Source organism: Pangasianodon hypophthalmus, chromosome 16, assembly GCF_027358585.1.
Source record: "Pangasianodon hypophthalmus isolate fPanHyp1 chromosome 16, fPanHyp1.pri, whole genome shotgun sequence".
Classification (NCBI taxonomy): Eukaryota; Metazoa; Chordata; class Actinopteri; order Siluriformes; family Pangasiidae; genus Pangasianodon; species Pangasianodon hypophthalmus.
The window spans coordinates 19,218,890-19,466,441 of NC_069725.1; the positions used below are offsets into that span (position 1 = coordinate 19,218,890).

Consider the following 247,552-nt stretch of genomic DNA (forward strand, 5'->3'; position numbering starts at 1 on the left):
AAATAAAACGCACATGCACGTGTGCAAAAATGTGAGAAACATAAAAAAACATAATTTTTCACATGTGATTGTTTAGATATAAAATTGTATGAGATTTCTGTAAGAGTTCCTGTGTAATAAGGAGGCGAAACATAACATGTGTTGAAAAAAACACACTGAACATTCACATGTAAAAATATATGCACATGTGAAAAATGTGAGAAACATTAAAAAAAACAAAACAAAACATAATTTTTCGCATGTGATTGTTTAGATCAGAAATTGTATGAGATTTCTGTAAGGGTTCCTGTGTAATATGGGGGAGAAATGTGAGAAACATAACATGTGAAGTGTTGGGGAAGAAAAAAAAAAAAAAAAAAAACACTGAACATTCACATGTAAAAATATATGCACATGTGAAAAATGTGAGAAATATAAAAAAAAAATAGTTTTTCACATGTGATTGTTTAGATATGAAATTCTATGACATTTCTGTAAGGGTTCCTGTGTAATAACAGCTGAGTAGAAAGAGTGCAGAATGGCAGACACTATAAACATAATGTAAAAAAATATATTTTTTTTTTTTTTGGGGCCATGTGCGTGTATCCTGCGTGCAGGCTGTTAGATGAATAAACAGTTTTGCGCGGTAGTGGCGCGCGCGCTCGGGTTGGTGTGATCGCGGCGCGCGGCTCCAATCTCTTCCCACACTCGGCGCTGCGTGACGTCACCAGGCTGCCTCGGCTGAGCTCGCCGCTCCGTACGGCACACACGGTCGGGAAAATAAAATGCTGCTCTCCGCACCGCCAAGGACAGGAACCAGCCCGTATAACGGCTACACTCACCGGACCGGCAAAAAGGTAACCGCTGTAGGGAGCCGCGAGGCGCTTCGGCTCGCGCGTGAACGCTCGTTTTGCGTGGCTTATCGGCGCGGCTTGTGTTGAATTTGCGCGGTCGCGAGCTGCAGTGTCCTTGAAAGTGGAGCGTATGGGAAGGAGGGAGGGGAGGGTGGGGTGGGGGGGTTACGGGACGGCGGGTAGGGGGTAGAACGGGAGTGTATCCCGTACCGGATAGCGTAAACCGCTAGTGTAGCGGGACAGGGATGAAGTCCCGGAGTGCGGTGACGGTTTCGCTTCGCTTCGGCTGTGTTCTCGCGTCGAGCTGGCGGGGAAGTTGAGCTCGCGGACTGTGAACGGCTCACGCGGCCGGTTTAAAGGGAAACGGCAAAGCGCGTGACATCAAAGCGTGCAATTAATTACGATGGCTTATTGATTTGCGTTTCCAAAGAAATGACATGGGCTCTGTGTGTGTGTGTGTGTGTGCGTGTGTGTGTGTGTGTGTGTGTATTTGTGGGGGGGCAAACAGTAAATGAGTTTAACCAAGTTTGAGTAATTCGCCCCACCCCTAAATACTCTTAGCATGATGCACAAAAAATAGCTTGTATTTATTAAAGGTTGGGGATTAAAAAAGTCCTCTGTGTTCCTCTTACAGGACAAAAAATAAATGTGTCTGAACACTCTAACAGCCTAAACTGATTTAGCCTTAGGTACTTCTAATAATATAATAATATAACAGTAATAACCTTAACTTAGTTAGTTATAGATAGATACAGTATGTAATACCTTCTTATAAAAAACACAGCACTAAACTCTGCTTTTCCTTGCTGCTTCTTTGGTACCCTCAAGGGTGCACCTTTTGGACCGTTAATAGGTATCTTAGACCTGGAAATGTGTAAAATGATTTAAGGTAATGGGCTGTTTTCAAGGTAAAACATACATAGGAAAGGTACTAAAGTATGTACACTTGATGGTATCAACAAAGAAATGTACAGTTTGGTACCCTTTTTAGTGTACATAAGTAAACTTGCTGAATTTTTGGATAATCAGGAATAAATTTGAAACCGTCCCATTTTCAGTATGTGATCATCAAAGCGATTTGTTGTCTAGTACATTTCCAGATGTTAAGGATGAACCCAGAGCAACTGTTTTGGCACTCCGGTATGAAGGAGGCTGCTGCATGATCAGCGCAGTGCTGAACGCCCTGGCAAGGTCATCATCTTCCCAGCTAAAGACAGCCAAACAACACAGGCTTAGTCCCAGAATCCAGACCTGTGGATTACTCAGTTGGCTGAAGTGTATGAGTACAGGCTCAGGGGTTTGGCAGTTTACATTTGACGCCTTGTGTGTGCATGCCTAGAAATGACGAAAAGTCGTATTTTCAGAGAGCGCTGGAGCAAAATTGCAGTCTGGGTCTAAACACTTCTGTTTCAACTTTGGTTAGTGTGTATGAATGCAACCTTTAAAAGTAGGCTTCAGTAGTAAATAGAGACTGCTGCCAATCATGTTATGATGATGATGATGATGACGATGATGATACAAAAAGTATGTGGAAGTATTTACCGAGCTGGAGGAAGGAAGTCGTGTGAATAATTACACTGCATCCTTGTTGCTACCTGATATTGCAGATGCTGGATTACATTAGAGTGCATCAGCTGTAGCTTTAAGAACATTATTCTAACTGTCATCATAACCACACCACGGCATCTGTGCAACTATAACTGTGAGATATGGTGCTATAAAGTCTGTGCATGGTGACAACGTCTGCCCTGGAATAGTTTATATAGGGAGCAAAAAACTCCTTTTAAACATGAAGTTTCTTCTTTAGAATACTTAACTCTAATCAGTAATCTAAATGAAATAACTTGAATCTAATGAGGGACGCACTGTGTCACTTTCTGGCAGTGATTTTCTGTTATTTTGCTAAAAAGCTGTGCATATTCAAAAATATTCATTCGCTTGACTGAATAATAAAGCTGACTCATCATCTCATGCATTAATAATGTCTCCTCCAGATTCTTAATGAAGACAGCCAGACGACACTCAGCTAAACTGAACATTAAATAACTCAAAAATGCCACTTTTTTTTGTCAGAGAGAGAGAGAAGGGATGCGTTTTGTTGTTCCAGGCACAGAAAACTTAAGGAGGGGACAAAGAGCACACTCCCCATGCAGAGCTGGTAGAAAGCACCAGTGGAAGTGTGTATAGAGTTGAGTTTTGAAATGAGTCTCAGAGAGAATTTTGGCTCCTTCCTGCACGCTTGGCAGGGATGCAGATCGCTCAGATTAATGACTTGGAATTCCTGGAATTCCCAACTCAGGCAATGCACTCACATCTGGAGGTGTCGGCGGCCGCAAAGTCAAAGCTTTTCTTTCCGCAGATATCGGGAAACGTGACAGCTTCATATGTGAATAAGTCACAGGGAGGGGAAGGCTGTCGAAATGGAAGCACAGCGTAACCCCTCATCTGTAGGTTTAACAAGGAAATGTGGGAGGAGGGAGGCGGACGCAGAGGGGCTGAGTGATTTTTCTTCTCTCTTGGTCGCTGTTGCTTTCAATTAAATCAACATCTCTGTGTTTTATTCACCAGAGTGATGTGATTTCGAAATTAGTATCAGTTTTGAAATGAAATATGGTCTATTTCTGAGGAACTTGAAGCCAGCCCACAGTACTTCAGAGTTTTATGCTTTTTTTTTTTTTTTTTTTTTTCCTTTTTTTGCTCCAAACACACCTGATCCCCCTCAAGAGCTAATTATGAATCACTCAATAAGTTGGATCAGGTGTGTTTGGAGCAGGCAGAACTCAAAACTGTGGTTTCTTCTGGATTCTAATGCTATTTGCTAACTTGGTTCATGTCCACTTCTCAGTGTGGTTTTGGTCTGTAGTAAAACAGCATTAGAGAAGTTACAGACATGTGGTACATAAATGTTAAAAGCCTTTGTTTCCTACTAACTAACTAACTAAAATGAGTACATCTGTAATACTATTGAGTCTCCTCCCCTAACAACTTTTACACAAGCAGCACAATTGCCAGAAGCTGCATCCAAGTTGAAGTTATTAAAAGAATGTTCTGGTGTATGTGTGATAGCGTATGTGTGATTACAACACCTGAAAAAATTCCATACATTTAAGGCAGTTGTTAGAGCAGTCAGTAACCATTTATGCAAAAACATATTCATTCTTCAGTCAAAGGTATTTTTAAATGAATATCTTAGTGCATGTTGTTGTTGTTCTTCTTCTTCTTTCTGCTGCTCCCATTAGGGGTCACCACAGAGGATCATTGGTCCACATATTTGATTTGCCACAGTTTTTTTTTTAAGAACACCAGATGCCCTTCCTGATGCAAACCTCACCAATTTTATCCAGGCTTGGGACCAGCACTGGGAGTGCACTTGTGGGGTTGGTTCCCTGGCCAGGAATCAAACCCGGGCCGAGGCACTGAGCGCACCAAAGCCTAACCACGAGTCCTCCAGGGAGCCAACCAGCTTGGTGTACAATGATGACAAATTTAAGAAAAGCTACTGGATCTGTTATTTTGTGTTGGTATTTTGTTGCACAGTTTGGGTCCACTTGTCCTCTTAGAGGGAAGCATCACTACAAATCAATACAAAATTATTCTGACTGATCATGTTTATCCTTTGACAATGGGAGTGGCCTCTTCCAGGATGACCCCGTCCCCATCCACAGGACACAAGGGCTCACTGAATGGTGTGATGAGGAAGACAATTGAAAAAAAAAAGTAAATCTTTTACTATAGCCTTCATAATCACCAGTTCTCAACTAACTGAACACCTAGGGGAAATTTTGGAGTGATTTGTTAGATAGCACTGTCCACCACCTTCATTAAAATTAAGGGAATATCTTCAGGAAGAATGGTGTTCATCCCTCCTGTACAGTTCCAGTGACTTTTAGAATGGCAGCTCGTCCTGGCTGAACACTTTACTAAGACTCTTTACGTTGTTCAACTGCCATTAAGTTTCCTGTATAAATGATATTCAAGTGAACAGATTTAACATACAGGGAAACCTATTGGAATTATTTTAGTAATTGGCCATATGGTACAGATAAAGATTACACTGAAAAAAAAAATCCTGAATTCACTACTCAGTCCCAGTGTATCACATTTCCTTCCATTAAATGGTAATGGATACACTGATCACGATTTTATATTCAAATTGCCCTAGCGTACACATCCTGATAAATGCATTCGGTTTTATTAAAGACGCAGTGCATGATTTGCATGATTTTTGCCTGTAACTTTTTGCATAGTCGATAAAACATTCTTCTACTCCAGCCAAAGGATGTACCTGATGTTCGTGGTGCTTCTGCTCCCACAGAAGATATATCTGTCTGTTCTCTCGACTAGACTCAGATTATCTGACCACACATCTCTGGGAATGATGATAGAGCCCTCATGTGTGTATGGTGCAGTGAAGGAGAGCCTCCCTGATTGAATTAGGCAGAGACCGAGATGTACCGGCATGTGCTTTGCTCATATTGATTTGTCTGTGACCGGGTGTTTGCTCTGCAGCTTGTCACACTGAGCAAAGCCTTGCTCAATAGAAGCAAAAAGGATCAGATCAGCAGGAATGCAGAGCCGAGACAGGCTCATGGAATGTGAGAACACAGGTGTAAATCTCAGGGTTAGCGTGGCTCTAGACTGTGAAGAATGTCTCTGACATATGTTCGGCATTTTAACTATAGTTAGCTGGGGACAAACAAGAAGTGCCAGTGACAATGAATGGAATGCCTTTGCTAAAGATACTCTTGTTAATTGAATCAATTTCTGAATCATTTTAAATGGACAAGAAATCATGTAAGAAGAACACGACTGAGTGTATACACTATTAAAGAATCTGCATATTAGCTGTTTAGCTGTTGGCTTTAGGCGGGAGTCGAGTTGCATCTCACCTTGAGCAGGCCGAATGGGCTTGGCAGAGGCGGTGCTTTTCAGTCATCGGCTTTTCTCACGGCGAAGCAAAGCAAGCAGAGTGGAGCAGTCTTAACGAGACAGTGACTTCTCACTGCCCCCCAGCACATGAGAGAGATTAGCGCTGGACGCTAACAAGCTCAGCCGCCAATTAGACGAGCCTCAATGGCCAAGCCTGACCTGAAGAGGAGCAGAATGGGGCAACGAGTACTGGATCATACAGTGTGTATGTCAAAAGCGTTCCCTGAGTGGAAACAAGGCCTCTTGAAATGGGAATAAGGTTTTTGAAAGGCTTTCAAAATCTTTTAAACATGATCCCTGCCAATTCCAAAGAGGAGGCTGAGAAATGTTAGATAGAGGTAATGTGAGTGCAAATAAATGTTTTTCTTGGGTGGGAGATCGCAGCTGTGGATATTTCAGCATACTTTCAGAGATCACAGAAGTGGAGGTACATGTCTGGTCCAGGGGAAGTAGGTGTCTGGTACAACTGACAGAGTCATTTTAATTAGATGTGGTTCCACCTAAGACGTAGCACACCCCAGAGGATGTGGGTGTGCTTAGAGTAAAGCTGAGGACATGACAACATGTGAAGAACATGCGAATTTGAGACTGATTACACAAAGAAAAAGATATCATTTCATAACCGTGGGGTTCAAAGTTAATTTTATGCTCTAGTGTTAGCAAAACAACCATTTCCTATTATAGGAGGCAGTGAAATATCTTTAGGCTGGAAGATACTTCATAAGGATGATTCCTCCACCTGCACAAAGACCAGAACTAGCCTTACCTTGGGTTTTTAGAAGATTAGAGAGAGTGTATCAAGCCTTTTTGCAACCCACTAATTACAGATGTGTCCAGGGCCTGGCTTAACCTTCATGACAGGTATTCCCTGGAAGCTGCCCTTCCCAAATTTCAAACATCCACAGCCACACTAGTGATCTCGGAGCCTGCATTAAACTGGTCCATTGTTCCCTGTCCGTGGTCTGATTTCACAGGCCCTTCTAATGAAATCTTCCATCCTTGCCTGCCCCTGTGACTGATGAGGAGTTAATTGGAAAAGTAAGCAGAGCCTTGCGAAGAGGGGGGAAGTGGGGGCAAGGCCGTTTCCAGCCCTACACATGAGATCAATCTGTAGTGCTTTGATTATGAAGAGTCTGAGTGATTCCTGCACCTGCACAAGGACTAAAACCAAAACACTTATCTTGGGGTCTTTAGAAGGTTAGGAGGAGTGTGTTTGGCACATGAAAAGCAGTATATTATTGTTCTAAAAATGTTGCAAAATCAAACACTTGGGATTTATTCATTCATTTTCAGTAAGTGCTTTATCCTGGGTCAGGGTCATGATAGTTCTGGAGCCTATCCAAGGAACACTTGGTACGAGGTGGGAATATATGCATATTCATGCATTTATTCACACCTAGGAGTAATTTAGCGTAGCCAATCTGCTGGTATGTTTTTAAGAACCTCAAGGAAACCCACATTAACACAGGGATAACATGCACAGAAAGGCCACACAGACAATAACCAGAGGTCAGGATCAAACAGGGGACATTAAAACATACTTTTACAATCTTTCATATCATCTGGCACCAAACATTTCACCATTTCAAGTTTTCTCAAATGTAAAAAAAAATTACTCCTAACCCCTTTCAGACACTTTCAAGTTAATATCAGAATTCTTCTGGTTTCGTGTGAGTAGTTCAGTCTTATTGTATCTCATGGGTGGAACCAAGTCTCAGCTTATTTTCTCTATTTTTTTAGCAGGCGTATGTGTCCTCCACCCAACAGATGGCACCTCCCAGTCCCAACCCCACAACCAGCAGTAATGGGAGCAGCGGTGGAGGGGACCAGCTGAGCAAAACCAACCTCTATATCCGCGGCCTCCACCCAGGGACCACAGACCAAGACCTGGTTAAACTCTGTCAGCCGTGAGTGTCACCTGTAACATGCACTTTTTAACACATCCAGTGAAGGGTAGGCCTACATAATAGAGGAGTATCTGAATAGGAATGCATTATTTGAAATGAACAGATAATGTGTTCTAAACAGATATAAAAAGACAGTGCACTCTTTTTACTACCACTCGTGGGACAAGAAAGAATACCTGGGTTTAAATCTGAATTCGAATACAGATATGAATATTTGGAGCACTAAACAAATACAGATAGTGGCAAAGAAAAAGATTTTGAAAGAGAAATAATCATAAAATGAAAAGCTGTTTGAGTTGATCAATCCAATTCCATTGTTGCTGCTACAAAATGAAAAAGAATTTGGCATTGTGAGTCTTAAGATTGATAGGATTTCAGCTCCGACTGCATGGAGGGAGACATTTATAGAGACTGAGAATGAGACTCCAAATGTCCTGAATTTACCTTACACGAGCAAGTGAAAAAAAATACACCATAGACATCTAGAGCCAAAGCATTAATGAAACACTCCTGATCCCTTGCAGGTATGCAGCATCTTGATTTTAGTGATTAATAGGTTTTACATTTGTGTGTATATGCTTTGTAGATTATTTGTGTCTTTTTTTATTTACTTTCATTATGGTGAACTCGGTAAACCCATGTCCCTTATCTTTAGCTTCGATGACCCCACTGTGGAATGAAACCCTGCAGCAGGCTGTAACTTGTGGTAAAGTCAACAGGGGTTTGGGTTTCAAACAAAGCTCTTTCTAGTTGGCAGCACTAAGCCTTTCCAACAAGTAGGCATGATTGCGCCTCCCCTGAACCGCCCTCCTTCCCTTCCTCCCATCCTAAGCCTCACTTCCTTTTACGGCTAGAAAATGAAGGAGGGGTCTCGCTCTCCAAGCCAAGAAGCTCTGAAGAATTTCACTTTATCTGAGCCATACATTGTTTCTATACTACATCCTTCTTCTCTGGAAATCTGACTACAAATGGCTCAGTACCTCATGGATAATTGAACATGCTTTACTAAACACGCTCGGTATGGAAAAATGCTCATCAAAATCTGTCACAGAGGATTTTTATCTTATTTATCTATTTTTATCTGGGAAAGAGTTTTTTCCTTTAATTTTGTGCTTAAGTCAGGCATTTTTTTTATGGAGATGTGCCATAGGAAACTGTAGGGTCAAAAGTTGAAATGGTAATTTTTGGTAGAGATGAAGAGATGAAGGAAGGCAGAAAGGAAAAGCAGAGAGAGAGAGAGAAAGAGAGAGTAAGAGAGAGAGAGGCCCTCTTACTTGACTGTAACAGTCTGGATGAAACATCGTTGATGTGGCCGCCCAGCCCTACAGGAAACTGCAAGCCCAAGGGGAAAGAGAAAGACAAACAAGGGCAACAACTGGGAGGGAGAGAGAAGGGAAACAGAGAGCAGGAGAGAGGAGGGGACGAGAATGAGAGAGTGTGGCAGGAAAAGAAAGAGCGAGGTGAGGGAAGGTGACTGGAGGCTGAGGGAGAGTGAGAGTGAGAGTGGGAGAGTGAGAGATGTATGTGTCAGGTGTTCCTGAGGCTAATGGTGGCAGCTGGTAAAGGGGACGTTTGCAAGGGTAATTACTTTCAGAAAAAGCTGAGCAGTGCTCACCATCATATTCATATTCCATATATGAAAGTGGTGTTTACACAAAGATCTCAAAGCGTGATCCATCAGAACCTGAAAAAAACCATCTAGACTTCATCCTGAAGTTTTAGACTGTGTGATTTAAGTGATCTTATAATGTTATTACTTGTTACACTGTTAGACAGAACCCAATACAGTCTTGGCCAGATTCTATAAAAGCCTGTGTGTTCTCCATGTCAGATTATATGATGAAGACCCTTTAACGATAGACCTGCGATTAAATTTTTCTGTTCTGCTTACATCATCAATCAACACAATATGGGCTCAGTATAATGCCTGGCATTATAGACCTCTGATTAAATGTCACTGCGATGTTCTTTCTGCTGCTACAATTCACAATTCACAATGCTCTACTTTTAAATCGCACATTTCGTTTACGTTTCGTCATCACCACTACCGTATTTGTAACTGTCCCGTGAGTTTTGCATAATCCTGTGCTGTCCTCTATATGGTGGCTTTTCGACGAGCATTATAGTAGCCGTCACACTTTGGGATTTTAATCTAAAATTTTCGGACACTGCCAGAACTTTGTTGTTTTCTGTCTTTAGTCGCAATGAAACTAAATCAGCTGCTAGGTTGCGAGGATGTAATATCTCAATTTTTACGGCAGGCGATTTTTGTCTGTGACAGCGATATCGGGTTACAAACCATACAGTATAAAGCATACACCTTTCGATTTTAAAGTGAATCATCTTTACTATGTCTTCAAAAGGACATACTAAAGAAACCTAAGCTAGACATCTTGTTAAAGTCTTTTTTTAGGTCTTTTACACATTTCTATGCTCACAGGCAAATTTCCATTTGGAATTAAAGTGATTAACTAATAACTAATTCCTAATTAAGACACCTTTGCATACTGTCCCCCCCCCAACACACACACACACTCCTCCAGTATCTACAATGGCTTTCAATAAAGACACCCAAGCTGTAGTTCTCCAAGCCAAATGCTCTACAAAGTCATAAACTCATTAGTTAGTCCATCAGGCATGTAATTGCTCCAGAGTGCTTATCCCATGTTGTGGTTACCTGAAATCAGATAATATCATTCTCAAATAAACTAATGTTATACTAGCTAGCAAGGCAGGCAAAAAAGGATAGCTAATGAAATTTCACCCAAATGTAGGACAAGCTAGTTAGTTAGTTAAAGAGCCACTGTTCCAAATTTCCAAAGTTGTTCCAAAGTCTCTTGAGTGAGATTTCTTGGTTTTGAAACCTCCTCCTAATGACACATCTTTGTACAGAGAAGAAAATTTAGATGGGCTACAAGAAGAGGGCGGTTAGTGTTTCCTTCTAGTGTGTTCAGCTGCCCTGTGACGTAGCCTGACCAGCAATTTGTAAAGGTGTGGTGGCTGGCTTTGTGCGTCTCAGAGGAAGCATGTCCCGGCCTTCACCCTCCCTGGTGGACGCTGTGGCGTGTTGCTGAGAAATTGCTAGTGTGGAGTAGATGACGAGTCACCAAATTGGGAGAAAATGGGCTAAAAAATATACTAAATCAAACGTATGAAATATATGAACCAACTGGAGTGTGCTGTGTTTAAAAATACATATCAACTATTAGCAAGAGAACATATAATTGGTTTCAGTGCCTGTTTTCACTCCTTTTCCTATTTGTCTATGCCTATATGGTCTAAGGTGTTATGCTCTGTAATGTTCCTGATCACATCAGCAGTCAGCTATCTATGCTACTCTAATATTGAGAATAATAAACCATATGAGTTGTATAACAGTAATGTTATTCTGTTATATGGCAAAAAAGATCACACAGCGTTTTTTTCCAATCTTCAACTGTCCAGTTTGGGCGAGTCTGTGCCCACTGTAGACTCAGATTCCAGTTCTTGGCTGACATTAGTAGAACAAATGTGATCTTCTTCTGTTGTATGCCACGCGCCTGAACGTTCGGCATGTTGTGCTTCCTGAGATGCTTTTCAGCTTGCCTTGGTTGTAAAGAGTGGTTATTTGAGTTACTGCAGCCTTCCTGTCAGAACCAGTCTGGCCATTTTCCTCTGACCTCTCTCATTAACAAGGTGCTTCTGCCTGCAGAACTGCCACTCAGTGGATGTTTTTTGCACCCTTCTCTGTAAACTCTAGAGACTGTTGAGTGTGAAACTCCCAGGAGATCAGCAGTTTCTGAAATCTAAATCACTGAGGTCACAATTTTTCCCCATTCCAGTGTAAACCATTATGTGAAGCTCTTGATCTGTATCTGCATGATTTTATGGATTGCTTTGCTGCCTCATGATTGGCTGATTGGATAAAGGGTGTACAGGTGTTCCTAATAAAATGGTAATGAGTGTACTTTAGCACTTAAACTTTAAGAAACCATAAACATATTTCCTGCAAAGATTATGTCGGGTGAGAAGCAAGTTTAACAAATGTAGTGGTAAAAACAGAAGGAAAAACAAATGTGATTTTTCTCTCCCAGTGAATGTCAGGCTTTGATCAAGTTGTTGGATACTTACGTATGTGCCATTACGATATGGTGATAATCAGTTTAGATTGTAATCAGATACTGGATGTCAAAATGTCTGTGGTGCTCCTTCTGTGCAGGCAGAATGAAATCTATAACGCAATTTTCTTTTCACTTTTGAGGTAACAATATTGAAAATGCCATAACCTTTTTTCTTATGAAGAACATATCCTAAACTGTCAGATGTATGAATGCCAGTTTTATTTTATATTATCGTATTAGATGCTAGGTGTGTGTTATAGTGTGTGATGTTACTTAGTGTGGTGGGGCATTAGGACCCAGTCTGCTGTTAGCAAAGTGGTGCAGGGCAGACAAGGAGAACTCTCAGGTTACACTGCAAGCACATGCCAGGGGAAAGGAGGCCTCTCTCTCACTTACCCATTTCTTTCCCTTTCTCTCTCTCTCTCTCTCTCTCCCATCCTCCCTTTTTCCTCTCTTTCTCGGCCTCCCAGGAGATCTCCTCTCCTGCATCCAATCAACACACACATATGCAGCTTGGGCCATATATCTTTTATATCTCTGCACCCCCAAGATATGCAAAGCAGGTCTGTGTGCACAATAGCATCCATTATTGAGAGCATGGTTTCTCCACATTACGGTGACCCTCATAAATGCTTCATGCAAACAATGCAAATGATGGCAGGAAGCAGTGGAAGTAAAAAAAAAAAACAAATAGTGGTCTTACCACTCTTTCTTTATGGCCATGCAGTATCAATGTCAGGGTCACAGATGACAGCAGGGTGCTATTGACATTTCTTCTCACCAAAGTGTTTAACTTAGAAGGTTTTTTGAGTATATTTCGTAAGGTTATTTTTTAAATCAGCTATATTATGACAATATACATGTATACTCACTGTGGTTCCTATGTGGTGCCAAAAATTCTCTGTTCAAAATGAACATATCTGTGTCACAAGACATGCATATACATATTAGCTGTGTGTAGCCTATAGCCAAAATTAACATTCAGTACAACTGAGACAGAGGCTACCTCATACTGGTGTATTGGTAGCTCTATAGGTAGCTCTATACTATTTATTATGCTAGTATGCAAATAAAGACATAACCTCAAAATACTGATTGAATGCCTGAGTAAATGGATAATTCCTGTAGCAGTACTTCAAATAAATTCCCCAGAGCAAAGCTACATAACCGGTCAGGAACGTTCATTTTCAGTGATCCCCCAACTGCTCTCCCATCTCCTCATACTCACAACGCAACTCTTTTCTCTCTGAACCGCATTGTGAACACAACTGATTTAGATAGAGATTACATTAAATATTTAAACATATTCCTTGTGCAAGTTTGGAACAAAAACAGGTTACGAAACACTGTTTTTAAAGAAGTTGTCTGCTTTATTCAGTTAGTATGCTCTTTGCTAATTTACTGGATGCGGGTAAGTTGGCTAATGTTAACAAACTTTAGTATAAACTTACCACGTATTTTGCTTCTCTTCAGCCAGGAAATACAACCCTGATCATAGGTCAGTAGTAGGACATTTACTACTTTATCCAGTGCTGTCTCAGTACTGTGATGAGGCCTAAATCCTGATAGCAGAAAATAGTGTATGTGATGCTTATGCTAATACAAGCTTAGCTTCTGAGTTACAACCTTGGATCTACGATCTTGAAGATAAAGTGGTTTGATATTGGTGTGCAGTTTAACAGCTGACAAGGTCAAGGCCAAGTCTTTTAATCAGTGGTTTGATAAGTGCTAGGTAAAAAGATTTATGTACATAGCCAATGCCAAGAGATGAGTTGTCTCTATATGATTAGGTATCAATTTGTTTAATGTTAAAGTAATTCTTTAAATTTTCTGTCTAATGTTTTCAATTTTGACATGGGCAATAAAAATTCATAAAGTCTTTGCTACTGCATACTGTTGGTATTTGTGCTTAGGTAGGTTTCTTGTTCCTAGTTACCTTGCAGTTGTACTGAATAAGAATCTAGGATTATTTCTGTTTGTTATGGAGCTGTCTAGAGTTAACAAGGCTTTCCTTCCATGAAATTTGGAAGACTACCACTTTAGTTTGATACCATTTCCATTCTAAATTATGAGTGGTCTGTTTTAAAGTGTGTATAAAGTTGGTATATCAGATAATTATAGCTTCCTTCTAATTATTTTTGTTTTAAATAGGGCAGCATTTTCTAGCATGACATGCAACTTTGACTCAAGCCATCAGTCATTTCCTCGAGTTATGTGGGGTCAGAGGGCAAACCAATCAAAGTTGTTAAATCTGGAAGATAATTATTTGTAGCACTTTCAAAATGCTTGAGCATTACAGAGCCATGCATTTTTTTATTTTCCTATGCTACATAATCCTTGTGCACTGACCACAAAGGTGTAGTACCTCATGCATCAGCCTAACTCAGCAGTTTGCATATGAAAATCTGCATTAAACTGTTAATATGCTATGACAGTTTCAGTGATTTTAAGCTGTTTATGTCCTTATATCATCAAATATTAATTTACATTTGAACACATTTATCCAAAGCAACTGGATATACTTTAAGCAGTTGAGAGATAAGATCCTTGCTCAAGGTCCCAACTGTGGTTCTCTGAAGCCCTGGGATTTTACCTCACAGACTTAGAAAATTAACTACAGAGCTACCAGTGCCCTAGAGGCTAACAAACCACCAATCACAAGCAGGCAACTACAGCCCCTCATTAACCTTTGTTTGTTGTCCTAAAGGAGACAACAGTTTCAAAGTGACCTCGTGATCAAAGTGCTCCACCACTTAGCTCTGCCCCGACATTAACACTCCGGGTAAAAGACTTGGCCTGTAATTTTAACGTTTCAGCCAGATTATTCATGAACGAACTTTGTGACAGATGAAAGGTATGATGGTAAACATCTACTTCAAGCAATGATAAAGAGGTAGGAGAAGGGAAATGTGGAAAGATGTGTTTAAAAAAAAGCAACAGTTGTCATTGTTTTTTTTGTGATTTTGTACCCAAAAGGTATGGCAAGATCGTGTCCACCAAGGCCATCCTAGACAAGACAACCAACAAGTGCAAAGGTAGGATATGTTCTCGTTTTGACGTTTGCACGCGAGTTGCCCTCAAAGCCTTGCTTCATCTGTGGCAAGTGTGTGCGTCATGATGTAACATCACTGAGATCACTGTTGAGTAATTCCACATCTGTTGACCTGAATCATTACTGAGTGTGTACGTGTGTGAGCACAGTTCTTTGTCCATGTGGTACAGCCTGCCAGCTTGAGCCAATAGCGGAAAGCAGGAAACACTAGTAGCTTGACTTGAACCAGAAGCTGCTGAATAACATCTAATAGAAATTATTCATTACATGTTCAGTAGTCGAATGTATATTATGCAGATGTATGCACAAAGTTTCAAGTACTTGTTAAAGATAATGCAAAAATGTATAGATTTTAAATAGGTAGACCAGGTTATATCTAACCCAACCCTGTTTGTTTATGTGACTGTGTTTGTAATATTTGTGTATGTGTGTGTGTGCGTGTGTGTGTGTAGGCTACGGTTTTGTTGACTTTGACAGTCCTGCATCTGCGCAGAAAGCTGTTACAGCTCTGAAGGCCACTGGAGTTCAGGCTCAGATGGCAAAGGTAAGAGATCACAATTCTCTGAATCAGCCTGTGTTAAAGAAATACTCCAACTTTTTCATCCCGATTTCTATTAAATGCATCTGTAGAGTATGTGTCATTACCACAGAAGAGAATTTCGACACATTTCCATGTATTGAGAAAAGACAGAAATTTTTTTTGCCCAAAACTTATTTATAATAGACGTCTAAGGGCAGCTGTTGTTGCAATACTCATTCACTCACTCACTCACTCACTCACATCCCAGAAATACTTGGCGTGAGGTGGGAATACTCTCTGGATGGGACACCAGTCTACCTCAGGGATGTTGGTTCAATAAATGTTTAAAATACACTGCAAATTAAAAACTACACCTGTCACTGTCTAACACTGTGTGTGTATGTGTGTGTAAGGGTATTAGAAGGACACACACATGAGGGAAAGTCTTACCAAAAGTGTTCACAAATGATTTCCTCTGGAAAAGTAGTCCAGTCTCTGAGAGAACATTTTGAATTTCAAATAAATTTGTCTGAAGAATTAAAGGCATTCTACAAAAATACAGAATTTGAATAAACGTTTACTGACGGGCCCAACAACTGCCCTTTGACTTCCATTCTAAATGACTTTTCCATTCTTTTCTCAGTACAGGAAAAAGTGTCAGAAAAGATCTGTCTGTGATTCCGTAGATAGAGACTCCATTGAAAAATATGCTGGAGTGTTCCTTTAATGTAAAAGTAGGGCCTACGTCCTCCATTTGGGGATGAAACCACTCTTTATTTCGGTCAAACTTAACATTTGAAAATGACTTTGACTTAGTCTTTGACCAAGCTGTCTGGAACAGTAATAAATATGTGCGGTATTCTTTCCTGGTGTATTCTTTACCTAAAATAGTAGCAGGTTTTGATTCCCTTGGGAGAAATAGAGGAATAATAGGTAAACAGTGGTGTGTTCTGGGGCTGCTCATTAGCCTGTGGCCTGTGTGTGTGTGTGTGTGTGTGTGTATGTGTGAGGGTGCTAGGCCGTGAAAATAGTGTCGTCAACTCCATTAGGCCTGAGCATGTTCAGCACTGAACTTGCTGAGCATAAACAAGGAGTGCCAGAGGGTCTTGTTTCCACGTTAAGAGCCTGTTTCTCTCTATTACTCCTCTCTCATTTCCATCGTCTCTCACTGTCTCTCTCTCTACTTTCTGTCCTTCCGTCATGTTTCTCTCTCTTTATGTCTCACCCTATGACTGTTCATGTCTATTCTGAATATGCATATCTAAGATTAAAGTGTGTAGGTGCAGTTGATGTCGCACAAGTTTGGCAGCGTAGCCTTTCCTCTGTCTGTCGCACAAAAAAAATAAAGCAACACTCATTATTACCTTCCACTCCAGACTTAATTACAACCATTTTAGAGTCTCTTAGCACCCTGACCTATTTAGGAATGTAAGGCTTATGTGGCAACTGCCGCAGGCTTCCTAGCACCTCCCATTTTCTTGCATAAGAAAAAGCAAATCGTCTCAAGATGCGATGAGATCTCTGCAAGAAAAAAAAAAAAAAAATCACCTTCGCCGCAGGTCACTGCAGTTACGCATCCATTATTCATGACATGGAGATGAAGCGGTAATGCATTTACAGCTTTTTAATTTCATCTCTACAGCAGTGTAATTAATATGCAAAGTGGTGTCGGGGTGAACTGCAGGTCCACCATGTCCCAGCTGTCTTTACAATTCTTTGAGTTAGTTTTGGATAAGTGACACAAAGAGTAGCTGAGTTGTTGGCTAACAACTTGCATTTAAGCTGCATAATACAAGCGGAAGGTGTGCGGACATCCTTCTGGATAAGTGTTGGTGAAAATCAACCTCCTGTTACAGTGTACTGTGAAATAGCACTAATTGGCTGAGCATAAGCATGCATTGTGGATGTATTTACTCTCAGGTGAGGGTGCACATTATGCTATGGGCTGTCATGTTGCAGAGCCAATTAGGATGTGCATATGGTTATAAGTTGACAACCTGAACAACTCCAAGCCAGTTATTTTGACGCCTTTTATATAGAAAAAAGCTGAAGCCATTAGTCACTGTATAATTGTCTGGAGTTAATTCTGGCTGCTATGCCAATGGTACATATCCAGATACACACACACATCCCTTATAGCTTTTTCCCTTGAGAATATTGAAGTCTAAAGCTAGTAGTGGTGTTACACCATGCACTCCCTTCTCTTGAATCTCGAACTCATCTTTCTTGCTCTTATTATTGATCTTATGATCTTATGTTCTTACATAAACTTCCTTCACGCTCTTATATCACATTCAAATCCCTCTTCATGCTCTTACAACATATTCAACTCAAACTCTTATGTTAACTCAAATTCTTCTTCATGCTCTTTTATACAACCAAAACTCTCACTCTTTCATACAATTCAAACTCAGACTTCCTTCATCCATCATCTCATCCCGAACTCTTCTTTCATTCATCATTCAGTACAAGAACTCAAACACTTTCTTCATGTCATCGGCTTATGCAAAACGAAAACTCTTCATTCATCCGTCATCTCCTTACATACCACTCTAAAACTCTTCCTTCCTTCTTCATCCTCTTATATTCAACTCAAACCCTTCCTTTATCCACCACTCTCTTATACTCAAGTCAAATTCTTCTTTCATCCGTCATTCTCTTATATTCAATTTGCACTCTCCCTCATCTGTCATTCTCTGACACATACCTCAAAATCTTCCTTTATCCATCATCACTTATATTCAGCCGAAACCCTTCCTTCATCTCAACTCTTACATCATCTGTCATCCTCTTATATTCAACTCTTACATCATCTGTCATCCTCTTATATTCAACTCAAACCCTTCCTTTATCCACCACTCTCTTATACTCAAGTCAAACTCTTCCTTCATCCGTCATTCTCTTATATTCAATTCGCACTCTCCCTCATCTGTCATTCTCTGACATATAACTCAAAATCTTCCTTTATCCATCATCTCTTATATTCAGCCGAAACCCTTCCTTCATCTCAACTCTTACATCATGTCATCCTCTTATATTCAACTCTTACATCATGTCATCCTCTTATATTCAACTCAAACTCTTCCTTCATTTGTCATTTTTTATACTCAACTCTTACATCATCTGTCATCCTCTTATATTCAACTCAAACTCTTCCTTCATCTGTCATTCTCTTATACTCAATTCACACTCTCCCTCATCTGTCATTCTTGGACATATAACTCAAAATCTTCCTTTATCCATCATCTCTTATATTCAGCTGAAACCCTTCCTTCACCTCAACTCTTACATCATCTGTCATCCTCTTATATTCAACTCAAACTCTTCCTTCATCTGTCATTCTTTTAAACTCAACTCAACTCTTACATCATCTCTCGTCATTTTATATTCAACTCAAGCTCTTCTTTTTTGCTCTTACAGCATATTATGCTCAAACTATTCTATCATACTTTATATTCAACTCAAATTGTTCCTCCACACTCTCATATTCAACTCAAATGATTCTTTCATACTATTATATTTAACTCAGACTTTTCCTTTGTGTTTTCACGACATTCCCTGGCAACTCAAATGTCTGTGGTATTACAAAATTCTCGAATTGAACTGAAATCACAGACCTTAAATTCAATCTCTTACTGCAGCAACAGGAGCAGGATCCTACCAACCTGTATATCTCCAACTTGCCCCTGTCCATGGACGAGCAGGAGCTGGAGAGCATGCTGAAGCCCTTCAGTCAGGTCATCTCCACACGCATTCTCCGCGATGCCAATGGTGCCAGTAGAGGGGTTGGCTTTGCCAGGTAAATCTGGCTTGCCTTTCACAACACACAAAATACTTTGGAAAAAAAAAAAAAAAACTTCCAGTACTGCACTTCCATATATTCTCTGCCATACTATGTTGGTATATAATGTGTAAAATTCTTAACAGGATGGAATCGACAGAAAAATGTGAGGCCGTTATTCAGCATTTCAATGGCAAATACATCAAGACACCACCTGGAGTGGCAGGTATAGGACAGTTTCATTTTTCGCTACTTATTCACCGATAGAATAGATTTTATTTGCCTGTTTAATAGGTATTTTTTAGTTGTTTTTTTCTTATTATTTATGGTTTGTTGTCATTTTCCCAGTGCCTACGGAACCTCTGCTGTGCAAGTTTGCAGACGGGGGGCAGAGGAAACGTCAGAGTCAGGGCAAATATCTTCTAAATGGTCGGCCGTGGACGAGAGATGGGGAGACGGTGAGAAATACTAATAATTAAAAATAATATTGTCTACAGCATCTGTTAATATTGTCAACATCTATAAAGTTTGCTTGATGGTCAGGCGTGCATATACTTTTGGCTATATAGTGTATACATTTTTTAGTTGAATAGAATGACTTTTCTGTCTGTTTTTGATAACAAATGGTATATAAACCGTTCTTGATGTTGTACCCAGACATTTTGACCTCACTCATTCTCCTATGTCTGAATTACTTACACTCGCTTTTCCTCATTACAGGGTGGAATGATGCTGACCTATGACCCGACCCCTGCCCTACAGAATGGGTGAGTTTGTGCTTCAGCAGCCAAATATACTAACATTAACACTGCATCCTCTGGGAGATGATGGGGAATCATTTATCACCAGTAGAGATAGGGTTGTGAAAATGGCTTGTGTGCATTTGTGTGTGTCTCCCCCTGCAGGTTCTACTCCTCTCCCTACTGCATTGCTCCCAACAGAATGATCACACAAACCTCTGTCTCTCCATACATGCATTCCCCTGTTTCAACCTACCAGGTCAGGGCTGTTTTCATGCCTCACATTTAGTCTCTTTTTTTTTTTATTTAATTCTTGTTATCTCTTGCAGCCCAGTCTATGTGTGTGCCATTGCAAAATCCACAGAAAGTTAGCGATAATCAGTTCTTCCTTAAATGTGCTAATCCTCAAACACGTTCTGTCAAGGATTCTTTGGATAGTTGAGGATGTTTAGCTAGCTAAAAAGGTTTTCTTAGAACCGTCTTCAATAGGGAAGCACTCTGTAGGGTTCTACATTGAACCTTTCAGTGTTCCATCAGTAGATCCATGTTCTAAAGTCAACTTTTTTCCTTTTCCTACTATGCATGGCACATTATAAGAAACACACAATAAGCAACATTATTAGTTTAATTTTGATTTTATAAAATTAGTCTTTATTATTAATTATTATTTTACAATTTTCATTTAAACAGCAGGTATAATTTGTTTATAGAGTTCTTTATTTTCTTTATATATATATATATATATATATATATATATATATATATATATATATATATAAAACTATATCTATATATATCTTTCATTTGATAAGTCTGTGGACAATGGGTTTGCAGGTTCCCCTTCAAGGTGGTGTTTTTTTTCAAGTGATTTCAGTGCTTTGACGTTTATTTATTAATAGTTAGGGATTTAGGTCTACTTTTTAAAGAGTTAAATAATACTAAAAAAATTCCTATAGTGCATAAATCACTTGAATGTTGAATGAAAAAGCTTTTTAGGTTCAGAGTTAAATAAACTGATTAAAGCATATTGTTTTATTTCTGTATTTACACAGTTTTATATATATATATATATATATATATATATATATATATATATATATATATATACATATACACACACACACACACACACACACACACACACACACACATATATATATATATATATATATATATATATATATATATATATATATATATGCTGCTAAGATTGAGTGACAATATGTGCTGACTCTGACTCAGTGACTCAGCGTCCTTCCCTACAGGTACACAATCCATCTTGGATGCACCATCAGTCGTACCTCATGCAGCCCACGGTAGGTCTTCCAATAAAGCAGCACATCCATCAACTTAGTGCTCCTACTGTATGGTGCTCATCAACTTTGCTCTCATTTTCTCTGTGGAATTTCCACAGGGAACACTCCTAACACCGACCATGGACCACACTCTGTCCATCCAGCCTGCTGCCATGATGCCACTGACCCAGCAGCTCAGTCATCTTTCCCTGGGCAGCACCGGCACGGTGAGTCCCCAACACTCAACACACGTCACCAGCAGCAGGGTGCGTTATGAGTTATTATGTTTTATACCACAGAACTGTTGAATTCTCAATTCTGATTGGTCAGAAGGTGTTAACCTCTGACAGCATCTCTGACGGTATTCCCGAGTGCAAAGCAGAACACAGGTTTATATTAAGGCGATTGTTATGCTGTTATTTGATGTACGGTATAATTGTTGGTGAAGTTTTCTGTAAGGAGACATTTATTTAACATTTATGGAAGGAGTTATGGAAACAGATTTCATGTAAGAGTCTTCAGGACAGAAGACTTTGTGCTTTCTGGTTTTTTGGTAACATGACAAGTTGATTTTTTTTGTCTTATTAACTTCTAAGGGAGAGAAAACGAGATGCTGGTGAGGAAAGAGCTATTTATATAGCATAATATAACACAAGTGATAACAGGAACTAACTTACAGTCAATAACATTAACTGAAACCGTAATCATAAATGGATAAAAAGTATGACAAATTTAAAAAATGTTAGTGTTGGCAAATTTCTTTGGTATAAGAAGAATAAATACTTCAGGACATGCTGTCATTGGAAAATAATCATCTTCTGGGTGGTAACAGTTGGCCACATCACACCATCCAACTGTTGATTATTTTCCTATAACTGCATGCCCCATCATGTTTTATTCCTTACATAATTGTTATACCTCTTTTCTCTCTGTTTTCAGTATATACCTGCAAACACAGCTATGCAAGGTACATACATACCCCAGTACACCCAAGTGCCTCCTGCCAGTGTCTCAGTCGAGGTAAAGCAGCTACAGTAACCAAGATTACAAAGTGTTGAGTGTTCTCAGAATGTATGTGTTGCTCACTTGTTAAATCAAACTGTAGGAAAATGGTGTCCAGCAGCCACAGGTTACTATTGAGGCAGCCACGGAGCATCCAGCATATTCCTACCAACATGGCAAATGAAGACAAGGTGGGTGTTCTTGTTTATAGATGAGAGAGCAACTTGTCTTGACTGCTGCCAAGATCTAACCGTCCATCATGACCATAAAGATGTAAAATTGATAAGATTTCACCTGAGCCAACCAGTATAATTTTAGGGCAAGGGGAGAAATTTGCAGCTACAGCTTTCTTCCAGCAAAATATTCCATGCGTGGTGCATTCTGAGATGCTTTTCTGCTCACCACAGTTGTAAAGTGTGATTATTTGAGATACTGTAGCATTCCTGTCAGCTTCCAGTACCAGTCTGGCCATTCTCCTCTGAACTCTCATGAACAATGCGTTTCGGCTCGCAGAACTGCCGCTCACTGGATGTTTTTTGATTTCCTGTATAAATTCTAGAGACTGTTTTATGTGAAAATCCCAGGAGAACAGCAGTCTGAAGTACACAAACGAGCCTGTCTGGCACCAACAACCACGACACGCTCAAAATCATTGAGATCACAGTTTTCCCCATTCTGATGATTGATGTGAACACTGACTGAAGTTCTTGACTTGCATGTGCATGATGTTATGCACTGTACTACTGCCACATGATTGGCTGATTGCATGAATGAGCAGGTGTACAGGTGTTTATAAAAATGTGGCCAGAGAGTGTATGTATTTATGTACCAAAGCACTGCTGAAATCTTGAATCTGATTGCTCGGAAGGTGGTGATTAATTTTCGATAATTTAAATAATAGGTTCAAATTAACACACTCATTCTAATACGTCATAGTAACAGCCCAATCAAAGGGACTTGTATAGCGGATGCTCCACATAAACATAAGCTAATAATAACCAGATTTTAAAAAGTGTTATTTCACAAGAAAAATGTTTAATCGTTGGTGATGTATGGTGATGTAAAAAGTTTTCCGAATGCGAATTTTATGAATCCAGATCTAAAAGCCTGTAAGCTACAGTAAAATTTGCTTCCTTGTGCACTTCAAATGACAGTGTCTCTCTTTTGTCTCGCAGCTCGTCCGTGCAGGAATCAGCAGTCAATGTGTCTCCACTTTCTGCTGCTGTGGACATCAAAGGAGAGACACTGACATCTAAAGGAGCCTGTCCCCTAGTCAATTAAAGGAAACAGACATTAATTCTACTGGAGACTCTTTCAAGAGTGCAAAGACCAAGCAATGGAAAGTTTAACCTCTTTTGGCAGCATTAAAAACAACATGAAGGAAGCTATGCACTCAAAAGGAGGGCAATGAAAGCTAGCAAATGTTCACACATGTACAAACACACGTCTCTTTCTCTCTCTCTCTCTCTCTCACACACACACACACACACACACACACACACACACACACACACACAAGAAACCTTTTTTTTTTTTTTGGCACCTAAAATACGGCTTTATTCTGGTCATCCAGAGTGAAACAGAGACAACACTATCATTTTAGAACAGTAGTTTGTAGTTTATTTTTAAACTATTTTTCTTTTTTCCATTTACCCCAATTGTTTTGAATATGTGACTGCTTTAAAGGTCTGTTTTAGAGGTAGGTTTTTTTGTACATAGAAAAAGGCAATGTTTTTTTTTTAAAGGTTTTGCTGCATTTTTTATTGAATATCAAAGAAACGGTTTTAATTAAATGTGGAACAAGCTGCTTAAGAGTGACTCTAAAGCAGTTAAAAATATGGTGGAAAATATGTTCTGTTGTAAACGTCCACATCACCCAGCAGTATGACGTGACTCACAGTTGCTATTTTTAACGAAGGTCAGAGTTTATTAATAGTGGAATCAAGATCATAGACATGCTGTTCTGCCTCTGTCCCTAAAATGCTGCTTTGTCTCAGAACCGAGGTCGTACTCTTTTGAGATATTTTTTTTTCTTATTTAAAGTGAAACTGTCTTTTTCAGAAAATTGACAGAAAACTTTCCTAAAATAATTAAATGCCAGCATAGCATGGTCTTCTGCATACTTTTGTGATATTTCACATCCATTTCATTTAAAACAGTTACATGATTACACTCAGGCCTAGGACAAACCCTGTTCTTGACCATTAAATGTTGATTAAATGGGGCTATTCCACATATCAGTGGATCCCCAGGGCCACCACCTGGTCTGGGCCTGGGAGAACTTCTGCCCTGTGGTGTGGCTGACTGCACTCTATGGGTAGTGAGATGTCTACATTATAAACTGACAAAATTCTATAAGAACTATACACAGTAGAGGTGCATAGGGGTAATTTTTAAAATCCCATTCCTGCCTGCTCCAGAAGGAATTCTTATTCATTCCTACAGACATTCTTGACCAATCCCACCCATTCCCTCAGAAGGTTTAACCAAATACTACTGTCTCCATTTTTTTTTATTTAACTGCCTGTGATCTTTTCTAATGAACTTCATTGGCTGTATTTCATTCATTCATTCATTCATTCATCTTCAGTAACCAGATTATGCTGGTCAGGGTTGCGGTGGAGCCATTTGTGTGTCAGACTGTGACTATGGCCTGAGCTACCCTGTCGTTGCTCACTGGACAGCGATTGCTGATAACAATGTCACAAGACTACAAACTTCAGTCCCACAGTTGGCCCCAACCTTTTCAGGGCTCAGGGCCTTGTCAGTGGTAGAACCCATCATGATTGCTGCTCTGACCCTTCCCTTTTGGACATAGTTGCAGTCAAAAAGGTATACCCCATGGTTCAAAACAAAGGGTTTCTACTCAATGTACTTTCTTGTTCAGAATGATGGTGGTTTCTTCCCCATTTGAGATGAGATGGCTGAACTGGTCCCATAAATTTCGCATGCTAAAGTTATCAGTTGTTACTCATGCTGTTGCAACCACAGGAGTAATTCCCCTCAGGAACTCCAAAATATATGCATATTTCTATGTTCCCATCGCTCAGAACACAGATGCCTTTTGAGGTTTGCCTTCCAAGGATAGGGTTCCAGTATCCTACTCTTTCAGGTGTTCTCAAGATATATGCAGGGGACCTGTTGTCTGTGATGGCGAGAGGTAGCACAATACTGCCATATTTGGACAACTGGCTCCTATGGGGCCCCACTAAGGAAAAGGCCATGTTCTCATCTTAGCTAGAGGGGCATGAGCTCTAGGTCTCTGGAAAAGCAAGACCTTTCTCACAAAAGGCGTGGTGTGAGAACACATCAACCAGCTCGAACTGAGGGTGAGCCAGTCACGTGTTGATCCATATGGACAGATACATCAATCAATAGGGAGCCATGAGGTTAGACGGCACTCTCTGCCTTGCATAAATGCCCCTCAGGTGGGCCAACCCATGATTAGCTTCACTGAGAGCATCTCCGCAATGGTGTCGCAGAGGCACTGTCAAGGTGATATCCCAGATCTGGAAAAGTTTTGGCAAGATGCAGTTGAATCTCTTTGGTGATGGCAAAACTAATCACTGCCAACCGTGGTTGTCCCTGGTGGACAGCCTGCTTGGACAGGATGCGCTGGGCCATGACTGGCCTCACTGTCAACTGTAGACATTTCTGCCTTGAATGCGTTGACAACCAGTTAATTATAATCTTTTGGTTAAAGCTAGGTTTCTTCTCAAAGTCATATCAATGGATCTTGTTAACCAGTGGATTTACCATTTACCATGATGGTTCCATGATTGTTGCCCAGTAACCACCCTACAGTACTAGGACCAGATGGCTGCCATTCAATCATCTGTCATGGAGGAAAGCCACAGGGAGCTCATAACCTGGCCTACAGGGAGGCAGGATACCCAACAATTATTGCAACATGCCACTGTATGAGGAGTGTTTCCTCATAGACATGGCTTAGAGCCGTTCCAGGAGGTATGTGCTGTTACTGCTGCCTGGGCAACCCTGTACACCTTCTCTGGGTTCTGCAAGGTTAACATCATCACTCTGAACACCTTTCCAGTCAGTCCTAAGTCGCACTGGTTCCTCATGACATTGTGTCATGTTATCTAGGTGAATCTCACCATAGCTGGCATTTCAGAGTGGTCACATAGAATATGTTAGATAACCAGTACAGTTCCCTGTTTTTGAGAACAAGCGAAGATTCAGCAGGAACTTGGCAAGATGCTCCAGGGAAAGATGGTAATGTAGGATTTATTCTAAATACTGCAAAATATTTTGTTTCAAGCAAAGTCTTATGTATGCACACACTCACAAGGTATACAGGTGTTTCTCATGGGCCATGAGTTATCTAGGGTTCACAGAACCCTAGATTCTTACCTATGCAGGACATTTACCTACCATGTAACTACCATGCTATTTCCCAAAATATAAACAAATACTTTAAACCACAGTGACCCTGACAAGGATAATGCTCTTACTGAAGATGAATAAATGTGGAATGAGCATGCTGCTGTGTCCAATACACTCTCATTTTAATCAGTGCAGACTTTCTTTGTAACAAACTTCGTATCCGACCACATTCTCCCAACCACTGCTGCAAGATCCCATTCCTAATGCACACCTCAAATATACGTTATATCCCTGGAACAATTAGCATCTTGCAAAAAACCTGAAGTCACATAACATTATAAAGTAATCTCAGACACACTTGCCAACGTGGCATCCAGCACTGTATGATATCCTTTTAATCTATAAATATGAACAAAACACTGCAACTAAAAACTGTAGTGGCAGCCATGTTACAGCCTTATGAGGTATAAATGGCATTATAAATCAAATGATGGCACTAGAATCAAATGTGTAATGATTTTTAGCATGCATCTATTATTAGATTTTCAGTTATTAGCAGTAGAAAACTAAAAAAAAAAAAAAAAAAAAAAAAAAAAAAAAAAAAAACAAGCACAATTTGGACTACAAATCTGTCCTGGCTTATGACGACATTTTATAGGAAATTCTGAGATAACCTGAGGTAAGTGGAAAATCACTGCAGATTCAATGTCTCTAAGGCCCTCTAATGGCAGCTACTTTCCCCATAAGCATTTACATATTTGGTACTGTGTCTAATGTGGAGTTTCTTTGAGGAATTACACAATTTTTATATTTCTTCTGGCAAAATTCATGTACAATTAAAAACGTTAATCAATAAGCAAAAGAAAAATTAATTGTATGATAAGTCAAACCAGGACACAGCCTCAGGTTTTTTATTTCTGGAAAGACCAGATCTACATACAAAACAATAATAAAAGGTACAAAAAATGTATTAAATATGACTTCAGATAATCTGTGTAGATACGGTATGTACAATAATTGCAAATATAGTGGAGACAAAACTAGAAACGGCTGCAAGTATCTAAATATAATACACTTACATAAAGAGAGGCGAATATCCTCTGGGGTTGATATAAAACAGGAGGATGCTATACTGCTGGTTCTATTTACAGGTCGAGTCGCCCTACACTGACCTCTCTATAGATAAATCATCCTGATCTGATTTGCCATGCTGCCGCTCGTCCCATCCTGCAGCAAAAATAACCATCAGAAAGTGTTTCTTGGCTATCCATGAGGAGCCTCGGCTGAACGAACCCTCCTAAAAAAAGAAAACCAGACTGAAGTCATAACTGCTGTAAATAAGACCTTTGCAGAAACAGGAGCCAAATGCAATTAGGCTATTTTGTAATAAAAATCTTTCTGGCACATTTCCTCAGAAATGTTTTGTGAAATACAAATGTCTTGACATCAAAAATATAGTGTTATTTTGTCTGTTTGTTTTCTTAGTTTACAAAAATTGAGATTGTCAGATTTAGCTTGCTTACTGTTTGAAAGCAAACAGCTGTTGGTCCCAAACTGCAGTCAGACAAGTTTCTTTTTTTCAAGTTTGTTTTGATGCCCAAAAAAAAAAAAAAAAAAAAAAAAAAAAAAAAAAAAAAAAACACCACAACCTTGAGACATTAACAATTATGACTTCAGATAAGAAGTGAAAACTCTTAACTCAATGCTGCGTTAAAAAAAAATAAATAGAAAATAAAATAAAACAAAAATAAAAAACCCACAACAGTTGATGGAGCATACTTTTACAAGTTCCTCGTAGATGGCACAGGCAGGAAAAAAACTCGGATAGAAATCATGCTGCAGAGAAATTCTAAGCAAAAAGCAAAAGCATGCCAGGTAGTCGATGAATGTTGTAGGGGGGAACACGAGTGAATTATTAAGAGAAAAACACTTGGGCTTCGCAGGGTCCCTTTGTAGGCATCCCTAAAAATTCAAGCAGGCTGAAGAAGTGTGAATGCACCACTTCCATGTCTGTTTCTCACTCCACTGTCCAATCTGAGGTATCAAGCTCAATTAAAAAAAAAAAAAAAAAAAAAAAAACTCTGAGATAGAGCCTCATGTCATTGCTTTCCCAGGTAAGTCCTCGAAACACGATCTTATCGCAGAAGTTTTCGGTTCAAGATCTCCCACACCATCCGCCTCCTGAAATACGGCATGTGTTTCTGCAAGAAAGTAAAACATCAACATGTCGGAAAAGGTCTAACAAAGATAATTGATTTTTCCACGCACTTCAGAAGCCTCACTGAGCAGGCCTACCTGTGTAAATGTGATCGGTTTGTCTTTGGTGATGTATTCAGCATACTTGCATGTAAACATCCCACAGTCGCTGCCATTCATTTGCTGAGGAATCTCCTGAAGGGTTAAAAAAAAACAAAAAAAACAATTCCGTAACCTTTTTAATGTTGGTCTGAATAGTGTATCAGCAAATACACATCTAACAGTGTGTGGTTTATACTGCCAAAGAATATGTTTACATATGAAGTAAATTATTGATTTTGGCTTTGAGATCTGAAGGACAGCATTATAAAAGCAAACCGCAGGTATTAACTGCCAGTACTCCACTACAATGTGGAAGGGAAACATGAAAAGAATGACAAGCAAGTTGGGGCTTTAACTCTAATAGAAGAATCACAGAATCACATAGTTTAAATGCCTTTCTTATTCTCTTTCTCAAAAATGTAACCATCAGCAGATTAATTGTTTGGCTTTAATATGTATATAAAGTATTTTTGCATTATTTTTCATAATGATATGGGCTTCAAAATCCCATGCGAGACTGCTCAACTCACGTTGCGTTTTTTACTATGAAGGATCCAGTCTGAGGTATCAAATTCTTGCTTCTTTTTGTCTTCACTTTCTTGCTTCAAATAATTTCTGTGGGATTGAAGTATACCATTTATTTCCACATAAAAAGTCCAGACTGCAAATTTATAGCTTGCATAGATTAAACATATAAAAGCAAAGGTTTTGGGTGGAATGAGCCATTGGCTGCATCCCCAGTTCCTTTTCTCACTCTGGAAAAGCGCTTACAGCAAAATCCGACACGCCTCGTCATTGTTCCCGCCCATGGAATCAAAATACGTGATGGTCTTTTTGCGGAAATCCACTACCTGACAGGGATGAGAGGGAGGGAGAAGAAACATGGCTTAAAACCACAGAAAAAACTAAGCTTCACTTTGAAACCATTCATGTAAACAGTAATGCTACAAACAAAAGAATGAAGAAAAGAAAAAAGAAAAGAAAAAAAAAAAAAAAACAGTGAACAAATCAAGAGTTGCTATACCACAAACCAGTCCAGCAGCAGTGCAAATTTTAATAATTATACATAGTCAGTGTAATTTACTTCCACACCTTTAAACAACTCTTTGTCTTCATTTTGTCTGAATTCGAGACACGCACAGCCACTAAGGTTTAGCGCATCGTGGCTGACCGTGATGCCTGATTTATGACTGATGCCTCTGCACTGGTGCACTGTCAAAACCACATAATTCATACAACTTCATGTGTCTATATGGTGGGGTTAGGAAAAACTGACCGGACTAATCAGGGTTTAGGAATAACATCTAATCTGAAGGAGAAAAATAAAAACCATGCTACACAAGGGAACGTTATTGAATATAAATCAATAACTATAAATGAATAAATGATTATAAATGAATATGCCTGAACTGAAAAGCAGATTCTCGGTGAAGGCAGACACTTTTCATATGCCTTGCTGTGTGACTTACAGCGAGACACCAGTGCACTCCTAGGTGGACGGGCACCAAGATAATGTCCACAGAGAAGATGTCCACCTTCTTGGTCCAGCGCCGTACAGTTGAGTATCCTGAGCTGCGCAGCTTGGGAAAGAAAAAAGTGTTGAAGGTGTAGACAGAGGGCAGGTGGGGTGACTTGCTCCGCTCCACCAGCATGTTCATGTAGAAGTTTATCACCTGCAGATGAAGAGGTGGATCCGTGTTCTTGAATATGTTTCAATTCCTTTGCACTACTATGCCAATAAAATTGCACTACGATTGTACTATTATTGAGCTTCTCTCAGCTATTGGCTATAATATTACACCGGCAAAAAAAAAAAAAAAAAAAAAAAAAAAAAGGGAACGACTGCAAGAAATAGCCATTTTAAAAAAAATTACTTAAAGCATTGGTCACATTTTCACTGATACAAAATACAATACAAATGCAACATCAAATATGGCTGGAATAGTGTTATTCAATTCTTGCCAATGCAAGTGGCCTCAAGATTGTGATGAGGGTTTGATGAGTATGTTGCTGTCACACTGACCTCATCGTTGAGCCAGTTGAGGTGGCTGAGGGTCTGCAGGTCCTTCCTGGTGATGGTAAGGCGGAATCCCTCACTGAGCACGTCGTCCTGACTTCCACCTCTTAGTGCCCGGTTCACCTCATTTTGCATGGCCTGCATGCCACACACACACAATTTCAGAATGCCTTGTAATAGTGCACCATAACACTCATCACACCCATAATCTAGGACAGGGGTCATCAATCCCAGTCTGGCAAATTTGTCAATTTTGCTGCTTAAGGACACTTAATTTAACTCACTACTTAACCACGTGGTTTAATATGTGTGTGAAAGCAGTAGAATCACCAAACTGCACTGCAAGCCTTGCCCTCCAGGACTGGAGTTAGACATCTAATCTAGAACTGGCTGCATTGTTTTGATGTGGAAAGTCATAAAAAAAAGTAAGACCCTATACTCTGTGATATGGTGATTTGATTATTCTGATATAGTTGATAGATCTTTGGCTGTTTAACCAAGGAGTTCTGTAGAAGAGAGCATGCGGTTTCTTTTTACCTCTGTCAACTCAGGGAATTCCTGTTCCTCTGCTTCAGGCTCTGCTTCCTCGACAACAGGCGTCACAGGAACCTCCTTTTCTAGAGGGACTCGCACCCGCAGCTCCACACTTCTTAAATCAGCTCTACCCTCGCCGGAAAGGCGCTAATTCATTACCCGCACACACAAAACAAGGTAGAGAGAGTTAGAAAAGAAAGATGGAGCAAACACATTGAGAGAAGTACATGTAGGAGGGGTTGCTAGCTCACCTGATGCTGAAGCTGAGATGCCAGAGCCTCTTGCTTCTCTATTAGCCTCCGTCTCTCCCGAGCACGGGCGTCATAAAGGCTTGTCCTGCATGCACACAGGTAGGGCATAAATGTAAGCTAATGTTATGATAACTATATTACCAGTTAACATAGCTCAAGAAAGAAACATATTAGAAGAAACGTGATATGAAAAGTGCTCACAGTTCTTTGATCCACAGCTCGGCTTGGAAACATGGTACGCTGCAAAGACGGAGGAAGGAAACTCATTAACTTCCTAAAATTAATAAGACTTGCCAAGTCAGGGATTGTATACAGTAGTTTCACTGTTTTGGGGAAAGCTCATCTGGCTGCTACATGCACTAAAGAGGAAGACAGTACATGTGACAACTTGTGTGTATTTGATATACCCTTTCCCCAAGAAATAGAGTTACCAGATAATTAAGCCCATCTATACATATATGAAACATTGTCTACAAATGGAGAGTATGCTGAATAAATTTTCAAGAGAGAATTCCCATTAACAGCATAACCTAAGCACCATAACTGAGTAATAAGCACTATTTACCAAGAGGTTAGGTAATGTTGAGTAAGGAATTTGACTAGCTAATTGAGGCAGGATAAAGGTTCTGTGCAATTTGCCTAAATTTTCATATTTAGACCAAATGAGCAGGCCAGCATTACACAACAGGCTAAATAACCTCTTGGTGCATGGCTGGATCTATCGTAGTTTCTCATGAATTATTACTTTTCAGACTTGTAAAATCTATAAATGTTATCGATTTGTACTGGATTAAATTCACACATCATGTTGGTAAATACTTCATAATATTAAATCAAATACAGTACTTACCAAAAATTGTATGCTTGTATCAAAATCAATGCTTTATGTGTCTCAAAGACTTAAATGTCAAGAAATCAGCTTGATAATCTTTACCTGGAGCCCTCTGGTCTCTTGCCATGTTGCTCCTTTACAAAAATGACAGAATCCCCATCATGAGCTGTGAATGGAAAACCACAGAAGATAAATCAAGCGGCCAATTCTTACAATGTCTACATGCTAAATAGCATGTATACCAAGCTATACACAGAGCAAGCATGTACCAATATTAATTTCTTATAATGCCTAGCCAATTATCACGGTTTACTACATACAACATAACACTGTGTTGACAGGCACTGTATATAAAGCTCTGTGCACGTGATTGCATCATGGATGGCTGCTTCAGTGTGTTGCTCCTACACACCAAGACAAATTACTTAGCAAAATAAACAGATTCTGAATCACTCACCAGCTTTCCTTTTACAATGATTAGCTCCATCACAGAGCGAGCTGTCTATCACTAGTTAGTTAGCCATGTTAGTCATGTGACACATGATCTGGTTGTTATGTGAGAGTGTTATGTCATACCAACAGAATGCATCAGGTAGTGACGAAATTTTAGTAATCAGTGATAATACTGCAAAATCATAGCATATTACATAAATGTCACTGGCACATGCCTTATCTAGAGTAAATGTTTTACTTTTTTACTTTTATGAAAGCTAAAAATACCAGAGTGCACACCAGAAGACTGTGTGTCCTGAGAAGAAGTATCTTGAAGAGCCGCCGGGGAGGGCACTGACCGCTCGGCTAACACTGTTTTTCTTGCGACGTATTTGCCATCTGAATCAGGATCCCAGGACTGTGTTTCAGGCCCGTTGGAGAGTGCAGAAGGGCTGTGCATTGCGCTCGAGGTCTGGGGACTAGGAGACAGGCTGGATAAACCGAGAGAGGACTCTCCCGCTCCTGAGCCTTCTGGCGAGGCACACTGCAGCAGCCTGCGATTCGAAGTCAGGAAACTGGAACTGCAAAATGGAATTCCACTAAATATACACAGTGCTGCATAATTATGTAGTAACAACAGAGGGCAAATACTTATACACTCACAAATCCCGATGTGATCGGATCCCTGGGTTAGAAGTGCTGTCATGGAAGAATGATGACTGGCCGCCGGACACCATGGCTAGTAACCGCCTGTACACCTCCTTCTCCTCCTCACGTACTGACTGAAAATCAGTGAGAGAGAGAGAGAGAGAGAGAGAGAGAGAGAGAGAAAACACTTGCAAGATAAGAACATCAACAGCATACAATGATGCATACAAGCAGCCACTTAGTTTTAGCATGACTAGATCAGAAAGAGTCAGACCTCTTGTGCTGTGCAGTGAGTTCTGCCTCTCCAGTGACGGCCGGAGGAGCCGGGGGAAGGATTCTGCACTACTCGAATGGGAAAGGTTTTCTCATACATGCTGGTGTAAGACGTGCTCCCTGTGCTTGGCCCAGGTGTCGAAAATCGACTGAGGAAAAAAAGTTGTGCGCTGTTACATTTATGTATACAAAGACAAATCTATATTTGATATCTCAGAAACCATAATCTATTTAACCAATTATTAAATGAAAATTACTTGTTAAGTCTTAGTATGACTGAATATATACTGCATTAATGGCTGCTAAGAAAGCAAATCTAAAACACCGGTTTGAGCCACGTTGTATTTCTGACTTTAGAAATATCGTACTACTAGAACATTCCTTCTAGAGCAAGAATTATTAAAGCAAAATGTAGTATGACATCTGCTTGGCTGCAACAACTGCACACATGGTTTCCTTTCGTAAGATATGAAAAGATAACACTTCGCCATGTGTCACTTATTTTAAGTTATGATTTACCTGAGGTTTCATTTTGATTTAAAAAAAAAAATAATAATAATCCTATTTCTCCTTTTCTGTTCCTTTTTCTACTATATCAGAACACAGTCTCTTTGCAGTCTTTTAACTTGTATATCATAAAACAGAATATATGGCATATGGCAAAGTCATTATCAATACAATACACACCTTGGTGATCTTTGTGCTCTGATGTAAATAGGACGGCCGAGTCGTGGAGATGGGCAAGGTTTAGAAGTGCAGGTAGTAACTGGGTGGCCATTGGTTTTGTGCGTCTCATGGAGTGGAAGGCTTGTGTGTACATGTCGTCTGCTGACCTTCGATATAGTCACTGACTGCTCGGTTCTTAAAGAGTCTATAAGAAGAAATCTATTAAAAATATTGTAAAGAGAGATACACAGGCACGAAGGAAAGCTGGAGAAGACATTTGTCTTGTCACCTGATTTAATGATAGTCTTCCATTCAAAAGCTGTTACTGGAGCAACGAATGTGTCCTTGTGCGTTTCATGTGGTCTTTCAATTAACTGAGAGGGAAAAACAGGAAATATAACTTTAACAACTTATATAGAGAGTGTGGAGCAGAAGCTTTAGACTTAAGTCCAACTTATTTAAATTAAATTCTTGTCTCAAGTAGACCATAAACACTAGTAATTGATTTCTACACTTTTAATTATGCTTAACCTTCAGTTTGACCATCTTCCTTCTTTAGCCTGTAATTTTCTAAGTGTTTAAAGCAAAGAGCACAACAGTTGTCACTGCAGAATATAAAGTTAGCACACAAAAATGCAACATTGCATAATCTTCACATTCTCTGTACATTAGGTCTCAACGTGGTGTCTACGAACAGTGCAGCACCTTGCTTTCAGTCCAGACAGATCCCGATGAATTGGCTGCATCAGGTGATGGTATGTGAGTTTGAGGTGGGCCAGGGGAAGCAGGTAGCATGTTCCTCAAGGTTGGACTAACGCTGTTGCGCATCCACAAAGCAACAGTGGAGCCATGGGTCTTCATCCCTTCAGCAGCATTCTTCATTGTGTCCATAATATCTCCTAAGACACATAACCAATGGGACTATGCATCAAAGTGTGGTTAAACATCGTGAACTGCATGTCCAGGCTGAATGGCATAAAGGCTTACCCATTCTAAACTTCTTAACAGCTCTGTCCTCTTCATGATTAATGGCATCCCCATCTTCCAAACTGTCAAAAAAAAAAAAAAAACAGAAGGTTTGCGTACGTTACAGGTTGTGTAACACTGGGCAAAGATGGCCACAAGATTCTTTCAAGCAATTAGATTAAGATTTGACCGTGATGCACAAGACCACAGGTTCCCAGCCCTGGTCCTGGAGAACCCCTTGAGTTTTCCCTGCTCCAGCACACCCACTTCGACTCAGCAAGAGCTGTTAATTAGCTGATTATTTGAATCAGGAGTGTCGGGAGCAGGGAAAACGTGCCAGACGGTGTACTCCTGGACCAGAGTTGGAAAACGCTGCACTAGACACATGCTTGTGTTGAAGTGGATAGAGAAGCTGACTGGACTGGTCAGAACAAAAATTCTGTCACAGAGACGTACCACTGCGAGTCAACTGATATCACCTGGATGACTCCATACCTTCGTAGATCATTTTACAAGCTAGACCTACCATACATGTACAGTCATCAGTAACTGATCAGATTGCCTCACACCAGCCCTTCACTCTGTTCATCAGTGTAAAGGCATGATCATAGGACCAGCAGTGACCAGATATTACTTGGATATTACTTGGACATTCTCAGCACAGCCGTGACTCTGACAGGGTAGTATGTGGGGCTGGTACGGGACGGTGAGTACACTTTCTGAGACTAAAGCACATCTTCACCTTTCCTGTCCTAATAGACTTAATTAGGTTTTGCAGCCCAGAAAAAAAAGGTGTTTAAATCCGCCACACATTACCATGTCATTGCTGAAAATAATATTCCCCCACTCAAATGATACGGGATCCCCTGATGGTCCATTGTCAGTGATGATGTGAGAAGGAGGGATGATAAGCTGAACAGAGGTACAGACAGTAACTATTAACTTACAGTGTATTGCTGCACCTGTGTGTTGAACCACGTGTTTGGATGTCTGATTGCTTTTCCAAGTTATTTCCGCCCACTTTTCAAGCTTCGCGCCTTACTGCCCAGCCCAAAAGCAGTCAAACATGCTCTTAACCCTAACTTTTTTTCTCTCTACTGCTCTTCCCCTGATAAGATGTAAATCTAGACAGTAATTCTGACCCTCTCACCTCTGTAATGGTCTTTTCCTCTGTGAAGGAGCGTCTTGTTGAACTCGGACGGTGTCGGATGGATCTCCAGCAGCCGGCACTCCATTGCGCAGAGTTGCTATTCCACTTTCAATCCATTCGTAGAATTTATTGAACATGTTGAAGCTCGTTAGAGGAAACTCCTAAAGCCACACAAGTCAAATTACATTTAACGTCAACGAGCTCCTGCATTCGTGTAACTCCCGCCCGCCGTGCGCATGCTAGTAGCCAGAGTTACCACATGCTAACTAGCTTTGTTAGCTGACTAGCCTAATCCCCATTTCCAGTAAACGCACCTAGCTAGCTAGCTAACCTAAGCCAAGCTTAACCCCTCGACAACTACCTAGCTAACTAGCTACTTAGCTTGCGATGCTAATACTAGCGATAAGTGACGAACAGATATATTTCGTCTATCTCAACTACCCCAAAACAGTCTTCTGCGTGTGTCAGTATTTGTGGCTAATTTTTTTTAACTGAGTTGAAAGCCGGAAGAAATAGTCTGAATGAAAAAGCGCACATAAACTTATTTTGCACGATAACCTCTCCCGCTTCTTCCTCATTTAAAACCACAACATGGCCGAAAGCCGCGTCTCAACATCAAGCGTTTTCATTGGATTAGCTCCGGTGACGTACGGCGCGCGCGTGCAGTATTCTGCAACGTGATTCGCCCAATCAACAGCGAACCCGCTGTGTTACGTCATAGTCTCTCACTTAAAACATTTAATTAAAGGAGGTGATTATGGTAATCATGTCTTGTCTCCAGATAGCATCATGGCACCCCGTATAAATGTAGAATATAAAAAAAAAAAACCTCCACTGATTTGGATTTTTAAAAAGGAACATTGGCTTTTGTTTTGTACAATCTTTAATGTTAACGAAAAGTAAAAATGGCTGTTATCTTCTTTAAAAAATGAGAAAATATGATTTATTGTTAAGTACCTATTACCCAGACACCTATTTTCTTCTTTCCCCTTTTCTTAAAATACATTAATTATGTATTTATTTAATTTAACTTTGGCCCTTAATTTAAATTTTTGACCCTTATTGTGGAATTAAGGTGCTTAGTTACTTGTCTGCCTGTGGGAACACTGTTCTTGATTGTATATTATAATATAATATTTCTATCTCGTTAAAAAAAAAGCTTCAGCTCCTTTATGAAACAGTAACACTTAAACCAAATAATTTACATTTAACTCTATTGTCATTGTGCAGAGTACAAGTACAGAGCCAATGAAACACAGTTTTTTGCATATCCCAGCTTGCTAGGAAGCTGGGGTCAGAGCACAGGGTCAGCCATGATACAGCACCCCTGGAGCAGATGTGTTTAAGGGCCTTGCTCAAGTGCCCAACAGCAGTAGTTTGACCCCTCCTACCTTCCAGTCGGTAACCCAGAGCTTTAACTGTTCAGCCACTACTGCCACTAAAGCTCTTGCATCTGCCGAAACAGGGACTTGAATCCTGGACCCTCAGATTAAAAGTCTGATGCTCTACCAACTGAGCTATCTGGGCTCATGATAGTAAGATACTGATAGTAACTGAGCTCAGGATTGAACTAGCGATCCTGGAGCTGTGATAATTTAAGCTTTTTTCAATCAGTAATCAGTATCCTTGTCAGTGTTGTTTTGAATCCAGAGCCTATTTCAGGAACACTGATCATGAATAAACTATAGCACTATAATAAATTATAATAGTTTCTAACAAAACATTATTTAAATCAAACAGACCACTGCAACTGTTATGTAATAAAATTGTGTTCAAAGCATGAATTAAAGTAAGCTACCACTTTTCAGGTCCTTTAAGAAAAAACTGGGAAAAAATTAGGTGTCTTTCGTAGTCTACAAAAACAACAACAAAAAAGCTCTATTGTTTCATACAGGACAGGAAAAAAAAAACATGGTTAACTATACCCTTCAACGAAAACGAGCAAAATGAATATACATACATTTAGTGATAAATTTGAGCTTCTTCAGTAACTGGAGTCTATCCCGGGAATACTGGGTGTGAGGTGGGAAAACACCCTTGATGAAATGCCTATTCACACATAGGGGCAATTTAGAGTACCGAGTTTACCTATCAGCATGTTTTTGATAGGTGGAAACCGAGCTCAGGATTGAACCAGAGCCGCTGGAGCTGGGATAATTCAAGCTTTTTTCATTCATCTTCAGTAATCAGTATCCTGGTCAGGGTTGTGGTGAAGCCTACTTCGGGAACACTGAGCATGAATACACCCTGAATGGGACGCCAGTCCTCATATCTAGAGGCAATTTAGCATAGCCAGTTCACCTACCGGCATGGTTTTGGGAGGTGGGAGGAAACCTGAAAACCCAGAGGAAACCGGCACAGCCTCCTTTTTTGTGTTGCTTGAACCATTTTTCTGTAGTTTAGATATAGGTTTGGGGTCTTTATTTTGTCGAAAGCAAAGTCCTAGCATCCTGGTAGAGGTACCAGGATTTGGGCTAAAATATTCTCTTAGAAGAATTCTTCACAAGAATAAAACTATCAATGATCCACTACCATTTTACACTGACTATTGCATAGGTACTGCATTTTGCGGGCTGTTTCCAGGAAAATTTTGAGCTTAATGATATTTTTAACTGTTTTTTTAAAAACTGTATTTCTTTATATCCATTACCTTACCTGTGCAGCAACAAAATTCTGTCTCTTTTGTGTTGAAAGCGCTTTGGTTTTCTCCATAGTGATGATGACAAAAATGATTTTCCAGGTATGCAGCAGAATTTTCTTTTATTATAAAGGTTCTTTAGGGTGCCAAATATTTTGCAAAGTATGGTTTAAAATTTTTTGAAAAAATACAATGAGAATAATTTTGTTAGAGGAGAGATACTTAATTTCTCCAGTTGTTTGAGTGAAAAAAAAATTACCCACTGTGTGTAACATTTATTTAAAATAATAATTTATGAATAATCTTCCTGAAGGGTGCCAATAATTCTGGAAGTGACTGTAAAGTGTTTACCAGTTTTGCCATTATACTTCTATATATAAGGAATATTTATGTATTAACTATTAAAAATGTGATAAATAACAGAGATATCATAAACTCCAAATAGGAGAGACAATTCAATAAAACATGCCTGCTATTTATTCGTGTCTCAGAGATAGGCATCAGGCTTATATGCATGACGAACATTTGACACATAAGATTATATTATTTACATCACATTTCACAATTCTTCTGTTACTTTCTATCAAAAATATATATACCATCAAAACTACTTTTGTAATTATTTTTTTTTACACTTTTCTATAAAGTAAAAACCACCCTGCACAGTCAAGATCCCTCACTACAGTCTTATTTCAAAAAATAATAAAAAAAAAAAAAAAAACCATAAAAATTGAACAATGCTGAGAAAGAATATCATAAATAAATAAATAATTTCATGCTAATGAGAATGATGCCAGTACTGACAGTGAGGAAAATCTGTAGAAACCACTGCAGGTCAAACAGAAACATATTCACCAGTGAGAGAAAGTGAAAGACTGCGAATCATGTGCTGAATGGATTTTAGAAAAAGCAGAAAACATACATTAGCTTTGCATACAATCTCCACAAAATACATTTTATAGAAATTATCTATACACATGTTGACGTGCAACTAGACCAACCTTGGGCCCTTTATCAAGGAGGAAATACAGCTTCAGAACAGCCTAAAAGAATTTCATCTAGTTATGATGGTTCTATGCATCTAGGTGTTTTTTAATATAACATAATTGCTCATTTCCTTCACAAGAAAAGTATTCAGTTTCATAGTTTATATTAAAGCACATGAGAAATACTGGCACTGTACATGTATGCATGTAACACATTTTTCTTTTGTCATACACACTTGTATTTAAATTGCATCTATCCTTTCATAGATGTAGTTCTGTACATCCTACTTCAGAATTACAGGATAAAGATGTGGAGCAATCACTGGAGCAGGAGAGAAGCTTAGCTCAAGGACCAAACATTACAATAAAACACTGAGAGGACAGGATCATTCAAACTAGAAACAGGAATTAAACAGAGAAAGAAGGCTACAGGGAACATGGAGTTATCTCACGCTGCATTGTGTTGGGAAGGTATCTGCATCTTGTGAGGCTCAGAGTGTTTCTTATTACAAAATTTTCAAATATGACAGCATCAGATACGACTGATCGAGTATTTGGTATTTCTTTTTTAAACTTTTTATGCATTTTTTTTTAAAATATATCCAGGATTATTCTTAGCTAGGATAGTTTATCAATATATAAATACAATTTTCTCTGATATAGTGGAGCGAATCAATAACTATTCATTTTTCAGATTTTAGATCATTTCTGCCATACTACTATTTTGCTTAAGAGAGTAATTAAAAATGTTAATTTTTTAAAAATGGCTAACTTTGTGGTTTTGCAACAGTATATTCTTTAATATTTTATGACCTATTAATTTGCACTGTTGTGTCTTTTTATGCAATATGCAATTCAATAAATTTCATTATGCCCATTTTAATATCTTAGTATAATTTCCATATTTTTGTATAATTTTAAGGCCTTTAAAGTACTTTGCCTTTTAACATAGTTTATCTTATGTATCATTTTTACCCTGTAGCAGTTTGAGATTTGCCTCACATAAAAAATACAGCATAAATATGCATTATTATAATTATTATTATTATTAGTAGTAGTAGTAGTAGTAGTAGTACCATTCACCCATTATTAGCTTTGCTATGGCTACTTATTTACTTATATATATTTAAAGGCTGCTTATGCAGAAAGTTTTGGTTGAATGGCTTTGTGAATTTTTCAGTGAAAGGGATTTGTTCTACATCGAAATTTGTGGCTATGTGTTTTCTGCATAGACACAAACATGAAAGGGCCCAGGTTTCAGACTGATGGCACATGGACACTACAAAGCCTTCAGAAAACAAACCAGAATTGTTCTGGTATTGGAAGGTTGACTAAAACTACATAACAATTTTGCTAAGACCTTCTCCCATGTTTCCCTTCCTAAGACCTTTAACGTTAGTGTAGCTATTAGTTTTGAATTTGTGTTATATCATCATGCCTTCTAAATATTTCTGAATTTAATCCAGTAGCTGTTTCTTAGTGGGATTCTAAGTGAGCTTTGGATAAATAAGTTTTCTATTCTTGTCTGGGCTAATCACACAAACAAACTACAGATCTGGTTGGTAGAGATTAGCTTGAAAATACTGGAGTATTATGAATTTCTAATGCAATGCAAATAACAATACACACTGTGATTCTCACAAGATGGCAAATCACTCCAGAATACAACGGGGTGAGATGTAACTTCACATTGCATATAGCCCTGGAAATGCATTAATTAGGAGAGCAGGGTTAAGCTCGGCTCACTCCCTCTGATTTCCAAAAAGCTGGAGAAAAAAAGAGAAGATGTACACAATATCCAGGTAGATATTGAGTGTGGCAAAGATGTACTCCTCTGGGCTTATAGTGTAGCGCTTTTTTCCCATCAGAAGCTGTGTGTCGAATGCCAGAAACTTGAAAGAAAATGACAGCGCCATCAGCAATCAGAAATGTTGAATTTCATACACACACACACACACCTATATATATATATATATATATATATATATATATATATATATATATATATATATATATATATATATATATATATACATATACATAACATTCAGCTACAGGTAGAGCCTTACCATGCTGAACAGTATCGCTCCCAGCCCAGCAAACACAGTGTGCATCCAAGGAACCTACATGGTTAACAGTTTTAAAATTGCAGCTGAAATAGTACTGCAATCAGGTAATAAATGACTCCAGTATCATTCAGGGTGTTCTTTTCTCTGGAAAATGGATACTTACATGGCCAAAGGGAAGAATAAAAGCCAGGACCAGTCCACATATTAAGAATGAGGTGAACGTGACAAACAGCACACCCTGACATGAGGTCACATCAATCTATAAAAAGAAAAAGAAAAAAAGAAAATTTGACCAATCCTGCTGTTATTCTTATACAGTTATACAGTTACTATATAGTTATTATGTGTTCTTTTCTAGTGAATTAATTGGTTCTGTTTCCCAAAATAGACTGGATGTAACAAAAAGTCTACACACTCTTATTAAAATTGCAGGTTTTTGTGATGTAAAGAATTAAACCAAGATAAATCATGTCAGATCTTTTTCCGCCTTTAAGGTGATATAGCCAACTAACAAATTTCATGTGAAAAACATCCATCCATCCATTCATTTTCCATACCACTTATCCTACACAGGGTCACGGGGAGTCTGGACCCTCTCCCAGGGGACTTATGGCACAAGGTGGGGGTCAGCCTGGACAGGTTGCAGAGCACAATTTCACACACCTTCAAACAATTTAGACATGCCAGTCAGCCTACAACATCTTTGGACTGGGGGAGGAAACCAGTGTACCTGCAGGAAACCCCCAAAGCATGAGGAGAGCATGCAAGCTCCACCCACACAGGACAGAGGTTGGATTCAAACCCTCAACCCCAGAAGTGTGAGGCCAATGTACTAACCACTAAGCCACCATATAAAGTAGAAACTCATATAGAAACTTTTTTTTTTAATTACGATAATCTGGTTGCAGACATGTGCATACCATTTTATGATGAGGCATGTGACTGTGCTCAAAATTAACCAATCATATTCAAACTCATGATCAAAAGTAATAATCATACAGCTGTCATCACTGAAATGATTCTGATTAACCCCAAATAAAGATCAGCTGTTTCTGTAGCGTCTTCTTGGTTTCATCTGACTGCTGAAGCCATGGTCTGCAAAGAGCTTACAAAGCATGTACAGGATCTCATTGTTCAATTATGTCAGTCAGGAGAGGAGTACAAAAGAATCTCCTAAACATTAGATGTACCATGGAACACTATGAAAGCCATCATCAATAACTGAAGAAAATGGGGCACCACAGTGACATTACCAAGAACAGGACATCCCTCCAAAATAGATGAAAGGACAAGAAGGAAACTTATCAGGGAAGCTGCTAAGAGATCTACAACATTAAAGGAGCTCTAGGGATTTCTGGTAATACTGGTCCCTCCCTGCATGTGACAACAATCTCTTGCATCTTTCAGATGTTTGGGCTATGGGGTAGGGTGGCTAGACGGAAGCCCTTTCTCATGAAAAAACATCAAAGCCCAACTATATCACCCCAAACCATGTGGCAAAATGTGTTATAGCCTGATTAGACCAAGGTACACTTTTTGAGCATAGTTCTAAAAGATATGTTTGGTGCAAAAACAAGACATCTTATCCCCCAAAGAACACCATACCCACAGTGAAGCATGTTGGTGGCAGCATCATACTATGGGGCTGCTTCTCTTCAGCTAGGACTGGGGCTCTAATCAAGATAGAGGGAATCATGGATAGCTCCAAATACCAATCTATTTTGGAACAAAACCTGCAGGCCTGAAGAAGAAACATTTCACCTTCCAGCATGATAATGGCCCAAAGCACAAATCCAAGAGAAAAAAAAGGAATGACTTCGGAAGAGGAAGATCAATGTTTTGGAATGGTCCAGTCAGAGCCCAGATCTATATCCTATGACAAACCTGTGGAATGACTTGAAGAGGGCTTTGCACAGGAGATCCCTTCACAATATGAGAGACCTAGCGTATTTTTGCAAGGAGGAGTGGAATAAAATCAAAGATGTGCTACATTCATAGATACTTACCCATAAAGACTGAATGCTGTATTACAAGCAAAAGGTACTTTAACAAAGTATTAGTTAAGGGGTATGCACACCTGTGCAACTAGGTAATTGTTTTTTAAGTTATTAAGGTTATTAAGTTTTTTCTTTTTCTTTGTTTTACTAAAACATTTCTATTTGTTTTCCACTTAATTTTTTTGGGTGCTATATTAAAGGTGGAAAAAGTTCTGACACGATTTATCTTCTTCAGAAGTAACTAACCTAGATAAGATAAATAGCCAACTGATTTAATCCAAGAGTTGATCTCTTACCAAGCACCCCCCCCAAAACTGATCATATAAATATTATTAGACAGACAGATAGATTGAACTCTTTACAAAGTGTAAAAACGTGTTAAAAGCTATCAGTTCTGCCCAAACAGAGACTTGAACCCTGGACACTCAAATTAAAAATCAAACGTTCCACCAATTGAGCTATTCAGAATCATACAAGCCCAAAAATACAGTATTTTTTTATATCAGCTGTACGAAGCATCAAATGTTTAACGTCACTGTAGAAAACTACACTATATGGCCAAAAGTATGTGGACACCTGACCATCACACCCACATGTGCTTGTCGAACATCTCTTTCCAAAACCATGGGCATTAATAAAGAGTTGGTCCCTCTTTGCTGCTGTAACAACCTTCACTCTTCTGGGAAGGTTTTCCACTAGATTTTGGAGCGTGGCTGTGGGGATTTGTTCTCATTCAGTCTCAAGAGCATTAATGAGGTCAGGTACTGATGTTGGGTGAGAAGACCTGATGAATACTCAGTGTTAATCCCAAAAGTGTTCAGTGGGGTTGAAGTCAGGGATCTGTGCAGGCCACTTGAGTTCCTCCACACCAACCTTGGTAAACCATGTCTTCATGGACCTCATTTTCTGGACATGGGCATTGTTATGCTGGAATAGTTTTGGGCCCCTTAGTTGCAGTGAAGGGAAATCTTAATGCTACAGCATACAAAGACATTTTGGACCACTGTGTGCTTCCAACTTTGTGGCAACAGTTTGGAGAAGGTCAGCGTTTGGGTAAGATGTCAGGTGTCCACATACTTTTGACCATATACAGTAGTGTAGCTATTTGAGTGTCCACATACTTTTGGCCATATAGTGTAGTTTTTTTAGTTGTCTGGCCACTCTGAAGGCATCTACTTTTCCTTTCAAATCCCAGATGCATCACCTTTGACCTGATTTACATAAAATCTGAATTTTGAAATCTGAATTTTGAGATTTGTAATTAGGGTTCTGATTTTTTTTTTTTTTTTTTTTGAATCTCAAAACCTTAACTTGTAATTTATAAAAAATTACAAGACGAAACAACGTTTGCAAAAAATATGAATTTAATAAATACACCACAGAAAAAAAAAAATTATGTGTGTATAATATAAATATACAAAATTCATATTCAAATACTTTGGTCAGCTTCCAAGCCCCAGTACGCTGTATACTCAACGCTCTCCCATGTTAGTGAATGTGGTCTTTACTTGTCCGTCTACTCTGTCCCACATAAGAATAAAAACCACCTGTGACTTTTTCTTGGGTCCTGTGAGATCCCAATCCTGATACATACCTCACATTCCAGTTAAATAAACATAGCAGATTGTTCAGTGTCAAACGAAACGTCTCAGTTTTGTCAGCAAAATATATTTGAACAGACATACACATACTCAACGTAATTGTACTCACCTTTGTCTGAAAGCTAAAAACTGAGACGGTGAGACAGACCAGGACTGTAATACCCAAACAGATCATCACAGACTTGGTATTGTAGTAACTGTGGGGGAAAAAAAGAGATGGAAGACAAGGAAATAATGTGCATCAGTGTGAAATAATGTGCGTCAATGTGACTGTGAGACATTTATGACCAAGTATGAAGTCCTGTCATGATGTTAGTAGAGACTGATGGAAATATTTGCCCATTTGAAGTATGTTAATACCTGAATACCAGACAGATATGCATGCTATACTCAAACACAAACAGACTCACAAGCACACAAGGAGATACGACTATTTGGATACTGTACCTGGACAACATTCCTGTCATATATGAAAGAGACAGAGTCTGGAATGGGAGAAATTACAGTGAATGCTGACAATGTCTCCAGTACTTCACAGGAAATCCCCTGCCTTAGACTTCCATAGGCTAATCTGGCAATGTTTGTACAGCCTAATCTATTCTCACAGAAAAATATACTATATATACTGTAGAGATATGTTACTGTATTTTGATAGCGTGTTTTCTACATAATGATTATTTTCAATAGATTGGAGAAAGACTGTTTTGGGACTCACAAAGATGGCCAACAGAATCAGGTTCCATGGAAACTGCCTCCTATGGTTACAGATAGAAAGACAATCATGAGTAAAAATCCTAGTGGTCCAATTTATTAATTAATGCTCTATAATAAGACTCATTTGTATGCTAAATGTATCAAGTGTATGATTTGACATCTGTCAGTGTTAGTGCCACAATCTCACCTCGGTCCAGCACAGCAGGACAGTGTCAGGTAGGTTACAAAGAACACTGCGCTGTAGGTGAAAATAAAACATAGTCAATCAGCAGTAAACATTTAGCATCTTCCATTAACATTCAAATAATAAATTATTGACAATGACTAAAGCTCTGAAAGCTCCAACCATCTTAACACAGACAACAAATAGTTGTGGATGGCAACTCCAGATTAAAGTGCAACCACATGTTCAAACTTATTTTATGACTTACTATGCTGCCCAGTACCATCCAGGATTAGACTGAATATAGTCCTTTATGGGATCACTGAGAAAGAAAGAAAAGAACATACAGATTAAAACTACAGTGCCATGTATAAGTATTCACCCCCACCTTGAATTTTTCCAGTGTTACAACCTGGAACTGAAATGAACTTAAATTTAGATTTTTACCATTTGAGTTACACAAAATGTGTAATATTTGAAGATGCAAAATAATTTTTTTTTGTGACCCTCTGGGTCAATACCTCGTAGTCATGGTCAACCACTTTTGGCTGCAATTGCAAGTCTGCAAGTCTTCCCAGATATGCCTCTTGGAAAAAATTACTCAAGGTCTGTCAGATTGGATGGAGACAACAATTTTCATGTCTTCCCACATATTATCCCTTTAAGGTTCTTGGTGTTGGCAGTATGCTTAGGGTTGTTTTCCTGCCAGAAGGTGAACATCAGTCTCTTAAAACTGGAAAAGGTTTTATTCTTGGAATGCCCTGTAATTTCCTTCATCCATCCATCTACAGACCTCTGTCCTGTTTCCCAGTCCCTGCTGAATTTAAATAAAGCATCCCCACAACATGATGCTACTACCACCATGCTTCACAGTGGGGTGAACATGGTGTTCTCAGGGTGATGAGCACTGTGGGTTTGTGCCATGGCCAAAAAGTTTCATTGTTTCTCATCAGACCAGAGAACCTTTTTTCCACATGTCTGCTAAGTCTCCAAAATACCTTCTGGCATACTCATGTGCCTTTTTTCTCTTTCATTAAGCTGGCCTTTATGGAGCTGTGGATCTCTTCAGCTACTGAGTCTTGGACTCTTGGTTGCTTCTCTGCCTAATGCCCTCCTTACCCAGTCACTGACTTTTGGTGGATGACCTACTCTTCTTGGAGTCTTAGTTATGCCATGTTTTTACATTTTTAATAAAGATATATTCGCTTTTTGAATTACACCAATGAATCACCATGAAGAAAATTCAGTTTCTTCACTCACCAGAAAGTGAAGAGAGACACAATGGCCAGGGTGACAGAGAGCTGGAGTGCGAGGATGGCATAGACCTGCACATATACATCCTCATCAGGAAACTAGTACACTAAAATATTAAATTGGTAACAACATAAACACATATGAACGTTGAATGTTTTCCAGAGTTTAAAAAATATACCTTCCGTATAAATGTTCGGCGTACGTTCAGGTCATCCCAGCAGAACTCTGTGAACATTTCTCCCTCATCAGGATAGTTGCCACTGTAACTGGGGCTTCCACCTTAGACATCCCATATGGTGTTAATAAGACTTTTTGTTTAATAACAGCTTTATCCATAACTGTTTTAAAAAATGAAGAATACCTATTCAATTGCCTACTAATTTTGTGGGCTGAAATAACTTTCAGAACTAATAAAGTGTAATGGATTTCAATATTTTTACAGAAATTCCCTAAGTAAGGGGAAATAGTCAAGAGCATGTTAGAAACAGTTCTGATGCAGATAATATAGTTTGTTTGGTTGCAGCATTGCGAAGCATCTCAATGTTGATCATTTGGAGAAACCGGAGGATAGCAGTTTCAGGTGGACAAGTATTTTATTGTATAGTAATTTATTGCTCATTGTGAATCAGTGTGTGAATGTGTGTGCACTTGGAGCACTGGCATCCCAGCCACAGTGTATTCTTGCTTCATGCCTATGATTGGCTCCATGATCCACATTAATCTTGACTTTTCACATGACTAATTTATTTTCGCATGTTATTTTGTAGGGAATGTGTTTCTTATGTGATCACATATGTTACATAGTGAGTCCACATGTCCAATTCCAGGGCATAATATATTATAATGTACATGTTTTTCCACATGTGATTGCATATTCCTCGCATGATAAATCCATCCATCCATTTTCTGTACCACTTATCCTACACAGGGTTGTAGGGAGCCTGGAGCCTATCCCAGGGGACTCAGGGCACACCCTGGTCAGGGTGCCAACCCATGGCAGGGTATAATCACACATACACACTCCTACACCATTTTGCCAATCGGCCTACCGCACATGTCTTTGGACTGGAGGACAAAGCCCCCAAAGCACAGGGAGAAGACGCAAACTCGGCACACATAGGTGGAAGGCGGGAATCAAACCCCCAACCCTGGAGGTGCGAAGCAAACGTACTAGCCACTATGCACCCCCCATCATAAAGCACATGTGAAAAAAACAGTGATTACATGTGAACTGAAAAATTTTCCATAAGGGAGATGCAGTTACTGCAAATTAATGAATGAATATTGTTCCTGTTCCTGTTCTAAGCCACTTCACTAACAATTTTTCACTAGTTGGTCAATTGCATTAGACTGCACTGCCCTCTACAGTCATGTTAACAAACTTCACCTATTAAAATAATGAGACCTTATGATGTCGTCTTTTTCAGTGAAGTTTCAGAACACATCCCTAGTCTTGATTCATAAGAAAAAAAATAGAATTGTACATGTCAGTGTACATGTCACTGTATGAGGAGAAGGAATTAAAAATTAAGTAAAGTTACCTGCAGTGGCCTCCTCATAGCTTGGAGGTGGTGGAGGCAGTGATGAGCCTTCATTCGACTTGTTTGCCACTGAAAGCTGTAGATAAGCACATTCTAATAAATAAGGCATATTTATAAACCCAGGAAGAATAATGCTTACGAATTCAAATGCCTTTTTGCTCACTAGTATCTGCAGCAACAGTTTTGAAAATGTCAATTCAAAAAATTTGGTTAGTCTCGACACCATTTTAAACTTTAACGGTGCAGCTTTTAACAGACAGAACTTGCTGAGTTGATATCCAGCTACTGCTTTCCTTAAAAATAAACCGAGCAGGGCCGTTGGCAGTTAATGTCCACTTTTTTAATATTCATAAATAACTAAGCTCATCCCAGTCAGTTAATTAAAGTTAGCAGGGGTTATTTTTGCTTGCTTAGCTTGTTAGCATCATTGTGTATGACTGCTTTAGTTGTTGTTGTTGTTGTTGGTGATGGTGATGGTGGTGTTTCACTGCTGGTCATTTCACTTAAACATTTTACAGCTTGTCTCCAGCAATTAGTATTAGAGTTGCTGTATGAAATAGAACATTTCTAATGGGATTGTGTATGTCCAATTTGAAGGCAACACATTATGTCCTTTTCAAATAATTCCCATAATCCCATAAACCTTATAATGACCTAAAGGTTGTCTGGAATGAGATGCTGCTCAAAGAGAATAGTAAAGGTAGACATAGATACAGGTGTGTTTATACCTCAGTACTATTGAATTCTCAATTCTGATGTTGATAAAGTTTCTATAACAACTGCAACAGCTCCAAGGCAAATCAATTTTATATTAGTGGGCTTATTTCAATGCACTTTTTACTGTTTCTAATGTAACAACCTTCACAGGCTCAACATAACCAGATTAAAGAAACATGTGTAATTGTTGATATGGTGATGTTTTCTGTGAGGAGACGTTTATTTAGTGTTTTTGGAAGGAGACTCCAGCGTCAACGCTATTTAACAATCAGGGGTATGTTTTCCAACACAGTATATAACAGAAGTGACAAGAACTTGTTTTCCAGATGTTTCACAACATTAAATGTAACCATTCATCCATCCATCCATCCATTCATACATTCACTCATTCACTGCCTTTTATCATGCTGGCTTGTTGGGCACCAAAAAAAGGACTTCCAAATTTAACTGTAAACAGATTTTTTTTTTAATTACATTTAAGATTTTTTTAAAATATTGTTAGCATCAACAAATTGCTGTGGAATAAGAGGAATAAAACACTTCGGGTCATGCTGTTATTGGAAAATAATCAAATATGGGGCAGTAAGTTTAAGTGCTGGGCCTCATCGCAGCACTCCATCATTGATTATTTTACTATAAGAGCATGCCCCATCGGGGTTATTCCTCACATTTAATTAGAGATGATATTGTGAGCCATGTTAAAACTTTAGGAAATACTCAAGATGCCCATAAAGGAAAGTCACAGTGCAGATTGCGTAAGAGGGATGGACAGAGAAGACAAATGGGTGTAGTGGAGGAAGGCAATAAACAAAAAAAAACCAATCCTTGTGCCTTAAACATCTGTTAGTTTGTTATTCAGATAACAATATGAAATAATATATGTATTTTAAACTCAAATGCTCAAAATAAAGCAATATCCTAGGCTTGTGCTTAAGCTCTCATAGTATGTTATGTATGTTTGTAAATCAACATTATGGTCAGAGGCCTAATTATCTGATCTAATTAAAATGATCAGTGGTAATAAAGACTAATAAGGATTAAGAGATAAGAAACAGGCTATTATGATAGGAGATTATTATTACAATTATTATTATTATTATTATTTTACCTGCATTATTTTAAAAGATATGAAACATTTCATTGAGTGAAGTAAATAAAAATATTACAGATGAACATTTTAGTTGCATGCTTTGTATGAATGAATACGAATGAAATATTCATTTGCATTTTGCATATAAAAATTAAAATGTCATTAAACCCCAAAGCATTAGCTGTAAATTTCAAGCTGTTTAAAGTAGGTTTTAACATTTAGACTTGGGCTGAAATGAGGCAGTGGAACAGAATTGAGTACAAAGTCCAAAACATGACACTGCTCTTTTTCAGTCTCTGTGGACTTTATCAGCAAAGACAGAGATGAAAACAAGCCCAGATGGAGCAACTTATCACAGAGTCATCTAAACCACCAATTAAATAATTTAAATGAACATTCGCCCATAATGTCAGCTGTGTAAGGAGCTTACCTTGCCTTGAGTCATGATAAATGTCTGTTTTGATCAATCGTCCTATATAGTTCTTCTGTATTTCTTCACTCTTCCTTTTGTGTCTATTCCACTAATTTGTTGCAAATAAAGAGATGCTTGTTTTGGTCTGTTTAGATGAAACCTTATGCACTGTTGTAATAGTGTAATCCCGCAGAGCAGCTCTATTAATCTGACTGATCCCCCTCCCTTCCTCCAAAAGGCACATTCTAGCAACATCCAGCACTAAAGCACAATCTACAGAGGCCTGGACTAAACCAAATCTCTTACAAAAAAGGGGTGATTTCTTTTCCCCCTTTAACATGCACTCAGCTATGAATCACTGATGCAGCCTTGGTCTAGAGAGATCTGGAATTATCATGCAGTAGTGAGGTGAGAGAGAAAGTGAAGAGGTTTGGGTTGCAACCCCAGGAAGTAAGTTTATCTGACATACTTTTTTCGCATGCCTTGTGACAATACATTAGACTATTATAGAGTTGCAGAGGTGATGTTTGTTACTTTTAACAAGACATGGCTACAATTTAATATTTAAAGGATATACAATATAACAAATTTTTATGTTGTGGGCAAAAATTGTATAACTTAAGCCCACAACTTTATATTTCAATGTGGCCTCCAGTTAATTATTTGGTAGGAACGGGCAAAATGGTAATGGCATCCATGTCATAATGCCAATGACTCCAGTATGTCTTTATGTATCATTCCAAGACTGAAGTAAAGTGTAATATTATCAGTCATCTCTATGACAAGGTTGATGACGTGTTCTCAATGGTCTAATTTGTTTAATTTCTCTGTGTCTCACTCAATTTACACTATTCAATATTTGTGTATTTCATAGGCAACAAATAGATCTGAAGAAACTTAACTCATGGCCTCAATATACATGTATTAATTCATGGTCACACCTTTTTTCCCATTTTCTCCCCATCATGCAACTACCAACCGAGGAGGATGATGACTAACACATGCTTCCTCGGAGACACTAACTGCATCTTTTCAAACTGCTGCTCATGCTGCGTTACAGGGCAGCGCAGTACACTCTAAGGAAAGCGCTATCTACCCTCTTCCACATACACAAGCTCACAGATGCCTGTGATTGGCTAATGTTGCTGTGATTGACAGGGGAGAGACTGTAATGCCATCCCTCCCACCCAGACAGTATGGCCAATTTTGCTCCCTTAGCTCCCATTTTCCTGTTTTGATAAACTACTGAAGGCTAAGAGTAATCTTCTTAACTTTATTTAAGACTTTATTTAAATATTCTAGCAGGTCTAATAACCAAATACTGGAATTACAGATGAAATTTCACATCATTTCATGACATCTTTTTTGAAAATGTGATATCAAACCATCAGCTTTTCAAACCATTTCAAAATGATATGTCTCATTAAATGGTAAATGTAAAACACATAGTGTAGAATATATGGAAAATAAATACATTCTATATAGCGCAGACATTCACATGATAAAATGTTTTCCATTTTTAGAAGAAGTGAAGGACACAAACACTTCTCTAGGCCAAAAAATGATGAGATTTTTAATACTTGTGCAGGTTTTACATGGTAATGTTCTCATTCAGTCAGGTCCCCAATATAAGTTATCATAAAAGCTCAATGATTATAATTAATATACAACTAAAAGAGTAACCCCTTAAAATCCCAGAAACATATCTCATTCCTCATGTCTCACTCTCATAAATATATCTTTTATCTATAACTGCATCATGCTTAGTACCTGAATCCTTTAACAGGATTAATCAAGACAAGCCACTTTTATTAGGTCTGAGTTGAGTTGAAATAGACAAACAAATGTCTAAAAGGCAGACAATTCAATACTTTTAGTCACAAAGGCAGTCATAAAATGTCATAATATGTAACATAACATGTAACGTAAGTATTCAATTGATGTTCCAAAACTATAATCGCACAACGTGCAAGAGGAAAACCTGCATTATAATCAGAGGTAATTTTATGATGAGTTGCATTTGCAAACATATGTAACGCATGACACAAGTCTAAATAATACTCAGCCAATAACGATAACTAACTGAGCAGTTGAAACGATCGTAAGGGCAAACACTTACACAAAACACATATTACGTTACAACAAAATGACAATCAGGCGACAACCCAAACTCTACTGTTTGATAGGAATCTACTAACAATGAACAATCATCGACAAAACATAACACGTCGTAGATAATTATATAAGTATAGACACAATCAAAAAGTGAGAGTAGCGAGAAAAGCAAAAATAACTATTGTAGCTACCTATTTTGTAGATAGATATTAGGATAATTAACAAATAATATAGGACAGTGCTCTACATAAGTCAATGCACTCAGCTAAACCTGACTGCAAGCCACTAAAGGACACTAAGAATGGAATAAAACACAACAGAGCACGCTGTTATGGGAAAATAATCAATGATGTAGTTGATTATACAAGCTTGAAGTTGATTATTTCCCAATAACAATAACAATTCCTGAAGTGTTTTATTCATCTTATATCAGCAATTTGCCAATGCTAACAATTGTTCATTGATTAAAGAACATGCGATATTTTTTATTATTTTATAGTTCCATTTAATGTTTCTCTTACTTAAAATTAATAAGATGAAAAAACACAACTTGTCCTCTTTTGTTTTGGAAAACATAAAATTACAACTTTACCTCAGACTGTTACAGAAAACACTGACACTGGAGACTCCTTACACAAAACTTCACCATATCAGCGATTGCTCATGTTTTTCAATCCGTTTATGTGAAGTGTCCGTCGTACAAGTCTCTATGAATTAGCTGTTGCTATAGAAACGATAATGTATTAGAAAGAGCACATTAAACCTGTAATTAAACCTGTAATTTGCCTTGCAGCCTGAAAATGAACATCCATCAACACCTTCTGACCAATCAGAATCAAGAATTCGACATTGCTGTGGTATAAACAAATATAACCTAGCCAACTTTATTCAGTCTTCTACACTTTAAATCTCTTTCCTTCCAGTGCATTATGGGTAACACACACAGTATCTCAGCTACAGGCTGCACAACATGAACATAATAATTATCAACAAGTTTTACTTGAACTGTTACTGTGCATTCTAGTGTTATGGATTTATTTTTTTATTTTTTTATTTTTTTTTTTTAAATGGCTGATGCACCAATAAGAAAACTTGACATTATAGCATTTGGGACACATGCTTAAAGCACTGATTGTATGCAAACATATATAAAGTTGCACACTGAGGAGATTTCATGAATCCCACATCTGAGGCCACTTATTTTAAAAGGCAACAATAATCTTTAGATAATGCCGACGCTTTCCGATTACAGAGTCTGTTTTGGAACACCAGCTGCCAACCACCTCCATGAGACAATCACACAAATCCTTTGGTCACAAACGACCTTTAAAAAAGGACAAACAACACATGTAGTGAACCTACAAATAACCCTGGTCAAAAGGTTGGAGTCATAGCTTTGCAGGTCAGTTTGTTCCACTGCAATATTTCAAGTCGTTGTAAACTCTTCAGTCTAGTCGTTGTTTATGGTCACTCGGGCGAGGAGGGAGTCCTGGTGAAAATGGGTTCAAGTACCAAACCTTATAGGTCACACACCAGCCCAACACGCCAAACAAAGTGCCCAGAAACTTCTGGATCGTGTTGTGGAAGTACACCGAGGTGCAAGCAAACATCCACACCCAGATGATCGCGATAGCATTGAGTGCGAGGTACAGGGCATCAAGGATGATGGATCTGTTTTGGTAGTGTTGCACAAGGTTTAGCATGGGAACCATTTCTTCCACAATTATGAGTGTTGAATAAGATAATATGAAGGAGTGGCCGGATATGTCGAAACCATCCCAAAAGTGGCCGGCATTTTTGCACTCTGCCTTTATGCTGAAATCCTCCTGGACCATTTGCAAGGTGTCTGACTCGTAGCATGCTCCTGTGATATTTTCAATATAGAAGAAAGTCTCAGTGCAGGAGTACCAAATGGCTGTGGCTACCACAAGAGATGTGAGGCGTTTGGACACGAAGATGAGGTTTCTGTTGTAGGAGTTGGACAGTAATATAAACGGTAGCAACAGGACCAGGTTCCATCCCCAGGAGAATTTCACAAAATATCTGCAAGGAAAAAACAAGAATAAAACAAATGAATCACCGATACAGCACTTCTTCAATACTAATAAGCTGAAAATGACCTAGGATTGGCTAGATAGGTACTATAATTAACCAAGTACCTGTATAGCTACACTGTATTTGGTTGGTTATTTTCTGTGTCATTGGCTTTAATGTAACAATACAAGTTTTTGACTGACTGACTTTTTTCAGTCAGTGATGCCAACTTGACAACTTTGTCAAGTCATATTTATTTATCATTTGCGCAGTATGCCAGGGCATATGTACATTGAAATGCTTGTGTTGAGGGTAGAGTAAGCTGCTCACATAACAGAACATGATACACACACATACACAGGGAAAAGAATAGACAAGTAAATACAACAACAGTACAATATATGCTACAACATAATCAGAAATAAAAATACAGCACGTATTACTGCACTAACGATGTGTAAAGTGTCCAAGTGGCAGAGAGGGAGCAGCGGGTCAATAGATTTGGTGAATTTTTAGACCACTTTAGCAACATTATTTTAAAAAATGAGCCCAGCAACTAATCTAGCAGCATGTTGAGCAGACTTTAATGACTGTCCTGCACTCGATATGGCTGTTCAGCTCACAGCTGCTGGTTATACGAGTCGAGAGAGCAGGTGGCGCTTGTGCGAGCCATTGTTTCCAACAACCAATCACTGATCACCATTGTTCCCAATGACCAATCACTGATCGCCACTAATCGCTATTGTTCCCAATGACCAATCGCTGGTCGCCATTGTTCCCGACGACCAATCACTGATCACCACTGTTCCCAACAACCAATCACTGGTCGCTATTTTTCCCAATGACCAATCACTAATCACCATTGCGCCCAATGTCCAATCACTGATCGCCATTGATTGATTGTCCCGTCCACACACTTCTTTGTTCTTCATCTTCTTGGATATATTTGTAAGTACTAAAAGAAAGTTATTCCATCCAAAACTGTTTCCTTCATGTATGTTTCCCTAATACTCACTTCCACTGTCATTTTGTCTGCTTTTTAGTGTCTGCTATACAGACAGATAGAAATTCATTCATCGATTTCTTTTTAAGATATAATCTATTATTTTCTATTCTAATAAAATTTTATTCTGTTGCAGTTTCTTCTGAAGTGTTTTCAGAAAATCTTCATGTAAAATGTTCTGATATGCAAATGATCCCGATGATTTGATGAATATGCAAATTGACCTATTGCGTCATCTGGCAGCACTGGGCTAGATGACGTTAGCTAGCCAATTAGCATTAGACATGAGATTTGGGTAAATAAGGCTAGGATAACATTTTAAGAGCTAGCTAGGTGTAGTCAGTGACTGAACTAGCATCACTAGCTAACAATCGAATCAACCAGGTGACGGTTTATGTGAACTAAGTTAGATGATCGTACTTACACGTTCAGAAGGTTTCTACTGTGGCTGAAGTAAGAGTTCGGCACAAACTCCAGTTCTTTTAATAATGATCCTCCAAGTGAAACAGCAAAGAAAAACAACGGCAAATATTTGCGCGCAACTGTAACATTAAATACCAGAAAAGGAAGCGATTTATTCACGACGCCGCTTAACGCAGACATTGTGTCCCAACACAACTAAACAGAATTAACACCAGCTTCAAGATCAATGACAAGAAAGATCATGAATGAGTCACTTCCGGGTTCACCGCGAGGGGCGGAGCGACCACACAGTAACGCCCCTTTTTAAAGTGACCGACACAAAAATTTGGAGTTGGACAAGTATTTAACACAGTCATACAAAAAGTAATACAACAGTGTAGAGAAAAGAGAATAAATTTGAAAGTACAGTTATCATCAGCAGAAGGAAGAAATATTACGGATATTAGGAATGTTTTTTTTAAAGAAAACAAGTGTATGTAATTTGAGAATGAGGAAATCAGCTCATTACTTCACCACAGAGCAGTGGTTCTTAAACATCTTGTATCCAGGGATGCCTTAAACTGTAAAATAAATCCCATGGATCCATTCAGTATGGATTTATTTCATGAACATAATCAAAATTTTTTGCTTTCTATTCCTGAACTTTCCAATGATAGGACATATTAGGTCTGAGGTGACTTTAGTGCATTGACCCCTAAATATAAGAACTTTGGAAATGTTAAAAATAAATAAATAAATAAATCATGGACCCTCGACTATGCCTCCTGGAACTCACTATGAGAACCATTGCCATAAAAGATGCATAACTACTCAAACATTATATTTAAACTGCCAAGAATATGGCACACAAAGGACTGGATGTAAAGCATTCAAAAAAAGCAAAAGAATAGCAAGAATAAGAAGACAACTATTTATATCTTTTAATGCAAGTTATTTGTAACAAATGTTTCAGACCTTGCGGGCAGATAAACATTTAGTGAAAGCAGGTTTATTGGAATAATACAGATCTTACAACTCATCTGCTCACTGAGAACTATAGTGCATCCCATAATACAGCATTTTTTTTTTCATTAAAAAGATGAAAACCTGCAGTAAAGAAAGCAACAGCAATTACATACATGTAAGTAAAATGGTTATAGTGCAATATGAGTTTATCTCACTGTTACTTCTCAGAAATGGAGCCTTTTTCCTATAACAGCACATCCCGAAGTGTTTTTTTTTAAATCTTATCTTACCCCACAGCAATTTTTACATGCCTTTTACATGTTTAGAGTTATATTAAGGGTTGTATAACTTCTGTGAGACATGTTAGTTCCTGTTGTCACTTATACTATAACAACTATAAACAGTAATTTTCTCACCAACCTCTATTATTTTCTCTGTCTTAAAAAAAAAAAAAAAAGGATTGTCATTGTCATTGAAGACTTTCCCATGGCGGAAAACTTACTGACTGTTACAAAGCACCGACACTGGAGACTCCTTCCATAAATGTCAAATAAACTTCTGTTCATCATATCAGTGATTGTATTTTATTATTTTTGTTGTGTTATTAAACAAAACCACATTTTTCATACACTTATTATTAGCCTTAGATTTTGTGAAATGTCCACCATGCATGTCACTGTGAATTAGCTGTTACTATAGAAACGATGACATATTAGAATAAGCGCATTTATGCAGAATAAACCTGTAAACATTTTCGGATCAATCAGATTCGAATATTCAACAGCTCTGTGGTATAAAGTTACATAATGTTAACCACTTCTTGCAATGAGTGGTTTATAAACAGAAAAGCAAAATCTGTGTTATGGCATTCCCTTTACAAAGCAATTTTTTAATATGTATTTATTATTTTATTTATTGTTTTGTGAAAAAAATTCAGCAAAATATAAATAAATAAATAGAATGTCTTCCTCACTTCCTTAGTATCTTGAGTGTAGTTTGAGAGCAGCTTAGCTATTTTAAATCATAACTATCTTATAGCTTTACAACTGCAAAATAGCTTCCCCAAGACCATAATATCCAGTAGAGGGCAGTATAATCAACAACCCAAGAGCAAAAATGTGTCCAGGGTCCAGTAAAGGGTCCTCTGTAAGTAAAAAGAGTTATAAGGCATGCCTCTCTATGATTCTATGAAATATCAGTATTGTATTTTTACTGTTACTGTTGAAATCTGTTAGGCACTGAGATTTTTGGACCTTGTCTACCTCTGAAATAATTTTACACACTAACCCTGTATAAAATCCAGCTCGATGATATTTTCAGATTTCTGTCTCTGCTGCAAGTGCAAGCACGCTTCGCCCTCAGTGCACTCTGGCTTGGCGAGAATGTGGAGTCTGATTCCCTGAACACATCTCACATTTGGCTTCATTGTCTCTCCATTCCGCTTTCCAGCGTCATGCCAGATGGTGCTGTCTGAAGTACCGGTATTTTAACAAGAGATGGCCATGAATTTTACTGATGTCTGGCTGTGAGTATACTTTGGATGTGGTGTAGGTGCACAGGGTGCATTTGGATCTTCTTTTTACTCTTCTTTTTCAGTGTAACTTTGTGTTGCTTGGACACTTCAAGGAATGCACGGTTGCCAAATGACTTGAGTCTGTCTAAAGAAAAAGAATTAAACATGGTGGTACAGTAAAATGAGGACATCCAAAGCTTGTTTGCAAGGCATTGCTGCTACATTTGCAGCTTTTTACACCTGAAACATTGTGTGTAGGTTTGTCTAGATGGATAAAATTCCTGTATAAAGTTCCTGTATATATTGCAGTGCACATCTGCGTCAGCTGCCTCTCTTAATAAATGAGTTTAATGCACAGAATTGCGATTTTGAAGATTTTGGGACTGTACAGTTATTGTAGTGCAATGGGCCTTTTTTGTCTAAAAACAAGAACACATCTGTCTTTCTGGCTCTGAGAGAAAGCACTGCATATGTTTTTACTTGGACCTTGGGGGAACCGTGTAGTTTTTGTCCTGGTTGCTGTACCATGGTGCCTGAGGCACAATATTCCCTTGCTCTGTATTCGTAATGATGGAGTGACAATAAAAATAAGAAAGCACTCTTTCTGTACCCCTGTTTCTGTAAATGGCTGAAGGTGGTTATGACTTCAGTAACCCCATTTAGTGATTTTCAAAGAATATTTCTGAAGTAGGCCAAAGTCACATTTGCGTATAGTGAATTCCAGTATTATTGACACCCTTTAAGAGAATGGGCAAAAATAATAGTGGAAAATAAACACTACACACAATGAATACGAATATGAGTACATTATTCAGGTTGAACTGATAATTTGTTCTAAATGAACACGATTATGAAGCTAGGGTTGCCAGATTTCAGCAAAATTCTCAGCCCAACTACAAAGATTTGACTCTTGCTCAAAAATTTTGGGCAGTAGACAAGGGAGATGCATTTTTCTTCTTATTCACAGAGTTTGTGTGCAAAACAAGTTAACAGTGGTGCGCACGCATTTCTGCTTCATTTACAGAGCCCACTCAGACCAGTCACTGTCAAGATGGCATTTTAATATTTTTTTACTTCCAAAAAATAATTATTTAATGAATTACAATATATTTATGTTTACTGCATGTTTCTCATCACTTATTTCATGTTTCTCATTTCTTAAATGAACATTCGCATTCGCATTCACATGAACGCAGCAGCACTGTGTCCTAGTTTTGTACTAGAGTCCCTTGTCTAGTGAACTTGTGTAACAAACCCAAAAACTAAAGTAAGTATGATAAAATATTATTAGATACTGTTATTAGATAGCCATATGATAAACATCAGCTTCCTGATTTGGGAAAGACGTTGTTGTTAGCAAGCTTACTCAGTCACATTAGATAGAAGATAGCTTGTCAAAAAGTTCCACAATGCATCTGGTTTAGGAGTCGAATAAACTTACGTTCTGCAAATTGCTATTTGTTGTTAATTTGGCAATGAAACATGATTCCCTGTTTTTCCCCCAACTGTTTTCCAGTGTTTCCGGGACATAGACCACACCCACTTCCAAGGTAAATCTGAATACAAATACAGATATGAATATTTGGAGCATTAAACAAATACAGATATAGATTGTGCTATTGCGTTACACCCCTATTACCAACATACATTACCCTTCCTTTAACAAATAATTCATCATTTCATTCATTTATGTTTAGGAGCTGCTTTATCCTGGGCAGGGTCACAGTAGATGAGGAGAACATTAGAAACTCTGAGCAAACAGTAACCTCAGTTTAGGAATGAAACATGGACCCCGGAGCTTCCCACGACCCCTTTCCGCCCTACAAATAATACATGATACAAAACATTTAACATTTAAACATATACAGTATGTTGTAAAATGAAACTGATGACTGTTATCCTTAAATCATGTATGTATTGGATATAAAAATACATTAAAAATCAGCTGAAATATTATTAAGACCAATCGTGTTAATAAAAAAAATGGTTTCAAACATCTGGCGCAGTTAAACATTTCCCAGCACGAGCATTCTCTCTATAGAGGAGGCTTCATTATCTATATCTTCAAAATGCATTGTGGGGTGCCAATAATTATACAATTATATGGCACATTAACTTGCAATGGGGTGCTAGCACTCTGGCAATCTGGCAAAGCCTGTATTTATCAAATAAAATATTTTCTAACAATAGACTTTTAAGCTGAATTTATAGTTAACATACTCGAAATATATTTACTACATGTTTCAGAATGTCTTTAAGTCTTTAAGTCTCAGATTCCTCGTAGTCTGTACCTTTACCAAATTATTCTCTTACCAGTAAAGGTCTTCGAATTCTAATTTGTGACAGTTTTTCGAATGCTAATTTTCCCCTCCACATTTATTAAACGCCTCCCAAATTCAACAGGCAACATCAGTCTTAAAGTTGCTGAAAAGTCATGACCACTACAGAGTTACAGTGTGCTTTTGTACTCGAGCGTCTAGACAGAGTGATGTCATGTAGCGGAGGAAGTGAGATTGCTTCTGGCGTGAGGTTGTTCCTCCAGGCTCATCCTGCACTAAAGCCTGCTGAGATTTATGAGACTTCTTGTGACTGGAAACCCACCCTGCTTACAAAGCAGATTTTCAAATATCCATAAGAATAAACTGCAAGTGGGAAAATAAAATATTTGGTAACACCTACAATGAAGCCCACATTCATAAATCATTATAAATGTGCTTATAATTCTTTGCAAGTTGGTAATGATTCCTTGTAAGCATTAAACTCTGTATAAACTCTAATAATGTCTTGTAAATCTATAATATAGTGCTATAAATAATTCCTTGATAACTTATAAACATGTTGTAATGCTTGTCATTCTTCATTATAATACCATGTTATGTTCTGTACAACCTTTATAACTAATAATGAGCTATGCATAATTATAATGCAACATATATAAATAGATTATAAATAATTAAAATGTAATCACAGAGTGCTTCAGATAACGAGAATGACCACTTGTACCTCTGCTCATTCACGCAGTTATCTGATCAGCCAATCACGTACGTAGCAGCAGCTCAATGCATAACATCATGCAGACACAGGTCAAGAGCTTCAGTTAATGTTCACCTCAAACATCAGAATAGGGGAAAAAGTGATCTCCTTGACTCTCACCATGTCTTGAGTATTTCAGAAACTGCTAATCTCCTGGGATTTTCACTCACAACAGTCTCTAGAGTTTACAAAAAAACAAAAAACCACCAGTGAGCAGCAGTTCTGCGAGTGGAAATGCCTTGATTAGAGAGGTTGGAGGAGAATGAGCAGGCAGGTTCGAGCTGACAGTAACTTAAATAACCACTCTTTACAACCGTGGTGAGCAGAAAAGCATCTCAGAATGCACGACATGCCTCAAACCTTGAGGCAGGTGAGACTACAACAGCAGAAGACCACATCAGGTTCCACTCCTGTCAGTGAAGACAAGGAAATTGTGTGTACAGTGGGAACATGTTCACTATAACTGGACAGTTGCAAACTGGGAAAAAAAATCTCCTGGTCTTTTTTTTCCCAATTTTCAACTGTCCAGTTTTGCTTCGCTTGTGCCCACTGTGAAGACATCTATCAATTTTTTATAATTGTTAAGAAATCTTACAGGTGCTTTACAATTATTCATAGACCATTGTTAGTTATTGTTATATTTAATACAGCACATGATATTATAATGAATAGTGACACGTGTCACAACATGATTATAAGTCATTAAGGAATTATTCATAGCATATTATTAAAGCTTTATGAGGCTTTATTACAGTTTATATAGAGGTAAATTCTTACAAAGAATCACTATTAACTTGCAAAAAACTAGCACTTTTAATGTTATAATGATTTATGAATATGGGCTTTGTAGAAAGTCTAACCAAACCTTTTAAGGAATCACTGTACAGTTTGTGCTAGAACTACTATCTTGGATGTAAGGATCTATTTAGAGATGTATATTTGCCCCAACTTTTCTTCAGTTGAACCTGGAAGCGGTGTGTTCTTGCCTCTCCTGCGAGCAAGCAATCAAATCTTCCACTGACTCATCTGCAATTTTCTTCCAGGAAAGGTCGGCTAGTATGAGCCCATTGTCTGCGTTCCCCTCAAGCGATCCATCAGAGCGAGCAGCTACGCTACTCGGTAAATTTGTTTTTTGGGCCGCCAAAACAAAGTTTGGACTGCTGACATGAGAAACGGATCACTGCACACCAGAGGCATAGGGAGCAGCAGGGGCAGGACCTGGAGACTTGTGTGTGTGTGTGTGTGTGTGTGTGTGTGTGTGTGTCTATGCTTAGTGACACACTTCACACAGAGAGCAAGAAACACACTGTAGCTCCATCACCTTTTCCTTTTCTTTTGCAATGAAGGGGATAATCGCACAGCTGTGCACCTTTTGCAACTCATTCTGCCTTCGCTAGATTTTCCTAATACTTTCTTGAAGTGTGAGCTCTCTTTGTGCTGTTCAAGTGAGAACAGGAGTTCAGATGTAAAGACACTGAGTTTACTGTAGCCCCCTCTCAACCCCCTTTCTTCTTTTTTCCAAGGGGATAATTGCACAGCTGTGCAGCTTTTTTCAGCTCATTCAGTCTTTCTTACTTTGTCTTGTCCTCCCTTGTGCAGTCAGTTCTCTTTTTGTGAGAGATCCCTATCTATGTAATCAAGGTCTCGGTTTCTCACTGTAGGGTGGCTAACCCTTTTAAAAGGTAAAATGTCTTAAAGCGGATTATTTTGTAGCAGAACAACCAACAGTCCTAAGAGAAATATACAGAATGGTATCAAGAAGTGAGGCTGGGGCTGATTCCTTTCTAGCCCAGACTGTAGATTTATGCAGTCTATCAGTGATTATCAGTGTGTCAGGAGATTACACAGAGTGAAACAGATTTGATTTTCATTTTGGCTGATATTTTTCAGACACATCTGTAAAAAAAAAAACGGCAAAAAAAGGCAAAAAAAGGCAAAAGTGAAATACAGTCTCTGATGTAATAAAGGTGAATGAGGTGAATCATCCTTTTTCCCCTTAAAATGGCTTTTGGAAAAGCCACATATTATCCACATCATAGTACAAATTATACCAAATAACAGATGACAGAAGGGTAAATTTTTTATTATTTTTTTAAATGAAAGGGTTACAAGGTTTTCTGCTTACCATATTTTTATGCTATTCAGAGGAAGCACGGCATGAATATTACAAACTTAAAATATAAAAAAATAGTTTGCACCAGATCGTTCTTATTTTGTTCATCCCTATTGCTTTCATAATGCTTAAGCTATTGATGGATATTAGCTTTCATCCCTCAAATCTGTTATCAAGGCTAGAACTCAAGGCTAGAACTTGGCCTTGTCTTCAACCTTGGTTAGAGGTTTCCACTCGTGCTCCAGACATCCTCTTTTCTGGCCGCACGGATTGTTTAATATTTCCGCTCAACATTTTTTTTCCCTCACCGCTCATATGTGATGACAGAACTCTTAAGTATGTGGCAGAATTGACATGGATATGCCTGTTGCTAAATATAAAGGCTGCTCTACACAAGGGCGCTTTGTAGTCTGGAGTGCACGAGGTTGTTGTTTGATCAGGTTTGATCTTTGAGCAAACCTGATATACCTGGCTTTTCTGTAAATATATTTTACGACTGTGTTAACTTCCAAAATAATGGAAGTTCAATGAATCGAACAGATTTTTCTTTGTAACCGCACAAAAAGAAAGTGGTATAAACAGATGTGACCAGGCTGCGGTGAGCTTTGACCCAGGAGTTTTAGGTTGACCCTGGGAACTGCTAACTTCAGAAGGGTCTTTAAGAAAACAACTTGAATGGTGGACCTTAAATCACAAAGTGACAGGGTCCTTGTAGCTGCAAAGTTCTTCTTGTTAGGGCATTTTTCTTCTGAACTAGAACGAGCTAACTAAATTTATCAAGCTAAATATTCAATTTCAGATTTATTTGTAAGAGCTTTTAACAATAGATATGGTCACAAAGCTGCTGTATGGAAATCCAGATGTAAATGTAGATCCTTGATTATAAATCACTACAATAAAGTGTGTCAAAAGGTTGTTTAGTATGAGCATGTGAATAACAGTGCATTAATATCTGATATAATAACAAATAGGTACTGTTTATCCATGTGTACCATGTGTTTAAACTATTCACATAAAGAGATCTGTCCATGTATATGGCTCCATCCTGATATAACTGTTTATTATGAAGTTTTGGTCAGATCTTTCTATAGAAATAAAATGTAGTTCAGTGAACGTATTCAGTTCTTCACATCATTTCACTCTATCCAACACTGAGTACTAACAGACTACAGCTTGAACATCAGCCTCTGCATCCCTGGTTGAGAGTAACCTCATATTCATTATGAACAGTTTATATTGTGGTTAAATAATGCCTATAATGCTCCATGCCAGTTCTGGCAGCCTATGTGTGTATTGTTCATTGTGGACACGCTCAGACACTCTTGTTTCTCATGCAAAATGTAATATATTTGAAAGAACTTTGTTCCACAGATTTTCCAAAACAGTTTTTTTGTCTTGAAGGAAAAGGGTCTGTACTAGAACAGTCAGGTTTCTTTCCAATGTTTAGGAAGCCATTTTGTTTGATATTCAAACTATTTGTGAAGCTATATATACAGTATCTGTGTATTTTCTGTATATATGCAAGGCTAGTAAAGCGAACAAATGTGAGAAATCACTAAAAATTATTTTTCTTTGGAAACCTCTTTCCATCCAGCTTGTATTTCTACTAACTAGGAAAGAAAGGGTCATTGCATCATGTCAAGCTACTAGTGTTCATTAGAGAAGCTGGAATATACTTGGTAACTTTACTATAAAGTCAGCAAATAAGCAATATATTAATGCTTAACTAATGCTTTCATAATGATGAATTAACGTTTTCATTAATCCCTAGTGCATCAGGAAATAATCAAGCATATAAATTAATAGCCAACTGATTCATATACAGTATGAATAGCCACTAATATTGATAATAGTTTAGTATCATCTTGTTAACTCATTCTTATAATTAATATCATGTCTTATGCAGTATTATAAAGCAAAACAAGTTCCTGTTATCACTTACATTATAGCAGCTATATACCTTGCCTCTTTTTTTCTCTTTCTTTAAGTTAATCAGATAGAAAAATGCAGCTTGTCATATTACTGAGAAAATACAAATAGAAAAAGTTACAGCTTTATCACTGATTGTTGCAAAGTGCTGACACTGGAGACTCCTTCCAAAAATACTAAAAAACTTCATCATATCAAGGAATACACATTGTTTAAAAAAAATTGTGAAGCATCCACCATACAAGTCCGTACGTATAGTGTACGTTGTTACTGTAGAAATAATAACGTATTAGAATAAGCACATTAGTATAAACATGTGATTTGTCTTGCAGACGGCGTTACTGTCAGAGCTGCTATTATAGAAAATTAATCAACGTCTTCTGACCAATCAGAATTGAGAACTCAACAGTGCAGTGGTATAGCAGTCTTTAAGGTATCAGGTGGTGTATCTGTAACCATATCCATAATAACATTCCATGAGTTGGATCTAAACTCTTCAAAACCCTAGATCCCATAACAGGTGCATGGCCATCACAACCATTTGAATGATTTTTATTCAAAGGTTTAGAAAAGAAATAGTGGAATTCTTCATTATATTCTTTAATATTACAGAAAATATAATTGTGTTTAAATTCTGGGACAGTGGCACTTCAGAGGTTAAGTGTGCTAGTGGAATCAAATCACAGAAAGACACTTTTGTGCCCTTATGAAAAGATTGAAAAACCATTTTCATCTGCTGCGTCTTTTATTTAAATGGTACTCCACATCCTTGGTTTTTTTTTTATATATACAGTGCGGTCCAAAAGTCTGTGACAAAAATCTGGGATTTTTTTTTTCATTTAAAATTGGAAATAAACAGAAGATTTAATAATTTTGAAATATTTAAAACAAAGAAAGTAAATGTTCTATATCTTGAATATTTAATATTCAAGATTCTGCGCTATTTCAGGTCCCTATTTAAATGTAAGCAAATGTGTGATATTGATTTTGTACAAAAGGTCAGATTTTCCTCATGCCTAATCTCTTCTATTGAAGCACTCTGGTGGATTTGATATAAAATGGATCATAAGGTTTTGCACAAACTTGTGGAGTCCAGGCCAGCTCAACACTGTCATTAAAGAAAAAGGGGACAAATCTAATACTAAGAAACTCTGAAATTCATGCAAAAATTTCAAAGATTTCAAAGATCTTTCACTCAAGTTGTTGTCCATAAAATAATTTGTAAAGAAAAAAATAGAAAATGCAAAATAGAAGCATTTTTACTAGTGGACCCCACTGTATCATTATTTATACTTGTATAGTGTATTTTTAATGGAACAATATATAAACATATTATTATATCCTCACAACAGTACTGTGAGTTTCTGTATGAGGCAAGGTCTTAGGAATAAGCAAACCTAAACCCATGACTTCAGCAACAGTAGTGACTTTCCTCTTAAAATCCCTTCCTCTTGGCCTATTGCTAACTCTACAATGGACCACAGTGATGTCTGTTTGTCTGGGAGGAACTAAAACATGCGCCATTTCACTATAGTAACAGTGGGGTGAGCATTACACGGCCTCAGTAAATACTATAAAGGTTCACAGCGTATTTAGTAAATGCTGAAATAACGTATGCCGTGGAGGAATCCTCACGTGAATACGAGCGGGGATGTCAGCGGTGGAGAATGCACTTTACTACTACAGCAACCTGTGGACAAAAATTTGCTCATGCCTCTTCAGTGATGTCATACTTGTGGCATACATCCAGTCCGTTTGTGAAAAAAAATCTGTGAAAAAAAAAAAACTTTGTAGGTAATGGATCATTTAGCCATATGGGGAAAATGACTGTTACAAACATAGTAAAAGACATAAATATACTTAATACTTAATATATACATCTGTATCTGTATCTCCAACTGTTAATTCTCTTACAGTTCGCAGGACTGTGATGCTCTCAGTGACCCCGTGCGGTGGATCTGTGCCAGTCCGTGGCATGTACCTTGGCACTACAAGCAGTCTAGGTTGAGATGTGTTGCACATGGCATGACTCCTTCAAGCCTTCCTGGAATCCTGGACATCTGGTGCACTGGCTTTTGTCTGATAGATGTTTTTCCTCTCTTTCATCCCCACCATGCGCTTATTGTACTTCTTTCTCGTGTTAATGTAGCTGTCAGAACAAATCCACCCCAAATAATTAAAGCTTTAGATCAAGATCAAGTGTCTGTACAAAGGTATAGTGACATAAATATACACAGGACCAGTGACATTAGCTAGGAATTCATTTCTAGGAAATGATAATGCTAGTAATCAGAGGAAAATGATACAGTATTTTGTCTTATAAAACCCTGATCTATGCTTCTTTTTCTCCCCCTGCAGTAAACCTCCTTTACTTCCTCAGCTGTCATTTCAACATCCCTGAGCTCAGAGTGTAGCTAGCTGGTAGCTTTCAAACAGAAACAGGAAAAATGTATCATTCTGATTGGTTAATGCTGTTTCTCACCATAGCAGCTTATAGCCAATAAAACGTGATTAAACGAACTAAAGGTCACATTCGTGTGACGTCTGGCACACTCTCTCTATTCAAATAATAAGAACATGTCCATAATAATCAAATTATTCTCATAGTTATGGCTTAATATCTCCTACTTATGACTCAGTATCTCAATTATGTCAAAATAAAAAGATGATTATGACTTCATAATAATAAGATATGTTATAATTCTAACTTATTTTGTCATAATAAAGAGATACTGTCATAAAGACATGTTTATCTCATGTTTATTATCTTCAATGAGATATTAAGTCACAGTTATGTTAAATTTGAGAATCTTTCTCGTCATTATGATTATACTATATTGCTTTTTTAATTGGCAGAAATGTCAAATAGCAAACATGTCTTGGCTTTCTGCTACAGTTGGTGTAAATTGAATATTCTGTAAATTTCACTGACTTTTTCACCACTTTAACAGACTACTAGGCTCTGGGTGGAGATGAATTTGGCAACAAATATGGCAAATGGCATTTATTTTTCATGCAGCATGCATCTAAAATACATACATAACATTAATGCTAGATCATAACATATTTTCCCAAAATAAAATCAGAGCTATATGTGAGGTGCTCAGACAAATATGCACCATATGATATGGTGATAAAAAAAAATGAGAATGGAATGAAATTAGCCTATTTATAAATGCTGCTTTTCTTAGGATTCAGTATGTGTGAATATGGATATGCTGGTAAGTAACAAATGATTGCATTTCTTTTTCATAATAGGTAAACCTATTAAACTCCACCAGTTAAAAATGAATAGAAATGGTCTTGCAGAACAACCCCCACCCCCCCAGGTGAAGTTTTCCATTCCTATTGATTACTTCTGTTTAGAAGAAAAGTACCATTTGTGGGTTTTGGCTGAGGAAAGGCGGGAAGCCTGGCGCTCACGTCGAGAGTGTGTGCTGAAAAAGCAAAAACTCCCTTCAGTGTGTTTTGTGAACCCAGGGACCATCCCTGTGGGGGCTGAAGAAGCTCAGAGCTTCTCTTCGACGTCAGATGGCTTCAGTCACCGCACGTCTTGTTAAGTACTGTCAAACGGTGTTGTTTGCAAAGGCTGGCGTTTAAGTGCAGATCTCTGCTCACTTCCAGGCTCAGCTGCACCAAAGTGCTGGAATCCTGACTGAAGGTATGCAAAGTGAGGAGCTCTCACGCTTTCGCTAGGGGGATTGTAGGGCTTAATTACAAGGTAAACCAAAATCTGGAGCTCATATTCTGTATATTTTCAGATGGTGGCTACAACTGTTCACCTAGCTGCAGAAGTCATTTGTGCATTTATATTTTTTTAAATTTTTGCATTAGCAAAGCTTCTCCTTAATTAAAAAATATGGTAACTTTAGTTTAGCTCTATAATGACTTCTTTTTTTGTGTGTGTGAATGCACTTTTTTATACTTGCATGTATATTTGCTGTACTGTAATGAGTTTGCTGAGAGTATTGGTACTCAATTTTAATGATCACTAAAATGAATCTTATTTATATTACTTATATACTACAGTACTTATATACTAGATAAATTATATATCTCTATTACTAGTCATGCTGAATTCATTTTGAATAAACTTTATGGAACTCAGTATATTATTTATATTATTTATTCATTTACATCTGCATCTTTGTGTCATAAAATCCACAGAGTCAACCATAATGCATTGTTTATAAGAGTATTTCTCAATATCTAGTTTAATTAAAAAATAATTAATTAATTAAGTAATTAAGTAATTAACCCATTCCTCCACAGTAGCAAGACTTTATCCAAGGAGCTCCTTCCACTGCAGCACCATGCGTGTGTGCTGCAGTCACCTGGTCTTGGCTGCCATCTTGTGGGCGATGCCGTGCACCAGAGCAGCTGTGGCTCTGACCAACACCACAGAGCTCTCTCCCCTCACTGTGGCTCATTTTGGGATTGAACTGAGCTGGAGAAACAGGAGCAGCAGCGATGTGCCTCACAGCCGGAGGAAGCGCTACATTTCCTCCAAGGATATGATGGCTTTGCTGGAATACCACAACCGTGTGCGATCTCAGGTCTTCCCACCTGCAGCAAACATGGAGTATATGGTAGTGCCCCTCCTTGTCAGTTCTGAAATATTTGAAATATTGTTTAACAACTGACTACACTGGTGATGTTAATTTGTAAAAAGTCTTCTCGTTGTTCTCTGTTTGGAAAGGTGTGGGATGAGAGGCTTGCTAAATCAGCAGAGTCCTGGGCCTCACAGTGCATATGGGATCACGGGCCACCACATGTCATGAGGTACACAGGCCAGAACCTGTCCATCACCACTGGAAGGTATTAACACCTAGTTGGGTAAAATTATGATTAGACTCTTATAATCACAATATATGCCCTATTCCATCATTGTATAACATCTTACCATACTTTAAATTCCTTATACAGTCCTGTTGTGCATGGTGCTTGGGCCAGGGCAACACTTTTAAATAAAATGAGCATGTTTCACATGTCAATTGATCCTTTTCCCTCCCAATTAGTCCAGGACAACATCTCAAGCTGGTCCAGAACTCTGAGCCTATGACCAAAAGTTGTTATTCCTTTGATAGAATACATTATTTAAAACTGGGACAATTTGTTTTAGCTTTGTGAGAATACCTTGCATGACATATATCAAACTTATATCAAAACATAACAAACATATATCAAAAATTTATTGATGACAAGTATTATATTCATATATAATAGCTGTATAACACGTCCTAACAAATCAGTGTTTTTTTAATAACAAAAACCTGATAAAGCCTCTATGAATTGTGCTATCACATGGCTGTGTGAATAATAAATAATAAAATTTTCTGTGCCAATATTTGCACAGAATGATGTAATTTTGTTTTTTAAATATCATTTTTTTTATAATTTAAAATGTTTAATTTGCCACATGAAATTAATTTGTTTGCTAAAATAAAGAGACCTGTTGATAGTAGACTAGATAGTAGATAGTGGATAATTTCAAACCCTAATTTACATCACCTCAAATATTATTTTTGGTTCCTCAAGGCTCTTTGGATAGTTCTTAACTTCCCAAGGGATTCGAATTAGAGCCTTCTCTTATAGACACACCCTATTTTATAGGGTCTTACAAAGACCCTTCGAGGATTCCTTAAAGAAACAAGCTAAAGAATTGTTTTCCCAAAAGTGTACTTGCTGAAACAGATAGTAATGTGGTCATTTTTCTTCTCCTGTAGGTATAGATCAGTCATTGAGCTGGTGAAATCATGGCATGATGAGAAGTATTCATTCTCCTACCCCAACAGATGCACTGGCTCTGTTTGCACCCACTACACACAGGTATGTCTCACAAACTAACAACCCAGAAGCATTGAAGTAATAACACAAACCTTAGAAGCAGTGTTTTGTGATCATGTGGTAAGTGCACTGCATTTTTCTCCTCAGCCTGGTTTCCCACTATAAAGAGTGTAAATTACAAGACTCCTGCTACTGTATATTGTGCAGTCTACACTTGCAATTAAAACAGGAAATGAAGTACAATTAATAGTTTTATTCCAAAACATTTTAGTTTCAAAACTCTTATTTTGTGCTTTTATCACTAACTGGATGCTCTTTTGGCACTACAATCTACAAGCTATTGTATGTCTGATCACATTACAGGCAAACACATGTTGTTTATTCATGCATCTTCAGTAACTGTGTTTAAGTCATGGTCAGGGTTAGGGTGAATCCAGTGCACACACAACCACACACACACACACACACACACACACACACACACACACATTTCACACCTTGTGGCAAATTAGAACCAATCCACCTACTGGCATGTTTTTACGAAGTGGGAGGAAACCAGAGAACATGGAGGAAACCCACATGGGAAGAATATGCAACGTCTGATCTCTACATATGTTTCTTAACAAATTACAATCTGTGTGAAAAGAAATTAAAGCCCTGTACCCAACAGCTTTATCTATATCATCTGTTTCACACCATATATACATATCCAGATATTGGATCTTTCGATGTAGTTGTGATCATCTTTTTTTGGGAACTGGCCTAAACAAATATAAATAAAAGAAGGACAAGTGAAAGAGAAAGTGCTGCAAAAAAGTCAAGAGACGTGATCTGACTGCATTTGAAGTGCAACATTGACTGATACGGATAAATTCCCACATTTACAATTTATTGTGATTTAAATTATTTTGAATGTATTAATTTCTGTGCAGCTGGTTTGTGACAATATCCACTGTTAAAAGGGCTATACAGATAAAAATTGAAATTGAAATTGATAATGCTATTGGTTTCTAATAGGATTGATATTGTTGACTATGTACAGACATTTGTTATATTATTACAGTAATGTTATTTTAGACTTACAGTGGGAATGGTGGATTTCTATGCTTCACAGGAGGAAGGATGGGTATACGTTTTTACGGTGTGTCTGGGTGAAAATGTGGGTTAAATACTAAATAAAATAAAAGCTCCTGTGTGAGTAAAAGATGCTTCATGTATATATGAGTATGTAAGTCTGTAATTATTTGTTTAGTATTTGGGTAAAGTAGCCTGTTTATGTTGAAGTGGATACTGAACAGCTATTAAACTCCGTAGAAGAAATGGGACAGGATTTATAAGGCCGTGCTTGATGTAAGGAAAACACAGTCTCATCCCTGCATCTGCACTATGAGGGGGTCTCAGGTAGTAACTCATGCATATTTTTGGAGTAAAATGCATCTAAAAATCCCACTGCATTGATGGATTTTGAATGTCACATCCCTTTTTGTTCCTTCTACCCACTATTTTATGACTACAAAAATAGCAACAGTGTGCAAATACAAAAAAAAAAAAAAAAAGGTGTGTCCAACCAAAATAGCAACACACTGGCCTTATCAAGCAAATCATGCTCGTGTTTGCATGAGAAAATGACTTGTTACAATAAATTTCTTAGCCTTCTTCATTTTTTCCTAATGTTATGGAAACAAATGTATTTCAGTTTCATACAAGGATTTTGGAATTATAAATTTCAACTATGAAATAATACCATTGATGAAACAATTGCAGAAAGTCTTTCTATACATAACACTGCTGTTTAAGTACAAGCTGGATTGCTGTACGTTATTAAACCATGCATGCTGTTCATTTTGGATTGCAGATGGTGTGGGCCAGCACCAGTAGGATTGGGTGTGCCATCAACAGGTGTTCAAATATGTATGTCTTTGGTGCTACATGGAAACAGGCCACCTTACTGGTCTGCAACTACTCCATCAAGTAAGCCTAATTACAAATGATCCAAAAACAGTACCATTTACACAACCTTCATATCAAGTATTAAACTTCTAGTAACTGCGGTTATGCTTATTTTTCAGAGGTAACTGGGTGGGAGAAGCTCCATACAAGACAGGAAAGCCTTGTTCAGCTTGTCCTTCTATTTATCGTGGATCATGTAACAAGAATCAGTGCTCCACATCAAAACCCAGAAAAAAGCTCAAGAGGTTTTAGTCACACTGATTGAAGTGAATGATTTGTGACTGACAAAAGAACTTGGAAGCACATTTTTTGTGTCGCACCACTATTAAATCAGTTGATTTCTTTTGTAAAATATTGCATTTTTACACGTTTTATACTGCAGTTGAACTAACAAATCGTCACACACAGACCCGCTGATTTAACTGTTGTAGTCATCCCAAGAGTCAGTCCTGTGACTCTGTTGTTGTCTCTTGTCCTGTCCCTGGACTGTTTGCACTGTTTTGTATGTTTGCATTACTGTAAGAGTGGCATTGCCGTTAGGTTCACGTTGAGAGTTAAGCACTTTTATGGTTTGTGTACACCCAATAAATTTTCTAACCTTATGATGGCTTATTTGGAGTTGAATTGTGTTTCACTATATCCAAGTTACTATCTTGTCCAAATGTGTACCAGACTCATTGGAAGAACATGGTTGTGTTTGAGAACAGTGTTAAAAAAAATGTCGTCATATGATTAGTTCCTAAAAATATATAATTGATTTATTAAAAAAAGAAACATACAATGCAAAACAGATCCTACATCCGCATCTTCCTGTTATGTTCGGTTGCCAGAGCATGAACAAAACCTCAAACTTGCTATGAAAATTTCTTAAGATTAGCTTGGAAAAAAACGCAATAGTTGAAAATTTTGTCAAACAAATTACCTAGAAAATGTGTGGTGTAACTACGCCGATCATTCTGACATTACTTCTATTTTTATAACCCACTTTATCTCAAGTTGTGCTGTATATCTGTCTTAACTGACCTTGTGAAAAAGGGACAAACTGACTCCATATAGTGCTTTAAGATTTATTATTGCAAATGCGTTAGTGCACAAACCTGGATGATCAAGATGAAAGAAGTCAAATTGCAATCATCAGAAAAGATTACTCTTAACATATAAAGTGCATTCTAACTTGTTTACAATTGCTTTATCATTTAATTCTTGATTATTTTAATATTACTGTTTCTGTTATATTATATCAGCTAACGATGCTGGTTATTGTACACCTGAAACTATGGTTCAGTTAAAAATGTAAACCTGATCCTGGACCCGCTGTTAGGCAGAGGGTGAAAACAGGCTTTTATCACCCCCATAATGCTTTCCATTCATCCAGCAGGACCACTTGTGCTATAAAACAGGAGCAAAATGGCTTTTAAAACCATAAACTACTAGAGCAGGACCACTTCCTGCTCATACAGTGAATTAGCTACAGTATTGTTTTTATAGCAGTGTTATACTGAGCAGTGAGGATAAACACAGAACCTACAACTTTTCTACTCATTAGAAAGGTATATTTGTGCCATTCCAATTTGTTTTTTTATTATTTGTTTCCACATAATCAATGTAGAGTAGTAAACATATGTTGCCTAATGAAAAAAGATGATGAATATGTCACTTCATCATTCATCACTTTCACTGTGACAGTGTGTGAGAACGAGTGTGTGTGTGTGTGAAGTAGTAGTGAGTTTCATGAGGACACTCAAAAATGGAAACCCTGGTGCTGTTGTGTAATTCAATGCTTTCAGCTGAGTCCTTCATTTTATAGCCATGGGAAACTAAACACTGAATCCTTTTCTTTCTTTTCCTTATCTAATGCAATATCACTGAGAGGGAATATTGTAAAAGTGTGGTTTCCTAATATCAAAATGTTGGTTGAAAACTGAACCTGTGCATTCTTTGGAGAAAATTCAGAACCTAATAAAAATCCCTGCATGAAATGTAATGCAAAAGTACATAACGTTGCTTTTTAAAGAGATATAATCATTGAAATGGATTTTTAATTGAATTACAGTGGTGGAAATCACAACCCATTATTATAAAATTATTATATTCATTATTGATTATATTATTGTTATTATAGTTATTAGCCTGTTTGACTAGTCACTTGAATTGAACAGGTTTATTCCAAACCTCATTGTATCACAAACAAGTAGGTCTATAAATAATGTCAGCTTGGACCTAATGTGTTCCGTAAGTGGGAAGTAATGTTCCTGAAATGAATCTATCCTATAATTTTGTGGTTAAAGAGGTCCAAGTCTACAAAAAATTTGAGAACCCCTGCTATAAATCACCAAATCAAATACTAAATCACTAGACACAGTAACACTGTGTCTCCCTTTTATTTACTCATTCACCAAATTATTTTTTCTCTCGATCAATAGTCATGACAACCCTTGAAAAATTATGCACATATGGAGAAACAAAATGGGCTGAAATCAACACAAATTGTCTATTTGAGTTTCTATCATCCTGTTGCTATGGCTACAGCTGTCATATAGATTGCTCCTCTATATGAGCTTGGTTACTGTTTAACCTCCCCACCCACATTTGCCCAGATTAGGAGAATCAATAAGATAACAGGAGCACCGGCCTTACAGAGCGCCGACAGCACCTTCCTCTAAAAAAAAGCACTACGCTGCACCAAACTCTTCCCTCCACATCTCAAACTTTCGTACTTACTCAGAAAAAGACGGCAACAACAAAAAGGACAACTGTAGAACACTAGGAACGGCATGGTCAATGTTAACACTCAGGCCAGCACTAATATGGAGCTTCCGTATGGTGAGTAGGCACACTTTCTTTCACTCTCTTTCACTCTGTCCTCTGTTGTCCTTTCGCTAACAGCTTGGGGAGGAAGCCGGTGGATTTGTGAACCAGTCCAGATGTTTGCTGTCCTGCTGACTTCAGGTAGAGAAACATAGCCATGTGGGACTTGTTACAGTTGGTGTGAAAGCCGCCATTGGTGTCGCGAGAGCTTTTTGTGGAGTCTTGTTGTGTTTGGGAGGTGTGGCAGAGCCATGATCGCTGGTAAACAGGGCCTACATGTAGCTACAGGTGAATGATGCCGAGAGAACTTCCTCTTTTGCGTTAGGAACGGTAATATTTTAACAGAACGCTCGGTGGAAAATATTTGCACAAAGTAAATACGGCTGATCGTTGAGGAGTAAGTATAGTGTGAACTGACATCTTTTATACTTACACAAACATGATGGGCAAATTTTACTGGAAGAAAGATTGATATCACTGAGTACTGACACCTGAACCTAATGGAAGTGGGGCTTCATTTTGCCAGTTGTAACCTTGGTACATTTTATTTTGATCTAAAGTGGATTATTACAAAGTCTGACCTAGTAAACTATGAAACAAAGCAGTGTTGAGACTCTAATACTCCATGTTCCCTTAGAATATCCAAAATAATGAAACTGGTACCATGTGTTTGGGTGGTCTACAGTACAGTTGAGTGCAAAACTTTGCATACCCTTAGGACCCATTGGTCTTTCCATCCTCATTATCCCTGACATATTTGTTGTAACCATGCCAGATCGCTTCACCAATGCTTGCCCATTCTTCTTGTCGTATCTGTTTAAACTCTTCTTCATAACATATGCTATCATGAGTGGGTCATGACAAAACTTTGACGTCTTGCTTTTGTTTTTTGTTTTTTTTTCTACTTGCTCCAGGATACTTTCAACTTCTTGGAATTCTTTTTATTTGAATTAGATAAGATCAGTTTTAACATTGGGATACATTTTTTTCCATTAAAACAAACTGGTGGTGGGGGAACTCAAATGTATACGAGCAGCATCTTTGACTTCATATTACCCTTGGTCATATGCTTTCTACATCATAATGCATTACTACATCATATTCTGCATTTCAAGCAGTCAAAATGAAAAAGTATATATTCACCTTCCAGTTTATTAGGAACACCTATACACCTGCTCATTCATTCAATTAGTCATTTAGACAATCACGTAGCAGCAGCGCAATGCTGCTGTTTAAATCATACAAGTCAAGTGCTTCCGTTAATGTTCACAGTTCACATCACAGAAAATTGTTGATCTCCTATAATTTTCATATGCAACCTTTTTTCCTTTTTTTGTTTACACACAATGGTGCGAAAAACGAAAATCATCCAGTGAGCAGCAGTTCTGTGGGTGGAAACGTCTTATTGATGAGAAAGGTCAGAGGAGAATGGCCAGATAGGTTAAATCTGACACAAAGGCTACAGTACCTCAAATAACCACTCTTTACAAATGCTGTGAGCAGAAAAGCATCTCAGAACACATCAAACCTTAATGTGGAAGGGCTACAACCACAGAAGACCACATTGGGTTCCACTCCTGTCAGCCAAAACAGGAATCTGAGGCTACAGTGGGCGCAGGCTCACCGAAACTGGACAGTTGACAATTGGAAAAAGATGTGATGACATTTACATGTATAATACATGTATAGTGTATAATGAGTTTGTTTTCATGTATATCTGAGTATATGACATGTTTAGGTGGAAGGATACTGGGTTATAATAGAAAGTTTGGCCCAATGATTAAGCCTAATTGTGTTTGCACTTCTGAGTTTAAATTCCAGGAACCACATTCGGGCCCTCGAGTGAAGCCTTTAATCCCAACTATTTGGATACATGATTGGTTTCTGCTTCAGTTGTAAGCCCCTTTGGACAAAAGAGTCTGCCAAATAAATAATTGTAACATTTACATTTTGGCTGAATGCCCTTTAAGCCTCTTTCTGGCACTGAGAAACTCAGAATAATCGCATTGTACTGTACCGTGGTTTCACAATCAAAGAATGCTTCAGATTAGAGTTGGTGCCAGTTTCTGCTGTGAAACTTTCAGAATAACAGCAAAATAAAAACCCCATATGTATGATGGGTTACAACTGAACACATTACAACTCTTCGGTAGCAACTGTAGGAATAATCATCATATATTTCACATTCACATCACATATGTGATCCCATGTGAAAAACAAGTGATCAATCACCATGTTATGCTATAAAATTGCAAAATTAGCAACTGGGAGAATTTCTTTTCTTGCGTTGAATGAAATGGAGATTACATAGAACAGTGATCCGCTTTTGTGACACCTATTTCCAATAAACAACGCAAAAATAATAATTAAAAAAAAAGATTTTCATTTGACCCTTATATGATCACAGGTAAACATGAATTTAATAAACTACAATAAATAAAACCAATATGCCCTACAACTGACAAATTAACACATTAAAATAAATAGATCATGTAAAATAATCATGTGGAAAAATACATGTGAAAATAAATTAATGATGTAAAAAATCACATGTGAAAAATTAATCATATTAAAAAAATCACATGTGAAAATAAATGAATGTTGTAAAAAATTACATGTGAAAAGTAAAAGTTTTTATTTTACAAAATTTTTATAAAAGAATTAACGTGGTTGTGCTATATTTGGAATTTTTTATGCAAAAGGCTAAAAAAATAGGGCTAAATTTACCTCATAACCCCCAAAAACCAAAACAACGCAGTTGCCTCTTCAACAAGACGTTGGCTACAAGGACCAGCTTCGATTCATTGTCTAGCTGTTACAACCTGGGCAAATAACGCCCCTGCAAACTTAGCAGGATCCCTGGCTAAAAGCAAACACAACACAAGCAATCGAACAGGTCTGGAGCGAGGAGTTCTGTTTACCCTGAAAAAGTCGAATTACGCTGAGGAGGAGGTCCAGCACTTGGTCTTTTTAGTGATGAGGCCAAAAGACGAAGTAACCAAATCACAGGATTTCAAGCCTGAGTAATGCTGCTAAAAGTGGATCACCCACAATGCCTTGCTTCTAGGATTAGGAAACGCTTGTTCCAGATCAATAGGGTCATTTAAAAAAATAAATCTGTCAAACAATAACTTAAATAAATCAGGCAGTTCCTGTAACAAACCTTGCTGAGAGTAGATCTAACAGAATCGTATATCCGTGTGACATGCTTACATTTCTAATAAAAGTGTAGTCATGTTGTCAATCATTGTCAAGTTTTCAAAAGTTAAATTGTTGGTACAGTCTCAGAAGAGAGGTACTAAACTGTACCATTTCTTGTTGCTGGTGTGGTACCCTCACATGAACACCGTTTGTACCTTTAAAGAAGTGCACGTATAGTCTAAAAGCTAATTCTGGTCCATTGATGTACCTTAAATTATCTTTAAATGTACACTATGTCTACGTTTCCAGGTAGAATTTACAAATTAATGATACAAAAGGTGGTACAAAAGACACCAGTGACAATGAAAGGTACAGTTCAGTACTTTTTTCTGAGCGTGCAACTTGAAACAGAAGTACACATGCAAAAGTGAAAGTGTCACTTTAAAAATTCTCCTTCTCTAACTTTCAAGTGAACTTATCAAAAGTGTAAGACTAAACTAACTGTACTTACTCCTTTCTACCAGGGTTTTAGCTTTAGAGTATTTTAAAGCTCTGGCCTTTTTGTACTAGCATGAAGATGTACGTATTTTGGATGGAGACTACAAAACACTTCTGTACATCAGTCTGGATGAGTGATATGTGGTAGATTTAGCGATTTAGCGAGATAGCATATCATCAGTCACGCCAGTGAGGTCATCCTGAAGTGAAAAATAATCTGTCAGGAGACGATGAACCCTCATAGTCTTAAGAACAAGACGAGGCTAACGTACTAGCTGTGCTACAAAAATAAAATGTGGGGAAAACAACTGTCTGTCAGAAAAATTGTGTCCATAAATGGTACTGAAAAAAAAAAACATAGTCACATTCAGACACAGAAAACTATGTATTTACTATGTAAAACTGTGTATTTAAATTTACGTGTACATGTAATGTATATTGTATATAATGTCTATAAGGACATATCAATCTTAGCTAATCAGCTAGCTAGTTTATTGATAAAAGCTAGCTAATGTGAGAGGAAACTTTGCCTTGTTTCATGTGATACAACCGTATAACTGTCTGTCTGTGATTAAGTGATGACTAGTTAGCGGTCTCTTTTTTAATGAATCATTTATTGCTGCCTGCATGGTTGAAACATTAATTTACTTTGTCCTTTGTGATTAATTAACGGACATGATGTGTGTAAGAAGGCATCGTTAACACTAAACTTCCCAGAACCCATTGTCCTTTACTCCCGTAATGTACTGTATGTTCTTACCTGATTAGTTCCACTGTAGTTACTAAATATTACACTGTATGCTTTAAGACAAATAGCCTAATGATAAACTGAGGCATTAAAACCTGATCCCATGGAGCCATTTGATATGGAATAGACATGATTTATCACTTTAATCAATAATAATGGCACAGACTAAAAATGATACAGATTAAACAATTAAATAAGGAAATCTAACATGACTCTAAAATGAATGTTTTATTAAAAGCCAGGCACACTGGGAGAGTAAATCATAGATGGTAAGAATCAGAGAGTGTGTTGGTATTAACTGTAAAATATAAATACGTGGTGTACTACAACTGTATAATTAGAGTTAAAAAGATTTTGACCTTTTCCATTTAGATTACATCTAAATTGTTCTAGTACAATAATGAAATTTCAAACATTTCTTAATTCACTAGGTAAGGAGTAAAACACTTGTGGGGAGTGCTGTTACAGGAAAATAATCAATACCAGGGTGGTGTGATGTGCCCCTGATGAGAAGCGGTTACCACACTGTTGATTACTTCCCTATAATTATTCATCTTATATTCATCTTTTTAATTTATTAATGAAGTTGATGTCGTGGTTTTTATCCATTTATAGTTATGTTTATTGTTGTGGAACATCCACAAGACAAAATAGTTCCTGCTGTCATTCATGTTTTAACAGCTATAAATCATCCTCTCTTTCTCTCTTAATAAGTTAATGAGGCAAAAAAAAAAAGCTCAGCTGGTCACGTTAGAAAGAAACCATAAACAGTAAAGTCCTGAAGACTTTCCTGTGGCAGAAAACTTTCTGATTGTTACAGAAGCACTGACACTGGAGACTCCTTCCATAAATTTTAGTAAACGTCTGCTTATAGGAAACTTATCCATATGAACGATTATGTTTTTTCTTTGCTAAATAAAAAAAAAACTTTTAAAATCTGTTTATTTTCAATTTTTAAAATGAGGTCATTTAAAGAAAAATGCTTGGAGATAAACCTTTGACTGATGGTGTATACTGGTACCTGAACAGGAAGTGGAGGTGTGCAGAGGAGAATTACAAACTCCACACAATTGATAGTATTAGCTGTGAACCTAAGACTCCTATGAAATCTCAATGTGACAGGCATTAAGGGATTAGGATCGCAGGCGGTCAGCGTGCATGTGCTGCAGGGAGGCAGCGTCTCTCACACACATTCTGCCACACACATAACACACTGCCTGAATGGGCAATCTGCTCCATAGGGAAGGCTGAGGAGCCTGTAGTCGCTGGGCCTGCATCTGCTGATTTAGAGCCCAGGATGTATGGAGAACATGGCATTTCGATGAATCCAGGTACTGACCTGCTGGAACACACTCACATTTACACACTGCATACTGAGGGATGCCAGAGCTGCCTAAGTTTACAAGCTGTCGTTGTGCTGGATTTGTTTACAAGGCATTTTAATGTCACATAGTTTTATGGAAAGATGTCTGATGCTAAATTAGTGTGAGAAGGTGTTTAGGTGTGTGAAAACTGTATATGGAATGTGCTCCAAAATGATTATATATTTCGTATGTATGGGATTTTTAAAATAGAAACATGTAGGAGTGCCTTGGATAGCCTCCTACCTTCATGTATTACATTACTTGTATTCCCTACTTCCCTGTGTTCTCTACACCATAAAAATATTTTTGTCATCCATATAAATAGTGATATAGTTTACTCTCTGACAAAGGGGATCTTTGAGGTAGTTAGTTATGTTTTCTTAGCTCTACTTGGAAACGCTCTGTTTTAGGGTTCTGTATTGTAACAGTGTTATAATAACAGTGGGGGCGTGGCTTATGCACTCAATTTGCATATGGGTCCAAAGGATTTTACACTCATTTATTGCTGAGTGTTATAATTGAGGCATTGTTTTCAATACTTATGACTTTTGTGTTAGCTATAAGGCTTGTGGTTATTGTGTTATTAAGTATTTTGGAATATTGAGTTTTTGGAGTTAACTTTTGTGTTTGTGTTGTTGTGAATATTTTAGGGAGTATTGTTCTGTCCAGCAATCTTTCTAAAGAATGGCATAAGTGCAAGTTCCCACTGTTTAATAAGAGTTTTGTCACTGGAATATAAAACCTTTAAGGGTCCACCTAGAGGGACAAACCAAACAACACTTAAGGGTTCTAGATATAATTTTTTTTTTTTTTTTTAAGTATGCACTATTTTTACACATGCAAACACCTAACACCATTAATCCATGAACACTTTACAGTTTTCACCACTTTACCAAATACCGTTGCTGCTATAATTTTGCTTCTTACACTCTTCCTGTTCACCTTTGCTAATGTCAGTGTAGCACTCACTCACTTTTTCCTGTAAAGATACACACAAGAAGACCACATGGTGGAGCTGCTCGACTCAAGTCGATCCATAACAGTTCCTCTCCATTTTGTATCCATTTTCTATTTTCAATTCAATAAATTAACTATTTTAAATGTTTTTACATACAATATTTTACATCAAGGCACACTAAACATTATTTATTGCATTAGTTAACACTAACAAAGCCTAAACTAAAGCATTAACACACACTAAGCACTGCAAAAAATGGCATCTTAGCAAATAAAAATATCTTGAATATAGTAGATAATTTAGTATAATCTAGTATTTACTATTATAAGATTACAAGATTACAATACTTTCATAAGAAATATTAGCTATATTTGTCCATATTCAAGATATTTTCACTTGGTAAGATATCTTTTTTGTGGTGAATAGTCATCACAATTATCATATGTTTTTTTTAATTGACCCAATAAGCCAGAAAATGAACTTTTTCCCATCCAGGAGTAATAACACAAATAAAATCAGTGCCTTATGATGCCTTATGATGCCTTAATTGACCTGTTTGTGGTGGTTAATAGGCAGAATTCATAAATGTGTCTGACATGATGTTATTTAATTAATGCAATATCAATTAATACAGGTGTTTACTTACTTTCTTACATTGTAACATTACCTATGGTTCGTTAATACTGATGTATATAGTTTGTTGTATGCTGAGTCCTGTAGTAAATAATGTTAATTTAATGTTTTATGCAAACCCCATGCTAAAGCAACTCCTGGCACAAGCAAAAATTCTGAAAAAAGGTCAAGCTGCTTAATTTTTGTAAATTGCATTACATAACATGATTGGAGATTGAGTACGACACAGTAATTGTTGGAGTAAATATTTCAAAGCATGTTGTTTGGAGTACATTTTGTAAAAACTTCAGGAGCTGGATTAGATACCTAATGTACCAAAACTCACATCATGACATCAATAATAATTGCATACAGTTAAATGAATAAGCATTATCACACTTATGTATAAAATGATACTGTACTTTAATGAGTCAATCATTCAAATGAGTCAGCAAGAACAACAACAACAAAAAATACAAACAGCAAACTGCTAAACTTGTATGTTGACTGGAGAATTTTACACATAAAATGTTGGTTACACATAGGTTCTGATGAAAAGATTATTGTTTCATTGATGGCTTTAAAAAAAAGAGTGATAAGTGTCCACTTAGTATCCCTGAGCCAGCAAATTGGATTTAGTCAACTCAATTCTCAGCAAAACAATGGTTAATAATTGAAAGAACCTTATCAGAGGCCATGATTGATTTACAAAGAGCATTGCGTTAAATGTGTATTGATGCAATTGTTTACTTATTTGATGTTCAGGTAGCTTCTTGGGCTTTTATGGTTTTATGAGAAAAAAAAAATAGAGCAGATAGATTTTTCGTTTAGATTGTCATGCCACTAAAATGTTACAAGGTGTCAGGACAAATCTTATTTGCAGTATTGCAAATTGTGGTCAGCATTTTTCAAGAGAACTTGACATTTGACGATCTTTAGCAACGTTTCAATGAAAAACAAATCTCTGCTAAATTCCAGAGCCACTAAAGTGGGATGGACGATCCTGACATTTTCACCTTCCTTTCCCCCCCACCTGTAAATGTCTTTATTACCCTATGATGTTGAGGCTTAAACAGAAATACTTTACGGTGCAGTATTAGGCCCTAGAGGTTTATGATTACCCAGACTCCAAATAGTAAGATGTGTAAGGACTTTGGGAACTTCACAGATAACTGTTAATCGTTATGGAAGAGGCTGCTTCTGTCTTGGGAGAATCTTTGGGAATCAGTGTTGCAAGAAATATTTTCTCTGGTGCTCATATGTTAGAAAAATCACCAGTGATAATTAAACAGCAGGTATAAATTCTAATAGTAAAATGAGCTGAATGTTGAATAGTGATGATTTAAACCAATTTCAGTTGCATGATTATATGATGAAAATATAAGAAAGCATATAAGAAGGTTATACTTTGAATTGGTAGGTCACCTGAGGATACGTGATAGTATGTCTAGGCTCGGATTATATTCTGTCTGTACATGATATTATGTTTTCACACTCTATATTTGTATTTTTTAAAGAAATATCTGGGAGGAGCTAAGCAAAGGAGCCTTGATTTGCTTGTCAGAGGTGTCTAATGAAATAATAATGGACAGTGAGACTTTAGGCTACTAATTCAATTCAAAAAAGTATGAATTTGGATTTATTAATTAACAGTAGGAAATATTGTGTAGGCTACAGTTTTGCTTTGATTAATGCTTTCATAGTGAACAAAGACAGCTTCCTTAGTAGCCTAGTAAGGGTGTAATGCAATGACAATATCTTTATCTGTTTAGTACTCCAAATATTTGTATCTGTATCTATGTCCAGATTTAATCCCAAAGTGGGCGTGACCTAAACCAGAAGAGTTTTGCTTTGTTTTCAAATACAGATGTGCGCGAGGCTGTTAGTATTCTCATGCACATCTGTATTTAGTCTAGTAGTCTAATTTAAACCGCTGTAACCCTGTCCAGGAAGTTAAGGATGAATGAATTAACACTGTAAATGAATCGCTGCAAATGCATTGCTCATGTTCACATTAATGAATGTGGTCTTTCTTTGTCCCGTGAGCTTCATATCTGACCGCTCATGCACTCCCACCGCTTGAAATGTACAACACTAAATGAAATGTAAGACATGAAAATGAAAACCTTCCAATCACATGACCATAGGCCATGTAATCCTTTTACCTTTTAAAAAAAGCAAATAGTGCACCTCCTATATGTATCTGCATTTGTTTCTGATTTATTTAGAACAAATTATCAGTTCATTCCAAAGACACTATTTAAAGCTACTCAATAAAAGATGGTTTTGGGAAAAAAAAAAAAAAAAGGATCTGTGCATGAACGCAAATCAAACATTCGTGCGTCAACTTGTCCACAGAAAGGATTTTTTTGTACACAAAGAATCCTGATGTCACTAATTAGGCAGAGTAATCATCTAACAGATGGGATTACATGCACAAGTCTTATCAGTGACACCTATTCTGACCTGAATACTCGCTGAGTCTGCTCTCTTTTTTCTTCACTGTCATTGATTTCACTACTCAAGCCCTCTCAAATGTAGGACTGTTTTGAAAAGCAGTAATCTGGTTTTAATGGAGAGGAGGGGTATAGGCCATGCTTATCAGTCCTCATAGCATACACAGTGACATGAATGATCTCATCATGCTCTCTTTCATTCTCATAATACATGAGAAATGGATTCAACCTGAAATCAAATCAGTTTGCACATCCTATTGCATTTTGTCTATCGAAGTAAAGGCTTTCACTCTGACAGCCAGTAGTTCATCATGTGGGCTTGCACAAGCTGTGTGGTTTACAGATAGCAATCTGTTGACAAGGTCTTCCCCATGTCACTAGTCTTACGTACCTGTGCCATCTACCCCAGTGAGTCCACGCTGGCTTTTTTTTACTGGCCTCAGATGTGCTGGAGCAAGCATATTTCCTTCTCTCTTCTACTCTCTTGTCATTCTTATCAAGGTGGCCAAGCATCATAAACCCCTTCCAGGCATCCAAACGGAGAAACTGATATATTCCCAAAGTTATCCACAATTATTCCAAGAGCATGCTATTCCATGTAGGCTAAATCGCTGGTGATTCAGATCGTGGCATTACTGCCATGTCCCGTTCAGTAGAAATGAACAAGACTCATTCAAGAGAAGGTACAAATAGGCAGTGGTTACAAATGGAGTTTGGTCAGTGGTCGGAGATCCCTATTGTGAAGATAGACAGGACTTTGTTCACAAACTGGAGTTTGAAGTTTCAAAGGGGAAATAGGCAGCGGAGTTACATCAGTTCTGAGCAGTCCTTTGACTTTTAGCCCCGGGCGGCATGGGTGACTGATTATAGGACATGGACATGACATAGCAGCCTCATATCACACTCAGGGAGCTATAAGAGAAGGCGAGATCCTCTGGATGTCCTCCATAATGAGTTTCAAAGTACATCTCCGTGCTGTGACTGCGTGTGCATCAAATTTATTAAATCTATTTGTTTATCAAAATCGATTTTTTGGCCAGTCTTGAAGCTTTATATTTTAGATGGAAAAAGACGTCTAGTGGAGTCGGAATATCTCTCAGTGCTTTGAGCTGGGAGTGATGTGATCACTGAAGAATGAGGTGAAAGTTAAATCAATTACATTCACTCAAGGGTGTTTAGCTACTTTAAACCTCCCTGAGAATGAGGAACATTTAAGTGATTGATTCATGAAAGCGTGGATAATTCACTTCTTAATTGGTTGATGGACTATTAAAGAAGGCAACAGGTAGCCATAGTAGCCATAGTATCTTATCCAAAAAAAAGCAGTGGTTTCTTCAAGTGGCGCCTGGGGACTACCAAGGGTTCATGAAGCGAGAGGGTCGGTGGAATTTATTTTAAGAAAGGTTTACAAAAGTTTTGAGAATCCCTGCTGTAGTGTTTCAAATACATATGAAAGTTACATGTCTAGTTAGGTGTCTAGTTAAAAAGTAGCTTAATTGTTCTTTTAAAGCCCCAATCAGGAATCATGCCAGTAGCCATAAAAACTATTTTTTCTATTATTCCATGAAGCAGCATTCATCAGTTTCAGAAAAATAGCTATGATACCAAAAGTGTAACTTGTGAATATTATATTTATATTATATTAAGCTTCCTCTTAGGGTCCCCAGTTCGATCCTGAGCTCAGGTTACTGCCTGTGTGGAACTTCACAAGTTCTCCCTGAGTGGGTTACTAATTAGACAATTTTAACAAAACTTTAAAATGTAGATTTACTAGGATTACTTTCCCACCTCAAGTGAATAGGGAATGATAGTGATCTAGACTTGCCTAGTTAGAACACCCTGACTTTGCATGTGACGGAGAAAGCCATAACCTTGTGGATTAGATTTTATAGAGGCGTTCAGGGCCATCAGGAAGAGCTCACACAACGCAAGAAGATGTGAGTTATGATAAAGACTGTAATGGTAAGCTAGATAAGATTTGCACAGTGTGAGTCACTGATTTGCTGTGTTATTTATCCGCCTCAGGTTACTTGTCAGTGTGGTTAGAACAAAGCTCTTGAGCAAATAAGAGATTTCCGAAGATACGCTTAGGTTGGCACAATGCATAGACATGACAGAATGTGTTTAAATGTGTGTGTGTGTGTGTAGATGGACTGAATACAGTCTTTAAAACACTTGATATTAACCTCATAGGAGGTTTACAAATATTGTTTGGTACAAGATGTTGCTTTACTACTAATGTCATATGCTGAGTGCTACAAAATATCAGACTGCAGTTGGCTTTTTAATACATAACCAACAGTACGATTCTGAACATACAGTACATACCACATAATGTGTTCCTTGTCCATATCTAAATTGCCAGTCTGCTAGTAAGTTTAGGTGTTTTCCAGGCTACTCCAAACAACACAGCTAATTTAGTCTGCCTCATTTCTGCATCATTTTCACTAGAATTTTGGCAAGGTAATAAAAAATTCATGATCTATACCATCAAACGAGAGTCATTCGCGAATATAGGTAACTAAGAACAATACGAAGATGCACATATGCATCATGACATTAAGCAAACAATGATGTGTGCTCATAGTTGTGTGACTGGGGAGTCCCAAAGTTGGTGCCAATTTCACTGTGCATTTTGTTAGTTCACTTGTTTAGCACGTGAGTCGACTGTGGGTTTTTAACGACATTTGTGTGTGTGTGTGTGTGGATGTGTGTGTGGAGAAGTAGATCAGATTCATGGGAGTACATTTACTGCCCTCGTTGACTCTCTGATCTGGGGAACATTGACCTATCGCCTGTCACTTTCCCTTCTTCAAATATATCCTCCCCTGTGTTTGCCCATGCCCTTACACTTATGCACTTGCTCTGCTTGTTTGCCCAGCCAATACTCTCCCCTTGGATTAAAACAACCCGGCATATCAGCATGTAAAATGTAATGCTAATGCTACACACTGTATTTCAAAAGAATTACATCAGTTGCAAACTGGTTTACGGATAATAACAGTGACAAAGTCTTTATCGTACGATTGTAGAGATTACATCACTGTTAATCCGAGTGATATTTACCTCACTTTTATCTACTTAAGATGAACGATATATTGGTTTAGGGAAACTGTGTCCTGAATAGGAAATGAGCTGTTGAGTTTCAAGCTTTTTATGGCCTTGTTATGTTCCTTGATCAGGTCATGTCACTTTTTTTTATCACTTTATATCACTTTACATTCAGCAAGTAGACAAAGAATAAGACCCACTACAAGACACTTGGGTATTCATCTAAACTCTGTAAAGTTGCAACTACATAGCATACAGCTTTTAATGCTGAACCTTAAACAATTAGTTCATGGTTATATATAAGACCATTCAAAATGGTGGCTCTATTTTTTTCACAGTGCTGCTTGATGTTACCATTTTTGACTAGCGCCATGGTGTGTGAGACACATCTGTTTTAAACATGAAGTGGAGAATTAACAAGTACAGTACTTCTCAGTTCATTCGTCTTTAAACATTCGTTTTTTTGCCATCAAAACATGTCATCAGGTCGCTAATCAGACCGGAGAGGGTAAATGAAATGAAAAGTCTGTGAAAGCGCTCCTTTTTTTTAACTAATGTCTCGAACCCTGTAGCTAGTCTGTGGTCCGATGAGCTGCTTTCAGCTAAATAATTTACGTAAATGCATTTGATTGAATAGAATACAACAGAGGATCTGCTATGGAAGCCATGTTGGTTCGTGTTTAGAAAACTAGAGTAGTAGAACTATAGACATTTTTAATATATTTAATAGCTCTGCTACAATTTTTTTCAAGTACTTTTTTCAAGTACTTGGTTTGGTTTCAGGGGAAATAATTTGCTGGGTTTGCATCCAGACTATGATCCACCAGTTGACGTCCCCCATCTTAGACAAGTAGACCAGTCATTAGACCAGTTGTTAGACTTAAACCAGTAGGCCAGTTAGAACACTACTTATTAATGATGATGAAGTTTAGCATAATGTTGAGCATACTGTTCCCCATAGTTGGACCCAAAGTGACAGATCATGTGCATATGGGTTTTCAGTGAACAATGAGTTCTTTTACATAAAGGTCACAATTTGCTGCTTGCAAGAGTCACTGCTGTTGTTTATTGTGTAAGAATTAACACAGACTTACCAAACATTGCAAACGAGGCTGGCTGCCTCTCAGTTCGAATTGAGTGACTACATAATATAATACAACTCAAGAAGCCTTTCTTGTTCACTTAATCAGAATATTAGGCATCTGTTATATCTGTGATAGTGTTCTGTGGATTTAATAAGAAACATATTGAGGTAAAAAATAAAAGGTATATATTTGGAAACTGGACTGGATTAGTGTAAAAGGCCAATAAATGTAACTAGAGCAAAATGACAGGGACAGGATGTTCTTGCACCCAGTCATGAAGTTGCCAAACCTTTACTGATACTGATAGAGAGAGAGAGAGAGAGAGAGAGCAAGAACTTGTTTGTCCATATCTAAAAAACAATTCTGATTTAGCACTTGAAAAGAAAGAAAATGATTAACTTAAGGGCCACCCCACTCCAGAACTGGCCGTGGCCTGGAGTGGGAAGGTCTGACCTGTCAATCAAAGATAGTTTCATCTTTGCTCTAGAGGACATGGCCCATGTCACTCAGAGGTGTCTACCTCTCTAAGGGGGCGGGGCTTTCTCTAAGAGAAGGGGGGGGTTCAAACTCCACTGAAGAGCACAAGTCTTTGCCCCCAGTGTCAGGTAGCTGAGAATGCGTTTGTCCAAAGCACTAGCAGACATGGAGATGGCAGACTATAGCGAGGCCCTGGACCCGGCCTACACCACCTTGGAGTTCGAGAACATGCAAGTGCTCGCCATGAGCACAGGTGAGTCCTCCTCCCAGCTGAACTTTGAGTCCTCTGAGTTATATTGGTTAGTGAATGTTTGGTCAAGTGTGGGATGATGAGGTTTAATGAGTTTCACACTCTTTTATAGATTTTTGAGGATGTCTCAAGGTGTGCTGTGTGCCTGCAGTGGGTTAATTTGAATGTTCCACACTGATTGTGATTGTGACAGCAGGGCAGCATGCATGAGACTGAAATGCAAGGAGCTTTGAGAGAGATTATGGCTACAAGCTCTGTCTTGTAGGCAAGCTAGGATTGTGTTTCATCCCAAGAGTTGCACAGCCAGAAATCCCAATGTGATTCCATCCAGCTCTTCTTACCTGATGTTGGTCGGTTGAGGATAAGATGTCTGTTCAGAGTAGTATTTCCAGGGATGTTTGACATGCAAGATAAATGGACCCAGACTGTAGAAGATGTCACTGAACCATTCAGTGGTTTAGTCTCCCATGGCTTGTTTTTATGAGAAATCTAACTGATTCCATTAACTCGATCCGGCATCTTGATTTAATGTATGTATTCATTTCTGGGTCGTGTTTGAACATCTTTTCTGCACTTTAATTTAATACACTATTGAGTGTATTTAAATAGCTATTTAATGGTGCATTTAACTGTTGTTTTAACTGATTAGGTGTGTTTTTGAGATCATCATTTAACTGGTGATGAATATGATTTCCAAATCTGTCACATGTTCTTCCCCATTCAGATAATGAATTAGTTCAAAAGGAGTCAATTAACAGAGCTATCATGTAGCATGTTTCCCTTTGATCAGATGAAGAAATTTGTTTGCCCTGTTTGGCTTTAATGCAATCACTCAGTGCTCCTTTGAGTATTTGACAGAAAAGGAAAACAACAAAACAGTTTTTTCTTTTTTCTTTCATTTAAATGATTAATCATTTGGGGTGTTACTTATTAAAAATGATTTTGCCCATTTGGCCAATTAGTTGTGTATTACAGCAAGAGTTTAATAATGAATTTTCCAAATATTTCTTTGGATAATTTTTCCTAATTTTTTTTTTAAACTTCCACATCAGTTGTATAGTCCACTTGTGCATTCAGAGTTTTTTTTTTTTTTTTTAGCAGAGGTCTTTTTGCTTGGTGCAGATTTCAGCTATAATCACTGCTAGATGACTGGAGCAAACACTGGAGCAAACATTCCTCTACATTTTATGTTCACCAGAATCATTTACACCTAATTAATTGTAGCACAAGATTTACTGCCTAATCGTAACACCAGTTTACTGCCTTGCCATGGCCTTTTACCCATTGCTTTTCTATTATCTATCTGAGGAACAGAAAACCTCATTTTTTTTTTGTCTGATAGAAAGAAACAGACCTGGCTGATCACTGCACAAAAATTATGAATGATTTCATCACAAATTATTGCTCCTCAAGCAATGTATAAAAGTATAAAGTAACCATCTTTTTGCAACCTAACTATGACGTTATTGAAGTTTAAGCAGAAGCACACCTTAGTATTCGAGAAATAGATATCCAGTGGAGATTTTGCAAAATTTCTATAAGCAATCAACCTTCTCTTTCAGACTCCTCACCAGCTGAGGGTGCCAACCTGAATGCTGCCAACCACCTGGGCACGGGGACTCTGTGTGCTATCTGTGGTGACCGGGCAACAGGAAAACACTATGGAGCCTCCAGCTGTGATGGCTGCAAGGGTTTCTTCAGACGCAGCGTTCGCAAAAACCACATGTACTCGTGCAGGTCGGCAATAGATTACCCTGACATGTCCTACAATCAACCTTTCTCAGATCTCTTTTAGTTAAATCTTCCTAGACTTCCAAAATATGACTATTAAATCTAGTGCTTTTTTTTTTGTGTTTACAGGTTCAACAGACAATGCATAGTGGATAAAGACAAAAGGAACCAATGCAGATACTGTAGGCTTAAGAAATGCTTTCGGGCTGGAATGAAAAAAGAAGGTATTCACCACTTTCAAGTTGTTTTGTGCCATATTAATAAAGCTAAGCTGGCAAAACAAGACAGAAGGCAAGCTCATGTGCAGTTTGGGACTGACAGAAGCCTGCTATGTGGAATGTATTGCAACATCAGAATGAGACAGACAACTTGTTAATGTTCACTCTACAATGCACTGAAGTCTATGGCCAACTCGTGCTGAGCAAACAGTTCAGAGGCATCATAATTGCACACTGATAAACAGGCCAACCTTGAGCGTTTTCCCCCTCAACTAATAGAGGCAATGCTAATGTACTCCACCTCCCTCTGCTGTGTGGACTGGTTGGTTGAGATTGACTCATCACAGTGACTGAATTTATGTGATGTCAAGTCTTCAAGTCATTGAAGACACAAGTCATTCACTAAATTGTTCTCTTTGGCATAGCTGTACAGAACGAAAGAGACCGAATCAGTACCAGAAGGTCCAGTTATGAGGACAGCAGCTTTCCCTCCATCAATGCACTCATCCAAGCTGATGTTCTCTCCAGACAGGTTGGCTCATTCACTTTAAAAGACGATGTATCAAAAACTATATATGGTTGAATGCAAGTTTTAACAGGAATCATCACTATGCTGTAGATCTCCTCTCCAGGTCCGATCATGAACGGTGACATCAGAGCAAAAAAGATGGCCACCATTACAGATGTGTGTGAATCTATGAAGCAGCAACTGTTGGTACTGGTAGAGTGGGCCAAATATATCCCAGCCTTCTGCGACCTCCCACTGGATGACCAGGTAAGACTTAAAGCAAGAATCTGCAATGTCGTGGAAAAAGCATTAAAATCCTTTGGCCTGTCTTCAAGGCAAGGGGTTCTATTATGAATTGGCAAAAGATCTAATTGATAGTAATACAAGGTTTGCAATACTGCTGAAGGAACAGCCCAGCACTGTAATGAACATCCATTCAGAGGGTTCTTTGTCATTTTTTAACCAAAAATATGTCTAAAATGTTGAAAAGGTTTAGGGCTGAAAGTGAGATAGAAGGAGTGGGAAGTTGGGGTGGGGGAATCTGAAGTGCTAGTGGTTAATGTGTTTTGATGTCTCTGGTTAGAAAGTGATGAGCTGGTTTGAAAGCTTACATGCTCCTTAAGACCTACAGAATCATTAACAATGTAAGCACCAGGATGTGGTAACTGATTTGTGGACGTTGCTCATGAATGACACTGCATCTTCTTGCAAACAAACTTTCTCAGCTCCTTGCCTGAGAACCTCTGATTTGATGATATGAAGTCTAACCTTATTTTTATTTTTAACTATTTAAAGACCTCCTCCCCCAGACACACAGCTTCTGACTATTCTATAGACTATTCTGAAGTGTATCTCCAGTGTTTAAAGGAGGTGTGAGAATGTATAGGTTGGGAATTGTATATGAATTGTACATTTTTGTGTTTTGCCTGTTTTTCAGGTGGCTTTGCTACGTGCTCATGCTGGAGAACATCTCCTGCTTGGAGCTGCCAAGCGCTCCATGCTCTACAAGGACCTTCTGCTATTAGGTATGGTGTTTAGCCATAACCATGAATTGGACTGTTTATATTGGTACTGGATTTTATGCACATTTTAATAGTTGTGTGTGTTTCTCCTTTCCCTAGGTAATGACCATATAATTCCTCGGAATTGCCCCGAGTTGGAAGTGAGTCGTGTAGCAGTAAGGATCCTTGATGAGTTGGTCCTTCCTTTCCAGGAGCTCCAAATAGATGATAATGAATATGCCTGCTTGAAGGCCATTGTATTCTTTGATCCAGGTAGCTATAAGATTCCAGAAATGTGCATCATTTTTACCTAGATGTATAAATCCCCAATCTTGAATATTAATAGTTAAGTCATGAGTACATTCACGTTCTCTCATCATTGGTAGATGCCAAAGGTCTAAGTGATCCGAGCAAGATCAAGCGGATGCGTTACCAGGTGCAGGTCAGTTTAGAAGACTACATCAACGACCGGCAGTATGACTCACGGGGACGATTCGGCGAGCTGCTGCTTCTGTTACCCACACTACAGAGCATCACCTGGCAAATGATTGAGCAAATCCAGTTTGTTAAGCTGTTCGGGATGGCCAAGATCGACAACCTCTTGCAGGAGATGCTTCTGGGAGGTAATAATAAGAATGCTGGAAATAAAAAAAAACATGACCATCAGACTGATTTGTACCATTTCTTGAGGTGGCCCCAAAGTCAAGATGGATAACCCTTGATATTTTCATGTTTTCATGATAGGTTCTGCTAATGAGGCCCCCCATGCTCCTCCATCTCTGCATCCACACCTGGTCCATGAGCACCTCAGCAACAACGTCATTGTGACCACCAGTATGGCCACTCCAATTCACAATGGACAAATGTGTAAGTTCTTGATGCCACACCTTTGCTATTAGGTTCCCTAGCACATTTTCACTGCTCACACTCCCATGTACGGTGGAGCCAAACAGGCTTCCTGTAGTAATCCTTTTTGTGAACTAATCAGGCTTACTTGGTCCAAAAAGCCCTTATTATTCTCTCTTACGCTTTCTAATGCCTTCAGAAATTTCTGAGCTCTTACTGCATATGTTTGCAATGCTGTTCTGTGGAACCTTTGGCATGTCTTTAATGGATCTTCTTACTTTCTGTGCCCATAGCCACACCTGAAACTCCAATCCCATCTCCTCCACCAGCTTCCAGCTCTGAGCATTACAAACTGGCCCAGGGCGTCATAGCCACGGTGCCTAAACAGCCGACAGCCATTCCTCAGCCCACAATCACCAAGCAAGAGAGCATCTGACCATCTCAAAAAAAAAAAAATCCCACATCCTAAAACAAATTAGCTGTGGACAGCTGGCTTGCTTCAGAGATTCCTGGAAAATGTAGTACAACATGTTTTTACTAGTTATAATTTTGAGGCAGCCATTAAAAGTCCATTGGTCTATTGGTAAACCATTTGCTCTGGGAAGGAGTGTTTGCAAGTGGTATAATATAAAGTACATTATGGGTTATTTTTATTTTTGTTTAAACATTACAGTGACCAACAAAAGAAAACCCCCCAGTCATAGATAATGACATGTAGACCAAAAGAGCAGAAACCTCAGGATTGTACAGTAGATCTACTGTGGAAGAGGCTTTTATTATTTTTTTTTTTATGTATTCAATCAACCTGCCTTATAGGCTGATGTGTTTTTTAGTGGTACATATTTATACTCCCCTAGGAGAAATTCATATTTCAACATGTCAACAAAGAGAATTAGCAAAGTTTATATTAATATTATTATATTAAGATTAAATAAATGTTACAACAGGCCTTTCATCTGGCAAAAATCAGATGTGTATGTTGTACAGTATTTTAATGACTGAGTTAATATGAATGATTTTTAAAGTACTTAGGAATACGCTACACTGTTTGTGCCTTACAAGCTTACAATTTGCATAAACTGCTCTTCATGAGCTGTTCATATATTTTTTTTCTTTGATGTATCATAGAAAATGTACATCTCATGCTTTCTGTTTTAGCTTTCGATTATATATTTGTTGTGAGAAGTTCCATATGTCCAGTATTTAAGTCTATTTAGAGACAAAAAACTTCTTAAATGTCCTGTTCTACCCCATTACTCCATGACTAAGAAACAATTTCTTTTTTTCCATGACACTATCACAGTGACAGGTTTATTAATGTTAGTCACTGAAGCCGACAGCCATAAGAGTGTGTAAGTGTGTAAGTGTTTAACTGAAACAGTGTGTTAGGATACAATATGCGGTTTGGAAAGAAGTGCCTTGCTGCACATTCCTAGCTTGAAATGAAAGCTGACTTGGGCCTTGCAAACTGATATTAAAAGTCAAGGTTATATTTTTACATAAACACACTCAGCCTATTCATTTATTCCATTAGGTGCTTGTTAATTAATACACCAGATGCTTAATTAATATGTCACCACAGAATTATAGAGACCTTAAGCAACCAAGCGTTTCACTCCATCTCAGCAAGATTTGTTCTATAAATGGCTACTCAACTGCAAAAAGTTTTTAAACTGTGATAAAGGAGGACCAAATACAAAGTCGGTCTATTACATTTTTTTTTTAATGTTGGATTTTTTTTTTTTTTAGAACAGAAAATTTTAAATATATTGACACATGAGAAGACATCTAATCTCCTAATCTTCTCAGGCAGTAAAACTGCTTTAAAACAAGACGATAAAAGTGGCGGCCTACGTGGCAGATCATGGTCAAGGATTCTAGTGCTAGGGCGTGTGTGTAGAAACTGATAAATGTCATAAACCGAATTCCAGATAGGCCAAAAAAGAACCAGGCGCCTTCCTTCTGAAATCTGCAGAGTTAGTGCGTGAGGATAATATTAGTCTTATCTGTCATATATTAATGAGCTTACACTTTAATGACTAATAACTCAGTGGTATTCTGTCATCATCAGCACACAGTATGCCTACCCCTTGAACAGCAAGAGAGTCATGATACTGCACAGGTTGTGGGCATTCAGCTCACGGTTTGTCCAAAATTTTAAGTAACATTTTAAGGTGTAGTTTCCACCAGGATTTTCATTTCTGGATTGGCATCTATTAAAAAAAAAAAAAAAAAGCTACCATCTCATACCAAAATCAGATTTAGAAAGGGCTACATGGCAAGAATTTCTTCACCAATCAGACACCAATCAGTCTAAACAGGAACAGTGTATGCTGTTTAATGAAATGAGAAAGTCAGGATATATAGCACATATTGAGAGCTTCAGAAAAGGGGGAAATGAAACAGACTATCCAGGTTCCCTTACACAGAGGACCCCTCGTAGAACCTGGATTAAAACAAAGAAAGAAAGAAAGAAAGAAAGAAAGTGAAGTTTAGCAAGATCAAAAAATTTAATTTGTCATATTTTTCTGTTTATAATGCTGTGAGATTTAAATATTATATTTGACATTTATGCACATATACAAATTTGAAGAAAGAAAGAAAGAAAGAAAGAGCTTCATGGTTTAAACCTGTTTCACTATATGAGAATTAATATTGTTACTTTTTGGATTTGAGGTGTGAGCAGGCTGGTTTGAGAATATTTGCACAAACTAATATAATATTACTAATATTATCTAATATTATCTCCGTCTCACCTGACCCTGGCACCGTAAAACAACTTCCAAATCAAATCAAAGGATGCACCAAAGCCATAATTACCAGTTTACAGGATATTATCTATTATTTACAGTTTTTTCCTATTACAGCCACTTATTGGCTAATTGTCTTTATATGACAGCACTGTTGAATTCTCAAATCTGATTGGTCAGAAGGAAAAACACGTATACGATAATATCGTGACGGTTTCTGTTTTTATTTTTAAAAAAGATGCTTATTTAATATTTATGGAAGGAATCTTAGGTGTCAGTGCTTTGTACAGTTTCCACCACAAGCGTGTCTTAAGGACAGAGGACTTGACAAGATGCGTTTTTTTTTTTTTTTTTTTTTTTTTTTTGGCATGCTAAGTACAAGAGAGAGAAAAAAAAATAAAGAAAGGCTGGTGAGGGAAGAACCATTTGTCAATGATAACAGGAACTAACTTGTTTCATGGATGTTCCACAACATTAAACGTTAATTTGAAATGGTTAAACATATGTGCTGTTAATTAATAAATTAAAAAAATTAATTGTTGGCAAATTGTTGTGGTATAAGAGGAATAAAACACTTCAGAAAGTGTTGTTATAGTAAAATAATCAACTTTGGGGCAGTTAAGGATCACAGAACCATGTTGTTGATTAGTTTCTTGTAACGGCACGCCCCATTATGGTATATTCCTTTCTTAAAAAGCATTCCTCTAGTTGCTTAAAGGCAATCTTACAGCAGTATGTTACTGTGAGAGGAGAGCATTGAAATAGCTGTTTCTCATTAACCTGCATCAGTGTGCATATCCATCCATTTCCTGTACTGCTTATCCTACACAGGGTCACAGAGAGCCTGGAGCCTATCCCAGAGAACTCGGGGCACAAGGTGGAGGACACCCTAGATGGGGTGCCAACCAATTGCAGGGCACACACACACACCAGACAATTTAGAAATGCAAATCATCCTACAATGCATGTCTTTGGACTGGGGGAGGAAACCAGAATACCCACAGGAAACCCCCCAAAGCACAGGGAGAACATGCAAACTCCACACACACAGGGTGGAGGTGGGATTTGAACCCCAACCCTGGAGGCATGAGGCAACAGTGCTAACCACCAAGCCATACCGTGCCCCCCTAGTGTACACATTTTAAGCAATTTTTTGGTGCCTTTTTCCTGTTGACTTCCACAGAAACCTGGAAATGTTATGTTATTTTAATATGGTATATAATATTGCATGATGACTTAATAGCTCATCATTTCAACATATTACATCATTATTAAGACTTAAATATCTTGTTATTTCGACTTAATAACTCATTATTTCGAGAGTAAACATTAGTCTTATTGATATATTGTGTGGAGTTAAATGTTAAGCCGAAATAATGAGATAATATCTCGAAATAACGAGATGTTAAACTGAGATAACGACATAAAACTTCAGCATATTTAACTCAGACCTTCCATATGTACACTTCCAATAAACATTCTCAATATTGACTTACATCTATCTTACATAATCCTGTCACCTTCTGTATAACCATCCAGGACATGACAGACAATAATATAGTGAGAATATAGTGTCATCAGCTACAAATAAATGAATTAAACGAATGAGTTTCACCCAACATGGCAACCCGGCTGTGAGTGACGTCATCGCTCAGATGCCACAGAGTAGCCAATCGGAGAGCGCGCTGCTTCTGTACACGGAACTGATTGCGGAATTGCTTAGCAGGTCAGTTATCACTGCAGTTGTTTTGTAATCGATTTTATGGTCGTTTAGAAATATTTCTGGGCGAAAAAGAAAAAAAGTAAACCGACTGCCATCGTGTTTGTCTTTTTTTAAGTAGTGTAATGACCACATGAATGTGCAACCTACCCTGGCATCATTACCATCACTATCATCACAGAGACTGGCTCATAGAGCTCGTACTAGCCGGCTAACTAGCAGCTGTTTTTAGCATTTGGCTAATTAAATCTTATCTACATCCTTATTCACACTTATTTAAAAAAAAATTGCAGTCGAGTGGCAGTTTGATAATCATGTTTCAGGTCAGGTTTGATCAGTTTTATTATTTTTGAAGACAGCTTGCACATATTCAGCTTGTAAATATTCATATCATGATCTTTCCCAATTTTAAATGCTTCCTATTTAATTAGCCTTACCTGCTAATGACATATAAACCTAGCTCAAGTAGCTAAGTAGCTGACAAACAGGTCACATTTTACTCAGGTGAAAATATCAAGAATTTCTCTTTTTTTCCCATCCCAGTCTGTTTTGTACATCTATCATTTAAACTGTTTGCATCTATTGAGCTTTGGCTTATAATGTCAGACACAGAAATAAAATAGATTACATTTTTTAAACTTTACTATCTGATTTAACCACGTGCTATCAAACAGAGGTGAGCTGTTTACATTCAGAGTAATGAGTTTTGCTGGTGAAGCTTGGCGAGATCAGACTCACTGTCGTTTATTGCCATTTTTGGGGTTTACTTTCTGATTTCAGACACGCAGAGGAAGCCAATGGCAGATCAGAATGGCCACACTGATCCCGCCCCTTCAGTGGACGTGATGGCAGGTGTACCCTTCCCTGCAGCTCCTCCACCGATCTACGTGTGCACTCTAACCCCGGATCTGGAGGCCAAGGCACGAGAGGAGCTACAGGAGAAGCCCGAGTGGCGTCTTCGGGACGTCCAAGCGCTGCGAGACATGATCCTGAAGGAACATTCCAGTCTGAGAACTCGGCTGGACGACGCCTTTCTCTTGCGCTTCCTCCGAGCCAGGAAGTTTGACTATGACCGTGCGCTGCAGCTCCTCCTGAACTACCACAGCAGCAGGAGGGCCTGGCCTGAAGTCTTCCAGGACCTGAAGCCCTCAACGGTCAAGCACGTTCTTGAGCTAGGCTTCCTGACCGTCCTGCCCAGACCTGATCCTCAAGGCCGCTACGTTCTCTGCTTACGGCCAGGTTGGTTGATGTAGGCTTAATATTAAAAATTCCAGAAAGTTTCAGGAAGAATCTTTCAGAGTCATGTAGGATCTATTTAGCGTGGATGTTAAACTAAACAAAACCGTTCAATATAATATTTAAATTTTCCCAAATATGGTAGAAAACAATAGTGCGTTAACAGTTACAGGTTAACCCTGATAGTGATAGAGGTTAGCACATTTGACTCGTGCCTCCGGGGTTGGAGGTTCGAATCACCCTGTGTGCGTGGAGTTTGCATGTTCTCCCCGTGTTTCAGGGGTTTCCTCTGGGTACTCCGGTTTCCTCCCTAGTCCAAAGACATGTACTGTTGGCTGATTGGCATTTCCAGATTGTCCGTAGTGAGTGAATGGGTGTGTGATTGTGCCTTGTGATGGGTTGGCACCCCGTCCAGGGTGTCCCCTGCCTTGTGCCCCAAGTCCCCTGGGATAGACTCCAGTCTTCCCCGTGACCCTGTGTAGGATAAGCAGTACAGAAAATGGATGGATGGCTGGATGAATGGATGGATAATTATATATTCCCACTGAGTTTCAAGATATTATTTTACCTTGTCCATTACTTCACAAGTTAGAGTTTTGTGAGAACATCAATTTATTAAAGAAGGGTTAGTGTTAGAGTGAGTGTTAGATATACTTGAAATCGATATATGTAAATAGCTAAATGTTTGTCTACATACTGTATAGTCCATTAGCATCCTTTCCATGCTGTTATATTTTATACATAAACATACAGCCAGTTCACTCATTTTTATCTATTAATCAGAGTCATCTGAAGATCTCAAAATAACTCCTCAGTTTAATCCTTTAGACTTTAATCTGTAGAATGTTGAGTAGAAATATCATCATTAAATATTGAATAGTACATCTTTTGCATTGTTTTGGCGACAGGGAAATGGACACCGAATGATTATCCGTTTGTGGACAACATTCGAGCCATTTATCTGACACTGGAAAAGCTGATTCAACCTGAGGAGACGCAGGTGAATGGAATAGTCATCCTGGTGGATTACACTGGGGTTGGCTTGTCTCAGGCCTCCAACCCAGGCCCTCTACTGGCAAAGAAAGTCGTTAGCATTCTTCAGGTGAGTCTTTGCTATTAGCTTAGAAGCAAATAAACCTTGTGTGCCAAAAAAAATGCCCCAGCTAAAAGTCCTACTTAATTTTTAATAACTGTTTGCCGTAATTGTTTGATTATATGTTTCAGGATGGATTTCCAATCAGAATAAAGGCAGTCAATATCATAAATGAGCCTCGAATCTTTAAAGGAATATTTGCAATAATAAAGCCTTTTTTGAAGGAGAAGATGGCTGAAAGGGTAATTGATTCAAATAATTATTTTCATTTTCCTCATACTCATTATAGTGAGTATGACTCTTTAAAGTGAAAGTGTTTTTACTCACTTATGTGACCATTAATGTGTGCTAATATGACCACTATCCACTATTCCAGTTTGTCTTGCACGGCTCAGACCTGTCGTCTCTGCATCGTGTCATCCCGCGCTCTGTGCTGCCGCAGGAATACGGAGGCGTGGACGGTAGACTGGACATGACAGCTTGGACTCGCACACTACTAGAGGCTGAGGAGGAGTTTGTTGTGGAGTTTTGCCAGCCGGAGCCTCTGGAGGGAGCGCTAATGCCCGACTCGTTGTTGTTTGAGGGCGAGCAGCCTGAGGACTCTTACAGAAGCCTGCGCTCGCAGCTCTACTACTGCTACTGAGGTCTCGTCAGGCGGCCGGCACCTTCTGTTTCCTTAAAGATGTTATTTTTAACAATTAGGGTCAAAGATCGGGTTTTATTTTTCTTAAATCATTAAGCTAAAAATGGTGACGTCTGTGTGAAGTTCACAGATTACAAATAAAAGGTTGTTGAGATGCAGCATTATTGTTTGTAGAGCATTAATAAATTACAGTTTATAGGAAACATTTTTCTGAGACTGCTAGGGTCAGGAGGTCAGGGATTTTTTTTTTTTTAATAGCATCATTTTCGCTCAAGGTGATGGTTCTGGACATACTGTATCAAGTTAAGGTGGTTTTGAATATTTTAAAAGAATCTGATTTTATGGCACAAGAACAAAATCCAAATGCCGATAGACGTCCATTGCTATTGCTTTGTGCTTACTTGTGCAAATGTTACACACAACCATGCAAACGCCTTGTTTTAACACTAACGTTACAATGCGACAAAGTATTGCCTTAATCTAAAGAGGAAAAAATCGATGTAAGGACCATGTGATTTAAATCCAAAGCAATATGTGCATTCATGTTTTGTTACCTCAATTTTGCACTATGCTTTTTTTTTTCTTTATTTATCATGTTCATGCCTTTATTTTTCAGATGATGTTTACATATGGTGTATTATGTCAGTGTGGTCAGTGTGTACTCTAACTGCGCAGAAAGTTTTCTCATATGTTGACGTAAAGCTGCAGTTAAGGTTTACAGTGCATTTCTGTTCACTGTGTTGCTGCTTTAGCCATTCTGTTGTTACACTTTTTATTTTATTGCAAGGAACTTTTATTAATATAATATTTTTTTCCAAATGTCTAAATTCTGGGTGTTGTGGCTTGCACAGCATTGTAAGGTTGTCAATATTATGTTAATATTCCAGATTCCAGTAGGTGAAATAAATCATTATCTTATTTGCGAGGTTAGTTTGTCTTCCCTGGGCATTTGGGTTTGGCTTTAGTGATGTGACTAGTGGTACCGCAAAAAAAAAAAAAAAAAAAAAAATCCCCACTTAGCATGATTGCTTAAATTTCCATCAGATGGCGCCATTATATTGGAGTCATCATACTCCATAGAGCTTCATCATAGCAATTCGATTGTGATTCGATTATCTTGATTTACTCGTTTAGGTGAATCAAATACTTGTTATGATTCATTCGATTCACTGCTCATCACAGTAATAAAACCATAAAGAGGCCATAGTGGCATTCTGTGCTAAAATAATTTCATCCATTAAACTGTTAAGAATTGCACCAGAATTTGATTCATTTCTGGCTTACATCTTTAAAGAGTCGATCAAGTGATTCAAAGGACTCAACCATTTCATTTGTGTTTGATTTTCAAATAAATGAATCATTTGACAACTACTTATCACTAATTGATTATTTACTCACTCTCATTGTCTGCCTCTTACAGGCCACTATTTTAGCAGTTGGCTAATAAAGTCTGCTGATATTAAGGTTTACATGGACTCACAAGCATCTTTAACTCTTATATAAACTACAAGGAATCATAATTCTTAGATGTGCTGACCTTCTATTTACTCGTTTTAATATTTAATTATATTTATAAATGGCTTTTAATAATGTTTTTTTTTTGTTTGTTAAAAATTATTTTAAAAATTATTGCATCAGGGTCACAAAATGCTCCTGAGCTGCTGTGACAATCCTGAAACCATGATTCAGGTCTGATTTAGTGGGAGTTTTGTACACGTACGTCATACTCCAGCTCAAATATATCAAATGTCATTATGTCCTTAGACACGAAAGAAGTCCAACTACATGGTGACAGGCAAGAGCTGTACTTCATCACTGGTTAAATTGAGTAAGATCAAGTCAGTCAAGGCTTCTGTTAGCCTGGTATGTGCATTTCATTCACTGATCTTTTAACTATTGCTTTGTTTTAGCTAGAGGGATAATTATATCTGGTTATTTGCAAATGGTGCATGTTTGACAGGCCAGAGCACACAAATCTGATTACGAAATTCACAGAGAACACAGATCAGGTAGCAGAAACACACGCGCGCATTGGAAGCACCTAGCAAATGTCGGCAAGCTGGATTTAAAGGTAGCTGAAGGTGTGTTGGCCCTGGTGGCCCAATGTTGCCACCCAGTGTTGGGTCAGTGGAATGGCTGATGCTGGTCTAACCTTAGCCCAACTTCAGTTTGCTAACTGGGTAGCTAACTAGTGAGAGAAAATGGGTTAGCTCACTACCGTTGGCGTTGGAGCTGTGATTTGGTGTGAACAGCTCACTGTGAGATTAAAGCTGAGCCCCTTTAACCACAGCTTATATGTTAGATAGCTAGCTAACATTAGGTGGCTAGTTCATTCTGTAGGCTATGTACTGTTTATAATACTACAGCTACTGCAGTTTATAAAAAGCACAGCTACACCGTAGCATCAATAGTCAAATCTCGCTAAAATACGAGGTTTTGTTGAGAAAAAAAGAAGTTTTGCTCTTTCTTCTGGTACTCTATAATAAACGCAGATCTTTTGGGATATAGATCTGCATTCTCTCTCAGATGTGTTAACAGTTTATAATGTAGCCAGTGAGAATTACCTGGCTTGTTTAATTGTTGGTTTCAGTAAAATGGTTCTGAGGGATGTGTGTGTGTGCACCTGTGATGGACTGGCATCCCATCCATGTCACCATGTCGTTAGCCATGATAAAGCGGTTAGGGAAGAGGAATGAATGAGTATTTCTATGGAGTTCTGCGGCAGCTTGTGCAGTTCATGGAAGTCAGCACAACTGAGTGAAATGTCACAGACCCATAAGGTTTGAATGATGTGTCTGGATTTTGCTGGAATTGAGTCATCAAGTTCAGACCCCTTCAGGGTTCCCTTCACCTTCACTTTAGTGGCTATAAGAATGCCGTAATGCCGTAATGACAGTCCTTATATATAAAATCAAAGACAGTGTTGTGGTCTAGGAGTTGGGAATATATTGTGGCATGGTGACAGGATTTATTTATGAGCCACATTCAGTCTGACAGAGTAATAAAGAGGGGGTGTAAATATGAGGGCGATGCATGAGCACCCTGCAGTCTGGACTGCTCCTGTTTCTGTAGTAACCACTCAGGCTTAGTGGACTTCAGGCTATTGTTGCAAGGCTTACTGTTTTGTTTTGTTTTTTTAAGTTACTTTCTTAAAGTTTCAGATTGTTCGTACGTTTTCTATTAAAAGAACTCAAATATTCTGGAGCTATTTTTTCATATGTAATAGTGGACAGATGGCATATAAAAATTTTTGTACAGATTGCAGTTGTATTTAGCACATCATAAGACTCAGGAATAAGTAAAGAATAAAACACTAATGTAGCATGATGCGAAGCCAACCAGAAGTGGATTCTTTTTCTATAACAGTATTTTATTCCTCTTATACCACAGCGATTTGCCCATGGTTGCTAATTTTTAATTTATTAATGCTTGACATGTCATGCTTTTTAACCATTTATAGTTGGGGAGCACTATACATTTAATCTCGTTGAACATCCGCGAGACAAGTTAGTTCCTGTTATCACTTCTGTTATAGCAGCTATAGAAATCAATCCCCTTGAACCTTAGAGTATATCTATCGTCCACAATACATGTTCCTGTGACTTAGCAGTTCATACAGAAATAATATTAGAATAAGTGCATTAATATAAACCTGTGATTTGCCTTGTAGCCGGAACTACTTTCAGAGCTGTTGTTATAGAAAATTAATCCACTGTGGTATAAAGGTATGCTCACAAATACAACGATTTTATCACTGCAAGTCACCAGTTGCTGTACTATGAAGTTGCCAGGAGGTGTTCCTACTGCTGGTTGCCATAGTAACATTTATCAGTGGGTGGTGCAACTGGCGTTCCAGTTTTGACAACGATCCAGTTTTCTTGCCGCTAAAATGAAACATTCTGGAGGGAGAGCGTTTGTATAGAAAATTCACCAGTGTATATATACATCACATCATATGAGATGAAGGAGAAGCAGTGTGTGCTCTTTCCCATTACAGCCATCAATCTGCCGCGAAAACGCAAGCGCCAATTATCCTAGCTTATGGCCTTAGTGCTATTAAAGCCACGGATCACATGCGATCTACTGTCTTCGCTCCTATTGGTACTCTCTGCAACAAATCGCTCCATGTTTGCCTAATGTTAAACTTTTCTCAATGTTGTCACGTCGCTGGACACACCCACATCTAGTCGCCAACAGTCGCTGTCGCTCACTTCGCCAGCTCTCGTTGAAAATGAATGGTCTCCGGGTACTTTGTCGCAGCAAACATGAGTGTACCTTAACGTGGACTATCAACCCTGATTCTGCAACTTTTCTTACAAAATCCAGTTATTGATCCACAGGGCTGAGCTGCTTAATCAGTTTGTTTATCATGATCTAGGGTGTTAGATTGGGGTTCGCTCTGAAGAGGAAAACAGAGGTAAATATATATATATATATATATATATATATATATATATATATATATATATATATATATATATATATATATATATATATGTGTGTGTGTGTATGTGTGTGTGTGTGTGTGTGTATGTGTGTGTAGTACAATGACCTGGACATTGTTTTCTATGGAGGTTTTTTTTTTTTTTTTTTTTTGCTATAGGTTACATTTGATATGCTTTAACGGCGCGCGACAGAAACAACGCCAAACCCGCTTCTCATTGGAGGGAAGGAGCTGAGGCGAGGTCCCATTGGCTGAAGGCTAAAACTCCATTTTGCAAACAGCTGTTTGAGATGTAACCTCGCCCACTGGCTTCAATGGGGTTGTCAAAGAAACGTCGGGTTTGACGACGCTGCTGGCTCTTCGTGACGGACCCTTCGTCGAAAACGCCAAATAAATTTCAAAATGACGGAAATGAAAGCCGAAATATAGCGAAGAGAAGACAAGAGAAGAGAACAGACGGTCCAGCTGCGTGGTAACAAGTGGAGGAAATTCAGGCGAATGAAGGTTAGTCGTGTTGGCGTCTTTTCTGTGCTTTGAGTCCACACACACACACACACACACATAAACACACACACAAATACACAAAGGACTGTTTGGCAGCAAAAATTTAACGGACATTTCCTTCAAATGTTTAGAGGAAAGCTATTTCTTGGTTATTATTATTTAAAAAAAAAACAAAAAAACAACAAAGCAGCCTGGTTTTAATGTGGTCTGTGAGGCGAAGTGCTGTCGTTTGATGCTTTGTGAAGTGGCGTGTGGTTGAATCCCAAATGGCTTCCTAGTGGATACATAGGGCACTACATAGGGACCAAAAGCCGTTATTTTATACCAGAGGTAGTGCAGGAAAGTGAGAGCGCATTTAGGATATTTAGTAGAGGCTTGAAATAAGACTCCTTGAAATACTCTGCTGTATAGTAATGTAATTTAATGCATTCGGGTTAATGTTATGCCAATAAAGCAGTTTGAATTATTTTTTAATATGTTTATACTGTTTTTAGCGACCACACGCCTTGGCTTTGTAACTTCTGAACTTTTCAAAGTTTCTCCCAATATAAGAAATCGTTTTGAACAGTAAAATTTATACAAACGCAGATTATGTGTAAAAACAGTAAATATTTTGACGTTAGTACGCGGTGACGTAGTAGTTTGGTATTTATCACGTGACCCCAAACAAACGAATAAATAGGCTACATGTTATTGTGATTTTTTCAGTTGGCGATCAACCAGAAAGGTTTGAAAAGACACCCTAGCTGGAGGGTAGGCTGCATCATGCATAACGAATGAGGTTTATCCCAAGTGAATATGACACCAGAACTGGAGCATCAAACACAGTGTTGCCAGGGCTTTTCAGGGGAAAGTAGTTGTTAATGCGTGCTCAAAAAGTCGTTAGAAGTCACCAGGTGACGTCACAGATTCATTTGCATGTCAGTTGAATTGCCAGGATTATTTGCATATCAAAACGATTTACATGAAGAAGGGTGGTTTTCTGAAGATACCCTGAATCTAATAGAGCTTTATCAGAATAGGAAATAGATTATAACTCCTTATTTATAAAAAGATGTCACAGCACCATAAACAAATTATTTGTGTATATACAAAAAACAAACAAACTATAATTTAAATCCATTTCTATTTCTAAGGATACAGACATAATAAAGCAGTGTTATTAAGACACTAAGAAAACAGTTATGGATGGAATAACTCACTTTTATTACTTAAATATATCCAAGAGAGTTTATAACAAAATGTGTGGGTGGGACAAACAGTGGTGGTCAGTGATTGGTTGGTGGGAACAAGGGTGGTCAGTGATTGGTTACTGGGAACCACGCTGGAGAGGTGTATTGAATGGAGGACAGTCATTAACATCTGTTCAAAAAGCTGCCAAATACATCACTATGTTTTTTTTAAACAAAATATAGTCACTAAAGGTGTCTAAAAAGTCACTGAATCTAGTGACAAACTCACTAAAATGGCAGCACTGATCAAACAAAATATGTTTGCCTGTTATTCTTTTGTAAGCTTTAAACATCTGCAATGTTTGCTTGAGGATAAAACACATGGCTTTAAAACAGGATTCAATAGAACTTTATGGTCCACCACAGTTCCAACATCAGCTAGTTAAAATTTAACAAACACAACGTGACAAACAACCCATCTACACCATAATAAGTGACATTCTTGTACATAACAAGTAATACTCTACTTACATAATTAATGAACATAAGATACAAATGGCAATCATATGAGTAATAGGAACAGTAATGAACTATGTACACAAATTTTTTATATAACTGGAGAACTTTTCCTCTTCTATCAGGAGATAAATGCTCCTACTTCATATTTGCAAGATGTACTACAGTGATATTCAAACTGTGGGCGGATCTCCTTTGGGGGGCATACAGGATTTGCTGGTGAGGAGGGATATGCATAATGGATTTTACCCATGTAGGAAACAACAGGAAAATTACACAGGCTGTTGGGCTATGAACAGAGGAGCGTGTACACGACAGCCATGCAGAAATTTCTGGTATCAGGTGTTGAAGATGCAAAATCTGGTTTAACTGAAAAAAGAAAAAAACAACCAACAAAACCAATTAAGACAAGAAATCTAACCAAAAGATAAGAAAACATGGTCACCTTTATGTAGAATATGGATTTGACATTAGTTATTGTGAAGAGAGTAGTTCATCCTATTTGTCTGATTTGTGCCAAATATACACTCACTAGGCACTTTATTAGGAACACCTGCTCATTCACGCAGTTATCCAATCATGTGGTAGCAGCTCAATGCGTAACATCATGAAGATTCAGGTCAAGAGCTTTAGGTGATGTTCACGTCAAACGTCAGACTGGGGAAAAATATGATTTCAGTGATTTTAACCATGGCATGGTTGTTGGTGCCAGCAGGGTTTGTTTATTTATTTATTTATTTATTTATTTTTGAGTTTTTCAGAAACTGCTGATCTCTTGGAATTTTCACTCTTGAGTTTAAACAGAATGGTCAGAAACAAAAAACATCCAGTGAGCAGTAGGTCTGTGGGTGGAAACTCTTTGTTGATGAGAGAGGTCAGAGGAGAATGGCCCCACTGGTTCAAGCTTACAGGAACTCAGATAAACACTCTTTACTACCATGGTGAGCAGAAAAGCATCTCAGAAAGCACAACACGCTGAACCATGAGGCGGATAGGCTACACAGCGGGAAGACCACATCGGGTTCCACTCCTGTCAGCCAAGAACAGGAATCCGCGGCTACAGTGGGCAGACACTCACCGAAACTGGACAGTGGAAGATTGGAAAAACATTGCCTGGTCTTGTAGGCGTGTGTGGCCACTGAGTGTATGTATTGGGTTTTTGCACATTTTCCAGATGTATTGGGGGCTCTGCCAAAAAGGTTTGAATACCACTGATGTATAGACTTTAGATTTATACTTTAAATACTTTAGCATTTAGAGTGTTTGAGCAAATAGACTCAGTTCATGACTACATCTAAATCAGAAAGTATAGAATTGAAGAATGTTGTATTGTTAACTTAGAATAGTATGTAACCAACATAAATCAATAATAAATCAAATTTTTTAGTAAATCAAAAATTTAGCTGTTTTGGGAATCTGAATCTAATTTCTAATTTAAAACTGGGTTTGTTTCAGCCTATCAGACTGTGTTTCTTCTATTAGACCACCTTCCAGAAAGTGTTTCTGAACAGTGAACATTACCATCTGATTTTTGTGCAACATGAACAAGTCAGGCTTGATTAAGCTTGCCATCAGTGACAGACTTCAGCATGACATCAGTGATCCCCTCCCTCCTTTCGGCAACACAATCCAGAAAGTTCCAGAGTGCATGCAGGCTTTTGTTCCACACCAAATTCCTGATCAAGAAACTTTGCATTAGCCTCTGCAGATTAAATTTGCAGAGGTAGTTTGTAGGGCAGATGGTCCACTGGATCCAAAATCCAGCATTAGTGACCTACATCCAAGCAAACGCAAGTCATGACTAAACTCCCGTGAACGTCTAATGCGTTGCATTTAAAGCAGCAGGAGACGTCCAGATCTCTCCAGCACTTAAAATCCACTCCACTGTTTTCCACTCTAGTCTTGCATTTTGTCCCGTTCCGTTTCTTTCTAGACGCATTTTAGTGCATTCTTCACATACTTAGACATTTTACAATGGCAAAGGTTAAACCAAAGCTTTTGTCAAACATCAGATTTCTCTGCAATCTCTTCCTTATGATAAATATCAATACTTCAGACAGAATCCTTCTTCATAACATTAGGACTGTGCTTTCAGGCTGTATCAGCTGTCTGTGCAAAGAATTAACACACAGAAAGGACCATCTTCTTGCAGAGGCTTTTCCTGATGTGTTTGCTGTGTTGATGGTTGCTGATTACAGAGCCCAGGACATTCACAGTGACAGTTTCTATATCAGAGCACCTATTTCAGGAATAGCAATCAGTATATAAAGACGGTTCATGGACACAAGGACACAGTGTCATTGATGTGAAGCGTCACTCTGACGAAGCTCCCTCATTTTTTTTTTTTTTTTTTTTTTTGCCTTTGGCTGACGTACGCAGGTCAGGAAGCCTGTTCTTTTTAAATATGGAAGTTCTGATCATCATCTAACAGTGATGTTGTAATGAGAATGAACCAGTTATGCTACCTTTAGGGATATGGCTTAAAAGTAAGAAAAAAAATTGGCGGGTGCTTTTACAGTTAGGCCACGCTAACCGTGTTAATGTTGCCAGTATAAAAAAAAGTGTTGTGATAGCTACAGGACTTTTGCTTCATATGCATGCAGTTTTTAGGTGCAAACATATTTTTATTTGTATTTGCTCATATAGGTTTATTTTAGCTGTTCAACAGTGATGCCTGCAAAAAGCTACATGAGTAAAAGCTCCCCCTTGTGGAGCATCAGAGTAAAGTGTATCGCATTCAGAATCATATATATATGATATAATGTGTGAAAAAAAATTTTTATATATATTTTTTTATATTATATATATTTTTTTTTCTCATGAACCCACAGAAAAAGTCTCTTGAACACAAGAGTGTACCTCGGACGGATAGTTTCTCATTTCTTATTTGCATGAAGTTAAACTCCGCTCAGTGTTTTTCGTGTCACTAAGGGCGCGCCGTCCACTGTTGTTGTAGACTGTCGCCTCTCATTAAAAATGAATTACGTCTGACTCCTTTGTTGCATCATGCCTCTGTGGTGTAAAGGCATAGTCAAGTGGCCTCTTCTTGTGAATGTAGGCAGTTCCTGGTCTCGCTGAGTGAAAACAAACTACCAGACACTCTAGAAGCATGTGAGACTAAACTATACTGGACTCTAGCCCTCCAAGAACTCTGATCTGATCTGATCTTATTTCTTGATTTCTCAGATCTAATTCAGAAATATGTATCATCAAGCCTTCGTTCATAAAATGAAGAGTGAGCTCTAGTGTACTTTTATTAAAGTGTAGGGTGTGTGCTAAGAGATCCACTTGTGGTTATTGCATTATAATTCACTTAGGTTTACTCACTTAGCTGATGCTTTTAGCCAGACGATTAACCATTTCATGTCAGTGATTTATAGCTGCGTGGCCAGTTGCCCTGGGAAAGTTAGCTGCGATTAAGTACACGGTCTCTTCATATATCCCAAATGTTCAGTATTTATATTAATACTTGCATAAAGAGCAAGTCAGGAGCTGATCTATTTCGTTTTATCGTTATCCAAGATAAACTAAATGCCAGTCATCTTCGCTGTAATAATCAGAACACAGTCGTTACTGTGCATTGTTCAGATTTGTCTCTTTGCATATGGTAAATACAATAATTCCTGAATATGACCAGAACAACTGCATATATGTATGTGGTTTATTCACTCAGCACAAGTCACTTTACGCCCACTTCCTCCCTGATCATTGGGAGAGGAGAAGAAGAGAGCTGTAGCTGCAGCTGTGTGGGATACGCGCAGTGCTCAGACAGCAAAAGAAAGAGAGCGAGAAAGAGAGACAGCGAGAGCTCGTCCATAAGGAGCATTAAACGCAGTCTGCGTTTACTTCCTTTTGTGGATTTTCTATCATCCCGGATCGCATCTCAGATGTCATCAGGCCTATTATGTGATCAGGATTTAAAATGAGTCTGGTAAGTAGTGAAATCTGAGCCAATGTTGTCGATTCGTTATGGACACTGATACTGTAAGCAAGAAAGTGGAGGAAAGGAGTGGACCGATCCATGGCAGGTGCTCTTGACAAATGTACAGCTGTCCAACATGATCGTTCACACAGTGTTATTTTTAATCAGGATCAGTGGGTTTGGTTATTGTAGGGACTAGGCAGATTTTTGTGACATTAATGGATAACAGTGTTTACAGGTCATCAAGCAGGATATAGATAAGATATTTGTATATGTTGTACATGTTGAAATGTTTTCTCAATCATTTTAGTGTCATTTTACCAGATATCTGATATATGCTTTATGTCTACCGAACAATGGCTGTTTGGCTCGACTCGCTACATTACACATCCCTGATCACTGGCCATCATCTGAAGCTTCACTCAGGAATGGAAAATCAGTTGGTGGAAGGCAGATCATAGTCTAGTCATAGTAGTTTAGTCATGCATAGCCATGGCTACAGTCATCGTCTTTGTGTATGACAGTGGTTTTCAATAGCTACTGAGACTCAGACCCAACATTTTGAATCCACCGTGACATTTTATGAACAGGGATGAACAAATCAGCAGCCCAGGCAAAGGGGCAAGCAGATCACATATCTGGGCTTTCAGTTTTCCCTTCAGTTTCTTTGCGGATAAGCCTACAGTCTCAGTAGGCTGTTGATAAAACAGTCACCAACGTTTTTTTACTTCACTCATCAACCATTTTTATTCATCTTCAGTAACTGCTTTATCCTGGTCAGGGTTCAAGTTGATCCAGAGACTCTGGACATGAGGTGGGAATACACCCTAGATGGGACACCTGTCCCATCATGTAAAACAAATTTACACATTTGTTCACACCTAGAGGCAATTTAGTATCAGTCCCACCTACTGGCTTGTTTTTGAGAGGTGGGAGGAAACTGGAGAACCCAGAGGAAACCCACACAGAAACTGGAAGAACAAGCACCCTGGGACCCTGGAGCTGTAAGGTGGCAATGCTGTCTGCTGCACCATGCCGCTCTTTCAGAAGTTCTTCTACCTATTGACTTGCCCAAAAAAACATTTTCATTTGACATGTTTGTTTAAACATAACACACTCCAGTTGGTTCATGTATTTCTCAGTGGTGTAGAGCACCTCGATCCTGTGTGGCGTACTACCCTCTTCCAAATCTCACCACCTCCTGCAGTAGGTACACAAACCAAGGATATGGTCTAGCTGTTAGTAGGAACTATTTTCTAGTCACGTTAATTAGCTTGAACAGATGCCAGATGTCAGGATATTTCCAGAATGGAAGAATAAAGATATTTCCAGTGATAAAAGTGAGCTAAATACAGAACAGCACTGAAAACACAATTCACTGATTGAAAATGAAGACTCAAATAATGTTTTTATGTGCGACGAGAGAACAGAGCTCATCAGCTAAATTTGGCTAGGGCGCAAACACAGTGCTTCGTTACCAGAGATATTATAAGGATAAGATATTATAAGGATAAAGATGATGGCTACATAAAATCACGTCTCACAGGGATTCAGGTACTCGCTTATTTTCCATAGTGGGTATTAATGAACACAATTAGCTCGTCACATTTTCTTAAAGTAAATTGCACTAGTTGCTGCTTTGTAGCATAGTTAATTGGACTTCTGAGCAAGCATAACATGGAGTTGGGCAAGCACATTGGAGCTTTGACATAATTGGTGGGCTTACTAATGATTTTGCGATTTGTCCACCCTGATGTACTATGTGAACCTCCTAAAGTGTTGGTCTTAGAAACATAGTGTGCAAATGATTAAATGTGTCTTAACCCTTGACTAGAAGTGACTTCTGTGAGTTTCTGGCCTTATTGATTATCTATAATTGCACCGGGCGCATTCTCCATTCTTACTGCCTGCTCTTTGGATGTGCTCCTCCTGTTTTTCCTCCATAGCCTTGTCTCGCATGCAGCAGTTTCACGACAGCCACACAAACAGTGTGGACAGATGGGCCACCTGCTTCCTGTTAAAGCACCGTGCATGAGCTGTAACGTACACGTGTGACTCTGTATTTCTCTTTGTGGCAATGATGAAGTCCAGGGATTTTTAAATATTTGTGGATGTCTCAACAGAACTGCATTAAACAAACACAAAGACCTAGCCTCTGCCTTTGTATATTACTCGGGTAAACGGTGTGTTAAGCCTGTTTTACACTGTGCAGTTTCAGCAGACTCCATGTCGGATCATACAATGAAGATCCTCTAACGATAGACCTGTGATTTAAGCAAATTACTATGTTCCGCTTACGTCATTAATCAACATGGTCTGGGCTCTCATAAACAGAAACATTTTTCCAAAGTGAGCATGACTTTTTTCTGTCCATTAGCATTTTTTGTGTACATTTTTTACTGCCACTACTGTATTTGTAGCTGTCCAGTGAGTTTTGCATCATCTATTTGTGATTTTTATTGGTGACTTTTAGACAAGTGCTGTAGCAGTGCTCATACTGAGATTTTAATTAAATTTTTCTTTTGTTTTTCCCATCATTTTCTTCATAATTTGGTCTTGGCCACCCACCAGCCAGCTCTCCTCTATCATAGACTACCAACCGGTTGGGGGGGTTGAAGGCTAACACAGTGTAACAAACTGCGAGGAAAGTGCTATCCGCCCTCTTCCGCATACATGAGCTCACATATGCTCATGAATGGCTAGTGTTGCTGTGGTTGTCAGGAGAAAGATTATGATATCCCTTCGGCCCAAACAGCACAGCCCCTGATCTCAACTCCTAACCAAAGAATTCTGCTACAATGTGCAATTTTTTTCTACGAGAGCAAAATTAGCCCAAAAATTGTACAGTGTAAACCCAGCTTTAGAGTGACAGTGTAGGATTTATGGTGCACTGTATGCATTTTGTTTTGAATAGTTACTAAACATAACTCAATAATACTTCGATATTAAAGAAACACTCTTTAACTCAGCAAGTGACCTGGTCTTAGGAAAACAGTGACAAATTGCAAAATGCAGTCCATGCATCATGATGTTTCATGAGCTGTTTCTGGAGAATTGTCATTTTCGTGAATGATATTTTTACAATTCATTACTCCGAATGAGCAGGAAGCTGCAAAAGGAACCTTTTTTTTCCTTCTTCCTGTGGAATTGTTTCAAGAACCTTTCTTGAAAATTATAAGGAACATATTAGATCAGCCAAGTTCCACTTATTATAAGGAACTTATTACATCAGCCACAACAGTGGCACTTTAAATAGAACGGTTTGTGTAAAAATAAATAAATAAATAAATATGTCTTGATTCATTGAGACAAATGTCTGCTGTCAGTGAGTAGTCAGCTTGTTCCAGAATATAACTGTCACAGTAATAAAAGAGGTCCGATTATGTCAAGTGAAACAGGAATGTTGGGGTTGGTTACTAAACCATTCCTTTGTGCAGTCATCTGTTCATGACTTACTGACTCATGGGGAGATCCCCAACTTTCAGCCCAGACCTCCACCTTCTCTTTTCTTTCCTTATCTGTTAGTAGTTGATTGAGCTGACTCCCATCTCAAACCGAGTGCAACTGATGGCTTTTAGCTCTAAATCACTGCAACAATGATTGTAAACATCAGATTGACTTCAAATTGTCCAGCAATCTGAAACGCCCTTTTGTGGTTTTATCTATTTTATCTAAGCATCTTTGATGGAATTGTTTTGTTTTATGACGCAAATCCAGTAGGCTTTTTTAATCTAATGCAACAGTTCTGAGAAAAAAAGTGACTGCCTAATGTATTCCTAATGGCCTTTTGAACGAGTTTGCTTTAAATTTGTTGTCGTTCGCGGATGTAGTGGATGGACTTAGGACAACGCCTTTTCTATTTTTCGAACGTCTCGAGACAGACGTACTGTACTGCGCTTCAGAATCATATACATACTGACTTTTGATGGAATGGAATAATCATTAATAAAATCGTGGCGTTGTGGGCCTGGGATCAGGTGAAGCATGCTAAGTGTTTCCACAAGGCTCATGCTCTCTGCAGCGTCCTCATTATTATTTAATATTTGATCTGATAGTTAAAGGTCTAACGGGCTCCGCTTTCCTGTGTGAACTATGAGCTTGTGCATTAGTAAAAGGGCGGCCGTCATAGGCCTTGATCTCCTGCTTTTTAAATTGTTGACACTTTGTTGTATGACGTCGCACGTCTGTCCTGCTGCGTCAATGGCCTTATGAGCTAAAAGGCTAATCTATGCGTCATTTTAGGAAAAGTGACCCCAACAATTTAGAGGCTCGTGGTTTTATTCTGTATTAACTCTGAGCCTAAAGGAAGGCAAATGCCACAGTTATGCCAAGTCTTTCATATAAAAATAACTATGCATCAATACCATTTTTTTTTTCAGACTGAGTATGAGTACATTCATTTTACATTTTTTTGTACTCCTTGATACTAATACTGATTTTAAATGAAGTGCATTAGCTAGCTACATTCACTGCCTTGGATCTAGTAGGGTATCGGTGGAGAAGAGCGGGTGTTGTTTTTTGTTTCGTTCTTCTGTAAATAAAGTACGTTTCATTGTGTCTGAATCCCTCAACGTGAAGGACTGATAGGCTAGTAGCTGATCTTCAAAAACAATATACTGGATATGTTCATATTTTCACTCACCTAGGATTGTCTGTAAACATGATCTGTCTCCTAGCTAGCATTTGCTGCAGTGTTAGTTGCTACCGTGTGCTGCTATCGATGAACTCCTCGTGCTGAGGATCTTTGTTGATATTTTCATAGAGCAAAGTTGGTGTTCAGCTTTGCTTTGATTGCCATCATTAATCATGAAAAGCGCCCAGATCGCTGCTTTTGCCAAGTTGCAAATTATTATAGCAAATTTTACCAGTGTTAGACTCGAAACAAAGTCTAGTGTTTCTCCGTCCACTGAAAAGGAAAAGAGGCTACAGTTCAGCAACATTGAGTCAGTTTAAAAAAGAGTGAGCCTTCATAACCCTTAAATAATATAATTTTTGTACAGACTTTGAATGGAATGTTTGGACTAAATGGACCTTTTAGAGCACTTTAAAGGACAATGACTGAAGGTGAGTCATGTGTGTAGGCAAAACCTCAGTAATCCCATCCTGCGTGACCACAAGCCTGGCACTTGCTGTCCCTGTCTTCCCTCTTGCTTCATCACCCACTATCATTGTACTCACTAGCTATTCACAGAGAAACTTAAAGAAATCCTTGAGTTTGTTGTCTGTTAGTGTATTAGTCATCATCACTGTCTGTACCACAGGAGGCTGTTTCTTTTTTTTTTTCTTTCTTTCTTTTTTTTTATTTAACAGTTCTTCATACTTTTTGTTAGTTAGTTTTTGTTGGTTGTGGTTGTAAAATTTCTGCAAGCTCTGATAAAATTTTTTTAAAAAGCTCTGTTAAAATGCTTAAGAGACGCTAAAGGACTGTCATTTATAGAGGCAGAGGTGTGAAAGATTTAAGCTTGCTTTTTAACATGCTGCTACTTGAACAACAAGTGAGGCTTTTATAACGCCAAGCTTGAGAATTGTGTTTGGCCATCTGGAGTGGTCTGTCAAAAAAGAGGAAGGATATGGAAGGGTCACAAATGTGTTTCATTTGCGTCTTAAAAGGAACACGAGTGCCAGAACAACAGAGCTAGTTTGTCCAAAGAAGCACAAGCAGACTAGCCTTTTTAAAGTGCCAGCTGTTAGAAGCTGAAAGTGATTAGTAAACTAGAAAAGAGTATAGAGGCCTCTGTTGGAGTGTATGCGTTTATATTCTGTCCATCAAACCTCTGTCCTTTTAACTTGATTAGATGCAGCTCTGCTATATCCTATATCAAGTCTTTGTTGATGAACTGCTAAGTGGGAACCTTATCAAGCTCTCTCACACACTCTTTTCTGTTTAAACATACTCCTAGTGTACTTTTTGTTGGCATTTTTACAGTCTGAGAAATTTCAAAAAGAGCTGGTGCTTTTGTGAATGCCCACCTTTTTAATTTGTTTATTTAAATGCCCAGGGTAAAGAGATATAGTCGTTCTAGTCTAATAGAAAGTGCCATGTCTAGTTTAGCTCATATCGCCCATTAACCCAGCATTTTTCTGCTTGTGCATTTTTGGAATAGTCGACAGAGCATGGAGTGACTGCAGCGGCAGATCAAAATGGCTTCTTGGTTCCTACAGAGACAGGGGATGTGTCTTCAGGCAGCTTTTGATAAATTGAGCCTTCTCACCCAGTAATGTGGGTCTGGAACCACTCTTGCTAAAAATAGATCTGTAGTCTGGAGTCTATAGAGAGCCTGGATTTTCTCTTCAAGGAGGATTTAATGTTACAAAATGTTTAGAGCCTGCATTATAGGTTATCTATGTAACAGTAAGATCAGTGGTATAAATGTGCTTCATCATTAATTATCAGCAAAAAATCTGAAAAGCATAGAAGCCAACAACAGGGACTTTATATGACAGATGGGGGAACTTGGGGAGGAGGCCTACCTAAACAAGCCCCATCTTCTGTACTGCTAAACTCTAGATGATGTGTATTCATTTTACACAAAAGAGCCCCAAAAGGCCCAGTGGGACTGCAGGACAAATTTGCCCCCCCCCCATCTATTCAGTTTCTAATGGCCCAATGAAAGCATGGCTGCTGACTCGATTCCTTCACTGAGCTCTTATGCTTTTGTTTATGCCATTGCTAAGTGCTTGCTGCTCAGAAGAGATCCACCTCCATTCACAACGCAACAATAAGCAACAGGATGGAGGGTTTTAATGGATCCTGTTTTCTCCCGAAATGTACCAATCGTATAGTAAGGGTACATTCACATAATGCAGCATTTTGCAGTTTGTGTGAATGGACCCCTCAAGAATTTTCCCCTGGTGGTTTTTTTTTTTAGGATGAGAGCACAGCAATTGCACTTGGGTGTGAACCAAAACAGTGCTCTGAAAGCATTTCAGCAAGATGGTCTTATTCTGGTTCCAAGTGAACTTTAGTGGTTTAATTGCAATGAGAAAGCAATTCGACCCTGTATTGACCCAACTGCAGGAAGGGAACAAAACCTGCAGTGTATTTCTGGTTGCGGGAGACATTTTTTTTTGTAGATATGAGCTGCTAAACTGGTGCAAACTGATCCAAAGGACAGAGCTGTAGCACTGCAGAAATAAGATACGTTCTGGATATTTGGACAAAAAAGGAGAAAATAAACAGTTGATGCATACACAAGAAGTTAATTATTTATATAATTATCTTGTTATTTATTGCATGCTGCCTCATTGTTCTCTGTGCTTGGGTGATTTTTGTGATTTTTTCTGCTCACTTGGAAAAGATTTGCTCACCTTTTTCCATTGCCATTTTTATGGCCAATAAATACAAAAATTTTACGAATACATTTTCAGCCGTACACACCCCTAGGACAGCAGGGTGTTTTTTGTTCTGTTTAATTATGTGCAGTGTATCAGTTTCACAATGATTTGCCATTGGCAAATGACTAGGGAGTGTGGATATTTAAGTGGTGTCTAGTTTTGCGACATCATAGTAACATAATATTTTTATTTTTCCCAGAATGAGACAGTTTAGACGGTTGGTCCTGCCAACTTTCAGTCTGAATGTGTGGACATTCTGGTACAAGTTGCTGAGCTTTGAATCCTCCATCTTCTGAGTCAGCTTTCTCACCTTTGGGATTCAATACATCTCGAGTCCCTGGAAACTCTACAGGGACCAAGGGAGCCATCCTTCTAATCTAGTTTTTCATTAAGTAAAAGAAACTATTTCCTACTCTGTCAGTAATGTTTATATATGGTAGCTAGCAGCCACTGCTTGCTATATAAATAAATGCTTGAAATACTAAATGGGAACCACCTATAATTGACTAACCCAAAGGGGAAGTGGTTAAGCGTAACAATCCTGTGATATTCCTGGACGCATGTTGATGGAGAACTGTCTGGTTAAGTGCACAGATAGAACAGACACTGTGTAGGCATTTCTGCATGTCTTTTTGGCATTAAATCTTGTAAGTAATAACATCTCCCAAGACTTGCTTGGAATACAGCTATAAACTCTAAGGCACAGAGTCGTGTTCTGGCTTCATAGGCTAATGTACTGTTTTTGACCACCCTGATTAATGGAAGAATGAGCACTTAGTTAAAAATCAAAGCATCTCTGGCATAAGCTCTTTCAGTGCATTATATCCATTACTTAGAGGAAGTGTAGGTTTCATGAACATGGAGCAAGTCCCTTTTCCGAGCAAGTCCACATGCATATCTTCAGTCTCATCAGGAATGCACACTGAAAAGAAAACACTAGATTATGGCCTTCAGGCCCTAGTCTTGACTCTGTATTCCCTGTCAATGAAAAAGAGAATTCATCTGTTGATTTTGGACCGAGCCATGCCTCGGGGAACTGCCTGATGATGGAGCATCTCATCTGGCCTTTTATGGAGATAACTGATGGCTCTGAGTGGGCCATACATCCCACACTCACAGGACGTGTCCAGACTGTTTAGACATGCTCTGCTCGTATCCAAATGTTTAAAACGGCTGATTAATTTCGCTCTCTCGGTAACATCTTAGGCCTTCTGGAAGTTGCAGAGCACTCGGCATTAATAAGAATCATTATGCGTTTGTACCATTCTTGATCTCAAGATGGAACGCCTAAATCCCTGGTCACCAGTAGCAGCTGTGCAATGCTCCCTCCAGTAAATGAGATGTTATTGTCAGCTCTGAAATCAACACCTGTGCCATTTCTTGCAGCTGTGGCCAATTCCGTTTTATTTGCTCCATTTTATTAAGTGGGATGCATTGGATTACCTTAGTGAGAGATACGACATCAGATTGAAATCTGGAGAGCATGTACAAAGGAGTCGAATGTCAGGTAGTGGAGCCAAACTAAACAACTCTATTCCTGCCCCCTGATCCTTGGATAAAGACCCAGCTATATTTAGGGAGCTTGTTTGTTCTTGCCTAGGATTTCAGGAAACATGCTCTAAGATGTTAAACATGCAAACAGCAATGTTGTATGTTGTTTGGACAGTGACAAACATAGAGAAAAATCAGAACTGACAGCAAAATGCAAAACAGCAAAACCAACACAATACATGGCTGTCCCCTAAATAGGGTCACGGTGCAACACGCATCCTTTAATTTTCTGAAAAACAAACAGGCCATCTGAGAATTCTTCTGTGCAGAGACTCTTAAAGGGACCGTGTACTTCTGTTATAGTTGTATCCTGATCATGCCTACTTTCAAATATTAATGTATTTGCATGCCATTGATGACATTTGCATCACGCATTTTAAAGTCAAATAGCATGTTTTGTCTTGCTGAGAACCTCAGTGAAGAGGCCACGTGTTGTGCATGTGGTCCTAAAACTGGATGGATTGTGGGTTTTTTTTGTTTTGTTTTGTTTTTTCGGAAGCTTGGCATTTTAAATAGGTCAGGGATGTTTGCACTGCATGTGACATTTCAGCTTTACACTGGCATTCCCCATTGGCTACTGCTGCACTTTCTCACTGACCCACTCTGGACCGCAGTGTTTTGTATTCAGCACTACTAAATTGGTGTAGCTAAACCCTACAACTTCCCATGGTCAGAGTATTTGCCTTGTCTTTACCACAGTCCTTCATAAACGTGCATCATTATCTTCATATATTATATTAACTTACTGTCTTTCTGTATTGTGTTTAGCTAAAGGTATTCAGTGGAGACTGGAAATGCATATGCTTATGCTTTTATCTCTCATCTCAGCTGTAATAAGATACCATTATCAGGGCTGTTAATGCAGTATTCCTATTCATTTATGTCGGTGCTAATAGGGCCTTCATCCACTAAACAACACACTACTCATTCTGAATCCCACCACCTGCTGCACTACTACACACCTCGGTTTTTACTAGTCAGGTTAATATAAATGCACGGATGACCTTTTTAGAACCAGGAACATGCAGGTTTGTAGGAACACTGAAAAAATTCGAGCAAAATAAAGCCATTATATAACTATCACAACAAGCAGTCACCTCGCGGTTAAACATATCAAGAAGAAAATAACAAGGCTTAACCAGACGCAAATAATATTTTTTGTGTGTGATATGAAGACAATGCCCACAGCTCACGGTCAAACGATGGTCAATGACTTGGTGACTTTTTGTTAAAGTCACGAACACAGTGTGGTGCCTCAGATAATTTCTTAGAAAAGGACATTTCTTAGAAAAGCACACTTTGCCCAGAGGGCTAGCTAATGGATTTATGATTTGTCAAACCCTGCACTCTCCAGGACTGACTAAATTGAATTTTAATATTGTGGATGAGGGCAACCAGGGATAATCAATAAATTGTCCTTTGATAGGCCCCTGATTGTCACGAGATCCTTGACGACAAGTTCATTTAATCGTTCTCTGTTTCAGTCACTCATGAGCAGAGCTATGTACAATATACTTGCAGCATCTCGGCATGTGAAACAGAGTCCTTTGTATTCACTGCTGGATGAGTGACCTCCACATGCTCAATACCGGCTGTACAAAGAGTCTTTTTTCTTTTTTGTTGCTGAACTTGGCTGTCTTTGCTGATGCACATCACATTGAACCACATAAATGGTTAAATATTTTAAATATGCTTCCTATTCTCTCTGCATTTAGTGTGGATGGTACATTTCTTTAAACCATTGTACAGACATCAATATGGATTGAAAACGTGCCATGAAAACTGCATTTTGAAATGCCGCTTGGTCTTTTTCCAATCTTCAACTGCCCAGTTTTGGTGAATCTATCTATGCCACTTTAGCCTCAGATTCCCGGTCTTGGCTGATGGAAGTAGAACCCAATGTCGTCTTCTACTGTTGTAGCCCATCTGCTTCAAGGTTAAATGTGTTGTGCATTCTGAGATGATTTTCTGCTCACCATGGTTGTAAAGAGTGGTTATTTGAGTTACCTTCCTGTCAGCTCAAACCAATCTGGCCATTTTCCTTTGACCTCTCTCATCAACAAGGCATTTCACCAGCAGAACTGGTGCTCACTGGATGTTTTTTGTTTTTCTCACCACTCTAGAGATGGTTGTGTGAGAAAATCCCAGATCAGCAGTTTTTTTTTTTAGTTTTTTTTTTTAAATACTCAAACCAGCCAAACAACCGTTCCATGGCCAATGTCACTGAGATCACTTTTTTTTTTTTTTTGGCCACATTCTGATATTTGAACATTAACTACAGTGCTTGACTTGTATTTGCGTGATTGTATACAATACGCTGCTGCCACATGATTGGCTGGATAATAGCATGTGTGACCAGGTGTACAGGTGTTCCTTTCAAAGTTAATGGTGATCTGTATCAGTGTAGACAAGGCTTAAGTATCTGTGAAATGTTTTGTGTCTTTGGTGTTAATTAACAGTACAAAACAGCTGTCTGCCTGGTTACCTGCATCACATTTGCAGCAGTGTGGTGTGTATCCTAACTTGTACACATCCCATCACATCACCCTAAAAAGCATCTTACACTTCGTCCATTGCGTCCATGTTGTTTCAAATTCACTTCCGAAAACAACTGGCGAGTCTTGCTTGGCAAGAAAAGTGAAAGTGTCCAAAGTTTGTAATGCTGGGCAGAGAGACTGAGAAGTAGAGGATCAAATAATCAGCTTTCTGGCACTGGTGTTAAGATTTCGAATAGCAGTATGAACAAATGCTTATTAGTGATGCTAGACACTAAAATCTGTTATGTGATGGTAAACAGATGGGAATAAGATTGCAAAGTGACACCATCTTTAATGTGATGACTTGCAGCATAGCATCCAACAATGTACATGTTAGGCCTGCATGAGTAATAGAAATGATCATTGCTGCAATTCTTCATCGAAATTCTGCTGCATCAGAGATTAATGTAAAGATGGTTGAGCCCAAACAATGAGCTAAAGTATGTTCTTCATGACAAAAAGCCCTGGTAGCTCTGAATGCAACAAAATATTGTCAAGTATCCAACCTACATAACACCCACCATGTCACATGGAAAGCTGTTGTCAGAAGCTACACAGTTAGAAACCCCCATATTTCAGAGACAGCTGGGTTTTTATCTCCCCAGGAGGTGTTGCTCCTCTCTCTCGCTCGCTCGCTCGCTCTCTCAGTGTCTGTGTCTTTTTCTCACACACACACATACACACAGCTCCATCATTCCCAGGAAATTACTGAATCAGAGAGCAGTTTACTTAATCGAATTGGATACAATCAAATCCAAGCAAAATTGCTTATGAATCACAGCACCAGCCTTTGCGTTATAATTGGAATCGAATTGCTGTTGAACAGATGATTCACATTCACACACCAACATCGTGGGCGTTTTTGACCAACTGGTTGCACCCATTTTGCTGGGGCCCCATCTAAAGCCTGAGCTTAGTCATAGTGCACACCCAGAACACTTAGGGGAACTTGGTAAGTAAGCTGCTTCGCTTCTTCAGCAGAGATTTCAGTGATTCATGAGAATTTATTTGCTGACGAGCTCTGTGCAGTGGATGTCCTACTTCATGGAAAAAATACTATTTTCAGCCATACGCACTGTCCAAAATTCACCCTGTTCTTTTCAATGGTGCCAATACTTCCGGGATTGGCTGTATAGTAAAAAGTTAACCAGTTGCTCAATTAGCTGCAATTAGTCCTAACCAGAGAGCCAGAGAGAGTGAATGCCACGACCCCAGCGTTACGTGTGTGTGTCTGTGTCTGTCTCGTGTCTCCCTTGTCTCCACAGATTTCTCTGGAACACCCCTTTCTTCTCTTTTATCCATGTCCTGTTCCCGCGGTCTCCTCTCCTCAGTTTGGCACAGCACTGTAGTGGCCACCAGGATCCCTGACCCACTTAAATGTGGCCTGGGAAAAGGAGACACAAAGAACATGAATAGCTACTGTGTGTGTGTGTGTGTGTGTGTGTGTGTGTGTGTGTGTGTGTTGGTGGGGGAATATGCGAGGAATACACCCCCACCCAACTTCTTGAAAACCGCTTGACACTTTCTGCCATGAATAGCACCAGTACCATTTTTGTCCATTGCCTACGGTTTTATCTCCCTCATTTGCCTGGCTTACAGGCTTGCAAAGTGCCCAGTGAAACTGAGACGATGGTAATTGTTTCGTGACTCTAGATGGTCTCATATGTACGCTTTTGACTTCCTCTTGTAATTAGGCCATGAAATGAGTTCAGGAGCCACTCGATTAAGTATAGAAATAGAACCTCCGGAGCAATAATTATACTAATTCATAAGTTAATGCTCTCTGTCATGAATATTAAAGAACTGAAGTGTCCAAGGCCTGTTAGTCAGTTCAGTTCCTCATGTATCCATTTAGCACTGATAGATAGATGGATGAGATCTTTTTTACATAATTGGTTCATTTTCATTATTAGCGTCTTACGGTTATCTAGGGCTTCTGTGATAAATTTACCACCACCTCCACAAGAAAGAATGTTGTTGTTGTTGTTGTTTTTTTTTTACATTAAAAGACTACTGAAATTCTTTTTTCTGCCATTTTCTTCTGGCCAATGTGTTTTCAGCAGGACTACACTCCTGAGCAAAAAAAAAAAAAAAAAAAAAAGATCCAAGCCCAGAATGGCAAAATATTAAGTTTTTAATGGTCTTAACAACAAATCATTGGTCAGGAAATTAGCAACAATTAAACAAATAGATAAAGGAACTTGGAATGGGATAGCTTTTCCCTTTCATTTCTTTGAATGTTTAAGCCTTGTGGCCCTTGATGTGACCCCTTGACCTGCATTAGGTGTGTCAGATAACCAAATAATGACTAATATTTTAAGGGGGAAAAAACATCCCAGAAGATATTTTTGGAAAATTTTGTACACCCAAACATGTGTTAGTTTGAATTTTACATCAAACATTTTAATCATTATGGTGATTTTACCTTTGTGTACAAGAGGACTATATAAGTGAATTTCCCTGTTTCTAGCTTTTCCCCAAACAAACAGTTCACTGCAGCAAAAGTAAACCAGCAAATGGTGGCACAGGAGCTCTCAGGAGTGCATTTGTTTAATTCTTGCTAATTAAAAGCTTAATATTTGCCATTTTGGGCTTGGCCCATTTTTTTTCTGCCCAGGAGTGTATATTTGGTAAAGAGGACATCAATGCTACTGAAGTACCAATCATCAGCAGCCATCTGCTCATGTAAGCTCCAGCTACAGGAACTGAAGTGAATTCTACCTGCTCTTTGTGGGCCTGAGCGTGAGCAAAATTGCATCTATCTAAAATTTGTACAATTTGATATACCCTATTTTAGTGCAGTAGTTTGTGTGATAATGGTGAGCACTTTAACAGTGAAAGGAATAAGAATTAACAGAGTGGCTGCATTCTTCATTTACAGTGAAATGTAATCACAAGTCCTGGTGGTGGAAAAAAACTTGTTGAAGATCTTAGGCAGAGACTTGTCTTTTAACAAGATGGACAAGCAGTAAGCACTCTGCTTCAGTAAGTTGAGGACGGTGTTACATAATGGCATGATTTGCTCACATATAGATGAGGACAGCACTCACGCTGCCTTTGTGAGTGACATTTGCTGATGCGCTCTGATTCTTCAAGCCCATTAAAGTGCTCTCGCAACAAGTCTTCTGTGCAAAAGGACCTTAGCCTCAAAACGGGAAGATTTTTTGAATCAAAAGTTAACAAGATGGACAAATCTGAATTGGCTGAATCATGTCAGAAATGGATTGGGAGCCCCATAGCAGCAATGACAGACAGTAGAAGACTTGTGATTGGATGGTTATTACATTGTGGTGTGAATACTGAGAAGACTGAAATGTAATCAAGGAAAGAAATCAGCTGAGTAAATTGCATTTTAAGATGGATTGCAAGACACATTCAGCATTTCATTAAATTAATTTCAAATTCACGCCTCCCGAGTGGTAGAAGAGCATTCGCCTTATTGTTAGGTGGGGAGTCCAAGAGCTCCAAGAGTAGGGCGAAATTACTCTCACCCCTGCCAATCAGGGCTACAAAGCTGTAATGAAGGTTATTATCATCACGCCTCCAAAATGTGCTGTGAATTTGAATTTGAACATACACTCTTTATAAGAAACACCATAATAATACAAAGCAGGACACCATTTTGCTTTTAGAACAGCCTCAAGTCTTCATGACAATGTTCCAACCACAATGTGTTGGAAACATTCGTTTATGTTGACATGATTGCATGACATGATTGCAAAAATTGCTGCAGAGTTCTACCACATCCCAAAGGTGATCTACTGGATTCAGATGTGGCCACTGGAGAGGCCTTTGAAGTACACTGAATTCATTGTCATCTTTATGGAACAAATTTAAAATGAGTTTGTGACGTGTTGCATTATAATGCACAACTGGTATTAAGGGACCCGATGCGCACCAAGAAAACATTCCCTACACACCTCATGGTTTGCCATGTTGTGCATCCTGAGATGCTTTTCTGCTCACCACGGTTGTAAAGAGTGGTTATTTGAGATACCACAGCCTTCCTGTCAGCTCGAACCAGTCTGGCCATTCTCCTCTGATCTTTCTCATCAGCAAGGCGTTTCCACCCACAGAACTGCTGCTGGTTTTTGTTTTGACACTATTCTGTGTAAACTCTAGAGACTGCTGTGCATGATTAGTTTCTGAAACACTCAAACCAGCCTGTCTGGCACCAACAACCACACCACAGTTAGAGTCACTGATACCACAATTTTCCCCATGCTGATATGTGATGTGAACATTAACTGAAGCACTTGATCTGTATCAGCATGATTTAATGCATCACACTGGTGCAACATAATTGGCTGATTAAATTTTTTATCTCTATATTTTGCAGGTGGAATGAGAAGACAGGTCATGGGCAGATGATGGACGTTGAGTCATCTTACTCGGATTTCGTTAATTGTGATCGCACAGGCCGCAGGAACGCAGTGCCGGACATTAAGGGAGACGGAACAGTGGTGGGCACCAGTGAACTGACCAAAGACATGGCTCAGATGGACCTGAAGGCAGGAGGTTGGTGTGTGTGTTTGTGTGTGTGTTTGTGAGTAAAGTGAGCTTTATGTTGTAGCCCAGGTGGACAGGGTCAAGCTTACATCATCTGACAGCAGCACTTCCTGTCTTTATATATTTCAGGCCCTCAGGTGTGTGTTTTGTGCCTGTTGAGTCAAGTTGAGTTAATAATCCAAATACAAATCAAATTACTTGATACTTGGTGAAGGATGCTGTTTTAACAGCCTACTCAGAAGAAAGCCTTCGGTCACTACTAACAATTTGAGCCCCTCTCCTAAGAGCGCACTTCCCTCTTACATTATGTTACCATTCCCTTAAGGTCAGATGTGCTTGTCAGTGTGTCTTAAACACAAAAGGAGTTGAAGGAGAGGTTGAATAGATGCTGTCACCACAATCACGCATAGCTCTGTCATCAGCGCTTGGAACAATTCCCACTTCCCTTAACCGCTTCCTCCCTGCGTGGGAACGTTTCCACTCTGGTGAATAATGAAGTGCGGACCAACAGCCCATATACGCTGGACTCTTTCTTTTGTTCAGTTTGAAATTTTCATTAAGAAACACTTCGACAGAACTGATAGAAATAGGAAGTGCACATGGCCAAGCAGACTAAAGAAACGGAAATACTGAGGAAATATTAATTCCTTTCTCACAGTCTTTTATCTTGCTAATGTGTACCAGCAGATACGGAGTGTGAAAAGGTGATGAGAACTGAAGTGCTGTTATTGTTATTGCGGTGTGGCTGGATATTAAACAACCGTCATTGCAGGCACCTTTGTCGATGAATTGATCAGTCGATGAATTTGTCGATGAACTGATCAGTTGCTGGAGTTGGTAATGAAATAACTTTTTATTATTCATTCATTTTGAGTAATTGCTTTATTCTGGTCAGGGTCGCGGTGGATTCAGAGCCTATCCTGGGACATCTGGGCACAGGGCAGGAATAGACCCTGGGATGGGGAAGCCAGTCCATCATAGGGCACCTTATACTCACACATTCACACCTAGGAGCAGTTTTGGCATAGAGAGTGCACCTACCGGCATGTTTTTGGGAGGTGAGAGGAAACCAGAGGACACGGGATGAACATGACAGACGACACCGACAGAAACGCGAGCTCGGGATCACACTGGAGACCTTGGAAGTGTCAGACTGCAACACCAACCGCTGTGGCAACCTGCTGCCCTGAAATAACTATAAATCAAATTATGTGAAATTGAAAATAAAATAAAGCAAAAAATCCAAGAACAACAGATAGGCCACAGTAAACTTGTTGTCAATCTGGAATTTAAAATCGCTTAGAGCTGGTGTTTGTAATGTTCCATGGAGCAGTATATAGGAGATTGGGGGCAATCTAAGGGATGCAATTTTACCACCTAAGCTGTGAGTGATGCCTGAGATTATCAGTGAGTAACACTGCCTCCGCTTATTGAAGTGCTCTGGATGGGCTAGACTTCTGCAGTAGATCAAATTTGTATAGCACTTTTAACAACAGACAAAGGCTCATGTCAAATTTGTGTAGAAATGAGGTAGTTCTTACCTATACAACAATATAGAATTATTTTAATGATATAAGCTATTCAGATCGCCTTATTATTGTATATTGTCACACCCCTATTGGTTATTTCCACATATGTTTCAGAAGCCGATGCTGCCGGGGCTCCTGCTGCCGAAGCGGAAGCCTCGAGTAGTCAGGAGCAAGGTAAAGAAGGAGCATCTTAAAAATGAAGGCACTAAAAGAGGAGAACCACCACCTCCTCTCTCGTTCCCCACACTGTGTGCGGTGAGGAGCTGCTCTGAGACGGGCATGCTTCATGTGCCTGAACGCTCTTGCGTTCCTGAGACACTCCAGGAGAAACCACTACACAGAATGGATTTGCCATGTACAACAACACACTCCATGTTGCGTTATTCCTGCCATTCCTCAGAGGAAGCACTGACTTTTTGATGCCTTTTCCATTCTGAACATGAACTATTTGGAAAATATGAGACCCTGGTTTCAGAACTTCATGATCTCAAACCAAGAAATACCAAATAACACATGCGTTGAGGATTCTGAATCAATTTGAATTTTTTTTTAAACAGTAACAGGCATAGTTGTGACAAACTGGGAAAATATTTATTTCCTATTATTCCCTGAGGTCAATAGTTTTGTGTTTCTGTACTACATTATATACTTTACAGTGTATGTAACATTATTAACAATATTTATATAGTACATGAGTCAAAGCTTTCTGCTCACTCGAAAAACTGCATTTGTTTTCTCTTTATATTGTATGTACCTCAATAAATGGGAATGACATTACAATTTTTATGTGTTTTATGAGATCACACTACATGGCTATGGTAAATCATCCATGAATAACCTATGTGCCTTGACACCTCTATAGTGTTGTATCTCTAGATAAATATGTTAATTTCTCCTTGCAGCTTTTTTTTTTTGTCTTTGAGTGGTGAATAATCTAACTGTCAGTATATGTAATTAGACATAGAGATATATCAAGGTTTTCTCGCAGTTATTTCTCAGCCTGCTTGAAAACTCTTTTATATCTCTTCTGTGATCCTGTGGCATTTTATGTGGAGGGAAATAATCCTCCCATTATTCCTGCTTGATTACCATAGCATCAGATAAGCCAGTAAGGATTAATCTTTCATGAAAATCAAGACATGAAATGACACATTGTTTGTAAGTAATTTATAATGATATTTAGTTTACTATAAGCTGAAGTTTTTTCAAATAACACTTAAAATGTAGCAGATGTTTTAAGACAATTAAATAAATTATTTAATTACCAAAAAAATCAGATTCACAGCTATAGCTTTGTGCATGGCTAAGCCTAATATATCAGATTATTTGCTCTTAATAAAGGTCTTAAAGTGGATTATTTTGGAATTTTGTGAAACCAAGTGCAACAGCACCACCAGTGATCATAAGAAAAACACACAGAATAACATGAAGGCTGATTTCTTTCTAGCCCAGGCTGTAGTTGTGTCCACTGTTTACACATACCTTAGATATGATCTCCATTTGGGCTGATGTTTTTCCAGAACACATTATCATGAGAAGGTGCAGATATGAACAGGGTGGATTATTATTGGATGATTATTTATTTACTTAAATAGATTAGAAATCATGAATGCAGATGCCCATCCACTTTGTGCATGTGTTATAGTTTTCCCCACATTGTTCTTATATATCGCCATTGATGAGACCGTGTGATATAATTCATTACTTACTACTAATAGTCGAGCTGTTGATAGATATTAGATTGTAGCCCTCCCATCTAATATCATGACAAGCTATCACTGACTGTGGCGTTAACACGCTGGAGAAGATTCCAGTATGATCAGGACTTTAATACTGAGGGAACGTTTTATCAAAAACAACCAGCCATGTGACACTATCAAAATAAAATGCTGCATAGTAACAATGAGAACTTTAGTACATCATTCATTCATCATCAGTTGCTGCTTTATTCTGGTCAGAGTCGGAATGGATCCGGGGCCTATCCCAGAAAAGCAGGAGAATTCACCCCATCCATCACAGAGCACCATGCACACACACATTCATACACTCATTCACACCTAGGGACAATTTACTATAGCCATTCCACCTACCTATATGTTTCTGGGAGGAACCAACAGAACCCAGAGGAAACCCACACCAACATGGGAAGAACGTGTGAAACTCCACACAGACAGCAACCAGATCTCAGGATCGAACTGGCGACCCTGGAGCTGTGAGGCAGCAACACTAATCACGGTGTCCTGTGTTAGTACATCATTATTTCTGTTTAGCTTTAATAAAACAAAATTATTTTAAAAAATGTTATTTTAAAAAATGTATTTATTAGCTAGCTTTCTTTTTTTTTTTTGGAAATTTATTTTGGTAAACTTCTAAACTGATTAAGCAATGGGGTTTGAAACCAGATGTAGAAAAAGTACTTTATACTTTTTAAGTACTGTGTCAGAATCTTAATTAAATGTAGATGTATGGAGGTGAAAATCTGTATGGAGTACGGAGGTGAATTCTCCTGCTTGAGTGAAAAGTCGATACGTATCTACAGTTTAAAAAACGGTCTATTTATTACTGATGATAAGCAAAGAAAACATTCTGAAAACTCAGATACATCTAGAACATGGCTTGCTAGTTAATGTTGAATAACTATTTTTGGAATGAATGCTAATTCATTAGCAATGAAAACAAAACTTAACTAACTAGCTAATTTAACAAGCTAGTTTACAAAACTTAACTAGCTACCTAATTTAATAAACTAATGTACAAAATGTAACCAGCTAGCTAATTTAACAAACTAATGTGCAACGCTTAACTAGCTAGATAATTTAACAAACTAATGTATGCTTAACCAGCTAGCTAATTTAACAAACTAGCTTGACCTGTATCTGCATGATTGTATTCGTTGTGGTGCTGCTGCCACATGATTGGCTGATTAGATAACTGCATGAATGTGCAGCAGCAAAAACAGCAAAAGAGGAAGAAAAAGAAAAAAGATGGTGTTTGAGATTTATGACAAGTACTTTAAAGGTCATAACGAAAATCTAAAGAGTAAAATGTTTTGTTTTGTTTTTTTTCTTGGGAATTTAAGTAAAGTACACATCTTCCAAAATAATACTTAAGTGCAGTAACACAATTATTCTCCCCCTCACTTTACAGGTAATGAGGTAACATCCTCTTTAGTTCACTAGTGTGTGATTTGGGACGCAGAACTTGTCTCATGATGGTGCGTTCAAGTCATGCGGGAAAGGTTGTGTTTACGAGTTGAACGCACATGAACGCCTCCACAAAGTCGTAAGTACGAGTGGAGAAACTCGGGATGTTGTTTGAGCTCTGAGTTTCCGAGTTGCGGTGTTGTTTCAGTAAGGAAACATGGCGGAATCAGTGGATGTCTGTAGTTGAGGGTAAATTAGTGGAAATTGAATGGGTATTTAGGAGTGACGTCATTGTCAGGGATATTTATTTACAATAAAACAAGCTAATTGCCTGCACAGAATTATACATTAGCATATATACATAGCATATCATAGCACATACATAGCATTATACAGTTACGACATAATATGTGATAAAGTATACAGTGGCTTCATAAATTGATTAAAAACATTAAAAAAAAAAAAAAAAAAGCAAAACACACCTGATGTGCATTCTCTGTTCTTCATTTTCTAGAAGTAGTGTTAAAAAACTTTATTGTAGAGTTTAAAAAAAAACAGATTTTTTTTTAAAATTAATTAATTTATTTTTTGGTAGATAATTAAGGTACACCGCCATTTTGCTCCGACCAAAGTGACTTGAACGCACCTGACGTAGTAATTACGAGGAGCACTTGAATGCACAGTTAGTCTATGTGAGGCATAGTTCCTGTTGGATCTCCATGGAGACGGTTGGGGGGCGGGAAGTTTAGAAAGCATTTGCGTTCGCTTTCAGTGTTATTAAACTGAAGTCGAGGCCTCGAGCAGCCATACAATTAAGCTGAGAAGCAGCATGTCAGACCGCAGGGCTCTTCTGGAGAGAGAGAGAGAGAGAGAGAGCGTGAGAGAGTGAGAGTGAGAGAGAGAGAGACAGAGACAGAGAGAGAGAGAGAGAGAGAGAGTGAAAGAGAGAGAGGAGTATTTATCTTTCCAGCCCGCTGCTAAAAACAGACTTACAAAATGCCATGTTTTTCCCAACAGCCCAGTAAAGCAGACAACAAAACAGAAAGGGGATTTTAGGAATTTAGTGGGGTTTTTCCCCCCGAAAATAGGAACATTTTTCTTCCAGCCTTTTCTTTTCTAAAGTTTAGTTATATATATCTTTAAAAATGACACACTGAGTTAGCTTCATGTTAAAGCAGCACACAGGAGTTTATTTACAGGACTAGAGGGGAGAGCGGGGTAAGATGTCCCACTGCTCATACCTCCAAACACCAGAGGCGCTAGCTGAAAAATGGCTTCCTTCATGTTCTGAGGTCAATTTCTTTACTCTGAGGTGAGCACCATTTTATTATTCCAATTCTTATTTTTTTTTTTACCTTCAAAAGTAAGAAAGAGACGCATTTAGAGGAGAGAATAAGTGTCTTTAGCTGCAATGCGATGTTAAGCTAGCCTTGAGATAATAGCCGTGTGTTATTAGCACACATCAGTTTGTGGAAAGTTATCGGATATGATAACTTGCTCCGGTATACAGTGAGGGAAAATTAAATATTAATTAAATTAAGTAATGTTGCTTGACTTTGTACTTATAAATATGAAGTTTGTGTTTATAAGCATAAACAAACATGTTTAAAAAACAAAATAAATAGGGGAAAAGTATCGGGATACTACAAATGATTGACACTAAGGCTGCGTCCGAATATCCCTACTACCCTACTATACAGTAGGCGTAAAGCAGTACGCAAAGGAGTAGTATGTCCGTATTCTCAGTATTCATAAAACAGTAGGTGAGAAATACAATTATGTCCTGCTGCTACCTCCGAGATTCTGCAGTATGGAAGCAGTGGACGCTGCGCTATCCCATAAGGCAACGGGACTGGCGCGGAAAAGCCGTTACAATCAAAAATGGCGGAAGGCAGTGCATCATCAGTGCATCATGCTATAGGTATTAAATGTTATTCCTTGTGGTTAAACCGTACTTGTTTAACAATACATGAGTAAACTGTTAACTTGTTGAAGGTTTAAACAAGAAAAAACAGGTGCTCTAATCTGACGCGCTCTTTAAGTTTTTGAGGTTCCTATGATGTCGTAGGTCACATGACAGTGCCAACATGGCGGATGTAGTATATCCGGATTGTATTACACACATTTACTTATCAGTAGGTACTGTATCAGCGGCTGAGCAGTAGGTACTGAATGGAATGCAGTATGTACTGTTACAGTACGTGATTTTTATTTAACTGTAACTCCTCTGTCCTGAAGACATGCCTGTGCTGGGAAACTTTATAAAGCACCATGACTGTTACAAAGCGCTGACAACCGAGACTCCTTCCATAAATGTTACATACACATCTCCAAAAACAAAACAAAACAAAAACCTCACCACATCAGTTATTATAAGCTTTCCTTTGTTGAACAACACTTATTTATTTTTTTAAATCCATTTATTAATGTTTTAGATTATGTGGAGTATCTGCCACACAAGTCCCTGTGTATAAGCTGTTACTATAAAACAAAACACATTAGAATGTGTGCAGTAATATAAACTTGTTGTACATGTTTCAGCCTTGCTGTTATACAAAAGTTCCTTCTGACAAATCAGAATACAAAATATGTGCCTGAGACTTTATTCTTTCATTTGGTATGACATTTATTAAGAAATAAAAAATGCGCATAATACATAAAATTTATGTATAAATAGTGAACAGTGTGACAATATGCCATGCTTTCCCCTACCATTTTTTTTTCTCTCACACTATCTTAAAGGTTTTTTTAAATTTTGCTTTCATATTTCTTAAAAATGACAGTGGGTACCATAACCCCCCATATATACATACATACAGTGGGGTCCAAAAGTGTGAGGCTGCATTGAAAATCTGAGATTTTTTTAATTTAAAATTGGAAATAAACAGAAGCTTTTAGAATTTGGAAATATTTCAAACAAAGAAAGTAAATGTTCAATAGCATGAATATTTAATATTCAAGATTCTGCACTATTTTTAGGTCCCTATTTAAATATAAGCATATGTTTGATATTGAGCGTGTTAAATGCTTTGTACAAAAGGTCAGATTTTCCTCATGCCTCATTTCCTCATGTGTTCAGACGACACTCCGATGGATTTGGATCTAAAATTGCAGTCTGAAACTTCATGTAAATAGTTCAAAGATTCTACTTTTCACTCAAGTTGTTGTCAGTAATACAATTTGTAATGAAAATTGTTGAATTATTTTAGAAAAGAATGCAAAGTAGAAGCATTTTCACTAGAGGTCTCAGACTTTTGGACCGCTCTGTGTATACACAGTTTCTACTGCGGCTGGCTTGGATGCTGTCTACACTGCATACTGGCGTACACTATGGATTTTAATGACGTTACTAAAGACTCCCATCTCCAGCTTAGAGAAACAGACATGCACTTCATTCAATTCACCATGCAGATTCCCAAATAACCTTCAAAAGCGTTTGTCACCTATTGAGGTGATGTCTTTCGTTGCTCGTGTTTACATGCTCTATTGTTAGCACTTAAATAAGTGTAGTTAGTCTACAGTCTGCCCCCTTCTGTTAACATAAGGAAGTACAACCCCACAACCAAGCAGCAGTTCTCAAAGTGCAGTCCAGGATTTTTAAATTTAGTTACAGTACTAGAAATTAGGGTTGCACAATATATTGAAATTATTGGAATATCGCAATATGCATATCGCAAAGACTTGCGATAAGTGAATGATTTTAATACTTAAAAAAAGTTACAAAATCAAAGTTTTAGGAAGATGCAGATAGAGAGAATGCTTTCTTTTCCTCAAAAGAACATGAAACGTATGTTGGTTATGTCATTTTCAGTTTTTAAATGTGTGTAATTTTATATATATATATATATATATATGCAAAGAAATGATATATATGCATATATATATATATATATGCAAAGAGCAAAGACGCCTTCAGAAATAATGAAATTAAATGTTTCTATATTAATAAAATTACTACAAAGAGTAGTAAACAGTAATAAATGAAACAAAGGCAATATTTGGTGTGATGATCCTTTGCTTTTAAAAAAAAAAAAAAACGTAGTCTCAGGTGCAGTTTTATAAGGAAATGAGCTGTAAGTGTTACTGAGCATCTTGCAGAAGTAGCCGCAGTTCTTCTGGAGACTTTGACTGTCGCACTTGCTTCTTATTTTTGCAGCGAAACCCAGCAGCCTTCGTTATTTTTTTTGTCTGAAAAGTGTCTCTTATGTAATATGCTGCTTTCTTTACTGACATGTAAACATTTTTCTGTAACATTTAATTTTGTGCTGGAAAACTAAAAAGTTTTTGTGCTGAATCAATAATGTAGAAGTCATAAAATAAAAATCTATAAGAAAGTTTGTACTTTGTTATAAAAAATAGAGTGCCTAAGACTTTTGCACAGTACTGTGTGTGTCTGTGTGTATGTATATATATGATATATAATATATATTTTAAATTGATTTTACACATTTTATCAGTGTTATCTTACTGCATATCACATTATTTAACAAGTCATTGCATTTTTTCTTCAATATAATATAATATATGCAGCGCTAGTAGAAATCACACACCACCAATGTGAAAGTTATTATATTTATTACTGACTTCTTACAGGTATCAGTCTGCTCAACAAGTCACTTGAATTGAATGCATTTAATTAAAACCTCAATCACCTCAGTATTAAAAACAATGTTAGTTTGAAGCTATTGTGTTCTGTCAGTGGAAAGTCCAGCAATAAAAAGCTCTATTTAACAGAAATTATTAGACAACATATTATTGTAGACATCTTAAAAATGTTCTTTATGTAAATCATTACTGAGGCACTCCATGCAATTTATTTTACAGTTAAAGCGGGTCCTGGATACAAAAAGTTTAAGAACCCCTGATATGTACGTCTGCACAGGAAGCAGCCAAAAAGTGTTACGTAAAAAGAATGACTGCATGAGGATTATATTATCATGTATAAATACAAGGAATACATGATTAAGGCTTGGTGTAAAGATTGCTTAAGCCTTGGAATAAGGAATCTTGGGCAATTAAAAATATATCAATCCAATAAAAAAAAACAACAACAACTAAGACTTTGTTCATGATGCACAGGTTAGTAGGCTAAAAATAAATGCATAAATAGAAAAAAAATACTTATTTGGTCTGTCTTAGGGCATTTCAGTCCAAGCTAAAACACATCTTTCAGCATAAATAATGATTTTCAGCAAGTGCAGTCAGCTGTCCTGTATTTTATTTTTCCATAGCTCATAAGATACCATAATTCGTACCTAAAATGTGATCCTAGCCATAACAGACCACACGATAAACCATAAGGAATCACCTCGCACCATGCTAATTTGTGTTTTATTCTGACCTGATGTCAAGTGTCTCCTCACAAAATGGCTCAACATCACATTAAACCTCAGTCTGAAAACCTTTTTATGAATGTGTGTTGTTTCTCAGACACAGAGGTGCCTGCTGGTTGATGAAGACACTCCTGGTAAAATAGGCCTTACAGGAAAAATGGACATAAAAATGCATGTAAAAATGCAGGTTATGTAATACACACAGCTATCAATCATTCACAAATGCTAATCACATTAATCCATTTGTTATAATCAAAACTATAATCAATTATACCTCTGAATCCAGCGAAAGCAATTGAGGGCCCAATCTCCCATTATTTAAAAAAAAAAAAAAAAAAAAAAAAAAACAAGCCTAATAAAGTGTACAGACATTGATAGAGCAGCTTTTTATGCAAAACCCATCAATTCAGCACTGTTGTAAACGAGGGCCGGCCCACAATGTATTTCCTTGCATTCAAATAAAGAAAATATTATACACATATTCACATATTTCAGAACACACATCTTGAGTCATGTTGTTGCGATGTGTGCATGGTGTTTAAAAAAAAAAAACAAGAGATTTACATACATGAACAATATTAAAAAGGCATACAAACATATAATTAATTCATTTTAAAAAGCACCAGCTGGAGCTCTAAACCTGGGTTTGTATTCACAACAATCTGGAGTAAAAAATTATTGAAAAAAAATGTTATTATCTTTGAAATCTCCAACTTCTATTAGATGCAACAAGCTAAACTGATGTACTGTAGTACACTGCCCTCCAGAAATATTGGCACCCTCCATAAAAAGAATAACAGGTCAGGACATTGTGTAGTTTTATTTAAATGTTTTTTAAAATATAGCAATTTTATCTCTAGTTTCACAATTACCAGTATCCCTACAATTAATATTTTACGTTTGGCTCATCATCTTGTTGAAAGCTCTATCTTTGGCCAAGTCTGAACCTCCTGGCAAAGGCAACAAGGTTGTGGGCCAAAATATCCTGCTACAGCAATCGTCACAAGAGCCACTAAACCACCGGCCAGCCCCACCAAACAGCCCCCACCATATTGTACTGCGCATATCAGGTGCGTTGTGTTGTATTTAATCTCCATTTTGTTGCTGATGGTGTGCAAGACCAAAGAGTTTTGCTTTCACCTGAACACAACACATGATGTAAGATTCTTAATGAAGGGTGCCAATAATTCTGAATTTAACATCTTAAAGAAATACATTATCCATATCCTAATTCCGGCTTTCCATTTTATATTTATTTTGCCATATGCTGGTTTTAATAAAATGATCTGACCTTGTTCGTACTTCATCAGAGCTGTAAAGGTGTCTGCACTGCAGCCACAAAAGCAGAAGGATTAGCATTTCAGGATTTTATCTATTTAATATTTACGCCATTGTGTATATATATATATATATATATATATATATATATATATATATATATATATATATATATAAATGTGAGGTGGTACTTAATTACTGTGTGTATGTATATATATATATATATATATATATATATATATATATATATATATATATATATATATATATATATATATATATATATATAAATGTGAGGTGGTACTTAATTACTGTGTGGTAAACACAAAAAGAGGGAGTGCTCTCTGTTATTGAAGTAAGTGCTTAGTTAAGGGATTTAATTCCTGTGGGAGTGTATCGGAAAGGCTCAGTCTGCTTTCGGTTAGGTGATCTGTGCTTAGAAGCTAGTGTCGTTGATCATGCCATAGGCCTCGTAGAGCTGATTCAGTAAGTCCTTCTTCTCCTTTTCAGGCAAGAAGCACGACTTGGCTGCATTTATGTTCTGCCAAACAGAAAATATACAGTTTTTATACAAGATTATGTGCCACACTGTGATTGCTTCTTTATTTTATTGTTTTTTTCTTTTTCTTTTCATTTTTCCCATATCAGCACAGAAACATAACCTTTAACCTCTGCATTACATGGAATGATATGAAGCTGTACGTAGACTCAGCTACTTTATACCACAGTGATGTTGAATTCTCGATTCTGATTGCTCAGAAGGTATTGATTAATTTTCTATAACGGTAGCTCTGACAGTAGTGCCATCTGTAAATCAAATTTAGTAAATCAATATTTTGTCGACTTTTATCCAGTGTCAGAACTTTGTAATGGCTGGTCATTTTTCCACCAAAGCAAAATTCTCAGATTTGAGGAGTTTCTGCTTTTTAGTTTCATGGGAACATGACAAGCTGCAGGTTTTTTGTCTTATTAACTTTAAGAGATACAAAGTGATATCAGGAACTAACTTGTTTTGTGCATATTCAACAAAATGAAAATTATAAGTCGATAAAATACATCATTGTTTAACAAATATAAAATTAAAATGTTGGCAAATTGCTGTGGTATAAGAGGAATAAAACACTTCCGGAAGTGACGTCATTTGAAAATGATCAACTGATAACTGCATTGGGATGCATCGCAACATTCTGTTGTTGATTATTTTCCTATAACGGTATGAGGTCACGTTTTATTCTTTACAAAGAGAATCAATAATCTTTTTCTGTTAAACTAGCTTTTTGGTTGATCTACATATTTTCTTACCCACAATGAACCACAATGAATCTAAGCTGTTTACAGATTTGACACGAAACAAGCTCCCTCTGTAAAAAGTCAGGGAAAAAAAAAAAAAAAGTCTCTCACCAGCCGCATAAACTCTTCTTCAGTAAAGCCCATGTACTGCTTCGCAGCCTGGTAGTCAGAGTCCAAGGTGGAGTTTAAAATCAGAGGGTCGTCCGTATTCAGAGAGTAGTTTGCTTTGTCTTCCTTGAACCTGCATACAAAAAGACAAACGTCCATCATGTGACGTAATGTGATTCGGTATTGGAAAAGGTGTTAGCTTTGGTGAGCAGGTAGGCCACGCCTCTCTCACTGGGACTCACAGGGACAGAGAAGCATGGAGAGAAATGCATAAACAATATCATAAAAGGAAAAAGGACATGTGGTGCCAGACTTCTCGGATACAGAGATGCTCATGTTGATACAGTCTTGAATTCATCCTGATTTTCAACCGTTACATGTGTTAAAACAACACAGCTGAATTAGAAATACTGAAACCCATCTGTGAATGAGTGAAAATTTAAACTGTTAGATTTAGCCAATAAAACCCCATTAAAATGGTTTCACAATTAAAAGTAATTCTTCAACACTTTTGGCCACAAAATCATTAGGAGATGAAAGAGAGACCATGGCAATTTAGGTTAAAAAAAATAAAAGGTAATTAAATACTTAAACATGTTTGATTCAAGACATTTTACATTTAAAAACAGTTGATTCTCTAACTAAGAGTTTTTATTTTAAAAGTGGTGCTAAAGTGCCCTTCAGAATTATTGGCACCCCTTATAAAATGAGCAAATCTTTTTATATAAAATACACAATTTAGTATTATAATAATTTATAATTTCACCCAAAACAATAAGGGAAACTTTGTTCATTCTAGATAATAGTCCAAAATAGTTTGGTAGTCATTCCTTTTGTTAGAATGCAGCGCATTTGAGTTCACGTGAGTCACCTGAGCCAGATTTACCTGATGAGTGGATGCTTAGTGAAGTCTGGATCACAAGCTCCTGTCATTATACTGGAGACTGGACATGTCTGAAACGGCACACGCAAGTTAGCTGAGTCACACTACACCAGAAATGTTAGCACTCTATAGACTTGCTGCACTCATTGTGTCTTAGTGCAGTTTAAAAACTGAGTGTTTTCCCTGCTTTAACACACCTGACCCATTTAGAGCCATTCCTGAGTTGAAGCGGGTGTGTTAGAGCAGGGAAGCTACTGAAATGTGCAGGACAGGGGGTACTCCATGCGCAGGATTTACAAGTGTAAATCCTCACACTTGTAACAGTTTGATAGTAAACTGATGTTTGCAGCTTCCACCAGGGGGAGATAAAACACCAGCTTGCAGTTTTTTTCTCTTATTTTATTAGTACTCCCCTCTCAACTCTCAATATCTTGTAATAATTCTTAACATTAGCTCCATATGTCTATAGAGTGAAAACAAGGTAACGTTCATTTGCTACTGCACCTTTGTAGCCATAAATATACAGTACCATTTCCTACTATACATACACAGTACCATTTTCTACATTCTACAATTTTAAAATAATAATAATCATAATGACATTAACACTATAAAATAACACAGTATGCAGTGAATTTTTGATGTGTAAGAAGTGTTAAACAAATCAAAGCTTTTAAACTCTTATTTTTGTTTTCAGTTTCATGAGGGAACATCACCCACGAGGCTTATCAAAATTTTCTCAATTTCCAAGGCCAAGCACTTTGTCTGCTTCTTCTCCTAAGTTCTGAACGAAAACTAATTGTTTGGGGAAAGTCAAACCCATTTTGCAAATGCGTGCACTGATTTCACTATTTACACATTTCTACCATAATCCTTTATTAAAATGTCTTTATTAAAATGACCATGGAAAATATGTGCGGTTCATGTTTCTAAACATTTCACTTGTACTGTACACTATGTATAACACATTATGGACTGAAATAAAAAATATATCATTTATAGGCACTTCCTGTGCATAACCACGCTAACGTGTCCTTAATTACTGTTAAAGAACTATTATTTAATGTGTGACCAAGGAACACTGCAATAATCTCATCACTACACTGTTCTAGTGGATTACTGCAGTTTTAATTTAAATACTTTAAGTTTAAATAGAAAAAAAACATTTAAAAAAATAAATAAATAACATAAGGCAACCTCATCAAAAGCTAAGGAAATTGCATTTGGCGTTTTTTTTTTTTTTTTACCTCGAAATGCATATTCTGTTCAAGCAGCTGTTTGTACAGAACTTCGTCTTCGATTGTGTGATAACCATGTCCAATACGCTCTGCTTTCAGCACTTCGACAGCCTGCAGAGGAAACACAAATGTTAAGGAAAAAAGGAAGAAGCTTAACTGAGAATTCTGACTGACAATTTGTCTTATAATTCACTCCAACTCTTTGTATGTTTGCTAAATCCATCCATATTATATCCGTGATATATTTTATTTACAGAAACATTGCAAAACGTGAGTGCAGGCCTGGGTTGTGGCACTTTGCCTCTTCGGACAGAGAGAGGCCAAGTGTTTGTCTTGGTGTGTCACTACGATAAATGAGGTGTGAACGAAAATGATGCAAAATGATTCATTCGGCATGGGGCCATGGTTTACTGAACCATGTAAGCTAATTTAAAGCACAGGGCTCTGGGAGCTGTGGGAATACGGCACATTTAGGATTGTGCTGGTATTTCACTGGCATAAACTATTAACAAAGTAGAAGCAAAACTACTATGGGTATAAACAGCTGAGCTTTGACTCAGCCAGCGACCACTTCTATTTCTCTGTAACTGGAGCATTTTGTTAACGCCCTCTGCAGAACATGATCTGCTTTTAACAGCCGGGTTTTTTTTAAAACCTAATCTGTGGACTAAGGCTGACTATGATAGATAAGAATTTCAAGAATGTCCCAGTACAGAGAAAAAAAAAAATCTCTTTACTGGGAGCTCACGTATATGACTATACAATATGAAATTCAAAACTACGACAGTTACAGTACGTACAACAATAAAGGTTTTAGGCTCATACACACATAAGGGTCCCTGGAGGACTAGGGGTTAGGTCACAGTGCTCTCACTGCTGGGGCCCGGGTTCAGTCCCCGAACAGGGAACCAACCCCAGCCACTGGGGCTGTGTGCAACACTGCGCTCCCAGTGCCGGTCCCAAGCCTGGATAAAATTGGGGAGGGTTGCATCAGGAAGGGCATCCGGCGTAAAAACTGTGTCAAATCAAATACACAGACCAATGATCTGCTGTGGAGACCCCTAACAGGAGCAGCCAAAAGAGGAACAACACCACACACAAGAGAAAGTCTTATGCAGTCTTAGCTAAGACTGGAGCAATACTAGTAAGGCTTTCACGCTAGTTATTTCTTGGTGGTGGTTATCACACATACAATGCAAATGTGGTAGATAAAGATTAGGTTGAAAAATTGCTGGTGTGGTATGTGGTATGACATAAATATCATATCATTATACTTATTTTTTAGACTATATGTTTTTTCTTAACTTGATATGGATCATGATATATAGGTTTGCTAACAAAGTGCCAGCAAGACAGCAGTGGTACATTTTTAAAGAACTTGTGAGAAAAGGATTATTTTTTTTACTTTTATTTAATATCTACACTGAAAATGAAGGGGCAAAAATATAATTTTACATCAAATCAGATAAGAGTAAGAGTAAGATATTCCTTTATTTGTCCCGCAGTGGGGAAATTGCATATGCTAAATCTGCATAATCAGATGCTGCCAATGTAATTATAAACATATCACAATACCATTTATCATGATCAATGTTATATCATCGTTATGCAGAAATCTTCAATTCAAAATCTCTTAATATTAAACCAGAATCTATGTGCTTGTGCTGTTGGAGAAATTAAGTCTGGCTGAACAGTAGCACTGCTAAGATGAAGTGCTTTACACTTGTGACTGTGTGGTCCTACTTTTACAACATGCTCAGCTTCCACATCTTGATAATTGTGTTATCATTCTTGCACAGAGAGTAGATAAGGGTCGGTCTGTTTCGCATCTCACTTGTCAGTGTATGAGCACAGGAAGAAGCTGTTACAGAAAGAAACAAGGCCTCACCTCTCTCACAACAGATGAAGGGCCGACCTCTCCCGCATGCACTGTTCTGTGGATGCCACTTTTCTCTGCTTCCTGTCAACAACAGATGCCGTTATGCACGTTTAAACCACTAAGCTGCTGGATTCTCAATTCTGATTGGTTAGAAGATATCAGTTTTCTGTAACAGCAGCTGACAGTGCAGCTGCAAATTACAGTTCTAATACATTATTGTTTCTATAGTAACAGCTTTTATTTATTTATTTATTTATTTATTTTTACAAGTACTTGTATAGTGGAAGCTCCACATAATCAAAGTCTAATATTAAACTGATTAAAACTTGTTATTTAAAAAAAAAACATACAATCATTGATATGGTGAATTTTTTTTTTTTTTGTGAAGTTTTTCTGTAAGCAGATGCTTCTTTAACATTTTTGGAAAGAGTCTCCAGTGTCAGTAAGAGTCAAAGGTAAAGCTGTTGCTTTAAGGTTTCCATCTCAGGAAAGTCTAAGGAAGAAAAAGACTTTGGAGTTTGCAGTTTCTGTAACAAGCTGCAAGCAACAAGCTGTAACATGCCAAACATTACATGAAACCATAAACAGATAGAGGAGTGAAACACTTTGGTATGCGCTGCTATTGGAAAACAATCTATGTCAGAGGACTAATGCTTCACACCAGCTCGTCACTGATTTATTGCATATGCATATGCATAAAATAGAGAGATCTTTTTCAGTCCAGTGTGTGCAAAACAATACAAAGTAAAACAGATTTCCACCTGTGTATAAATCAGTGAACAAGTGACTTAAACACCCCATGTCCTAAGATGCAGCATGCTCGGTTTTTTTATGTCTGTAATGCATTCACCAGACAGGTTACGCTATATGCTTGTGTTCTCCATCTTGACAATATGATATGCAAAGAACTGAAGGGAACTGAACCTCACAAGAATGGCATAAACAGATGTCATAGCATAGTCACTTTACAAAACATCATACCACAGACATGTACTCCTGGGACTTCTTTCATTTCCTCCGTATTTTTTGAGAATCTACTCTCTCAATTTAGCTGTGCACAGTTCCCAGTGTAGTGGGTTCCTCCCTATAACACAATGTTCCAAATGGCCAGCCACGCAATCCCGAGTGTGTCAACAGCCCATGGCTGAACCGCCTAACACACAGCCTGTAATTTGCCCTTTGGAAATAAAAAAATGTCTGAAAACATTCAAGAAACCCAACCCAAAACCAATCCCTTTATTTGAATATTCATAAAAAGAAAAGAGTACTGCATGTTTTCTGTTACTTGTGAGATTGTATTATTTGGATTTCAACTCAGTACTTTGTGGCTACTGCTTTACACTAATTCTTCAGCCAGTTCCTTTAAAAACGATATTTTGCACCATGGTTAAGTGTAAAAATGTGAAAGTGACTTGCAGTGTCACGGGAGACCTTGAATGAATCAACAAGTTATAGATAAGCAATGTGATAGCCTAATGATATGCTTTTCCTAGCAGTTACCAAATTCCACTATGGCGATTTCATAATAGCACTGATAAAGGTCAATTAATATCTTTCCTTGCTTATCAAAATAGGCACAACAGCCACGGTGGTCAAATGTGAAGAAACTTTACGGCTCTCTTCCATCACGCAATGTCAAGGATCCCTATTTGCCAAGTGTATCTGAGTTTATTCCAGCAATAATCTTAATCTGCTCCTGGAGGAACACGTATTGGATATGTAAGGAATAAAACACAATGAGGCATGATGTTAGAGGAAAATAATCAACAACAGGCTTACTATTTCCACTGACAGCACATCCTGATGTGGTGTTTTCCTCTTATACCACAGCAAAGAACAATATGTCCTAGCTTTTATCAGGTTATAGTTACATTTCATGTTGTGGAACATCTGCAAAACAAGTTAATTGACAACTTTTTCTCTGAATGTTACAAAGTAGTTAGAGCGACACTGGAGACTCCTTCCAAAATGCTATATACATTTCCTCTCAGAAAACTAGAATCGACAAATCATTAATCAATGTATGTGGCGTATCTGCGATACATGTCCCCGAGAATTAGAGGTTACTGTAGAAATGATAGCGCATTATAGCAAGTGCTTTGCTTTGCACCCGAATCTAAGCTGCTGTTTTAAAAAAAAAATTACCTTCTAAGCAGTCAGAATTGAGAATTCGACAGTGATGTGGTATACCTTTTTATATAAACTGTAGCAAAAGGGGGAATTTGTACCTCATAGGCTTCGCGGTGAAGAGGACAGGTTTCACAGTTTAGAGATTCATCTCCTGCTATATCTATGGCCACTACGCCATCGTTTCGATACTTCTTACATAACTCCACCACTTCCATGGACCAGTCTGCACAGAGAAAACACACACACATGATTTATTAGTGCATAAAAGGGCAACAGATGTGTTAAAAGGGCAACATTAGGACCAGGCCTAATGTTCTTACTAGACTATCCATCAATTTGAAACATAAATAAAGGTCTAATGATAGTCATTTCGTGATCATACAGTGTATTCTTGGTGGTGAAGGAGCTGTGTGTATTACATATGGAGCACTGCAAGCGTACATCAGTAGTGTGAAATTGCAGTGAGCACAGACTCAGATTTCACATGCAACATTCATAGGATTGTTCGATATTTATATGACACACACACACACACACACACACACATTTTTTCATATATATATTCACTGTATATCTGAGGTTAGCATTAGCTGGCATTGCTATCAGCTTGCTCTTCTGTACAAGAGCTAACTTTATTTTACAACATTCTGCAGGAAACAGGTACAATACCATGTAGTATTTCTTTTCATAAATCACAAATATATTTTAATATTAACAAATTCCCACTCTCCAACATCTATATACACTACACTTCTTTTATAAGTGATATACATTATGTATGGATTAGATACATATGGTACTAAAACAGTACAGGACACGCTGCTATAGGAAAGTAATCAGTGATAGAGTGGTGTTGATTATTTTCTAATAACAGAATGTCCTGAAGTGTTTTATTCCTCTTATCAGTGTGCCAGCGATGACTTTTTTCATTAATTAAAGAACCAGTGTTGTATTTTTTATCTGTTTATAGTTACATTTAATGCTGCTGAATGATTAAATTTCTTTCATTAATCAAAGAAAGTCATTTTTTTTATCCGTTTATATTTCTATTTAATGTTGTGGAACATTCGTGAAACACGTCAGTTCTTATTATAACGGATATAAACAGCTGTTCCATCAATTAAGTTAATTAAGACTTTGAAGACAATTTAAGATAAAAAATATGCAGCTTGTCAAGTTTCTGAAAAACTACGAAGCACAAAGTCTTTTCTCATGAAGACTTTCCCATGGTGGAAAACTTACTGACTGATACAACGCTCTGACACTGGAGACTAATTAACATAAATGTTAATTAAACTTCTCCTTACAGAAAACATCACCATATCCATATAATGATTATAAGCTTTTCTTTAGATGATATGATTTTTAAATCCATTTAGATTATGTAGTGTTCACTTTATCAAATCCCTGTGAATTAGTTGCTGTCCTGTTATTATGAGCTCCTGTTATAGAAAATTCATTGATGCCTTTTGACCAGTCAGATTCAAGAAATCAACACGCAGAACTACACATTTGGAATCTCTTGTGTAAATTACGAACTGTTCCAAGTTTTGGTTTTGTGATTCAAGTATGGATTAAAAGAGAAAGCACAGAAGTCAAGATTTACTGTTTGGGAGAGAAGCCGAGAACGCGTTGAGCACCAAGCTACTCTACTTCCTCTCCACGCCTCCTCTTTTTAAATACCACACTGTAGATAGCAGCAAGATGATAAATCAAAATGATGTACAACCAAATAAGCATAACACGTAGATGCTGATCTCCAACAGGCAGACACAGTTAAGAGTGAGCTGAGAGATTCCTCATAGGGACTAGCAGTAAATTAAGCTTCTCTTCACTCTCACCCAGATCAGGACATAATGTACACACGGGGCAGGAGAGAGGAAGTGAGTGAGAGTGAGAGTGAAAGAGGGGTACGTTACTTGGCATGTGCCGCATGCAGCACAAAATGGACCTAGCTTTGATCCTGAAGGCTTTCTCTCCCTCCTTCAGGCCCTCATTCACAAGATGCACCACGTCGTCTGGTGTCACGTCACCTCTGGCAAGAGAAATATGAGATAAAGACAAGGTCAAAAAATAAATCGAAATGTATTTTTGGTTAAATTAAGATATGATTCTTCTACGGATGCCTCACTCTTTCTGGTTCCAATGTATCGGCTCCACTTTGCAGTTGGCCAATAAGTGCGGGCTGTACCTCACCTCCACGTAAATCACTCCTTCTTTAGCTTTGGTCTCCACAAACTCATAGGCAATTCTTTTAATGGCCTCTCTGTCCCCTCTACAGCCACAACATGAAGCAGGTAATTAGCACAACAAACCAAAAGACCTCTATATTGCTGTTATACTTTTTGTTTTTTTTACATGAGTGTAACAAACTGAAACAGCAGTGTTAAATATATAACTAGTTCTTGCTTTGTTTTGTTGTAAATATGCAGCAGAGTTGTTTTTTTAGTCCTTGTCATATTCCCACCTGTGTACACACACCTGCCTTCCCACCATCAGGGGAACTCCCAAGCATGTGAAGGGCTTCTGGGACTATTTTTATAAATTGTATGTATACTGCTAATTTGACTTCAGCACAGTATTATTATGCAAAGTACTGTGTGATATAAAATCTAAGCTGAGGTTTTAACTATTCAGAGCAATGTCTGACACCTCAGTATCTTGTCATAGTTATCATTATACAACAGTTAGTTCTGGTCCACTAATTTGATTGGTCGGTCTTAGTTCGAAACGGTTACTACAGTGGTGTTAGTGACATCATCGGCGGACATGGCAAACGATCATTATCAGGAATATAACTTTTAGTTTAAACTATGAAAGCTCTTCAGATAAAGATGAAAAGGAAGAAGAGGACGCCATTTTTACCAGAAGCACGTTTAACAGGAATGGACAAATCAATGTGAGCTAGCTAGCCAGCTAGCCGACGTACTAGAAGATGAGTGTGGCGTCATCGGGATCTATTTCCGCTAGCAGAGCAAAAATAAACAGAACAGTTGGCCATATTGTGTCCAAAATTTCACTTACCCAATGATAATACCTTGATTATAGAACTGTTGTATAGAACAACATCGCACTTGGAATCGTGTTCAGCTATGACTCGGCCGTAGCTAATCACAGTCATGCCAATATTCAGAACAACCCCACTCTTGCTCATGCTATATTGCTTAATTAAAGAGTAGTGCAAGCAGGATGTGAGATTTTCAGAAAATAAGTACATCCTGGAATCATGAAGCCACAGTTCTCAAAACAGCATGTAGCAGACCTCTGACCCGGTTACTTTTTTTTTTTAACCAACTGATACAAACCTCCTTACGCTGGTAGGCACTTGACACAAACTAAGCTGAAAAGTCTAAACAATGGCAGCATCTCATTAACTCTTCAGAAGCACTGATTCCAGTATAGAGGTGTCCAGTCTTATCCACAAAGGGCCGGTGTGGGTACAGGCTTTCATTCCAACCAAGCAGAAGACACACCTGATAGTCTACTGAAAGTCAAGCTCAACTGATTTAAAAAGGTGGAATCTGTTTTAACCCTTTGTGGATAAGGTTGGACACCCCTGTTCTAGTGCTCAGAACTAAAGCAAAATAAAGAAAGAAGGAAGTCCAGCACGAGACAAATCAAACAATATGTTTCTCATGCTCGGACTTTTCATGGTGCCTCTCAAAACATTCTTTCAGAATTACTGCATTGTGGAAAAGAAAATAAAACTGTTTAATTTCCTCATCATAAAACAAGTCTACATGGTATGTGTTTGATGTTTCATGGCTCTGGCTAGAAAATGCTTTAAAATATATGGGACTTTAGAACAAACCTAGGTTGTAGTAGGGTTTCAGACTATTGCTACAATCTGCACTGACTTTATGGTTTTTTTCCTATGAAAATCATTTATGCTAATGCTTTGTGTGAAATAAGCACATATTGTAATTACAGTACTGGTCAATATGTACATTCTGTACACACTGCAAGGATTAGCTGATAGGTGTGGGGGTGTAGAAAGCTACCGGTTTTCCACAACCCCAGGCACCTCAACCATAATCATATTTCACACTGCACCATTTCCATTATATTCTTGCCTAGGCAAAGACTATGTTACATACCAACCACAGCGGTAAAAAAAAAAACAAAAACAGTCTACCCTACCCTCTGGCAGACAGTAATGTAATGGACACCACACTGTCCAGCTGCATATTAACCCTCAGTGCAGATGCTCTCTTTACAAATAAAATACTTTCAATACACTTACTGTGTTTACTTTATTAATAATCTAAATGATCAATTTTGCTATGTTTCAGCTAAGGTAATACTTACGCAATGACATGCATGTACTGGTTAAACTTGCCCAAGAATTCGGTGAGTGTTCCCGGCTTATCCATTGAGCACAGGCTGGTCATCTCGGGCACTGTGGTTGCAGGGAGGGTAATACCTCGCCTCCTGAAACACAGTCAGAGGAAGATTAATGTGATCACACACACTCCCATGCAACAGTAAGTAATAATGTGCTAATTACTTTCACGGAGGTCTCATAACTTCTTTTCCTAACACCTCAGTGGTGTAAAACTAACTCCATGTGAATTTTCACTAGGCTCCATGTGACATTTTATTTACTGTAGCTCAATAGATCAATAACACACCAATAAAACAGTGATCACCTACATCTACGTTCACACAGCTGTATCCATGGCCTACTAAAGTAATTCTAAGTTTAATCTTTTGTGTGTGGTTGTCTTTGGCAAATGATCAGTTATTCTGAAAATACACAAATACCAGACCATTCAGGTTTTGCCAGTAACAAAATCTGTGCCTGGTTAGCCCACACATTGGACACCTTTTACAGGAAGAGAATGGCTCACATCTGCTATTTGACTGTCAAATAGGACCAAAGTTCAGATTCCAAAAAATGGATAAAATCTAGAAGAACTCTTTAACATCTAAGCCTATAAAACTCCACAATCTGGTGAGTACTTGTTTTAAACTCTTTTGTAAGGTTACAAAAGTGATTCCATCTCAATGAGATTCTGCTAAAATAAAGGTGAAATAAAGAACTGACTCTGCTGGATGATGGTATATAGATAATAGTAACCAACTCCAACGCCTTTGTTGTTGTCTTGGGGTTCAGTTGAACATTCCAGACCAAAGTATGTTTATCCATGGGAGTTAATTTATGCGTCTTTCCTACACGATACAGTATGTGTGTTAATATTTGCATACAAATGTTTGTACCGTTGCTTGTGGTCCCTTCAGTTGTTTGGAAATTGCTCCTAAGGAGGAACCGAACTTGTGGAGGTCCACAGTTCTTTTTCTGAGGTACTGGCTGAGTTGCTTGGTTATCAAGGGCAAAAAGGCACTGGCCCTTAAATATAGCTAAATACAGTTAACTTTTAATTAACTCCTAATTATGACAATTGGCTAATCAGAAGCATCTAAAAGTCATGAAGTCACCTTGGTGTATGTAAACTTTTTATATAGTGAATTAAAGCTGAAATATATCTGTCCCTAATGGATTGTTTTAAGATGACCTCTGATATGAACAGAGAAGATGCCCTAATCAACTTGCAAAAAGAAATGTATGGTAACATGTATGGAGTTGTGGAGAAACTGAAATTGAATATCTTTAGCCTTTAAACGTTTGGCCTGTATAATGTCGTGGAACAAGTTTTTTCTCCCTCACACTCACTCATCAATGACGCATAGAAGCAACATCTGAATTTAAGCTTTTTGGAGATACACACATTCCTGTTGTGTAGCCAGTTATGGATGAATAATCCAGTTTTCAAACTGCCACGTCTATCAGACAGCCAGCCGAAGATGTGAACAGTAGTAGCTGTAAGTGCAGTGGGCTTGTTTTATGGTTTCGTTATCCTAGAAATTTGTGTTTTTGGGCTGTTTATTTCAGTTTGAGCAATCATATCAATTTAACTAAAGTGATCTTTAACTAAATGTATCTTCCATTGTTGATGATATATATAAAATTATATCAGCTGATATACTTTGGTTATTTATAATTGATAATGGACCATATCAGTTACTTATAATTATTTTTCCTAGCATTACATGCCCTTTTATCTTTGAATGTATTTCTTTAAAGTTATACATTGAGTTATAAAGCAATATTCAATTTAGTCAGATCGGGAGAAATCTTATGATAAATAACTTTATTATTTAGACTGAGGCCAATCTTAATTCCTGTCCATCAAATGATCTAGTTAAATGTGTCCTTGCTTTTTTTAAATAAATAAACATAAATTAAATTTGCTCTTACTTGGCCACATCAAGTATGGTCTCGATCCGGATGGCACCATCAAGATGTACATGCAGTTCAACCTGTAGGTCAATAAGCATGACATATAATCCATTATACATAGTCTTATTACCCAATCTACCAAACAAAGACAAATTGAAGAATGTGGAGAAATAGTATGGTGTGTATGGAGATTTTGAGACAGATAACATTGTCTATACAGATACAAATACAAACAGAAGGTGCAATATATGTTTTTTTTTTCGCAGGCTATTTGATTGAGTCTACAAGTGTGCATCAGGACTGGGATCCCGTGGGATGCAAAAAAAAAAAAAAGTCATGAAACTGGGAGGTTTTTTTTATTTTTAAACTTTCAAGCAGGCTTGAGAAAGCAGCTGGGTATGAAGCTTACTGGAAAGAAAATACCAGTGTTCATTCGTTCATTTATTTATCCTTAGTAACTGCCTGGTCTGACAGTTTAAATGAAATTGAAAATTTTGGGAAACAGAACCAGCTAAATTTGTTTAAAAATATCTTAGACAAGTACAAATTAAAAATAACTGTTTTACTGCACAAATAGTATAAAAACACAGTCCTGTGCACATATGAGTTGAGACCAGAGAAAGAAAGCAAGAAAGAAAGAAAGAGGTTTTGAAATGATTTTTGTTCTTCATTAAAAACATGTTGGGAAGTCATTTTAGTATTGTTCAATTTTTATTGAAAGTCAAATTTTGATCCTCAAAAGCATACAATTATTGATTCAAGTCAATGTATATTACAGATGTCTTACAGATTCAGATTCTCTTTGTGATACTAAGTATAGCTTATCCAAAGTCTGCTCTTGTGCATGCAGAGTCAAAGCTTTTGCACTTTACCTTACATTATGCAGTCGACAGAAATGGTAGCTCACCAGAAAATGTCCTGTGCTAGTGCTAGTGTGCTTGTGAGTTTAAATCCAAGGCCTGCCAGGCTTCCACTGTCAGGCCCTTATGAAAAGGGTCTTAAATCTGGACTGACCTGCTTTATTGCCATGTTTCACAATACAGAAACTATGATCCCCTACAGAGCAGCGGTAAAAGTAGGTATGTTATGCTCTAATATTGACAGATGCTGTAAAGAGAGGAATGATTCCTGTGTAGGCAGGGGTCACAAGCAGAATGAAAACTGTGTGGGCAGGGGTCCTAGTGTAATAACCCATCAGGGGGGCCAAAGTTCAGTATCAGGGCTAGTACTGGACTGGAAATAGGGATGGAACCAATATACAACCAAAACACATGTACATTGTTGGGATTGAACGAATACAAATATAGAAAAGAATAGGAGGCTCCCTGTTGTTGCTCACTATTAAAGGGCTTCTAGTTGCTTCAGGACAGGAATCCGATGGAACACAACAAAAAAGTTGCAAGAGTTGGAGGTTTTTACTTTCATGTGGAAGTGACGAGTGCTTAGATAGGAAGTTTGTGGCACAACTTCACTTAAAGATGCATTTACAGCATTTATTATTACATGCTGACAGTGCTATTATTTCTGCCTCTGGGTTTTTCCAGTGTTTAAGGGGACGTAATGGTAAGGTTTATGTAAGCAATATCACATGAGCAAGGGTGCTGTAGCCATAGCTAATCACAGCCATGCCAATATTCAGTATGCTGCATGATTGCAAGTGGGATATTGCTTTTATAAAACAGTTCTCTAAACAAGAAATTAATATTCAGTAACTGACATTTTGGGCACAATATGGCCAAATATTTTGTTTATTTTCGCTCCACTAGCAGTTTCTAAAGAAGCTACACTCACTTTATAGCCTGTCAGCTAGCTACACTCATTTCTACATTCCTGTTAAAGGTGCTTCTGGTAAAACTGGCGTCCCTTCTTCCTTTTCATCTTCATCTGACGAGCTTTCATATTTTAAGTCAGAAGTTATATTCATGAAAATTGTATCGTTTGCCATCTTTGTATCTTTTGTATCTTTTTTACAGGTGGATGTACAACATAGTATGTATATAAGTATACAATTATGGATATTAAAAAAAAAAACAGCACGGGTCTGGTCAAGTCAGGGATCAGATCAGTGTGAGTGCATTTTTCCACTGTAGTCTGTAAACATGCCGTACAAACACAGCTGTCCACACACTGAATCGGTGTAAATATGTCCATCATGCAGGTGATGGTGAAAACGAATGCATCTGTTAAGAACATGACTGGACCTTTAGGGCCTTCAGAAACCTCTGGACCCATTTCTAGATTTCTACATGTAACCTAAACTCAAACATCTCATTGATTAATTTTTGAAAATTGGAGTGTATGGTCTTAGCTAAGGAGAAAAAAACCCTGTGTGCAACATTTGGGTAAATTGTGGAGAATTTTGTTTTATTAGGGAATGCACTGCCAGATGGTCCATCTCAGAAGTAAGGCCTCCACTGTGTGTCCTTTACAATGCATTAGAAATCACTGCATGTCTTCCAAGGACATAGTTTTCATGCATGGGAGTGGATTAGTGTGGAGAATCTGCATCCATCTGTGTGCCTCCATGTTTACTGCAGCAAATAACGTACAATCTATGATCTACTATAGTTTTCTGTTTGTCACAATGTGTTTGTATTTAAGAGTTGGAAACTAACAAATCCCTTAGTGTGTAATGCAATTCTCAGTTTTCAACCATTGAACCAAGTTCAAGTTCAGTTTCAGATTCGTTCTGGATGCGTTTTGGGAATATTTTGAGCAAAGTCCGCAAAAACATGATACAGTAGCTGGGAAAATGTGTAGAGAGTGAATATAATCGTGAACATGTAGAGGATATGTTGTAATTAATAAATACAAAATTAAGTATATGTAGTTTTACTCTCATTGAATCTCATTCCTGACTTTTCAGACACCCTGTAGAAACGTTGAGTACAACATCCAAGCAGAATTATGTATTTTTTGAAAAGGATATATGCAACACCAGTGATGGCTGGTCATCAAATTAGATAGTAGAGCTAAAATTAATATCAATGATCTAAAATGATCTACTCAATGTCATAATAATAATGAGGTGGGACAAACTATTAGTTGGCCTTACTGTGTTCATGCTTTCATGCATCTTTCCGTTGAATACCAAACATGGTAAACAGAAAAGCTGTAACCTTTGCTTTCATTACACCCACAACTATATTTCACATGCACCATCTCAGTCACTGCTGATGAAGTGACATGCATGTGTCAGTGAATCAGGCTGAAAAATATCTGATCAATTGGTGGTGGTGGCGGGGTGCTTGGCTCCAAAAAATACAAAATAATCCACCTCAAGACATTTGTTAACAGCAAATAATCTGATCTGGATGGCAGAAATGTACTTATACTGATCTCTTTTTTTTTTTTATCTTTAAAAGACACCAGCTCTTAATTTACACCAGCTGCCTCCGTGCGACGCTACCTACAAATGTGATCAAAAACCTCAACACATGGCGGGTGTAATACGATAATAGTAACAGAAGGCAACGCTTTAATTCCCCAGTTAATACTAATCAATGGCGTGATACACCCAGTGACCTCTCCTCACTATTACACTGTCATGATAACGTGAAGCGCAAAGGGTCATGTTCAGATCAGAGGACATCATAAAGCCTCCTATCAGCTGAACTGTTGTATCAGTTATATCTTTGCTCGCTGTATGCTGAGTAAGATAAATGACTCCAAAGGGCATGACTTTCAGTCAGCACTCTTTGAGGGAAGAGTGGGTGAAATGCGAGCTTCTTGGAACTGCCTTTTCTTCACTTTGGTTTTCAGCATCCTGCTGAATGGCATCACCACTGGACCAATAGACATAAAATGACTTGCTTGACTCCTGTACTCTCAAACAACGTTGCTTGATTTTTCTTTATTGAAAGTGGAACTAAACATCCTAAGCACTCAAAAAGAAATCTAACCTAAGACTTACAACCTGCATTGGAGATTTTATCTGGTACTGCCACAGTGGTTTAACGGCTGTGTTCAAAATGGCCTACTATGTGTACTATTTACTATTATGTAATAATAGTAGTAATAAATAATAATAATAAAACCCTAGGTATGTGAATAACACTTTAAACCAGGGGTTCCCAAACCTTTTGGGCAAACGACCCCGAATGGATTTTTGCATCCCCAAGCCTTGACCAACCTACAGTTTTTTAAATTCCACAATTATAACATAGGACTTCTGTAAAATTTTTTATTATTTTTTATTTTATTATGTCAATAACATGTGTTGTTATTGGAACATCCACCCCATGAGTCATACACATAACTTTGCATGTGCATGCAGACGCAGCGGTAACACAAGTAGCATTATTCGCATAAACCTGTACATCTGGAAGATTTACAAGCAACATTCACTAGATAGCACAGCGCTAAGAGCCAAAATATCCCATCTGTCAGGTTTCTAAGTCGAACAGTAAAATGTTTAGTGATTTTATGTTCACTGATGTTAAACATGGTGACGAGATCTGTCTCTATTTAAAACATTGCGCCGTCGTCATGATTGTTGTCATGGGCTGCGTCTCAAAGTGAAAACTCTGACCTTACACTTGAAATCCAGAGGACTGGTACACAAAACAGACCTTTTGGTAGGTTTGAAGGCGACATTAGAGGTTTTTAAAATTTGAACACTAACTTTAATAAGAAAACTCGTTAGTGTTAGTGCTCAATAATGGTCTAGAATAGTAGGCTACGTAAGTAATTTTGTCCTTTGAAAATTTGTTCCTTTTTTTTGCTGAACTACACTAGTGCAGTGTGTCAGGATAGTGAAAAGACTCAAATATCACACGCTAATTTAAACGTGGCTTGTCTGAATGTGACACCCAGTAACATTTCAAAATATTAGCACACAAAATCCATCTTCAATATTTCTAAGATTTATTTGTGAAATAATTCAGTGAAACAAAAGAGGAGAATGTGATTTGTAATTCAAGCAACCCCACATTGGGTCACATCCCCTAGTATTCAACATTTCCAGTACTCCAAAGATCTCAAATATTAATGCCTTAAAAAAAAATAGTGTCAGACATGAAGTGATAAGTATTAATGCAGTCAGTAGAATCTTACTGAATAAATTTTATATAATGGTTCATTTTGTGTGTACACTTTTGTTTGAATTCATGACTGTTTTTTTTTTTTTTCCTGGAAATGTTTAATGAAAAGGCTGCATTTAGTACTGTTGATTTTGTTGAAGTCTTTAAGCTAGTAGCCATATACATATGTTCCCATAAACTGGGCACAAAAATAAGGTAATTCTGACATAACTGTGACTATGAGTGAATTCAACTGTTTGATAGTCACATGATGAAATAGCAGTCATGCATGATAGTCAGGACCTCTAACTTGATCTCAACTCACTTATTTATGACTTGACTACTGACTTATTTCATGCTCTAACATGTAAATCTGTTTAACTTTAAATAATGGCATTCAAACTACATGACTACAGCCTAATGCACTTCATTAAGGCACTCACCTTAATGAGTGAGTAAGCTGTGTGTGTGTGTGTGTGTGTGTGTGTGTTGGGGTTCGGATGAATATTCCGTTCAGTATTTGACTTGAGTTTATGGACTTAAATGTGAGGACAGACTGACAGACTTCAGAACTGCTGAAGTGAGAATGGATTAGGACTGCAAACAAATTGCAAACTGTAGCTTACGTCATACTTTGCAGCTTACACCTACAAGGAAATAGTGTGACTATTAGGAAATAGTGTGTAGCCTCGCTTTCCTTGTCGCCGGGGTGGTCACCTTATATAATTTGTACGTTTCTTATACCTGGAATTGTGGACATATTGTACCTTTAAGAAGAGATTAAAGATACATTGAAGGCACACTACACACACCTTTCTAGGTAAAAAGGCATAAAAGGTGTGTGAGGCTTGAGGAGTAGTATAGTGTAGTACCCAGGATGCAGTGTACAGTATACAAGCATGCCAGTCCATATGCTTTCTATTACTATTATTATTTTATTGCTTCTACTATTATTATTATTATTATTATTATTATTATTATTATTAACAATGACAACAACAACAACAACAACAACAATAATAATAATAATAATAATAATATAGCAGAAGAAGAAGAAGAAGAAGAAAAAGAAGCAGAAGAGGAAGCAATACTCTGAAAAATTCTGGGTCAGGTGCCAGAAACAAAGTATCAGCAAACGCTAATTCCACCCTGATGGAAAAGAAACAAATACACTCACCTTGGGTTTGTCAAAAGTAGCTGTTCCGCTGTTCACCCCGTTTTCCGCCATGCTTCCCAATCAAGCGACTTACTCGTGCGACAAACTGAAACGAAGCTGCACGCGCTGAGCCTGAAAGTTCAGCCTCTCTAACACCACGGTCGTTACAAGCAGGGTTGCCAGTCGCGCTATAAATACATGCAGCGCAATAGCTATTTCTAACCAGGCCAAATACAATTCTGTGCATTTTCATTTATTTATTTATTGATTGATTTATTTATTTTTGCATGTATTTTAAAAAAATATACCCCTTCCTAATCCTATACACACGGATTTTACAGCCCACCATTATGACTGTTACATTAAAAAAATTTGAATACATTATACAATATATTGTTAAATTATAATAATTGTATAAATTGTATAGTACTAAGGTTAAATTTTACTATTCATTTAAAACAATTTATATTTATATATGTGTGTATATATATATATATATATATATATATATATATATATATATATATATATATATATATATATGTGTGTGTGTGTGTGTGTGTGTGTGTGTGTGTGTGTGTGTGTGTGTGTATATATATATATATATATATTGTCAAAATTAGACATGAGATTTTTCAGATTTTGAGTAACCTACAGAGCTAATAAATGGGTGAGGATGTAAGGGAAGACTACATGTGTGTGCTGTGAAGTTTAAGGCTCTTACTGGGCATTTCCAGTGTAATCTGTGGTGATCTGAGGATCAGTAAGGTATGCATCTGTATCAGATGCTGTATCAAAAGTAGTTTTAAGTAGAGGGATAATCGTGGAACTGGCAACCCTGTTTGCATTCCGTCCTGTCAGTGAACAGAACCGGCCGTTAGGTCCTGAATAGCTCGAGCTGTCGAGGTCACGTGGGGAGCAAGTGGCCACGCCTCTTCATGGAAGCTGGCATCCTGTGAAGCTGATCAACCAACTGAGAGCGATGTATTTCACTTGTTTAAGGCTGTTGGAGATTATTTTAACTTTGAGGTGTAGTCTAGTCAACACCTAGAGGGACAGGAGATTAAACTTTAATCTTATTAAGATATTTTGAGAGACAACACCAGCTCAGTGAGGAACCAGCTCAGTGAGGAACCAGCTCAGTGTGCATGTGCAGGAGGAGCCACTGCAGCAGCAGAACTAAAGAACTGATCTCAGAAAAATATAGGACCTTTTAAAACCTGAAAACATTTAACCATACATTCACAGAGCAGGGCCATGTAACCTATTACATTAGGCTACCAGGTTCCATGTAATATATTTAAATACCCAGCTATATTACTGACATTTTCTCACAACGTCACTCAATAATCCTAAAGTAACATGTCATTAGAGCACTGCAACAAATGGCATCTTAGCATCTATATCTTGAATATAGTCAAATTTATCTAGTATTTCCTATTACATGATTGGACCAAAGCAAATATATGATTATTAAAACCTATTTCTAGACATTTATACTAATTCCAAGCTTGATATAGTCATTTACATTTACAGCATTTGGTAGACGCCCTTATCCAGAGCAGCTTACAATTATCTCATTTATACAACTGAGCAGTTGAGGGTTAAGGGCCTTGCTCAAGGGCCCAGCAGTGGCAGCTTGACAGTGTTGGGATTTGAACCCTCAACCTTCCAATCAGAAGGCCAACATCTTAACCACTTCCACTACCACTGCCACTTTGAAATAGTCTTGTTCTGTTGGCAGATCATTTTGCTAAATTTAAGCATTTATTTCTAGAAATGATTTGCTAATAGAACAAGAAAGTTTGAAATGATTAAAAATGTCTAGAAATAGGTTTAATAATCTTATATTTGGTTAATTGTAATCTTATAATAGGAAATACTAGAGAAATCTGATTATATTTAAGATATTTTTACTTGCTAAGATGTCATTTTTTGCACTGAGATTCAGGGTGTTTTTTTGTTTGCTTGTTTGTTTGTTTGTTTGTTTGTTTGTTTTTTGACCATGAAATGTCTATATCAAATGAACAAATTATACACACTTTCAATGTACTTTCCTGCTTAGGCTTCCTCTGGATATTAACTGGTCAGATGCCTATGACCCTGCTGAAAGAAAGGCTACTTTTCTTATAGAAACTAGAAACTTTTGCAAATGAAATACTGGGAGGCCAGAAAAAAAATTGTGTACACTCATTCAATTCAATCAAATTTTATTCTTATAGTGCTTTTAACAGTGGATATTGTCACAAAGCAGCTTTACAGAAATATTTAAATTCAGGATGTAAATTTTAAATGTATAAATGTATCCCTAATGAGCAAGCCAGAGGCAAAGGTGGCAAGTAAAAACTCAGAAAGGAACCTGTCCTCATCTGGGTGACACCTGATAGTGCGATTATAAATGACTCCCTTCTATAACTGTGTACTACATTGTGAAATAGTGCAGTTGTGTAACCAGGAAGTTCATTACAGTTTTCAGATAAAGTCTATTTTGTTGATGTTATCAGCTGTTTACTCATCACCAGAATTATTGCCACTCTTAAAGACAGTGGGTGGCTCATGGTTCCTGGTGTGCAACCCAATCACTGTCTGCTCCACTGTAATCCACCACTTGAATATTCATCTCCTATAAATACACTGTTACTGTAACTAGGTTTGCTACACCACCACAGGGTGTAAAAATGTTCGGTGCATTTTATTTAAATATGACGTTCAAATTATGCCTTGTAATTGAGTACAACCACTACAAAACACTGGATCAACTTATTTGAAACTTACAAAATGTTTGAACGTAGACATTGTGTAACATACTCTCACACCTACTAAGAGCTTTTTACACATACATAAAAGACGCATGTGATATTTAGGCCCCTCTGTGATTGTCTGTGAGCTGTGGTTACCCACAAACCCCTTCTCTGTGATGCTACCTAAATATAGTAAAGAAGTATAAATCAACCTACTCAAAACATTAACTCAACACACTTTATTCAAACTAACTCAACACAAATCTTATTGAATCTTATTGAAATGAATGTAATCTTGCTCTCTAATCTTGAAAAAATGTGTGACTGGTCCTTAATGTACATTCAATCAAGTTTATTTGATACATTCAGAGTCCACGAGTTTAGTGAAATAAAGCTCATGTTGCTTTTACAGTATTTCTCTTTTAAGCAGCTTCGTTGTTTTATTGCAGAGCCTGATGCTTTAACAACAGAACGTAATGTTACTTCCAATTATTATACAACTCAGAGTTTTGTTCAAGATTAGTTGCAACTTCTAGCTTTCTAGTACAATAATCATTCTGATCTTATCTTAACTGAATATTTCATTTAGTGCTGACAACAGAATGCCAGGCAGTATAACTTAATCACACACCATTTACAGAAATCGAGTAAACAAGATAAAAGCTAGTGCAAGTAAATTGGTGCTAAGATATTTTTTGTTTGTTGTGCAAGCTCTAATTTTTTTAGTGTAGACCTGCATGTATTCAGTCTTTAATGCAAGGCATTTTCATGCCTTCCTTGGTGTCTTACAAATGCATGGTTTCCTGTTACTCATATAGCAGCGTTTCTCGGTAGTAGTTAGGTAAGCACCAACCAACATCTTTGGAGGCATCAAGATAAAATTATGGCAGTTGACTTTAAGTTGTAGCCACTAGATGCCAGCATTGCAGCAGAAGTGAACGCACAATGAACCGAGGGACTGTTTTCATCTACGCAGATGATGCAACAGAACAAGATTGTACGAGGATAAATATAGGCTAATATGTTTTCAGATTTCATTTAAAACATGCAGATGGGTGGCACTGTGGTGCAGCAGGCAGTTTCACTTCTCTACCCGGTGTCTGTGTGGGCTTTCTCTGGGTTCTTTGGTTTCTGCCCATCCCACAAAATAGATGCATGTATGTGGATAGGCTATGCAAAATTGCCCATGTGTGTGTGTGTGTGTGTCATGGTATAACTGATGATAAAATTCTGATGATGTTATATGCAACTTCCTGCTGGTTAAACCACAGAACCATAAGCTACCAAATACTAAATAGTATAATTTTCTTCCTTTTCTGCAACTGAAAAATAATAAATGCGTAATGCACACAGTTAGTTGGATATCATTTAAAAAAAAAAAAAAAACAAAGGCATTGTAGCATTCATTACAGATGTGATCTCAAAACAGCTGTTGCTTTCAACACTTATTTCTGCACTCCTACATCAGAGAACTGGTTAAAGCAGGCTTTGTATTTAGCTTGGAAATGACATAGTGAGCATGAAACCTTTTTCCATTGCACAACCAACAAAAACATATCATTAATTGTGTCATACATGAGTATGCTCTAATAGGTGTCAGGAATGTGGTAGCTGACGAGAAACGTGCTCCCCGTGCTGCGAGGGCATAGATTTGAAAGCTTTTGAGCAGATGTGAAAACATTAGTTTTTCCAGGACATTTATTTATGTCTTTTTCCCCTTAGTGTGTGGTTTTCCTTGCTGCCACCACTGTCTGCCAGCCTTTTACTTGTTGTCCTTGCCCTCCGCTGAAACTTTGGAGTTCAAAAATAGCTTGCCAAATCAACTGGTGTTTTATCGACGACCATTTATGTGCATACTTGTGGGAATTTGCAGAAATGTCCATTTCGTTTGCAGAAAATTCTACATAATTCCATAGATTCAGTAACAAAAATGTTCTATTAAGGTGCAGAAGGTCACTAGACCTTTTAAAAACAGGGTAGAGTACCATGGAGCATAAAAACAATCTATTTTAAACATTCTAACCAAACATTTTAATGACTGCCACTGAAGAGTTACATGCCGTTTAATGAAAACCTCGGAACATTTTAGCCCGTTCATTTGGTATGCTTCAGGCAGGAAGCTACTGACCTCTCAAATGTCTCAGAAGTTCTTGTTCACTTCCTGAGTGCACATCCTCTGTTAAAAAATATTGACACTCCAGCCACATGTTAGGACACTGAATCTAGCTCTTGTTCCATGTTTATTTGTTCTCTTTTATTTTAAGGTTTAGAAAAGGACGGGAATTTGTGTTTGCTTTGTATGTTTTTTTAAGACACCAGGCTATTTTAAATAGTTCAAGTTAAATTCCCATAAATGTATTTTTACTGTGAGTCCCACAAACCCACACTGAACTAATGACTCACACAGAAACAACAATCTAGAGTGAAACATCATACTGTCATTTTTGTAACGTAGTCGCCAATGAAAAATAGATGAATACAATTTAAAAAGGTTTTTTTTCCCCCCACCTATGCAGGAGTTGGAAATAACCCACTGACTTCTGGAAACTGCGTTGAACATTTATGTCCATTCTTATGGCCAAGTCACACCTTTCCCAAATACTTGTAAAAAGAAATGCGTTAGGGATTGTGCTCTGTCTATAAGACAAATAAACACCAATTTGTTTAGTTTCTTTTCAGGTTACACTTGGAATTATCTTCATGCGTATGATTACATTCGCAAGAATGTTTACTTGTAATCGAACTTGTAATTACAGTGAGGGGAAATAAGTATTCAGACATTTTTATTTTTGTTATTTAATATACTTCCAGTTCATATTTCGATGCACAGCATATATATTACAAACACGATGTATTTTGACTTTGCACTTGCAAATACGAACAAAAGAGTACGTATTAATAAGAATAAAGCAAAGATACTTATGTTTAATAAACAAAATTGTTAGAGAAAAAGTATTTGTACACTATATTAAAAAATACACTGTACAGTATATGTAAAGACTACATAAAAATAAATTAGGTTCTAGATATAAATGCTGCAAAAAATTTCTGGTGCAATTTGGTAGTTTGGGAAGATTTCACGAAACAAGTAGCAATCATGGTGAAAGTGAAGGAGCTTCCTAAAGTTCTCAGGGACAACATTATTAAACAACACTCGACTGTAAAAATATATACAGCCAAAACGTAAATATCCATGTCAGTACAATTGATTTGATTTTTAAAAAATTTTTAAAAAACTTTGTTGGAAAGTTCAAGGAACTACAACTAATCATCCTTGGACAGGTGAGCCACGCAAGATTTCACAACGCACTCTCAGACCGATGGTAAAGAAGGTAAGACAGAAGCAGGCAGTCACTTGAAAAGAGTTGCAGGACGACCTGAAAGCAGCAGGACAGTTAGAAATGAACAGTTAGAAATGAACTGTACTGAAATCATCCCTGTTACTGCACACCATGCAGAACTCCTGTGCAAAAAAATAAGCACAGAGATGCAAATCTAAAAGAATTTAGATAAATCAGAACTGGAGCTACTCAGGTACAATCAGGGAATGATAGCACCAAGTGAAGTGAATCTGAGTTGTGTTTTGAAGCAGGAAATGGGGGAGATTTCTCAAAGGGGTCTGTGGAAGTGAATTCCATAACTTGGGTGAACCAACACTGAAGGACCTGCCGTCCATGGAGGAAAGTACGAATCTAGGGATTGTGAGTAAACTGGAGTCAGATGACCTTAACACATAGGTGGGGAATATGGAAGTAAGAGTTCAGTCAGATAACCTGGGGTATAGACATGTAAGGCTTTGTAGGAATAGAAGGTTGTTTGGGTTTTGTATTGAATATGGTAGGAGATGGATGACCAGTGCAGAGAGTGGGTGATGTGAGCAGAACCTTTAGTGTGAGTGAGAACTCCGGATGCACTGTATTCTGGAGATTGTTTTGGTATGGAGGCAAGTAAACATTTGGAAGGGAGGCAAGAATGTTGCAGTAGTGCAGTAGTAGTATGGGGCTGCTTCTGTGCAAACAGTACTGGGCCTTTACACATCATTGAAGGAAACATCAATGGAGAGATGTACCAGGTCACAGAGGAGAATTTAATCTCATAGGCCAAGAAACGCAATCTGGTGGGAAGATAGATGTTACAACAGGACGACAGCCCGTGGCCTGCGTGGCCTAGCCAATCTCCTGACTTGAATCCCAATGAAAATTTATGGAGGATTTTGAAATTTTGAGGCCAACAGAGGTACCCTCGTAATCTTGAAGAATTGAAGATGATTTGCCAAGAGGAGTGGGCCAAAATTGATCCACAATGCTGTAAAAAACTAAATTACTTCTTTTTGTAGAGGTCTCGAAGCTGTAACTGGCAACCACAGCTTTGAAACAATGTACTAATGTTGGTAATTTGTGGTGTTCAAATCCTTTTTTTTCAAATCAATTTTGTTTTATATACATGTTTTTGTGCTTATGAATACATACCTTTTCATTAATATTTATAAGTACAAAGTCAAAAGATATCATGTGTGTACCCCCAAAATCTCTGATTTAATAATCCCTAATGAACTCCCAGAATCTCTGATTTAGTAGTCCTTAATGCACTCCCAGAATCTCTGATTTAATAATCCCTAATGAACTCCTAGAATCTCTGACTTCGTAATGACTAACTCCCAAAAATGTTGACTTTATAATTACCTACTGAACACCCAGAATTACTTAGTAATAATGATAAACTCCCAGAATCCCTATTGAATCTCTGGCTTGAAGATCAGTCACCTTGGATCACAGTGTATGGTCAAATGTTGCTCAATCACAGTTATACTAAATCACATTTTCCTGAGAGAGAGAGAGAGAGAGAGAGAGAGAGATTGAGAGAAATTCAAACCTAGGGCTATCCATATCCTGGTCGAATGCTTGTGACAGTTTCCCACCACATAATATTCTACCTGTTAAAGTAGGAGAAGTTCTCTGGACATTATTGTGTAGTGACCAAGCATCTCACATTTGAGGCTGTGTTTGTATGTACAAACATTGTTTGTAATGTTGTGTATAAATGGTTCAACTGTTGTAATAGCAAAGAGCTATGAATTCCATTTTTCCAATGATTCTTATTTTGAGTTTTTTTCATATTGTTGCATCAAAGGACAAAATGTTAGCCATGCATGAACAGACTAATACAATCACATAAAGAAAAAAGAAGAAGAAGAAGTCACCCTTGATGGGTTTACCCTAGATGGCTGGCATGAGGACTTTTCAGCTTGTACAGCAATATTCACACCCTTTTGATGCACGTTTTCCGGTAGCAGCAAAGCAATGTCCATAAAGCTGTCAATCCAGGTGGGAGTGTGGGTGTGTGCCATCCTGCAAGGAGCAGATACATTTCCATGTCTGCGTCACTAGCTGACCTTTACCTGAGACATTGGTCCTAATCACACATCCAGGGCTTTCCTGTGACGCTCCTGCGGCCTTTTCACACGTCTTAATAGAATGTGAGGAATCCCTGTACTGTTTCCTCTCTGCACAACAGGCTGCCGACTAAAGCTTGGCGAGTATCTCACCATATTGGAAGATGGCGCGTTCACATAGTTGTGCACATCTGGGGTACAGCTGGGATTAAATGCTTTAAAAAATTCCTGCTTATGAAATAAAGCTAGAAATCACCTGTTTAATTGTACCTAATGCAGTTGCTCAATCATCTGTAATGCAGCACTGATTGCCATTCAAAAAAAACAAATGGATAAGAATGATATAAGAGAGATACTTCCTTTGCTTACTCTTTTTTATGACACAAGCTCAATAATATAAGTGTTACCATGCAGCCCTACCAGATACTTGCCAACCGTTAGACGTCATTAAAAGGGAAATTTTGCCAAAAGCAAATGTTTTGGGTTTCATAGATGTTGCTAGATAAAATATAGTGCCAATTTTGGTAGATTGACTTTGACATTGCATGCAAGTAGGTTTCCTCTATTAATCAGATCATGTTAGCTGGCTAGATTCATGCAGCTTTTTGGGATCATAAAAAAAAAATTAAAAAAAAAAACGTTGGAAATTTGGCCTTAAACAGGAAAATAAAGAGGGAAATTTCAAGCTTGGGGACAACACCAGGGTAAGATGATGAAAACTGAGTGACATTACACAGAGAACCAGGAAAGTTGGCAAGTGTACCCCACCACCTCCATTAACTTAAACTTTAGCCAAAGGAAGCACAAAGAAGCACAGTGTGCACTTTAAGAATGTGAAAACTCTGAAAGTGATCCTCATACAACACTTTCAGGGATGCATCCAAGACCCAATAATCACCTGGTTTGCACAGCAGGTATGTTCAGACGTTAACTAACATTACATTACTGCTTAAGCCCACTACATTTTTGTAACCTTAGAACCCCTTGTGTAAGAAAAAGCAAATTTTCACTATGCTGTCACATTAGATTTCACTCTACAAATGTAAGGAATAAGGGTGTGGAATAGACAAAAAAGACTGGACAGGCATCTGTTTTTAATTCCCTCTCCTTATTGACTTTGGTGCAGACGTGTTGCAAATATGAGGATAATCACATTCTTCTGTTCTTACACGCAATTCGAGAGCCTTGTTTATAATACTTTAGGAGTGAATGAGCTAGTGTCTAGAAAGGACTGACTTGTATTTTGTCTGGTCTTACATACTGATTAATCACAGTGCTCCTCTTAATCAGAAGTTGTGGGAACTGAGTGTCTGGTAGGATATAGAGTTGCTGAAACAGAAAATGTGGAAAAAAAAAAACCACAGGCCAGTATTTTGTATGAGACACTGAGCATGTATGCATACATCCTAACAACAGGTACTGTACTTTGTTTATAATGGGTGTTTTATGTTTAAAAGTAACAGCAAATTCTATGTACAAGACGATGAATCTTCCTCACGGCATGTAATGTTGACATGTCTTCGCCATGTGAAGTTTGTTATGACGGTTTCATAAGTACAGAACAATCCGCCATTCATTGCTTGCGATTGTCCAGAGCCGTTCATTCATCACTTCAGGTAATTCTCACAAGATTTGCAATGTGATGCCAAAGGAGGGGTTAAGTGTATACACTAGGAGTGTTCCTATTCACAACCAGTTTACTGACTGTCATATTAGGATGAATCACAGTCTATCATTCCAATAGCTTTCACCCTATTGGTGAGGTTGTCTGAGATTGAGATTGAGATGTGTAACCCTATAAGTCCTAAGCTTAAGTATAAAAGTGACTGTCTGGGCATATTTTATATTTTCTTTGTAACCTGTTTATTTTAGTTCTGCCAGTTTAGTAGGGGTTCTAGGACTCGAGTCTGATCTTGGACTTGAGTCTGGTCTCCAGAAGTTTTCTGTATTGACTTGGGCTTTTCTCGGTCTTGGGCAATGGTCTTGTCTAATCTGGTCCCAAATAATGTTTGTGTTTTCTTTTCTTTTCAAATACACAAAGTTTGAAAAGAAGTAATTCCTTCTTCTAGCACACATAGCCTAATCATTGAAGCAATGCACAAATGAAGCCAACTAGTTGAAGGAAAGGCTTGGCCTCAAAAAGGATTTGATGGTTTTCAGTCTTGATTGGTCACACTTTCATTTGCACTTGATTTTGACTTGGCCTCAACCCCTTTAATAATCAGCCGTGACTCGATCTCAGCTAGTCCTGGCCTTGGACTTGTCTTGGAGTTGACAATGGACTCCCAGAAATGAACCAAACTGTACTTTTCCTTGTCCCTAAAATGGCACCATCTAGGATGCATGTTTTGTGCCTTGTATCGTTTACTTAGGAAAGTGCATGTGGTGTTCTTTATTTAGCTTTTAGAGTAGAAGTCCTTAAGGTCCAATTATGTTCCTTAAATTATTTTTAAAGGTTTCCAGATAAAAGTATACATACTAAAGGTACAAAACCTGGATGCTTGATGTTAACAACTCAGTAACAAGAAAAAAAGGTTTATCTTTGAGACTGTATGGCCACAGTGTCTGTGTTTTAAGAAGGTGTTGTTTTTTTTTTTGAAATTGCCAACAATTTCTTCATGGGCATCCACATTGGTCCAAAGCATGTTTCAGTCCATTTTGGTCAATATTTATCTAAAAATGTATAGGACAAATAATATTTGAACTTCTTTGTCCAACTTTATATGGGTTTTTGACTAAATAGTGAGTCAAAAGTTCCCTAACATCAGAGGACAAAATGCTTCCCAACGGATGGTCTGCTTTTTGAATTAAGATGTCCTAATGCCAAAACTTCCCTACACAGTAACACTCCACTATTCTGGGACATTCCAAACTTGTGAGTTTTGGAAAGTACAGCAAAATAAACCTGAGAGCTGAGAGGACCAAAGTTTTGAGACCAGACCATGTTCTTGACTTTTGCTGTATCTGGCAGACCACATGGGTCCCATCTGGATTAGCATAAGGTGAATTTCCACTGTCTATGTCTATATTTAAAACAATGTTTCTAGCCAGTCACCATGAATTTTTATATGGTTATTTGCCTGGGCACTTAATTTGAACAAAATGTGTAAAGATTTCTGGTTTGGGAAGATATCACAGGTTTGTTTTTCAGCATTTAACTTTAATACTTTAAAATGTGGTTCCTTACTAATGTAGTAGCAATTCAAGAGTGTAAGAATGTGCCCCACTGAGTCATTTCTACTTGTTTCAACAACTCAAACATTACTGTAACTGCTTTGTATTTCCTGTAAATCTCCAGTATCATATGGTGGGAAATAATTTGTACTAAATTTCTTCTATTTCTATTTCTTTTATGTGCACATCTGTTGGTCTTTGTTTTCACTTTCAGTCTTTATAAATGTTTCCCATTTGATTAAATGTGTTTTCCATTAGCATAACACTGACTCAAACTCACATTCCAGAGCGCTTAGGAAATGCTCCTCACCTAACCATAAGCATTTGATCGTCAGACAAATCCTTTGAAGCCTCACCACCTTATCAGACTCATTTAGCAGGAACGTGTTGTGGCAGCCAAGAACAAATCCCGATGCTGCGCCTGCTTTTGCTTCGCAGCTTGTTTTTTGGTGTTTAAGTGTAGCTGTGCGGAGGAAAGAAGTGGAGAGCGGACCTGGCCAGCAGGGATGTGGAATTTGAAACATTTTCTGATTACTGGCCAGCCACTGTTTACACCACAGACAGGCCGTGACATCGGAGGAGGAGGGGGGGACTTTATAAAAGTGAGTGTGCTCAGAGCCAGCCAGTGAGCAAACAGCAGCACTAGTAGCTCAGCATACTTCGTTGGGACAGTGGGATGGACAAAAAAGTGCAAAACACATACACTCTGCTGGCACGGGCACTACTGTTGTACCTGTGCTCCCAGGTGAGAAGCTCTCTCTCCACCTGATACACTATCTGGGAGATCTGAGGTGTTGAGGTAATTCATTCATGCTGCTTGTTTAATTTTTGCCAGTTCAGTTGGGATTAAACAGTGGAAGTTGTGTATGATAGAAAGTTGTTTTTTTATGTTTAAGGTTGGGTTCTAGATATGAGTGTTTTCTCTATAGTTTATTGTTTTGTTGAAGTTTCTGCTTAGTAGTTGTAAATGTCAGTTGAAACACAGAAACTATGAGTCAGATTGTGTTGTGCTTCATGTATAGTGCATCAAAGCTGCACTTTCACACCAGATCTAGTCTATGTTTTGGTCATTTCTTATTGAGAGCATATTTTTATTGCCTCTAGAGACTGAAAACTGGTTTTCAGGAGATCTTTTTGTCTTTTTAGCCTCCTTAAGTTTCAGTGTATCAAAGTTTTAGTAAAGTGATGTATATACTTTTATGGTTGTTCCTTGTGGTTTTTTTTTTTTTTGATTGTTTTTTTTTTGGAGAACTGAGGCCAGGTGGTTGGGCAATTCAGCAATAAACATCTGAATTGGGCTGCTCTGAAGTTCTTGCCGTCTGTCTTACAAAGATAAATATCCTTAAAGAAGTCCTGGGTAATGACCTAGTTTAAGTTGTGTCTCCATGTGGCACGTATAGCATGTGGTGGTTTCATAGTAAAACCACTTCCTCTCTACCACTGTAGGTATGCTGTCAAAAGTGTACCAGGCCATGCCAGTGTCACAGCTCTGTGCCAGCCTGCCCTGATGGCGTCGCTCTCGTCCTGGACGGATGTGGATGCTGCCAAGTGTGTGCTCGCCAGAAGGGTGAAGCCTGCACCGACATACTCGTGTGTGACAAGCAGCATGGCCTGGAATGTGACTACAGTGCCAGCTTCCCTGGAGATCCGGGAGAGTGTGTCAGTGAGTAGTGAGATTTCCTGCCTTGTGCTGAACAGCATGTCTCAGTGTGCATCCAAAACAGGATTTGTAAACATAATTAGCAAGCATAGTTCCAAGGAGGAGGACAAATAGGGCTACTGTGTGAGGATTTACCTGCACTGGCCCCTCCTCAAAATGTCTTAACAACTTTCTTGCTCTTACTTCCTTTACACTGTGGAGACTTGATGTGAAACTATATGAGCTGTATAATCATACAATCTAATATCACAGTAAATTAAAAAAATATTATTATAGAAAAAATAAATGTAGTATATCACTATAGCAGCAATTCCCTATTACATTATTTTTGATAAAATAACTGATGTAGTATTAATTAAAATAAATTTGTTAATAGGTCACTTTTGTACAGTAGTTTATCAAACAATAAAAAAAACATTTGGCATAGGCATATAGGCATGTAGGCTAAACAGATCGTAAAAATCTTAGACTATATTTAGGGATATGTGATATTATGGGAAAATAATCATCAACCCCAAAGTTTTACTGGGAACCTGTAAAGCCCTCTCTCCAGAAGGCTTTCCTGTGTTAGAAAGCTTAAAGGAACAGCTTTGTCTCTGACTGGAGACTCCTTCCAAAAATGCTAATAATGTCTCCTCACTGAAAACATCACCATATCAACAATTACACATCTTTTTAAAAATCCATTTATGTGGAGCATCCATCATAAAAGTCCTTGTGGAAGCTGAATAACAGCCAGAACAGAAATTTAATCACACCTTCTGACCAATCAGATTTAAGAATTGAATGCTCTGTGTTATATAATAGTCAATATAGCATAGGGTATTTTTGGTATTTTAGGTTTCCATGTTATATTATACCATCATACTGCCATATAATTATACATAGCATGTAATATAACATTACATGTCCAACATCCAGTGTTCATTTTTGTAACATTGTTGTCATTGTGCACATTAGTAACACTTGTGACTATGTCCAAGCTCCTTAGAAGGTGTTTTTTTTTCAATAAATATTCATATTTGGGCACATGCAATTCACCTTTTCATCCCTCAGTATGTTTTTTGTGTATACTTTTGCTCTATATTTTGTATTCTAACGCGCCTTGTCTCTGACGCTCAGGTCAGGAAGAGCTGGGTTGTGAGCTGAATGGCATCTCTTATCAGGAGGGCGAGGTGTTCCAGCCATCCTGTAACACCCAGTGCAAATGTGCAGGTGGAGGAGTGACCTGCGTGCCCCTGTGCAGTTTAGATGTCCGTCTGCCCAGCTCAGACTGCCCATATCCTCAAAAGGTCCAGCTGCCAGGAAAGTGCTGTAAGGAGTGGGTGTGTGAGAACTTGGACAACAGTGTGCTACAGGATGCTCAAGCAGGTGAGGTGAAATAAAGCAAACGTATTGTCCTTTCGTCCATATTTACATATAAAGCCTAATATTGTGGCATGGATTGTGTTGTAAGATAAAAGGTTCTGTATACTGGTCACATTCAGTTCAAACAGTGTAAGCTTAACAAGTGTAAGTCTAGTGCCAGCCTACAGTTTCATAAATGCACATGAAAGTATGGTTAACTAGACAGTACACATTAAATACATGGTACAACAGGAGTAGAATCACTGGGGTATGCTAGAACTGAGCTTGCAACTCTCATAAATGAACAACCTGGAGTTGGAGAATAACAGATCATCTTTATATGTACTATTAACTCATTAGAAAGACACTAAGTGAGGAATAAAACATGATGTGCCATGCTGTCATAGGAAAATAATCAACACCGTGTGTTGTGATGTGGCCCAACGCAAATTCTTTTCTATAACAGCTTGCGCCAACAAGTTTTATTCCTCTTATACCACAGCAATTTACAAGCACTACCAATTTTTTTATTTAATAACGACCATGTCATACTTTTTATCCGTTTATAGTTACATTTAATGTCCACAAAACAAGTTAGTTCCTGTTATCACTTACCTTATTGCAGCTAGAAACCATCGTTCCCTCACCAGCCTTTTTTTTTTCTTGCTTGAATTTAATAAGACAAAAAAAACAGCTTGTCATGTTACCAAGAAACCTCAAAGCCTTCCATCCTGAAAATTTTTCTGTGTCCGAAAAACTTAAAAGAACTGTTAAAGGACTGTTATAAAGCACTGACAATAGAGACTCCTTCCAAAAATCAATACATTTTTTAAAATTCTCCTTACAGAAAATTTCACCATTTCGATGATTACATATATTTTGAATCTGTTTATGTGGAGTGTCCACCATACAAGTCACTGTGCAAGCTGTTACTACAGATATGATAAAGTTTTAGAGCAAGTGCATTAACATAAACCTGTGATTTGCCTTGCAGCTTGCTGTAATAGAAAATTAATCCAAACCTTCTGACCAAGCAGAATCAAGAATTCAGTGGCACTCTGGTATACCAATTAACAAAAATATCTCATTGATAATTTATCATTTATATTTAAGCCACTTCCTTTTAAGTAAGACTATTTTTCTATTCACTTAGGGATAATGAGGCCCTTAAGAGAATGTCACAAGGCATTCTTACAAGACAGTAATTTTCACAAGTATCTGGAGACAAAGTTAGCTTTCCCACTAACTGTGGGATTTTTCATCAAATGTAAATCATAAAATGGTGGTCTTTTTTCCCAGTTGTTACACAAACCACGACTGCAGGGTTTATCTAAGAGCGGTTAGTCACATTCCAGTCTGAGCTTTTTTATTGTGAGATCTTAAGCATTCAGTTGAAAATGTCTTGCCAAGATGAAGCTGAACCGCCCAAACAGCGACTGCTTCCAGAAACTTTCCATGATTCATAACCAGACTCGTGTTTGTGCAAGCCAGCAATTAATGTCTAAAATTGGCCAGCCATGGAGTGGACATAAGGGGGCTTGCAAACAATGTCAACAATGTCACCCAAGTCAGGCCAACAGCAACGGCACATTTTACAGTTTTCTTGTATGCAGTGTAGGGAATATTACACAGTTATGCACAGCAAGATTAGCAAATGAACAGCTCATTCTCTTCAGTGCGGTTAAAAAACTTTCCATTCTTATCTTTTTATCAGATGATGATTTTTACCAGCATTGTGTTCAAAGTGCTGATAGAGGCCTCACATAAGTGAAATTTAACTTCATAATCTACCAGCTTATTATTCAGTTCTTCATCTTCAATTGTTCAGTAACCACAGTAAAGATATATATTTACCAGGGGTGGAAAATGTTTAAGTAATTGTACTATACACAAATAGTACTATACTTAAGTATTATTTTTTATATATAGCACTTTTATACTTTACATTTGTGTTTTTAAAGTACTTTGATGGCAGACCACCCAATTTTTAGGTGAGCAAAAGTATAGGAACTGATAGTCTTGAAGTAAATTAAAGTAAATAACACTTTATAATGATTGCATATCCCTTGCTTGCAATAACTGCTTCAAACCGGAAACCCACTGACATCATCAAACTGCATTCTTCTTTTGTGATGATTTTCCAGGCCAGATTCTTTGAGTTGTTGTTTGTTTTGGGGGTTACTCTGTAAATTGGCAGACAGAATGTTTCTGTAGACTTCTGAATTCATTTTGCTGCTACAATCATGAGTTATATCATCAACAATGATTAGTGAGCCTGTTCCAGAAGCAAACCCAAGTCTTGACGCTACCTCCACCATGACGATGAGCTCGTATGTTTTGAATCATGAGCAGATCCTTTCTTTCTCCACACTTTGGCCTTTCCATCACTTCGGTGGAGGTTAATCTTGGTTCCAGTAGTTTTGTGGCTCATCTCTTTCTTTGTGAATTCAAATGTGGGCGTCTGATTCTTTCTGCTGATGAGTGGATTGCGTCTTGTGGTATGGCCTCTGTATTTCTGCTCTCTAAGTCTCCTTTGAACGGTGGATTGGGATACCATCATCCCTGGCCTGTGTAGGTTGTTGGTGATGTCACTGCCTGTTGTTTTTGGGATTTTCTTCACAGCTCTCGCAATGTTTCTGACATGAACAAACAACTGCTGTTGTTTTCCTTGGCTGACCTGTTTGTACACCAGTGGTATCTTTATTTTTCAGGACACTACAAATTGTTGTATTGGCTATGCCCAATGCTTGTGCAATGGCTTTGATAAATGTTCCCTATTTTCTCAGCTTTAAAATGGCTTGCTTTTCTCCCATAGACAGCTCTCTGGTCTTCATGTTGGTTTATCCTTTTTAACAACAAATGCATTCTTCACAGGCAAAACCCAGGACTCAAACCAAGAGTAGACATTTAGAGCTATTACTTATTTAAACATTCAATCTAACAGGTTACACCTGGGTAACAAGAAACACCTATCAGTCAGTCACATGTTCTAATATTTCTGATCACTTGAAAAATGGGTAGGTTCAAACCAAAGGTACCATGTTGTAAGTAATTTAACACATCTAGATGTTAATATCAGGAAATAAAAGCTGAAATTCTGATCTGTCATCTCATATTTATGTTTTCGTCTATGTTTACATGTCTGATTTATTCTTTGGATTTCAGTTCAGTTTGTGTTAGTAGCTTTTACTGCATTAGGAGTTGAATAAGTCTGATAACTCTATTATGGTTAAAGCTTACAGACATGCCCAAGTGTTGCCTGCACTTCCTGGTCACCAAGCCAGCCCCAGTTTAAACTGTATATATCAGAGCTCAGAGTGGAGTGCCTGCTCACGTACCTGTGGCCCAGGGATCTCCACACGCGTGAGCAACCAGAATGCAGCCTGCAGAATTGAGCAGCAGATCAGGCTGTGTAAAATCCGACCATGCCAGGCTTTGCCACATCAAACACCAGTGGTGAGCCATGATTTGTTTAACATCAGTGCTAACACTTGAAATACTTAAAAATGCTAAAAAAAAAGATACTGAAAGCCATGAAATTGCATCCCTTTTATTTATTTTTTTTTGCTGTGGTTTTATTGTTGTAATTACATCCACATTGGAGGAGGAAGCATACACTAATAATGCATTACTGCTTTATGGTTTTTTTTGCATTAGTGGCCAAGGAGATGCCAATCAAGCTACAGGTCAAATGTTCCTACACGCCTGCTCCATGAAGGCTGCTATAGCACACAATTTTACCGTCCACGTTACTGTGGCTTCTGCACTGATGGCCGATGTTGCACGCCTTATCGGGCCCACACCGTCCCAGTCACCTTCCGCTGCCCAGGGGGCCGCCTGCTCCGCCAAGCTGTCATGATGATCAGGTCCTGTGTTTGTCATTACAACTGCCCCTACTCGTCTGGCCGAACCTACAGGAGCCTTGCTCTGTGGGCATAGAGACTCTCATGCACTGATTCACACAAATCCCAGCTTGAAGCCTAGAAAGAATAGCACTTTGAACATACCACAGTATATTTTTTTATTACCAGGGATGGATTAGTAAATCCTGGACCCCTGGGCAGGAACTGTGCAGGTGCTATGCAGAAGAGAATCTTACTTTAGGCAACTGGCTTCTTTCTTGCTTTTCTACTCGCAAACTCTTTCACCAAATCCACCAAATTCCAGCTCTTTAACAAGCTCCAACTCAATGGCCAGCAGTGACAGCATGTTGAGTCTTCTTTGGCCAATTTTAGTTTGGAGTTTGTTTTGAATCCAACCCAGTAGGCAAAATGAACATTCTTTGGCTTCTTTCTTCTTTTCATCAACACACATAGTGTGAGTCTACTATGATTTTTTTTCCATCTGCTTCTCTCGCCCTAACTGACCACTCACTGGATACAAATTCAGACCCACACACCAGTAATATTTAAGAATTTATTTCATATTCTGTGACTTTACGTTCATCGGCTTGGGTTCTGTTAACTCACTGCTGTGTGACGGTGTAATGGCTAATCAGACTAATCATTCAGTTCAAATCTATCCTTGTTGGAGACCTGCTAGTTGGCAGGGCCCCTGGACATCTGCCTAATAGACCCAGTCGCTGATCCATCCCTGTAAATTAGGTCATTTTGCATAAAGAGCTTGCTATCACACATACATTTCTGTAGGCCTTGCTCGAGAAGGTAGTGAACTGGCCTCATTCTTCACTTACAGCTTGTGTATATAGAATTAGTCTTTTTTTAATGTGGTCGGAATTTCATAATTCTATGGATTTGAGAAGCAAAGAGAAGCCTGTTAAGATGTTTAACCCATCTCTTTTAGTTTATATGATGGCAGCTATTAGTCTTGAGTGCTTACAGCTTCTTATGTAATTTAATTATCGTAACTTGTACACTTACTGTCACTTAGTGTTGAATACTTTTGAATGTTTAAAAATGAAGTAGCACTGTAAGTGTAGACTGACATTTCCAATGTTTCTTCCAAGCTTTGATCTGGATCCCTATTTTAGATATTTCATCTCCTACAGACAGCTTTTCCTCCATAAATTTTAACAAATGTTTAATTTTTAAATGTATGTGTTTGGAATGAGATACTTTTCTTCTTTAAGTATTGTAATATTATATCACTAATCCCTACACAGAACAAGGTTATCTTAAATTGGTTTCCTGTATCTTTCCATTTTCTCTATCAGTTGTTGTTATCCCTACTAGGCCAGTGAAGATATAAATCCCATTTCAGAGAAGTTTATGTCCAGGCAGCCACTTGAATAAGGACTTGGGTGAAATATTGTATAACCTCTTTTAAAGAGACACCAACTGTTGTGTTGCGAGACCCATTATTTTGCTCATGTAATTTGCTGTACATATTTGTAAATGCATTTATTACGTTATATATATATTGGTTTATAATTTATGTGTCCTCACAACATTATAGATTTCATGTCTGAATCAAACAAGCTTCTTTTATTTTCTCCCCTGAGGTTGTTCTCTGAGATCAATGCAAACAGTAATCTATGTCATACAAATTTTGGTGTTTAACCTAAGTATTAACTTGGGTTGTGAATGCTGAGCTGCTTGTAAATGATGGGTGTAACTGACCAAAAAAACTGTGAAATGTTTTAGCACTTTAAAATTCTGCCTAAATGGGAGTACTTTCAGCACATAAGGTTACAGTACTTCATGCTGCAAGAAAGAGAAAATGTACAGTACCATCATGTCCTATACAGAATTACTAGTGAATCTTTGATGCTTTGGGGAAGGAACAGAAAATCTGTTTTGCAATGCATGACTCAGCTATCTCAAATCTGTACTGTTGATACCCTGCGGTCTGAATTCAGGAGAGAAATGTACATGCACAAACCAAATGAGATAAAGGAGTTTCGAATATTTTGCATGTACAACAACTGTCCTTGACATTACAGGAAGTATACTCATTACTGTTATTTTCTCTAGGGGGGGCATCATTTTGAAACCTGTTTTGTTGCAGAAACAAATTCATTACTCATGAATTTTTTTGTGTGATTGAAAAACAGTATTCTGTTTTAACAAAACAGCATTCTCATGTGTTTAAGCTCAAAATATAACTTATCCATTGTCTGTAGCCCAGGGCTCCAGGATGAAAGGAGACACCCAAATTAATTAAAGCCTTTGAATAAATGTTTAGGTTTTCAGTCCAGTGATTGGAAGATTTTCAAAGAAATATTGCCACTTGCTTGTCCAAGTTTAATACTTTGTTGAAATACACTATATGGACAAATGTTTGTGGACACCTGACCATCACACTCTTATAAGCTGAACATCCCATTCCAGATTTAGTCCCCCCTTTACTGTTATAATAACCTCCATTCTTCTGGGAAGGCTTTCCACTAGAATTTGGAACGTGGCTGTGGGGATTTGTGTTCATTCAGCCACAAAAGCATTAGTGAGGTGTTGGATGAGGAGTGTCCTGTGCAGGACACTCAAGTTCTTCCACTCCAACCTTGGCAAACCATGTCTTCATGGACCTCGCTTTGTGCACAGGGTCATCGTCATGCTGGAACATAATTGGGCCTCTTAGTTCCAGTGAAGGGAAATTGTAATGCTACAGCATACAAAGACATCCTACACAGTTGTGTGCTTTCAACTTTGTGGCAACAGTTTAGCTAAGGCGTCATGTTGGTGTGATGGTCAGATGTCCACATACTTTTGACCATATTGTGTAGGTGCTTTAATTTGTTTAGTTGTACTTTGGCTTTTATTTATTGCTTTTTTTTTAATGTCACATAGGGTATTGATATTTGCTAGGTTATAATATTGGAAATCAGAAAATCGTAGTGGAGTGCAAAAAAAAAAAAAAACTTTGGACGGTGGATTTTTCAAGGACCTACCTTCGTATTATATTTTATGCATTTCATTTGGACTAGCTTTAATGTATCTTTTGTTCTATGGGCCACATTAATGTCTAATAACAATCCATATTCCAGTGTGTTGTGTTGCCACATAGAAGTTTTATCGTGTCTCTTTTAACTGCAGTACCATTAGTTTCATATTCATACTTTCGGGTATTTCTGGTCAGTAACACATGAATGTCTATAAATAGACAACATTTGAATGTGACATTAAAGGAGAACTCACTGAGTTAGTAACTGTAGTACTGAAACCTAAAAAAAAAAACAAAGTGTGAATCATTGTCAACTGCCTGGTTTCTGCAGCATCCTTCTCTATAGGAAATGAAATGTGAACCAGTCTAACCAACTACTCCACACACAGACAAACTGATTAGCTGAGTTTTCAGATGAAAAGAATGTACTCTTACATATGATAAGTGTAGTAATGTAATGGATTTTTTTAAAGTAATTATAATTATAATTCATTGATACTGATGTAAAATAGTAATCAGATACAATTAATGTATAAGAGTGGCTGGGTGGCTGGGATCATGACATTATAGTAGCTCTTTTTATGTGTTACTCAAGGCACCTGCTTCTGCAAACCCAATTTCCTGTTAAGTGGGTTGTCTTAATGCATAATTCAGGAAAAAAAGGTCACAGCTCCAGCATGCACGCTAGCTGAATGCATGTGCAGAAATTACAGGAAGCCTTCAAGAAGCGGTTGCTATTCATAGAGCTGTACAATGGCGAGAAACACAACAAATAGCTGCTGGACAATTAACTATGATTTTCCAAAAATCTTCTTAACAATTGTATATTTTACCGTTTTTATTTTTGGACTTCTTGGTAACTGCTGGGGCCTAAAATCTATTTTTGCAAACTGGAGGAAGTTGGGAAACATTAATATATTTGCTTTAAACTTATGCATTGCTGATATTTTGTACGTGCTTACCTTGCCATTTCTGATTACCTATCAAGTGCAGAAACAAAACTGGATCTTTGGACAGCCTTTCTGCAAGATAACAAGATTGCTGTTCAACGTCAATCTCTATGGGAGTATTGGATTTCTCACATGCATCAGTGTGTACAGATATCTGGGCATTGTGCACACTCTGAAGGTGAAAGGCAGGATAAAAGCGCGCCACTCTGTAGGAATAGCCGCACTGGTCTGGATTGTGGTGTTGCTTCAATGTCTGCCTGATGTGTCTTTTGATAAAACATTGTCAAATAGAACCAAATGCTACGACACGACTGCAGACCATAGCATGGAGAAATACTTGAGGTACAGCATTACACAGACAGTTATTGGATTTGTAATCCCTTTGGTGTTAATTGTGTGCTGCTATGGGCACATTGCTGTGATTCTAGCCACTAAGAAAGACATCGGAGATGCCACACTGAAGTTGAAGTGCCTCAGGCTGGTGGTGATCCTGGCTGTGCTCTTTTCCATATGCTTCATCCCCATCCACATCTTCAGAAATCTGAACCTGATGACTCGCATCTCAAAAAAAGTAAATCACACCTGTAAGACATGGTATCCCAGCATATACATCGCCAAAATTATCAGCGATGGGCTAGCATGCCTGAACAGTGCCATTAACCCACTAGTATATCTGCTGAACAGTGATAAACTGCTGAAGAGTTTTAATTTCAGGCGAAACCAAGAAGAAGGTTCATGTTCGCCAGAACTCTCACCTGTGAGACCAACAAAGGAGCAAAGTAATCTTACATATCTAAAGTGAGTGATCACGTTTGTGTGGAGAGTGAATGTATTTGCCTTGTTGTTGTGCTTGTGATTTTTTTTTTCTTCATTTCAATGTGATTTCTCAAAGAACATGTAGTGCACTGAATCTTCATACAAAAACTCTTGCATGAAGTCTTTTTAGGGTTTATTTTTCAATATTAAAACAGTCTCTAAAAAGGACGGTGGTACTGACAATATAAAATATTATAATCAACAGAGAAGTATTATTATTATTATTATTATTATTATGATTATTAAAACTGATATACCAAAAATAAGGGCGGTTTCTACTAGTAAAGCAATGTGTAATTTGGTGTTTCTGCAACTACTGGCATTTCCGGCTGTATGTTTTTTGTTTGTTTGTTTGTTTTTGTTTTGTTTTGTTTTGTTTGTAAAATGGACGTTAACAAAAAGGAAAAGGACCAAAATTGAATATAGTTTCAAATTTTAAAAATCGGGAACATACATGTGTCTTTTATTTTTCAATAATTGTCCCTATAAAATGTTCTTAGTGTAAGTTAACCTTAAAATTCAGTTCCAAAAAGTCATTGTTACTCATGGCAAATACTTCTGTTAAAACAGATTTTTAAAAAATAATAGTTTTGCACAGATGAGTCTGTAATATGATAAATACATTTTTTAAGATCTGTAAAGGATAAATGTGTAGACATTTTTATCACAGTTATTGCAAGTCAAATATCATCTAGATTCCCAATTACATTTTCCAGCTGATTATTGAAAGAAAATTTAATAATTACTATTAAAAATTGTTTCATTGCCATAATGAGTGTTGGTAAAGAAAGAAAGTCTCAGTAATGACAAACCAAATCATAACTACAAGCTTTATCTCACTTCATCCCAAAATATAACAAAATTCATGAATTTTTGAAATGTTAACTTTTTGAACCAGTAAATACAGTATCCAAATAACAATAGTAACAATTATGCAAAGGCTAAATTCACAAAAGAGACTGGCAAGCTTCAAAATCTTATTTTTAAATCTTATATTCTTAATTAATATCTGATTACTCAGCACTGATTATATCAGTTATGAAGACTTGTCATATTTTTTTGTGTGTAATATACAACATCATCTTTCTTTGGTCAATAACCCCAACTCTGTGCTTTGTTTTAAACAAAGCAGAACTCTCTGAATCAACATCTTGGATGATGCCTGGATATGGATCATTGTCATACTGTTCAACAAACCATTTACCAGTCAGTCCCTCATTGACATCAATGTGCTGTTAATGTGTGTGATATATACAATTGTACTTGAATTTGTCTATACAGCAACATTCTGAGTTATAAGGACATTCGCAGTAAAGACCTTTTCAGTGTTTTTGTGAATAAATAACAAATAGCATGGTCTGCTACCTTAGCGCACATCTTGTAATATATTTGATTTTAACAGGAATATGAGTTTAAATGTTTAAAAGTTCAGCCTCCACAGTTGGTAGCTGTAGCTGGAATTTGGAAAGTAACCAGTTTAGGGAGAAATATGGAATGATATTGAAATACACATGAATTGACTGATGTGTGTGCGTGTGTGTGTATGTAAAAATATATATACACACATATACACACACACACACACACACACACATACATATGTGTGTGTGAAGGCTTACACCTGTGAAGGAAAAATGCTTTGGTAATTCTACTGTGAAAAAATATAGAATATGGAGCATCTGAAAACAATGTATATATGCCTTTATATTCCAGTATGACATTGTAACATTTATGTTTATTCATTTAGCCAACACTTTAATTCAGGTAAGCTACAAATAAGCATTGGGGAACTATGTACTTATGCAATTATACTACACTTTAAAATGCAAAGAAAAGGAATTGACTGCTATACAGAAAGTGAAAAGGTGCTGCAGAACCTATTTTCCACCACACGAAAGTTTGTTAGAAAACCTCAACTAAACAAGGAGGTTTTACATGAATCATTTTCCAGCCACTTTTACACATTTTACACAATGACTAATTTATATAACATTGCCATACATAGATTCTCATTGTGCCTGTTAGAAGATTGAGGGTAATAAATTAGGTCACTCTGTGGCAGGGCATTTCAAGACAAGAAGACTTCCTGTTTTTATCATCACCTGGAGTAACTGATCAAAAGCATGTCCTGAGTAACTCCTAAGCAGAGCTCACAGGAACATAATATCATATCATAATCACAAGTCCCAATCATCACTACCACTACTAGACCAGTTTAGAAAGAGGAAAAGTGAAAACAACAGAAACTAAACCGAGAACTGAACCCTGACTACAGACCCGCAAACCTTTTTCATAATCATATATCTACTCCTGCAGTGACATCTGCTGGCTAATCAATGTTTCTGACCTTCATTCACTTCATTAATCTCTTGTCCTCTGTCTGTAGGTGAACACTGAATGCTGTGACTTTTCAAAATTGTCCTTCACCTTCTCCAGCCCTCCCAGCCGTTACCTCTGTGAACTTAATAAATATTAATCCTTTAAATTAGCCCACTTTTATAGTGGTGAACCAATTAAAACAATGCAATTGGATGTATACAGTGTAAAATCTATTTTTATCTATATATTACCCAGTACAGTTCCACAGACGTGTTATATCAATGCCAAGGCTCACTGAAGCTCTTCTGATGGCTCTAGTGTCCCAACCTCTTATTAACACCGTGCTATTAATTTGTCATACATCTGTGTATTGATCACACTAGCAGTTATGGCTTATATGGGTAAATATATTAGGGTATTGTATATCACAGTGCAAATGATGCATGATTTGAATTTAATCATACATTATTTGTACTGTTAAAGTGAACAAATATTATTTCTCCATTAGATCAGTGTATAAACCAGCAGCTTCAGTGAAGACAGTCACAAAAGTTGTGTATACCCAAATATTAATTATAGACTTATGTTGTAGAATCTGTGTTAATAATCGGAAAGGATTAATCTGGCCAACAATTCTTCTGCATGTGATTAGTGGAGAATGTATGTAAATGCTAAAAGCCACAGCATGACTTTTGCTCTTGTTATGTGTGATGTGTGTATATCGTGAGCCCTTGGTCTAGATGATGTTAAAGGCCAAGGTCCAGCTGCTTAGATCATATGTCTGCATATAATGTGGGAGGGTGTGGGAACCCCAGCTACAGCCAAAGCCTCTCAGTTACAGTTTATAAGAGCATCCAACACATGCAGTATCAAACACATGGCATGGTGATGTGTTCAGGCTCTTTCTTTTCAGTTTTCTTCCGACAATGGACTCGTTTCTGAAAGCGCTGCACATGCGAACCCTCTGTGACAGCACAGGTGAGGACCACGAGGATGGACTGACCAGAGATGACCCATAAGTGAACCTATAGAGAGCACACACTGATAGACTATACCACCTAACTGCATGTGTACTACATGAAGAGATTTTGGATATAATTTACATAAATAGTTCCATTATTAAATACTACCATGTCGAACGAATGGTCAGTAAGCCAGGGTGCCTAACTTCTGTAGTTTTGCACTGAAGCTAAGAGGCTAATGTAGCTAGCAAGTAACGGAAGAGTGCGTCCACATTCTTATTCAAAGCACATCCTGTTCATCAGTAATGTCACACAGATTTGAGGAGATGGTTTATTAAGATACAGTGTGGCTTAATGTACTCTATAAACATTAACGATCACTCTTGGACAACCAGTTCGAGGAATTGGTAACATTTTACATTTTTTACAACTCTTGAATGAGTAGTACTATATTAACATCGAAGTCACGACAATTAACTACTAATAAATACTGGGTAATTACTCAGTAAGTAACAATAAAGTAATGATTTGTTCATAGTTCATTATGAACTAAGCAATAATTAGATGCATACTAATACATGGTATTTTAAACTGTTAAATGCAAGTTTTAAATTTACAGACTTTTCCTGCTATTTTACAAAATCATGTTTCTAAGCAGAAATTGCAAAATTTAGCTTAACAGCATCATTTGAAACAAGAATATGAAGATTTGAGGATGTATTTACATAACATATTTTGGGTAAGACTTCTATTAATTTTTACATACATTTGTCTCATAGCTCCAGACATCAAGCATGTCGTGGCTATTTGAGTAACTTTATGGTAGTAATTGGAACACCATGAATGCACCTCATGCTGTGTGGGTGCGTGGAAGCTGTTGTTTAAGCATTGTTCATCTTTTTCACTCGTTTTCCAATTTTCTTTCTATTTACAGACCATGCATGCTTTATGAGGATAGTTAGCAACTCCCTTGGGTTCCAAAGAGCCACTGCTAACATACTGACTGGGTTGGATCATTCCGGCTGGTCAGGCTTTTAATAGCACCAGACATTCATTGAGTTACTATAAGAGGAGGACACGTTATATATGTTATTATTAAGCTATTTTCTGTGAGTCTAGGATGGCTTAGTAAAACATTTTGTATTTATTTCTATTGTTTCGTTTAACTGTTGGTTTGTTCACTGATGGTTGTTCACTATGCAATATTAGCTGAACTTTTATCTTTTGGCGTATACTGAGCTATATTTGCCCTTAAGCAGTATGCAAGCATTGCTCTGTATAAGGATTCACAATGCAAGCTGTTTTACTGTACTCATTTATTACACTTCAAACTGCACAAATATGTAAGTAAAGGCACACAGACCTAACCCAAAGGTCTCCAAGTACTAAGTGCATTATGTATGAGCTGAGAAGCATGTGGTTTTGCGTGAAATGCCACTTACTAAATGGAAAACGTTGTTTTTACCTGAAAAAAGACTTGTACACAGTTCCAGTTAAGTCTTAAACAGCTTTGTACTTTGGCATTAAATAGGACAAGCCAAGGTTTGCTGTTTCTTTCTAACGTGCATGCATATTTTCTGTGGCAGGAAAGCACGTCATAGATTGCCACACAGACCCAAACACAGACACCCAAAAATGCCACAGATCTTCACAGCTCAGGGTAGAGATGCTTATCACATACAAGGAACTGTCACCTCATGTTGTTCCTGTTTTTTACTCACACAGAGCTATAGAAGCTACACTGAAACAGCTGCTAGGGGTCTTAATCTTAATAATAATCATATGCCTCATTCCTCATCTGCAGTGATTAAGCAAAAGCACTGGATTGATGAGATGTTTGTCATGAAAACTGCCAGTTAGACACCTTCTGGATTGCACCGGTGTCTAGTTTGCTTCTTTGTGTCTAGTTTCTGTCTCTATTTTTACTTCTGGGAAACCCCCAAAACAAACAACACCTGAAAGTGGTTGTGGTACAAGCCTGGAAAAACAAAACACAAAAACAAGAATGTAACAGTTCAGTATCTATCTATCTATCTATCTATTGTCATGGTCTTGACCAATGGTTATTAATTTGTCAAATTAATTTAAAATTTAGTATGATATACTAAATCAACATTGACATACACCTTAATTATTTTTTTAACATATACTTTTACATCAATTACCCAAATCAACATTGACATACACCTTAATTATTTTTTTAACATATACTTTTACATCAATTATTTTTATTATCATTTTTTTCTTTAACTGAAATCATGAAGTGTTTTCCAACGAAACAAAGTATGAACACGGAGGTATGTGCTTCAGGCAGTCAGAGAAATTGCGAGGACAATATTGAGTCAACAATTTTGTTGTTAGCAACTAGCTAACAATAAAAAAAAAGTTGTTTTTTAGGTTTTATGTCTCTATTTATAAATTCTGGTCTACAATAATGGATTCTGTTTATTGTTATGTTAGGCTTCTAGGCTACTGAGTTTACTAAGTTTAATTTGCTCAGCCATTAACACATTAACACATAGCTAGTTAGCTAACAATGCTAGGTTAGTATACTGGTTTCAGAGGTGGGAAGTAACAAAGGAAAATTACTGTACGGTTACTCTACTTAAGTCTGGTTTGTAAATATATCTACTTGAGTTTTTCTTTCACCTAATACTTTTGAATTTTACTTACTACATTTCAAAAGAAGAAAATGTTCTGCTCACTACATTTTCGAAAAGAAAGTTTTCTTCTAATGAAATGTAGAAAGTAAAAGTCAAAAGTATTACGTGACAGAAAAACTCAAATAAAGTAGTTTTCTTCTTATGAAATGTAGTAAGTAAAAGATTACATTTCTCTCTAATCATATATTTTTAAAGTCCTAATCACTGTAATTGATCTGCTGCTATGTACACTTTGTATTTATCAAGACAGTTTGTATTGTGACAGCAAGCTATTAGCATTCAACTAGTCTGTATCAAAGTTATGATTATGCTAGCTAGTATTTGAAAGATTAGCAATAAAGCTGTTGATAGTTAGCCTTAGAAAATGTTTTCCCACTTTCATTTCTTGTTGAAAGAGATGCTAATTTACAATCAGTAACTAAAAATGTGAGTTGAGGCAGATCTTTTACTTTAACTTAATTGAAGAATTTGAGGCTTTTACAAATCTTATCAGAGTATTCATCAAGACAAGTATATTTTATTTGAGTTATGAATTTGGGTACTTTTACTGCCTCTGATTGTTTGAATTTGGCAATTCATTACAGAGAGCTAGCTGGCTAAGACTGGATGTTTTCCATAAAGCTCAGAGTATGTGAGTCACTCAGTCGCTCAGGGACCAAGCAAACGCACCACTCATGTACCGCTCACGCTCACCCGTAAAACAACTGACGTGATTGCATAACAACAAGATACCCTACTAGCTACTTATCTATTCATTTATTATTGAATGGTATGTACTAGCTCACTACCATGATTTTGCTGCACTACCATGTTTACATAGCACATCCTCGTGCTTTCTGGTAATGTGCCGCTTAAGATTCCAAAAGGAATATTTGCTAACTCCCACAGTCTCTCCACACTCCCTTTCAATTTCTTCTCCTTCCTTTTTCTTAACTTTGATTTTTACTGTGCATTTATGTATAAGGTTTGCAACTTCATCAAAACGATGTTCGAACTCCATAACCTTACACCTATTGCTTATTTCACAGTTTCTCAAACCAGCATATCACAAAGTGCATTCTGGGTTGAGCGAGCGGCACTGAACAGTCTGAGCGAACAGAGCGGAATCTTAAGAAAGGCGCTCCAGTGGAATTATCAGTGCTCCACTCTCCGCTCCGCTCCGCTCACATGATCTGATAACAATAGTGTGGAAAATCTCAAGAAAGGTCTTGATTTTGGGTTTGCATTGTCTCGGTCTTGGTCTTGGTCTCAGTTGGTATGGATCTTACTCTTGACTTGGTCTTACTACAACACTATTGTGAAGAGATGAAGAAGTGTATTAGCTATATGGAGTATATGGTGCATTTATATACCATGTCCTTTGGATATATCTAGTCACCTTTTATCCAAGGTTTTGTAGGTTTTGTTCCTTGTCCTAGTTCCCTAGTTCCCCAGTCAAATTTTGGTAGTGCCTGGTTTTGGCCTGTGTCTCCTGTGTGAATAATAATAATAAATCCTATAATTTGAACATCTGTTTGTGATCTGATCTCTGTTGCAGACAACGATTCTTCAAAAATCATGAATGAAAAGATTAGTTGGTAATTGAAAATCTGTTGGTAAATGAAAGGTTTCTCTCTCACTACAATGTTTAACAAAGTGATCAGGTAGAGAATTAAGGGCAAGATACTAGTGACTCTAGATAAACATCTTGCAGTGTGGCGTGAGAGCAGACAGTGCAAAGGATCAGACGTGATTCAGGCCAGGCTCAAGCCATCTAATCTTGTTAGCAATCATATCCAGACTGAGACCTCTCAGTTTTTTTTAGGTAAAGAGCATCACTGACCCTGTATAGCTGACCTGCTGCTTAAACCTTGCATTAATGTATCTAATGGAAGCACAATTAGTAGAATTTTCTACAAGGATACTGGTTACAGTGGAACTATACTTTAAATGTGGTTGGGAAAAAATTGATGGAAAAATTTCACTAATGTGTCTATGTTGGAATGAACAGGTAAGGTGTTCTAAACAGATACAAATACAGATATGAATAGGGTGATGAGTGACTGGTCAGATATGAAGCTGAAGATATGAAAGACCACGTTCTGTAATGTAAGTCAATACGCAATACATTTGCAGCATTCATTCATTCATCCTTAGTAACTGCCTCTTTATGGTTGCGGTGGTTTAAATTAAGCTAATAGTTTGTTTCTATTTTAGGAAATAGAACCAACTAAATTTGTTAGAAAATATTGTGGACAGGTCCAAAGAAAGATAATAACTGTGCATGTGAGATCAAAGTATTAGAAAATATTACACAGATTTGCCTTGCAATTGTGACTTTTTGTCTTGTGATTGCAAGTTAACATCATGCAATAGTGACTTGCAATTATGAGATAATAACACACAATTGTGAATTTTTTAGCTTATAATTGCAAGTTATTTTCATGCAACTGTGACTTACAAGCGAAATATGTGAAATATGTGACTTACAAGTGAAACATGCGAAATACAAGCATATGTTTAAACAAGGAATTGGACCTCCCTGAGGTATTCTTTTCAGCATGAACTGTCCACTCCGTGAGAATGTCTTAGTCTGAACACAGCCTGTGGTGTTGGAGTGACTTGGCTGGGGGAGGGGATAGCCTTATAAGTGGAAGCACAAAGTCGCAAAGCTAAAAATTCACAGCTGTGAGTTATTAACTTCTAATTCGAGAATAAATAGTCACAGCTGTGTGGTATTATCCTGCAACTGAGAGATAAATAGTCATAATTCTGAGATAATCTGTGTAATATTTTCTGATATGTACTGGAAACAAAATTCCATAAAAACAGTCCTGCGCTCATTAAAAAACTAAACAAAACCACCCCTTCCAGGTTTGGGCCACGCCTATTTCTGGTTTAAATACAGATACAAATATTTGGAGCATAAAACAGATACAGATGCTGTTAATGGCATTTTACTACACCAACACTCTGATAGATGTGCCATAGTTGAGGAGCAATGCAGTAATGATTTCTTAAATTGCTCTGTAACTGACTGCTGAGAACACGACTGAACTTAGAGCCTTGGAGTTTCCAGATGGTTAATGAGTCAATCCTGTAGCCCTCTCTGTCGCTTCCTTACTGCTCTTCTTATCACAGTCTCCTCCTCCTCTCCCTCCCCATGCTCCCTTCTCCAAGGCAACAGTCAGGTGACCTCAGAAGGAGCAGAACTCACAGGAGACTGCTTTGTGTATAAGTGTGAGAGTGTGACTTGGTCACTTTAGGCTCAGACGAAGAACTAGGCAGTTAAATGTTACATGACATGTCGACAGAACAGACAGAACTCATGCAGACCCCATTGCTGAAAATCTGGGTGCCTGGGGCTGGAGGCTCACTGAGCCAAAGGAGAGGCTGTGAGTGTGGAACAAAATATTTTCATCTTTTCTTCTCCTTTTTGTTGTTGTGGTTTTTGATCTTAGTCTGCTACTTTTTTAGTGGAGATTTCACATCTCCAGAAACAGACTGCTGCTAAATATGTTTTATTAATGTTTCAGCATTTTAGATAATCTACCTTCATGTAGATGAGCTGTGTAAACTTTTTTTCTACTACTATCATGTTTTTTTGTTTTTTTTCAGTTTGTGTGATCAATTAAGTAAGGTGTTTGTCATGCAGAAGGTGGAACAAGCAAAGTATTCCTTCTTAATTGATTGCTCTGATTACTCTGATTTCCTCCCATCTCCCCTGTCTACGTTTTCACCACATTCACTTTAGTATTTCAAAGTCTATCAATAGCTGAACATAGCTAAAAAAAATTATAGTGGTTTATGGAAGCTGAAAATAGTAACAGAAAAAGATGCAAGCTGTGACTGTTGTCGCAAGCTGGGAATGAAAAGCCAATTAAGCAATTACACATTTTTTGCAGAGAATTTTGCATTGCAAGTTAATGATTAATGATATTACAGAGGCTTTCTGTCCCATTGTCCGTCCTGGGAAAAAGGGGAAAGGACAGCATGCTGTGAGGAGCCATGTGGAAGCTGATAGCCCTGGGCAGAAAAGATCCCCAATAGTGTTACCATGAACTCCATGAACATAGTGTTCCTGGATATAAATAAATAGAGGGGATGGGCAGAATTGTCCAAAATGATTCAACTACCTTTGGCGCTGGTCTTCCTAATTATTTTTGAGGCTATTGACGTCCCCTGAAGTGACACTGACCTACCAATGGATCATAGGATAAAAGAGAACTCTGGCCACAACAGACTCATAGAAAAGTACATAATGACCTTTCATATACAGTTTATCAGTGTTACCAGTCCAGTCCAGCTGGTCAGTCAGTCTGTTGTTCAGGTAGACTCCCAGGTACTTGTTGGACTGCACCAAAAGTCAGATCTGTTTGCTGTCCAGTTTCTTAAAGGTGTGTCTTCATGATGTAAGACAAAAGGGTCTATAGTCCTTAAGACCGCTGGACTATCCTGTCTTTGTCATTGCAGCCATACAGCAAGTCTTCCAGAGCTAGGGCAGTTTCTGCCATTTCAGGGCCAGATAGAACAGGTACTGTGGCATTCCACTGTTGCACCCTGGAGCTGAGACCAACACAACCCACAGCCTTGCCTTTTCCAAGATCTCTTCAGTCAGTCCTCAGACAGTCAGATTAGAGTGTGATGGGGTCAACAGGGTGCTGTCTTCAGTGGGGGGATCACTGGGACTGCAAAAAGAAGGAAAGGGGGGTGGGGTTAGGATTTATGCCTTGCCTGAAGAAAACCTAATAAACAAAAGAACTGGGGTAGATGTAGGTAGGGGTGGGGTGGCATGCTGGAAGAATCTTCTTCACATTGTTATGCTGCAATTTGGCCCTCACTTAGTCACTTCTTAAGCTCTGACTGCTTCCATTTGGTCTCCTGACCTGAAGGCACTCTTCTTTTTGTTCAACAGGTCTTTCAGGTCCTTAGTGATCCATGGTTTGCTATTTAGAAAACAACACACTTTCTTTGTGGGAATAGTGAGATAGGAATCTGTTATACAATGACTAAGCCCCTCAGATCAAGTTACTCCAACCACTACTATAGATTTTTAAAATATTGAGATAATATGTAATTTTGACATTTAACCTTTCTTTAATCAGTATGTTTCCTGTCTTTTAGGAAAAGTATACTGTTGTTCTCATTGTGGTATTCACTATTTTGCAGCGTCACGACCCCAGTTTACAAACTCTCCAACCATGATTGTAATGGTGGGGCTGCCTGCTAGAGGAAAGACTTATATCTCCAGGAAGCTTACACGCTACCTCAACTGGATTGGAGTCCCAACTCAAGGTGCTCGGTCAATCTATAGCAGAAGTTCTCAATTCAGACCATGTTCATTTAGTTTAGCGTCTGAACTAGGTCATCAGTGACTGCAGGGTAAAAATATGGACTGGCTGGGGTTATCTGCATCTAAACCATCTGCTCCCTGTAGAGCCAATTCTGGGCCTGCAGACAAGTACCAGTAGTACCAGAGAATATGGTCTGGGAGGACTGGATCCAGAAGATCTGTTAGATTTGGAGGGGTAATACCATGAGGGCTTTAAAATAAAGGAGTAGGAGTTTGTATTTAATTCAGGCAGCTAGTGTAACTATATAATGAGTGTAATGCAGAGCACTTGCTGCATATGAAAACTGAATTTTGGGGTCTGAATTTTTAATACATTAAAGCATATTTATTATTGTAGCGGAGTAGTCTAAGTATAAGGTTATGAAAGGATGAGCCAAGCTTTCAGCAAACTAAGTGACAGATTAAGTCAGGCAATGTTGCAAACTGAAGAAAAAGACAAAATGGGTTTGAGTACAGAACCCAGGATTATCCTAAGACTGCGTAAAATTTTAAACATGTGATCCATTTCTCCGCAGTCTTTAATTTGGGCCAGTATAGAAGAGAAGCAGTCAAGAGTTACAAAAACTATGAATTCTTCCATCCAGATAATGAAGAGGCCATGAAGATCCGCAGGTATGGAGCAAGATATATATTATATATTCATATATTCAAAGTAAAGATATAACAGGCTACACATATCATGAATGCAATAGCTTGTGTATGGATTAGTATTGTATGGTAATAGTGTAACTCTGTTGTGTGCAGGGCTTGTGTTTTAAAGGCCCTCAAGGACATTGCCAACTACTTCACTAAGGAGCAGGGACAAGTAGCAGTGAGTAAGGGGGAGTACGAGAGCGCTGCTCATCAAAGCACAGCAAAACCTGTAGTATCATATACCTTTATATCCTCTGATATTAACAGTGCATGCCTTAGAACACAAAAAATATAAATACTAATTAATATTTATCATAAATACGCAGCACTGGTATGGCAATATACCATTATAAACAAATCTAAAAAGATTTTTCCCTTAAGGTATTGCTATAACAGTGTAGAAAATAAAAACTTAAAAAAAATTTCTATAGTTACAAAGGTATACAGTAAGTAAATATAAATGAATGCATGAATGAATGAATGAAATTTGCTAAAATAATATTAAATAAATAAATTCATTTATAATAATTGTATATAATTATATAAATGAATATATATATATATATATATATATATATATATAAATGAATGCATGAATGAATGAAATGAAAATTGCTAAAATCACTTGTTAAATTTTTGTAAAATGATTCCACAAAATGTAAAATTTTTCACCCCTAAAAATGACCTAGGAATATTTCTGCACTTTCACCTTCATTACAAAAGATGGGATCTATTAAATAATTTATCTATCTAAATATTCATGAATATTCCATTTTTTTATTGAGCGTATTTCATGAGAACACAAACTAAGCTCATACATCATGCTTCCTGTATTAGATTTTGCGCAAGTTGAGGAAGTCATTGAAGAAGTCACTGGTTTAAATAAAAAAAAAAAAAATCACTGCAAGCAAATTTGATCCAAACACCATCCAAAAGTAACATCAGATTTTGAGCTCTGGGGTATCGTTAAAACACACAAACGTCCTGATTGCACTGGCACTGCAGTTTTGTGTGTTGTTTAAAGCAAAAACCATGACATTGTAGGAATTTTTTCCTAGTCATTCCTTCTTTAATCTGAATAAAATGATCTGAAATAGGAATGTCGTTTCTACTGGTAATGCCTGTATCAGGTACTGACTGATTTTGAATTTACCTTAATGACTGTTTGAAAAAAAGACATAATGGAGTGATGAAGCTGAAGCAATCTCTAATTAAATTATCTTACACAGGTATTTGATGCCACTAACACGACAAAGGAGAGGAGAGGAATCATCACCAGCTTTGCCAAGGAGAAGGGCTACAAGGCAGGTGCAGGGCTTCGCACACTTACATAGAACAGAATTAATGGATCTCCAAACTTTAAAAAAAAACCACTCATGCTCATTTTCACAAGTCTTTAGCAGCAAATCATTTATTTTCAGGTGTTTTTTATTGAGTCAATTTGTGATGACCCAGAAATTATTGAGGCAAATATAATGGTAAGGAAAAATATAATAATCTAATCTAATCTAATTCAGCATTTAAGTTGAAGCACTTTTCATTTAAATCTATTTTTGGTTGGCCATAACAGGAGGTGAAACTGAGTAGCCCGGACTACGAGAACTGCGACAAAGACAAGGTGGTGGAGGATTTTCTGAAGCGCATTGAATGCTACAAGATGACTTACATTCCCCTTGATGATGAAAACGACAGGTTAAAAACATGCATTTTAAGAACAACAGGTAATACAAATTATCCATGTATATCAATCAATTCTGTCTTCCGCTTCCTATCTTGTGTGCCTTAGGAATATGTCCTACATTAAGATCTTCAACGTGGGCACCAGATATCTGGTGAACAGGGTTCAGGACCATATCCAGAGCCGTATAGTGTACTACCTCATGAACATCCACGTCACACCACGCTCCATCTACCTCAGCAGGCATGGGGAGAGCGAGCTGAACCTGCTGGGCCGCATCGGAGGAGACTCTGGCCTTTCTTCACAAGGCAAAAGGGTGAGACAAGGCCTGCTATGTCTTCTGGGTCTGCATGAGTAATAATAGTTGTGAAATCTACATGATTCACTGATGTTCAGTGATGGATGATTGTAATATTAGATAGAGGGATAAAATCTTATATATATATATATATATATATATCAATAGCCCGAAAATGAAATTATTAGGGTTGAGCAAAGCGTTATATCACGAGATATCAAAGAAATCAGCCCCAGCCTTCCTTCTTCATACCATTCTGTGCATTTTTGTTACAAAGGTTTGTGGTACTGTTGCTCTTGGTCCCACAGAAGTCCACCTTAAGACATTTGTTAACAGCAAAGAATCTGATGTGGATGCAAAATTTTGTGTATGTCTTTTTTCTTTATAACACAAGGGTGGCTTAGCCTTGCTAGACCACTGTCTTTGAGCATCATTATTTCTACAAAAAAATGACCTTTTGTCATACATCTGTCCATAATCATTCTTATCAGTGATGTCAGAAAGCTTGCATGTGTTAATTACTGTCAAAACAGCAGGGTCTAAATGTATATGATAAGTAGTTGTGTGTATGATAGTTGTTCCAGTTTAACATAGATCCCAGATAGCAGATTTTTGGGTCATATACACTCACTGTGCATTTTAATAGGAACACCTGTACCCCTGCACATTCATACAGTTTTCTAATCAGCCAATCATGTGGCAGCAGCACAATGCAAAAACAAATCATGCAGGTTCAGATCAAGAGCTTCAGTTAAAGTTCACGTCAAACATCAGAATGAAGAAAAAGTGTGATCTCTATGATTTAACCATGGCATGAATGTTAGTACCAGAGGGGCTGGTTTGAGTATTTCAGAAACTGCTGATCTCCTGGGAATTTCACACACAACAGTCTCTAGAGTTTACACAGAATGGTGTGAAAAACACCAGCTGTCTGTCAATGATAAGTGTAATGTTAGCCAAACATTGGCCCAAATTAAACGAACCATGTATAAGACTTCTGAACTATCTGTAAGTTCTGGACTATATCATGCCTGAGTGGTGGCCTCATTAAAGCTGAGTTGTGGATATTTGGATTAGTTCATTGCCATCATTCAGTGGCCTGTAGGTTGATTGTGGGTCGGCCCTGAACCGTCACGCGTCTCCATTACTGAACGTGTACATTGTTATCCTCGAAAATGTCCCTTTTCCTTTAGTCCAGACAGTACATGTATTATTTCATTTTTTTTCCTTGTGATCTCAAGATAACAAAGGCTGTTATCTTGAGATCACAACTTATTTTTCTCATATGTTAAAATGCATTATTGGGCATATATATTATATATCAGAGAGTGTGTTCACAGAAAGTAGCTGGTACAGTGGTAGAGTTATAGCCTTGCAGCCCCAAGGTTGTGGGTTCCATCCCAAGCCCTTTGAAAGCAATAAAGTATATCTATCTCTCTAGTCTTATGTTTTTCAGTGCTAGATCATTTCCAAATGTAGTGAACACTATAGTGATCCTGAACAGGTGCTCAGTTTCATTGCCAGTCACTTTGAGGGACCAGGACATCTCTATGGTTAGACAGATATGTAGATGAACATCAAACACTCTGTCCCACACAGAAGTGGCTATATTTCATTGAACGGAAGCCATTAGAGTATATATGCCCAATAATGCATTTCGATATAAAGAAAAGTTGCAATCTCGAGAAATCAAGTTTGTTATATTGAGATCACAAGAACAAAAAAACAACGACATGCCTTGGATGGCCTTTCTGGACTTCCATAAGGTACAATGCTGATTAACATTAAGCAGTAGCCATTTTATGTAAGGACATATGCCTAAGTAATGGTTATTTTGTTTTACCTATGGACAAATCCCTCCACTGTGAAGTCCATTTATTGTGCAGCTTTCTCTGCCTTCTATAACCTTTTTGCTTAAAGCCTTGCTTAGTGAGATGTGGGATAAAATCATACTGGAAGATAAGCCCATTATGCCCATGATGTTGTCAGTATTTAAGGTTGGATTGTAGGACGTTTCTTTTCTGAGATTTGGTAGTTCTTCCATGTTTCCACTCATTTCTTGTACTACTAATGTACCACAAGACATTCAACGGATGATTCGACAACTGGGGTGCCATTAAGTTCTTGTAACTGAAAAATTAACTTTAAATAAATAAAGAAATGAAATCCAACATTGGAAATATGCAATTAATCATTCAAAATGCGTTAACCCATCTCAGACAACAATATTTCATCTTTACACTGCTGGTAATGGTAGCGCATTTTGCTCTTCAATGAGTAATAGCATTGAAAGGAACAGGATTTAGTTTTTAGCAAAGTTTTTAGCAAATACACAAAATGTGGATAACTAGCACCTATACTAATGTCATGAGGATATTAAGGACATTCTAATGTAAAAGTTGTTTTTTTTATAACATCAATTTTATTTTTCAGTCTATAATTTGGGTAACATGTTTGTATTTTCAGCATGACCTCATTAGTCAATATCACAATATTAATGTTTAAAAAAATTATAAAGAAAAAAACAATTAGGGAACTTACTTTTATTCTTCCCATGATCTTCAGGAAATTCAGATGATGCAAATTCCTGTTAAACATGTGACTTTTTCCAAATATTTCATGGGAGTGAATGTGTTCAGGTAACAGGGTAGAGTGAATGTTGTGGAACTAAAATGTGCACTTTTCATGACATACAACGGATACAGATGTTGTTAAGAATAAAGAAGATGTTATATAGATTTACATATTAATACAAAAATACTATGATTTTTGAAGGGAAAGTGTAAATATAGTGGGCTGGGACAGGCAAAGTGCTGTTTTTTAGATTTTGTAGGTTTTATTAATATTTTAGGTTCTTTATCTGAAACATGCACATAGGTTCTTTTGAAGGGCAATTTAAATATATTTAAAATGTTTTATTTTTACTATACATACTTATTTGTAAATATAATGTCAGTGGGATACAAATGGCAGCCCAATTGCAGTAATGACTCCAAAATGAGCTGATGACACACACATATGGCTCTGAGTCACTAACTCAACTCTACAGCACCATCTGCTGGGAAAAGTCTTTTTTAAAAGGATCATCCTTGGCATTAAAAGTGTCTTTAGATCCATCTCATGTGTGAAGCATGATGTTTTATAATCTAGCTTGTTTGATATAGACTAAATGACTCTGCTTTGTTTGTCAGTATGCTAGGGCTCTGTCCGAGTTCATCAGAAATCAGGACATAAAGGACCTAAAGGTGTGGACGAGTCACTTTAAAAGGACCATACAGACAGCTGAGGCTCTGGGAGTCACTTATGAGCAGTGGAAAGCCCTGAATGAGATCGATGCTGTAAGATAATATCTCTGATATCTATACACAACACCAGATATATCAAAACAGCATGTGTTATAATGTCAAAATCTCATTTAAGGGCGTGTGTGAGGAGATGACTTATGAAGAGATCCAGGAGAACTATCCAGAGGAGTTTGCGATGAGAGACCAAGACAAGTATCGGTACAGATATCCCAAAGGAGAGGTAAGCTAGATTTACAACACCATCCAATCTATTTAGTGTCAAAATAGCACTGAATATTTTTTTCCAATGCTGGAGTGATACTTTTTTTTTCAACGTAAATCATTACGCCTCCAAGTTTTTGAGTGAGCATTAAAAAAACATGATTTTAGTCTTTCAGAAGAATTCCCAAGCATATAAAGTAGCTTTTTGTGTGTATCCATTTTGATTATATTACTAATAATAGAAATGATGACACTATTATTAATATTTTAATGTAAAGTTATACCATAGTGCTGTTGAATTCTTAAATCTGATTGGTCAGCAGGTGTTTTATTACAATATTAGTTTTATATGACAGTATCTAATATGTTATTGTTTCTATAGCAACAACTTACACAAGGACTTGTATGAGCCACATAAACAGATTTAAAAATGTGTGTAGTTGTTGATATGGTGAAGATTTCTGTGAGGAGACATTTTTAGAAGGAGTCTCCAGTGTCAGTACTTTGCAACAGGCAGAGGTAAAGCTGTAAAGAAAGTATCTTGTTAAAAAAAACTGTATTGTTTGGCTTATTAACTTCTACAGAGAGAAGAAAAGAGAAAATTGTGCTCCTATATTGTAACACATATAGTTAAATTTAACTATAAAAAGTATGGTAAGTTCTTTATGTAGTAAAAAATTGAATCGTTGCCAAATTGCTGTGGTATAAGAGGAATAAAACATTTTGGATATGCTGTTATAGGAAAATAATCAACTTCCAGGGGGTGATATTAACTCTGCTTCACATTGCCATTGAGCAGGCTAATATGTCATGTTTTAATCCTGATTTAGCGTTACCTCAAAGCTAACGTTTCATCTCTGTGCGTCACACAGTCTTACGAAGACCTGGTGCATCGTCTAGAGCCGGTCATCATGGAGCTGGAGAGACAGGAGAATGTGCTGGTTATCTGCCACCAGGCAGTCATGCGTTGTCTGCTGGCCTATTTTCTGGACAAAAGCGCAGGTTAGAAACAAAAGCCAGGCAGTTTATTTCAGCACTGAACCCTTCGCTAACTCTGTGACAACATTGATCATTTGGTTTTTCCACAGAGGAACTTCCATACCTTAAATGTCCCCTCCATACTGTACTCAAACTAACACCAGTGGCCTACGGTCAGTATCAGAAGACATGCTTTATATTAATTAGTTATTAACTTATATATGACTAGCAATTTTGCTGATTTTGTTAGTTTTTTTTTATTTGCATATAGGATGCAAAGTGGAATCTATTTACCTAAACATCCAAGCAGTCAACACACACAGAGGAAAACCTGCGGTAATCACCCACATGCATAACAGAATAATCATACAGTCAGGTCCATGAGTATTTTATAGAGTGACACAATTTTCATAATTTTGCCTCTGTACACCAGCACATTGGATTTGAAATGAAGCAATCAAGATGTGATTGAAGCGTAGACTTTCAGCTTTAATTCAAGGGGTTTAACAAAAATATCGCATTAACCGTTTAGGAATTACAGCCATTTTTACATAGTTCCTCTATTTTCACAGGCTCAATAGTAAATGGACAAATTAACATAATTATAAATATTAGGATTATTTTTAATACTTGGATGCAAATCCTTTGCAGTCAATAACTGCCTGAAGTCTGGAACCCATGGACATCACTAAATGCTGAGTTTCATCCCTTGAGATGCTTTGCCTGGCCTTTATTGCAGCCGCCTTCAGTTGCTGCTTGTCTGTGGGTCTTTTTGCCTTGAGTTTTGTCTTCAGTAAGTGAAAAGCATGCTCTATTGGGTGGAGGTCAGGTGACTCTTAATCCCCTTGGATTAAATCTGAAATTCTACACTTCAATCACATCTTGATTGCTTCATTTCAAATCCAATGTGGTGGTGTACAGAGGCAAAATGACGAAAATCATGTCACTGTCCAAATACTTATGGACCTGACTGTAACATACATCCCAAATTAACAGCGCAGCACTTTCAGCATTATTTCTGAATATGCATGTAAACATATTTTATTTGTTTATTTGTATATTTTTTTTTATTTCCTAGAACGTGGATGTGACAAGAAAGCCAGAAGAAGCACTTCGCACTGTTCCAGAACATTTCTAACACAGCTTATACAACACTTAGCTCCAGACAAGCGGCATTCCAAAAGTGGTCATATCAGTATAACAGCTCTGGTACATTTCACTGTTTGAATCATTCCGCTTGTCTGTGTTCACTACATTAAACAATATACACTAAATTCCAATTCAAAGAATAATTCATTACATCGAAACCATCGAAATATGACACTTACTACAGGCTGTCTGTCAGTCTGTGCATTGCATTGCAACACACAGCACTCTATCCAACTGTGGCTTCTTTAAGAACTATTTTCGCTGACGGAGGAAAAATAAACAAAATATTTGGCGATAATGTGTCTGAAATGTCAGTTACTTGATATTATTTTTTTATTAGAGAACTGTTATCTAAAAGCAATATGCTGTTGTACTGAATATTAGCTCAGCTGTGATTATTAGGATGTATGAAATTGATGCTGTATTGGAGAGAGTTTATTTTAGACTATATGTCTGATTAAAAAAGGAGATATTTAGAATGTTTTGTTGACCAGTGTGTGATTCACTTCAACTTTAGCCTTATCTCAAAACATGGGTGAGTAGGAGAGAGAGAGAGAGAGAGAGAGAGAGAGAGACAGACAGACAGACAGACAGAGATGGACAGAGAGGGAAAGACAGAGAGAGAGAGAGAGAGAGAGAGAGAGAGAGTTTAGAGTTAGACATCAGGACCTCGGACAGCAACCAAACAAATGCTCATCTGTCATATATACAGTTCATAACCTCAACAGTCTGACCACAGCTAGCACACATTTCTATTTCAAGTGTTTTCACTAAATTCCTATAGTTCCACTGCAAGCAGAGATGGTAAAGGTCATCTAAATAAATACTCTGCTACAGTTTGAAGCTTGAAATTCTTCAGTCAAGTTAAAATAGAAAAGTACTAGTGAGTAAGAACAGTGATTAGTATAGTATAGTATAGTAAGTATAGTGAGTTTTACTTAATCTGTTCCTATTGAATTTTAGTAAAGATTGGATAGAACTTTGGATATGAAACCCTGCTATTGCTGTTATTTCTGTAAGAAATAAATGATTGAATGTTACTTAGTACAGCACCTCAATATGTAAGTAAATTTACTTCCTTAGTAAGTATTGCTCATACTAGAATATGTTAATGGTTAATTTGATCATCCTGATCAGGGTCTCTGCGGCTCCAGAGCTTATGCCAAGGACACTCGGATGGCACAATGCACACACATTCACGCATAGCAGCAATTTAGCACAGTCAGTCCACCTGCATGTTTCTGGACAGTGGGAGGAAACCAGAGAACCCAGAGGAAACCCGTGCCATCATATAAAGAACATGCAAGACTCGATACAGTGACCCGAGCTCAGGATAGAACCAGGGATTCGGGAGCTGTGAGGCGGCAATGCTACCCGCTGTACCACTAAGACTTTTCTTTTTTTTGTCACGTCCTGTTATTGAAATTTAATTTATTGCTGCCATAAATAGGTAAAGCAAATGTAGCATTGAGGACATGTCATTATAAATGGTTTTGATCAAAGGGTAAGCTTCTTTAGAATATGATAGAAATTTTTTCCTTCACATGTAGCTAGTCAACACTTTGTGGCAAGGAAGCTTAGATAAGGTGGAAATTCAAAGACTGTCCCAGTATAATGAATTCAATCTCAAATGCCTTGGTAGTAGAAGGAAGATCTCAGTGCACGTGATTGCAATCAATGAACAAAAGCTGCACATATCAGCAGAGCTCTGTATGGAGAGGGACACACACACACACACACAAACAAGGCGGGCATTCATGGGTTAACGGTGTGAGGATACTTGAGGCCTCCAAACGATGGCAGGATTGCGCGAAATTTCCAGCAGAGAGCTGCACTTGTACTTGTGCCAATAAACACCCCCTCTGTTCCTCTGTATGTAGCCTTCCCACAGGTACGAGACTGCGCGAGACTCTCTTGCGCACAGACCTGGATGACTTGTGGAAGCACGGGGAGGGATTTTACGCCTCGACAGCAAGAAAACGCACAGCTTTTTGTCACACAATGCTTCATGTGTGGGTTGCATGAAGCTGACGGAGGCTGAACAGAGACATTCGACTGCTTGAAAATGGTTGTGTATGTGCACAGGATCGCGGTGAGGCTGCTCATGACCGTGGTGTGTGTTGGAGCAGCAGCGGAGTTCGGAACGCGTACAGACGCACGAGGCGCCGCTTTCACGGTGAGCGCGCGCGCGCTGTATGTATGTATGTATGTGTGTGTGTGTGTGTGTGTGTGTGAGAGAGAGAGAGAGAGAGATAATCTCATTTTATGTATCAAGTGATGAGGCTAAAGAGGTATCATTTCTGTCGTTTTTTAAAGAATAGAGTCTGTGCGCAAAAGCACATTTTCTGATAGCTTGGTGTGATTTGTTAGAAAGTGTACTTGTGTGTTTCCATTTGCATTTATCCATCTGACAGCTGCTATTATGTCAAGCCATTCAGTTAAGCAGAATTCTGCAGAAAAAGTTAAGCATTTATAGTGAAAGGGGTCTTCAAGAGGCCTTCCATTTACCTACTAGCTCTAGATGAGAGTCAAGAGTTCTTACTTTTCTCAACAGGATCTTGGAACAACATGCTCTCTGATAGGGAAACATATGTTGCTGGGTTTTAGGACAAGTTGGGAACAAACAACAACAACAACAACAGCTCATGTTCTGGGAACCTAGGAGATCTTAGCGATATTAGTTTATAGGAAACATACACATTTGCAAGAAGATTCCTAGAGGGTATGATCTGAAGAAACCCTATCTTCCAGGAACCTTTTGTTTTTAGAGTGTAGACAGAACAGCGAGAGCTACAACTGAACATAGACACACATCTTTGTGAGAAACTTCTATTGACATTGTTTTAATGCAGCTAATTAATACTATGCTTCACCATCTTAGAAAAAAACAACCTTAACCTTAGTAACAAATAGAAACCTTTTGGATTTTTTATTTTTTAAATAAAAGCTGCAGTTTTTGTAACAAAAAAACTTTTTTCCTTCATGGGGATCAAGCCAAATGTCCCCAGAAGGGCTAAACTGTCAGACATTCCTATCCTTGTGGTGACTTTTGATTCCCACCAAGATAAAAACATATATAAACATAAGAACATTAGTCACGCAGATGCAGTTATACAGTTAAGTTGAAGAAGACTAAACTTTTGCCAAGTCATACATGTAACCATAAAAGACAATGAGACAGTCAGCTGAAAAATTCATGTGAATGTACAGAATGTACAGCCCAGATATAGCACACTCTGGGTATTTGTCTTTCAAAAATATATGACTTTTTGACATTAAGGTTTATAGTCTATATAATGTATAAACAGATGTGCACACTGAAAGAATAGAACGCTTATGAGAACTGTTTGTTTGCACTTGCATCCCAATGAAATGACGTATGACTTGAGTGTCAGAGTGATTTTATTTGAATTATGTGCACAAATACAGGCAAAGCACACACTGACTGTTTTCTCCATTTCACTGTTTATGTTGTATTTCCTGCATCTCTCCAGGATATATGGTAATACACTAACACAGTAATCGTTTATGTGTAAAATTAACATCTGAAAGTCGTCTGTGTACAGTACTGATATTTACCTCCATTTGCACCTCTTTCATGAATGGCTTTGATTCAGTCTATTTTAATACGACGTCGAGCCCCAACCACGTCTCACACGCTGGCGTCAGAGTGATGGAGCAAAGTTGGGGCAGAGTACAGGGGTGTTTTCTAATAGTTCATTGGTCTCTTAGCCCATTTTTTTTTCAGTAGTATACTACATTTAAATGAAAATCTGGTCCATCATGGGCTCCTAATGCTGATTAATAATTTCATAAAATGATTTTTAATGTAAAGTAGTTTAATTTATGACTATATATTTATGACAGCCTGTAGTCAAACTCTCATTGGTCATGCTTGTTTTAGAGTCAGGTAATTCATACGTGTGCCAAACACCAGTCTAAACAAAAGGCAGGACTCTATAATTTGTGTCTATGTGACATAAACGTTTAAAGAATGGGTTTCTGTCATGCACAGTCTCTTAGAAAAGCAATCTAATATTAATTCTGAAAATGATTCAAATCAGTGGTCTAACTCTAACTGTCATTTTGTGGTATTGCCTCTCCTCTAGAGATTAAGGCGTCAGAGCAACACAGCTAAACCTGCTGTAAGTACTGGATTTTAAAATACACACAGCATTTTATCATTTTTCTCATTAACTTGTGACCACATCTGCCACAGTTTTCCACTGTGGACCAATTGTACTGACAATATTGAAAATATGTTAAATGAACCCATGTTTATTTTAATAATATACACACTGGATTGTCTTGCCAAGGATTTTGGGCTAATAATAATTTTATATGGAATATTTTTTTTCCAAAGAAAATGAGGATTTGCTACATCGTTTGTCTCGCTCAAAATACTCCTGCGTATGATGTAAAAACACATGAGTTTCATGTTTGATTTTCTCCTTTTGTCACGTCTTACTCATGTATCTGCCGTAAATAGAGTTATGAAATGCCTGAAGTTTGGGAGAAAAGCCATGCCTGATGCATCACCAAAGTTTCCACACCCACAACACCCAAGTTCTCCGCAATCACAGACATAGTCTTCACTCACAAACAGTTAATCTAGTATTCCAATAGCAAATTTATAAGAATTTATATGATTGGTACAAAGTGGTAAATTAAGGATATGTGAGAAGTTATGGCTTTTGTTACAACTTTTCTTATGAAGTCTGCATGAATGTCAGTTATACTGTTAATTACACTTATTGCGGTTCATGCAGGCTTAACTTTTTTTCAATGCATAAAAAACAGTCTTGCAGTTGGAATTCTAGCGTTTACCAAATATTTCAGTATGTTTCTTTCCACCAAATATCTCCAAGAGCCACCTACTTTACCCAAAGTGGCATTGCAGACGACCAGCCACAGAACTTTTCCTGAACCCCGCTGGCAAGGATATCTCATTTACTCTTATAAATGCTGTAATCAAAACTGTAGAAAACTTTAAAGACTGGATGAACTGAAATTCCATTCCAGTGACTACATCTTGCTCTGAAAAATCATTGTGTTATGTTAAGTTTTTTTCTCAGAAACCAGAAGTATGGAGAGCCAATCAGATTGCAACCTTCATACCCTGTGGCTAGATAAGATCGGATAATGATCAATAATTACTCAAGACCTGTTTCCAAATGCAACTAAATGAACAATTCAAGAACAGAATAAAAAGGACAGACTCTGTAATACGTTATTTTTATATTTGCTGATACCTGGTGTAAAAGTATACTATATATGTGCATATCACATATGAAGGAAGGTTTTCCTAATATTTTTACAGGTACCATGGCGTCCATAGCCAGACCAGTGTGGTCTGAACAAGGGCCAAGCAAACACACACACACACACACACACACACACACACACACACAGCTTTGGGCTGCCATTAAATCTCATGACTGGCCAGTCTGACTGCGGGAATAAATGAACTACACAGACATATTATAGTTCAAAGGAGAGTTTCTCAAATCCACTGCTGGTGACTCATTGTTTTGCACAGTTTCATTATTATGTACTCTCTTTCCTAACCTTTAATATCTATGATGCCTTTAGCTGAAGATCACAGATTACCACGTGCGGTGCACCGTCATCTCCCGCTATGCTCTCACCACAGTAGAAAGTACAGTGTGGAACCAGCTCCATTTCACCAAAGAGGCAGCGTTTGAGGTTGATCTGCCTCCCTCAGCCTTCATCTCCAACTTTACCATGTGAGTCATTTTGTTCTCCTATTCAGTACACATCTTAAATCGTAAGTGTTGAACAACAAAATACTGACCTAGGAACTAAAAATAAAAAAAAAAGGGCCTCCTAGGAATAACCGTTTTAGACAAAAAGTCCCTGTGTAAGAGCCTTTACTATAGAAACAATAACATATTAGAATGACAGAATTGATTTAAGGCTGTGATTTGAATTACAAATGGCACCACTGATAGACTGGCAGTTGTAGAAAAGCAATCAAAACCTTCTGAATCGAGAATTCAACAGCACTATTATATAATTATATGTAAACTAAATCACAAAGCATCTCATATAATATAAAGGGGCATCTCATCTTAATTACTATATAAGGTACCTAGTATATAATTATGTAAGTGTCAGCGGATAAAATATAGTTTACCCATGGTTTACCCATGGGGAAGTATCAAATAGTAATAAAAACCGTAGTCAAGCTAAATTAGGTGATCAAATATCTCTGATTCATTCTTCATAACACGGTATTTGAAGACAGCACAAGAAATATTTCTGAGAGAAATGAAAGGTTTATAAATGACCCTTAAACCAGCAAGAGGTCTAATCCCGAAATAAAACTTCAGAGAAGTTCTCTCTAAGCACCGCTGGGGGAAAGAAGACACGTTTGTATATGACTAAGAGGCCTGAAAACCACTTTTCCTTTAAAAAGAATCCTTGGTGTAAACTAGATGCCCACAAATAAGAAGATGGCAGGCTGGAGCTGAATTTGGGGGTGGAAGTGGTTTACGAATGGGGAACCTTCAGGCCAGATGAATAGTGGGCTTTGTAGCAAAGAAGTCAGAGAGCTAACAGAGCAAATGACAAGAGCTAGCCATGTTTCTCCTCCTCCTCTTGCCCAATGGAGTTTACTAAGGCACATGGCCAAGGAATACACCCTCACATAACGTTACGTGTACACAAACACATTGAGTACACATGCAAGTACAATACACCTACACACTTACACCCAGGAGCAGTTCTAGTTATAAAGCGATGGTTGAACACTTCACATACGAATCAAATACGTCTGTATTTGCACACAAAGGTTCGCACACAAAGCTATACATACACATTCCCGATAACAAAACTATATATACACATGCCGATACTTGTCTTTAGGTAACTGACGTTATGCGGGTTATAAATGAGAGCTCTGTGTTCATCATCTCACTCTGCCATGAACAGCTATTCCAGATCTCTCGTTGACTCACACAGCACACATACTGTTGCGTCTGTTTTCCACTGGCCCTTAAACTCCCCTTTCAATATTGCTCTGTCTGAAACAAGCCCTGCTTCAAAGCTGCCAGTTTATTTTGGTGGGTTTGGTGATTTTTATGTAAATATGTTTAGGTAGAGGGGTCAGCTTTATATTTAGGTTCTTCGCACCACCTTAAACAGGATACACAGTGTGTTTAACTGGTGTTAGGGAGGGAGAAAAGAATATGGGGAAATGGTGGTATAAGGTAACCTGAGGTAGGTGTGTAACATAATGCCACAATCTGTATCTGTGTCTGTTTAGTGCTCTAAACATCTGTATCTGTATCAGAATCTGTATCTGGATTTAAACCTTTTAAATCTGTATCTGGATTTAAACTTCTGACCAAAACCAGAAATTTTTTTTTAACACACTGGAAAAAACACAATCCCAGAGGTAGAAATGCCAGCAGAGTCAGTGTGGTGTGTGAATTCTGGCTCTGAGAGTTCCTCAACCTCAGCTGCTTCATTCTAGTGCATAATTGTCTCAACTAGAAATGTTTTTTAAATCTCGTTTGCTCAACATTTGTACCTGATTGCAATATTTTCTAACCAAGTTAGGTGGTTCTAATTCCCAAAATATAAACAAACCTGTAGCCTAATTTAAATCCCCATGGCCCTGACCAGGCAGTTACATTTACTCTTTAAATGCATGTTAGTAAATGGATTGCAAATATGCAAAATGCAAATAATCCAAATAATCCTTAGTTCACCAGAACTTTGGATTCTGTCATGGATTTGACATGAGTATTTACTTTAGATTGAACTATTCTTTATTTTTTCTTTCTTGTAAATAACACCTCAGCACATCTAATGGTAAAGTCCATGTGGCCGAAGTGAAGGAGAGAGCTGCTGCCAAGAAGATCTACGATGACGCCAAGAAGCAGGGGAAGACAACAGGACTTGTTGCCACCAAGTCAGTCCAAAAGTGTATTTGATACCTCCTCTGCTGGGATTACGCCATGTTTCTTTTGGCATTGACTGAGTGAGCAGACATCCACTTGAAAATGCTATAGGCCATGTTTCTTAAAATTTTTGTTAAAGGTCTACGTATATGTACGTAAAGCAGGGGTGTCAGACAGAGAACGATGCGAAAACATTTCTGATCTGATCCATCAAGTGAATTTAATGAGTGTTCTAAACTAAAATCATCCTGTGGACTGGAACTGAATTTAAAGATTTGAAAAAATAATGAGTCTGTGTTATTCCACCAGGGGCCAAAATAGAGCAATAAACTCAGGGACATAAACTCACCTACTTACAAAATGTGCCAATGATATGTAAATCTTGTAATATGGAAATCTAATTTAGGGGGTTCACAGCAATGGGGTGAATACTTATGCAACTTCTTTTAAGTTTTTTATTTGTAAATAATTAGGCAAACTATATATTGACTATTGACTATATCCCCCACTTCAATAATAATAATAATAATAATAATAATAATAATAATAATAATAATAAATGCTTCATTTTTTTTTTCAAGCCCACTTGAACTTGGACGAATTGTAATGTGGCCCATTACCTAAAATGAGTTTGACACTCCTGGTTTAAAGCACACCGCAGTCTATAAATGTTTTCTTATTGAAAATTTTTGCAGGGCAGTATGTTTTTCATAATAGGCTCAATTACGATATTATTTAGCATTATTCATAAATGGGGCTGTGTTAAAAGTGCCATAGAGTTGTTGAGTTGTTCATGGTTTACTGTTTTAGTATTGTGTTCCTTTGGTTTAAAGGGAGCGGGAGATTGAGAAGTTTCGGGTGGCTGTCAGCGTGCCTCCTGGAGTCCACATGCACTTTTCCCTGACGTATGAGGAGCTATTGACACGACGGCTGGGGCGCTATGAGCTGGCTTTGGGCCTCAGGCCTGGGCAGCCTGTGCAGAATCTCTCTGTGGATGTTAGTATAGCGGAGAGGAGTGAAATCAGCTTCATCAAAGTGTTACCACTCAGGACCAGTCGTCTGCTTACCAACACTGACCAAGGTGCAAATTAAGGACATACATTAAATTGTCCATAATCACAGTAGTTGGGACTGAAACTCGTGGTTCCATCACTGTATGCTAAGGCTGTTTTTTTTAAATTGTATACTGTGTTATTTTAGTAACTCTTACATCTGTACTCCCAGTTTGGTGTGGTTTCTTTTAGAAGATTCCTTTAAGAAGATACAGCTAGCAGTAACATCTAATTGAGATCAAGGAGCCTTTTAGGCTTTTTTTTTTTTTTATCAAGGCAGTTCCTTTAATAACCTTTAATGATTTCAGTATGCTGAAGCTCTTAAACTGTTTGCACATGCTTGCAGCTGAGGCCAAAGCACCCCCCTCCACTCAGGTGCAGCAGAACCTACACTGTGCTCACATTCATTACAACCCCAGCCTGCAGCAGCAGAGGACCATCTCCCCCAAAGGCATCAATGCAGACTTTGTCCTCCAGTATGACGTAGAGCAAAGAGATCTCATGGGAGACATCCAGGTTATGACACTGTCATACATACACAGAGTGACTCTTCATGCTGTGCCAATATGAGGTTTTCACATTTGGTTCCTTTGCCTCTTCTTTTCAGGTGCATGACGGTTTCTTTGTTCATTACTTTTCCCCGCGGGGCCTGCCGGTAGTTTCTAAAGATATCATCTTCGTTATTGACATCAGTGGCTCCATGATCGGCACGAAGATCAAACAGGTGTCATAAAGGTGTCATCTTATCAATTATGAAAATGTGATTAAATTCAACACATAATTCCTGGCTAGTAACTAGGCATCTTACATGCTTTTTCTCAACCCAGACTAAGGCAGCGATATCTACGATCCTGGGTGACCTACGTGAGGGCGACTACTTCAATCTCATTACGTTTTCGGATAAAGTGCAGATCTGGAAGAAAGACCGCACTGTGCTGGCCACAAAGCAGAACATACGGGATGCGAAGGAGTTTGTCAAGAAAATCGTTGCAGATGGCTGTAGGTGTCTATCAGTGTCCTTACAAATCTTCATAAAGTCATATATTTGACTTAAATATATAGACCAGGGGTGTCCAATCTTATCTGGAAAGGGCCAAACCGGGATCTACTGAAAGCCAAGATAAACTGATTAAAAAGGTAGAATGAGGTGTGGCTCCTGCTTGATTGAAATGAAAACCCGCACACACACCGGCCGTTTCTGGATAAGAGTGGACACCCCTGATATAGACCATTAATAACATTTTTCTCTCCCTCCATTTCTTCCTCTCTAGGGACAAACATCAATGCGGCTCTTCTCTCAGCAGCACAGCTGATCAACTCCTCCTCTTCATCTCCTGCTAACCAATTGTCCACACCACGACGAGTTCCCATGATCGTCTTTCTGACCGATGGAGAGGCTACAATCGGAGTGACTGCACAAGAGGTTATTCTGCATAATGCTCAGAGTGCGCTGGGTTCAGTCTCTCTGTTTGCCCTGGCATTCGGAGATGATGCAGATTTTCCTCTACTGAAACGATTGGCTTTGGAGAACCGTGGGATAGCACGGATGGTATGCAGCCACAAAGTTTTGCTCTCAGTGATACACAGGAACTAGATTGTGTACTTATGAATGTTTAAAAGCGAGAGAGAACAGGTACACCAAGAGTCATTAAGATTAAAAGCAGATAACTGGCAAATCACCAATGAAATGTTTTTATACTGCCCTCAGGTATATGAGGATGCTGATGCTGCACTCCAATTAAAGGGTTTCTATGATGAGGTAGCGAGTCCACTACTGTCAGATATCCAGCTTTCCTACCTTGAAGACCAAGCTTATGATGTCACATGGTCCCTTTTCCCCAACTACTTCCAAGGCTCTGAGCTGGTAGTCACTGGGAAGATTAAGCCAGACATACAGGATCTGAAAGTTTCATTGACAGCAAGTGGCACAAAGCAGAAGGTGAAGGTAGAGAGTGAGTTTGTACTGGCCAAGCTTGAAGTAAATGAGACTTCAGCATCACTGGGGTGTACCAGGGAACTGCATGGCATCTCCAACTTTATGCATCGCCTCTGGGCCTATTACACTATCAAGGAGCTTTTGTTGGCTAAACTCAACAGCTCAGATCCATTAGTACAACGCTTGCTAGCAGAGAAGGCCACCAACCTTTCACTAAAATATAATTTTGTCACTCCAGTCACCTCTTTGGTGGTGGTTAAACCAGATATTGATGAGCCAAATCCAACTACTGTCTCTACAACCACGACTACACCCAAGCCTGTCACTACCACTACAGCAAGTGTGACCACCACACCTACACAAATGTCAAGTACCTCTAAAATGACTTCTGCTACCGAGGCATTGATCAAAAAGCCAAGCAAACCTTTAAAGCCCAGTAAACCTTCTCTCACCAAACCCCTTCGACCAGACCTGCCTATTCCTGGACATCCAATAAATACTCCTTCTCCAGACAAAAATGTAGCACCCAAGAGGACAACACCTTTACCACACAACTTATCTAAGACCACCTCTGCCCCTCTTTTGAGCAAAGCTCCCACTGTTCCCACCAGCACCATGAGAACTGATGCTCCCACTTTCCTCCCACTCAATTCCACTAGCACAGCTTCTCCACCTCTCAAGAGTTCAGTCGCAATGCCCAATGTGGCTGAAACCACAACACCACCCAGCTCAGAGAAACATCAAGTCCTGCCTCTCGAGAAACCCGCATTCTTATCTGACACTGACAGTTTTGCCACACCTGATGTTCCTGCAGTGCAGCCAGATTTTCAGGAAGTCCCTTCATCAAATGCTTCACCTGAAGATCCTGATGAGGAAATAAACATCTCCACTCTTCTGGCTGCCTCCTTTGCCCCTATGCCAGGCATGACAGATGCACCCAATCTCTGGGAAGCTACTGGTATTTTAGGTGAGTTCTAATATCATGCAAAAATGCCTTGAAATTCTAGTAACGGCTGCATTTTCATCTGCAGTATTATAATATACAATGTTCAGTGTGTTTCTGTTTTAAATTTATGTATTAAATGTTTGCTAGCTGTCATAAAGTGAAAAAAGTAGGCTGTAAAGGCAAGCTTTTTATTGAAATCCAAATCGGCAGACAAAATAACCTACTGGACTCAGGCTCACACAATAGACCTGAAATGACCCCCAAAAATTTAGGCATTGGAAAGAGGACGCACATTTTTCTTCTTTTACTCAGCCTTTGCAGGAAAAACAAGGTCACTGTGGTGCACACGCATTTTTGATGCATGGCCATTATCCACACCATAATCTCCCTTTCCCTTTGCTTAATCTTTGGGATATATTTTCTAACAGGAACATTACAGATGTACTGTCTGCACTTACACTTTGCCTTTGTTTTTGGAATTTTATTAGATTTAATTCAGATTATTGGCTATAAAAAAGATCTTGCTGGCCTTGGAGTATTTTTAAACTAGCCCAATATGGCGTAAAATTATATGGTCCTGGCAACCCAGTTACCCTGGCAAGCATGGGGCAGAATGATACTTGCCACAGTGGCCCTCTATTACTTCTTTTTGTAGTTCCAGAGCAGTGAGCTCTGCCTAAAAAGGCATTGTGCAAGTGTGCACAACTGCACAAGGAACATTGGCGTATATCTGTCAAATCGCAATATTTGAACAAAGAAATGCAATGAAAAAGGAAAGGCAAGTACAAGAGCTATAATAGATTCACTAGAAGTGTGCAGTATTCATTAGTACAAAACTTTGTTTGAGCACAGATGTAATTTGGTATCAAAATGTTAGCATCAAATGAATGATACTGTATTTCTTTGCTGAATTTATTCTCTTTTTATGACGTCATAGTAAACATGCAAATATGTTTATGCATATTTTGTGTTAATATGGTATAAGAAATACCTATCTTAAACAATTCAATCCAATTCAACAACTCACTTTTTATGGCTGCATTTACTTCAACATTCTCTTCTCTGTCTACCAGATGTTTCTACAGCCATCCTGACAAAAGGTAAAGCAAACACTTTTAGTCCTTTGCATCATTCTAGACTTCTAGCTGGTATTTGTAGTGGTGATTTATCTTTAACACATGGTGCTACAATCCTCCATAGATATAATTTAGTCAATGATACATCTCAATAAACGTTTTGTTTATTTTTTTATTTCTGGAATACGTGTTAAAAATGACTACAGTGACTTCACTATAGGCAATAGCCTGAGTGATTTTGTAGTGAATGATTGGTTGACAGCAAAATGTTGGTTTACCAGACCAGCAGGTTGTGCAAATGTCTTTTTTTTGGTGATAACACATGCATAGAACATATAAAAACTTTACAATATTCTTTATCACTTGTACAGATGCTGATGATATCAAAGGTATGTAAATTGATTGATATACTGTACATGCAATTTTTTTTTTTGCACTGGCAAGATTTAATTAATATCAATTTAATCCATTTTGTAGAGTATGATGTCTCGTATGAGTACGACACTGACTACATCATCCATTATGATTCCTGTAAGTCAGAAAGCATGCTGCATGACCAATATGACAGCCTCAAGGAATATATTACTTCTCAGTCATTTATAACAAGACTTTGTGAAAATACATTGTATCTTATGTAGTCTTTTACAGTATGAATATTTCATTTCCAATTTCTCTTTTTTTGTATTTTTTTCCAGCCACACCAGACGACACAGATATCATAAGTTCTGTGGGAATCTTCTCCTCCTCAGGTCGGTTTTTCATTTTTCCTTATTTTTCATGATGATAAATCATTTGTGCTGAATAAACAGATATAGTTGGAAGGATATGAACATTGTTTTGAGGATTATAGTTGAAAAGTCACTAATTCCTTTTCATATACCTTTTATTTATTTTTTTTTCAAAGTGGATGGAGACCCCCATTTTGTTGTTATGCTCCCAAAGATACATGAAAATCTGTGTTTTACTGTTGATGGCGAGGCCAATGATGTGTTACGTCTTCTGGAGGACCCAGTCAGAGGTGAATATAACAGTGTTCGTTGTATACAGCAGCAGCTCTGCCAATAGTTACAACTTTGCTGCAAGGTTTATATTAATTGGTTCATTCTAAAACATTACAGTTTCTATAGTAACAACTTACACAGGAACTTGTATAACGGAAGCTCCACATAAACGGATTTTTTTAAAATTGGTTTTATTCCTTACTTAAACCTCATGTTCTGTTCACAACTTAGAGATGGATGCTTCATTTGGCCTGGCCATTACTTTGTTTTATAATACAATAGATGAAACATTTTAATTAATGATCTAAATTATCAGCAATTCTAAATATTCTTAATGGTATATGTGTGCACCATACCATTTTGATCTTTGTACTCTCAGGTCAACAAGACCATAATGTAATTCCAGTAAACCAAATATATTTTTCAAATGATTTTTTCATTAATTATTAGTAAAAAAGGATGTCTTATACACCCCGCCCTGCAGGCATTACAGTGAATGGCCATTTGATGTTGGCTCCTCCTAAGATTGGAATCGAGGACCGCACTCGCACCTTCTTTGACAAGATAACCATCAGAATTTCCAAAGGTGGAATCAAGATCACCGTTATGATAGACTCAGTGGTAGTGAAGGGAGAAGGGCTTGAAACTCTGTCTACCAGACAGGAGGGATCTGTGACACTCCCAGGCTTGAAGATTGTGCTCGATGGACACCAGAGCTGCTGGATTGAGCTCGGAAAAGGCGTCGTGTTCCTGGTTCTGATCCATCGATATAGTCACCCCACCTATTTCCAGATGGAGCATCTAGGATTCTACATAGCCGATGGCGAGGGGTTATCTTCTTTAACGCAAGGTCTACTCGGTATGTAGCGCAAAATTTTCTTCTTCTTCACCACATTTTAGTGTTGCTGCCTCCCAGCTCCAGGTCCTTGGTTTGATCCTGAGCTCGGTTTACTGTCTATATTGCATGTTCTAACCCGCAACCATGTGCGTTTCCTCTGGGATCTCTGGTCTCCTCCTGCCTCCCAAAAACATACTTGTAGGTAAATTGGTTATGCTTAATTCTCCCTAGGTGTGAGTGAAGGTGTGAAAGCATGTGTTCCCACCTCAATTCCCACCTCAAGCCCTGGATAGGCTCTAGCTACACCATGATCCTGACAAGGATAAAGCACTTACAGAAAATGCATGATGAAATAAACCAGTGTGTAGGCATAAATTTAGATTTCATTATTATGCAGCATAGTCAACATAGCATTATTAGCAACTGGTATGAATAGGTCTGCTGTTAGGCTGTAGGTCTACACTGGAAAGGAGCACTATTAAGCATGCTACTACAGCATAATAGTGCAAATCTGAACCTGAGAACTTCTTCTTCTTCGTCCAGGCCAGTTCCAGCACAGCACCATAGACGTGGTGAGGATAACAGACAGACATGGTGCCATGTTCCACCACGGTCAGACCAGCAACAACAGTACTCTGGCCTTGGGATTACTCATGAAAGGGGACGAACAAATTCCAGTCTCTTTACAGGATAAGGCTTTGAAGAACACACTAAATAAGCGCCACTCGGCCCAGTGCTGGGTGGTGCCCAAGGTGGAAGTGGAACGGCTCCTGGAGCGGCCTTACCAAAGCTATGTGGTGGATGACCTTTAAATGCCCTGTGGCTACATTTCAAGCTCATGTCTACTGATTCATAGCAGGGCCATAGAAGAATATAGGACACTACAGTGCGAGGGTGGCATATTTACCCTCAGTTAACATGTAAGCATAGAGGGTGTTCAGTATGGAAAAGTGACACTGTGGAAAGTTTTAATGTCTGTATAGAAAATACGACGAGTTGCTTAAAGACTGAAGAATCCAGGAGTTGAATCGGATTGCACTCAGGATGAAAAGCTACAGTCTGAACAATCATACCATTAAGAACTATATTTCAGGTACTGATTTTGTTTCAGGAAATGATAAAAATATATAGATTACATTTCAAAACAAGGATTTTTATGTAATGCTTATAGTTATTTTGTAGAAACATATATGTATACAAAATAATCCATTAAATGTGTATTTTTGGAAGAGTGGTACACAAACCCAGTTTTATTTCCTGAAAGAAACCAAAGGCATTCGTATTTTCAGCATTTTATTCACATTTGAATTCATTTTTCATTCATTGCACAAGACTGCTCAAACACTTGTGATAAAGTCACATCTTAGTCATCAACTGTTTCACGTTCATATGCCAGTGTTAAGTGTTTAGTTCCATGATACACATACAGGAAAATAAATAAAGTGCAAAATAATATTTAAACAGCTACTAGAGTTCAACATAATAACAGATAATAGGTCAATTTCAATAAGAGCTACGTTCACCAGTAAGATTAATGCTATTTGATCCAGTTTCCAGTGTTAATTTTTTTGTTGGTCAGTTAATAATTCACTTGGAGGAAAGAAGAGGAAATTGTACCAGTGTGTGTGCTTATAGTAGCATAGTATTCAAACAGCATCACTGTGAGATGAGATGTCCACCAAAACCTTCTGCGGTAATGTAAAAAAAAAAAAAAAAAAAGACACAAAGAGCACTTTTTGAGAATTAAAAGCTGGAATGGACCTTCGGTGGAATTTGGTCATTTATAAATAACACAAGGAAAAGTCTGAAAGTCCTATTCCTTGTGTAATTTAAAAAACTCTAACATAACATGAATGTTAAGTCTTTATACAGTGTTGAAGTATAAATCATTGCTGCGGCTGAAGAAGCATGATGGGAAGAACCACTCCAGGACAATTTCTATCAAAATCAACACGAAGAAAGAAGAGAACACACAACTCTAAGTTCTTAGACCAGGGTCCAGCCTAGTTTAACAAACCAGAACACCTAGAAGATATACAAGTGTCGAACCACAACGGGGGCACAATATATATTAAAGGTAAGATTCACATTACCATGATTCCTATACAAACTGCTGCTGCTGTAGATCCTGAACACGGCTTCTACGCGGGCAACGGAAATATTATGTTAATGGCTTTTAAACTCCAATTCCGTACTGCATATGTGGTCTCATACCCATCCTTATCCAACGGTTAAATAAGCCGAGCGTGTCTGTAGAGGTTTTAGGTTCAAAGCAGTGTCGTTTGGAAAGGTGCTGAATGAAAGATGCATGCATGCGTACTGATAATATATATTAAAGACAAATCGTCCATCGGTCAGATCAGCTTCCTTTTGTTATGACATTTGAATGATGTTTCATAATGTGTATGTGCAAAATCATCAGAGTACAGCCTTACACTTGTCAGTAACACACACGTTCAGCTAGTCGAAGGCTTTTAAAGGTGATTCTCTTAGTGTGTTCATTTAACAATCCTGTTTATAAATGGTTCGGGAACTAAAAATACTTGTTTTTTGTGTTTATAGCAATTTCACAAGATATCTTCTTGCTCCTAGTGTTAATGGAGTTTGTAAACACACAAGGGCTGCTATGAAAGGCATCATTCATTAACCAAAACAACTACCAAATAAATAAGGCTTGGATATGTTTCACTTCAACAAGATAGTAGCTCGGAAATGATGCATACCATGTTCACGAAAAATGTAAGACTGCTTTGTGAAGGATGAGCCAGGGGAACGTGAGCGTAAGAGCGTTGTGCCTGTGTGCTAAAATGTACATAATTTGGAAAAAAGGAGCTGAGAGCGAGGAGGAAGCAAGGAGTTAGACAAGTAGAAGGAAAATGTAGGACAGCTGAACTACACCTGCAGCCTGGTTTGATTGCTACAATCCTGCTTTACTGATACCAGCTACAAATCAACTACTAATCAAGCCCAAACACTCAAATCGGTCCCACTCACAGCTGTCCACAACTACTGCCTTCTCCTCCCCTCCATCTCGTCTCCCTCCCTCACTGCTCTTCCTCCCCAAAGACGTCGTTCTGTTTGCGCTTCATGTTCTCGAAGTCGAAGTCGCTGCCAGTCATGCGCTTGTAGATGTCCTTGATGTCGTTGCAGGTCGTCTCGAAGTGAGTGGTGGCATCGTAAGACCGCGACGCGAAAATCTGCAAGACACCAAAAAGGCTTATTCATCTGCATCTGCATTTATTTACTCAGGTATGGCTGGAAAATATAAAAACGCGAGCACTCACCTGGCTATCTGACCCATCATCTGTCGGTTCGTACATGTCACTGATAGCCACAAACCTACAGGATAAAGACAGAATGATAAACAACAACAACAATAATAATAATAATAATAATAATAATAATAATAAATATGATTATAGTTGTAAAACTGTTCTAAAAATAATATAAAATATTATGGTTGTATAATAGTTCATAATTAACTACTATATAGTTGTAAATGAATGTATACATAATTTTAAAAATGTACAAATATTATGGTTGTAAAATAATTAATAATTAATAATGAATTATTACTACTAATTAGTAGTAGTAGTAGTAGTAGATGTAGTATTAGTACTTTTCAATCACCTTTAATAAATTTCAGTTCAAAGAGCTTGAGAGTGTATACAAAATAACAATTTAGTATATAAAAAGTAAAAACAAAAGACACTGCAATGTTATAACAGTTATCAGACTTAGATTTGAGATTTTTGGAGCATGAAAGCGAACGGCTGTTTCATTCCTTTTTTCTTAACTCTTAGAACGTAACTAAACTTAATCTATAAAATCTATTTGGATGTCAAGAGATGTATGAAGATGCTAAGCTTATACATATATATATATATATATATATATATATATATATATATATATATATATATATACATACACACAAACATTCATTGAATTGAAACAGATGTGATAAGCAAGAAAAGAAAAAAATGAACTCTTCACACTTTGTGGTAATTAAAGCCCCACCTTGTAATATACCCCCTGCAGAAAAGTGTAAGTAAAGAAATAGTGAGTATGCAGAAAACATACTTTTGGTCAATGGGCTCCAGCAGCTCGAGTGCAGGCTCAATTTCAGCTTCAGGCTCAGCGGTTTCCACAGTGGTGCTCACAATGGCGATGTACTTGCCCTGGGCCGCCACGTTATGGGCATAGGAGATCATACACACGTAGATATCTGTGCACAAAACAACAAATGAGCATTATGTCACAGTACATAAATACACACTGATCAAGTGATGCTGTTTCACTATGCAAACAGTCTAGGTCAAAAATTCTCATTTTATTTGAACTGTGACCAGCTTGAAATGATGCAAACACACCTTCTAGTGGTGTTATTGTGTAATTACTATACAGAAACTTCAAGGTATACATGGAGATGATCTAAGATATTGTCTGTAGCATGTGCACTGTACAATATCTTGCACTATGCTGATAGCTCAGGTGTGTTTTTATATTATAATTATATAATATAATATAATTATATAATATAATATATACAGACCTGGATGAAGGCTTTCCCTTGGTGGAAAACTTACTGACTGTTACTGTTAAAGTGCAGACACTGGAGACACCTTACATAAATGTTACATAAACATCTCCATACAAGAGTCTCCACCATATCAATGAGGAGATGTGTTTGTTATATAACATGTTTTTATCCAGACAAGTCCCTTTGAATGAGCTGTTACTATGGAAACAAGCACATTAATATAAGTCTGTGATTTGAATTGCAACGTTTATAGGACGTTAACCAACACCTTCTGACCAATCAGAATCGAGAATACAACAGAACTGGCTAAAATATCTCCTCACAATGCCCAACTTTTTTTTTTTTTAATGGTATAAAGTTTGTATTACTGTATTACATTTTGGTATAAAGGTGACAACAAAACTGTTTTTATTCAACTTTTTTACTTAAAGGTTTTTACTTTAACAAAGAAAGGGATATAAAATAAAATGTTTTAATGCAACAATATACGCAAAGAGGTGAAGCTGGAGATGCAAGTCGTGTGTTCAGCACTGACCTGACTTGCGGTTAACTTGGTTCTGCGGGATGATGATCTGACACGAGTTGGCATCGTTAGTGTTCTTTATGGGATGGCTGAGGATGCAGATGACCCGAATCACTTGGCCCGCTTTGCGCACGCGGTCCGGGATGTAACTGGGGTCACAGATCAGCTGCTTGCATCGTGCAATCTGATAGGAAAAGACAGAAGGTTTTGTTCCCTTGATTAAGAGGGCAAGAAGCAAAAGTTACTGGTAGCAGAAGCAAATACACGTGCTGCGTCCTTTCCCCTACAGCGCACTGCCTTTTCTGCCAGGTTAATGTTATTCACGTTTGGTCTGACTGCAGCTTTAGCTGAAAATGTAGAAAAGTGTACTTTTTGGGTGCGTACTTTTACTGTAAATGCTGTGGCTAAATCGTAAATATTGGCACCTCCAGAGACTGGCAGCATTCTTCAATAACCTGGTAACGGCCATCATTTCTATTTGTGCTACATCACATCAAATCCGAAAATCCTAAGTGAATCGAAATAGCGTTGATTTCCATGTAAAACCATGTAATCAATATGTTTACAGTCGATTTTCATAATCATTTCTGTTAGCTGACCAAATAAAGTCATGTCAGCGAACTGCAGTCTCAATACAGCACAAGGTAAACGGTGAGCTGAGAAAAGCTGAGTTTACCTCTCCCTCAGATTTTACTCCAATGACGTGGCCGCCATCCATGACAATCTCGTCCACCGGCTTGTTAAGCATGTAGGTTCCTCCATAAATAGCACTTAGCCTGTTAACACAAACACAGAATAATGCAATGGCCATGTTCACATGTCTATAAAAGAAATACGAGAAACCCTGTGAAGAACCACATGATTATGTACAGTAATGAAATGGATACTTTAGATTTGTACCTAAGAAGTGCTGCTGTAATCATATAGGCTGTCGTGTGCTCATCCCAGGACTCTTATTCACAATCTGCTCACACTGAACTTCCTTTCAACACTTAGTACTGTTTGACTTTACAGTATACAGTTGTAGAAGAGTAATTATTTATAATCCCACTATCTTTTGTCACACTGCAGAGGTTCCTCTTTTTGAGTCTGGTTCCTCTTGAGGTTACTTCCTCATGTTGTCTCAGGAAGTGTTTTTTGTGACTTTTTTGTGGTGGAAAGTCACTAAACATATAAACCAGGTTGGTAGAAAAATGGGTTAAAGTGCTGGAACTGTGTTTTGCTCACCTGGCAAAGCCCTGAGGCAGTTCCCCCAAGCCGTACAGCGGGTACAGGTAAGGGCTCTTCCCGTAGCGGGCCAACGATTCGCTGTACAGCTTGATGCGATTAATAGTCTCCAGGCATGGCTGCTCAAGGTAACTGTTGAAGAGAAAATCCCAAAGAAAATCCTGACTTTCAAGACATATTTGATGTAGAAAATTAAAATGATGCACTCAGTTTTCTGATATAACGATGGTTATGACTAGAAATTAATTTACCATTCATTAACTCTTCTTAGTAGCCACCTTTAAAACCTTGTTAATCTTAAACTTTTTTTTCCCCCAGACAAAATAATTGCTATTAAATAATAACCAGAGTTGACACAAAGTGAAAGTAACAGCTACCAGAAGCAAATGTGAGTCCTTCACACCCCACCACACAGCAAAACCACAGTAACAACTATGGGAACATAACTACCACCTAATCATTCATTGTCTAGACAAAACTCTAAGGTACCTTCAGCGATAAAAGACACCTGCTTCAACTGTTTTTATTTATTCGCAACGTGTAGCTTTTAAAGGAATGTTTGTTAGCATTTGCAGGGTCAATCTAATTCAGTTTGTTACAACTGTCAAGAAAGTGTGTTTTTCAACAGACAGTTTGTAACCTCAGTATTACAAGGTTCCATCTGGCATTTTGTTGAGTTAAAAATGAGTTCATACAGATTTTAAACAGATTTTGATGGAATATTTGGGAAACAAAACTACATATATAAAGGTTCAGAGATAAACGTGTAACAATTTCTAATCATCATCCAGGATAAATATAAACGTACACGGCCAATCACATGCTCTGAAAGAAGTCAGCATCATGGCTTGGTTCTCCTCCGAGCCAGAGAAGAAACAAAGTTTTAAAAGTAGAAAGACAGAAAAGTTCAAATAAAAAGTTTTGCATTTGAGATTAATAAATTAGTACTTCTGAGTCCTTTCCCCTTTAGTGAATTTTCTTTTCTTTGTCTGATGGCTAATTTTATTCACGCTTGTTCTGACCACTGTTTTACCCGAGAAAGAAGAAAGGCATTGTTTTCAGGTCTATGCCATATCGTAAACTCTACATCAGTAAACTATAAACTATATCTCCAGAACTTTCTTTCAGTTTGATCAAGACCGAGTTAAAATAATCTTAATTCCCAAATAAGACTGTTCACATTATTCTTATCCATTTCAAAATGTCTATAATAATGATAGTAATAATAATAATAGTAATGATAACTGCGCTAAAACAAGTTCATACTCGTCTGTTCTGTAGAGGGCCAAGGCGTGTCCCGTGAAATCAATAACATCCTGGCCCAGATCAAACTTCTTATACACCTCTCCCATTGTGGTCTGCTTGGGATCGACGCCCTCGAAAGTCTTCGGGTCGTTCTCATCAAAGTTGGCCACAAAGACTAGGAATTTCCGGAAACGTCTCTTCTCAAACATTCCCATTAGATCTGCGGGAAGTGGATGACAGAACATCAAGAGATTGGTGCTGGAGTTTAATCTGGAGTTGCTACATAACACAACATTTACATACAGTGAACACTTCAGTGTATGTAGTGAGACAGTGTGGAAAACGAAACCTACTGGATGCCAGTGCTTCAGTCTCCGTCGATGGGACTTTGTAGATCTTCCCTCCTTTATATACAAAGCTTCCTTCCACCACCTTGAAGTCCAAGTATCTGGTCACCTCAGTGTACAAGAGCATCTTAACTAACTGCCCTGTAGATATCAGACAAATTTCAGCACTATTTAACCAAAGGGAATCTGACCAATTAGAAGTCAAACTATGAACTATATAAGGAATATAACACAACAGGGGATGTTGTTATAGGAAAATAATCAATAACGGAGCAGTGTGATGTGGCAGTGGTAGCTCAGTGGTTAAGATGTTGGACTATGGATTGGAAGGTTCTGAGTTCAAACCCCTGCTCTGATAATCTGCCATTGCTGGGCCCTTGAGCAAGGCCCTTAAACCTCAACTACTCAGTTGTAGAAAATGAGATGAATGTATGTTGCCCTGGACAAGGGTATTGTCAAATGCTGTAAATGTGGCCCAATGTGAAGCTGCGTTACTGTTACTACCCTGAAGTCAATTACTCTCCAATACCAGCAAGTCTTTTATACCATAGAAATTTGACAAAGATTACAATTTTTAATTTATGAATGATTAACACAACATAATTTTTTTTATATTTATAGTTGCATTTACTGTTTTGGAACGTCCACAAAACAAGTCAGATCCTGTTATCACTTTGCTCTTGAACGTAATAAGATTAAAAATGCAGTTTTTGTTATTATGTTACCAAGAAGTGCAAAGTGATCTCTGCCATGAAGACTCTCCCATGTCGGAAAACATCCCGACTGTGACAAAGCGCTCACGCAGGAGACTCGTTCACCATATCAATGATTACAAGTTTTTCTTTGGTAAACAACATGCTTTGGAGTTTATTATTAGTTTTAGATTATGTGAGCGTCCACCATACAAGTCCCAGTGTACGCCGTTACTATAGAAACAATAACATTAGAACGAGTGCATTAATATAAACCTGTGTTTGGAATTACAGCAGGCACTATTGCCAAAGCTGCTGTTATAAAAAGTTAATCAACACCTTCTGACCTTTTAAGAAATCAACAGCGCTGTGATATAAATACGACTCATGTATGAGATACATTTTAATATGTATAGATGCAATTTTGTTAGACAGTTAAATATGGCTGCTTTATTACCATTGGCCATGAGAAATTTCGGGATGAGGTCAACATTCCAGTCTCGTCCCCGGCCCATTGACTCTGCAGGGCCATCCGGAAGCTCAAATCGCTTATAAAGCTGTAAGAGGCAATTTAAAAATAAATTAATAAATAAAAGGTCAATCCACTTTGTGCTATCTGAAATACTATGCTAGTTAAATCTAAACAGCTTTTGACAGAACATTATTAGGCAGAGCGGATGGCAAATGTGTATCCTCACCTCCTCCAGAGGGGTGATGGAGGAACTTTCGCCTCCATAATATGGGTTCCGGTCCATATGCAAAACTTTCTTTCCGTTGACTGACATGATCCCAGAGAGAATGCATTCCTACAGAAAACAAGTAGTAATAATACTATTATTAACACTATTATTACTATTAACACTATTATTATTATTATTATTATTATTATTATTATTGATATTATTATTATTATTTTTATTATTATTATTGTAATGTACACATGCAAGACTGTTAAACAGTCAAATGTGGTTGCGTTATTAGCATATGAATATACATTTTAATTAATAATAGAATAACATAAATAATATAGGGACAAATATCTAAATTTAAAATTTATATCTGGAATTTATATATTTCTGTAAAGCTGCTCTGTGACAATATGCATCGTTATAAGCGCTTTACAAATAAAATTTAATTGAATAATCAATTTTATTAGAATAATAACAATAATAATAATAATAATAATAATAATAATAATAAATATTATTAGTCAGGGGAAAAAATGTTAGGACAAATGTTAGAAATAAAATTCTTTTTTTTTCACCAACTAATAATATATTTGATTTGCCTTATTGAGTTTAATTCATTATCTTATGAAGGTGAAAGGCCTGAGGCCTACATTCTAATTCATGCATTGCATTCTGGGATGCAGCTCCACCCAGTGCATCTTCATTTCAGACACCGAGCTCAGTGGCTACCAAAGAATTAACTTGAGATTTTTGTTTGTTTGTTTGTGCATTTTGTTGATCTAACTGCTAATACAGCTGAATACAACAGTGCTGTTGGTGTAAATGTCTCTCACACCCAGGTTTTGTTTAATGCTGGAGGAAAAGGGCATAATGGCTGAATCCCAAATGGCTCCTTACTCCCTTCATGAGTGGAGTGCACTAGCTCGGGGGTGAAATAATGCTTAAACAGGGAGCTTACAGAAATACATATAATGTAATAAACAATATTGACTTTTTTTTTTTTTTCTGTTTTGATGCACAATCATGACACCTGATGCCCACAAAACAGGAAATTCATTATTCTTTTATTTTTAATATCTCAAACTCTGATAGATGCACAAGAATAAATTACATAAGCGACACTATTATACATATATATGTATATACATAAATACATATAAAATATCCATATGTTAAGAAACGCTGGGTCACGCCTTATCAACGAAGCCCACCGCCTACAACGATAGAGCTTCAATTTTTTTTTTTCCCCATCCGCATCCCGACAAGCCCCGCCTCCTCCCTTACGATTGGTCAACAACCCACTCCGACAAACAAGTCTGCTGATATGAGGTAATGGGAGTACAGGAACCTGGAAATACTATCCAATCATGGCGCAGGAGGCGGGATTTGTCCGAATAGTGGTGTGGAATAAAATAACGCCGGTCCTGAGGATGCGTCAGCAGCAATAGGCCTTATTGATGATCACGCAGCATCGATTTACAACAAAAATTTCTCCTCAGCCAAACAATCATATCTCAGCAAGTGTTTATATCAAATAAACCTACAAGTTACGTACAACCTCGACATTATGGAGTATGCATGTTTGTATATATATATATATATATGTATATGTATATAAGCTACTCACTGTGAGTCCAGTGCCCAGGACGATCACATCATATTCCTCATCCATGGTGTATTATAATGGAGCTATAATCCCTCAGATTTCCCTGCGACAATTAATTTTTTATTAAAAAAAACAAAGCAAGGAGAGTAGCTTCCTTAATGCAGCCTTGCTAGTCGTATAACTGATGCTTTAATGCGATCAGTTTGCGTGTTACACTGTATTTATGAGTGGAAAGCGCGAGCGCAGAGCACCAGCAAAGATGGCCCTGACTACACCACCGACTCGTGTGCTTCTGATACATCCGCGTCGTCATATAGTCCGCGGTTCCTCTTTTTTCCCTTTTCTTTCCTTCTTTCTTCCGCACAACATTCATGAATGAAGAATACCTTTGACTGGAATCATTTATTAAATCTAGTGCTTATATTACAACACTACAAGTTATGCAATGGTACACTTCGGCACTTTTGGTTTTTTTTGCTAACCTACAGTTGGGCAGGGTGCATCAGGCTCACTCATAATAAGGCGTTAAGCGGATGTATCCTTCCGCCTGCAGCCTTGCTGGAAAAGCTTCCTTTGCTAGGGGAAAAGGGAGATGATTTAGCTGTGGGGCTACAAATCAACAACACACAAGCCTGTTGCTTGTCTTTATAATAATAATAGTTATATAATAATTGTCTAGAATATTCACAATCATGTGTCAGTTCATTATTTTAACCAGCTGCAACTTAGGACACTGGATCATATAAAATGCTGATAAAAGATTGTACACTTTGTAGCCTTAGCCTCTTGTCTTGCCTTTTGAAATAAATCAGTCTAGATTTGGATATCTGTGTTATGGTTAGACATGATAAAAAAAAATCTTTCATTATTATAATATCATAACTGTTATGATATCTGTGTCCGGGTGGGTTTCCTCTGGGTTCTCTGGTTTCCTCCCATTGTCCAAAAACATGCTGGTGGATGGATTCAAGAAGCCTGTAGTGCGATGATGTATTGGATTAGATCCACTACGTTCTGGATGTTCTAACACATGTGCACTGTAGCAGGGTTCGATAACGGCATGAATATTTAATCGCGCATGCACAAAGAAAAATGATAGATTGATCGACGGCAGAGACGGTATGTCAGTAAGGGTTAGGGTTTAGGGTTAGAGTTACAACATCCAGTAAGTAGTGGATCTAATCCAATATGTCATCCTGCCACAGGTTGCACTGAGGACATACTTGATGGATTGGCAACTCAAAATTGACCCTAGGTGCGAACAAGTGTGTGGATGTGTGTGTGCATGGCACTTTGCGATAGACTCGCATTCTATCCTGGTATCGTCCATCATCCTTCAGGCTCCAGCTCCAAGCATTTCCTGAAGATATATGAATGAATGAATGAATGAATCAATGAATGAATGAATGAATGAATGAATGAATGAACAAATTGTTTTACAACCAGTGAACTTTATGATAACCTACACTCAGTTATATCTACAATCACTGACCATTTTATCAGTCACACACACCAATCATAGCTCTACCGCTGACCGGTTGTTATTTGATCATTTGGATAGTAGACTATTCTCAACACACAAGTGATACTGACCTGGCAGTGGCATGGTAGTGTGTGTGTGTGTGTGGTGCTGGAACAATTTGATCAGATCAAGCACGATTGTTAAACTGTTTTTAAACATTGATTTAAACCTATCTTCCTTGTGCATGGCACACTGATGCAGTGGGATTTACACATGTTCTTCCTGTGTCTGTATGTGTTTCTTCCAGGTTCTTTGGTTTCCACCTACTTCCTGAAAAATGCCAGTGGGTGGAGTGGCTATGCTAAATTACCTCTATGTGTGAATGAGTGTCTACATGGTTCCCTGCAATGGACTAGCATCCCATTTTGGGTGTATCTCACCTCATGCACAGTGATCTCGGGATAGGCACTGCGTTGCTGACCAGAATAAAGTGCTCACTGAAGATGAATGAATGAACAAATAAACAAATGAATGAATGAATGAATGAATAATGGCAAGAAAGCTTAGACAAGTTCAAAAACTGTCCCAATATGCACTATATGGCCAAAAGTATATGGACATCTGACTGTCACACCAATATGTAAGCCTTCCTCAAAATGTTGCCACAAAGTTGGAAACACACAATTGTATAGAATGTCTCTGGATGCTGTAGCATTACAATTTCCCTTCAGTGGAACTAACAGACCCAAACATGTTTTATCATGACAATGCCCCTGTGCACAAAGCGAGCTCCATGAAGAGATGGTTTGCCAAGGTTGGACTGGAAGAACCTGAGTGGTCTACACAGAGTCCTGATTTCAACCCCACTGAACACCTCTGGGATGAACTGGAACCCTGACTGCACCCCAGGCCTCCTCACTAGATATCAGTGCCTGACCTCATTATTGCTTTTGTGGCTGAATGGAGGACACTGGTTCAAGCCCCAGCACCACTAAGCTGCCACTGTTGGGCCCTTAACCCTCTCTGCTTCAGGGGCACTGTATCTATGCTGTGACCCTTTCTTAAGAAGCTGGGATATGCGAAGAAAAGAATGTTGTAATATTGTACTGTACTGTATACGCATCAAATAAGGGCTTCTTCTACTTCTTTAAATGGGCAAATCATCACAGCCACACTCCAAAATCTAGTGGGAAGCCTTGCCAGAAGAGTGGAGGCCTAAATCTGGAATGGGATGTTTTGATGGTTAAGTGTCCACAAACTTTTGGCCATAAAGTGCAGAATATATATACATATATATATATATATGTATATATATTCTCATGCACTTTTTTTTAAAATCCCTTCATATATTTTTTGTGTATATATTTTTCTTATATTTAATATTTTTCTAGATTTTCTTTTTATGTTGGAACAGTTGTACAAAGCATTTCACTCCAAGTCCTACTGTGTATGGTTATCCATGTGACAAATAATATTTGAATTTGAATATATATATATATATATATATATACTTCGCGAACACTTCATGAACTCGCCTCAGCAGACCCTCATGTGACAGCCGCTGTCAATCCCAAATAGAACCTGAGCCCCTTTATAGGTGCACTACATATTGTATGACACAATGGCTTGTCTGCCCTAGATAGTGCACAAGCTGTCATAGCGATTTGAGATTAAACCCCGGTGTTGGTTGTAGCTTTCACGTGACCTGCTGTGAGGATGGCGGAAGTTAGTAGTCGGTCTGGATGTGCCTCAGCAATGGCGAAGTTTGCAGTTTTATTTGTATTTTCTTTATTATGTACTTGCAGGGCACAAGTGCCTTTAATCATGTGGACCAGTGATGGGTATGTTTTGTGTTTTAAATGTTTAATTTAATCCTGTATGAACGAGTTTTCCAGTAAGCTCATTTGTCAACATTAGCAGCCACAGTGGCAGAAAAATGACTTTTGTTATTAGCTTATTATCTGTAAAGTGTTAACCAGCTAAGGTTTACTGTTCACATCAGTCGTCAAAATATTTTTATTCATTATTGTCTGAGAAATGTTTAACTTTACTGCCTTGTCTTGGATCAGACTGTGTTAATGCTAATTACTAAAGCTTGATAAGCTTCTGAACCACATACAAAGATTTAAGCTTTTTTTTTTTTTTTAATCATCCATATTTAAGCACATGATAATAAATAGCATACTTGTACATTATTATCTTTTAGCTAACATTTTCTTTATTGTTGTAATTGACAGTCATGGTCTTCTTGGTTAAACCTAGCAGTAGTTGGCATTATTTATGGCTATATATATATATATATATATATACACACACACACACACACACATTTTTATATATATATAATGCCAGTTAATGCTAGGTTTAACCAAAGGAAAAAAAAATTTTTTTTGCCATAAATAATGGCAAATCATATATGGCAGATCATATATATGATTTTGCCAAAAAGAATAAATAATGGCAAAATCATATATATCATATGGCAGATCATACACACAGACACACACACACACACATCATCATCACATTACAAGACATCTTCATGATACACGATATGTATCACAATATATTAATTGTTTATAATTAAATTCAGGTTCAGAGATGTTTGTCCAGCATTTACAAAAAAAAAAAAAAATTCGTGAAGAAAAGGAGGGGACAATAAAATAATTGCCACGAAAATAACTAATATCCAGTCACTCTCTTTTTGCAGTAAATTAATAAAAGGAATAATAAAAGCAACGACACGTGACGGTAACAGCGATACAAGTTTAGTAAACTATATCATGATGTTGTTATATCACAATATTGATGCATCATCATATTGCCCGGCCATAGTGCTACAACTAAAGCAAGATTAAAATACTAGCATGATAATATCATTAGCCTCAGTGAAAGGCTAGTGACTTATAGGACTGGCAATATTGCACTATTCAAATTACTATTATGATTTGTTTTATGGTGGGAATGTGTGTGCTGTTGACTGACACAACCTAGATCTTGCACGAAAAGACAGGACACTGACTGTCTTAATGTCGCCGCCTCCAGGATGTTTTATATAACCTAATTATATCATAGTACATACTTGGTTACTAAGAGAAGCAGCTGTAATATTGGCATAAAAATTGGGATCTGCGCATAATCATTTATCATTTTGCAGAGTTGAAACAGCACTGTTGCAATTTGGAAATCGAAAATTCAAATTCATTTCTTATTCCAAAATGTTACATAATAGACCACTGAATGGCGCAACAGAGAAGAGTTCACCCTATCGTCAGGAGATCACGGGTTTGAATCCTAACAATGCGAAGGGAAGCCAATGGAGCAAAATTGGTCATGCTCCCTGGGTGGGTGTGACTGACTGCTCTCTCTCCCCTGTCAATCACAGAGACTGTAGCCAATCACGGGAGTCTGTGAGCTCGTGTATGCGGAAGAGGGTAGATAGCGCTTTCCCTAGAGTGTGTTGCGTTGCCCTGTGATGCAGCATGAGCAGCAGTTTGAAAAGATGCATTTGGCTGGCTTCACATGTCTCAGAGGAAGCATGTGTTGTCTCTCACCCTCCCTGGTTAGTAAATATCATATGATAGCTGGTGGGAAGGAATTGGCAGGTGACTGAATTAGGGGGGGAAACTAGTACAAAATAAAATTATTGAATAGGAGCTGAGATGATGGAGCACATAGTAGTGTTGAATCCAGCACTCTGAATCCACCATGACACTAACCAGGATAAAGTGGTTACTGAAGATGAATGAATGAATGAACTATTTAATAGACAGCTGCCTAGGGGGGTGTTATTAAGTCTGTCTGGGGCTGGGCTCAACATACAGGCGGCATCTGAGAGTTATTCCATGGAGACATTTCCTCAATTCCTCTTGTTGACATTGTGATACATCAATAACTGCGTTTGGATGGTGGAAATTCAAAATGTTAACAAATGCTCGTTCTCAGCAGGCTCTCCTGATAAATGTTATGTATTACAGTATGTAAGCTTAACTGGGAAATATGTGCCAAATGTGCTCTGAGAAACACACCCGTAATACTCCTTGTGGCGTAATTAAGTGCAATAACGTTGCCATGTTGTCATATCGATCACCCCTAGGCAAGTATGAAATGAATATAATATTGTCTCGACTAAGCACTGCTTGTTTATGTAGGTACACTTTCCCAACCCTGGTTGAACCAACAGCTGGTGAGATTGTCTCCGGTGCGAAGTTGGCATCCTATTTGAAATCAGCCTTGACAACTTCTCCACACAACGTGCTGCTGTTTTTACAGGACGAGGTGAGAACAGTGATCCTGACTCAACTCAGTCTGGTCCTCTCAGTGTAGTGTGACACTGAGCCACGGTCTCACTTCCTCTTACAGCTTCCATAGGAAACACCAGAATTATCACACATCTTTTTTTTTTTCCTTTTTTTTTTAAGGGAACTAGACTATAACGACAGAGTATTACATAACTATGGAAGAATTAAAGGAAGGTCCATTTTATACCACAGCGCTGTTGAATTCTCAATTCTGATTGGTCAGAAGGTGTTGAATCATTTTCTATAACAGCAGCTCGGACAAATCACAGGTTTATAAATTAATGTGCTTGTTCTAACACGTTGTTTCTATAGTAACAGCTAATTCATAAAAACACATATGCAATATAAGTAACATCTGTAATTGCTGATATGGTGAAGTGTTCTGTAAGAAGATGTTTATTTAGCATTTTGGAAGGAGTCTCCAGTGTCGGTATTTTGCAACAGTCAGAGGTTGTTAAACTGAGTGATTTGTATAGAATCATATAACTTAATTGAGGTACAGAATGCCGTGTTGAAAAGATTGAAAGAACGAGAGCTGTCAAACTTGGACAGCCTTCCGTTTTTATTAACACATTTAACGTTTCTTGTGCTCCTCTGCGCAGTTAAGCATGGATGATTTCACAGCATACGGTGGGGTGTACGGCAACAAGGAAGACAGCGTCTTTGTAAACTTGGAGGTGAGGCTGAATTTTGTCCTAAATATGTCTAAATGTGTGATTAAAACATTTAATTTAACCTGCATCTCCTATTGTTCCTGAACGTTTTTGAAAGGTTTGTTGTCTTTCAAAAGGATTAGCAAGGTCAGGTGTTCCATTTTCAATAAAATAGCAATTATACACATAAATTATATTGTAAATGTAAACATAAATGGTATATGGATACATTAGGAGTATGGTCGTATAGTGTAGGATGAATATTGGAGTTATATTAAAGATAACATTGTTAATATCATGTTATACAGGTATAAATAAAACCAAGAAATCAGATATGATACAGTCACATGAATTGCATATGAACATTTCTCCCCAAGTTACGAAAGCAAAAATCTTGCCATTAACATTACATAAGCAACTCCACACAAGATCTTGGATGCTAAGTGGATTTTTTTTTTTTTGTTTGTTTGTTTCTTCCTTTGTTTTTTTTGTTTTTTGGGGTTTTTTTGCACTCCAGTCTGCATTGCAGGCGTCCACTCCCATTGTGCTGCCAGCTCTGGCCTGGACTGCAGCCGACTCCGTGGAGGAAATCTTCCAGCAGGAGCTCGGAGTTCCTGCACTCACCATTGCACCGTCAGAACTCGGCCAGCTTCAGCTGAACACAGCACAGCCTTCTCTACTGGTCATCAGGCTCCCATACACCACTGGGTAAAGCACATCATTGCACATGGGGTTTGCCTTGTAGCGCTTGGTTATTTGTCTGAGATATTATGTTTTGAGCATTTGCCCTGGGACTTGAGATTTGGCCTGGTATAAAAATTCCCCAAGTCTCAAACGTCCTCTTGGGGAACAATAAAGTTCATCCGTCCGTCCATCCATCCATCCATCCATCCATAAATATACGTATAAGTGCAGCTTATATAGAGATGATTTATTTATTTATTTATTTGTTTGTTTGTTTGACAGTGCCCAAGCAAAAGAGCTTCTTAGGAAAAATGGTGAGTTGTTATCTCCCTTTTTTAACATATGTATGTATATGTCTGTGTGCTGTCTGTAGTTACTAACTGCCCTCTGTTGGTAGATGAGACCATTGGATATGTCCTGACTACACTGCGAGCTCAGAGTGTGCCTTATACCGCTGTTTACACCGGCCTGAGACCTTCTCATGTAAGGCAGCACTACACCGATCACAAACCTGACAATTCAACTGCATGCTGTAGCTCACAAAATATTATAATTCACACTTGTACATGATGGAAAACTAATTATACTAATGTTAATTGTAGAGTGCTTTAAAGAGAACAGACATACAGCTTTATTTATCAATTTTGTGTAAACCAAACCGAACTAAGAAGTTCCACTGGATTTACACTTGTTTCGGGAACACTAATTTTCTTCGTACTTGCATGTGAAGAGCTGATTTGCATGTAGTGATGCCCACAAAACTCAAAAAGGTTCTAGTGCACAGATAGCTGCGAGCATGAAACCATTGATCAGGGTCAAGCCTGAAAAACAGAAGTGGACATTATTTTGACTCACTTCTATGCCAAGAAAAATATTCCACAATATATAGAATATTAATAGTAAAAAGCGAGAGCTAAATCTTCTGTCAGCTGAGGCGCCTTTAATTAATGCCAATAATATAAAACGACTGGTTTTTACTAAATTTTCTCGACAGTATTCTCAGTCCTTGTCGTAGTGAAATAGCATGAGGATGTGTATTTGATATAGAAAAATAGAATTTGATGTAGAAAATTTGATATTCAAGTGATTCTGATTCTATTCTGATTCTGATTTGGGGTCTCTAAGTTGCTCTGGATAAGGGCATCTGCTAAATGCTGTAAATGTAATTAAAAATAAGCAATCTAAGCTCGATAGTATATCACATATATAAAAGTGCAGTAAATCATGCAAATTATATGATTTGAAGTCAATCTAGTTGAGGGAATTTTCATGAATATCTTGTGTAAACGCTCGTACTAACGACTTACGCATAAATCCGCTCGCATCCAGTTTAGATAAATGAGGCCCCGTGTCACAAAGCAGCTTTACGGAAATCCAGTAGATCTATACTTAGATCAGTTATGAGCAAGACAGAGGAACCTCAGAAGGGAACCCATCCTGACATCAGATAGCGCGATTATGAATCGTTACTCATAACTCTTCTAAAGCGTATATTATAAAGTCAGACAGTACTAAGTGTGTTGAAAGGATGTTGTGAATAAGAGTCCTGGGAAGAAAACAGGACGGTCTTTACGATGTGTGCAGCAGCTCTTAGAAAGTACAAATCTACAGTATGGCAATATTGTTTTTATTTTATTATGACCTTATAAATTACAATAAGGTCATAATAAATTAAAAATTATATTGAAATGTCTGCTGTGCTATACCTCATTGTTTTCTCAGTCTGTGTAACAACATTCTCAAACCCTTGCTACAGGAGTTAAAAAAAAAATGTACACTCCAACCTCCCTGTTTATTAGCTTCACACCATTTTGCCTCATCCACAGGTGATTCAGGACACGTCCATGGCTTGGGAATTAGCGGGACGCTCGCTGCTGCAGACATCAGCAGAACCAGCCGTCAAACCTCCAGTGACTTTCAACAGCACCGAAGGAAAGCCTTGTATTCTGCTCTGGGCTGATGAACTAAACATCAGCTATGACAAGGGAAAGTTTTTTGATTTGGGCTCTCTTACGTTCAATGGCTCGGTCTCTCTGGATGGTTCTTTCTGTAATGAAACCTTTTCCAGGTGAGCATTTTCTCTAGAAGTGAACAGAATCATCTTTCATTTGTTTTGTGACAAAACATTTAGATGGTGATATATTTTTTTGTTCCAGTCTTGTCCTGAATTATGAAAATGTTCTGAATTTCCGCTCCTTCCAGCTTATGTGAGTATTCAGAATATTTCCTGATGTACTTTTATGTGTTATTTTATGTTTTAAGCATTTTTTGTGAGGCAAATATAACATATATATATAGAAGTGAAACATCTCTGGTTCGACCTCCAGCTTCTTGATGCGCAAGATCTTCTTCCCTGTGTCGGCTCGTAACTGGACGGTCATGGAGCAGGTGGAGCTGAACTATGACGGCCAGAAGGCCATCTTCAACGCCAGCCATGGAATCTATGCTCCTGCTGAGTATTCCTTCCACTGTCAGAAAGTGAGCAGTGCTCAGAGCCCCCTACTGGTGCCACGCAACACGAAGGACAACGCCACCCTCTGGAGTGTCCTCTTCACTGACTTCCAGGTACCTTCACACTCCACATCAGCACTGTTCAGTATGTCTTACATGATCTTCAGCTGTTCAGATGTTCCAGTTATAGCTTCATATTGTAAACAAGGTACATGCAGAGTAAACACACACTCGTGTACTATCTTGTGAGGCATGGAAGAGCTTACGTCTAAGTCTTACGCCCTTGGTTCTCAAAGCAGAGTCCAGGGTTCCCCAAGGAATCTTTTTTCTTCTTTTTTTGTTAAAGCAGTAGAAATTACAATCTACTGTTTGTTATATATAGTATTCCTATAGTTATTAGCCAGTTTTATTTGTCACTTGAAGTGAATAGGTTTAATCCAAACCTCAGTACCACAAAATCAGTTAGCGTGTGAATAATGCCAGGTTGGACTTTATGGGTGTTCTGTTGGAAGAATGCTCAGCAATAAACCGGTCCATGGCTGGACCATCTGTACAATGAAACAGGCTGCAAAAAGTTTGAGATTTAAGAAATGGGGGATGGGGGGGTTGGGAGGCTGTGCCCTGTCTCCATTTAATGGTGCAATGATTTTATTGTTTTCACAAGCACCCAAAAAGTGCAATACTGTATTAGACACTTAGTCATGCTATAGAAACGCACCCATTTTTATTGCTGAAAAAGCAACGCAAACATGAAAGAATTCTGTGTTGCACGGAAAAACTAGTATTCTTAGGGGCAAGCATGACCTGCAGCAAGAAAGCAGTATGAAAAAAAATAAATAAAAGAGCAAATCTAGACACAGGTTAGCTACATTTCTTCTTAACAGGTAATGTGATCCTTAATTTAATGTTATAAACTGGTAAACTCTTTGGACTGATGACCAAATGCACCAACAAATCAATGGCTACGTTTATATGCACATCAATATTCGGATATTAATGGGAATTTGGCAATATTCTAATTACCACTGAGTCATGTAAACGCCGCAGTCCGATTGCCCGATTCAGATTAAGACAATATTCCGATTCCCATTCCTGGAATATGCCTGTTTTAATCGGAAATTTGTTGCATGTTATTCAGAAAATCCACTGAAAGGAGATATATGTGCATGCTCAACTTGCAAGGAATTGTGGGTGCTAACAGATGCTTAGCTGTAGGCTAGGTATCTGGGAATACTTACATACTTACAACAACCATGTATACAGGAATATTCCAATGCCTGTACGCATATAAACATGATAGATAGACCGAATATAGACCTTAAATGGAATTTGAAGTGCATGTAAATGTAGCCAGTAAGCGAGTTGTTGTTGTTGTGGCCCTGCTGTCCCAGGTCAGGGACTAGAAAATCCAGTAACGTGCGATGGGTTTATTTAATCAAAATGTGTTGGTAGGTTTTGTTCCTGGGTCCAGATTTAGCAAGTTTACAGCTTCGGTCATAAGTCTTCTGTTAAGTATTGAACCATTCTTGCACTGGTTTTTGGCTTCAGTGTGTTTTGCGTCTTTATAGCTGTCTTTGTCATTACTGGCGGATAATGAGCTCAACTTTATCACAACATGTATTCCCAATTTTAGTCACAAGTTCTTGCAAATCTGCCAAACATTTGGCAGATTTGAAACGCTGTTCTTTTGCTTCACCACAGAAATCGTTTACAGAACTTAAAAACCTCCCATCACTTGGATCCACTTAAATAATGAATGTCCTTTTAAAACCAGATCCAGGGCTTCAACGTGACTGGGAATTTCTCGTACGCCAGCGACTGTGCCAGCTTCTTCACACCGGGAATCTGGATGGGGCTGCTCACTTCTCTGCTCATGGTTTTCATCCTCACCTACGGCCTGCACATGATTATGCAGCTGCGCACTATGGACCGCTTTGACGATCCTAAAGGCCCTAGCATTTCTGTGCCTCAGAACGAGTAATTCGAAGCCAAAGCCAAACGCCTTCCGGTTTCATTTTTATTCTGTTTGTGCTGACCTAGATTAGAAACCTGTTTTCGTCCCAGAGGTTCCACGTTGTAGAGATCGCGCACTATGCAAGGTGTTTATCCTGTCGTCAGCACTACAACCTTGTGCTGTTTCAGGTACAGAATCAGTTTACGGTTTTGCTGACACTTTTCAACATTTGTGCAACATTTGTTTCACAGATATGCAATTTCCCTTCTGATGTAATATTTCCTGAAGCAATAGTGCTTCTCATTATGTATTGTTTGCACCACTAGCACACACACACAGACACACACAAAAAAAAAATACTGGTGCCATCCTGATATTGAATGTCTTATACAATGCTAAACCTGCTACGTGTATTTGATACAGATGTAGTACTTGCCAAAATGTCATATGCCAAATGTACTACTGAAGTGTCCTTGAACAGTTTTATCCTTCTTTTTTTTAATATATACTACTGAAGTGTCTTTTAATACCAAAGCAAAACAAAAGTGTGGGGTTTAGTCATTAATATCTGTGAACAACTGTGCTGTAGTGCTAATTCTTCCCTAAATCTCTCACCGTCTCACCAAACATCCCTGAGTTATAGCTGGCCATGTGACAACAATACGTGAGGAATAAAACAAGTTGGGGTGTGCTGTTACAGGAAAATAAAACAATGACGGGGTGGTGGGATGCATTACCACCCCAAAGTTGATTATTTTCATATAACAGCACATTCCAAACTATTTTATTTCACTTATACCACAGCAGCATGCTAATAGAAATTATTTTTGTTTATTAAAGATCATACTTTTTTTTTTTTTTTTTTTATCAGTTCGTAGTTACACAAAACAAGTTAGTTCCTGTTATCACTTAGTTTATAGCAGCACCAGTGTCTTTTTTCTCTCTCAAAGTTAATAAGAAAAAAAAAAAAAAATGCAGCTTGTCATGTTAGAGACACTGCAAAGTGCCAAGTCCTCCATCCTGAACACATTCCCATAGTCAGAAAAGTTACAGCTTTACCTGATTTTTACGTAGCACTGACACTGAAGACTCCTTCAAGAACTGCTAAATAAATATCTCTCATTATCATTCACTTTTTTCCATGTTTTTTTTTTTATCATCTATTTTATCAAGTCCCTGTGCAAGTTGTTACTATAGAAACGATAATGTATGACAAGTGCATTAATATGAACCTGTGATTTGCCTTGCAACTGACACTACTGTCAGAGCTGCTGTTATAGAAAATTAATCAACACAATGCTGTGGTGTAAACTGCAATATCCGACAGTAAAATCCTTTTTAACGTGGAGATGCAAAGTATTATCTCTTTCTCTGCGTGCCAATCAGGAGGACGTGACCCACGTAGGCAGCATTTTCAGCTCGTGTTCAGGCGCTCTCGGAAATCCTCTCGCTTTCCTGATTTGAACGGAAATCAGGAGATATAGGAGATTACTCTTCACGTAAATGCCATCAAGGACACAACTGTTGTCCCAAATGTTTACAAATTTGTTCTTTACTGTTAAAATGCTGTCCAGTGCTAAGTTACTAGTAAACATTATCTAATTATAAAAAATGTGGAAATTTATGGTGTAGTAATGAATTCAATTTTCTGATACAACCTTAATTTAGATTGCTATTTTTTTTTATTTTTTATTTTATAAAAACAGTTCTTGCTTAAGAATAATCCCATTGTAACTCCAGAAGGCGCTGCCTGTGTCACCATCTCTGTTTCATAATTGCTGGATGTGTAATTTAAAGAACACTTAGCAATAATTTAAAGCTTATATGTATATTTGTGCCATTTAATTGCTACCATTATATGGACATGAACAAAAGAAATATGCTTATGAAATAAATCTATTTATAAATGAATTTGGTCAATGTTGTTTGAAGTGATAATGGAAAAAAAAAAGTGTTGTGAGGAAGGAAAAAAAAAAAAAACATACCTTGGGAACCATTTGAATGATCTGGATTTTTGTACCTCACATATTATCTGACTTTCATCTAACTCAAAATAATAAACAAATACGGTCACCTTGATATTGTACCATACAACATGTCTAAGATGACTGGAAACACCTGCCTCCAGTTACCCACATATCAAGAGGTCATTTTTAGTGTTTATTTACATTTACACCTATTCATTGGGCAGATATTTATATTCAAAGTGGATTCCAAGTGTGACAGAATCCTAGCAGAAGTCCTTGCACACAGCATAAAAGTTTTGCTTAAGGGCAAAGTCCTGGGATTTGAACACACAACCTTGTAAATACTACTAATCCTATTGGCTTTATAGTTATTTGCAGTGTAACTCTCAATTCACATGAAAATCCAGATCATTCTGAAATGAAGTAAAAAACACTTTGGCAAATGAGTATCTACAGCCAACCAGAGAAGTCTCTCATATCATCTGCACTACTAGAGCACAAAACTGTACCTTTTATTGTTGCTAGGGTGGTACCTTTATTATGTATATTTTACCTGGAAAGGTGCTTTACTTTAAAAACTAATTACAATCCATTTATGAACCTTAAATCATTTTTAATGGTGCAAGGAGAAAGATACATATTAAATGGTACAAATTAATAAACCCATGAGGGAACAACTCCAGCGATAAAGAAAGCTAGAGTTTACTATTTTTTTTTTCTTCTCCCCCCTGAGAGTGTGAAAGAGATGATAAAGGGAGTATAAATGGGTTTGGTGCTGCTTTAAATGTCATGGGAAGTTTGACAGACACAAGGTCATCTTTGGAAAACCTGAACCAAATAAGGATGTCGTACCAAGCAAATGTGCCTACTTTCTGAATAAACACATTTAAACAGCGTAAAAACAAACCAAAACAAAACAATTAATATAATTAATACTTAAACATGAAAACTATTACAAAAAAAAAGACAAATACAGTTTATTGGGTGAAGATTGCATGCCTGCAACAATATATTTTAATGCAAATTTGGCTAAATGTATATATTTCAGCATTTTAGATGAGTTTGCATAAAGAAAAAAATCACACTTCTGAAAAGGAACAGATTCATTTTTGGACATTTAGACAGCCTCATTTCATGTAGCCCAGAATACAGACAGAATACAGACCAATCTGAACAAGCTTTTCTGATTTTAGTACTGCAATTCAAAACAGATCTCAACTGACAGGAGTGCAAGCAGTCTTGGGAATTTATAATACTTATTATTTTATTAAACTTGGTCTAGGATATTGTTTTCACACTAATGATAATGAAGCTTTCCTGGAGAATTTGTTGGTTATTTGAAACATGAGTGATCTGTGAATGCTCCATGACACATCATGTATTGTATGTATCCCTCAGAGCCTCTGTGGACTGGCTTTGAAATGCAATCTCACTGGCAAAAAAAAAAAAAAAAAAAAGTTTTAGTCAAGCCAAAAAGAAACTATAAAGCCCCCTTTTCTGATTATAACCACACCACCGTGTATAGCTGTAATTGGACAGTGACTGCGTTTCAGTGGAATTACATTCACTTCTGACATGAAGTTAGTATTTAATACTCAAAAAAGTGATTTAAAAAAAAAAGTGTGAATTGTGACATACAGAAAATGAGACCAAGTCTGAGTATTTTATGTCATGTTTCACACAGAATCGTAGTGAAATGCAATGCAGTGGTATGGATTGCTTTAAACGGTGTTTCACTTTGGATACAAGTTCTTGTTCACTTTTAACACATTACATTTAATTCTTAAATAAAGCAATCCCCTGCTGATTAATTTTCATTAAAGAGACCAAACAAGCAACGCTTTTCAGTGCGGTCCGATTTCCACGTCACTAATGAAAAGCAATACCGCGTGCGTCATATTTCATGTATTTTTTTTTTCCCCCACCAGTGAGATTACATTTCACTCTGGCATGGATTCTTTTCCATAAGGACCAGACCATTATGTCCCCCCGCCTTAAAAAAAAAAAACAAAAATACCCTAAGACACTCAGTTTTACAAATGTGGTTACAAATGTTAACTAGTATGTACAAACAAGTTAGAAGAAAAAAATTCTGGCAGTTAATCAAAAACATTAAGATCACAAGCTATTCTGACTGCTCAAACACTGGCATAAACAACAAAAAAAATACATCAAGAAGCATCAATCTAGAATCTACTTGCTAGTTTCAGTGCTACGCTTATGAATGAAAAAAGAAAAAAAGTCAGATTACAAGTGATACTGTTCCTGCTAAAAAAGAACAAGAGATGGTTTTGAATCCTTCCTGGATTAAATTAAGGCTTTGGACATCTTTTGTCTAAGTATGTACAAACATTCCTGTTATATTAACAAGTCAAACAAGTAACACACATCTTTTACCTTCTTCACATGTACTTTCTAGTAACAGTCAATTTTCAAACACAATCTTTCGTCTTATAAAGATTATAAAAGATTTTAAAGACTATTAAAGTATAGTCAGGGATTTCACTTGCTAAGTAGCAAGTTGAGTTTTGTTTGAATTTTACTTAGCAGAACTAGACTGCTGATTAAGAATTGTTTACAGAGTGCACCTACAGTACAGCTACAAGTCATGTTTACTGATAAAACATCATCTTGTCACATTAAATAATACAGCTTTGAACCAATCTGTGGTACACTGTGGCACAGTCTCGCTTGGTGCATACAATTTAGATGCAGCAGGCACAAGCTAGACAGCACATACTCCAAATGAACAGTGGTATATGTTTGAGTAAGTGGATTTTGTGAACACGAATGAAGATGACAACATTAAAAATGCAAGAGATATCAGGATGTTCTGGTTAAGGGATTTGTCTACCATTTCTTTGTTTCTTTCAAAAGGTAAAGATTCTGTCTGACGATAAATAGAAACAGAGCCAAAATTGTCCTGTTTGCATGATTAGCTGTTGACTCTTGCAAGTGAATAATACACACAAGGCAGTGCGAAGGACAGAACTTAAAAACTGCGCAAATTAGGATTCAATGTTATATGTACCAGACACTAGGGCAAATCAATTTGTATATTGTTTGATTGATCTATGCAGTAGAGTAGGAAATATTTTAGTTTAGAGCACAAGACATATGGCTTAAGCACCCACACTCTTTTTTTTTTTTTTTTTCCTTTTTAAATTAAATGATAATTCTAGCTCAACGTAGTAGTCACTATTGTATATTGTATATTGTAAAGCAGAGGTTCCCAACCACTGGGCCACAACAGTGGGGCTGTGAGGGCATTACACTTTCTATTGGTGAGGAAAAGACTCATTGAAGCCAAGACTGTATTGGGATCTGAGCTTTTAGAATGTGTGTCTGGTTTTGCTCTTCACATTCTCATTTGTCACCATCATGCATCAGTACAAATGATAATGGGTCCTCTCCCATTATCATTATCTCCAAAGAGATAATAATAATAATAATAATAATAATAATAATAATAATAATAAATCAATATATATATATATATATACACATACACTCACATATAAAATAATTATCGATCCACAGGAAATATATTTATTTTTCATTATTTATTTATATTATATTATAGACTACTGTCCAGTCCATGTTGTTAAAATGGTTGGGAACCTCTGTCCTACGACCAAAGCACACATTCACACATAATCTGCTAATCTCCAAGAATAAAATGACTAAAACAGGAGCTCTGCTTGTTCCTAAATGTTGATCAGCTCCGTAGGAAAGCATACAGACCAATAGGAAGCAGAAGAACACCAAGGTTTTGGATCAGTCAGACTGGGACCCGTTAAAGACACCTTTTCTAGAAAAAGGCATAGTGGAAATAAACAACCTTCAAAATAAAAAAAGCAAGACAGTGTGACAAGTATATTTCTGGGCAATGACAGGAGTTTGAAGCATTAAGCAGATGGAAGTCATTCGCTGTGAAATGTTTTCTTACAAGAATTGGAAAAGCCAAACAATAACATGCCTTTCTTACAGCAAGCTTAGCAATCAGGTTAGTTACAAGTTACGCTACATTCACACTAGCAAGCGACAACATGTGACCATTCATTTTCTGTGTATGTGACAGCAAACAAGCGACATCTGAATGGATTTTTTTCAATTCTATGCAAAATAGGTATGATTCAATAAAGCGTAAACGACTGGCAGGAATGATTTCTCAACCCAATCCTATGGCACGTCTGGTCCGAAATTCTTCAGTTCCCCACTTACTCATGAACTTTAGTTCATACCTTTTAGTTATTGGTTCCCATTTGCAATAATGTAGGAAAAACTTAGAACCGTGGTTTCACCTTATCAGGTCATATACGACCTCTCAGTAATGTATATGGAGACATGCCTGAGAAGCCTGGAAGAAAGTGAATGAGCGTAAGTAAAAAATAAAAACTACCAGCGATCCGAGCGAGTTGTTGCTTGCTAGTGTGAACGTAAGGTAAAGACATGTCATGATATAAATCAGAGCTGGCAAATT

At 37.8% G+C, this 247,552-nt stretch overlaps 15 protein-coding genes, 1 long non-coding RNA gene and 1 other non-coding gene across 34 annotated transcripts; 10 read left to right on the forward strand and 7 right to left on the reverse strand.

Moving 5' to 3' along the window:
- The first annotated feature begins 376 nt into the window (after positions 1 to 376).
- On the forward strand, positions 377 to 27,885 carry rbms2b (RNA binding motif, single stranded interacting protein 2b). Of its 3 annotated transcripts, none has more exons than XM_034311662.2 (14): positions 377 to 836; positions 7,506 to 7,669; positions 14,746 to 14,804; positions 15,274 to 15,365; positions 18,983 to 19,140; positions 19,269 to 19,348; positions 19,471 to 19,580; positions 19,843 to 19,889; positions 20,028 to 20,121; positions 21,128 to 21,178; positions 21,277 to 21,384; positions 22,097 to 22,177; positions 22,263 to 22,350; positions 23,335 to 27,885. In XM_034311662.2, the coding sequence occupies exons 1-13, from the start codon at positions 765 to 767 to the stop codon at positions 22,341 to 22,343; spliced, it is 1,197 nt and encodes a 398-aa protein (XP_034167553.1). In that variant the 5' UTR covers positions 377 to 764; the 3' UTR covers positions 22,344 to 22,350; positions 23,335 to 27,885. The 3 variants fall into 3 exon arrangements, with proteins under 3 accessions (XP_034167553.1, XP_034167554.1, XP_034167552.1); XM_034311663.2 differs by having other exon boundaries at positions 379 to 836; positions 7,503 to 7,669; positions 21,322 to 21,384; XM_034311661.2 differs by having other exon boundaries at positions 386 to 836; positions 7,503 to 7,669.
- Positions 27,886 to 28,106: 221 nt separating this feature from the next.
- Positions 28,107 to 37,178, reverse strand: senp1 (SUMO specific peptidase 1). Of its 2 annotated transcripts, none has more exons than XM_026920189.3 (18): positions 36,571 to 37,178; positions 35,442 to 35,503; positions 35,160 to 35,353; positions 34,744 to 34,828; positions 34,476 to 34,659; positions 33,790 to 33,937; positions 33,531 to 33,649; positions 33,168 to 33,448; positions 32,538 to 32,601; positions 31,805 to 31,843; positions 31,604 to 31,688; positions 31,356 to 31,499; positions 30,825 to 30,956; positions 30,271 to 30,474; positions 29,573 to 29,652; positions 29,332 to 29,416; positions 28,799 to 28,894; positions 28,107 to 28,704 (listed from the first exon to the last, which is right to left on the reverse strand). In XM_026920189.3, exons 1-18 carry the CDS (start codon positions 36,705 to 36,707, stop codon positions 28,639 to 28,641), a joined length of 2,205 nt encoding a protein of 734 aa, XP_026775990.3. In that variant the 5' UTR covers positions 36,708 to 37,178; the 3' UTR covers positions 28,107 to 28,638. The 2 variants fall into 2 exon arrangements, with proteins under 2 accessions (XP_026775990.3, XP_026775989.3); XM_026920188.3 differs by having other exon boundaries at positions 33,156 to 33,448.
- Positions 37,179 to 38,024: 846 nt separating this feature from the next.
- trnak-uuu (transfer RNA lysine (anticodon UUU)) lies at positions 38,025 to 38,097 on the reverse strand. Its single transcript has one exon. It is a non-coding gene; the product is annotated as a tRNA-Lys (tRNA).
- A 1,565-nt stretch (positions 38,098 to 39,662) lies between these two features.
- LOC113530333 (protein lifeguard 2) lies at positions 39,663 to 52,202 on the reverse strand. Its single transcript, XM_026920220.3, has 12 exons — positions 51,771 to 52,202; positions 49,534 to 49,609; positions 48,171 to 48,271; positions 47,999 to 48,063; positions 47,007 to 47,060; positions 46,763 to 46,813; positions 46,577 to 46,616; positions 46,309 to 46,346; positions 45,971 to 46,058; positions 42,427 to 42,522; positions 42,264 to 42,317; positions 39,663 to 42,086 (listed from the first exon to the last, which is right to left on the reverse strand). The coding sequence occupies exons 1-12, from the start codon at positions 51,783 to 51,785 to the stop codon at positions 41,937 to 41,939; spliced, it is 828 nt and encodes a 275-aa protein (XP_026776021.3). The 5' UTR covers positions 51,786 to 52,202; the 3' UTR covers positions 39,663 to 41,936.
- Positions 52,203 to 54,900: 2,698 nt separating this feature from the next.
- On the reverse strand, positions 54,901 to 57,583 carry fitm2 (fat storage inducing transmembrane protein 2). The gene is made up of 2 exons (XM_026920221.3): positions 57,329 to 57,583; positions 54,901 to 55,910 (listed from the first exon to the last, which is right to left on the reverse strand). Exons 1-2 carry the CDS (start codon positions 57,505 to 57,507, stop codon positions 55,313 to 55,315), a joined length of 777 nt encoding a protein of 258 aa, XP_026776022.3. The 5' UTR covers positions 57,508 to 57,583; the 3' UTR covers positions 54,901 to 55,312.
- A 660-nt stretch (positions 57,584 to 58,243) lies between these two features.
- On the reverse strand, positions 58,244 to 88,130 carry LOC113530339 (uncharacterized). Of its 4 annotated transcripts, none has more exons than XR_008304301.1 (6): positions 87,574 to 88,130; positions 71,764 to 71,916; positions 71,195 to 71,688; positions 68,775 to 69,009; positions 61,227 to 68,629; positions 58,244 to 59,930 (listed from the first exon to the last, which is right to left on the reverse strand). It is a non-coding gene; the product is annotated as an uncharacterized LOC113530339 (long non-coding RNA). The 4 variants fall into 4 exon arrangements; XR_008304300.1 differs by having other exon boundaries at positions 58,245 to 59,930; positions 70,238 to 71,688; XR_008304299.1 differs by having other exon boundaries at positions 58,245 to 59,926; positions 68,775 to 71,688.
- r3hdml (R3H domain containing-like) lies at positions 71,174 to 75,199 on the forward strand. The gene is made up of 5 exons (XM_026920224.3): positions 71,174 to 71,449; positions 71,560 to 71,678; positions 72,587 to 72,689; positions 74,503 to 74,618; positions 74,717 to 75,199. Exons 1-5 carry the CDS (start codon positions 71,174 to 71,176, stop codon positions 74,847 to 74,849), a joined length of 747 nt encoding a protein of 248 aa, XP_026776025.2. The 3' UTR covers positions 74,850 to 75,199.
- Positions 77,262 to 97,605, forward strand: hnf4a (hepatocyte nuclear factor 4, alpha). 2 transcript variants are annotated; one of them, XM_026920201.3, is made up of 10 exons: positions 77,262 to 77,420; positions 93,608 to 93,782; positions 93,906 to 94,000; positions 94,420 to 94,526; positions 94,614 to 94,769; positions 95,440 to 95,527; positions 95,624 to 95,776; positions 95,890 to 96,126; positions 96,248 to 96,370; positions 96,643 to 97,605. In XM_026920201.3, the coding sequence occupies exons 1-10, from the start codon at positions 77,372 to 77,374 to the stop codon at positions 96,783 to 96,785; spliced, it is 1,326 nt and encodes a 441-aa protein (XP_026776002.1). In that variant the 5' UTR covers positions 77,262 to 77,371; the 3' UTR covers positions 96,786 to 97,605. The 2 variants fall into 2 exon arrangements, with proteins under 2 accessions (XP_026776002.1, XP_026776000.1); XM_026920199.3 differs by lacking the exon at positions 77,262 to 77,420 and adding an exon at positions 91,889 to 92,048.
- A 3,094-nt stretch (positions 97,606 to 100,699) lies between these two features.
- On the forward strand, positions 100,700 to 104,716 carry ttpal (tocopherol (alpha) transfer protein-like). Of its 3 annotated transcripts, none has more exons than XM_026920210.3 (5): positions 100,700 to 100,825; positions 101,600 to 102,058; positions 102,964 to 103,157; positions 103,280 to 103,390; positions 103,525 to 104,716. In XM_026920210.3, exons 2-5 carry the CDS (start codon positions 101,617 to 101,619, stop codon positions 103,789 to 103,791), a joined length of 1,014 nt encoding a protein of 337 aa, XP_026776011.1. In that variant the 5' UTR covers positions 100,700 to 100,825; positions 101,600 to 101,616; the 3' UTR covers positions 103,792 to 104,716. The 3 variants fall into 3 exon arrangements, with proteins under 3 accessions (XP_026776011.1, XP_026776013.1, XP_026776012.1); XM_026920212.3 differs by lacking the exon at positions 100,700 to 100,825 and adding an exon at positions 100,832 to 101,142; XM_026920211.3 differs by lacking the exon at positions 100,700 to 100,825 and adding an exon at positions 101,158 to 101,495.
- Positions 104,717 to 108,050: 3,334 nt separating this feature from the next.
- On the forward strand, positions 108,051 to 132,590 carry pkig (protein kinase (cAMP-dependent, catalytic) inhibitor gamma). Of its 2 annotated transcripts, XM_053240955.1 has the most exons (5): positions 108,051 to 108,208; positions 108,395 to 108,739; positions 128,390 to 128,457; positions 130,112 to 130,290; positions 131,177 to 131,918. In XM_053240955.1, the coding sequence occupies exons 2-5, from the start codon at positions 108,734 to 108,736 to the stop codon at positions 131,260 to 131,262; spliced, it is 339 nt and encodes a 112-aa protein (XP_053096930.1). In that variant the 5' UTR covers positions 108,051 to 108,208; positions 108,395 to 108,733; the 3' UTR covers positions 131,263 to 131,918. The 2 variants fall into 2 exon arrangements, with proteins under 2 accessions (XP_053096930.1, XP_034167565.2); XM_034311674.2 differs by lacking the exons at positions 108,051 to 108,208; positions 131,177 to 131,918 and adding an exon at positions 131,925 to 132,590 and having other exon boundaries at positions 108,417 to 108,739.
- A 6,921-nt stretch (positions 132,591 to 139,511) lies between these two features.
- ada (adenosine deaminase) lies at positions 139,512 to 161,663 on the reverse strand. Its single transcript, XM_026920207.3, has 11 exons — positions 161,532 to 161,663; positions 155,352 to 155,413; positions 153,401 to 153,523; positions 151,224 to 151,367; positions 151,012 to 151,127; positions 149,191 to 149,315; positions 146,972 to 147,043; positions 145,093 to 145,194; positions 143,849 to 143,916; positions 142,966 to 143,095; positions 139,512 to 142,105 (listed from the first exon to the last, which is right to left on the reverse strand). The coding sequence occupies exons 1-11, from the start codon at positions 161,580 to 161,582 to the stop codon at positions 142,001 to 142,003; spliced, it is 1,098 nt and encodes a 365-aa protein (XP_026776008.2). The 5' UTR covers positions 161,583 to 161,663; the 3' UTR covers positions 139,512 to 142,000.
- An 11,632-nt stretch (positions 161,664 to 173,295) lies between these two features.
- On the forward strand, positions 173,296 to 181,261 carry ccn5 (cellular communication network factor 5). Its single transcript, XM_026920209.3, has 5 exons — positions 173,296 to 173,562; positions 174,264 to 174,480; positions 175,600 to 175,848; positions 179,060 to 179,280; positions 179,482 to 181,261. The coding sequence occupies exons 1-5, from the start codon at positions 173,494 to 173,496 to the stop codon at positions 179,761 to 179,763; spliced, it is 1,038 nt and encodes a 345-aa protein (XP_026776010.1). The 5' UTR covers positions 173,296 to 173,493; the 3' UTR covers positions 179,764 to 181,261.
- Positions 181,262 to 181,397: 136 nt separating this feature from the next.
- si:dkey-78k11.9 (P2Y purinoceptor 1) lies at positions 181,398 to 185,794 on the forward strand. 2 transcript variants are annotated; one of them, XM_034311665.2, is made up of 2 exons: positions 181,398 to 184,412; positions 185,560 to 185,794. In XM_034311665.2, the coding sequence occupies exons 1-2, from the start codon at positions 183,418 to 183,420 to the stop codon at positions 185,570 to 185,572; spliced, it is 1,008 nt and encodes a 335-aa protein (XP_034167556.1). In that variant the 5' UTR covers positions 181,398 to 183,417; the 3' UTR covers positions 185,573 to 185,794. The 2 variants fall into 2 exon arrangements, with proteins under 2 accessions (XP_034167556.1, XP_026776020.1); XM_026920219.3 differs by having other exon boundaries at positions 185,563 to 185,794.
- Positions 185,795 to 187,598: 1,804 nt separating this feature from the next.
- Positions 187,599 to 204,246, forward strand: pfkfb1 (6-phosphofructo-2-kinase/fructose-2,6-biphosphatase 1). 6 transcript variants are annotated; one of them, XM_053240951.1, is made up of 14 exons: positions 187,599 to 187,727; positions 195,523 to 195,648; positions 196,222 to 196,318; positions 196,451 to 196,517; positions 197,569 to 197,643; positions 197,761 to 197,817; positions 197,910 to 198,031; positions 198,126 to 198,333; positions 201,507 to 201,653; positions 201,736 to 201,840; positions 202,694 to 202,823; positions 202,910 to 202,972; positions 203,071 to 203,135; positions 203,878 to 204,246. In XM_053240951.1, the coding sequence occupies exons 1-14, from the start codon at positions 187,676 to 187,678 to the stop codon at positions 203,935 to 203,937; spliced, it is 1,374 nt and encodes a 457-aa protein (XP_053096926.1). In that variant the 5' UTR covers positions 187,599 to 187,675; the 3' UTR covers positions 203,938 to 204,246. The 6 variants fall into 6 exon arrangements, with proteins under 6 accessions (XP_053096926.1, XP_026775998.1, XP_026775996.1 ...); XM_026920194.3 differs by lacking the exon at positions 187,599 to 187,727 and adding an exon at positions 193,533 to 193,748; XM_026920197.3 differs by lacking the exons at positions 187,599 to 187,727; positions 195,523 to 195,648 and adding an exon at positions 193,532 to 193,748 and having other exon boundaries at positions 196,451 to 196,521; positions 197,569 to 197,647.
- A 786-nt stretch (positions 204,247 to 205,032) lies between these two features.
- On the forward strand, positions 205,033 to 219,979 carry itih6 (inter-alpha-trypsin inhibitor heavy chain family member 6). 2 transcript variants are annotated; one of them, XM_026920185.3, is made up of 17 exons: positions 205,033 to 206,124; positions 208,058 to 208,093; positions 209,541 to 209,695; positions 211,777 to 211,887; positions 212,710 to 212,957; positions 213,275 to 213,444; positions 213,536 to 213,652; positions 213,756 to 213,927; positions 214,200 to 214,477; positions 214,637 to 215,831; positions 216,884 to 216,910; positions 217,258 to 217,275; positions 217,364 to 217,417; positions 217,582 to 217,635; positions 217,791 to 217,904; positions 218,372 to 218,746; positions 219,269 to 219,979. In XM_026920185.3, exons 1-17 carry the CDS (start codon positions 206,014 to 206,016, stop codon positions 219,535 to 219,537), a joined length of 3,504 nt encoding a protein of 1,167 aa, XP_026775986.3. In that variant the 5' UTR covers positions 205,033 to 206,013; the 3' UTR covers positions 219,538 to 219,979. The 2 variants fall into 2 exon arrangements, with proteins under 2 accessions (XP_026775986.3, XP_026775987.3); XM_026920186.3 differs by lacking the exons at positions 205,033 to 206,124; positions 208,058 to 208,093 and having other exon boundaries at positions 209,658 to 209,695; positions 211,777 to 211,956.
- Positions 219,980 to 220,005: 26 nt separating this feature from the next.
- gdi1 (GDP dissociation inhibitor 1) lies at positions 220,006 to 229,884 on the reverse strand. The gene is made up of 11 exons (XM_026920203.3): positions 229,619 to 229,884; positions 228,001 to 228,108; positions 227,760 to 227,859; positions 226,617 to 226,751; positions 226,285 to 226,483; positions 225,019 to 225,150; positions 224,468 to 224,567; positions 223,804 to 223,975; positions 222,809 to 222,953; positions 222,010 to 222,064; positions 220,006 to 221,922 (listed from the first exon to the last, which is right to left on the reverse strand). Exons 1-11 carry the CDS (start codon positions 229,661 to 229,663, stop codon positions 221,770 to 221,772), a joined length of 1,344 nt encoding a protein of 447 aa, XP_026776004.1. The 5' UTR covers positions 229,664 to 229,884; the 3' UTR covers positions 220,006 to 221,769.
- A 2,864-nt stretch (positions 229,885 to 232,748) lies between these two features.
- Positions 232,749 to 243,013, forward strand: atp6ap1b (ATPase H+ transporting accessory protein 1b). The gene is made up of 10 exons (XM_034311659.2): positions 232,749 to 232,900; positions 235,211 to 235,337; positions 235,963 to 236,037; positions 236,531 to 236,721; positions 236,980 to 237,011; positions 237,095 to 237,180; positions 238,524 to 238,765; positions 238,854 to 238,904; positions 239,025 to 239,262; positions 240,923 to 243,013. The coding sequence occupies exons 1-10, from the start codon at positions 232,776 to 232,778 to the stop codon at positions 241,127 to 241,129; spliced, it is 1,374 nt and encodes a 457-aa protein (XP_034167550.2). The 5' UTR covers positions 232,749 to 232,775; the 3' UTR covers positions 241,130 to 243,013.
- Positions 243,014 to 247,552: the final 4,539 nt, after the last annotated feature.

What these genes read in the sequence shown, in the direction of transcription:
- ccn5 (XM_026920209.3), top strand. Translation starts at nt 173,494, where the DNA reads ATGGACAAAAAAGTGCAAAACACATACACTCTGCTGGCACGGGCACTA. An exon ending in AGATCCGGGAGAGTGTGTCA is followed by an intron (nt 174,481 to 175,599) that starts GTGAGTAGTGAG and finishes TCTGACGCTCAG; the next exon opens with GTCAGGAAGAGCTGGGTTGT. An exon ending in TGCCACATCAAACACCAGTG is followed by an intron (nt 179,281 to 179,481) that starts GTGAGCCATGAT and finishes TTTTTGCATTAG; the next exon opens with TGGCCAAGGAGATGCCAATC.
- r3hdml (XM_026920224.3), top strand. Translation starts at nt 71,174, where the DNA reads ATGCGTGTGTGCTGCAGTCACCTGGTCTTGGCTGCCATCTTGTGGGCG. An exon ending in TTTGCACCCACTACACACAG is followed by an intron (nt 72,690 to 74,502) that starts GTATGTCTCACA and finishes TTTGGATTGCAG; the next exon opens with ATGGTGTGGGCCAGCACCAG. An exon ending in GTCTGCAACTACTCCATCAA is followed by an intron (nt 74,619 to 74,716) that starts GTAAGCCTAATT and finishes CTTATTTTTCAG; the next exon opens with AGGTAACTGGGTGGGAGAAG.
- pfkfb1 (XM_026920194.3), top strand. Translation starts at nt 193,646, where the DNA reads ATGTTACATGACATGTCGACAGAACAGACAGAACTCATGCAGACCCCA. An exon ending in TTATTGAGGCAAATATAATG is followed by an intron (nt 197,818 to 197,909) that starts GTAAGGAAAAAT and finishes TGGCCATAACAG; the next exon opens with GAGGTGAAACTGAGTAGCCC. An exon ending in TTTCTTCACAAGGCAAAAGG is followed by an intron (nt 198,334 to 201,506) that starts GTGAGACAAGGC and finishes TTTGTTTGTCAG; the next exon opens with TATGCTAGGGCTCTGTCCGA.
- atp6ap1b (XM_034311659.2), top strand. Translation starts at nt 232,776, where the DNA reads ATGGCGGAAGTTAGTAGTCGGTCTGGATGTGCCTCAGCAATGGCGAAG. An exon ending in TGCTGTTTTTACAGGACGAG is followed by an intron (nt 235,338 to 235,962) that starts GTGAGAACAGTG and finishes TCCTCTGCGCAG; the next exon opens with TTAAGCATGGATGATTTCAC. An exon ending in GCGTCTTTGTAAACTTGGAG is followed by an intron (nt 236,038 to 236,530) that starts GTGAGGCTGAAT and finishes TTTGCACTCCAG; the next exon opens with TCTGCATTGCAGGCGTCCAC.
- pkig (XM_053240955.1), top strand. An exon ending in ATCAGCAGCCATCTGCTCAT is followed by an intron (nt 128,458 to 130,111) that starts GTAAGCTCCAGC and finishes TATATTTTGCAG; the next exon opens with GTGGAATGAGAAGACAGGTC. An exon ending in GATGGACCTGAAGGCAGGAG is followed by an intron (nt 130,291 to 131,176) that starts GTTGGTGTGTGT and finishes TATTCTGGTCAG; the next exon opens with GGTCGCGGTGGATTCAGAGC.
- ttpal (XM_026920210.3), top strand. Translation starts at nt 101,617, where the DNA reads ATGGCAGATCAGAATGGCCACACTGATCCCGCCCCTTCAGTGGACGTG. An exon ending in CGTTCTCTGCTTACGGCCAG is followed by an intron (nt 102,059 to 102,963) that starts GTTGGTTGATGT and finishes TTTTGGCGACAG; the next exon opens with GGAAATGGACACCGAATGAT. An exon ending in AGGAGAAGATGGCTGAAAGG is followed by an intron (nt 103,391 to 103,524) that starts GTAATTGATTCA and finishes CCACTATTCCAG; the next exon opens with TTTGTCTTGCACGGCTCAGA.
- senp1 (XM_026920188.3), bottom strand. Translation starts at nt 36,707, where the DNA reads ATGTTCAATAAATTCTACGAATGGATTGAAAGTGGAATAGCAACTCTG. An exon ending in AGAGCACAAAGATCACCAAG is followed by an intron (nt 33,938 to 34,475) that starts GTGTGTATTGTA and finishes TTTTTTCCTCAG; the next exon opens with TCGATTTTCGACACCTGGGC. An exon ending in GAGTGCACTGGTGTCTCGCT is followed by an intron (nt 29,653 to 30,270) that starts GTAAGTCACACA and finishes CATCCCTGTCAG; the next exon opens with GTAGTGGATTTCCGCAAAAA.
- fitm2 (XM_026920221.3), bottom strand. Translation starts at nt 57,507, where the DNA reads ATGTCTGCGTTAAGCGGCGTCGTGAATAAATCGCTTCCTTTTCTGGTA. An exon ending in AGTAGAAACCTTCTGAACGT is followed by an intron (nt 55,911 to 57,328) that starts GTAAGTACGATC and finishes TTTTCCTTGCAG; the next exon opens with ATATTTTGTGAAATTCTCCT.
- hnf4a (XM_026920199.3), top strand. Translation starts at nt 91,934, where the DNA reads ATGCGTTTGTCCAAAGCACTAGCAGACATGGAGATGGCAGACTATAGC. An exon ending in CTGATGTTCTCTCCAGACAG is followed by an intron (nt 94,527 to 94,613) that starts GTTGGCTCATTC and finishes ACTATGCTGTAG; the next exon opens with ATCTCCTCTCCAGGTCCGAT. An exon ending in CAAGGACCTTCTGCTATTAG is followed by an intron (nt 95,528 to 95,623) that starts GTATGGTGTTTA and finishes TCCTTTCCCTAG; the next exon opens with GTAATGACCATATAATTCCT.
- rbms2b (XM_034311661.2), top strand. Translation starts at nt 765, where the DNA reads ATGCTGCTCTCCGCACCGCCAAGGACAGGAACCAGCCCGTATAACGGC. An exon ending in ACCCCTGCCCTACAGAATGG is followed by an intron (nt 19,890 to 20,027) that starts GTGAGTTTGTGC and finishes CTCCCCCTGCAG; the next exon opens with GTTCTACTCCTCTCCCTACT. An exon ending in CTGCCAGTGTCTCAGTCGAG is followed by an intron (nt 22,178 to 22,262) that starts GTAAAGCAGCTA and finishes ATCAAACTGTAG; the next exon opens with GAAAATGGTGTCCAGCAGCC.
- LOC113530333 (XM_026920220.3), bottom strand. An exon ending in CTATGAGGAGGCCACTGCAG is followed by an intron (nt 48,272 to 49,533) that starts GTAACTTTACTT and finishes GGGATGTCTAAG; the next exon opens with GTGGAAGCCCCAGTTACAGT. An exon ending in GAGCGATACTGTTCAGCATG is followed by an intron (nt 42,087 to 42,263) that starts GTAAGGCTCTAC and finishes TTTTCTTTCAAG; the next exon opens with TTTCTGGCATTCGACACACA.
- si:dkey-78k11.9 (XM_034311665.2), top strand. Translation starts at nt 183,418, where the DNA reads ATGGCGAGAAACACAACAAATAGCTGCTGGACAATTAACTATGATTTT.
- gdi1 (XM_026920203.3), bottom strand. Translation starts at nt 229,663, where the DNA reads ATGGATGAGGAATATGATGTGATCGTCCTGGGCACTGGACTCACA. An exon ending in GACTGAAGCACTGGCATCCA is followed by an intron (nt 226,484 to 226,616) that starts GTAGGTTTCGTT and finishes CACTTCCCGCAG; the next exon opens with ATCTAATGGGAATGTTTGAG. An exon ending in CCAAGTTAACCGCAAGTCAG is followed by an intron (nt 222,954 to 223,803) that starts GTCAGTGCTGAA and finishes TTTTGTGCACAG; the next exon opens with ATATCTACGTGTGTATGATC.
- itih6 (XM_026920185.3), top strand. Translation starts at nt 206,014, where the DNA reads ATGGTTGTGTATGTGCACAGGATCGCGGTGAGGCTGCTCATGACCGTG. An exon ending in CACGAGGCGCCGCTTTCACG is followed by an intron (nt 206,125 to 208,057) that starts GTGAGCGCGCGC and finishes CCTCTCCTCTAG; the next exon opens with AGATTAAGGCGTCAGAGCAA. An exon ending in GCAACACAGCTAAACCTGCT is followed by an intron (nt 208,094 to 209,540) that starts GTAAGTACTGGA and finishes TGATGCCTTTAG; the next exon opens with CTGAAGATCACAGATTACCA.
- ada (XM_026920207.3), bottom strand. Translation starts at nt 161,582, where the DNA reads ATGGCGGAAAACGGGGTGAACAGCGGAACAGCTACTTTTGACAAACCC. An exon ending in ATACATTGGAACCAGAAAGA is followed by an intron (nt 151,128 to 151,223) that starts GTGAGGCATCCG and finishes TTCTCTTGCCAG; the next exon opens with AGGTGACGTGACACCAGACG. An exon ending in AACAGAATATGCATTTCGAG is followed by an intron (nt 143,917 to 145,092) that starts GTAAAAAAAAAA and finishes GTGCCGTTTCAG; the next exon opens with ACATGTCCAGTCTCCAGTAT.